Source organism: Lepeophtheirus salmonis, chromosome 5 (assembly GCF_016086655.4).
Source record: "Lepeophtheirus salmonis chromosome 5, UVic_Lsal_1.4, whole genome shotgun sequence".
Lineage (NCBI taxonomy): Eukaryota > Metazoa > Arthropoda > Copepoda > Siphonostomatoida > Caligidae > Lepeophtheirus > Lepeophtheirus salmonis.
In genome coordinates this window covers 26,582,179-26,870,536 of record NC_052135.2, presented here as the reverse complement: position 1 = coordinate 26,870,536, position 288,358 = coordinate 26,582,179, and the positions used below count along the sequence as shown (strand labels likewise).

At 28.9% G+C, this 288,358-nt stretch overlaps 2 protein-coding genes across 7 annotated transcripts; one reads left to right on the top strand and one right to left on the bottom strand.

Moving 5' to 3' along the window:
• Positions 1 to 15,049: 15,049 nt before the first annotated feature.
• On the top strand, positions 15,050 to 18,592 carry LOC121118459 (transcription factor AP-2-epsilon). Its single transcript, XM_040713039.2, has 8 exons — positions 15,050 to 15,416; positions 15,486 to 15,692; positions 15,754 to 15,873; positions 15,931 to 16,051; positions 16,111 to 16,306; positions 16,961 to 17,221; positions 17,285 to 17,456; positions 17,532 to 18,592. The coding sequence occupies exons 1-8, from the start codon at positions 15,336 to 15,338 to the stop codon at positions 17,676 to 17,678; spliced, it is 1,305 nt and encodes a 434-aa protein (XP_040568973.1). The 5' UTR covers positions 15,050 to 15,335; the 3' UTR covers positions 17,679 to 18,592.
• Positions 18,593 to 134,802: 116,210 nt separating this feature from the next.
• On the bottom strand, positions 134,803 to 264,027 carry LOC121117831 (transcription factor AP-2-epsilon). Of its 6 annotated transcripts, XM_040712342.2 has the most exons (8): positions 263,101 to 263,453; positions 224,215 to 224,253; positions 155,248 to 155,538; positions 155,053 to 155,184; positions 154,445 to 154,662; positions 143,076 to 143,194; positions 136,945 to 137,086; positions 135,043 to 135,590 (listed from the first exon to the last, which is right to left on the bottom strand). In XM_040712342.2, exons 1-8 carry the CDS (start codon positions 263,335 to 263,337, stop codon positions 135,194 to 135,196), a joined length of 1,575 nt encoding a protein of 524 aa, XP_040568276.1. In that variant the 5' UTR covers positions 263,338 to 263,453; the 3' UTR covers positions 135,043 to 135,193. The 6 variants fall into 6 exon arrangements, with proteins under 6 accessions (XP_071744604.1, XP_040568277.1, XP_040568275.1 ...); XM_071888503.1 differs by lacking the exons at positions 224,215 to 224,253; positions 263,101 to 263,453 and adding an exon at positions 156,426 to 156,705 and having other exon boundaries at positions 134,803 to 135,590; XM_040712341.2 differs by having other exon boundaries at positions 134,848 to 135,590; positions 155,053 to 155,538; positions 263,101 to 263,454.
• Between the last annotated feature and the right edge of the window lie 24,331 nt (positions 264,028 to 288,358).

The following is a 288,358-nucleotide window of genomic DNA, read 5'->3' as shown; positions in this document are numbered from 1 at the left end:
GTTTTCTTATAAAACTATTTAATAATTATCATCCACACGGTATCCCACAATTTCTTTCATTTTTGAAAGCTTTTTTCACGTCATTGTACTTTTTACCAACAACCACGAACTTCCTTTAAATCTCTAATAAAAATCTTCTTTTTTTTTTAAATCTTGGTTGGTTGTTGTTTTAGAAGTTATTTTAGACTAAGAACCTACATGTATAAGGGAATTTTGTGTGTTTAAATATGTTGTATGTAAGTAATTATTATAATTACAGTATCCGAATCCCAAATATTTGAAACTAAGGAACTAGTGATTTTTTTTCTTGTTAAGAAAATCAAAACAAACTTTCAATAAAGATTTGGGATTGGCAGGTAATGTCGACAACTAAACATAAATTTCACTTCAAAATAGAAGTGGTTAATATCAAAGTTACTATCTATTCTCTAGGCTGCATGAAATAAAAACTCTTCTATACCTACTCGTCTGGACAAACTCCTCTTAAGATCCCAGGAAGTGCTGGAGAGGTTCCATAGGAATGGAATTGTCTTATAGTTTTGCTTTTTAGTTTAATTGTTTAGGAGATTTTCATTAAAATGTTATTATCTTTTTTCATTTACCCGTGCTCGTTTTTTTGTTTGTTTGAACGACAAATAATTGTCAATTGTGTTAAATTTACTAATTAATACTATTTTGTGATGAATTAGCTATGTGTTTTTTGTAATGTATATACATATATATATGAAATTAATGTACAGACAATATAATAACTATTCGATTTTATAAAAACCAAAAAAAAACAAAAACATTTAGAATACTTTAGCTGAATTTCCACTTACAAATTTAGTAACCAACCTATCATTAACATCGATAATTGAACATATGTTATTAATAAAATTTTGCTAATTTTTATATAAAATAAACACCCCTCTAAAACCTCTAAAAAAAAGGAGGAAGGCCAAATTTATTTTTTGACTTGATATATACATAGGATTGAATATTTCATAGACATATCTGAGTTAATTATACGATTTATATTCAAATTTTTGTGATGAATAAGGATGCCCAAGATGTATTATATAAAATGACACATCTGACTAGTTCAATACAGTTCTTCAATTTCTAAAAAATAATTTTTATAGACAAAAAAATATTCTAACCAGTCCGCTCCCTTCTGGTATTTGTGGCTTGTCAACACAAATCTCAATTTTTTTTAAACTGAATCTGGATTACATTTGTATTCTTTGACAAATTATAATTAATTTATTTCATCAAATCAGTAAATAATCATCGTCAGAATGAAATAATTATATATTAATATATTAGATTTGAACGGGTTATATAAAGGTTTAATCAGATTATATAAATTAAATGCAGGCGTGACAGAAAATTTAACATTCTTGGGTGTATCAACTCATCCTAGAAATTCAAATGCAAAGCCTATCATCTACTCAAATATGTGTATGGAGTATTTGTCTATATATTACGCAAAAATTAATTGGGCATTAAATTCCAAATTTTGCCTCTTCTTTTTCTTGATTCTGGTACAAAATTGTTTTTGTGCAAAACTGCCACATTTCCAGAACTTGGTTTAAGTTGTCCAGGCTCTATTATGTAAAATACAATAACAATTTTAATTATAATTTCAAATCCTATTGAAGGGTTGCATTTGATGTAATTCAGTTGCTGATGCACTGAGTATAGTATAGAACGACGATATGATCCCCAAACTTTGTGGGTCCCCATTATTGACCTGTCAGAAATGAAGGAAAGTAAATTAATTTTCTTTTCTAATATATTTATAACAGATTAGCAGTGAGTTATCCCTCTCAAATAAAATAAGAAAATTCGTTAAACACTTTCCGGTTTAATATCAATGTTCACTACCCAAACATATTGATTTCCTGTCAACCAACAACCATAGAAATAAATAAATATATAATAAGTAAAATTGCCATTATACAGAATAAAAAGAGAGAGAAAAACTGTAATTGGGGATACATTTCAATAATAAATACGTACAGAACTGACCTTGAGTAGTATAATAAATATATTATGAGCAATGTACTACGTAGCTGTTAGACCGTTTCAAAACAAAATGAGAAAAAACACTTAATGTGTTTCACAAGTTACTGTTGTACTTTTCATAATCTCTCGCTTTCTAGCTCTTAAGCTTATACATATTTATATTATATTTATGTATGTATGGGATTAGCTTTAATTGACAAAAAAAAAGAGGAAAAAAATATGTGTTCATTTGGGATCTCTATTTATTTTTCTCATTTGTCGTCAATTCATAGATACATACATATGTTGTCTTTAGGGATATGTTTCGGGTATTACTTTTTTTCAGGGTAGATACGGATAACTCAACTTCGGACTTGGATAGAACTGGGTTTTTACCTGGACATTTTAATACCCACGACTAATTTTAATCATATCTTCTAGAAAGGTTCTATTTATATTGCCCCCCTGGAATATTATCAGTAGAAAAATCGCCCGTGATTATACTATATATTTATTTATTTATTTACGAATATGCCCCATCTACAGATGGGGCTGCCCCATCTACCGATTCGATGATAGTTTTAACATCCATAGCAACCGTAGAAGTCGTCTTTATTAAAAGTATTGAGAAATTAAGAGCGGCCATTTATGGTTCTTGACGTGGTTGTTGTGGTTTTTAATGTGCATCGAAGCCTCAAGTTTATAATGCACAATCTGTTTGCCTGAGTATAGAAGGTTCTTCAAAGTGACGGGGATGATTTTAACGTGTCTTTGAAGTCTTACGGTTATCCTGCACGAATGCCGTGTGCCTGGTGTGCAATTTGGAAAATTAGGAGGGTTATTTTATTGTCACCCACCCACCTACAGATGGGAAAACTATCAACAGATCCTTAGATGGGTGGGCTCCATCAGTAGATGGAACAGATCGTTAGAAGAATCACTATAAATCTAGTATAGTTCAAGGCAATTATTTTCAGGTCACAATTGTCAAATTGGCAACATTCGGGTGACAATTTTTCTACAGGCTATCCTCCACACTCGATTCTAGCATTGTCTCGATACGAATTTTTGTACCGATTCATATGCCAATATAAGTTGCTGTTAAACCTTTAGGTACTACTCCTATCACGACGTCATGATTAAACTATTTATTGACATAATAAAAAACCAGCATCATTTATCATGTATCAAATAATGTTTGAACTTAGTTCTCTCCCCCTTTTTTTTGCTCCCCCACTTGAAGGGATCATTTCATTATTATGTACATAGAAAAATGTCAATTTGACACACGTGTCATTCCCATATTCTGTAGTGTATGTACATTGTAGAAACCATTGGCTGGCGGTTCATTGATTACTATTGATTGAGAGGTTGTTGTTATGTACATCCATATAATATAGTATGAGGATAAGATTGAGTAGCCAAAGGAGGCATGATGGCACGCTTCATTTAAAAAGCCAGGGTTTTTATTTTCTCTTTTTATTACGAATATCTACCTAGTACCTAAGTATTTACAAAGTAGTAATTATAAGTTATATACGATGGTTTTTTGCAGAAAAATAATATAATTATTTATTTATTCAGTCCCTGATTACTGTTATTAGTAGCAGTATAACCTTCAAAAATGATTAAGAAAATAATAAAAATAATCGTAATAATAATATACTTTTTCAGGCAGGAGGAGACTTTTAAAGCATAAACTGTTGAAAATCATAAATTCTATGAAAAAATATTTCCACATCATAAACAACAACAGCAAAGTAAACTTTTTTTATTATTTAATCTTTACAATACTTGGGCAATGAATTGCCAACCGACTAACTAACCACCTAAAAGCGTGTGCTGTGTAATTATTTGTAATTACCCCTTCATATCTCATAAGAGAAAGTATAAATAAAAACGTAATTTGGAATAATAATTAATTTATAAAATAACAAATATTAGCACACTACAAAAGTGTGACACGTTGGACGTGGAAATTCGTTTCTTAGTTAATTAACTAATATTAAGTACATAAATACAAGCATTGGGTTCGGTATGGAATCACTATATCCGTCGGGGTTGTTATAGTTTTGACTAATTTATGTCTGGACGGATCTCGTAGTAAATTTGGTATACAAAAAAAAAAAAAAAAAAAAACAGAATTGATCCAGTCCAGTGTTGTTTTCGTCAGTTATTGACTGGACAGAATGTATTGTCACTTTTTAAGTAACCTATCATCTAAAAAGAAGCAGGATAAAATGACCAAAATCAGTTGATAGTTAGTCAATTCTTCCAAACTAGGGAATTTCTTTATAATATTTGTTGGGAATATTTGTTCACAGCTTAACAAGAAAAAATTCGAAATTGTTCTATCAACGTTCAAAACACTGATGGGACGAATTTTTCTGTAATGAGAGGACGCTGTGGTATTTCGCCAGGGAACTTTTTTTTACATAACATTACTGAATTAAGATAAAATGAAAGAGTTTTTTTGAATGTATCGTCAGAAAAATATGCTTTTTTTTTCTTGACAAGATAAGGACTCAATTAATACTGATTTGTTGGTACACACAAAAAAAATGAAAGAAGAATAATAATTGTTAAGTGACATTTTTTTTTAGTTTACGATTAAAATTTAGATCAGAAGCTTGAATTTTTGCCCATCATTTAAAATTGAGTTCATGTTTTCAAACGAATGCCTGGACTAGAAAAAATCATTTATGACCGAACTGAAAAAAAAATGGTCTTGGACAAAGTCTCAACACTAATATATATATATACATAGATGTAAAATACTTTAAAAAGAAAAGAAAATAAGTAATTTAAAAGGTAGAAAGGAAATATTATGAATCCTTATCGATTCCCAAAATCTATTTTCAATTTATTTCAAAGAGTAGCTATACATAGAGTTACATATTACGGTCTTCATAATATGTACATACATGAAATATTTCATTTACCATGTTATTTAAAGAAGAAAACCTCTGTCCGTATGTATGTGCCATAAATGGTCAGGCAGCTAATTGTATAGTAAGAGGGAGGCTTTTATTATTAATTATTACATAGGTAGGTACATTGATTAGTAGAATTATTATTGAAAGGGATGGTGTTGAAATATATTAACGAAGGAAGACTCTGCATGGAGAAGTGAATTATTTTTTTCATGAATGTTTCTAATTAATAACAAAATAACAATAATAATAAATATTTCATTAAAGTATCTATTGTGTGTTTGGTTTTTTTTTTTTTTTGAATGGCACGTGGTGTAAGTAACCACAAGTGCGTCGTCGTATATTCAAATAATTAATAAATAAATATGTATGGTCATTGAATTTCTTTTTTCTATGAAATTCTTGATGTGTTTTAGTCAAACTGACCATAGATGGAGCCTTTTGCAGTAATGTTCAGAGGGAGTCCGTAAACTGCAAGTCCAAAACGAGTTTAGAGTCTATGTTCACAAGTCCAAGTCCTTGTATATTTTTATCGAGTCCTCATATTTGAAGTTCATAATTATAACCGATGAGTGTTTTTTTTCAGTTAAGTATAAATAGTTTTTGAGTCCATGATGTCGAGTTGAGAGTCTTAGGCATCGAGTCAAACCAAGTTGCAAGTCGTTGATTGAGGGATCAAGTTGTGTCGTAGGTTTTGAAAATATAGACTCAAATCAAGTCGTAAGTCACGAATCCAAGTCTCCCATCTAATAATCTTTTTATGAAAAATTATGTTTAAACGAATCAGTTATGCCTCCTATTCATAATGAGACCTATGTGTATATCGAAAAGTACTTTTTAAACATCACTGAGGGATAAAAAATGATGACTACAGCGTTTAACTAACTATTTTACTACTATCCCCCCCTCCCCGCTAAATAGTCAAGACTGTTTCGCTACCAATCTTGTCTTTAAAGAAGACTAACATTAGAGCAATTTGCAATTTCAGATTCAGAGTATGTAGAAGTGGGTCAAAGAAAGGTCCGTGGGAATTTTTTTACTTTTATGAATCCAGTTTATAAAATTAATTTCCAAAAGTTTTGATATCAAAATACTAGATGATTATTTTTAATTACGTACGAAAATAATGGTTTTTTATCTATACTTTCTTCGAGATAAATCATTTATAGATCAATGAATTCCAACTATTTTAATGTAATATTCCTAAAGACTAATGAAGGCAATTATTCTTAATATATATATTTTTTTTTTTTCAATAAGCTTGTAAATATAAGTGTCAATATTTCCGTCCACACTTAAATATAAGACTGTATGCCAATTTTTTTTTTTTTTCAAAAGTTGACTACTTTTTCAGGTATCAAAATATAGACAGATTTTATTCTCAATTTTAATTTATGTGATATACAAATATTATTTATCAATACAAGACTTTAAACTTCAAATGACGTTATTATGCTCACAATTCTGAAACACACATGACATCATAAACAATTCATATATAGTATCGATCTAGATATAATTTTAAATGAGAATCATCCAGACCGATTATTTTTGTAAGAACAATCCCAATAAAATTTTTTCTTTGGGACCGGTTCTGATCAAACATTTTTAAAGTGTCAAATTAGTTGAATTCATGGAAAATTATGACAGTCTTAGACCAGTCTAGGATTTCCAAATCAGAACATTTATATAGAGTGCCTCACCATCCCCACGTATAACCGACATTATCTTAGGGGATGCAATAACCATTCCGGCTTTTTTAATGACTATAATCCTTTATAATAACTAGCTACGAATGTTGACAAAAAAAAATTTACAGATGCAATTACAAGTTATCTATGCTCGTAATTTATAGTTTTTTAGATCTCAAACCCAAAACATATAAAATATTTTCTAGAGTATTTAGTTCCATTTTGGAATGAATATATTATATGTAGTTACAAGTGATATATATATGTATATAAAAGTATGGCACCTAATCGGTGGGTCCAAAAATCCCAAATATAACATATTGGTGCTTAAGAAACAAAAAATCGGTTGGTTTTTATATCAAAAGCCATTTACAGTTACTTCGTTACTATACATGCAAACCAAGGTTGGACTGTAAAAATAACGGATTAATATTTTAAGTTCCCGTAAATCAGAAACAATTTAATAAATAAAGAAAATGGCAAACAATGCAGTTTATATTGCTTCAATTTATAACCTTGTTTTTTAATGTTTTTTTTAACCCACAAATATAAGTTGGTTAGCTCAAATCTCTACCATTTGTATATATATATTTATTAGCAATACTCCCCCCTCCAGTACCTCCTAAACAAGGCAGTAAGTAATGACTCATCCTTCTCCTCATTAAAACATATGTCAAAACTTTTGTCAATATCAAATTTCTTACTTAACAACAGCACAGGGTCTCCTCCTATGTTTTTATTTTACTTTTAAATAACGAAGCACCTTAGTTTGTAGTTTCAAGGGCACATGTGTGTCTCTGTCACGTCTGTTTGTCACCTCATAAGGGGGGGGGGCTCATGTTGTATGTATTTTTCAATTCGTTACCTATGTCCGTTATTTATCCCGAGGAATGCTACTCTATAAGTAAAAAGCGTCTTTTTAAGTGCGTCAGCAGGGTTGATTTCGGCCATCTTGGAAGATGCATAAACAACCAAGTTGTATAACAATAATAAACCTTTTTTGTAATACTAAGGAAGACGCTGAACTTATTGTTCACAATAGGAGCAACAAATAAAAGACCTTGTTTTATTATTTATTACACCTTAATATTAATTAAAATATTTCATAACATCGTTAAATAATCGTATTTCTATGTAGTAAGCAATAAATTAACTATTACAATGGAATAAATAACATATTTTTCTATAATTATCACACTTTTCTCGTCCCCAACCCATCTATAACATACCTAAATGTACAAGTCTAGTTACTTTATAGGAATTTTTAATACCTATTTATCAGATGAATTTCATAATCTCTGTTTCTTAAGCATCTAACAGCAGATTAAATATAAATGTCAAGTATTTTCTTCTCATTGTAACCATTTGATGATGTTTCTTCAAGATTTATTGGAAATTTGTAGATTTTATTTAATAAAAATACCCGATATGGTTCCCAAAGATGGTGTCACCTTCAATTATTTGTGACATTTGTGAATGCACAATCTTTTTACCTCCCTTTTTTTACCAACTTAGAGCTATTTTTAGTTATGAAATGAAGGAGATAATTGAATTACAACAATCGTATAATGAATGTCTTACGGAATTAAAATATGTTTTTAATGGATCTATGTATTTTACGTTATCAGAAAAATAACTAATAAGAAAAGTCCATTTAATAATTATGATACATACTAAAAAAATAGCCCTTAGATCGTCAAAAAGGAAAGGGCAAGAATGCGCGTTCCGTGTATATTCACGCCCGTATTTTAATTAATATATTAAATCATTTACAAACGAACTCTTAGTCTGCAAAGAGAAAAAAATAATAAATTAATTTATTACCGTTTTTACTTATTTCTTTTATAATATATTCATTAATTGCTTATTGATTTTAAAGAGATGCTTTGAAATGTTGTATAGCCTACATCTATGTATTTAAATAAAACGTCTTGATTTTTTTTTATCTTTTTCCCCTCTACTTATAACATTATATACTCACGCCTCTTTCCTAATTTTTCTTCTTCTTTTTTTTATCATTATTCAATTTACAATTCAATATGTAAACGAATATATTCCTACTTTCTGTAGAAACTTAAACCCAAGTTTCAAAACATTGTGTAGAAATGCTCATAATTTATAGTTTAATATATATTTTTTTTTTTCAGAAGCAGAGTAATGACTTTTTTTACGTTTTGGATTCTCCTCCCACTCTTTTTAAGCCCTATAAGTCAACAGGAGCTACCGTTTAGAAATAACATACTTTGGGAGAAAAATATACATTTATTTTTCTTCATGATATTTTAGTAGTGTTGTGTCGACTCGAATCGATTGAATCGAGTCGAGCTGAGTCCACAAAGTAGATAAAGAAAGATACAAATTAAAGAAGACCTACCAGGGGCATAATTTTCTTCTCGTCTGTGGGATCTTAAATTTGGGAGGCCCCGAGATAGGAACAGGAATAGGAATGTTTTTGAGCGACCTTTGTATAACCACTGTCCATTTATTCATATTGATTAATAAAGTAAAGTTTGTCGTTATTTGTTTTTCTGAACAATCATTTTTACTGTGCACTTAATATCTTAGAACCACTATCTCACAACAATCGCAAGAATCTAGCAACAAGTTCAACAAAAGCTGCTCCGCACTCAAACATTCTTCAAATTGTCAGAATTACTTTGTTGATTCTAGATTTATTTTACTTTTACACTCCTAGAAATCTTATTTTATACAACTATATACATTTACCTTTAAAATTGCATCTTAGGACGAGTAAAGAAACAATATTTAGCGGGCTTTTTTTAACCAACATCTCATAATAGCTATAAAGTTCATTTATTGGAATCCTGAAAATGGATAGAAAATTTCCGATAACTAAATCTCATTTTAATCTATAAATGGGTTAAATTTGAATTAATTAGGAAATCACTTAGAAACATCAGTGCCACAAAACTCAAAATATTTGATGAAGTTTAATTATAAAAATCAATCACGTAGCCCAAAATTTTGAAAATGTGAAGTCATCTCGGGTCTTTTTGAATTTGAAAATCGACTCATCATTTCAGTCAAGTTCAAAAATATTATTCACTGAAGTTGAGTTGAATCGATTCGAAAATTGTTCTAGTCATCACAACCCTGATATTTTATTTTTTGACACAAAAAAAAATTGAGAAATAACAAAAATGATGCACTTGCTATAATAAAACTACTCCATTCAATAATCATATAAAAAACCCGAGACAAACATTTTTTTTAGATATTAAGATATCAATCTTTGTATTATTATAAAACTAGTTTTTGTTATTTTTTATTATTATTATGCTGATAAAAAAATAAAAAATGGTTATTCGAAATTGAAATATCCAGAGAACGCTTCTTCATTTTGTGAAAGTTTAAAAAAGTTAGTGAATATATACAGTGGGAATAATAATGACCACGACTGCCACCTCTTTGGCAATTTTTAATTTGTACAAAAAATAATTCATAAAGCGTTTCCTTTTTTGTTTGTGTGTCACGTGAGCTCCTATTGAATGGTTTTACTTTTAATAATTATTATGTGTTTCACTTTTATTTTCCTTTCTGGTTGCTCGTCCTTGTACACAAAAGCAAATAAATTTATTGTTATTTGATCTAACAATATGATTCTTAATTAAGATAGAAGAACATGGTTTATATATATTCATAATAATATGGTCCATGAAATGTGATAGTCCATCCTGAAGCTGGGCATATGAGAACTATTATTTATGACCTCTATGTTGTTTGTCATATCTTATCAGGGGTGTCGTCCACGGGATTCTATTTGAGGGATGGGGGCTTATCATTTTCAGAAGAGACAAAAAACTTTACTGAAAATTTTAAGAGTTATTATTATTTTTTTTTTTTAAAGATATTATTTTTAACAAAACAATGCTTTTATGGTAGTACCAATCAATACATCCAAATGTAGTATAATTGAATGAATTTTATAAAATCTCTGATATTTGAGAATCAAGATAATTAATTTTAGAGAGATTTCTGAATATAAAATATATTAATAGCATCAACATAAATACAATCTGGATCGACAATCAAGAAAAGGAGAAAATCCCAATATATTATTCAAGTTTTGAGGGATGATTTAAGATACCTAATAATTTTACCTATAACTTAATTGATTTAAATGACTTATATTGACGCCGATATGTTCTTTAAAATAAAATCTGGTAATTTTTTGTTATTTTATTGTAACGATCCATTTTGGTTCCCTCAAATGGTTAGTGAGAATATTTTTTTGATACGAATAAACGATAATTCGTCAAAGCACACAATCCACGCTCAATTGGGAGAAAAATCATTCTAGCTTGTTTTTGTGCTGACAGACCGCATAAATAAACTTGTTAGTTTTGAATTAGGTCTCTAGAAAAAAATGTAAGTCACTTCGACATTTAAAGGAATATTTTAAAAAAATATATAGGTTTATTTGCCCTTAGTGGTTGTTACATATAAGACTATCAGGAAATTAATACTTTTTTACCTCTAAATTGTTAACCCGAGTTTTTTGAGTTTGAGTAGTATTCATTTCTATCAATTAGTAATTGTTACTGACAGCTGTAAAAAATATGATATCGGACGAGCGTGAGACTATTTGAAGTTGCACCCTGGACAAGGATTTTATTTGCCAAAGCTGTTATCATTATTATTTTATTCATGAGGAGGAATTATCCAAGTATTATAAAATTGAGATTGTTTTGTGAGTTAAAAGTAAAATTCCTTGTTGGACTGAGAGTAGAATTGAGGTTCGACATCGGAGTAATTCCTAACTATATCTCGCTAAATACTGAGTGGGCTTTGTGTTTATTTATTTCCTTTTACAGTAAAAACTAGTAAAACATCATAACAGTTAAGTGGCTCTCCTCTGAAACATTTTTTTTAAGTTATCGGTGTGACCATGTTAATTTTTGGCTTCTTATTTATAAAAAATACCGGGAGGTCATATTTTTCTAAACTATAGTCATTGTCATTAGAAAAAAGTGCATAATGAAAACATTCTATTAAATAATATTTATTAAGTTGTCAAAATCAGACTGTAAACCCTACATATATGTTGTAACTTGTACAATCTGTTTATACAAGTTAAAATGTGTACATAGTCAATGGTAGTCCTCGTCAAAAGCTCTTAATACTCAATGGAATGTCTAAACTCAATAGATACAAAAACTTAAAAAATATGGATTAATTCATCTTCATAATAACTCAAAGTTATCTCATAGAAACAACATTCAAGTGAGGGGCAAACATCTGGTTGAATGCTCCATAGAGAGAAAAGAAAGGAATTCTTTTCTACAGCCATCAAAGTATTGGTAGAGAGATATTCATATCATAAAAAGGGTAAAATAAAATCAGGTCTTGTTCGGATAAAAATGTTAAGTTCCTACTTGATTGTCTCCTAAACATTAAAATGAAAGTTCTTAATTTATTATTTGTATCTATTTGGGGTAGGGGATTAAATCATTATGGAACTAATTATCTAGGTTACAAATAGACATAGGACTTCAATATTTTTTAAATATTTTCCGATTCAATATATTTCATAAAATACTTTCCGAACCGATATTTTAAATATGATTAGATTTACCTGTATCCCTGATGCAGCTGCGTCCGTAGGATCATATATATATATTTTTTTCTTCTTTTTTTTTTTTTTTTTTTTTAATTTTTGTTCTGCTGCATAATTTGATCAAATGACCTTTCTTAGAAGATAGAACCTAAAAAATTTTTTTCTCTTGTTTATTCATAAAAATTTAGAATATTTCATAAGGGTATTTTTACCAAAATTTCCTTCATTGGGAGGGGGAGGGGGCGGGGTGCGCTACAATCCCTCCGGTTCCCTTCTGGGTACGCCCCTGCAATAGGTTTCTTTCGTTTACAAACAGATTCATATTCTAAGGATACAATATTTTTTTAAATCAACACAAAATCGAGATTAATAGAAATATAGGTTATACCTTAAATGTTTGACATACTTAAGTTTGACTCCCACCCCGCTTTTTAATCTATAATAGTCATAAAGTATAACTTTATCCAAGGGAAGCTATATATTGCCTTCCTTGACTGTTACTGTTGTAGTACCGCTGTTCTACTTTATGACGTCAAAATCTGCCTAGCAGTCAGTAAGGTACATCAAATTGAAAATTCTAGCTAGCCCGATTACAAGATGGTAGAACCTGGAATTTCTATTAACCTTTCAATATATATTTATTAGTATCTCTATCTGACTCGTGAGATACAAATTTATTTAAATATAAACTTATCTGTTTGATCCGGGTTTAGTAATGTTAGAAAGATGACGGGTTGAAAAAAGAAAGAGCGATTTTTATTGTTGACAAACTCGACACCCCTTGGCAATTGAAAAATCTTATTTTGATTTTGTTACCTATGTCCTGAGTAAGGAGGACTAAGTTGTGTGGCACTCTTTCTCATAAGTATATGAGCCATAACCGATGCATTCATTCATTTATCTAACTGTGAGTAATACTCTGTATAATAATAACCTTTTTCTAGGCTACGCAAATTTAATAACAATTTATTTTCCATTCCCGCCTTTTTTCTGATTGCATAATATAAAATATCGGAGCAAATTATAAAAAAGTTCTGGGATACTGACATTGAATATTTAGCCCAATATATCAGCCAACATCTAGTTTTTGAAGGCTTTTTTGATTTATCCCAAAGATTTATGTGGTCCGCCAACACAAAAGCAGGGTAGAAGGATTTTTCTCAATTTTGAGTATGGATTACATGACTATTCTTTGACGGATTTTCGTCATTTAGTTTCAACAAATTATTTTTATTAACCCATTGGGTGTGTCACAAATTGAACTTGATCAGACAAAATTGATCTTGACAATAAAAGAATAAAAAATATATGTATTCAATTTAAAAGACCAGATCGGAGCCAAATTCTGTCTTTTAAATCAAATATAGGTTTGAAATTATTGAGCATCTATGAAATATTGGGCTGTATGTACTTTTGAAGTAAAAAGTAATAATATTAAAGTCAGATATGTTTTATTTGATGTAGAACATGTCTCTTTTGACAATTATTAAATAATTTATAAGTAATCTATCTGCTATCTTCAGTCCACAAATTTTTAATAGAAATCCAATCAAATTATATAATGAATGGATATAGTTATATACTCGAATTCAACCCAAATCGAAATTTTTGACTCGAATACAAGACTATTAATTTATAATATTTAAAGTATGGCACATTAAAACATTTAAGAGTCTATAGTTTAATGTAACTATTATTGAAAAGATTATGAGACCCATTAATAATTTGTTATTAAAATGATTAGTGTAGTCATGATTTTCTTATAAAGGGGGGAGGATTTTTTTTTCCAATTTGATCGTCTCACAACTCATTTTTCGCCTAAAAATATCAAAGGGCCTCTTTGATAAATTAATTGATGTTCTTTTTTATATAACATTTTATGAGGGTTTTTTTAAACTACTATTTCTATTTATTAACTCTTTTTCTGGATAAAATATAACATACCTTTTTTTTAAGTAATCATCCTAATAATTCAAAATCCCAAGTGACATCTACTTCTTTTCCATTTAAAGGTAAGAAAATTTTCAAAATTTTATCGAATAATTTTTCTGTATCATCTGAAAAAAGCCCACCCCAAAAATAAACCATGCTGACACCCCTCATGACTCACCATTAATGGGGCCGATAAATACTATTATTACTGACAAAATATTAGGGGCCCAGGCTATTGGTCCCATTGGGGATTACATACAGTAAGACATACAAATATCAAACTTGGACATGCTATAAACATTGAATTTATAATTTATCCAATTTGGCCCTGACCTACCTATCTAATATTGCAAAATATTTATTCATTGCCAAAAAATAAAATCAAAATCCAGATTTCAGGAGACCCTGACCAAGTATTTGGTAGTTTTCGTAAACGGATGTAATTATGAATGAAATATCATCATCCAACAAGTCCGCATTAAAGTACGCTATATTTCCGCACACCTCACTCAGTGGGAATAAAAATAATTTTAAAAAAATAATGAATAAATATTTGATTCTATGCCTGGAAGATAAATATGAATAAATAAAGGTTTGCAAATATCCTTTTTTGCTTCTTCTATTTTTGTACACATCAGATTTTTTTTTCGTTATATTTATATGTTTATTGGCGCTGCTCCGCCTCAATGTGAAATTTTTAACGGCAAAATATCGCCGTCAGCGCCGCCGGTGTTTTTTTGTGTGCCTTTATGAAAAAGTGTCCGCTCTAACACTCATACTACGTAAGTTTTAGAGTGAGAAAGAGAGGGAAAAAAGAAGAAGTGACGACGGCTTAAGTGAAAGGCGCGAAAAGGAAATAGGAGGCACTTAACTAACTTACGTGTGCGCCAAAGGAGTGCTTGTCAATATGTTTTTTCCTTTTTTTTATGTTAGTGCAAGGGAAGTAAAAGTCAGAGCTGAGCGTTCAGTGTGTTTTAGAAGCTACTGAGGGAAAGTCACGAACCCGGATTATTTTTTTAAAAACGGATTTAAGCTGTTCCCCCTCGAGTAGGAGAGGATCAACAACACCAGGCGAAAGGATTCGATTCAATTTTATCATAATATTACAGTGATTTGTGAATATTTTGTGCTGTGTGTCTTTGAGATCATATTTATTTTACTCCGTGATTTTGTTTTTTTCATCAGCCATTCTCAGTGAAAAATACATTCTTCATGCAACTGGTTTCATATTCAACCCAATCACAACAATCACTACATCACGGCGAGGATATTAAAATGACTACCGCAATGGAGGTAAGCTTTGCTCTCTCTCTAAGATTTACGGATTGTATTAATAATTCAACTACTTTTTTGTTGATCCAGGAGAGACTCAGTAGTCATGGGATATCTCCTTCTGGGTTTCCAGGTGGAAATCATCGGGGAGATTTCCAACCCCCTTACTTCCCTCCACATTTCCACCAACAGACAGCACAGGAAGTTTTCGCGGCACAGAATCCGCATCTGAGCGGTGGCTCCGATCCATACAATGTCCCAAATTCCATTCATCATCACTCTTTTCACGCCTCACAGGTAAGAGTTTCTAGCATGTGTTATCATTGATGGCACAAAAATGATTCATTTTTGATTATAGAATAATATGCACGGTGGATTCCCATATGATCGACGGGATCACTACAGTCCACGGATATCGCACATTGAGGGCGGAAATCATGACCCCCTCTCACTCAACAATCACGGAAATAACGAACATGTAAGACGCAAGTTTATATATTTTCTATACGGATCTAATGAGTACATTTTTTTATAGCAAATCGTGGAAAATGAACCTACTGTCTTTATTCCAAATGAACCCGTAGTGGGCTTCCAAGTAAAGCGAGAGCACGGAATGCCCTACAAAGATAATTTCAAACATTTGGATATCAAGGCTGGTAAGTGATGAATTGATTTAATCAATTTCATAAGCCTCATGCCCCTCCATTCTAATTAGGTATTCGTAACAGAGATCAAAACGCAGAGAAACCCCATGTTTCAACGACTCCGTCAGACATATTTTGTTCAGTCCCTGGACGATTGAGTCTTCTCAGCTCCACCTCAAAGTATAAAGTCACGGTCGCTGAAGTTCAGAGACGACTCTCCCCTCCAGAGTGCCTCAATGCCTCACTTTTAGGAGGTGTTCTCCGCAGGTAATGAGATAACATTTTATACACATCTTATTTTCCCGTAAATGTTAACCTCTGACCCTTCGGTGGCATCATCATTCTCTATAGATGTGTAGTTCAGAAGCCAATTTATTTTATTTTTATTTTGGGTCATAATTCACGTTGTTCGTAAAACACACTTCTCCCTCCGCCTTTGACCACAATTGTTGTCTGTTCCCATAAAATCAACTTTTTTTTATGACAATAGTCTATTTTATGATTGTTTACCATTATTTCCCGAAAAATAAATAGTAAATATAATAATAATAGTTCTTCATACTGTGTTGTTGTTTCAAAATATATAAGAAGAATATAATTTGGTTTCCCTAATTATAATTTTCTTTAAAAAAATAAAAAGTACCATGAAATTAACCATCTTGTTTTTTTCAAATGAGCTTCTACTTTTATTATTTTGGGCGTTGAGTCCCTATAAATCAATGGCTTCTTCAACGTTTTTGATACCCCCTTCCTCTTTTTTTAATGATGATTTTTATTATTATTTTTTTGAATTATCGTAATAAATAGATAAATTTGATTAGATTGTCTCTCTCAGACCCAACCAGCCTTTTTAGGGCTCATAACATGAAAGTACACCATCCATAAGTTTATCTTTATTTTCTTTCTCAACATTCCCTCCAGAGCCAAGTCCAAAGACGGTGGAAAGAATCTACGTGATAAGTTAGACAAAATTGGACTCGCCCTTCCAGCTGGCCGACGAAAAGCTGCCAATGTCACCCTTCTCACGTCTCTCGTCGAAGGAGAGGCCATTCACTTAGCTCGGGATTTTGGGTATGTCTGTGAGACAGAGTTCCCTGCACGTCAAGTCGCCGAATATCTTTGTCGCTCTCAAACTGATCCCTCTGAGAGCTACCGGCGAAAAGAGCTTGTTCTAGCTACAAAGTAAGATAGCCGCTTAATCTTCAGCAGCCAACAGGTGACTAAATTTTTTCATTTTACTTACAGAGTCGTCACAAAAGAGTTAATGGATTTACTAAACCAGGATCGGAGTCCCCTTTGCAACACACGACCTCATCAAATCCTTGATCCCAATATACAGCGTCATCTCACTCATTTTAGTCTCATTACACACGGATTTGGTTCTCCGGCTATCGTAGCAGCACTCACGGCTATACAGGTAATAATTTTTTATAAAATATTCCTCTCAAATTACGTAGGTAAATGATTCGATCTTATCTCTATATATTTACAGAACTATTTGAATGAGTGTCTCAAGCATCTGGATAAATCCTATCCCAATACATCTCTCGGAAATATTCATTCATCCATGACCGATACCAAACCCATCTATATTGACACGAAAACCATTTTAGGACAAAATATGGAAAATAAAAAATAATTTTTTTGCCAATTTTATTGGTTTTTTTTAAATCTCTCTCTCTCTCTCTTCAATTATCCCCACCACCCCTGATTCATTCATACGCAAGCGCAACTGTGATTAAGTTCTTCTACTTTTTTTAATGTTTAATATCTGAGTATATTAATTCATAAATATCTTTTTATTTTTGATTTATCTTTTGGTTATTTCCGTATCGATGTGCCAAAGTCGTCATATCTTTAATGTTATTCTTCTTCTTTTTATGATCAAATATAAGGACTCCCCTGCCCCCTCTTCCAATTTATATTTTTAATTATTATTATCATTATACAGTTTTAGTTTGAAATACAAGTTAAATAAAAAATATCGTCGTTACCTTTTTTATATCAACCTATTTTTTATAGAAAAGAAACCTGAGAAAAAGTCCCGAAATAAAGGGATAGTTGGCCAATTCTTACTCATTATTGAACTATGAATTCAATCATAGCTTAACGTGTGATAATTTTATTTCAACCAATCAACGCTCAGGGGAATAAATAAAATCAAAACAGCGTACATTTTTGTATTAGTTAGATAATACAGTGATACACTTTACATCATCATCAATTCATCTTCAATATCAAGGATCCAATTTTTAAGGAATAATAAATACTTCAATCCGCCCGAAAATAAAAGTAAATTCAAACTATTGTTTTTTGTACTTAAAATAGAGAGCGTTTATAATTTAGGACTATTTTTAATGACTTATAACGATTTTAAGTCTTATATCAATAACCGATACAACCCTAATTTGTTTTTAATGATACCTATGTACATCGAATAATGGCATCATCAGAATGCAATTAACTAAAAGGAAGATTTTTTTTAGCTAGGAAAATAAGAAAGATATTTATAAATATATCTAAGGAAGGGGGGGGGGGGAAGGATTCTAATAATTTTTAGGGGAATAGGTTTTTATTTTGACTAAGATCAAAGCTTTCCTCTCTTCTCTTATGAAATAACAAATGCTTTCTATCTGTTCGAGAGATGCTTTCTCAATTTGAAGTAATCCTCCCATATGTGGATATATGTTGCTACAATTATATATATACATGGTTAAGCCTTTAGGTTCTTGTTCCTTAAAGGTACAAAAATTATGTTTATCCAGACTAAGGCTCTAAGAAGATTGTAATCAATGAAATTTGCAAACAATTATACTGTATATGTAGTTATTCATCTACCAATCTGTCCCGCATAAAGGGTGTAACTGATCTAAGGATTCGTAGATATTTTGCCCACTTCCAGAAAAATCGGTGAAAATGGATAGCGACCGTCGAAGCTGAGATTTGTAAAACAGTATTGGTTAATTTGAATGGGTCGTTTATCGTTCTTCAAGCGGTGGTGGGGTTTTTAATCTGCCTTGAGGCTTCAAGTTTATAGTGTACAATTAACCTGGAAATAAGGGGATTTTGAAATTGAAGCAGTGGTTTTAACCAGTCTCGAAGAGGTCCTACGGTTATCCTACACAAAATTATGTGAGCTTGGTGTGCAATTTATTATATTAGGATGGTTATTCTAATGTCACCCATCTGCAGATAGTAAAACTATCATTAAACCTTTAGATAAGTCAAGTCCATTTGTAGATGAATTACTCTAAATATGCATGCAATTTTCCTTAGATGACAATTTTTTTTTTTGGGGGGCATTTACCATTAATGGTAATTTTCCTAAGGGAAATTTTCTGATGGCAATATTTCGGGGGCAATTTTCCTGTAAGCAATACTCCCCACAAAATATACTTTTATTGTCACAGTACCAATATTATCGTATCGGTCCTGGTTTAGTATTGGTATTTCGATACTTTTTGACTGATAATTTATTGTTAAGAGCAATTTGTATGCACTGATAGGGGTTTTGGTATAATTTTTGTTTAATTAATTAATTAACTAACAACCAGAAAAAGTGTTTTTGTACATTCTTGTTTTTTTGTAAATAAATATAATATATATACGTAGATAGGAGGGGGGGGGGAGAGTGTTACGTGAGCTAATATTTTTATAACTTAATGGTGGTGTATGAACCGATACCAATTCAGTATAGACTCGTTTTAGATGCGTCGATACTGTAATATTACTGGTATATCCAAAAACCCTAATCCATATACAAATTTTTAGCATCAAATGTGAGTTTACATACAGAGTCTGAAGTACTGGTTGATGAATAGTACCTGACTATACAATCTCAATAATTGCTCCACTTTCTTTCCACACTAAAAATCACGAAGAAGAATAAAGTAAAGCAATATAACTTTTGAATGAAAAGGTACGAATGAAGAATAAACCAAAAACATAATCTTTTTCCGGGCAAGCACCTTATTTGAATAATAACGAAAAAATAAAATGAAAAACCGCAAAAATAATTTGATTGTCTATTATATATACTCGTATATGTGTATATTATCTGTTTATTCTTTCAAATCGCTCTATAGTGCACATCGTAGATTTACATAATATGTATACCTGAGTGGAAATTTCCATTGTGTACAAGATGAGTTTTTGTACAAGTTGCAAATTATACGTCTTAACACGTTTTATTGAATAATATAGGGGTAAAACTTTCAATTAACAACTTCTTATGGTTTGATGTGCTTACAACCATTCAATTTTGATCTATGAAGTTTACTTGTTCTATATATGAATGAGGAAAACGTCGGGTTTTGAACATTGTAATATTTCATGGAATACTTAAAAATTAATTACTATTCGTTATACTAGAAAATGTCAAAAGGACAGCATTAATGTATAGAATGGTTATGCTGACGTCCCTTATTACATTAAAATTATACGAGACACCATCATATACCCTTTACTACATCAAATGGCTTTATGAATAAAAAAAAAACCTAACAAATGCAATGAATACTACTTGATGTCAATCATAAACAGTGACATTTGAATTAAATCTAAGTGATATGATTAAAAATCCCTAATATAGAAAATTAGAAAAACATTTCTTATGCATTCCATGGTAGTAGTAGTTAATTTATTGTCTCCAATATGGAAATAAGATTGTATAACACGATAGTAACATTTTCCCCCAATATAAAGATGTATTAATAAAAAATATTGATTTTTTATATAACTTGCATTATTCATACAATTGAGATGTAAATTTTAAAGCTGTAAGTTTTTTATATTCGTGAATAAGGATTGTTGCAACCACAAGCCCGGTATGTTTTCAAGGAGGAGGAAAAAAAGTATGTTATGGCGACGTCATATGAAGGGCCGCAGGATATTTGTTGTTTGGGTTGGAGCGTCTTTTAGATAACTCTGTCATAATTTTTTTGTTTTTTATAACGGCCAAATTTGACAAATCATTTCTTTTAAAAATGACAAAATATGAAAAATAAAAAAAATCCAATAATTTTTAAATTTAAAATTTTCTAGGCAAACAAATTTTTTATTGCTATAACTATAAAAATTTCTCAAAAGTAGGCGGAGGGCAGTGAGCTACTGCCCTCTATTATTCCGGCGTCACTATTTTCAACCGTCTCCTATCACTCCCCCTCCTAAAAATAGACATGTCATGAGATTACATCATACTAAATTTGTACAAAAATTGATCACATAGTCCTTAGTTCCTTTTTTTTTAAGGTGAACGAAGAAAATTAAGGATTAAACACCTGAACTGAATTTACACGAAATGAATAGATGAAGGAAAAAAGTTTGAACGTATGAGTAGAAGTTGTCAGCAAGGTTTATAACATTTTTGTTGATCCAAATATTTTGTAAAAGGCTATTTCTTTACCAATATTGGATGTGGATGCCATATTGGAGGAAATTTTTTGGTTGGAGAATATTTTTTATTGGAATTATATTACAGCATTAAAGAGACCAAAGAATCTATTGGGTTGTGGGCTCATATCCTTTGTTGACAAAATCACAAAAAATTATCAAAAGTTTTGATTGATATAACGAATAATCTAAACATGGAGTGTAGATATGTGATAACATCAAGTCCATTCTATGAATATGTTATACATCGAACTGATCTTATAAATGGATATATCGATGACTTTTCCCCTTTGCTTGCTGCAACACAAAGGTTTATTTGGAAAGCGAATTCCACTTACGATTGTGGAACGACCGTGGATATTGTTCCTAAGAATCTTGGAAATGAAGCTTTTTTTAAAGAATTTACGTGACCCTGTGGATTATGTCTTCGATTTCCCCAATAGCTGATGGAAGAAAATTCAGAGCTCAATTTCAAATAGCCACAGGAGTTTTGTTTTTTAACCCTCAATCAAAAGATTGTGGTAATTTATTCAGTAATGTTAGACACACTTTTTCGGAATGTCCGCAATTACATATTCTGAGATGGTTTGTTAGTTTAAACCTAAGAGAGTTTTCAAAACAATAAAGTTAATATAATTACGGCGATCATTCTTTTCTGCGTGTCATCAAAAAAGAAAGAAAGTACTCAAAAAGCTAGGTCGATAGGGAACGCTTTATTAAATGTTGAGAGATATCTCGCTAAGAATATGACTGTAGGAGACCCCGTGGTTGCAGAGGATATTTGTGCTATTTCAACATCGGTGGTAGTAAAATATGGAACGTTCGAAATGAATGGAAAAAAAAAAAAAAACGAGCTACTTATTGGTTAAGAAGCACATTTGCTCTTAATGTAATATGTTTGTATTTTATTGATGCTAATGTTTTTAGTTTAGGTATACCAATATTTTATGTTTGTATGCCTTAATTTATTGAAGAAATTTTAAACTATAATGTTTTTATATATTTTTAAATGCATCTTCACCAGAAAACTTTAGATAATTCTAATTTTTATAAATTATTTGCTGTCTAAATAAAGGTTAAAAAAATTGGACCCCACTCAATTAACGCGAGAAATGTACGTAAAACTATGTACATTTATATGTTGGTAAAAATTATTTTGATGGAAAATAATGAACGAATAGTAGGTACAAGAGATAAAGTAATAAAAATAATTTTTTTCTACGTAATTGCAGTTTGTAATTCATGGAATCTTTTTTTAGACATGTTTCTTTTTTACCTCATTATTATTTACTAGATATTATTTGATGAGAACTTTACATAGTACATACTCTGAGGAGAATAAAATGATGATGAATATGATAAGAATTTGAAAATGCAAAATAAAGAATAAAGACCACATGCAAAAAAAAATATTAGGGTGGAAATGTCTGCGTTTTATATATGAACATCAGTTACTTGAGTAAGTTTTTTTTTTTTTTTTTTTGTATAGAATCACTTTTAATAGTACAAATAGGGTAGTCCAGAATTACAGCCCCACTAACTATATTAAATTAAGAGTATTGTGTGATTTTGTTACCCAGGTTGTGACGACAGCATAAGACCCCAGTCCACACAACAAAAGAAGCTCAAGAATAATTGTGCAAAGACAATTTTGAGCTAGTTTGGGAAAAACCTTTTTCCTTTTTTTATACCTGATCTTAAGCCCCTTGACTTGCGTATTGCCGAGTTCGATGATAATCAGTTGTTTAACTGAATTTAAGCTGTTTAACGTACTAAAAAAAAGGTTGACAATTTGTCTAAACATTGTTGAGGACAGCTCTCACTGTTAAAATATAGAGGTTCTTTGATTACCTCCACCAACAAAGTTGAATAGGTGCTATGTTTTTGCCTCTGTGTGTTTGTTTGTTAGTCATAAGGATTACGTTAAAACTTACAGATCGATTTTAATCAAAATTGTTAAGCAGCCTATATATGGTAACAGTAAGAGGCCATCAGATTTTAAGTAGTCAAAGTGGTTTTAAGGTCAAGGTAATACAAAACATCAAAAATGCATAATCGACCATAAATTGAGATACATAACTCAATTTAATTTTAGACGGAGGTTTTACCCTCTATCGAGTTCCCAATCTAGTTTAAAATGTGTCTTTTTTGAGGAAGAGAAAAAAAAACGTCAGTAATTTCCGTGCTTCCAAAGTTTAATTTAAGATGACATTTTCACTCCTACAAATAATAAACATTTTAAATTACGAAACCTTTTCATTTTGACAGGGTGAGTTGTTGAGGCTTGAAGATTATAATATAGAAAGTTCTAATAAATAAATTATTATAAAACGTATAAGTTTCGACTAAAGGATGTCATTGGAACCAAAAACATGAATTAGTACGGGGTAGGCATCTCAATAGTTATCACTTGTCAATAAAAAAACCTTGTATGAAGTGAATATTCCCGGAATCTCCCTTGACTCCCCTTTTTTAGTCCGGAAAGGTTTTGGTATGAATTTGAAGATAAAATCTTATTGAGTAAACTTTTTTTTTAGTTATCGATAAGATAGATTTAAGTATTTGAAAAAATATCTTTGTATTTTCTGTAATCTATTCCTAAACCGAACCTAAACCTCTAAAACATGATAAACGTAGTGTGCACCTGTATTTGGTAAGAAAATAGACGAAATTTTTTAAAATCACATATGAAAAGAAGAAAATTCAGCAAATATACACATCTGATAGATGTGGTAACTTTTATATAGTGAGTAGTTGGCGTATCCGCCAAGTTGTTCAGGGCATAGGCAAACACATCGAACAAGATATTGGTCCTATTATGCAAAGGACAATATTAAACAGGTCAAAAAGTACAACCTCAAATCATAACCTTTCTTATGATTATTATTATTTGACTTGACTCTAAGGCTGGATCACTCTCTGCACAACAAAATCCAATTGATAATTGGACAAAGGTAGGCACAAGGCACTAATCACATCATTTGTTATTCTTGCTATTATTATTTAATAGGTGTAATTTACAAATGCAATGAAATTTACAATGTATGGAGAGTTTTTTAGTCTATAATTAGCTCTCTATGGAGTAGTGATACTCGTGACGTCTTAACTCTAAACCATTTTAAATTCCAATTAGAACAAATAATTGTTTTAAATCATAGTATTATTTAAAAAAATGTCCATTAACGTCACATATTTTATAGTACCTAATTCAAAAAATAATTCGTCTAGATATAAAGTTCTACAAAATAATTTGAAAATATTAATGTACATTTGTGTAAAAAAAAAAAATATTGTGTCGATTTGGGAACAACTAATTTATATCAGTCAATTTGCTAGAATTGCTAATAGAAAGAGTTTTTCATCGTTGTATGGTTCAAAATTTTTTTTTTTACATAAACTTTCATAAATATTAATAAAGGTAGTAATATATCTGTACTTATTTATCTGCTAAGTTGCCATTTAGTATATTAGTCCTAATTTTATTTTTAATTTCGCAACAACAGCAATTTTCACTTAACATACATTTTTCCATCTTCTTAATTCAATTACTTAATCAAGTAGAGATATAAAAGAATCTGGTGTTTGAAGTAAATTTTGAGTTTTACTGTACATAATCTTTGCTGATAAAGAGCATAAAAAACACTAAAAATTTAAAGGTTTTGACATTCTACTGAATCTATCAACACGAAAAGAGAAGTATTTTGTTAGCCTTTTCTTGATACCCTCCCGGAAAAAAAAACCCATTAAATACTGTTTACATGGTATTCAAAACTAAAGTATTAACCCTGCTTAGGTAAAAAAAAATTTACAGACCGTAGACCGAAATTTAATTTTATTTCAAATCATTGGTTGATTTTTTCTGTCTCAATATATTTGGTAGACCAATTTTCTCCCATATTCTGATTTATGAGTAGTACTAATATGATATGTTGCAACACGTGGTACGCCATTGTTGTTCGATTATTTTCACAATTTTAATCCTATATGACGTCATCAACCATTAGAATCGGTCTAAACGTAATTTTAAATTAAACCTACACAGACCAAACTTTTCATTGGGACCAATTTGGACCGAATTTTTATTTGAGACTGGTTCATACCTAACTTATTTATTGGACCAAATTTGTTCGGTCTATTAAAATAATAACAGTCTGCGACCTCTCTAGGACTTTCAGACCAAATCCCAAAAATGGCTTAGAAAAACAAAGACTTTGAATCAAATGTTAACGAAATTTTCTTTAGATTGGGAAAATCATTTGGATAAGATAATGAATGTAGATGCTCGTATTCCAGAGCTTTTCTTCCATGGCACTATTCCAGGATTTCTTCTTCTTGAACATATTATGTAGCTAGACGCACCTAATTGTCCCTTTTCCATAGTCTAGATAGGTACACATGTAATTACAAGACTCAAAAAGAATGGAATTTCAATCGAATCAAACCCTCAAATTATTTTTCCAATGCACCCTTGATATTGGTTGTGGCAAGGATGATTATAATTATTTATCTCCCTCACAACAAAAACAACCCACCAAGCTATCATTATGCACTAAGTACCACTCTATGGCTATGTAAAAACGACACACAACTATAAATTAAGGTGGAAATGTCCTCTGACCTCTACATACATACGGTCCACGCTTCAAACTCTGTCTATGGACCAGACTCGTAAGAGATGAAGCAAAATAATATAGAGACCTAGAGGCAACTGATTGAATCATTTAAAGAGAAAAGACTACACTGCAAAATCAAAAAGGGTTTTTAATTAGAGTAAAGTCTTCCCTGTATGTAGTTGAACTCAGGGTACGCTCGCTCTTACATACTACTATTGAGGAGAGTTTGATAAACATCAATACATGGTCTACGTATATATATTTTAATAATATGTATTTTTACTCAGCTCTAATTCTTTCTTCATATTTTTCCCTCAATACATTGTACATAAAGTAAGATAAGGAAAAGAAGAAAAGGTTTGAATTCAATGCTAGCTTTTTGGTCATGTCTACATACATATATGTACTAAGTCAATCTACATATATATGGACGTTATAGGTATGAGTACTTCATCTTGTACGTAATTTCCTTCATTCTATACCTATTTATGTATGAATAGTGCAGTTCTTTACATATACGTACACATTTAGAGAAAAAGGAAATTCATCAGGTTAGAGTTAAGACTCAGTCCGATACAGATTTTATTTTCGGCTCGTTTTACATAATTTTTTTGGAACCATATATTGAAATCGATATATGCGGCGAAAAATTGAATCATTTTTTAATCGTGGAATGATTTTCACTCCTTCACAGTCATGTGTGTTGCTTTGAACAAGTCTCAACAATTATTAAGTAAATACTTCATTGCCTCTATTGAGTATGACCTGATAAACGGATTTTTGGATTTTTTTTTCTGTTTCTTTTTAGAGATGAAGTTAATATAAGTAGACAAGTGTGTCATATATGAAAGACTTTAAACTTGATATGACATCACTGTACTGATTTCCACAATTTGAAAACTCACATGGGAGATTGTCATGAACAATTTAATGATAAAACCTGACTAAACTTAATTAGATACAATATTTTTGTGAGACCGATAGAGACCAAATTTTTATATGATACCAGTTCAGAGCGAGTTTCTTTAAGGGATCGAATTACTCCATCAAATATTATAATAGTCTTATACCATTCTAGGATATTCAGACCGAAATTCAGCACTAATATCCAAGAACACATGTATTTTTCAGTTCGATCTGAAGTGATTTATTCTACACTGATTTGAACCAAGACTGTGATCTCACACCATAGACCAACATTTTATATATTTCAAATCGTCGACCGAATTTTTTGGTCTCAATCTATTGATCAATTTTCTCCTCTATCCAGATTTATGAGTAGTACAAATGTAATTTATACAATACAGTTAGTTTCATATGACATTATTGTAGGTTGATGTTCAGAATTTCAAAATTATCAATCAACAATTCATCTTTATAATCAGTCTAAATCGATTTCAACCGAATTATTTTTTGGAACCGATCTGTACCAAACTTTTTTAATGGACCTAATCAGTTCGATCCTCTAAAAATAATACCAATCTCTTACCAGTGTAAGATTTTCAGTCCGAACCCCAACACTAATATCTACATATGTTTATACTTGATGAGGGCTCCAATAATGGCTATTAAAATCATGTAAGTAGGTAAATAATATAATAAATAACTTACCTGCCATTCTTATCATAGTTATTTAGAAACAAATAATAAAATAATGATATAATTTTCGAATTATACAGCGAATAGAATTGTTTATTTATGTCTGAAATAATATCATTATATGTTCTACTTCAAAATTATTGACGAATATATATATTATATTAACTTATTTATGTTCCCACAGACTTTGATTTATGAGTCACTTTTTTGCTCATATTCTGTTAGTAGTATCAGTAATACACTTTACAGTGCCCCATAAACCTACGAGTACAATAAGTAGCATCATACCGCTCTTTCTAGACTAAAGTTTCAGCTGGATGGTATATGGTCACAGCAATTAACACAATATTGAATCCGTTAATAATACAGAATGCACTTTATCCTGATTTCAAAAGCCAACCAGAGATTTGATACCAATTAATAAGGCATCTTTTTATTGATCTTATTGAAGTTATTTTAAATGAAGTATAAATAGACCTTGTGCTTTCTAGAAATGGACAAATTTTTGTGTACAAGTAAATTTTCTGCGTTTTTTTAAGTCCACTGTACACAGAGGATGCATAATTTTTTCCTTCCTTTGTTTGACCAATTAAAGGCTGAAATAGATAAATGAACTAAAATAATTTGGTAATTAATGTCTAAAGGAGTTAAAGAACCTTTATTTATGAATTATTATTCTGATAGCATAAAACAAATAGATTAATAAAAAAATACATTTTAATTCATAAAAACACTCATTACACGATTGTTTTAATTCCATTCCTTCTTTAATTTAATACTATTCTACTCAACACATCGCGTTTAGTTGGTCAAAATAAAAGAAAAGAAAATATGAGTGGAAGTTATATTATAGAGTACTCCTTGGTTAGTATATAGTATGTGGTGCATCAATATAAAACAATCTTGAAAAAAAAAAAAAAAAAAAGGTGAAAATCTGATTGATTTTTTTACATACAGGCCAATATTTTACAGACAAATTTGAATCAATTATATGCTTTATATTCAAATTTATGGAATGAGCTATGGATACACAAGTATTTTAAATATAGTTTAAAAACTTTATTTGAAGAAAAATCCTTATATTTTGGTAATCAATTTTGGTTACTTTAAGCAGAACTTGCTAAAGCACCCAAGGGTTTGTAAGAATACTATGAACATATTAATTCATGATAATTCGTCGAAAAAAACAATTGTAATTTACACTCAATTTTTGAAAAAAATCATTTTTTCTACTTTTGTATTGACAGACTACTATGTAATATACGTAGGAGACAAAGCAACTTTGTTCTTTGAATTATACCGCACTGCTCAGGACTTCATCAATGTGTTTTACTTTAATAAGTAAGCAAAGGTTTCGTGTGTGTGTGTAAGGAAATCCAATTGTTTATATTATATATGTAGGTAGAACATACATACTTATGTTAATATACAGTTCTTCTAAGTGGAACAACTCCCTCCGGCGGAAATTCATTTTTTCCCTACCTTCTTACCACTCTACAAGAAAAAGTGCATTATCGGCATCTTTCACTCTCTGTTCTTGTTGTTGATAATGATTATAGGAGGTGAGAATGAACTCGGGAGAGGACCACCCAGGAAATAAACAATCAAGGAGAGCATCCCTGATCAATGACGAAGCAGGTTTTTCAATCCAAGCTTTCTTTGTACCAAATATATAGGCAATTAGGTAAGCTGTGATGAAGATGAGTTGGTGTATCCCTAATTGCATTGGTATGCATTCTTTAGTTCTCCTCCATTTAAGTATTATCAAAGTCTATTTGTGTACGTTAAATGCTCAAGGATTGAATTTTAAAGGGGGTTCAACACAGTCACTTTTTGTCAATCGGTTTTATTCACCAGAATAAAGGGAAACAAAGAAGGAAAAAGATTCTACGGTTCAAATGAATCGGATAAATTTGACTATTGGAGAAAAAAGGGTTCTCAAGCTGTTGACTGTGAACCATATTGAAATATATCTGAAAACAAAGTATATCAGCAACAATATTTTTATGAAAAAAGACTCAAAAGATGACCAATTTTGGTACGTAATAAGAATAAATCTTACAAATACAACAGGCATGACTTTATATATAACCTGTCATCGATCACTCATTGCGGAGAAGAAGATAATATTAATTAATTGTATTTACGTCAAGTCTGCTTGGCATGAATGAAAGCCATATGGTAAGGATGCTTATAGATTATATTAGAAGTAGCTTTATAAAAAAGTGAAAATTCTGTTTAGTAAAATGAAGGACAAACAGAAAGAAATATACTTGTCTGTCTGAATGTTGGTGAGTGTTTTTCCAGGAGATGCTACTAACTAAACATAACCACGATATTCACCTGTAGTGCCATCTGTCGGAATTTACATTGAATTTTTAAACAACCCTCGTATAGAGGAATAATCGCAAATCAAAAAGTATGAAAAGTAAAGTATTTGAGGTACAATCACGATTTTATGAAAGGAAATATTGTCGTCCAAATAAATAAATAAAACTTTTTTTAGAGAATCTATATATTCTCAAATTGTGTGCCACTGGTAATTTTTTTTTTTATCAAAATATTTTATTAACTTATTCAAAACTGACATATTTTTTTTTTTTTTTTTTTTTTTTTTTTTTTTTTTTTTTGCAAACATAATAAAAATAATATTTAGATTTTAGCCTCTTGAGACAGAATAGCCCAGTCTTGATAATTCAATTAGCATAAATAAGAGGCATTCCAAGGTTATGATTATCCGGGAAAATGCTCATTGTAACTTTCTTATTTAGTCCTTTAAGTGCACTGTAATATTTTAATCCTTGAGATGGAGGGACTCTCAAGTCCTCCTTTCCAATCAACAAATAAAAACGGGCCTTAATCTTTGCTTCTGTTATGTAAAAGGAAACAAGAACAATAGTTTTGCCTCAAGGCTATTGGTCGTCCCACAAATGTAGCCGTGAATAAAAAAAGTTTGGGAAACACTGATTAATACTATAATGTATCAAAAACCTTCAATAACGAGCAAAATCCATGCTTTTAAAGTGGTTGTAAACCAAATTAACTAATACATTACTTCTTTAAAGATAATTTGCTGCCGTTCCATGGCACAAAGTGTTCTCCTCCTTCCATGAAATTTTTCATAGAATTATTTTCTTTATCTGAGTACTTAAAGTTGATCTACTGAGCTCGAATTAAATTCTTGTCTACCTTTGAACATTTGCAAGAATTTTTCTTTGTGAAGGCTTTGAATATTTTTTTCCAATTTTACGACTGACATCACATTTTTTCTGACTCTAATATGAGGTGACTTTTAAAAAAAATATACATAAGATGACTTTTAGATGACTTTTTTTTAAAGATCCTTATAAAAAAGTTCTAGTCTTTTTTGGGTTACTTTTCAATGTTTAGTTTGATGACGTATTTTAGAAAGTAATATGTTTTTTAACAAGTCATTTTTATAGAAAAAGTATATTTTAGTTTGGCCTACATTTCATTTTTTTAAAGCCACTGTTTAAATAACTAAAATTTCAAACTGACATCCCATTTTTCCCGACTCTAGTACTCCATGGGGTGTGTTACTCTCTCCCACTCCTTGTGGCATCAACACTGGTGCTACACAAACCCCGATTATAATCCGATTATTCTAGTCCTCAAATCCAATTCTTATCCCCAAGTTACAGATCAAATTTTCTAACTTCCCTTACTCTATCGACCAGAGACTATTCATCTCACAGACCTATTTCGAAACGCAAATCCTTACTAAAATTTAATTTCGAACCCTCTTTCTTTCCCCTTTCAGAGAAGGAAAGGTAGAGAGATATGTACAATGAATATCACATCATTAACATTCTTTATGACTATAGACCAATAAATGCATTGGTTTTAGCACAAAAGGTTTTTTATCAATTGCCTTCTAAACGCATATTATTTTATATATCTATTACAAAAATATTACTCACAGTCATGTTAATAGAATATTGTCATGTGACGTCAATTTTTTTGATGTCGGTCATATCGGGGTCTGAACAAACAAGTTTTATAACAATGAAAACTCTTTTTTCATTCATATTAAGGAAATTAGTGAACTATTATCTGTCAAAATGGGAAATGACATAACCATACTGTCTATCAAAAATATTGCCTAGTTTAAATATAATCAGATCCTAAAATGTATTAAAAATATGTAATTACATCGTTATAAAATCTTATTTCCATGGTGTAGATTAAAAATTAACCATCCCAATGGAATGAATAAGATATTTTTTTCTAATTATCCTACTTTTCTCGTCCCTTATGGATCTATAAAAATATTATTGTACAAATCTACTAATTTTTAGGGATTTCTAGTATATACTACTTTGATTTCATTCAAATATCACTGTTTATCATTGGCAATAATTAGTAGTCAATACAGGTATTAAACCTTTTTTCATTCTTAAAGCCATTTGATGGATTTGAATCAAGATTTATTGGAGAGGCGTCCATTTTAAGTGGTAAACATATCAAATTTGAGACCCTAAAATATCAAAATTTAAAAATTTTTACAATACCATTCTGATGCAGATATTTCAGATACATTTGACCCCGCCTAACTTATACAATGTCCAAATGAATCCAAGGGATTTTTGTACCTAGATACTTAAGTAGATAGATATTAATGCTGATTTCAATCGCATGTTCTTCGCTTACGATGTAAATCTTGATAACAATAAAAACAATTATAATAATACTCTATAATTCGCATGTTGAAATCCATATTTTATTTCCCGAGAAAAATTTATGATTATTTTACAATAAAATTAGAGTTATAGCACATATACTATTTCCATGTATGAGTGTAGAGATATTTATAAGTATAGTGTCGAATAATAATAAAATGATGGCGATGATATACTATGGAGAATCTATTAAAAATATTTTTCAATTAGACTAGAGAAGATAGAGAGAGATAAAGGGGAGAAGAAGAAACAAAACCATATGGTTTCAAGGGCAAACCATAAAAATATATACAACGGGTAAATTAAATAAGCAGACTCTTTTTTTTTAAAATAAATAATAATGATTATTGTGTTAATACGTCACGCAACCTTTTTAAACACTTGCAATCTCTTTTTCACCTCTTAAAAAACCCTTCCCCCACCCCCTCTATGGACCATCTGTCTCTTCTTTTGGTGGTAAAAAACATATATTTTGGGAGAAATCTATAATTTAATTTCTCAGCCCTTCGCCACCAAAAATAAAGGCATGATAAGATCCTATAAATTATTTTGATTTATTTTCAATAAAATTTATTGGGAAATAATCGGTCATTATTATATTTTTATAAAGTATCTAATTGAAAAGAATCTTTTAAAAATCCATATAAAACCAGTTTCTTTGTATTATTATAGCTTTAAGAGAAACTCCGAATACTACATCAGATAATGATATTCACTCCTGGGATATATGTTTTCATAGGCATAAGAAAGTTTTTTTCAGGATGGTCAATGCTAATTTTTTTAGAAAAAAATTATCAAATCTCATTCATAGACCAATCTCAGTACTCTAAAAAACACCAAAATTGTTAAATGTTTTTTTTTTTTTTTAAATAATATTTCCAATCTTTGTGACTGTTTCAAATCTACCTGTTACATCAGAGTTGGTTTTCGACCCTTTTTTGTTAATATGTTTTTATATTGTATGAATCCTTGTACTACGAAAATAACATCCATATCATAAAAATGTTCTTAATCCAAAAAAATGTTAGTGTAAAATGACTTAGCATTCACTACAGTGCTATGGTGTTGTTATTGTGGATATCTGAATGGAGTGACTATGGACAATTCACCATAAATATGGTTAATAAATACTATCACTAAAAAAACGACACTGGTCTACTCTTCCATGGCAATTACAGTCAATGTGAGTATTGGGATGAGTTGAGTTGAATGATTCTTACATGAGTGTTTTATTTAGTTAAAATGACAAAGGGTTAATTCGGCCTGAGACCGTGTCTACTTTTATTCCTAGCCTGGGAAGAGATCAAGTATGCAGCACGTCTTTTGAGGACGCAATTAGCTTTAGTATTCATTTATTTGGTAGGGTTACTATCGTAACTTCAATTACTCTTTATGAAGTGACAAAATCAAGATAATTTTGTAAACATAATTTGGCTTCTTTATGTGTAATTGGCAGAATAATTTGTTGAGGGAAGTTGAAAATAATTTGTCTCAGAATACAAATGTAATCAATCCAAAATAAGTTTTAAAAAAATCATGCAAGCTTGTTTATATGTTGACGGTCCAAATATAATAGATAGCTGATGAAAAAATGGACTCATAGTATTTATATCTATACATAAATATGACAATTATTATTGACTACTTACTCATTAATATGCTCATTTTTGAGAAACAACAACAATACCTAAAGATGAATAACTCTTTTAAATATGCAAACTATGTCGAATATTCTCTTTACGTCATATTAATAACAAACAGAGAAAATAAAAAAATAATTTAATTATATTTTTTTTCTATATTTGAATATGAACATAAACTCAAAGTCTACGCAACAGTTCGTATGTATTATGATAAATGCATAAGAAGTTGCAATCTCTCGTAATATGTATGTACAAGTTAAGAGGGGGAATAAAACTGAAAAATAAGAAAAAGGATTGAGGCAAAATGTGTTTACCCTTTTTTTTTCATGGTTTCTGATGATGGTAGATCGATGTCAGAGATATATATATGTATATTGTATATGCATATATATATATATACGAAAAGGGATCTCTAATACCTTTAGGGTAGTCGCAATCAAACCCGCCTGAGGAAACCTTTCTTTACTACTAGACAGTAGAATTTTATATTATACAAAAACATATCTAGGTATTACATAGAGCACTTTTTCTCCTTCTTAAGAAGAAAAATCAATATTCAAACGTAAATATTAATAAAAAATTGGGAGATTCCTAAGTCTCCATGTTTTGCTACAAATTACATTTACTTCTATCTACGTAGACTAGACTGTCTATTTTTGGGGTTTTATCCCACTATTGCACAATTTTTTTATTTACCGGGGATATTGAAAAACTTACATAACAAATTTTAAGGTCCCTTGAGCCATTTTTGGCGTGATATAAGCTATTTTAATTTAAAAAAATTGTATTTTTTGGGTACAAACATTAATTATTTCTAGACCTCTTTTACCACCGTGCCAAATATGAAAATGTTAGGAGTCAAAAATTGTATTTTTTAGTGTTTGATTCATCTGAGAAAATATCCTGCAACTTGTTTTTTATCATTACATGGGTTTAAGATCTCCTCAATGATTTACAGTTTCCCTATTTTATTCATGTTTTTCCGTTTTATTCAACAATTATCACTTTAAATAGGGTTGATTTTTTTATATTACTTCTCTTCGGTAAAAAACAAAGGTTCAAGAAATGGAGAACATTCCAATTTCTATATTTACTTCATTTTGACATATCTTATAAACACATTAGAGCCAATTAAAGTCTTGTTACTCATATTTATGTTACCAAAATAGTCTTACCTGTAATTTATAATATTTATTTGAGTTCAGAGACTTATATTGGCCCTGATATTATCCCTTTCTACTAAAACCTATTCATTTCTCACTCTTTAAGTCTGACAATCAATTTTGTCTACTTAAAATGAAATTTTCGACGCACCAAAAAATAAGAAATGGACGATAGTTTGTTGTAGAATAATAATGTAATCCACACTCAATTTTAAGAAAAATCATTAAAGCTTGATTTTGTGTTGAGGGGCCAAATTTATGTACACTTTGTTTATTTATATGAATTACTAAGACAGAAGGATGAATAGGAAAGAAAGAGAGAGAGAGAGAGAAAAAAAAAAAAAAAAAAAGAGAAAAAGGTCGAATGAATCGACCACACACACGTCTTAGATGATGCCTCATCTCTCTCTTTTAACTCGTTCAGCGGTTTTTCTTCATTTTTCTATGAAAAAGAAAGAGAAATAAGCAAAGTAAATAACAACTCTATCGCCGAAGAAGGCGGAAATTCAATGCGTCACTCAGTGAAGGAAAACATATAAATAAATTTTACGCAAAACTTGCATCACAATGTATATATATATATAAACTTTTTACCCTCAAGTTAAAGCAAATAATAAATGCTGTTGCTCAGAGGATAGCATAGCAATAATAATAATAACAATAAAAAGGCCCAGGGTAAAATGGGGAACTCCCGGATAAAATATACTACAATGTATTTTCAAAATGTGCCTCCAGCATCTGGATGCCGGGAGGAGAAGAAGTACATATATATATATGTACATAGTTTAAAGTATATACAAATATGAAGAAGGGTAATAATAAAAAAGTCATCTGATGAATGACCTTTAATTCATCAAGGAAGGTTTCGTGAAAACTTATACACAATTAATAATATGCAACTGCTGTTATGAACATTTTCTGTCTGCAGGTGAGGGCACATTCTTTTATTTATAAGAATGGCAATAACAAGAGAAACAACAAAAAAGTACCTTGAGGGTAGTTAGAATTTGCAAATATATGTTATGTGGAGTGATTTGTTGCAAAATCCTTTTTTTTACGATATACTAATACATTTTTGATTTTGAGTCAATTTATATAGCTTCAAAAGTCACATTATCAATGGGTACAAATAAATATATATATTCAAAAACTGTCAATAGATTCTTTAAATTAAATAAACGTAAATAAACATGTAAATATCTTCCCGTATTTATTTAACAAATAATATATAAAATAAATGTGATGTCGGCGGTGTAAGTAAGTATTCCTTTTGCTGTTTTTCTTATAGTTATTGCTATTCCTATTTTATCTACATACTACGATGTGTACAATATAAACACACTTTTTGTAAGTATAAAATCTCACACAAGCAGACAAAATAGCCGAGGCGTGCCTTGTCTTAGGGTGTCGTTTTATAGTCGCATTATTAAACGATGTTGTACAGACTACTACTACTACTACTGGGATGAAGAGTTTTTGCTCCTCTTTTGAGCTTTCCATTTTGTAGGGTATACTACTAGCATCCACGAGAGAGAGAAAGATGCATATGGTTTTGTGTAGAGTGGATAGATGGCGTCTTTCATCCGATCTTTTTCTTCTTCTTTTATATCATATATTGTGCCTACTATATAATGATACTAACTAACTAGTGTTGGATTTGGATTCTAGTGTTAATCAAACTCGAAAAAAAAACTCAGTTTTACGTCGATAATTTTCGTAAAATTACTGAAACTTGCCCGAGTTTTGATCAGTGCAATTACTGGTATCATTCAATAGGGCAGTAAAGAACATCATCTTATTAAAATAAGATTTGATATTGTATTAAAAAAGAGAAACTACATTACATATTTTGTGAAAATATTCAAAAACTTGGACTCTACCGAACTCGAAAAGGGGTCCAAAGATTAATTTTGTCTTGACAGTAATATTTTGGTACCCGAACCAAAATTGGTATCAGTATTTCAATACCTTTTCGACTGAAGGCTAAAAAAATCAAATCTATCATGCGCGTACTTCCAGCATAATATGCTTATCAAATTTTAACAACCCTCCCTATCCAACTAAAGGGGTTCTGTGATTTAAAATGGTTCTTGTATGAAAAGAGAAATTGCCACGTTAGTAATTTTCGGGCTTCCAAAATTTAATTTATCCTTGCATATTCACTCCTGAAAAGAAGAGACATTTTAAATAACAGAACTTCTTTATTTTAACAGGGAGAGTTGTTGAGGTTTGAACATTATTGTATGTAAAGTTCTCAGAAATAAATTGTCTATACACGTATTATGTGTACACACATTATATATTAAGTAACCAACCTATAAAATATATAACTAAAATTGCATAACCACTTACACTAGAGTCTGCTGGATTTTATTCATGGGGAGGTGAAATTTTCTTTTATTAAAGAACATTTTCATTCTTTTTTTTTGCAAAAAGAAAATTTGGTTTGGGGAGAGGAGCTAGTTTATAAATTTTAGGGGCTAAGTTAGTCATCAGTTGGGCAACTGTTGTAATAACGTAATGGTAATACAAGTACAGGTTTCCATACGCATTTAGTATATGTAGTAGTGATGGGACGATAAAAAAAAATCCCAATGCCGATTCCAGTAAAAATTTCCAATGCCAATTCCGATTCTTGAAAATTTTAAATAATAGTTAAAGAAATACCATTTTTTTATAAAATTCTAAGAATTACAATTGATAAAATGAATCAAATTCCTACATTTAATGTAAATAATATTCGCAGTAAATGAAGGTAGGGGATTCTTCTACCCGTCAATATTTTTCCAAGGCGAATTTTCCTAGGGCAAATAATCCCACAACAAACTTTCTTCAGGCAACTTTTGAAAAGGCGAGCTTGCTGAGCTCCCTTTACAATACTTATTCGCCTAAAATAACAATATTTACTCAAACAGCATGGGGTTAGAACATTTTTTTCCACGTTCGGTTTGTCTTCCATTTGTTTCTAATTAGTTTTCGAGCATTTTTATCATAAATTGTCATATTACAATATTTATAAAATCATGTGACTCTAGTAACAAATTCACATGGTTGTTTTTTATATCTTGATGGATATACGTAATATTTTTTTTTTTCATAACATATAAAACTAATGAATAATTAAATAATAATAATACATAAGAATCGGAATTGCTAATTAAACATAACCTTCAAGATGCCGATTCCACAAAAACACACCCGATTCTTCGATTAAAATTAATTGTCCTATCACTAATATCTAGTGCCATTATAAAAACCTACAAAATTGTAATAATAATGAATTTTATCATTATTTATCTCTTACTAGCTTTAATCAATTAGCATAATTTATCACTCTCACTATTTTATAATTTAATGGTTAGTTTTATAACTATATTGTCCTACCCAATTTTCTAAACATTTGGCCAAAATACAGCCCCGGGCGAAATCCGTATATTGATAAAATATTAATTTGACCTGGAACTTTAAATGTATAAATCTCTTTATATACAGTAAAGATAAAGAAGGTATAGCAACACAAAATAAAACTAATCCAGATAAGGATGTTCAAAATCACTCAACGTAAGGTCCTTAATATGTGTAATATGTAAATATACCACCGGTACGACAACAGTATCTAGGGTATATCAAACAACACTACAACATTATACGAACTCGATTCGACGCAGAATTCAGAAGCTGGAATCCGACCGAACACTAAATACTACTCGTACTATGTATTTATGTATAAGAAAAAAGGAAAAAAAAATGGAATCTAAAGAATTTGATGTTAAATAATAAGAATATAATAATATTAGATACCCCATGTTGCAATTATTATTCTTATTAACATTATTTCAACTACTGATCATCTTTTAAGCCCACTTGCAGCTACTTCAACCAACCTACCTACCTTTGTATGAAGCAGAATAATAATTATCATTCATACAGTGTCATTTCAAAAAGAGATAGACCGAAAATATTATTACGCACCGACTACTAACAACAAAAGGATTTACACCTAAACTTGTGTTATTAAAATGTTCCTGTGTATATGTATATTCTATTGTTCTTTGAGGAACTGTAAGGAGATTAGAGCATTCCAAAGGGAGGGGGGTACATGATGCTCAGTAAGCATTAGGTATGTGCCACCGAAAAGCGCAAACGTGGGCTATTCAACATACAAAAACAAACACTTTTTGGTATATTTTTATTTTATTTTTTGGTTGTGTGTACAGACATTGTTAATTGCTTTGTTTTTAGAACCACTGAAGCATTCAGTAAAAGAGCTAACCACTTAATGACCCATCATCAACTCTCTGACCAACAACCATCACCACTTGTTTTTGTTTTTTTTCTCTTTCTTCTTCTTTTTTTTTTTGAAAAGAACAATAAGAAAAATGTAAATGAAAGATTTTCAATTTACTCATAAATATTCATGGAAGGCAAGGACAGGGGGATAGCAACAATAAACATAGAGGAGCCTATACTCATCCTCATTGCTCAACCCTCCTCCCCCCAAATAAAAACAACAATAAAAACATACACAGAAAATGGTTGGTTCTACGGACCTACTATGTACATAGAAAATTGGTTTGTGTATTTTTTCCAACTTTTTTGAATTTATAACTGGGTTTTAATCACTCTTTTTGAGTGTTGAATATGGTCTTATAATTACATATTATACCTATGTACAATATAGGTAAGTAAAGTTTGGAAATTTACAGACTACACTGAGTATAATGAGTTTTCTCCTTTTAATCTCTTTTTTTTGGGTGTGTACCTTCTGTCTCTTTGTAGGCACGTACGTAACATAAGAACATAAATTTGCGATCTTCGGAGTGATGAGAGGTCCTTTATGTGACGTACCGCATGAATAAATATACCTACTTAATTAAAAGTTGATAAATGTTCAGGCTCTTAATTTAACAAGAAAACACACAGTCAATTTTTTTAACCCCAATCATATTACCATAAAAATACAATTTTATATTCGCGCTAAATGAAAAGGTTTTTTTAATGATTCTCTAATTATGAAAACTCATGCTCCATAAAATCATTTGCATATAGTTACTTCTATTTATTATATACATACTGCATATTTAAACCTGGAAACGCCTGGTTTTTTTTTTTTTTGTTCTTTTAAACTACTACTTGGATGTATAAAATATACATATATAGAATACATGTGGGATCTAGTGTTGAGCTATCAAAACTAGATAGTACTTGATCTAGTCTGATTATATTAAAAAAAAAACTCTCAATAAATTTGTTCAAAGTTTAAAAATTTTCATGTCAAGGTAGTCCCTTCAGTGTCTGCAATCCAGGGGGGTATCCGCCAAAACTTCCCTTGTTGCTCGAATAATCTCCTAATGACAAAAACCTATTTGAAAAACTTATTATGACCATAAAAAAATGCCCGCTAGAATCCCCCCTCGCCTTCAGAAAGAGTGGAACCTGGAATCAAGTCTCTGAAGCAATGATTTTACGAATTGATTCCAAAAAAGCCGATCAAGAGTACCCTGGCAATACCTGCAAAGTTTCGTCTATGCACATTGTGATTTTCAATTTGGATTTGGAACATTGCACAGACTAATTTTCAATTGATTATTTGAAAATAGCTCACAGAATGGAGGGCTTCCTCCCTAACTTTAAAAGTAGTAACAAGGCATCTAATATATATGTTATTCCGGAATATTAATTTTTATTTGATAGCGTTTCTTCATAAATGTCATAATTGAACATATTTTATTTTTATGAAACATTTCATACACCAATATTATGTTATTTTTAGTTTTTTTATTGCATTCCCTTAAACTCACATTCTAGGGAGAGTATTATAGGATCTAGTGTTTGAGCTAAAAATACTGGATAGTACATGCAGTCTAGTGATACTAAGGAGCTCTCAATGAAGTTATTCTTAGTAGAAAACTTAATGAATCAAGTGTCTTCAGTCATACAGTCGAACCTCTGATTATGTTACTTTTAAATTTGATTCGTTTTCGCTTTCGTAGGTAATACAATTTATCTGTCTAAAACATAAAATACTCACATCAACAAATGATATTTAAAATCCTTAAAAAATAAATGTCCAATTTAGTTTGTATTCAATGATCTTTTGGTGCTTTACTCCCACAGGTCACCTTATATTAAGTTAACTATTATCATTTTTAAACTAAAATTGTTATCACATGATAAACTTGTATCAAAAGTGTTTCAATGTAAGGTGATTGGAATAGTAGGTACTTCCAGAAAAGTAAATTTTAAGGGAGATGGTCACTAAATTTTAGCATCCTGTCCAGTTTTATCCTACATCTTAAGGAAAGTGTTCTTATTGTGCACAAAAGTGGTTCCACAGAAACTAATCTTTATTAAATCACATCATCCTTATATTCAGGCAAGGATACCATCATCAATCAATTTCGAGCATATTGGATCCAGTATTTATAAAAATAATCAGTACTTTAATTAAACCTCAATTAACAATAATGGTAAATAAATTATTGTGATTGAAAGATACCTAAAGTTCTACTAAACTTATTCAATTAGTAAATTATGTATTTTATTATTATATTAGATAGAAAAAGAAAATTTGGGTCATTTTTAAGGACCGATATCAGGGTTATGGGATGGGATGATCTTCAAGTACCATATTAGACCAGGGACACCGATGAGATTTTTATACTCATGGGCACTATTATGGAAATATAGGTAATAATCATAATTATGTTACAGATAATCTAAGGGGACATAGCTTATCTACTAACTTTGTCCATGCATCATATCTATTGTAACGAGTTAAATCAAGATAATTACATACAATCATAATTCTAGACTTTTTCAATTAGAGAATTTGTCAAATAGTCACTTTGCCCAAGGCCGCTGCACTGCGTCTTTCGTTACTTTATCCTTCGACATTTTGTTCATAAATCATAATTCAATTTTTGATTCACATTCCATTTTTGCTTGGAATTTTTTTATGTCTTAATTTCAAAATTAGGGTTGTATTACGAGGTCTTTTATTTATCAAAGCATAATCCATATTAAATTCGATTACATTTATAACTAATTATGAAAGAAAAAAGAAATTGCATTATAGGGTTATACTTTTTTACATGTTAGTAGCTAATTACTAATTGAAGAAGCAACATTCAAATTTTGTAGCTTACTTTCTGAAAAGTTTTGAATTAGTTAAGTTTAATTTTTTTTAAATATTGGAACCTTAAATTTAATTACTCTACTTATTGTATAATACGGTTTAAGTTTTGTGAATAACCTTTTTTTGGGAGGATTAGATCCATTGGTATTATGTTGTATGTTTTTGTGTTTTTATGGATGTATTAGATTGATGTAAAAAAAATAATCTGGGCTTTATTTATGCCTAGAACTACAAAAAAAATCACAAAATTATGGACCAGTAGAAGATATGTATAGGACAAATAATCCAATTTAAAAATGGATCCAATTGCAGTTGAATTATAAAACTTTATAGAGATTGTTTTTTACGAATTTTAAACGAACTACTTATATATCACTCCGGGGATATAACTTTGCTGTCTCCTAAATCATGAAGAAGAAGAAATCATTCTTGGATCCCTCAAGCTAGATCCAAATTTCCATACAAATGACGAACCTGAGTTTTCATGTCGTTTTACCTCATTACAAGCCATTTTTTAGCCATCGTGACCTTGATAATTTAAACAAAATGTTTTGATATCTTATTTGATATTGGAAGTGTCCACTTTGTATCCCTCGATACTAAAATGAGGATGTCATTCCCTTATTTGGTAGTAGTGAATAAAAAAATAACCCAAGACAATCCTTCTATGTTTAAAATGAACAAAAAATCGAGCATTGACCCACATTCCACTTTAAAGTTCATAATAAGTAATGAGCATAAATAACAAAGTTAGTGACAATCTCATTGAAGTTCAACTCTATCCTTTTTATTAGTTTTTTGTTGTTGTAAATACAAGAATAGGTCAGGAAAACCACGTGGGACACATCAAAGGCTAACGACTCTTCTTTTTTTTGAAGAGGGAGGGAAGGAAATCCTACATATGTACCTATATATTATGTTTCTATTTGTGCGTCTTGGAAAGTAAAAGTAAGGAGATTAGCTTATTACTTTTTCCTTCCCCCTTCAAAGTTAATAACTTTGCAGAGATTTTATTTAACATATAACCTAGTTTTTTTACTAATGTAAAATGTAGATAATTACCTTTTACTCACAAGTCTATTGAAGTTGCTTTTGCTTTTATTGCAAAAAATGTCTGCATGGACAATGATTCATTTATGTTTTCAAATATCCGTTCATTGCAAATACATAGATTAAAAAAAAGTTAAAAGAATATAGGTTAAACCCTAGGTATTATCTCCCAAGATCCCGTTTTCTAGGATTTCTTGGAGTTTCACACCAACGAACAATTCCAAAGAGAAAAAAATATTTAGGGAAAATCTTGGTATTTCATAATACTGTAAGTAATTCACTAAATGGAAGGCGACTAAAGACATGGCTTGTCAATACAAATTCAAACATAAATTACTTTTTTTTAAATGTGTGGGGATTACATTTGTATCCTTTGACGGATTATTGTCAATTTCTAGCAACAAAAAAATACAACTAAACGATTAATTTGCGTCATAAATTGCAATTGAATTAGCCAAAATTGCCAATTAAGAATCACAAATTGATTTATGTATATTATCTGAAAGGTTGTATCGAGGTCAATAAAAGTATCTAAGATCAAATAAAGGTTCCAGATCATAACTAAAATTCTAGAGTATCATAACTCATCCCATGAATTTGAATACAAAGCCTATAAATGACTCAAATATGTCCACGAAATAGTGGGTTGTATGCACATAAGAAGTAAAAAAAATATATTTGGACTTTCTACTTTTCATGAATTTTGTTCTGGATTGTTTTCATGTTGACGTACTATATTTAAAAATTAACTGTTAATAAAGTTTTAAAGATTATTGCAACATTCTGAATTATGTGCATCGACAAAAAATGATGGCCAACGAAGCATCATAAAAGCCACCATCAAATAGTAAAACTATTCAATTATAATTACGACTTTTAACGTATAAGAAACCTTAGTTAATTTGGAAATTTTTATAAATTTTTGTCACAAGTTGCTTGAGACATTTTCCTTGGCTACTTGAAAATTTCGCCCCCCTGAAGATGTTGTTTTAAAAATAATACAAATTAAGCTATTTCATTTTTTCTCGTGACGTCGGCAACTTTTTCTTCCTATTTCAGAATTTACCTTCTTAATTCAAATTGTGAAGGGATGAATGAATACATGGAGTTTCCATATTTAGATATTTTGTAATATTCTAGTATACTTCATCGCCCAAGCAGGATTTTTTTTTCTCGAGTAGTCAACTATATTATTACAAATATCGATCACGTGGTTTGTATTAGCAAGGGTTAACAAACTTCAAAAATTGTAACTCTTGATCTTCTTTTTAATTTTGGCTGGACGAAAAATAATTTGATCAATAAATCACAAATAACATATATTCGACTCGCCAGTATATCAGTTAAGTCATAATAGGGAGGTTGGGTTACCAGAACTGATTTGAAAAAGCTGCTTTATTGTAATTTTCAATCAAACATACATATGCAATGTGTCAACAACATAAATACAATCTTGAACAAACACGAAGAAAAGGAGAGAATCCCAATTTATTTTTTATTTCATTTTCAAATACAGCCCAACTTTGCAAAGATATATTTGAGGCATTTATAAACTTACTATTGATATTTGTGCAATGAGCTAAGATACCCAAGAATTTTAGCTATAGTATGGAACCTCTATTTCATTTAAGAAACTTATATTACCCCCGCCCCCTCCCAATATATGTCGCCTTTTTACTAAAATCTACCTATTTGTTATTATTTTACTGTGATGATCAATTTTGGCTACTTTAAGTACAATTTGCGTCGCCTCCAAATAGTTAATAAGAATAATTTGTTGATTGAAATTGACAACAATGTATCAAGCTCAATTTTGAGAAAAATGATTTCAGCTTATTTTTGTGTTGACGGGGTACATATGTAAAAAGTACATAGTTTTCGTCCATTTGTTCAATCTAAATACAAACATAAATCCATGTCTATATAAAGGTCTTTTAAGATTAAAAGAAGAATATAGTAAAATTCAAGTTCAATGAACTCCTCTTTAATGAAAAATACTAATTAAGAACATTTTATTTTTATTATTACTATTGTGATTTGTACTATTATCATCTTATATTGAAATGTATTGTACTCATGTCAATAAAAACCTTTTTATTAGCTACATAACATGTCCATAATACATATATTAATGTATGTAGCAGAGTGAGAAACGCTCTGGTCAACGCTGTTGTGATATATTTTTATTGATCTCACGCTGGTTGAGAAATAATCAAATAAAAATTAATAACATCTTAGCATTAGAAGAAACAATTACAAAAAAAATATAAAAAAAATGTAGCAATATATATATATTTTTGTATGTAAAAGGTTTCATGTCTAAAGTCACTTAATACCCATTTTTTATTTCCTTGCTTTGTTTTGAGTATGTATAAATAAATATGAATTTACAAGGGATTTGTGATTTTTTTTTATGTGTAAGTATCAATTGGAATTTTTATTATTGTAGCTGAACTTCTCTTCGTAGGGTGTTCTAATGACCACTTTATAGATATTTCCTCATTGAAATATCTGGAATTTTTTCTAAAACTTCTACCATAAAATAATTGTAATCAAATATATAATCTACGAGTATACATATATTTTGAACCTAAAAAAGGAATAATTTGATGCAAATGTGTTATATGATGAACTCATAACGTTTGATTATAATTCCTTTACAAGTGCAAATAATGCTCAGTTAATTGATGCTTAAATAAATAGTTTTCTAACTAGTGCTGTCATATAGGCGTGACCGGTAATTTTACCAAATACATTTTTGCTTCTGCCATTTTTGTCGCTTGTAAAATTTGCCACATGACATATTTACTGTTTTTTTAGGTTCTTATAGTATAGGTTGGAACTCTACTTTTAGTCTTAACTGCTGTATCTAAACTATAGATCAAAAGTGAAAAAAAAAACAAAAACATACCAGGAATAGTGTTCATGAGAAGAGGGAGTCACAGATCTGGGATAATGAATCTATTAGTAAAACGACTCATTCACTAGGGCCACCTGATTCATGGTCATGATCTTTGTTGAGGTTTGAAATTTTTTAATAAATGGTGCATTAGGTATTTCCATGTATTTTGTTGTTATAATATGATCAACAATTATTAAATTTTAACTGTCTATTAAAAATATTTCTTCATTACCGTCTGAAAGGATACTATTTAAAAGGAACCTTTGCTAATCATTAGCATAATTTTCTTCAAACACCACTATTTTTCTTTTGCATAAAGCCTATGTACAACGACATATTTTTTTGAATTTTAAAGCCATGGATAGTATTGTGGCTAGACCAATTTACTGAAGCCAAGACTTTAAAGGACATTGAGAAATCGAGACCATGAAAATACTAAAATTTTACGGGATTAAAATCTAGAATACAGATTTTTTTTAGAAATGTAAACTTTGAATCTGTTTGGTTTAGTATTAATCTTGACGCTGAGACCAAGGCTTTAAGATGGATCGCCCACTCCTTATTATCTAACAGTTGGATTAAACCAAATAAATTGGATCACTACAGATTTTGTGAGAAAAAGAGATAAGATAATGTTTAGCTTTTTCAGGGAAGCAACTATTAGAATAAAGCTAGAGATACGTTAACAAAGATTTGGTGAAACAGCCTTGATGATTGAAGATGAAGTCTAGGTTAGAATATACCATAATTTAGAAATATACAGCCGCAGTACGAGATAATTAGTGTATGTAATCTTTTACTGTAACCTTTCTTTTTCATAACTTTAAACGTGCAATGTGTTTTTAACTTCATACTGTATTAAATTCACTGCCGTTTAAGAAGCCACCATAAAATAACAATATCATAATCACATACCCAGCAACAAGCAAAGTTTCATTGTGATTTTTTCCCCCAACATTTGGTCTTTTTATTTAATAGCTTGATATTTGGCTTGTCAACATAAAAACAATGTTTAACAAAAGTCAAGAAAAAAAGAAACTCTCAATTTGTTTTTTTATTTAATATATTCTTACAACTCATTGATTCATAGACGTATTGAAATTAATTTTAGACTCTGTATTCAAATTGGTGGGATAATTTAAGATATCAAAGAATTTGTTAGTAATTGAGCACGATTGTTTGATTTAAAAGTCTTATATAGAGGCTGATATGGCATTTCAAATGAAACCTCGGAATTTCTCATTTACACTTATCAGTTTTAGCTACTTTAAGTGGAATTTGCAGTACTTCCAAAGGATTAACTAGAAATATTTGTTGATATAAATTTACAATAATTCGTAGGAGAATACATATGTAATCCACACTCAATTTGAAAAAAAAGAAAAAACACTCTAGCTTGATTTTGCATTGACAAGTCACACATTTTAGCAACTATGCTTCCAACATGGCCTCACTTTCGTCTTAACATCCAATCTTTGGCGTACGTAAAAAATTTTTATATTCTATGTATAATTTTTTTATGCTCAAGAATAGTTTTATAATTATTAAAGCAGCGTTGTCTTAAAAAACCGTTTGTTTTCTATACACAAAAGGATGAAATTTTTTTCATTACCTAAGCTATTTTTATTTTTTATAGATATATAAGCACTCATGGTGCAATACAGATCATGACGTTTGTAAGACTTTGAAAAGGTATTTATGTACCTAAATAATACAGACATCCCATGGAAGTAGCTGTTAAATTCCTTCTTTAAACATTTTTAGAATAATGAAAATAAAAAAAGTAGAGATTTTGAAACATGATAACCAAGTCAACCCACTGAGAGAAAATTACTTTCTATGAAATAGAGAAGGAGCAACCCTCATAACGTGTAAATTGACTTCATCCGTCATTTGTTAACTGGTTTAGTTGTTTGGTTGGTTGACCTGCAAGTCAGTCAGTTAGTACTATGATGTTCATCATCAATTTGTTGGATAATGTTACTAAACCCTTGCCAAGAAAAAAACCACTTCAATTTCTTTTCCACTTTTTTTTGCCTTGTCATACAATTGTAGTAGATATATAAGTACGAATCATCATAGTGTTAATTACTTTTTAAAACTACTCATTAGAAGGATGATTTTTTCTTTATTTCTTTCTCTCTTTCAAGAATCATCATCATGGCTTTATGTAATGTGCCAAGTTGCTTTGTATGAGGCCAATTAGATAAGTGTTGAAAGGCATGGAGCAAATTATGTATCTCAACCAACTTGACTCCAAATAATTGTGGGGATATCGCATATTATGGGACATAGGGAATTACGAACACATTCTCATGATTTTGCAGGGTTTTACAAATTTCAGAGGCAAAATATGTATCGTAAGATCTCTCAGACGTAACTATTTTATAAATATACTACTTCTATATAGTCTATTCAATGAAAAGTTGAATATATATCAATAAAAATTCAGTTAATCAAAAGTTTTTAACGATTTAATTTACAGTGCCAATGATAAATATCTAAATAGACTAGAAAAAGGGATACAGAAAAGGATTTACAATTATCAAAAAATGTAATAAAAATAAAATAAAAAAAATTTCTAGACAAAAATATAATTCCCTTAAAAATTAACCAAATTATTTTTTATGAAAGGACTTTAATTTTTTGTTGGAGAAAATGAAAATAAGTTCTTATTAGAGTTGGAGAAGATGAGAGGTCAATCGGAAATTTAGAAAAACATATTTAAACCCTATCCCCACAGAAAAGTCTTAGTAACGACCCTCCATAAACCTCTGTTATTCTTTGGGGTAATTTATCCACCCCAGCATTAAAATGAATACATCCTTTGAAACTTGGATGATTAATTTCAATGTTTGTTAATAAATCAGAAACACCATCCACAAAAATGGGATACCAGAAGTACATGATCAGTGAAGAAATTAAAATAGAAGATGGAGCAAAAATATAATATACACAAGATACAAATTAGAATGATACTACAGTCTCTAGAGTGGATAAACACCGTGGACTACATTAGTATTTTTACACAAATTATAGCAGATTTCTATCAATAAATTATTCTTATTTAGCTTTTGGTGGAGCCGCAAATTACAAATTCGCAAATAAAGGACTATTGACAAATTTGATTGGAAAGGCGATATCCGGGCCAAAATAAATATCTTTGATCAAATAAAAGTTATAAACTACGCTTAAAATTCTTGGGTATCCAATCTTATTTCACAAATTTGAATAATAAGTCTACTCAAATATGTCTATGAAATATTGGGCTCTACGTTTACTCATAATCGAAGTAAACAAAAATTGGATTTTCCCTTCTCTTGATTTTTAGTTTCAGATTTTTTATTTATTTTGACGCACATCATTTATTTTTTTAATCAATAGGCATTACTTCAAATTTATTTACCAAACATTTTATCTGCATTAGCCATCCCAGGTAATTTTCAATTTTTTTCTAAAAATAGTTTAGATACTAAGATTTTACGTATATTATTATTATTGCAGGTACTCTCATTCCGTTCTTTTCTGAATACAAAATATCCTTTGCTCATTCCCAAAAACTGATTAAAATCTCATTTTGTGAACCATTTTCGTCTATCTATCTATGTACACGCTTTTGAAACCCTCTTAATTATAAATACGTTTCTAGAATCAGGTAATTATTATGATACTTTTATATGTATATATGTGTTAGAGTATAGATTAATTAATCATTTCAAATTCTTTTGAAAAATATAAAAATATGACGTGAGTTGAAAAAAGAATAAAATAAAAATCCGTACATAATAATACAAGAAAAATGTAATGAGACTCTGAAGCACATGATAGATAATAATAATTTTCCCTCTTGAATTCCTTTTAACACATCTACGTACATATACATAAATGAACACTAGGGTAGTCATTAGTTGCTTCTATGTATTTAGTAGAAGAAGTAGTAGCAAGTATTTAATACACTGCTTATTAAAATTTCTTCACTCTGGTTTTTTTAATATGTATGTGTCTCAACTTTTTTCAGAGTCTATTTTACATACATAATGTTTGGGTTTGCCAATTTTTTTACCTTTTTGGTTTGTCCATGGAAGATTTTCAAACACATAAATGTTCTTAATATATAAGGGGAAGAAATAATATTATATCGAGGCTAGTCTTGCCCCGGTACCAATATTTTACACAAAATTGTATCGAAATTTTCGAATATAAATATAAAACAAAAAATTAATTTTTAGGACATTTCATATGCACTTAAGGATAGAGTTGTAGATGCGGGTTTGCTAAAAATGAAGCTAAAAATTAATTTGCATACCATAACAATTTGAATAACTTTTCTGAGAGTAGCTTAGCTGTCATGACGTTTAATTAAATTAGCTATAAATAGCTATGATATAAAGGAAACACATATCTAACTCCGTATGTGGCAAGTAAATATCCAGAATTTACTCCGTTATCGATCCTCTATTATAATCTAAGTCTAACAAGTACTTACATTTATAACTCCCCAGTGCCACTCTCTGTCATTCATAAGCACACGCACTAGCCATTATTTTAAACATAGATTTTTTTCTTTAAGAATGATGAAAACAACTTTGGAATTTTGTCAAGACGTAACAAATTTTGACAGTCTATGCTAAAATCACACAAAACAAATTTTGAACAAAAATCAAGAAAAATATTATTTTTTTTTTTAGATGATACCTGAAAGTGTTAACTATAATTTAAAACCTTGATTTCATATATGAAGAGGTTAATTTGGCCAATTTCATATTATTTTTTTATGACAATGAATTTTTGCAACTTGAAGTGTAGTTTGCAACACATTCAAAAGATGAATCATTATTATTTTTTGAGAGGAATTGACTAAGATAATTCTTTCAAGAATTTAATTTGTAATCCAAACTTAATTAGAAAAAAAAATCCTTATAGCTTGCTTATGTGCTGACAGGTGACAACTATAATGCAGGGGCTCTCATACCTATTTACACATGACTCTCTTTAAAATTCGAACTAACCTGCCATTGAGGTTTTAATAAATTCAAATATGTTTTTATTTATCCACGGTATGGATTACAACTTTATTATTATTTATAAAGTTACGGGATGTTGACAAAGGTTTGAATGATATATGTAGTCTGTGTGTTAAAGCTAATTATGACTTTATTCATTCAAGTAGTCATAAAAAAAAGAAGTCCAACTGAGAGGGTCGACGTTCGGCTATATTTTGCCATTATCATCTATTTACTCATGTTTATTATAAAAATAACGCAAATTCTGTGTACATTGAGAGCGATGCAAACAAATGGTAAAATTATGATGATTCATCCATCAAAATTATGTCCTTTTCTAATGATCCAATCATTCATTGTCCATCCTGTTTATTTGTTTTGTTATTTTGATAAACAATGATATTACTAATTTCAGCCTCAACTGTGAATTATATGTACTTTTAAGTTGCACTTAATACAAGAACAGCTTTATATTCATGGCTCTGATATTTCATGCACCCAAGCAGTTATGAGCCTGACGAAAGAGCACTTATTATTGCGCTGTAAATATGTAGAATGTACATATTGGGAAATACATATATATGGAGTGGATACTTTATGTATTTCAAACATATAAAATAGTAATAAAAACGTTCAAATCTTTTGTTCCATTGTTTGAATGTTAGCTTAAATGACATTGTTTTCCCATGAGGGTATTCAAATTTTTAAGGCAAATTGCATTTAAAAATATCCTTTTCATTACAAATAAACATTACATGTATTTTTTGTACAAAATATCATATTTCGTAGGATTATTTTGTACAGTGTACATTATTATAGCTAGATAATATAATTTTTAAATTACACAAGAAAAAATAAATTACTTTTCCAAAAATCTTTTGAATTCCATATTCAATTCTAATACTACATGTAACGCGAATCATAAAAAATCTGTTTTTTGATAATTATAAATTAGTTTTCTGTTTCAAATCTGGGTTTTGATAATATTTGAATAATTTTTTGCCTCTATTTGCAAACCTTTAGTAGTTGTAAAAATACTCCAAAATTCACAAACAATATTTAATACGAAAAAAACTACTTGCAAGTTTGTGATTAGGGCATCAAATTGAATATGCAATTCATTTTTTGTGTTAGACTTGTATCATTATTCAATTATAATAATAGAGTGTCAAATACCTATTTGTGAGATATCATCAGTCTCATTTATCATATATTATAATAAGAACAAGATATATCGACACACTCGCTTGTGTATTGTACATACGAGTTTAACTGATAAACCATCGTGTGTATAAACAGGTGATAATGAAATAATCATCCATTACAAGACGTAAAACACTCCTCAAATATGTAACTAAATAATTAAATAAGTAATAAGTATGTATGTAGTACATAAAAGTCCCGTGTATCATCATTATATCATTAACCTTTGACCTCAATAAAATGGTAGGTACCTATGTAGTGATTAGTTCGGCGTCTAATTACATCGTGCTTCATGTAATGAGAAGTTGAGTGTACAAATATTCAATTCTTAAAACACTTTTCTTCCCCTCAATCGAATTTCAAACCAATGACATAAGTTGGAACTAATTTTAGATTTCGGTTTGAAAATCCCAGACCCGTCTGAAGCTGTTATAATTTTTGTAAGACAAAACTCATTCGGTCCAAGTTCGGTCTGGACCAGTCTTGTAGTAAAATAATGTCTTCCCAAAAAAATTTAATATTTACATTATTAAATAAAGTGGTATTTCAATAATAAATATTTTAGTTTTTTTTAAAATCCAGACTGAATCCTTAGCTGTTTTTTTTTTTCATTTATTTATTTCAAAATAATATATTTTGTGACAATGAAGACTTAATTTTTGTAATTTGATCATGGGATTTATATATAGAAAAAAAAAAATACAATTTAGAGTGTGCTTTAATACTTTTTGTTCAATCTTAATCATCGTAGTGTTAACATCTATCTATGAAAAAATAATTCCAGGTTAATATTTTTATGTTTTAAAAAAGCATAATAATATAAAAGATAATATTATATATAATTAGATGTAGCTATAATATTTTCCTTGCATTAGTGCTAATTAAAATGTAACAGGTCATCCTCGTTATATCGGTAGTTCATTTTCTCCCACCAAAAATAATATAACAGGCAGCTCATGTGAACAAGTGTTTTAATTCAGTAATATTATGCTTTCTCCTCGCACTCACCAAAAATCCTTTCCTTAATATGTAACTTTTTTTATCTGACGATGTCAATTTAATAAATGCGTACAGAATACATTATTATATCAAATAATAAAAAAAGACCAAACCGAAATATAATTCGCCTTTTAACTGAGTCTCATCACTATGTAGTTGTTATATGGGGTATGGTTACACATATAACTATTGTTATATAGGTATGTCTTTTTGTACCTTCAGAAAGGTGGTCTGATTTTCAATAAATACCTATATACTACGTACAGTCAAAGACCCATAATTAGTCGTAATGGTTTCCTCTTTTTTTATGTTATAAAAGAATGAGTTGAATAAAAGAGAATCAATACCCATTTAAACTGCTTTTATTTCGAGGGGCTTTTTTTCAACTCCGTCATTTTATCGGGTGATGACATCTTAAAAGAACTTGAGTTCTTTAGGTATTTTTATTATCACATACAAGTCATTATTATTATTATAATAGGTTTTACGTCGTGTTGAGTTGGAATGAAGATTCCCCCTCTTTTCCAGAGGAAAGAGGTTATTTAAGATGGATTTATGGTTTCTTACGGAAAAAAAAAGATTTACACGTTACAAGTGAAATTATAGGTCTTCCCTCCTCGTTGGCAAAGACAAGAATGAGTTTGTCTTTGATATAGTTATGTTTTTTCCCTTGTTGAGTTCTTGATCTTTGACAAATCTTTGATGGATTAAAATAGCTTATGGAAAATCAGTGTTAGATTACACTTTTTTGATCAAGTTGTATTCAGTGCACACGGATTCTGATTGAATCACTCAAGGTCAGAAAAGTGTTATTGAACTTAGATTGATTGAAATGTTAATTTTTTTAAAAGCTAAATGATAGATTTTGGAAAAAGTAATTTAGTTTTTTTCAGCTAGATTTCAATGCTTTATAAGAAGTGTTTCCATCATTCGATTTAAGCGAAATATACCCCTGTTCTTTTTGATAACTTATTGCCAACGAGAATCCAACTTCATAATTCCCTTCTCGTAGAATCCCTTGTCCCTATTGGCAAAAAACTCGGACAACAAATTTTCAAAGGCCTCTATTGAGGCCAAGTTTGTACACCCAGATGCGTTGGACTTAAACAGGGACAGGTGGTAGATCTCTTGGTGCCAGGTCGGGACGGTTGAATGGATTTATAAGATCTTCCCATCCGAGCTCCTGGAGCTTCTGACTCGTCATCAAAGATATTTGCGGCCTGGAGTTGTCTTCATGATGTTTTGTTTTCTTCTATTTACCAATACTGGCCGTTTCTGTTCGATGGCCTGCTTCAGTCTGCTGTGTTGTTGGGCAGATTGAGGGGGGGGGGAAATCGCTCGAACCACTGTTGTGAAACACAAACCAAAAGAGTATCGGCCCTGTAAACATCACAAATTTCTAGGTTGTTTTCGATGCACTTTTGCCTTTCAGGTAGTAAAATATGGGGAATTTCTACATTTGAGAACTCCATACTAGACGCACAATAATTCAGGCGGAACGGGGCAATCGCAATAAGACTCAAAAAGTGTTTGTATATAGTATTTTACAACCCTTTATCGTATGATCCGATGTGAAGCAGTTATATTTAATTAAAAAAGGTCTGGAACTGCAAAATTAATTTTTCCCTAACTTAATATTAGTTTTGTGTTTCGGTCTGAAATCCTAAACGGGTCTAAAACCATGATATGATTTTCAGTGGAACTAAGTCAGTCCACTAAGGAAGTTTGGTATTAACTTATCTCAAAGAGAAATTCGGTGTTGAACGGTCTTATAAATAATTAAGTCTTATTAAATATGGATTGGTCTCAATTAAAATTCAGCCTTAACCAATTCTATAGAAGAGTAGTTGATGACATCTTAAATATTTCAAAATTGCGAACATTTACACAATATGAATATAAATCATATTTATACAACAAATGAATTAGGATAGGCGAGAAAATGTGTCCATGGATTGAGACAGAAATGTGGGTCCACGATTTGAAAACAATTAAATTTTCATATACGTGCGAGTTTGCAGTCTAGAAAATAACTTAAGAGCAAACTGAAAAAAAATCGATGTTGGACTGAGTCTCAACTACTATATACTATATTTTCTAAAGAACAAGAACTTTATATCAATTTCTTTAAAAAACAAGGCCTTCAAATATTTATAAACATGACCAAGTTAATAAATAGTAATTAGATCAACGATAATGGAGTTGCTTCACATGATCATTGTTTAATTAATTATTTCTTAAATAACAAAATGATTGTTCTCAAGTTAATTTTATAATTCTTTGATAAAACACAAAACTCCAATTATATATTTTTTAAAGGATTTCATTTTTAACATTTTTCAAATGTAATGTAGATATGTAGCCTGTAAACATAAAAACAAAAGTCTTTTCTTAAAATTGAATCTAGATTACATTGGTATTTTCTACGAAACATCGTCAATTTCTGTCAACAAAATAATACAAAAAGTTGCCCTCAATGTAAAATAAATTTATAGGCCTGATTAACTCTCATAAACCAAATGACCATTCTTGGTATCTCAACAAAATCAGATATATAAATACAAACACTACAGTTGGCATAAATATGATCATTAAAAATTGAACTTTATGTACATAAATAAGATGTAAGATGAAGTGGACATTTTCTAGATTGTTTTTGTGTTAACTCATCACATATTTGAAATATGAATATATATTATGTGGACAATTCAACTAAAAATCTAAAGAACCATCATTTATCTGCCCAACAATACATTACATACTTGATGAGTTGTTCAGAGATTCCAAAGAGGGCCCATAATGCTAAAAAAGTAAAGATATCTAAGATATTATGTAAATATATATATGTCCCATCAATATAAAACCAAGCTAGATAATTGCTATGAAAATTGAGTAGTAAATTAAAATTTATAACAACAAAATATTCCTTTACCCTTTTTAAAGGTGTCGCATTTCGCACTCATAGTAGCCGAAATAGATCATCACAATAATATAACAATACATTTACAGATTTGATTTGATTTGAAAGACCATATTAGGGCCAATATAATTCTTTTTTTGTTGAAGTTCTTGTGCATCTTAACTTGCCCCACAAATTTGAATAGAAATCCTATAATGCACTCAAAAATGTCTATGAAATATGCGGATGTATGTATGTATATATCAAGTAAAAATAAATTAGGATTTTTTTCCTTTTCTTGATTTTTTTTCAAGATTGTTTATATGTTGATGCACCACATATGTATCATATAGAGTAAGTTTAATCTGATTAATATGGAATTGGACAATGAGTAATTGGGCATGCAAAGGCATTGAGATATGTACAATGTACATAGAATTAAATGCCCATATACATTAATCACAAGATTCTTCTAACAAGGTAGATATTATGTACATATTATGAAGGATAGCCCCCACAACAAGTGGAAGTTATGTGTATATAATTTTCTTTATATCACGATAAGACTTTTATACAAAATTAAACTCGTGAGTACTTATAATTTGTACATAGTAATAATATTCCACATTGATGATAGGCCTGATAGCCTGACCACACTAATTAATCAAGAGCTTATCACATTCTCCGATAGATTTCACTATTGTACAAAACCGCGCAACCTACCCCATGATCATGGATATCTCAGGTAAATATTTTATATTATTATACCTAGTGTGTATGTATGTACATTAGAGTGGGTCGAAAATTCAAATTTTTTGAAATTGAAAATGGGGTTTTTGAGGAAATCATGGAATTTCTAGATATATGGAATGAAGGTGAATTTTTCCATTTTTTCAACAAGAGTCAGTTTTTTATGTGTATAATAGGTAAGTGTAAAGAAGGGCTCAATATTATTTCTAAAACGGGGATATTCAAACTTCAACAAAGATTGGCCTTTTTCACATTTATTAATTACAAATTTTAATCTTATCAATTACTTGATAAAATCTTTAATTTTTAAAACTTTAGACGAAAAATTTACAACAGATATCTTTAAATGTTTTTATTTTCAAAGAACTATACCTTAACGAAGAATGTATTTAATCACAAATTATGCACAAGCACTATAATTTTATAGAAGGGAGATGACGTCGATATACTTTTGTGTATCTGAAATTCAATGGGGGGGGTTAGGATACTATGTAACACTATTTCATATCAAGTTTAAGGTCAATAGAGCGTCTTTTTGAGGTTTCCAAATCCAATGGAAAGCTTATATAAACATGTAATACTGCTTCTGCATTCCTTAATTTCAGAAATATGTAATAAGTTGAAAGTTTCTTTTCGTCTATTGGTTAATGTAAGCCCCTTATTTATAATAAGTACCTAATAATACTATCTATTATTTGATTTTTCGATTGCCAAACCAGAAAGAAATTTAATAGTGTAGCATCACATATCATGCTTTATTCGTTATTTCACATTTAGTTCTTGGTAATAATGCCGTGAACATTTTTGTGTCGAGGAAATTTTTGTACATGAAATAACACAATGGCTGAAAAGTACTGTACTTAACAAAGAAAAAGCTTTTTTCCCTCGTTCAAACTTGGCTTTATTCATTAATATAATCTCCATCAAGAACAACAACACATTAACTCCAGCGCTGCACAAACATTTCAATCCCACTTTTATAAAAGCTTAATCTTTTGCTTCAAAAAAGACCTCCGTTTCAGCGATAACCTCATCATTGGAGCGAAGTTTCTTACTGGTAAACATTTTTTTTAGGTCAGCGAAAAGCTAGAGGTCGCTGGTAGCGAAATCTGGAGAGTAAGGTGGATGCATAAAAAATTTGAAGTTGATTAATTGTTCTGATTGATTAGTGACACGGTGCGATATTCTGGTGAAACAATAATTTCTTCTTTTTCAAATAAGGCTGTTTTCCGTGATTTCGTTCTTTAAACGTTCTAATAATGCTATATAATATTCACTGTTGATAGATTCTCTTCTTAAGGTAGTCTATGAGTGTTATGACATGCACAACCCAAAATACCGAGGCCATAAACTTTCCAGCTGATTGTTGTACTTTTGGGTGCTTTGGACGAGGTTCACCAGTTGCTGTCCACTCAGATTATGATCGTTCTAATTTCAGAGTGAAGTGATGTATCCATGTTTCATCCATTGTCACATAGGGATGTTAGAATTCATGTTTGATATGTTTAAACATGGACTTACAATTTTCAGAATCATCAATACGTTTTTTTATTCTGCTCAACAGTGAGCAAATATGGCACTTACTTTAAAGAGAACTTTATCATGGACAAATGTTCATGCAATATAAAAGCAATACGCTCTTTTGATATATTTCTATTTTGACCGCCTCAGTTGGACGTCCACTGCGTTCTGCATTATTCGTTTTAAGTTAGCAAGCCAACCTTTAATTGTGATTTCGGATAAAACAGAGTCCCCATAACACTTTTCATGCCATTGCTTAGTTTGAAAACTGAAGAATATATTTTGGCAGCTGCCTTTTGAAGGTTGGTACCAACTGAAAGTGGTGTTACTACAAAAAAAAATTCCCCCATCTATGTGTGTAGCTCTAGATTTTTGAGCCCATGAGCTATTTGCCGCCTTTTTATGTTCTTATAATATAAGTTCGAACTTTTCTTTTAGTCTTTAAAATTAAAACATTCCGTTCTTTCCATCCATGGAGTTTCTTTCATTTCTTCAAACCTCAACTAAGATTATGAATATGATTCATAGCCACTAGTAAATTACTTCTTTTGAAATAGACTCATGATCCTGGATACTCATTCGTACTTATTAACATTATCCCTCATATCCCCTTGAGCTCCTGCCTATTTCTGTGCGATGTTTTCCCAACTTTGCTCTCTAAAACACTCCACACACTGAAGTCGAGTGGATTTATATAAGATTGGAAGAGGCCCAGAAAGTCCTGCCTTAGAAGTCAGGAAAGTGTTCCTTGCAGAAGTTTTGTGTCATCAAGGCCGTATGTTTGGGGGCACCCTCTTGGATCCACACATAGTTGTGTCAGGATAGTTAGCCTTCAACCATGGCAAGGTTTTCCGCCTCCGGACCTTATAGTAGGCCTCAGCCCCAATTTTCTCATTGGGATGGAAGAAGATAGGGTCCATTTCCTCCTAATCAGATGCCACGACTTCCAAGCAAATTGTTTCAGCCAGGTGTTTTAACCTGAAGTGCCCTGGACTGTCTCAGGTGATGCTGATAAAAATTTGTCATTTAGGCAGTTCAAAACCTGGTCGAATATCAAAATCTTCTTGTCTGAGAAGATCTTCATAGTCGATATATCACTCTTCAAATAATTAAGGAATTGTTTGCAACTCTCAAGCTTTCAGGTCTTCAACCTGTCAAAGGAGATGTCTTGGAGTCCTAACGAAGCTCTTAAGGCCAATAATCATGAACTCCACTCTGATGGTGATCTCGTCCACGTTGAACTCGTCAGCCAAGCGGCGATTTGATGCTGTTGGATCTTCCTTCATATTGGCCTGCAGGGACTTGGGAAATGTTTTATCTCACTTCAAATCATTTCCTCCACTTCCTGCCTTCCTTTTGACTCCTTTTCCTTTCTACTTGGTCACCCTGATGTTCTGGACTGTCTACACAGTCACGCTGACAATGTCTGAAATTCTTTTTGGATTATCCACCCCGAGAAGATCCGAAGCCCTTCCCTTTTTTATTCCTGTTCACTCAATTTCATCTTATTTTGATCAAATCTGATAAAAGCAACAAATATATGGAAACATTGCTTGAGATAACACTTGAAACCTTAATTAGCACAAAAAAAATACTTTTAATGATGTGGAAAATTTCCTGGGGTACTCTGTAAAATCATAAATAGGTGGCTAATATGTTATGCAGCAAAATCTCTAAAAGGTTAAATATATCAGAAACAAAAATGTATGCGGCAAAATTACTGTTTGCTCAAATATGTATTCAGAAAAATTAGCGGTAACGTTGAAAATTATCTAAATAGAATAGAGTTAGAAGTCATATTAGTATGATTAAAATAATTGAAATTTTACACATATTTGAAATATAACGTTTTAAAATTTTTTTCCCAATTCCCCGTTTTCAAAATTCGAAAAAGTTGATCAAATCCCCTTAAATGAACCACCCTAATGCACATTGCAATTTTTTTTTTTTTTTTGTAAGATGAATATGAAATGACAAGTTTTTGGATCATCAAACATTTAGAGACTAATATCTAAGAAATAATAATAAATGTTATATTATCTTCTATTACCTCAATTGTTGAAAAAATAGGGACAAATACATACACATTAGGTATATATAGTGTTGCATTAGGGTTACAAATCATACACTATTCTGTCACGATAATATTTTTTTTTGGACCGAGAAGAGAATTAGTAAGTAAGTCTTAATATGTATCTTCATTATGGTTGTAACATATTCCTAATTATAATTGCCAAAGGGATGGAAGAACTTCAAATGTTGTATTTCGACAAGTTTTACTAAATTCTGGAGTTATTTAATACTTTAATAAAATGAATGATACGGGTTGTAAGTCCTAGTAATAAAATAATAATATACTTATTTAAATTTAATTTTTCTATATCTTTCCTGCAGTATTGATAGATTGAATGTAGAATAATCTACTCTTTCTAGCATTAATTGATTTTCTACGCCCAAAATCATGTAAAAAGGAGTTGGTCTAAACAAGAGTCTTAATTCAGAAATATCATAAGATTCACTCCTGCTTTATCCCCCTTTCTACGAAATGACCATTCTAAGAATCGTATAAGTGAAATAGGGATAAATTTGGTTCATAGAAAGAGACTGAAGTAATTATTCCGCGATTTGAGCACAATTAAATTTTAGTCCACGTTCTGAAACAGTGGTATCAGTAATAGTAAAATATCTGTGCAAGTTGGTCTATAAATATGGTTAAAGACCGAAACGAAAAAAATCGATCTTGAACCTTGTCTCAACACTAATATTTACCTGTGAGTGGATATGAAAATAAGCTCAATTTATCTTTCAACCGACTACTTACCTTACTCCATATCCAGCTATTAAAAAAATAAACAGATATTAGTTTTTCTATTTGCAGCCGTGGTTTTCCTCCTCATGTGATTATAAATGGCCCATTTGAACTCAAAAATGAAGGAATGAATTATAGGTACAATAGTCATACAATATGTAAAAACAACCACTACACGTATGAAATTTCTATAATGTCAATGTAATCATGTTAGCATCATGTGGTTGATGTACTTTTATTCAATTGCATTTAATGTTTGTGTTTGTTTATTTTAATATATATTATGTAGCAATGTTTTTTTAAATAAATTCTGCTATTTCATTCAAAAAAAAAAAAGACAAGGTTATTTCTTCTTCGATTAAAAAGTTAATCTATGAAGATTTGAAAAAAGGAGGATTTTTGGGGTTGGGAAAAAATATGTATGTACATACAAACATTAAAGTGAGGTTGATACCCAACAAGTTCTTAAATCTTGAAGGATAACACCCATTTGTGAGACTTGAAATTTTCGAATAGATATGATATTTTTTAATAGGAATAAAATTGTGTTTTTATTATATAAAAAAGAGGAACATAATATTTATACAATATTTTATTGTTACATTAGGATTGTTGATCTGTGCCATTTTAGGGACCTAAGCAAATCAGTTTAAAAAAAATGATAATCATGGTTTCATTAATTTAAAAAAAATAGTGAAAATTGGATGTCAAAATGTAACCCACTAATAAAAGGACTTACACCTTTCAGTCTACCAAAAACGTTTTATTATTTTATAGCTGCCCCTAAAATCTCTTATACATATGTTATTATATAGTTATACAATTTAAATTTGCGTATTGTTAAAAAAATTAACAATAAATTACGTTAAGAATAAGATAATTTTCTTTCATTTTCCTACTTTTATCGTCCTAAATCGTTCAAAAAATATTATTAATTGTCAAAATTTACATATTTGGTAGATAAATATTACTTGAATGAATTCAAGTATCAGTGTTTATCATTGACATCCAATGTTTCAAATATTTTCCCACAAGTATATTCTTAATTTAGAATATATTTATAAGATAAAAAAAACAAATATAAATATATTATGTGATATAAAGTCTCTAAATGTGATTTTTGTTACTTCCTTGTCACTTTGTCCAAAATTTCATTAATCTTCAGCATATTTGTGCAATGAAATTGCTTATATGAACTCATTAGGTCTATAAAAAAATAGGTTAAGATTGTTCGAATTAGGGCATTCAGCTCACCCTAACATACAAATAAATATATGTAGAAATAAATAAATATATGTATAATCTACATATACATTAACTAAATATTTTCTAATTATAATATTTTTTTGGTGCGTTGAAAAAAACTAAGTAGTATTAAAGACATGACTTGAGATATTCATAAGATAGGAGTAATTTTTTTGTAATTAAAGAGAGTTTATGTATATCTCTATATAAACATAAAATACACTACTATTTAAGAAAACTCATACTGGTTTTTATAGAGTATAGGTATATTCATTATGTTTTGTTTTTCTGCCCTATAATAATATTAGATTGCATGAATATGTGTCAAAAAAAACCCTTTTATAAGGCAGATATATTACTCTGAATCAGAAGTTCCCAAACACGACATGTCAATTTTAGTTTAGATAGATATTCCATTGAATTTTCCAGAGCTTATTGATTTTAAATGTTGTTGACAGCTAACAAGGTGTTTCTCACTAGAATGGAGTTCCTTTAACATTTTACATTTGTAATGAAATAAAAATAAATATTTATTTATTCTGAAATCATCAAATCTATGTAAATTCCCAATAAGATTGGAACAAAACAAATCAACAAATAAGTTATTTTTAACTACATAAAATTACAAGAAAATAATGGTTAGTTACTAATGGGAGAGGTGAATTTGATGCTCTGATTACAATTTGTCTACATTTGGCTTCATACGAGTATTAGTCAAGTTCAATCTCAAGCCACATCGTTGAATGATTTATAATCAATTTTGTTTCTAATAGATTTGTAGATGGGAAAGTTATCAATAACTTTCTTACGAAGGACCATTAAGTAGGAACAGTGAAAGGGATTTCTTTTTACTCCAAAACATCTAATATCCTTTACTGAACTGCCCTTCAAGTTCTCTGTTGCAGAGTATTTTGATTAGTTCTTCTCTTGACGCGACATCTGTTTCTTTAACTTCATAGTATGAGTAGATGAAGTTCATAGTTGTGACTTTACCAAATCTGGTTTTAAAATCTGTGCGGTGGACATTTAATTTAAAATATTTGAAGTAGACTAGGACATCATCAACCTGGACGTTTATCGGCGACAAGTTGGAGCACTGGAGAAGTTTGCACATTTCCATTTTCTTGCTCATCAAATCATTTTTTTCAGAAAAGACTGCCACATAGAACATCACACATAAAATAAAGATTTCAATCATTTTATTAGACGTTAAAAATATTGATGCATAAATATGCAGAATAAAAAAAATTACAGTTTTTTAAATTTCATTACCTGTCTAATTTTCCTGTGAACCTTCATTTACATATAGTAGACCAAAAAATTTTATTAAACAAACATAGATCCCAAAAAGCTCTTTATATCGAAACATAAGGGTCAATATAGACCACATTGGGAACCATTAGTTTCTGGCCCTCCCAGCTATACTGAAGGAAAACTATTGGGAATACCTGTGATAAAGAACTAATCAGGAGAATGTTAAGGCAATACATCATTGTAGTTATGACAGAAATAATAACCGCTTTGGTGTTTGACACTACATCAAGTAATAGTGGAATACACAAAGGAGATTCAAAGCTAATAGAAAACCAATTGGGAAAAAACTATTTTAATTAGGATGTATGCATCATATATTGGAGATTGTTACAGGCGCAGTTTGGGAAAAGTTATTTGAAAAAGTCAAATCTCCAGAAAATCCTTGGTTCAAACATTTAAAAAATCAATGGGAAGCATTTTGCGAGATGCAAATTAAATTGAAAGAAGATTAGCGCTTCTCACATTCACATAATGAAATATTGAAAGGTATTTATCCAACAACAAAAAATGCAAGGTTTTTTTCCAGATAAATTTGGACCAAGCTGAAGACAACCAAAATCCATAATGATTGGTTCTGGAGAATACTTATTTTACAAAAAATGAGCATCAGACAATTTTGAACATGTTTATTAGATATTTTCACCTTCAACTTCAAGTACAGCCTCCACACGAGATTTAAAAGCTTTAGTGGACTTTGAGAAATCCTTAGGTTCTATGGAGCTGGTCACGGACCTGATGGAAGACTTCAGGTTCTCCACAGAGTTATTGTAGCATGTACAGGCCTCCCCTCGAACTTTTCCCACAGATAATAATCACAAGGATTAAGATCAGGAGAGTTGGAGGGGCAGGTCTTGAAGTCCCAAAAATGAGGCACATTGTCATTTAGCCATGCCTACATAATTTTGTGCTTATGGGCTAGGGCAGAGTCCTTCTGAAAGGTGTACATTCTGCCTCAAACCAATTGTCTATCCAGGTCTTGACAACGTCCAAGTAGACCTCTTTGTTCACGTTCTGTTTGGACTTGAAGATGTAAGGTTGCATGTCGTGACCCTCGCCGCTGATGACGCCAAAGACCATCAAAGCGACTGGGTTCTTTATCCTGAACACAAACAAGACTAGAGAAGATTCTTTGCATATCCATCTGTTATTCTGGCTGTTTCTTTCCTTTTCAACAGTGAGTATATTATCTTCTAAGAATAATCCCAAATGTCCTACAGTGTTCTTCAAGGAAGATAAGATCTTCTTGCACCTAGCCTCTCTGTTGAGCTTCATTGAACCTGTTAACAGATGTCTCACCCTCGGACGTAGCTCTTGTACCCTAAATTCTCATTGATGGCACAAAAGCATACAATAATGAGTGCAGGGTGTAAAGTATTCGGAGAACGTCATATGTATTTATAATTTGTTCTTATTCAGTTTTGTCAGTTGAATCTTGTGAGCACGCTTTTATAAATATAGATATCAGAATTTCCTGAGATATTGAGGTCTAAAATTGTTTCAAATTAAAAATCCCACCCTGTATAATCAGTATGTAATTTTCTGCCTTACAATAATATTAGATTGCATAAATATAATATGTCAAAAACTAGATTTGCAGTACTAGCTTTAGAAACTAAGACAGTTGGGTATATGTGCTGTCTATAGATCGATAAACAGATAAGACTTTTGTATATTATTGAAAAGATAAAAATATAAATAAAAAAACAATTGAAAATGACATACTTATACACAGTGTACAAAATGTATGTGCAAAGTTCTCAGTATTTCTGAAAGTACTATAATTATAAAAACCAAACCATTTTAAGATATGATAAAGAAAACCCCCACAAAAACAAAAACAAGGGACCCTAGAAGGGGCTACCTCATGAAAATTATAAGTGAAAAATTGTTAAGTAGTGATTAACATAACAAAATCATCTTTTTTTTTACAAATTATGTAGAGATATATAGCTTTTGGGCAGATCACGGCCTTTAAATGTTGTGGAGGGAAATTGCCTCCAGACTTATCTAGTTCTAGAAGTCGTAGGAGTGTTAGTTAGGTAATTGATTTAATATAGAGTTTGAATGTGTATGTATAAAAAAAGGGCAAAAAAGTTAGAATAAAATAAATTCAGGTTTATTTTAACGAGGGAGAAAACATGAGTTAAAGTCAGTTTCTACTATTTTAAACTCAAAGCAAATTAATTACATACTTAAAACCATAAACAAAAAACCCATCATAAACATAGGTATTATATGAACTGAACATAGAATACATTATATAAAACTTTAATCACTCACTATCAATCTACTATGATTAAGATGTATCTAGTAGTGTTGGTTTTTGGTCTGAAAATCCTATACGGTCTAAGACCCTAAGGATTTTTAGTGGACCGAACTAATTCGGTCCTTTAAAGAAGTTCAGTCTGGACCAGTCTCAAAGGAACATTTGTTTTAGATCTGAACCATGTTATACAATAATTGTTGATGACTTCAAGTGTGATTTAAAATTGTGACCTGCAATTAAGTTATAAGTAGTAAAATGTCTTACATAAATCATATTTCTACGACTCATAAATCAGGAAAGGGAGATATACATATATATTGAGACTGAAACCGATTAAATTTTGGTGTACGGTCTGAATCGAAATATTGGTCCAAGTCGCTCTAGGAAAATCAATAAAGACTTAACCAAAATTTAAAAAAATTGGGATTGGACCGAGTATTACTTAGCTAGGTAAAAAAATGTGGTCATAATTTATTTCGGAACTCCTAGCACCTCTTTCTTCATGCCTATTCTTCATTTTCGTACCCAATATGCAGGGATATTTTGCAATGGGAAATATCACATAATAATTAAGTATGGGTGTTGCATCATCCAAAAATGCCTACGACCGCATTATAAGTTAATTTTTTCCTCTCACACTTATTCAATCAATAATAATAAAACAAAGAGTCTTTATAGTTGAAGATGAAAGTAGAGAAAGAGTAGTTTATTTTTTGTTATACGTTTAAAAAAATTACCTGTAACTTTACATATATTCAAGAGCGTCGGCAGGGGTAAGCAAGAGGGGCTGTAGCCCTCCCCCAAAAAAAAAAAAAAAGTTATTCTTTTTACTAGAAAATGTAATATTTAAATATTTTTTCCAAAAATTTACTTTTCAAAATTTTACATTTTGTCAATAGCTTTGGGTTTTTGATTTTTTATTCAAAAACAAAGCCCCAACCAAAAAATTATCCTGCGGACGCCCCTGATGTTATATATAGGGTGACACTAATAAGAACTATTTTTGTAAACCCCGTCATTCAATCATTAATTGAAAATGATGTCAACTAAAATTTAGAGCTCTTGAGAAAGTGGCAATTTGTTTTACTCTACCTCGAGATAAATAGTTATTTATGCAATTTGCAAAGATTTATTGACTTAATTCACGCAACTTTGTCCTTTTTGCTGAAGCAAATCATGGTTCAAAACAATAACAGGGATAATATAACTAATGATAATAACTCAAGGGTGTGAAATAGGATATAATGAAGATTTTGAAATTGGAAATTTTTTTCAAGATCTCACATTAGAAATGATTTGAATAAGATTATCATAAACTAAATGATGGTCCTAAAAGTGGACTTTTACGAAAAAGTAAATCTTCTTACCATGGATCAAGTATAACAATCTGAATAAATGTGAGGACAGTGTCGCATTCAATATCTCCAAAAACGGTCAAAAATTATTTTTTCACAACTTTGAAAAGTTTTCGGCCTATTGGAAGGTCTCAATCCCTTAGATTATTATTTTTTGGGCGTTTGAGAATAATAGAATGGTAATTGATCACGAATATATTTGTCGGTGTGGTTCGAACTTCCTCTACAGGGTAGAGAATGTTGTCCTTGTTGCATATTTAGTTTCAATCATTGGTATATGTATAAACCGATTTTTTGATTTGATTAATACTAATTATATTTACTTTTTCTTAAATAATAAAAAGAAGATATTTTTAATTGGTGAGCCTGAATGTATTTCTTCATTAATCATTGCATTGATATTTGCATAAAATAATTTTATTAAAGTAGATAAACATTTATTTAAATGAGGCTCCAGGTAGAGTACAAGTAGCACCACTTAATGGGCCATTATGCCATGATTTATAAGCTGTGGAATCGTGCCAAGGGCACACTTTCCAGAAAGGGATCTTATTATTAGTCAATTGGCTCCCCACTCTTTAAAAAGATAATAAAATAAGCGTAGTTAACTCGTTTTCCATAATATTTTGATAATAACTGAAGTTTCTATGTATCAAGGAGAGTGTATGTATATCCGGGATCCTTGTTTGTAATATTGTTTTTTATTATTATTTTTAAAGAGATGATTAAATCCGGAAAGTAATAATGAGTAAGTATGTAATTCCAACCAACTTTTTGAGAGCCAAAGTCGTGCTCCAATAACAAGAATGAAAATGACTCAAATAATAAATCTCCATTAGTTTTTGCATCGATGTGGCGAGATAATAATTTTCTACATATCTGTCTAGATAGATATGTAGTACTATTATAGTTTTTTTTTGCATAGAAAAATACTCTATATGTAAGTACGTTGGTACATCAAGAAACTCAGCCTCATGACCACACAGTGATACGTAAATAATTATTAAATTCCAAATCGTTTTTTAATGTTTTGAAATGTTTTTTCTCTTATATTCCTTGTGAATATAATCAATTATGTGATTGCGGCAGCTGGTGGTTGGCTGTGTGTGTGTGTGTAAGTGAGATAACCTTGGAACGCCCAGGTCTTTTGATTTGCCAGCTTGTTTGGAAACTTAATAAGTATAATTACAATTGAAATATTTATCATAATTATTATTTTTATAAGTTTCTTTTGCAAAAATAATAAAAAAATGATTTGCAATGTAGATTTTTTTGTGTGTTTGATTGAAAGATATCAAAAACTTTATCCACCATTTGTAAAGTTAAGTAACAAGAAAGAGCAACATTCTCCCCCCTCAAAATGTTGATTCAAAAGAGGCATAAACAAACTAATAAACATATACAATCTGCAGGGTGGTGTGACAGTGTGTTAGTTTGGGTCATATTAGGAAAAAGAAAAACACAGAGCAATTCCTATCTAGGGTTATTAGTCCTAAGCATTTTTAGTGTGTGAGTTTTTTTTGTTTGTAACATGAACAAATAACACTGAGGATAGATACCTGGGGGATTTATCTTCTATAATATTTAAGCAAAGTTTGTCTGTTATTCAACGTCTGATAAATACGAGCAATGTTGGGAATAAATAATATTATAGTTGAATGAGTTGTATTATTTTGCTACAAGGTGGTGCCACTCTCGATTGGTTTGAGAACAACGTTCATTTCCCATTGCTTCTTTATAAATACTAAGAATAGAACTTTAAAATATACTATCCGCAAGGTGGAGTGACAGTTAGAGGCGTAACATAAATAAATTTAAAAGACTTTTCGTCTTTAATTTATTTTTCTTGTGTCATTTAATACAATTTTGAAGTTGTATTTACAAATATGTAATAAAATATTAAATAGTATTATCATTGAGGGAGTTGTATTATTTTGCTGTAACACAGTGCCACTCTCGATCATTTTTTTTACAATCTAATATATGTAAACAACACTAATGCCCCACTGCTTATGTATCAGTACTAAGAATGGAATACTTATAATCTCTTTTTATAAAGGGGAAAAACCTGACTCAGTTCTTTTCAACCCCTTCGTGCTTCCTATTCATCGACCCAACAACAGAAAAGATCATTTTCATTACCATTTATAAAATGGTTATTTCCATCTATTGTAAGGAGCATCTACAAATACATCTATACAAATATAATACATAACTTCATATATATATACATTCATAAAAACAAATAACTCTTTTAATAGATTGAAATCAGTGTGACCAACACGATTTACATTTGTTCTTTAATTCTGTTTTTTTTTTTTTTTTTTTTTTGGTATCTTATCGAAATTAAAAATCTTGTTTTAATTTATAACTACGATGGTTCAACTAACCACTATCACCACTCAACTTTTGGTTATTTCTTTTATTTGTTTATTTATTTATGTATGTTCCCCACCTTGTTTTTCTTTCTTTGTTTTAAACCTTTGTAATATTAAATATTGATTTTATCATATTAAATCAAATTCTAAAAATCAGCAAAATTATCGAATTTATTTAATTTGGGTTTTCAAGATCCCTATTGGCCTTGATACCAATTTTGGAATGTCTCGTCTTGGTCTTGATTTTGCTGTCATGACTAAGAAAAAAATCTAGTCTCTAGATTATAAAATATAGATGTTTTTTTCTTGGTCTCAATTCCTGAAACACTTGGTTTAGAGTAAGGTTTTCAATGTCGGCCATAGGTTAACAGGTAGATTCAGTGGAACTAATAGGTTTCTTAATAACCAGTTTTTTAAGATATTTTTTTATAAATTTGTTTTTTTTATTACTAATATTTAACATAATATATTATTACATTGCTTTACAATATTATTTCGATATTACAGATAATAAATTAGCTATTACAATAAATAAATAAAAAGTTTATTTACCTCTAATTATCCTACTTTTATCGTCGTTAATCGATTTAAAAAAATAATTATAAAATCTTGCCTTTTTTAGGGATTTTTGTTAAATATTACTTTGATATAATTCAAATATTCAATGCAGGTGGTAAATATTTTTTTATTCTTGAAACTATTTTATGATTTTTTATCAAGGTTTATTGTAAAATATCAATTATGAGCTGCAAAGATAGTGTTGTCTTCAATCATGATGCAAATTATGATGTTAGTGAAAACGCTTTATTAAAAATGGATATAGGTCGTTGTATCCATTTCCTTGGTTAAGCAAGCAAAAAAAAAAGTTCCGAAGCAATTTTTATCTTGTAAAAGTATAAAATTATTAGAATCTGGTGTTACTGAGGGAAGTTTCAGAGTAAAAAAAGTTATTGTATTGTATATTATTGGATAAACTCTGTTCTACATATTCAAAAGTATTCAAAATTACAATTAGAATTGCTGCATGAGTTGTATTAGATAAAATACATTGTTTAGTTACTTTTTAAACTGTTTTAAATATTAAATTTAAATTATAAGAAAATCATGCTAACAAATGACTGACAAAAGTCACACATCATTCGCTGTCTTTAAAAAATAGTCTCATATTTGGACATTTCAGAACTATTCAAAAGAGGCAAAATATAATGTTTTCCTCTTTAAAATTTATGTTATAGCAATTTAGTAAAATATTTGCCAGGGAGAACATTATTCTATTGATAAGACCTATACTAATAACAGTAATTAAAACATTCAGTCGTGATACTTCAACTTTCGAAATTTGAGTAGATAGGACATTTATATACTAAAGCTGCGAATTGATGGTAATTGCTCCTTTCCAGCTATGACACTTATTCTTAATTATGCAAAATTTACAACTATAAAATCAACATTGTTAAACCGAGCCATTTTGTAAATATATATGTAGTACATCAACATAAAAACAATCAATATAAAAGATAAAGAGAAAATCCCAATATTTTGTAACTTCATATACACATATAGCCCAATATCTCATTTACATATTTAAGTCAATTGTAGATGTGTATCCAAATTTCTAGGATAGGTTAAAATACTAAAAAGTTTTTGTTATAGTTTAGAAACTTTATTTAATTTAAAAAATTTATATTGGTCCATACATGATCTTTCAAATAAAATCTATCAATTACTCATTTTTTTTTAATTTTGACGATCAATTTTGGCTACTTTAAGGCAATTTGTGTCTCTTTCAAAGGGAATACAAGAATGATTTTGATGATATAAATTCACAATAATTTGGCAAAGAATACAAATATAATACACACATAACTCTAAGGGAATCATTTCTAGCTTGCTTTTGTGTTTTATAAATGATTTATGTATTTTTTCAAATTCTAGTAGGAGATATTTTATATTTTTTAATAAAAAAAACTCAACCTCTCGTCGTATTCTCGAAAAAAGAAATGTGGTTAAAGGTGTGCCGAATTCCATAATTTATTAAATGTTTATAATATAAGTATAAGTATGTACAATACATAGGTACATAGTATGCAGATATATGTCCAACAAAATTACCGTTTCTCTCCATTAACATTTAAAAAAATACTTTTATGATTGTTAAATATTACATTTGCAATCATTTAGCTTGTTACTCTCTTTCTTTCTGCCTATGTAATACGTAGTAGGTACAATGTACATAGTAGTTTTGGGATCAGTTTGAAAGTCTTAGACCGGTCTGAGAAGGTTATAATTTTTAGTAGAGATTGCATCATTTTGGGGCCTTTTTCTCAAAAATTATAGTCACTGTTGTATGATTAATTATAAAAATATTCTTATTATATACAAATATGATAGAATATTTTTGGGGCTTCATAAACTTTGTTAACGACGCCACCGGACCAACAAATTTGATCCTTTAAAGAAGTTCAGTCTAGACTGGTCGAAAAAAATATAAATATTCTTGATCAGCCTGAAAAAAAATTGCACTGGATCGGTCTCATTTAAAAATTCTCGTCTAGAAAGATTCTATCATTAATTTTTTGATTATGTCATGTGTATCTCAAAATTTAAATATGTGCATATCAGGAGCTAGAATAAATCGGACCATAGATTGAGACCAAAAAGAAATCTGTCAATATATTCGAGAATTTCAAAAAATCTTTTCACAATTTGACAACAATTTGAACCCAAAAAAGTTCGGTCTTGGGACCGAGTCTCAACACTAATACATACTTATATACTCTATTCTTCTTTTGAAGAAAGGTTTTTGCGTGGGCTTTCTTTCAAATTTAATTTTCCTATAAATAATCATATGTAATATAATTTTTATTTTAATTGAAATATTGAAAATGAAGCATTTCTTTCTTTTATTGATTGCCGAATCTTAGACCAAATTAACATTAAAAAGAAAATGTACATAGTTTTGGAAAATATAATATGTATGTATGCTAAATTGCAAAAAATATTTTTTATCAAAAGAAGAAAACATAGAATGGGTTATGCATTGATTATCATTATTATTATTACCTATATGAATAATTTTATAACCGCGAAACCTCTTTTGTTTGATTTTGCAATGTTCGTTATACATATATGGCCTGCCAACCTAAAACCTAGCTGGAATGATTTTTTTAAAATTTAGTGCGGATTTCATTGAATTTCTTCCACAATTTATTCTTATAAGCTCTTTGAGTGAGATGCTAATTACACTTAATGTAGTCAAAATTGATTGTCACAATAATAGAATGAGTAATTGTTTGATTTTATTTTAAATACCAAATTAAGACTCTTTGAACATATAAAGATCTTAACTCATCCCACAAATTAAAATATAAATCCTACAATTGAATCAAATACAAGGTGTCCACGATAAATTGGAACTACTTTAAACTTCATCCAGATCCATATCGGGGTTAAATCATACTAATATAAAAGGTTGCATGAACAATACACTATAACTCCCACCACAATTGTTTTGAAAACAAACAACAGTCATCATGGAACAAGCAAGGAGATACACCATCCTTGAATTGGCTCGTGCAGGACACATGCCCTCTGCTATCTACAAGCTTCTTAACTACCCCAAGACCACGGTGTACCGGATCTTCAATGCCTGGGAGGTTGAAAGAAAGGTCTGCTGCAAGGCCCACAACATGAGAAGTGACCGAATCCGCACTCCCCGCTTCCTTGAAGGCCTCCGGAAGTCCATAAAGGCTTCGCCAGGGACTTCCTTGTCCAGGTTGGCCAAGAACTGTGGAGTGAGCAAGCAGCTGATCTCCAAGGCTGTGAATGAGGACCTCGGGTACAGGTCATACCGAATGGCTAAAAAACACATCCTCACGGCATCCATGAAGGCCACCAGGCTCACCAACGGTAAGTGTCTCCTCAATGACCTGAAGAGCCATGGAGGAAGAATCATCTTCTTCTCCGACGAGAAGAACTGGACTGTCGACAGAAGCTACAACATCCAGAATGACAGGTGGCTTGCCAAGGAGAGAGAAGAGGTCCCCACGGCCTTCAACACAAAGTTCCCGGCCTCCTTGATAATCCTGGGTGTCATCTACAGCACCGGTGAGGTGATGCCTCCTTTCTTCTTCAATCCCAAGGAAAGGGTTAACGTGATAAGGTACTGCGAAGTCATGGAGGAGTTTTTCATCCCCTGGATGAAGGATACGGCCGCTGGGAGGGAGTTCATATTCAAACAAGACTCAGCGCCCGCACACATCACCATGAGGACTACAAACCTCTTCAACTCCCACGTCATCACTTTCTGGGATTACAACATCTGGGCCTCCAACTCCCCGACATCAATCCGTGTGATTACTACTGGTAGGGGAAGTTGGAGAGGGAGGTGTGCAAGGTCAGCCACAAGAGCATCGCGGCCCTGAAGGGGTCCATTACGAGGGAGTGGAATACTGTCGATTCCGTGGAAGTCATCAGGGCATGCAAATCCTTTAGGGGCAGAATGGAGAAGATGGTGGCTGCTGAGGGAGGACATGTTGAATAAATTTATTGTTTAATATCATGTCTAACTTTTTCATATTAACAAATACACTCCAAATTCCATTTTTATCAAGCAGGTTGAATTTTAAGATAGTTCGAATTTATTGTAGACCCTATATGTCTATGAATTATTTGTCTATTTGTATAAACGAAGTAATAAAAATTGATTGTGATTTTCTCCTTTTTTAAACTTTTGTTCTAGGTTATTTTTATGTTGAAGCTGAAAATAGTTACGTATTGTTGTATAGAGAGCAATAACAACAATTAATTCGTATATTTACAATAGTCAGGTTCTTAAATAATTTTCTTCTCTAAATGTTGGAGGGGCAGAGTACAAAAAAATGTTATTTTTTATTTAAACAATGAAGAAATAAAATGTTTAAAACATATTCATCAATGTTTAGAGATAACATAAGGTCCTTGAAGTTGTAAGTTTAACAATTTTAGAGGAAAATTATATGGAACTTGTGCAAGATTGTTTATTCATATAAATCAAAAATTACTCTATATTGACTATTTACAGAATTTTTATTTTATTTTTCAAAACGAACATTTGTGGACTATGTCAGTCAAACATAAAAAAATAAATAATAATAATAATCTGTTGGACAGTCATACTTCGGATTGGGAGTAATTTTGACATTAAATGCTCTTTTTGTACTGGTGACTAATTTCTTTTTTTGATGATGTAGTCATTTTAAAAATGGCATACCAATGGCCCATTTGCTCCCAGATTAATCGATCATAAATATATTGAATTGATCCTAATGATAGTGTTTTAGCTGACAGACCCATATCCAAGGAGGAACACCGTAAGTTCTATGAGGAATAATAACCCTGACTAGGGTTTTCTTTGGGGGGGAAGGGAGAACAAGTTTGAGATCACATATTTATTTTCGAAAAAATTTATTGACTTTTTTAATCCAAATTATTTTATCAAGCAAAGACAACTTAATAATTTATTTGACATTTATGTTATTTTTATTACATCCCTAAGTAGTCACAGGTCATTTAAAAATAAACTATTGTTAAACCCCAGAATTTATCTTGTAAATACAGTTACAATTATAGATCAGTTGGATGAGGGGGCGGGGGAGGGCTCCTTGATGCTTCTCTGTAGATACGACACTATTTGAGCATCTATGCCTACCCCTTCCTCAAAACTAATAAGATTATTTCGCAGCTTCTAGTGACTACATAATTAATCCAGATTAAAAATGAATAAAAAAAACCTGTACTTCAAATTTGTTCACTTATTCACACACCCTCGATCAAAAAGGGATAGGGAGGGAACATGTTACTAGAATGCGAAGAGAATCAAACCGATCTATCTCCTATTTCTGAGAGTTTCTTTAGTTAATCCTTGCCATCTATTAGAAGTAAATTCTTAGTTAATGAACTATGTTTAAAGCTTACAAACACTTCTCTACCATGGAAGATACACATAATGTAAGATATCACTGTTAATATCCAGTAATATCTAGATAACAATAATTTTCTTCAATATAAAAGAAGATAAACACATACTGAATCTTTTTACGAGTATTACTTCAAAAAGAAAAAAATATATATATAATATATATATGTACTCATTGCTAAATCAAGGTTATTCCACAGGTCAATTTTTTCTATTAATAAAATATACATAACATACAAAAAACAAATAGTCCTCATAACAAACTTGACCATCTGTTCTTAGCATCCTTCTTCAATGACTGTTCTAACAAAAATGGAAGTCTTAATGTATACATATACGTGATAGAAAAAATGGTATTTGAAATATTAACAAACACCGATTCAGCGAAATCTCACATATGTTTTTATCTTGATGTAATCATAATAAACCAGTTTATTTGGGTATAAACAATGTTTGAATATTATTTGTACCTAGTAAGCAAGTAAAAAAATGTGGTCATAATTTAAAACTTAATAACAGCAATTACACATGAAGTCTTCTAAGGGGTCATTATTTAGATTCATGTATATAGGCACATAAGTGTTAGTATTTGGTGTCGGTCTCAAAATCCTAGATCTATCTAAGACCGTTATGTCGTTTAGTGGACTGGACTAATTCGACCCTTTAAAGAAGTTGGGTCTGAATGTTCTTAAAGAAAAGGTAAGTCTAGATCTATCCCGCAAAACTGACATGGGCCTTGACCGAATTTCTTTTAAAATTATGTACAACTCATAAATCAGGTTAGTGAAAAAGTTGGTCTATAGAGACCGAAGAAATTGCGCCATAGAGAATGAAGAAATTGATCTATTTATTGAGACCGAAAAAATCGATCTACTGTATGAGATTGTGATCTAGACCGAAATATCGGTCCAAATCTGTCAATAAAAAATCATATAATACCAAACTGAAAAAAAAATCGGTCTTGAACCGAGTATCAACACTAATAGGCACCTAGGTATATGTAATATCTAGACTAACTCTCCTTTTCCATGATTTATACTTAATCGAAGGAAATGCCTTATTCCTTAGACACACTCTCTCCTTCAAAATATGTAGGGGCAATGAGATGTTCTTCATGAAACACATATTTTGAATAAATTCATGTAAAATTATCGTAACTCATAACATCAAGTTATTATGATGTTAAACTATTCAAAATATGTGTGAGGTAGGTACACTCTACTTATGAATGCCAAAGAGTCATGCATCCTTTAACCTTGCAAAAACAAAAACATGAAGGTAATAAACACCTGGTAAAATTAACTATTTTTTGAGGATTTTGCACAAAGTACTCCTTTATGTATGATTATGAATAATATAAGTCCTTCAAAAAAATTGAAAGAAAAATTACACCTAATTTAGTTTAACATTGATTTGTTCATCAGTATCATTTTTTTTTGTTAAAATACCAAATATATCCTCACACATCTGGCTATCATTTCATTAGTGCTTATTCTCCTCCTCCCCCCTCCCCTCTCATGCATTCAACTATATGAAAAACCATTCTACCATCTCTTATACTCTTGTCAATTTTTTATGAATCAAAGACATTCATAGACGACTATAAAATATTATAAAAATATGGTTGAAGGAATTGAGATAATAATAATAAATACAATATAATCATCACGTTTTAAGTATGAATTGAAATAAGAGGTACAAATATTTTACTTTTTATATGGACCTTTTATAGCTGTTCAATAACTTCCTTTATTAAATAGAAAATTATTTCCGCAAAAAAAAAAAAATGTTTTCAATGTCTTTTAGTGTGAAGAAAATTGCACAAAAGGTGGACAAGAATAATATGTACAAATAAATATCATGTACTAAAGGAAAAAGTTTACTTTCAATTGTCTTTCAAACACACATGATTTTATATATCACAACAATGTTACATAGTGTCCTATTAATTGTTTCTGGGTATCCTGAATCATGGAGCTCTTAATATCTAGAATAAAGAAGCCATTTTTCATTATCCTATATAGGTTTTTTAATGTAACTTATAAATAAGAGTAAAATAAGAAAATTAAATAGTGTTTAATATTTTTAAAATGTGAATATACAAATTTGAGCAAAAATTGGTCTTTCTCACTTTTGTATTATTATAATAACAATTGTTTTATACAAACAATTTAATTTTAACAAAAAACTCATTACTTACCACAAATAGAGTTCAATATGTTTTTCCGAAGAATTACCAACAAAAAATGTATCTTAAGTACACAAAACAATATAAATGTTTATTTAAGAATCAGGATCCATGACTCAGGTAGGAGAAAATACTTTTATTTATCTAGAATTCAATTACTGAATATATATACCTATTTAATATATACAATTATATAAGTGTACATCGGACAGTTAGAGACTGTGAGTGCCATGAACCAACATTGATTCCTTTCGTATATTTGGGGGGTGTATTGATACTTGATTGAAAGATTAAATTAGAATATGGCATAATTAAACTAAGTATAAATATTTGTAATAATAAAAGGATAAAATACAGAGAAAAATGGAGCGTTTTCATGTAACGTCAGCATTGTTGATGTCGTCCATTTTTGGGGAATTAACAAACAAGTAAAAAAAACTTTAAAATCATTTTGAAGTTAATAGGGGTTGAGGAAAATAGTGAACCATCAGAAGTCAAAATGGGACCAACGAATAAAAAGGCGTAAATCTTACTGTCAATCAAAAATATATCCCTCTATTGCCTTATTTGATAACATAGCCGATCCCACTATTTATTAAAATATACTATAACATAGTTATACAATTTTATTTTCATTTTGTTAATAAAAATTAAATACTTATGAAAATATAAGATATTTATAGGGAATCGATAAAAAATGAATTCTACTAAAAATACCTATTATTTTGATTTAATTCAAATATCAGTGTTAATTAATTTCATCTACTAGTATTCAATGAGGTCTAAGTCTTTCTCTTTTATTGATAAAACCTTTTGATAATGAATCATCAAGATGTATTGGAAATTTATTGTTGTTTTTTGTAATTTGTTGTAAATTTTATGTCGTAAATTATATGATAAAATTTGATACCCCAAGATGGCGTTTCCTTCAACTATGTTAAAATTTATGACGTCTGTGAAAACGCTGGATAAATAACATGTAAACTCTAGAAAATAATAAAATTAAGAACACTATGTCTTTTTCATATTAAAAAAAAAATTTGGTCTATCCATATTAAAACAATATTAACAAAAATCAAGAAAAAGAGAAAATCCCAATTAATTTTTTTGCTACAATATTTTACAGAAACATTTGAGTCAATTATAAGGTTTGTATTCTAATTTGTGGATAAGTCGAGATACCCAAGAACTTTAACTATAGTTAATAACCTTTATTTGATTAAAGAAACTTATATTGGAGCCGATGTGGTCTTTCAAATTAAATTTTTCAATTTACATTTTTTTATTGTGACATTTTTTATGACTACTTTAAATACAATTTACAAAGTCTCAAAAAGGTTAAGGAGAATAATTTGTTGACAGAAATTTACCATAATTCGTCAAAAAATACAAGGATAATCCACGCTCAATTTTGAGAAAAAACATTCAAACTTGTTTTTTTGTTGACAGGCCACAAATGAGTATATTTGATTCCATATTCGTGGAACGAACATATGCAAAAATTCTTATTCAAACGAACATCTAATATTGCAACAAAGCGAACCACAGATTAAACCTCAAGATAATATTGGTTCGTATGGCAAAAATGACTTAATTTGGAGGGGGGGGGGGAGATGAATTGTTTATAAAACTCCATGTTTTATTGTTAGACCTTATGGTATTCTATGAATATTATTAATAAATTGTTTATTCAAGCCTTGAAGGCTATAATTATGTGTATATTGAGAAAAGATTTTTCTTTTTGTATGTAGAATAAATAAATAGTTATGAATACATGTATTGAGGTACATTTTTTATGTAGCATCATTTATCATAGCAATAAGCTTCTTAAATAATTTATAACCCTATTATTCCTTGAGACATGAAGCCTCCTTTTTTATTTATTGAATAAATAACATTCTCTTTTAAATAAGTTTCATTTAAATCAAAAACAATTTTTCACTTTTCATAATGTGACACATGCATAATACAAATTTAAATTCCTTCCTTTACATCATATATAAACTCATAACTAAGTATACTTCCACTCATTTACTCAAATACCATTAATAAAAAAACAACAACATTCAAATGATCTTTTTGTTATATTTATATTTTCTTTCTTTCTTTCTTCAAAGTAGAAGTAATAAGAGAATAAATCACAGCTCTTTTTTTTTAGTACTTTGAAAAAGGGAGGAAGGCTGATTATATATGCATGTGAATGACCGTTGACTTATGTGCTAGATACATACATATGTGTTTGTCAACGCTTATTTTGAGGAATTGTTATTCACATAGGTGCTGCTGATTGTTCATGAGACTTTATTATTGCTCACAGGAAGCTTCTTCCTAAAGAAAATATTAAGACATACATATACTTTGTTTTTCTTTATTTCTAGGGTGGTGGAGTATATAATTTATGCTTAGGGCTGTAAATCCTAAGTTGTAGCCCCCCTCCCTATTAAGGAATTTTTTTCTTATTAGAAAATGTAATATTTGAATTTTTTGAAAAAAATTAAAAATAGTTTAGTTAATAGTTATGGATTTTTGAAATTTTTCTCCAAAAAATCTAATATTTAAAATCTAAGTTTAGATTTTTTTTCCAAAAATTTTATTTGTTGTGAAATATTTTTTGCTATGGATTTTTGAATTTTTTTTTCCAAAAAATTTAATTTTTCAATTTTTTGTTAAGAAATAATTAATTTTTCAATTTTTTTCCGAAAAAATTAAAAACCAAGCACCTCCCCCACAAATAAAAAATACAATCCTGCGGACGCCCTGGATACCGAGTAGGACTTGTCTTTATTTCTTTTCTCTCATAGCTGATTTAATTAATTTAATTTAATGGTCATGGTTATCATGTTCATTATCGGTTTCTTTTTCACATACCTAAAGTGCTTACGATTTACAACGCTATTTATGCATTGATGTACTTCAAATACAATGCGGGGAAGAGTAGGGATAGATGGCGCATCGGATGCGTATTTTCTATTTTAGAAAGTTTCTACGAGTTGAACTCCAGAATTTTTGGGGTTTCAAAATTATGACCATCACCTGTTTATAAGAACAAAAATAGTTTTGTTCTTATTTTTTGATTAGAAATTAGATTTGTATTTTTTTAAAGACGTGATACAAATATAATTTCTAATTTCCCTAAAATTTAATAATACACTTTAATATATTTTCAATTGAATCCATTAAGTTTTTGACCCCAAAAATTGTCAAACTGCCCAAATCGAGTATTCTAAACACCATGTATAAAATTTGAAAGGCATGGTGGTATTAAATTAAGTTGGATTAAATCCATAGATATGTAGTGTAACTATGGGTTAAAAAAATTGAAATCAAAAATGCTCAAAAATCTGAGTTGATAAATAAAATCTTATTATATATTCATAATCAGCCCATTAATAAATAGTATAATTATGTATAAAACATAGAAAAGCCCCTCCTTATTATTTTAGGGCTAATTTTCCTCTTGTAGGTCTAGATATTAAAAGACCTGCATACAGTGTACAAATTTATCTAAATTAATTAAGTAAAGATGGTTCTTCTATATGTCTGCAAATAACTCATTTTTAGCTGTGTGGTCTAAGAAATAAGAATGAAGCAACGAGCTTGTGCACCTAAATCTCAGAGGGACATACTAAATAAGAAAATAATTCTATATTATTAAAGCAAAGTTCCTCGAGCAATGCCGGTTACTCCGGCTAGTCTATCTGTATATGACAGTTTGTTTGCAAGATAAGAAATATCTCATGTGTCAGTGATTGACAAATTAGAATGAATTTAAATTACTTTACAAAACCATAAAAAATACCATTAACCATTAAAAAAAGAACAAAATATATATTTAATTACCTTTTGCTTATGTACTAAAGTACCAACTGAGTTAATTTTTATTTTCTGTAAATCATAACTAAAGAAAATTATTTTATAACCTCTCTACCTATGTATTCGCCTAAGAAAGCTCGTATAAAAGTTACTCTGTACATAGAATATTTATGTATGTATGTGTTTCAAAATATCAATTTTCGAGCACGTGGAAATGTCATTACAATTACTGGAAAGTTTTCTCAAAAAGTATATAGACATAAAATTGTTAACACGTACATAATATATCCCTTCAATATATGGAAAAAGAAATAGAAAAGAAGACAAAACTTACTTTACGAAATAATTCACATGAACTTAAACCATGGCTGTTCTTTAATCGTGTGAATTCCTAGTGATAGTAGGTAATTTTTCCTTCCTAACCAATATCATTCCGTCTTCCCCCTCTGCACACATTCAAACAAACCCATCACGAAAAAAAATTCAACATTGGAAGTAGAAAGAAAACCATTGTTTCTGAAGCCCAAATCATGAATCATTTTCTTATATCATTCGTGGTATGTTAGTGTGTTTGTGGCATGGGCAATCATAATAGTAGTAATTATTATTTTTTGATAGTGGAAGGTCATCAATGTCTGGAGAGTAGCAACTTATATTAACCATTTCCTGTTTGTGTAACTATATCATGCCATTAAATCACGTTTATTGTTAACTGTGCAAGAGAAATGTTTTTGAAACTGTCTCATGCTATATCAATCTATGTTCATAATATGTTTATTTTTTCAAGAAAAGGAGTAAAGTTGTAATTTTGTATTTGAATAGAGAGTTTTGTGACCCAATTCATTTGTTTGATATTTGTATTGAATATTCACGACCTGGACTAAAATTGTCTCGAGTAATGAACAAAAATAAGGGCTTTAAAAAAATAATATCGATCTCGGAGTGAAGTATTTTATCCATTTTCAGACCCTGCAACATAAATTTTCAAGTGAAGAAGAAATGTAAAAAAAGTTCCTCTTGTGAAAATTGACAGTTTTGAAAATCATTTTCAAATTTTTTGCGAGGTACTTCTTTTTTACACCACTTTATAGCTACGCCTGTGTTTTAAAATATTGTCAGTTTTATATCAATAGGAATGAGACGTATAAATATTTTCAATATCGTGGATATAACAGTTTTCAAATCAGGGATAACATCAAGGTAATTCAACTGAGGAATGCAATTCCATGTTATCTCCATCAGTACTGCCCAAAACATCTATTTCGATATATGTACATTGAATTGATGTAGACATTAACACTACTCATTAGCATAGCTACCTCATTTCACCATTAAAATTAGCCAGTATAGTAGGCCTATAAAACTAGTATCAATAATTAAACTGTAGACCCAGAAAATGAATAAGCTTTATTGTAAACGTTACGTTGATTAGATAAGTTATTACATCGTTTGCAACTCTCTTAACTTAATTACATGAGTGGGAGGGGGATTTTTACAAATGAACTGGAGACAATAATCGAATTTATCTATGAGTGCAGAATCCAACACTGATCTTAGTTTTTCTCTCAGTCATATGAATTCTGAAATATATGTGATGATATTAATTCGGAACTATTATCGTTTGTAGTCATTTTTTATCCTTAAAACAATCATAAAATTAAAATTAGGACTAATAAAACTTATGCAAAATTGTTTTTTACGATTATATAGTGTTTTTTCTGTTCTGTATCTTGTTGTGAACCCGATATGTTTCCATTTTTAGACTAAAAAATGATGACACGCTTCTTTAGACCCTTGTAACTTATTCTTAATACATAGTGATAAGGAATATCATAGGTTATATTATAGAAAAATATTCAATGTATCATTTAAAAAAAGATCTATTTAAAAAATATATATTCCTAAGGATTTTTATTCTAATTTATATATTTTAAATCATAACAATTTTTTATGGGATGTTTTAGGAAATAGTCAATATTATCAACATGTTTTGTCCGATTTCAATGCCAATTATATGACGTGATGTTTTCTAAAATAAGGATTCAGGCAATCGAATGATGTTACTTGTAACTTGATCATCTATCGCTAGAGAAGTTCGGATTCCGAATTCAACAAGGGGACGACGGGAGGAGAATTCATCTGAGGAAAACTACTATATCTCATAAGGAAGTAGAGTAGACTCCTTCCTTGGGATTGAAATACCAGGATCGAAACAATATAGCGATCCATTTACGATTAGTAGATAATTTAACTATTTCTAAATTGGATCTCTTAAAAAATATAAATGGAACAAAAATCCTTGCTTATGCATGTTTTTAAATAGATATTTTTTTTAAATTATACATTGAATATTTTTCTATAATATTGATATTCCTTATATCTTCCTTAATAACTTTTTCATAATACGTAGTGATGTATTATAAAAAAAGTTATTAAATTTTATTAAACCTACTATTAATTTGTGGATTTTTTAAGCGTAAAAAAATGATTTTGAAGTATAAAAGTTCCGAATTACTATAATCCCAGATATTCCAGAATTCTGATGATGGAGAGAAAAACTGTGATCACTTTTGGATTCTGCACTCAAAGACAAATTCCTTATTTAGTTTGAATTCATTTGTACAAAATGAGTGTTCCCCTGTCTTATTTATCTTTTCTAAATATATGTAACATATTTAATCATATCTCTGAAAGGCATATTTGTGACTTTTTTAGTGGTCACATGTATAAAATATGGAGATATTCCTTATACTATGACGATATCAAGGCTCTATGATAAATATCAAGAACTATGTGTTTTAAATATAGATTTTTAGCAACTTCCTCATTTAATGCAAATATCAATTAAAAATGATGGGTTTGCTATCTTAATACTCAATGTCATCAACATACTACTGGCATTTCAAAGCCTAAATATTTAATTTCATTAATGACAAACTTTTTTTAGTGGACTTTTACAAAAAATTTCAATCAACATCCCCATATATTTAAAGTATCAATGTAAATGGTAGATATAAAATTAGTTAAACATGAAAAAATTCACTTCATATGACATATTATTTAATATAGGAAGGTTGGTAGACATTAAGGCTTCTCTCCTGATTTTGTTATTCCATTTTTTACAGGTAGGATAAAGAGAAAAAGATAATCTCATATTTCATAATAATATAGTTCAATACAAACATATTGACGATTGACATAAAATAAAGTTTTTAACCATTTCTGCCATATTACCTTTAATTTACATCAACAAAAATAATGCCTTGTTTTTGCGGGATTTTGTTGAAGAATAATCACCATGGAAAAGAGAATTCTTAGTATGTAGATGACATTTCTTCGAAACTAAAATATTCCAATCAAAGTATTTTTCTACAGATACAAGAACTTAAAAACCTTTTTTTGTATGCCCAGGTCTAAAGTTTTAAACTAAAGATATTGTGAAATACTTATGATACATCTAGATAATATGTTAATCCAAATAACTACTTACATATTTTGAACGTCAACTGTATGTACACGTGATTTTTTTATTTGAAATAGCTCTAATTTCAAGGACTAACTGAGGCTAGTAGTTAGTTAAATTTTTAAAATATTTCTTTTTTAACTCAATTCACACTTCTATAATACATATGTATTATGTATGTATTTTACAACAACTGGGAATTACAAATCAATAAGGAGGAAAGGAAACGTACTGTACACAAAAAATTATATATGTATCTACACATAGCAATCACCATAATTCATAAATTGTTTGTTCCAACTTTGTTCATATAACTCTGTACTCACACATAGATTATTCAAATTTATTTATGTTTCCTTTGAATCACTACAGACTTGGTTTATCGATGAATAAGTGAGTATATACATACATATACCACTTTTGGTCTAACGTGTGAGAAAATTGAAAAAGAAAAAGAAAAAAACGAAGATAAATGAAAATAACTCAACTTCCGTTTTTTCTTTCTTATTTTATTTTCCCCACTATTTATTTTTGTTTCTTCAAAAAAAACAAAAAAACAATGAATACAAAAAATTATCAATGTGGCTGTTTTGGTTTTTGGCTCCTACATATATATGCAAAATCCCTAGCTATACATCCCAGAACTATGTAATTTTTAGCCCGGGCTACTAAAATATTACACTTCCTACCCCACGTTAAAATATAACCAATATTTGGATGGCTGAGAAAATGGCACTGTCCTTCTGATTTCAATTTTCGTGTTATTGATTCCTGTTTATAAAAGTTTTATTGGGCCATGAGAAAACTCTATGAAAATATATTTTCTGCAAGGTAGTATGGCAGTTTAGGGGCGCAGCATAAATAAATTAAAAAGTGTATTCCTTTCAATTTACTTTTCTTGTGCCCAAATACAATGTTGAATTTACACATAATAAATATAATGATTAATATTAGCATTCAGGGAGTTGTATTATTTTGCCACAAGACTGCGCCACTCTCGATCATTTCTAAACAAACTAATATTAGCAAACAACTCTCAATCCCTATAGGTTAAATGTGTTATCACTTGCATTAAAATACTAAATACAAAAAATGGGCCTGTTCATTTCGTTTGGGGATACCAAAATCTGAAAAGGACAGGTAGGACTTATAATTTTGCCAGCACGACATAATTTCTCTTTCTATCTCTAAATCAGTGAAAGGGTAAGCAAAAAGTTGAAACTTATCATTGAAACCATTTAATAATAAGCGAAGTGAGATTAAATATATATGATTGAATCTTCGATTTATTCCGATAATTAGTACTTTAGAGGATCTTGAAAATAGATGGAGGAAATTATGAGTTTGTCCCTTATGGAGTATCAGGGGAGAGGGAATCGGAGTCGATCAGTGAACTGAGGGATTACCTCGAAGGTGAAGTGGATCACTTCTCATTGGCTTGTACTCATCATGTAATATATCGCAGCTCTTTTTGTATCCTTCAATACCGATGAAAATGTAATTACTCTAAATAATATCTTGTATTATACTATTGTAATCTCTAAAGTATTTTCCTTATTATTAAAAGGTTGTAATCATTTTTTTTTTACTACTAGAGATTTGAAATTTGCGAGGCCTGCTCTGTATACTAATCTAATCTCTCATAAAGATGAACATTCATAATTACACTATAAAAAAAGAGTTAAACCATTTTTTGAATAAATAAAAATACATATCTATAACTTCATCGTTTGTTGTGGTGTTTAAAACCACAGATAGTAAAAAAAATATTATCATTTATGTAGTTGAATATTTTGCCCTATCACGTAGCTTGTGCATGTTATAGTCTTAAATTTCATCCTTGGACAATTATTACCGTTATTATCCTTCTATATATTTACAAAATGCTATAGGATATTCATTTAATGTACACACATATCTAGTATGTGTTTATTTTTTAAGACAAAATTATCATTATTTTTCCGGGAATGTTTGAATAATTTGCTTATCGTTAAATAAGAGACTATTTCGTAAATTATCAACTCCTTCATACAAGTAAGCCTACATATGGACAATCACAAATGGAATCCTAGACATAAAATTTTGCAACAAATATAGCAAGGACACACTCACATTAAAGCATCAAGTGATTTTACTAATATTGTTATTAAATAGCTTCTAGGTGCCGAAAGTTATAATTAATAATTATCTTTCATGATGAAATTTATTTTTTTAAATTGACTTATCTTTTAAATAGACAATGTGGTGAATCTACATAAAAACATTAATGACCAAAAAATAAAAAAAATAGGACCAAATCCAAAAAGAATTTTTTAAATTTTTTACTGTTCTGCTGATTGTACGTATAATGAACTCAAAAAGGGTATTTCGAAGGATTTGAATATTTATATAAATAAAAGTCTTCCAATCAATGTAAACGTATTGTCTAAAATATCCATTGATGAAGTAACATTTATTCCCCACCATGATATTATCTAAATAAAAAATATAAATAACAGTTGACAATATGAAAAATGCAGAAGGCGAGGTGATAAGTGCATGAAAAAGCTAGACTTTATTCCATCTCTGGTATGAAGGCATTAATCATTTAAATATGCAGTTGTTGATGAAAATAATATATTATATCCTTCATTCATTCCGAATACATTTAAGCTATACTTCTACCATAAAGTCTTCCTCTTATTCTATTAAACTACACAACTCAATGCAGAGATGATCCATTTAAACTTTAAAGAGAAGAAGTGAGGTTAGGTGATTTGTATAAATATAAGTTCCGATTTTTTCTTTCTAGGCATCTGCATATGGTTACATACTTACATTTTTAGGCATACACTTATGTATATACATACATCTTTTGAGTAAGAGGTAAGCGAATGATTCCCCTCCCATATTTTATTATTCTACATTTTATCTTCTTTCACACAATTGAACATGTGAGATGTAAATTAAATTTTTATTTTTTTGAAGTTTCACTAATTGATATTTCTTCTCATTCAAATACCATTTAATTCTTTTCTCCCGTCTTTCATATTGATTAATGGTTAATATAAAGAGATGATATAATATTATTAAACCATAGTTCCGACTCACTCGTAAGTTGCCCCCTCCCCCCTCTACGTCTATATATCTACATACATACGTACTATATTTTGAAATCCCATTATATTCATCAGATTAGAACATTTTTATTCGTACTCTTTTAAAGGGAGGAGAATTTGCTGCTGCTGCTGGTGGTTCTTGCTGACGAGGATGAGTAGTTTGGTAGATTGGTATTAAAATAGTACATGAAGTATCTTTTGACAAGAGAGAGACAGAGAGAGAAGTGACACACACCCGGTAAATTGCTCCCTCATGAGAATGATGTAAAATAGACTTAAAAAGATTATAAGTTGATACATATTCAAATTTGTATGATGTCTTTTATTCAAAAATAAGAAATAACAACCATATTTATATGGTAGTATATATCATAGACGAAGAGAAAAACGAAGTGGAGGAAGGGAGGAAATTCTAGTCTCTTAAAATCTTATCTACTAAATCAATCACATGATACATCATTCATAATGTTATGTAAGGTTCTTCGTGTTAGAAATTTCGTATTAAAGGACATTTTATTATTCATTAGACACTTTTTTAAAAGTTTGTATGAAGTTATCATGTTGCAAGGTACTTGTAGAAGTAATATGAACATAAAATTTTGAGCATACATATATGTAGTTTTAAAAAATCTGACATTGGACAAGCGCAATACTTTTTATAGTTGGAACCAGAACAATCTTTAAATATAAATTTATCACTAGCACTTGAAAGACGAAGCGTAGCACAGATGATTTGTTGCTGATTTATAAGTCGAGGCCCGTTTTGGATTTCGATTAAAATCGAGGATCGACATTGTATTAATTCCTGCTAAATATGGAGAAGGATTTGTGTCTATTCCCTTCATCTTATAGCTGCTCTTAGCTAGTGTAATAAAACGTCAATGGAACTAAGCATCTCTCCTCACAAATATTCTTTAGATGTTCAGGGTTACCCGCCATACTTCAGTTTCTCTTTTTTTTTTTTACATACCGTCTTATTTTTTACACCTATAATATACATATGTACTAGCAATTTTGTTATTTAATGTGGGGAGGGGGGAGGTGATTAGTAGGGACTTTGGATGACTCACCAGTAGTAGGCTCGATAAATACTACTATTTAAATCATTATTAGGAGACCCAGGTCTCTTTATGTGTAACCGTTTTCTTCCCATTCCATTTATACGAGTTGTACAAATATTAACACCTTTAAATTTCATATGACGTCATTGCACTGATGTTAAAAATTTGAGAAAAACATATTAGGTTATCAAATTGACCGCAACAAAAATTATTATGGTCTCAGATCGGTCTAACATTTTCCGACCTAAACACAACATTCATACACACTATTTCGAAATTATATACATCTTATTCACATGCAAAATTAACTATGTTTATTTAGGTGTATGAGTAGAGTTGTATAAAGTATGACCTAGAAAGAGTGAATTTCTTTTGTAGTGGTAACCACAAAAATGTTTTTTTATTTTATAATATTGTTATCCTTATTCTTTAACTTTTGAAGAGAGAAAATCTTAGTAGAAAGTAATAATAACTAGTACGTGTGTTCAAAAAGTAAAGAGAGAAACACCGAGGCTATGTAATGGAGTTACAAGTGTAAGTCCATAATTGACTTAGGGTAAAATAGAGAATCGACATCGGAGTAATTCCTGCCTTTAACAATGCTAGATACGGAGTGGGGCTGTGTTTATTTCTTCATTTCATAGCGGCTAGCAGCTAATTCAATATACTGCTGTCTTCAATACATTCTTCAAATAGTTAATTATCTGTTTCTTTTATACAGCATGCCAGCAGGTCATATTTATTACAAGTGTAGGATTTAGTAAAAAGTTCAACAGATAATTTGAAAATCTCAAAGTTTCATTCACCTCCAAATTCTTAGATAATACATATTCCTAGTCATTAGTTTGTACATACATTATATATAGATAAATATATCCTTTCGAAAACATAAATAAATCATAAAATAATCTTTTTGAAAAATACCCTACAAAATGATCTTTTGTTCCATTCAAGACTTTTGAAAATAAAAAAGTAACTTAACATAACATGATAAATGACTTGAAGAATATGAAAATGAAGTAGTAGTCCACGCTCCCTTACAATAAGTCAGAGATACCTTGATACAAACTATAGCAATCATAATGATTCGCATGTGATATATTGTCGACAGTCATTCCCACGTTCTCCATTACAAACATTGAATACATACGTACATAAACATAATTATATCAGAGAGTCCTCAAAGATCCATATTGTATTACGCAACCTTTTATCCGAAAAGAAACATAAGAAGTCCCAAATTCAGCTTGTAGTTAGTCCATTCCTCCCAATTATGGAATTATTCTTCAATGTTTGTTGGAAATTGTTCGCAGCTTAAAAATAGCAATTATAATTCAACCGATCAACATTCGAAAGACTAATAAAAAGTAAACACGTCGACAGTTGACAACAAAATACAGTGTATATTTTAGCGCTAGCGAGGTAACGCTGTATAATTTGTACATTGAAGCGATTTAGAGTTGTAGTTATCCCGACAAGACTGAATAGGATACAGAAGCCGTGACCATGAGTAATGATGTCATCTTCAATCAATCTCCTTCCATTCGTATCAGAATAATGTATACTTTAATAAAAAATAAGTGCAAAAATATTTTCGTGCTTGAAATAAATATTTAAACTTTTAATACGAAATTAATTATATTTGTAGACAAAGGTACTGAATATCAAATTTAGATGAAAATGATGCCTTGTAGAGGTTTCTCTAAGACTTGGGACCAATAAAAGGGACAGGCCTGGACAGGGAAGAACGTGGGACGGGACTGATTTTAAGTCCCAGACTTAAGATCGATACAATCCTATGTACATCAACTCTTCTTTAATAAGAAAGGAACGTCTGTAGTATTTACTGTCCTTTTGAGTGATACTAGAAATTTGACAATTCATCACAGGTGGAAAAAAAGTCGTTCAAGTTTAATGTCAAATCTTTGCAGACAAGTCCAGCTCATGTCCTCTGAAAAAAAAAAATCAGAGTACTTTAGATCTGATGAAAAAATTGAATTTACTATCAAGTTTAAGTCAAGCCTGCAATCTTTGATTGTTTGATCAAGCTGAGTCCCAAGTCTTCAAAATATGTGTTTCATCCTAAGTTGAGTCTCAAGTCCCTACTTATACTTGGCTCTATTAAAGTAGAGCTTTCATTAAAAGTTCATTTGTTACTCGAATCTAACACTAGTTTTATACAAAAATCTTACTTTTTTGTATGTATTTTGACTAGTGTTTGATCAGCCTAAAAAACTGATCCAGACTGCAGTCCTATCAGTTCGGTCCTGATTTATTTTGTCAGAACTAGAACTGGTCTTTATCGGTCTTTTATGATAACTACTGGACTCGACTGCAGTTCTCGGTTCTAAATAAGGACCGACACAAGACTAGCTAGAACGTATAATACTCAAGTATTATAAGTTCTAGATATAATTCATTCTTTACTGTCCTTCTTTTTTTTTTCTTCAAAAGAAGTGAAGAAAATTTAAAAAAATAGCTCAGACCGGGTAGGAATGAAGGACCTACCGATTGGTCCTTAAAACGGTTGAATGGTGAAAAAAAACCCTCAAGGAGGGAGTGGGGAGACTGATTAGGAATGCAGTTCTAGAAACAATCCAACACTAATTTTGAATAACATCAGTATTGTACCTGTTCATATATATAGTATGAACAATATGGGGGGGGGAAACTCCATCCATAATAGTTCATACATACATATAGTATTGTCCCTTGGTTATATTATTTATATTGGGTTGACGTATAAATAAAGGGATGAAAAGAGCTTCTTCGTGAGTGACTGAGTCGTTTCTTTCATCTTTATTTCCTTTTTCGCTGTTCAATGTTTACTTTGAAAACAAAAGGAATAGAGGGTGGAGATGATCATGAGTCGTTTATTATTTCTAGAAAGATTTAAGAGGAAAAAAGAAATACGATTTTCCCCCATCTCTCTTGAAAAAAAAAAAAGGGAGGTGAGGGGGAAATGGTCAATGTTAAAAATAATAATAAGTCAAGTGGATGATGATGATGACAGAGAGAGAGAAAGAGAGTGAAGGTTTAAACATATATTGGAAGTTCGTGAGAAAAGACACCTATCTCAGCTCCCTTCCACACAAAATGTTAATAAGATTTTTATGATGGTGGATTTAGTGATCATCTTACAGCTAGAGTCTTTTACCAATTAAATACTTAAAAAAGCACTTCTTCACATACTATGTGTTGAAAAGGAAATGATATTTTAATCCAGTGAGTGAGATATTAATTAAATACAAACAAATTGATGATGGAAGGAGATATTTGATGATGAAAACTTAGTATGTCCTTAGGTGTCGACATTTAATTTAGTTAAGAAAACCAGAATCATTTGTTGAACTATTCCAAGAAACAGTTCATATATGAAAATTATAGTATGATTTTTCATTGTCATCTATTAACCCGGTAATTTGCAAATTTTTGAGTTTCGCCCTCCATCAGTTTTTTGAAAAAAATATACTTAAAGTTAAATGATTGTGTCATGTATAGGAATACATGTCATACAAACTATCTAAAATGGCAACTGAGCCCATGTTCCAAACACTTTTGACTTCTTAGGTGACTAACAATTAAAAACAATGATGTATTCCGTTGGCAAAGAAAGCTTTACTAAACAATAATAATCTAACATTTTTTTATTTTTTGTGTGCGTCAACGCTACTTTATTTCAGGTATTTAACAAAGTAACACTAATCAAGAAATAAATCGAATATGATAATATCAAAATCAAAGTAATCAAAAACCTTACTTAAAATGGAGGCATGCCTCAAGTCTTTGAATATTTTTATCAAATCTATTTAAAGTCCATATATTTCTTTTGAGCTATATTTCAAGTCCATAATTATATCAAAGGAATCATATAGTTAAGGGTTTTTTTTAGTTTATAATAAAATAGCTTTTGAGTCCTGGTCAAGTCACGAGTCTTAACTATCGAGTCCAAGTCAAGCCCCAAGTCTTTGATTGTGTGATGTAGTCAAATCGCAAGTATTCAAAATATGAACTCAAATCAAAGTCGATTCACAAGTTTCGAGTACAAGTCCTCACCTTTGGATATTCCTGATCTAGTTTAATCCTTTGAGGAGCAAATACAGCCTCAGAACTAAATATGTTTGAAAATCCTAATATTTTGAGGGTAGAAATGACTTTTCAGTAAACAGTAAAAGGAAATAAAGGGAGCAAGAAATGTGGAGAATGTTCGTCTTACAAAAAAAAAAAGAATAATAATAATTAGACCTCTTTTATTTATAATATTAGATTGAGACAAATTCATCAAGATAATTTACAGTTAAGTAGGAAATTAGTCCTTCCCCTAAGGTTTTTGGTGTTTTTAAAAAAAAAATATATAACAGTAATTTATTTAGTAACTAATATATAAAATTTCTTATGATAATAAAACTAATAATTGGGCATAATTTCTAAATTAAGAAATGTTTAACTTTTTTTCCAAAGAATGGTGTTCAAAATTATCAGCCTCCCCGCCCCCCTTGAACATAAAATTAAAAAAGTAAAATAAATCCTTCTTTTTTCCTTTTTTTTTACTCTAAAAGGTTCTAGAACCTTCAACAAGGAGGAAGAGAGTTATTGGATGATTTGAAATCTTCTAGAACTTTCTTTGCCCTATAACAGGAGTGATATTATCTGCTAGAGAGGTCATCCTGTTATAGTGCAAAGAAAATTTAACAAAAAACAAATCACAGGCTACTTAGGTCATGGGGAAGTCAAAGGAACATAGTCTGGATTTGAGAACAAGGATTGTTTAGACTCAAAAGTCTGGGCAGGTGTACAAGTGCATTTCAAAACGATTTAATGGGCCCAGAAGCACTGCCCGAATCATTATTGCCACGAATGAAGTTCATGATTTGTTATTAACAGAAAAGGCCGTTGTTGCAAGTGCAAGTGGTTTCTTTAAGTACAATTTGCGATACCCCCAAAGGGTTACTCAGAATAACCTACTGATAGAAATGGAGGAATATTTGCTAAATAGTACAAATGTAATCCACAATTGCTTGCGTTTGTGTTGACGGGCAACATATATGAAAGATGGAAAATTGAGGAAAACACGAAAATCCACTTGAGTTCAATTAAGTAAATATGTTTTTTTAATACATACAACCATATATAAAATATATAATATACAGAAAAAAAAATTTGATATACAAAATAGTATATATAGTTTAAAAAACAAACATTACTCTTTCTCAACTGTTTATTTGCACTTCTTTTTAATTCAAGATAATTTAACTAAAAAAAACATTCAAAATGCATTAAGGTCCCCCCCTGTTTTTATATTATATGAGTGAGTATGTATGTACGATATTGTATATTATGTACACATTTTTACTCCGCTATCTTATTCATTGCTGGTTTCATTTGTACAACATATGACGATGATGATATAAAACTTTGAAGCTCATTATATGATATATGTATATATATATATAGACGCACAACTACTCTTTTTTCATGCCCTGAGGCATGTTCTTATATATATGTAGTATAATATATACACACATGATGAAAATAAAAATACATAGATAGAAAGAGAGAAAGAAAGAAACAGGGGGGGGGGAATCTTCAATAATATTAAAAAAAAACCATTTGTACCAATTTCCCCAACCATCTCGTCTCTTTCTTTTACTCTCTTTCTCTCTCTCTCAGAATGTACAGTACTCCATATTTGTATTTTTTGGTAGAAAGAATGGAATTCTTGTATTGTGTTCTTATTCCTTTTTTGTAAATCCTGGGTGAAATTGAGGAGTCCTTTCCTCTACTTCAGTGGTTCTTAACCACTGAAGTAGAGGAAGAGGGGGAGGGATATATCTTGTTTTAAAAAAAAGACTATAGTGTGTTTACATGTGACTTCAGCATTGTGGATATCAGTCGTTTTGGGGGCCTTACAAATCATGTTTTATAACAAAGAAAGCCCTTTTGTCATTCAGATTAAGGAAAATAGTAAACTATTGGATGTTAAAATGAAACCAAGAAATAAAAGGCCTTACACCCTATCCTTTATCAAAAAACTGTCCCTCTCTTTCAACATTTGTTATTACAATCTTTTTTCCATATTGTTTATAAACATTAACGATTATAATGGAAATAATAAATTATGCTCCCCACTACTCTGGCCCACCTAAAAGTGGACCACTGTGTTAAAAAGATACTTCAACTGAGTAGCAGGCTAGTCCCAAGAACGTTTGGCCTCCATGAATGTCTAAATACAAGATTTAAAATTTTACACTCGTTTTCAATCGTGTATTTACTTATACAACGAAGTTGTTTTTGCCTTTGTTTGTTAGTCACCTGGATTACGGCAAAAGATACTGATCGACTTTGATTAAACATAAATACGAAGATTTTATATGGTCAAAACATGTGGCCATTAAAGTTTGAGAGGTCAAAGCAACATAAAACGTAAAAATACGTAACTAAGACATAACTACATTTGATTTTAGGTGTAGCTTTTGCATTCTACCGAGTGTTCAGTCTAGTTTTAATCATTTTAAGGTGTAGGCTTAAGGATCTGGACTTAGTTTATTACTTATTATTATTCTCTTTAAGGTTACTGAGTACTTTGGAGGGGGAAAATGATAGAAGTAGGGACTTTTAATTAATACGAGTCACTCATTACATGTAATTCATATATAATAATGCATCCTTATATTTCATTTATATATTTAAAATATTTGTAATACTTGATTATTTAATAAAAATGTTTCCCTATGATGGGGTGTGTATGTATACTTACATATTGTTGTATTTTTAGAATGATTAGTTTTAATTCAATCACAAAATATCGCTCCAAATTTGTCTTGAAAAATCACTTGTGATCAAACCAGAAAAAAGTTCGATCCTGGACTCAGTCCTAACAGTGATATTTATTTATGAATATTCAGTGTGCAATTAATGATTTTATACAGGTTATTACTTGTATTTAAATTGTACAAGTTGCAACCAAAAAATGAAATTAACAGTTTATAGAAATTATAATGAGGATAATTCAAAAATTTAAAAGTTTATGGTCTTTACATATATGTATTTGATTATTTTGAAGATCAATAATAATTAATAAGCACTCGTTGGCAACTTATAAAACTTATAAATGCCCATTGTTTCACTAATCTTTAACACAGAATAGATGTATGATTTTAATAGATAAAAATGAAAGGATAATATCTTCTGATAGTTGATATTTAAAATGACTGATGTTGTCATTGAATAATGCTTATGAAGCATACAAGTTGTAATTTGCACAAATTGCAACTTGTACACTACATTATAAAAGAATGACAAATTGTCATTAAAATATCATTTAATTATATTGCTAATAATTTTTTTTTGAAGGTAATGGTTCTATAGAGATTCTGAAATTGGGTAATGTAGATAAAAAAAGATTAAGAACATTACTTTGAAGGATCTTAATGTTTGTGTATACAGATGTAGATCTATATTCTATAAGATACAAAAATGAATCTTTTCTTTCTTTTAATAAATAAACAACAATCTGTCAAAAATAAGCGTGAGCAGATGAATTGCAACACAACTGTTTGATCCACGTTTTTTTTTTCAAAACTCTATCGACGAAACATGAAAAAAATAAATCAAGAATATGAATGATATAAGAACAGACGGTTAACAAATGTTCAACATTAGCTACCTAATAACTAAAAAAAAACAACTAAAAATCCCTGATTCAAACCATAAAATACCAGATAATTTACTACTTGCATAATTATAGATGTAAACCGTTATGTTACAGAAAATGAACATTAATGAGGTCCCTCCGACAACTTTAAGAATATTTAGAATAAGATCAGCTTAGCTGTAATGACGTTTCATTAGGTTAGCTTCAAAAAGCTGATGAATGAAGAAAATAAACTCCAATCCTACTCTGTAGCTAGCAAGGATATAGTCAAGAATTATTTCGATGTCAATCCTAAATTTTACTTTGAGTTTCACAAGTAATTACACAAATAACTCGGATAGATCATCAGTTTTACAAAGTGTATTTCATGCACTTTCATTTTTCTGTACTTAGATGTTCTCTCTTCAAGAATAAAATAATAATAACAGCCTTGGAAAGTATAAAACCCTTTCATTTCGCCACTTCAAAAAGTATATCACTCGTTCAATGTCGTATTTTTTACAGCTATACTTGTAATACCGTCTGAGTCCATTGAACTCATATCTACTCTTCAGTATAATTCACTAAAGTGTCAATTACATGTATATAGATTAACTGATTCATATCCGAAAGAACAAAGACATTATGCTGTAACAGACAATTCATTATATCCTGTTAGTAGCTAATTATTTATTGGAATAGCAACATTAAAATTAGCTTTTCTAACTTATTAATTCTAAAGTTTGAATAAAATAGCCTCTATGCTTTGTAAATAAATATGTGAAACTTCATTACGCTACTGATAGGACCTAAGTTTGGTTAATAAGATTGTTTTACATGGGCAAATCGATTCATTGGTATGTTCTTGGATATTTATATATATGTATGTTAGATTGAGAGAAAAAACAATATGCGTTTCATTTAAGCCATAGAAGCTCAAACAAAATCACAAAAAATATAGTAGACTCGTAACAGTAGCGGCTGTAGGACAAGCAATCAAATTTATGAATTGGGTTCAATGGTAGTTGTAGTATGAAACTATGTACAAAAACTATTTTAAACCAGTTTTAATAGAATATAAGAATTGCTAAAATCCAACACAGTGTTTTACTTTGATAAATCGGTAATCCTGGATTTTTGAGAATCGTCCAACACATAACAATGATTTATAATTGATTATTGATAGGTTAATATCCTTTGTTTTTTAATTTAAAAAATATGAAACAAGTGATGCAATTATTTACAAGTAACTTTACTTCTTAAAGAGCATTTTATATCGATATCTGAAAGGGTACCTTTTTTATTTTTTCATAGATCAATATTACATAATTTACAAAATTTAAAAAAATTTAACACTCTGTAAATATTTTAATATTGCTCTATAAAATCTTGGCAGAAAATAACTAGCTGAGTTGTTTGTGAGAAACGTTTGATTTAATACAGTTTTGGTAAGCTTATAAATAAAATTTATATATATTATGATGGGTATGCATTCATTTAAGTGAAGTTATTTTCAGAGAGTGTCATCTTAGCGACATTCATTTGAGCGATGATTTATTTGGGCAAGTTTCAGCAAAATTTGAATATAATATATATTACAAGTTCAATGATGTCATAATTATACCAAAAAATGGCCCATGAATGAATGAGATTCATTCATAACATTCACAACAAAAATGATCGGAGCATGCACATCCTATTTCAAGACCCAACTCCACTGAGACCCATCGATTGAACCATTTGAACGCCATCACAACCAATGAGATTTATACATTCTTCCTTTCATTAAAAATGACGGATTTGATAGAAAATATGACAAAAACACAACTCTGGTAAGATAATGACGTCATTGAGCTTAAAATTGTTGTTATATGAAGTGTTGATGAAATTTTACCTGTCTGAAAATAAGTTTTCCTAAATTTATTTTCACCCTAGATGCCACTTGCTGAAAATAATCTTGTTCAAATGAACATACACAATTATCATGTCCTTAAAGTTAAAACGTATTATTAGTACACAACTTCTAAAACCGCCTAAAGGTTAATCTAAGGTGATAATGTTTTTTTTTCTAGAGGAAAAAGAGTAATTCTGTCTTATGACTCCTACTTATGTGTTATGTACCTATAGAAACTATTTGTTTCCACACTTTGAGAGGACCCCCTGTCGTGATTATCCGTTAAATTCTACGTCATAACTTATTAAATAATGCCTAAAATATTATTATTAATAATAATTGACAACAGGTTTGTATTACTCTTTTGTTTTCTACTTGAGTTATAAATCAGAGAAGGTGTTTTGGGATTTGTTCAAAAATATATATCTTCAAACACCATCTTCCTACATTGCATCTTGAAGTGTACAGGGGTATGTATTTATGTATTTGGAGTTCAATTACAAATTGATGAAGATTGATTTTTTTTTAAAGGAATAACAAAAAACTAAATTAATTGAAAGCACCATTTGTACCAAATTATTTCAATTTTTATTGTTAATAATGAGTTATTTAAAATTACTAAAATCTACTACCTACTATCAAGATTAGAAAATATTTTTTCTATTTTTTTTTTTTTTTTTTTTGGGGGACTCAATTGTTAGCTGGCTGTGCACGTCATAAAACGGAAACTTTAATGGAATATAACTATTTATGACAAAAATAAAAAGTTAAGTCGTTTTTATGACCATTTACTGCCTTTGTATGCAAAAAAAAAAAAAAAAAAAAAAAAGACACCTTACATCAAAAGTGTGCAAATAAAATAGTGTGTCTTGACCCTTTGTAAATCTTCCTCGTAAGTAAGTCATTTTTCTATACATAGTAGGTACAAAATAAGTTTTCATGCATTTCTTCTTTATGAAAGGCATCATCATGCCACATTAAGGTTTTTGGAGTTGAATTTATTCATTTTTTTGTATTAGGAGGCAACAAACGCGTGATGCAGTCATCAAAAATATCTATAGATTATTTATAATATATTTATGAGGCTTAGAATGGATAAAAATTTGTTTTCCTTGGTTCTTTAAAGGTAAAGTTACCTTATTTGTTATAAGAAATAATACCCAAGCAATCTTAATGATTCAGGTAATCCTTTTAAGGAAAGAACAAAATATAGAAAGGAATAATAAAAAAAAATATTTTTCAGGACTTCAAGAAAGAAGAAAGACTTACAACGAGCAAATTCGTTCGTTCTGGGACGAACAACAAAATTACTGCACTGAGATAATAAAAATTCATATGGGTATTACTGCGTAAATACATATGTATATATTAGTGTTAAGACTCGGTATCAGATCGGTCTTGAGCCATTTTTCTAGATCAATTTGGACAGATATTTTTGTTTAGAACTCTATCTCAGTCCATAGACCCGAAATTAATTTTTTTCAAATCGTAGATCTATTTTTTGGCTCTTAAAATATTTTTGAATTTTGTGTGGTTCAATCAATGGATCATTTTCCCACTATCCTGATATATGATTTGAGCAAAGATGATAGTGCAACAAATTCAACTTTACATGACGTTATTGTGCCTATGTGCATAATTATGAAACATAATGTACCTTACGAACAATTTCACAATAGAATTGGTTTAGACTGGACTTAAAAGAAGACCGATCAATTTTGAGTTTGGTTTACTAAAAACTGTTTTGGTTTATTACCGGTCTAGGATTTTCAGACCGAAACCAACACTAGCTTATACGTAGTCCCAAATTGGGTGTTTATATGATGTGTAATAACAGAACCAAAACCCACAAGGATTTCAAAACCACTTATTATGTAAATAATCTAAATTTCGACACTTTTTATGGAATTCATACGTGAGTTTCCCCCCCCTCCCCTTATTTTGATAGGCAGGTACTTGCTTCATAGATATGTATACATATTCATAGCTTAGATGTACCATGTCTGCATATTTTTTTTTAAATAATGCTTAAAAATGCAACCTTCGTCTGTGTAACAAAAAGTATCAAGATTTTTTTTTAGTTTTTCCTTTCTAAAAATATTTCTCTTTTTTTTAATGTTGTAAACAATTCAATCAATTTTTTCAAAAAAATTTATTACTTCAGCTAATTTTTTTAAATATCAAAATATAAATTCAATAATTTTTTTAGGATGTCTGGAAGTTCTGTGGTAATCAATGCATTATTAAATACTTTCTATGTTCATAGAATGTCGTCCTACATTATTAATATATGTAATGGTGTGTATGTCTTAATTGTTTTACGCTGATTTCATACCTCAGCGACAATAAAATATCCCATACGGAGAATAGCAAAAAATTGTAAACGTCATGATTATCCATTGGTTCATCTCATTCGTGGCTATACCTATTAACAAATATGTATGTACCAAAGAGACATGTACCTCTGGACATATATAATTATAACTTTATATATCCTGTCTTTCATTGTCATATTATAAAGAGTGTCTTGCTATGATCATTACCAAACCACAGGTCAACAACAAAAAAAAAAACACATATATTTTGAGTTTCAACATAAAAACAATCCTTAAAAATCAAAAAATTAGACAATTCAATTAATTTTTTTACAAGATTTATACAAATAGGTTATTCTTTTATAAACCTATTTAATTAATTATAAGTATTGTATTTAAAATTATAGTATAAGTTAAGATGCACCAGAATTTTAGGTATAATTTAGAACCTTTATACGGTTTAAGATACATAAATTTACTCCCATAAGCCTTTCCAATAAAATCCGTCAATTTCTCATTCTTTTATTGAGACGATCCATTTTGGCTAATCTAAGTGAAATTTGCGTTGCACCCATAGGGTAAATACTTGTTGATATATATTGTCAATTAGTCAAAAAATACAAATATAATCCAGATTCAATTGTAAACAAAATCATTCACGCAAGATTTTGTATTGGAAAAATAAATATTACGTATTTGCAATACAATCTTTCAGCAGATTTTTCTGATTTTTGTCTATTTGAAGCAACATATATATTTGTCAAATTTATAAAACTTACAAAAGTTTATGTATTTCTAACAAAATTTTGAGAAAAAATAATGTTGTACATAATATATTGATAAGTAACATCTGTTCAAAAGCTGATTGTTACAGGTTTTAAAAACACATAATATTTTTCAAAAGCAAATCCATATGTCTTGTCTATAAAGGGTACAGCAAGAGAGAAATACTGATTTGATTATATTTTTTAGTTAAACTTACTTGGGTTGGTAATGTGATAATATACTTTTATAAAACTTCAAAAGTGTAGCTATTGAAATATGTAGACTATTAACACAAAAAGCAAGAAAAAATGATTTTTCTCAAGATTAAATATAGATTACATCTTTTTTCTATGAAAAATTATCTTTAATTTCTATAACATATATTAGCCCATTGTGGATATCAATTTAAGCTAATTTAAGTACAATTTACCCTAAGGGTTATTAAGAATATTTTGTTGTTGGAAATTGACAATAACAAGTGGAATAATATAAATATTATCTAGACTAAATTTTGAGAAAAATCATTCTTGCTTGTTTTTGTGCTGACGGCTCCCATATATGAGGAGACGATGGTAGGGAAATGTAGAAGGGAAAAGTGAAATCTATGAATAAAAAATCAAATACATACCGACATAGTGCATGAAATATAAACACGTATTCTTCTATATACCCATGTATTTTCAAAGATATTCACAATTATTATTTTTTCCCAATGGACCACACAGATCCAAATTCGGATTAAGTATGTATATTGTGTGTGTATATTTAAAATTAATATACATATATATATATAACAAACTTGAATGTCATTCAGATGTGAAAATAAAGGCGGAGAACCTCTTGTTATTTTTTTTCCTTCCTTTGGACATCATTATTAAGTATTTTTATGTACATATGTAAGGTGATATGAGAGCTACTTTTATTTTTTAATGCATTTTCTTATTTATTTAAGTGTTGTGTATGATTTGTATTACATTTTTTTATCACTCCTCCTCCCAAGTAGTATGTGTGTATGCATATTGCCAGGCTTGGAGAGTGAGTAGCAAATGAGCATTTGAACGGGAAAAAATTGTACGATTAACCGATTTTTTTTTTGAACGGCGTTCAATTAGCCATTCATTTCTTCTTCGTTCCTTTGTTATTGCTCTCCAAAGATACTTTTTACACTAGTATCTAAAGCTAAAACCAATTGTTGAAAAGACAACTACGATAACCTTTTTGTCCTCTAAGGGCGCTGAGACTACCATATAGTGTTGTGTCGGTCCTTATTTCTTCGGTTCAGTCCAGTCTTAGGACTGGTCCTAAGGACTATCAGTCCTTAAAACCGGTCCTTGGAATTTTTACTAAACATGTAAATGGTTTATTGAGCCAAATAATATATATATCTATTAAAGGTATTGCACATAGCTTGCAGAAAGTATTTCAGTTTTCATTATAATGCAATATTATAGAAACATGTTATTATATTCTTACTTAGTTAAATAATGTATTCTACTATGTAACAGAATAATTAAAAACGAAGAACCCCCTCAATGTCGTTACGAGAGATAAATATAGGACAGATCTACATTACCTCAGCTTCATGTAAGTTCGGATCTCTAGACGTAAATATTAGATACCCGAATTTTTGGATTCAGATCCAAAACTAAAATTGGACAGATCCTTGTCTAACTACTTTACTTTATTAAATTTCTTAATAAATATTAACAATTAAATTGACCAAAAATCAGTCAAAATTGACTTTTTTTAACGGCAATTTTATTAAAATTGAAATGTAAGGTCCATTCTATAACTTCAACTAGGATATAAAATAAAAATATATTCGCTTCTTAGTAAGATCCATTCTATAACTTCAAATAGGATATAAAATAAAAATATATTCGCTTCTTAGTAAGGTCCATCATTTTACTTGACTTTTTAGTGGTTATTTACATTTTTTATTAATTGTAATTAAAATAAAGTAATAAATAATTGATTTATAAAATTGTGAATGTTTGTATCAATTTGTTATTTACTTTGATTTTCATCTATATAGTTCTTTCATTTCAAAATATGGCACTGAATCGTAGCTATACCTTCAAAACTTCATTAAAAAAAAAGATTTACAGGCCAAACCTGTAGAGGTTGAAAGTTTTAATGGTATTTTTTTTCATTTCTATACGGCTTTAATAAAAATAACAATTGCGGATTTCAGCCTGTGTGCAAAAATATTGTTGCATGCTGTAATGGTTCATAGCTTGATAATAGCTAATTCGAATTCAACCAATCAATATTATGAGCACTGATTAGAGGAAACAAAGAATAAAAATCGACTCCTGACAGCCAAATATAGGGTAAATTTTTATGTTATTTAGGTAACGCCAAGTAGAGTAATAAACATCACTGTGTTACCTCGCTAACATAAAAATATAAAGTGTATTATGATGTCAGCAGTTAACATGTTTCTTTTCTCCGAATCAATGTTTTGAAAGTTTATTGGGTGAATTAACTCCTTGTAAGCTCTTAACAATTTTCAAGAGTTATTAAATTATAATTCAATAGTTTGGAAGAATTGGCAAACTATCAACTGATTTTGGGCCTTCTTTCTGTTTCTTTTCGGAAGAAAGGTTGAGCTAAACTATAAAGGTAACGACGTGTGCGATGGTCTTAAATAATGACCAATACACCACAAGAATCATGAATTACTTTAAATACGGCATTATTTTAATAACACCAAAATTTAAGTTTCTTTTGGTAGTCAGCTGTTAATGTTTCTGCTTATTCAAATAAATAAATGTTACAATAGCTCCATAGGGGGGATATGCCTAACAACTGATTTTAAGCCTATTTATAGTTTCTTTTTCGAAAAAAGGTTGTGAGATACAATAGATTTAACATTTCAATAAATTCATATGGTAAACTAGGTTAAGGTAATTGGTGACATACGTCAACAGGAAAAATAATTAAGTGAGGTCAACTGTGGTATCTCAAATGTGACATCCCGCAAGGAAAGAAGTTTTATAAAAGCCACTAGATTTCGACAAAAAATGATCATGGAGTCATTTTTGAAACCATCCTAAAAAAAAAAATTTAACCAATGTGCTTTTAAATGGATTTTTGTATCAAAGTATATGGATAAATATAACATTTTCAACAGATCAAACATGCATATGAACAGAAAGATAAAATGCAGGGGCTGATATCTCAGCCTAAAATCAAATTGATCTATGTATCTCAATTTTTTCGAAAGTTATGGTTGATTATGCATTTTTTAATTTTTTTAAGTGTGAACTTTGGCATTGCCATCTCAAAATTTAATTTGCTCTTACTGTGAAATATATAATATTCGTACAAAGTTCGATCAAAATCGATTTCTAACTTTTGTTGGCAGAGGTAAACATTGGAGCAAATATATGTAGAAATATCTAAGATTTTTCTACGATGCTGATACGTTGTAGATATTAGATATTTTGCACAATATATAATTTTTCCAATTTTTATCCAAACTGCGTTGAATAATTACGGATACTTGGTATGTGCTGTTTGATAATACAATAATAATCTATGACCCTAAAGAAGTTTTTGTTATTTAGGCTTGATTATTTTATATTGTGGGGGTTACTTGAGTGACTATTTTTTTCTAACCACACAACGGTTTTTTATTTGAACGACAATAAATATACTTTTTTTTACAAACTACTACTAGTGTTGGATCGGTCCTAATATAGATTTCCTAATAAGTACCTCCTCCCCCCCCCCTTTTTAGTCTATTTCTTTTATGGTCCGATCTTTTTACAATTCAACGGTCCCAAGGATCGATACGTTGGATCTTCAGCCCTATCGTCCTAGCTTTCCATTTACGTATTCTTCACTCATAGCTAGGATTGAATAATATAAAAACTAAGAAAATCTTCTGTATATATATATCAAAGAGAGATTGTGTGTGTGTAGATGTAATTGATACGTTCCCACACCGTTGAACCTAGGAGGTTGAAATTTTGCATGGGTCCCTCTTTAGAGCTTGGACCGGCTAAGACGGGGATGTCGATTGTTGGGAGGTCATATAAGGGGCGCTTATGCTATACCGAAAAATCGTTTTTTGCAGCTCAATGAGACTAGATAGGGGGTTGAGTTAATTATCAGTAAGTGATTGGCATTTCAAAAAAGAACTAAGTTTTCTAAATTTATTCAAAATCAAAAAAGTTATGGGCTTTAAAAGAAATCTGTGAAAATCGTAATTTCGTTTATTTCAGGTGCAAAAAAAAATGAACTTCCAATAAAATATGGGATTAGTAAGTGGAATAAAGTTTGTATAAATTTGTCTGGAGATTCGTTTGCATATAATTTGTAAAATAAAAATTGATGTTTAACTGAAATATCTGTCATTTTCTGAATAATTTTTCAATTTTCTCTCTCTTTTTTCCCAATGTTTTTATCAAACGTCAATTTTCAGTTTTTTAATAAAAAAGGCCACAAAACGATCCTTTTGCACCACAAAATGCTGACGCAACATCTTAAACGGATTATTTTGAATTTTCGGAAGATTCAATTACGCAATTTTGAGTAATATTTGCAAAAATGGACCAGTTATCGAGTGATATTTTTTCGACAACATTATTCTTCATAACTTTATTGTTTGTGCAAGTACGATAAAAATATTGGCAAGTTTGTGTTTGTTTTACAATTCCAATATATATATATACTATCAACTATTTTGTTTTGCAAATTTAGTGAAAAAAAGATTTTTTTGTCATTTCTTTACGAATTTCGATTTTAGAATTTTTTGAAGTAAATAAAAGATGGACTTTTTTGACAATTTTAGACAAAATAGATCATTTGTAGATGCAAATATGTTGGTATGTTATTTTAAGTTTATAACACTTTTTTTGTAATATTCATCATAATACTACTAAGGTTACAAGAGGTATAAGAGTATTTTTTTTGGTAAAGAATCCAAGAAAATTAGAATTAGAATTATCAGGATCTTTTTGGACAACAACAAAACATTCGTATAATAATTATTACTAAATGTAGTATATAGAAGTATTTTCTGAATATCTCTTTCATTTTCTCAATTAATTTAACAATTTTCAATGTGATTTCCCACTCCCCCCTTAGACCGGGTAGTCCTTAGCTAGTAATAAATAATAATAAGTTCTAGCCACAAACTTTTACTTTATTGTTGAGATATTTTGTCTCTTGAAAGAGGTTATGTAAAGCAACTGAAAGGACAGAGTTAGTAACTATGTCATTTCAGCTGTTGTAGTTACCATAAAAGACCGATAAGGACTATTTCTATGCCAGACAAATTTAATTTGCACCGGACTGATAGGACTACAATCTTTTTAGTTTTTAGAACGATGCAATACTACACATTACTAATATTGTATATTGGTCGTCCATATTGGACAAATAAACAATCCCAAAAATAAAAGATGATATCAGTCCATACTTAGGACTGAAGACTGCAGTTCTGTCCAGTTCATAATTGGTCCAGTCCAATTAAGTCCTGCATATCCTTCCTAAAAATTTATAATTGACGGTCCTTGGCAAGGTTGTGCCCGGGTCAGATTCAGTGGTTCAATCGGTCACGATTCTTTCATTTCAACTGGTTGGGTCTCGGTTCAGCTTTATCGGTCTTTGTTCCAATTTTCGGTCTCGGTTCTTTTTAATATATGATCAGTTTGGCAACATGCACTTAAAACAAGGGTCGTTACTAGAAAATTCGGGCCCAACAAATGATATTCAATTCAAACAGGACCGCAACAACCTTATACGCAGAGTACATAATACCAAAAGTACCAACAGGGTCCCTGAAAACTCGTATAAAGGGAGCTTCAGTTTAAAATGATGAGTGTGGGGAGGCGAGCTTTGCATAGTGAAGTTTGGCAAACCTTGGCTTAATAAATCTTATAGTCATCATATAATGAGCCCTGACAAACTTAGTAGCAGATCTGGATCCATAATCTACCCCACACCTTCTCTCTGGTATTTACACTGTCTAGTCCCTAAAACCCCTTTCCAGATTCATAAGAAGCCCTTATCCATTTGGAACTCAGATACAACTGTACTGGCAACGTTTAAAAATAATTAAAAAACTGCTTTGTCCAATTGCACAAAAAAAAAAACTCCGAAAATTGACTTATTTATTTAAGTTATTTTATTTTTATAATATATACTTATATTCTTTATATATCCTATATAGGAACAAAAGCACAAGAACAGAGACCGATAAGGAAAATATTGTGGTCTTGGTTCGACTTTGTCAGCTTGGGTTCCAGCAGTTCAAGGACCAGAAACACTAAAACTGCAAAACTGCTAAGGGCACAACTTTGGTCCATGATGATGCTAATGAACTTTATTTTTTCCTTTTATAATCAGTTCTATTTGTACCGACAGTCCAAATCACCGGTCTTAAAACTAACTGGACCGAACATGACCGAATAAACAAGGACTGAAACAACTCTAAAAGAAGAATATAACGTAAGCGAAGTATAAAAGGAGAGAGCGCTCACCCCTTCCTTTAAAAATTCCGGTAGATTATAGGGATGCTATGTAAACAAAATTTGTAATTAAAATATCCGTCCATACATTCAACTAATCCAGCCGTGCTCCATCATTCGCGAACCATAGTAGAACACGGAGTAATTAAGGCTGTCTTTTCTTTACATCGGATCGTGTAGAGGATTTGAGAGAACGCTCACAACTAAACTTTCAGTTTTCTACCATTTGATTCGCCTCGACGTTGTTATGAGACATTCTAGCTTCACACTGTTCTCCACTGGAGTAACAATGGCTGACTCACAAATAATAGGTATTTAAAAAGTTATTCGGGTCCAGGTCCTCCCGTTACTACGGCCCTTTATTTGTTTTAACTCCCGTCCCTCTTCTGTGGTTGAATATCAAATAAACCTTTAAGTTTAAATATGAATATTATTTAATGTTAGCATGGGAAATAGTCATAAACATATAAATGCTTTATAACTTACGTGCTGATGTTCCACTCCCAAAACGCCTGGCAATGCTACCATCACTGAAAACATATCTATATATGGAACCTCTAAAGGAAGAAAAGTTCACCCAACCAACTATGTACATTATACATACAAATCAAAACAAGTACCTATATGTAAACAAATATTGTTTATTTTCCATTGTCACAGAATATAAAATGGGACAGACGTGATATTGACTTTGTTTTCTACATAAAGGTAAAGGAAATAACTAATGTATTTGAAATAATATTACTACGTGTTTATATGCATCACTAAAATAGCTTTAAAATGTAAACAAGTATTGAGATAACTTCATAGAAGTGTACCTAAAGAAATGTTGAACTCTCAAAATAATTTATTTGATACGATTTTTAACACTTTTGGTAATAATAAATAAAAATTTTTATTCATCTACGAATTATTGTCTATCTATATCCACTAATTATTATTATTAACCCTTTGGGTGTGTCGCAAGTAGAACTTATAGTAGCTATAGTTTATTGTCATTATAAAATAATACGAAATTGATCGATTTTATTTATAAGACCATATCGGAGCCAATTAATAAATCAAATTAAGGTTTGTAAAATATGGCATTAGGTACTTTTGTCCAACAATATTTTGTCCCAGAACACTTTGCCTTTATCCACTCATCCCACAAAGTTGAATACAAAGTGTTATGATTCGTGACTCCTTTTCTACCTTCTCATCTTTTAGTTATTGTTATTATTTAATATATTTATAAAGTACTATCCTCATTATTTCTCTTATAAATAGTCGTATATTTTGTATCCTTGTCAGAATAACAATGATTATGTATTAATAAGAATATTTACATGTTCTTATTAAATTACATCGTTGCCTTATTCCTCCACGTCTCATTTCTCTAGATCGTCCTTGATTCCTTTATTTAATAGTTTGTGGATCTTCAACCTCATCCAGACACAACACAAGGCTAATAATTTAAACACATATGTCTTTGAAATATTGGTCTCAATGATGTATATGAAGTTAAGAAATTAATTGAGGTTTTTTGTAAAAGATTGTTTTTATGTTGATGTATCACAGATATGGACTAAAAATAATTAAAAAAGAAGAAATGAAGTTGAGTGTCGTCACAAACGACCTAACTTCATAAGTTTTTATGGACTGATATGAAATACTTAACTGGACAGGACAGACCCAACACTACAATATATATAAATATTTTATGCTATATTTTAGAGAAAAAAATAGCATCGAAATTTTTCAGTAGTTACAAGATATAGTCTTTATATTATAGGTATAATTAATATTTGATCTCTTTGAAAACATTTCATCAAGTTAAGTTTTTACAACCTTATTTTAAATATGTTTAATTGCGAATGTTATGTATAAACTTATATTATCCGTAACAATCTATATATTAGAATAATTTTGTTCTTATTTAATAGGATTGTATTAATTCTTAATATGGAACTCAATATTGGTCCCGTCCCTTTTATTAAGCCATGAAAAACGCCTCAAAACTGAAGCACCCGCTTGTTGGCGTCAATTTTTGTTGGTTTCATAGTAAACTACTTTACATTAACAGTTGAATTAGTTTAATAAAACTTCCGGTAACTTTAATGCACGATAATAGTTTGCATTTATTAATTTAGGTATAATTTAAGTCTTTATTATTATTGGTGAGAGTTGGTTTATGATAGCGTCATTGGATAAACACTATCCAAAATAAAACTACGTCATTTAGTCACAACCCATTTGTACGCCTTCTTAAGATTTAGGACGGGATTGAACGATATATCTAATTATTGGGACCGCTAAATCCGTATTATTTAAGCTTACCTACATTTTCATTACGGTTAACAATCACTTAAGGATGCTGAACGTTATCAATAGCTGATGTTGTTAAAAAAAGTTTTCCTATTAACGAATGTATTCTGTAGTAATAGTTATTTTTTTTCAAATAAATTACTTAAGTATTTTCTATGAGAGATATATCGACCTTAAAATTCAATTGATAATATAATTGATTTGGTCTTTACTATGACTTGTGATCAAGTGCTTGAAGTATACTTGAGATACCCAAATTAAACCTTCCTTACTTCACTTATAACTCTAAGAGAGAGTATTTTCCTAGAGTGTTTAGCCACCACAACATTTATAGGGTATTTAATCAAAATAAAATATTGTTTTCTCCCGGAGTAGTTCTTACATATGATAAAATAAGTAACAAATTGAATTTTTTACTATAATAATTTATAACTGCGAATTAATATTCCAAAATAGTAGTTAGAGAAAACAATATTAAAGTTGTAGAGCATAGATGATTTCTAAATTAATACATTATTATCAAACAAAATATATTCCATAATAGAATAAGACTTTTACATATTGATTGTTGGAGTAGATAAATAATAATGCCACAGTAAAAACATTTTCTGAAATCTCAATAATGAATTTACAAATAATTAAGAAATTAATGAATTACCATTTCAAATGAATTGGATAGATTAAGTATACGTATAATGAATTTAGAATTGACGTAGGAGGTAATGAAAAAATATTGTATAAGAAACATGGATCTTTCAGATGAATGAACACACCATGATATTGTTCCCTCTTTACTATAATTAAGTATGAATGAGTAGCTCAATGTTCAAACATTTATAGGCTGTCAACAAATTAGCAAACAATAATAATTTTTCACGAATTTGAGTGTAGATTAAATTTATATATTATTCCACGTGTTATCCTTAATTTCCAACAACAAATTATTAACCCTCTAAATGTTTCCCAAATTGTACATAAAGTAGCCAAAACTTATCGTCACAATAAAAGAATGACGTATTCACAAATAAAAGTTTTAAAACTCTTGTATATCTTACCTTACCAACAAATTTGAATAGAAAACCTGTTAATAACTCAAATATGTCTTTGAAATATTGGCTTCTATTTATGTTGTAAATGAAGTAAAAAATAAATTGGGATGATCCCCTTTATTTGTTTTTTGTTCATGTTATATTCAATGTGTTCATTTTTGTATGTGTATGCACTACATTTATTCTTCTGAATTATACACAACAATTAATAATTCCTTTAAAAAATATGTTCCTGTAAAGACAAATAGGTCAATTAGCCGGATAAATATTCTCTTTGGCTAAACGAAAAAACACAAAAAAAGGTTTTATTTTGACATCCTCTATGTACTATGATTTTACACAATTAAATTGTTGTAGTATATTTATCTTCATACTTACATATGTATATAACTATATACTTATCTTAACTTAATACTTTTGAGTACCTATGCAGTAGATATATGTGTCTAATTTAGCTTAATATTTATTATAAGTTAATTTACCTGCGCATAGGACCTATGTAGTAAGTATGTATATGTAAACAGAGGTAAAAAAAAGAGGCTAGACTATAATTTCATAACTCTATGTATTTCAACATACATTCAAGCACTAATAGACCATGAAATAAATGGACTTAAGTCTTAATGGTAATGATTATATTTTGAACACACGTCGGTCAGTCAAAAATGACCTACAAATTATGCAGATGATGAGGGTATAAAGAGTTGAACGAAAATATAACATAAAGTATGGTTGAGAATCACTAGAAAAGGTACAAGGCATATTTATAGATCACTTCCTTGTGCGTATTTTGTGCGAAAATAATCCTTATATTCAGAGATGACTTGTATTGGTAGAAAGAGATTGATGGATGATTCATTGGTTTTAATTAGTATTGGGTCTTTTTCTAAAAACCCTGTACTGGTTTGAGACATATATGACTTTTTAAAGAAGTTATGCCTGGACCAATCTCAAAGAAAAAAGTCAGTTTAGATCGGTCTCATTTAAAATTTGATCTTGATCAATTATATATGTAGAGGAATTCTTAATTACGTTATAGGCTTTTCAAAATTGTGAACATCGACTTACAATAATGTTATTAATTTATTTTGCTGCATAAATCATATCTTATTAAGTCACAAATCAGGATAGGGTTGAAAATTGGTCCCTAAACTGAGACCAATAAACATTGATCTATATATTTAGAACAAAAAATTGTTCTAAGATTTGAAAAGGATTCAATTTCAGTCTACGGTCTGATATCGCTATCTGGACGGAAATGATGACATTGTTTAAAGGAGCTTTACCTTTTCATGAACATATTTGTGTTATTTTAATGAAATGTATAAATATTTACCTTGAGAACAAAGCTGATAAAATTTTGGAAAAAGGAGTAAAAATAGAAATTTTTGGAATTGTAAAGATTTGTTTTTATAAGTTAAACAATAAAAACAATGTATTTTACATTCTGCACAGCCAAAGACGACATATTTTAATGAAATTGCAGATTTAATGTGTTCATTAGGTCCATAGAATAGCCAAAAGCTCGTCTAAACTATATGTATGTATACTATATACATCAACCGTGTTGATCACAAAAAACATTTTTATTGTTAGATGTGATAGGAAATGAGATTAAAGTCTCTTGTCCTTTACATTTAGAATATAATTTATTTTTAAACCAAAAAATATTTAATACGTTGATTCAATGGTTTTACGAATAAAAAAAGTTATACAAAATAATGTAAAAAAAAAAACTATATTTTATTCTCAATTTTCATTTAAAAAATATCATAAGGATTTGTTTGTGCATGATATATATTTGTGTTGGGGTTGGTTCTGAAATCATGGACCAATCTAAGACTGTTATGGTTTTAGTGGATTGAACTCATTTGTCCAGTTAAGAAGTTTGGTTTGAACCAGTCACAAAGAAAAATTTGGTTAGTTTCGGTTTCTTTTAAAATCCGGTCGATACCCATTTTTAAAGTTATAAAAATTTAACGAGGGAAATGTAGTTGCAACCCGAACAGTGTTTTATATTTTCCAAAGAGTTTACGACTATTTTTTATATACTTGAAGAGAGAAAATTTAACTATAAAGTTATCACAAGTGCATGGAAGACAAAAAATAGTTCATATAATTTATTGAAAAGTTATAAGCATAAGTCCTTGTTGGACTCGGAGTAGAAATGAGGATTGAATACGGAGTAATTCCTGTCTATATCTTTGCTAGATACGGAGTGGGATTTGTGTTTATTTCCTTCGGGTTATATTTGTTCGTAGCTAATTTAATGAAACTTTATGACAACTAAGCTGATCTTATACCAATTATTCTTATAATTAATTATCTTTTAACTTATAAAATCCACAGGTCATATTTTTTTATAACTATAATTATACGTTTAATAAATTGTCTAGTATTTTAAGCTAAGCTTCTCTCTTCCCAAAAATGATTAAAATTGTCAAGGTGACCATGTTAATCTTGGGCATTTTTTGTAAACATAACGGCAGGCCATAGTTTTTACAGCAATACCAATTCTATAGATGATATAATGTGATTTTCAAAATTTCAAACATGGATACAATAACGCCATATGGAGTTAAATATGTTGCATGAGTTATATTTAAACAACTTATAAAGCTGAATAAGGGAAAAAATCGTTCCATAGATTAAGACAAAAAAAACCAATTAAAAGTCGGTCTATGGTGTGAAATCGAAGTTTGGACCAAAATATCAGTTCAAATTGGTCTAGAAAAAATCAATTAATACAGAAACAAAAAAATAATTCGGACTTCTACAGAGTCTCAACACTAATAAGTATATAGCATCACAAGAAACAATTCTTCTCATATCCGTCATGTTTTTTTGTACCATAGTTGATTACAAGCATATAAAACATATCTGCAACTCCATCAAACTATATAATTTATGTTTCTTGGTCATATTTATACAAATACGTACATAGGATATATATTCATATACATTACAAATTCCTTTACCATTTAACTTTCACTCATTCCAAATTCATTTGTTTTTCTCTTCCAGTTGTCAATGTTTACATATTTATGGTTCCAATGCTAATTGAAACGTAAATATATATATATATATGCAAATTTCATATTATTATATTTTCGCCCTTAAAATAGAAATAATGAGAATCATAAATCAATAGACTAAAAGATTTTTTGTGCATTCAAAATATTTGATACATTTTACTATTAATAAATTCTCAAATAAATTTTAACTAACAACTATTTTCCCTACCCTAAATAATAATGATAAAAAAACCAGAGGTCTTTTTTATTTTTATTATTAATAAAAATAATAATAATATACTAGAATTCAGTAAATGCATTCCCTTAAAATAAATGCATATAATTATAGGTTCGGATTCAAAGAATATATTTTTAGGTTCATGTATGTTACAATTTTTTCCCTTCGTTTCTAAATCTTTTAATGAAAATAAATCAAAATATAGAAAAATAACAAAAAAATCATAAACATTTTTTCTATGCACTGTTGTTGTTGAAAGGATTTTAATTAGAGGTTGTGTTATAAATTGGGATTACACATGTGATGATTTAATGAGGCCTTGAATCATATTACAATCAGTAATTACCCTTTTAAAGAAATGATAAATGTATCTTTGTATTCTCATTCTTACATTTTGGCTATAAAGTATCCTAATTATAGTTGTTATTCAGAACGAGAAGATCAACTCATCTGAATTTTTGGCCAAAATACGATTTTAGTAGGAAAATAAAAAATATTTTGTTAATAATATTCCAATTACGAGTAAATTGAGTCATTTCCTGTTTGAGCAATACGATCAAATGTTGCACTTTTAAGAATGGTGGAACTCTTAGACTCTGATCCAATCACATATTACTTTAGTGTCTCTCAGCCGGGAATACTTGGATCCCATGTTGCATAGTCAAGGGTTCTGCAAGATATTCCATAAATAACGAGAATGGACACTAGGTAGAGGGCAAATCTCCCCCTAAAATCAGTTTTCCTAACAATGAACATTCATTTATGATATATTTTATTATTTAAAAGTTTGTAATGTTGTACATCTGTTGAACACTTTTATGCAAACTTGACGTTGTTTTTATTAAAATAGATATTTAATAATACTAATATGAGGGATGTATCTCAACTTATATTATCTTTTTACAATGTTTTACCAAAATTGGTTTGTAACTTTTTCAGCTTTTCCGATTTCAAACAAACAAAAAGATGCAAAATCAACTTCACTGGTGTAAATAAAGAATAAACAATTTAGTTGAGCATATTTTATATGTTACAATGATCAAAAGGCTTGGAATCACATTACTAATCCTTCAACATACCTATATCTCTTCTAAACCTCTCATATTTTTAAAGCATTATTCATGAAAGGGAACTGTATGATAAGTATCCTGATTGAATAAGCTATTAGGTCTACCCTACTATTAGAGCCATAATGTATGTGATCTATAAATTATATAAAATAATTGCAATATCTATTTACTTTTTGTTCAAAAAATATTGGATAGTCTAATTTTCTTAATTTCTTACCGAAACTCGATTTAATAACCGTTGCAACCTCCCCCAACGTTAAACTGCCCATGGCTATGAAAACAGTTGTTACATTTCACAGGTCGCATTCAATCCTAATAATTGGAAAATCTACTGAATGATATAATCTCTAAATATATTCAAAAAGTTGCTGACATATGCAGCAATGCTGTGTTACATTTCGAAAGATAGATGCAAGTCAAACCAAATAATAGCAATTTCGCCAAAATCCAAAAGTGTTGCATCTGTCCCCGTTATTTATTATTAGAGCTAGAATTTCTCAAGTGGTACATTTTTTAAAATACCCGAAATAATTCTGATGACCATCTGATTTTTGTCTGAGGGTTTACTACTCCTATTCACCATATCTATTTTTCTGTACTCAACTTCTCATATTATAAAATCACAATTTATGTATGTATTGACTTTAAGGCATTTTAATGAAGGGATTCGATACATCGGTAGGTACTCCCTGAACATCTGTCTCTCCACTCAACCTATCAGATTTTATCAATCACCAATCATGGATTGGGTAGTTTATTCTATGTATTTTCGGTTTGTGTAAAAATAAAGAAACCTAAAAATTACATGGTAATCCTGACAATTTGAAAAATGTTGGAAAGGAGAGTAGCTTAGCTGCCATGACATTCCATGAAACTATCTGTGAGAGGAAGGAAATAAATCCAAGTCCCACTCCGTATCAAACAAGGACATTGGTAGAAATTACTTCGTCTTTTATACTAAATTTTTCTCTGAGTCCAACAAGAACTTACACTTATAACTCCTCAGCGTTACTCTTGACTTTTAGTTAGAATTTGTACATATATATAGGGATGTGAAAATTATCAAAATCCTCATAAGCATGCAATAAAAAAATATATCTTATCTTATCTGTATATATATAAAATAGAGATTGTGTGTGCGTGTAAATGTCCTCTATACTTTCCCACAACATTGAACCTAGAAGGCTGGAATTTTGCATGGTTCCCTTTTTGAGCTGGGACAGGCTAAGATTTGGGTTTTTTTTTTTTTTGAGTTGGGGGTTGAGTTCCAATGATGAGACTTTGAAGATTGATTACCTTACTTAACTGGATTGATATACTGTGAAGAATCCAAGAGAATTAGAATTATCAGTATCTTTTTGGACAACAACGAAACATTTATATAATAATTAATACTATATGCAGTATATAAAAGTATTTTCTGATTATTTTTATAATTTTCTCAATTAATTTGACCATTTTCAATGTGATTTTACTCTCCCTCCTTAGCCCGAGCAACGGCAGGGAATTCTTAGCTAGTATGACCTGCAAGATATTAGTGCTCCAATTATTTTTTTCTCTCCCTATTTTGAAAATTCAAACGTGTTAACGAGCATTCAGCACCATAAGTTTTATAGTGATCTCTGTCAGTAGATAGGTATATCATCTATAAGGAAGGGATCTGTGTATCATTATGTCAGTCCTTATTTAGGACTGAAGACTGCAGTCCCGTCCAGTTCAGTTTCGGTCCAGTTCAGTCCTGCATATCAGTCCCAAAACTTAAAAAGTTCGGTATTCGATGACGCCACGCATTTCTCCTTTATTTACTCCGTTCTAATATTACTGACAGTCTGAAGGAAGGATCCCAAGGACTGATAGAGCCTGTCCTAAGACTGGAATGGACCGAATCATCTATGAAAGTTTCAGCGTCTATTTTTGATTTACAATCTCGATGATTTATGCAATTTTTACATCCTTACTTTTATATGTTGCCCCCTTATGAATGAAAGAATAATGATAACTGGGGATGGGAATATTGGTGCAATAGTAGTGAGCAATAATATATGTAAAAAAGTATTTATCGCTAAGAGCTTAATATGAATCCTTTTATTAACTATTCCTCTTTATTTTGACAATTCTAATGTCTCAGCGAGTAAGGAGCAATCTAGTTGATAGTGATCTCTGTCGGCAGATATGTCGTCTCTTAGAGCCACTAAATTTTTCATGATATTCTCTTATACTTAGTTTTTTTTATCTTCTCAATTTAGGCATGATAACAGCTTATCATGATAAAAATGCTTAGAATTTACAACCCTATTGCTTCATGTACTAGACTTTTGCAAATGGTTTTTACGTAGCATATCCATAACACCTTCCCCTCTTCCTTAATTTCCTTCATGACCTAGTTCCAACTACATACGTATGTACTTGTTATTATCATCATTATCCTAGTCTTATAGGCACTATTATTATTATTTGAGAAATTTACATACGTCTTCAAAGAAAGTGAGTAAAATTAGATATATGTAGGTATGTACATATATACTTACATAAAGGTCACTCCACAATACTCTCTGAAACCTTATTTTCTGCCAGGGAAAATAAATTAAAGTGAAAGTAGATTTGATTTACGTGCAATTTCCAGGAAATTGCAAACAAATTGTATTTTTTCTTCTTCTTCTTCATACGCTATAAGAATGAGTGAGTGCTTGTTCAAATGAATAACGGAAATTTATAATATTTGGCCCGTCAACACAAGAACAAGCTAGGAGTTTTTTCAAAAATGTAGTTTGGATTATATCTTCCACGATTTATGTAAAAATTATATACACAATTATTCTTATTAGCCTATTGGCTGTGCTATAAATTGCATTTAAAGAAGCCAAAATTGAGTCCTACAGTAACGGAATGAAAAATTTACATATTTAATTTCAATGGCAATATCGGGTTCAATATCAGTCTTTAAAATCAAATAAAAGTTCTAGACAATCACTTAAATTCTTAAGTACCTTAACTCATCCTATATTAAATGACGGGCACATTCAAATCACAAAAAATTATTGCAATAATCTGAAACTAGCTTGTTCCTTAAATGTATAAATGTGTTCCTTTAAATATGATGAATTGATTAATAAATAATTGTGAGGGAAAAATAAATTTATAATCTAATTTATCATTTATTCAAAAGTTATTCCAAAGATTGTTATTTCAAGACTCAAGTTTGAGAAAAGGGATGTCATTTTTTGATTAAATACTCAAATGTAGCCTGTCATTACAAACCAATGTTTTGTTTTTTTCTTCTGAAAAATGTGGATGATTTACATTTGTATTCTTTCATTAATCCTTCATTTCTATTGCCAAACTATTTTGATAAATCTCTTTAAGATATCCCAAATTTCATTTAAAGTTTGCAAAGATTTCCAATGACAACTAAAGAAAAAAATGCTAACCTATATTTGATTGAAAATGCCATTTCCTGAGGAAATTAATAGTTAATTTATGAAATGAAGTTTCTAAACTATAGCAAATATTCTTAGACATCTATCCCAGAAATTTGAATATAAAGCTGACTGAAATAATTTACCATTTATATTTCTTAACTCATTTTCTTAATTTTTATTCAGGATTGATTATCCAAGGTAGTAACATAAAATTGAAAGGATTTAATTGAATAAATGTTTACATTTTGTAAAATTAAAAATAAAGTAGTTAAATTTCAATAAAGGGGGAATTTTGATCATTCAATGGTATTATTTCACATATCTACAGTGTGTTTAAAAAAAAACTTAAAAATTGACAGTTGGGATGTCAAAAACGTCTATCTGGGTAGCTTTGAGAGAAGCTAATCTTAAATTGTGCAATTAGTAGTATCTGCCAGATTTTCCTTTCGACTAATGTGTAGACTGGATGCATCCTGTTTCAGATAACGTCACAATTTAGATGGTGTTCATTTTTGGGGTCTAAAGAACAAAGTTTAGCAACGATAAAACCCGTTGTTCATTAAAATTAAGGTAAAAATGTGGCACTACTGGATGTCAAAATTGGACCAACAAATAGGAAGACTTATGCCTTACTGTCTATTAAATTAATTGCCTTATTTTATCATATATATAACCCTAAAATGTACCAAAATATGTTATTATATGTGTTATCTTATTTTTTTGTTGTCTGAAAAAATAAAATATTTTTCACTAACTACTTTTCTCGTCCTTAATCAATTAAAAAAAAATTCCAATTTTTATGGATTTTCAGTACTTTAATTTAATTAAAAAATTAGTATCTTTCATTTAGTATCAAGTAGTATTCAATGAATTTGTTATTTTTGAATCCATTTGAGGGAGTCTAATGAAGATTTATTGGAAATTTGTCTATTTTTATAGTAAAATTATCAACTTTGAGCCCCAAAATGACGTCTTGTTTAATTATGATGCAAGTTATGACGTCAGTGAATTGTTTTGTACATGGTTACAGTTTGTTATCGAACTTTGAATCCATTAATAACATATAGAAATTCAATTTAATCTTGATCTCAAGGGCCAACCCGAAATCTGATTCCAATTAATTGTAGGTCTTAGGATTTAAAAAAATGGCCAATTTTTGTAGTTAGGTAGCTTTTCCGTTTTTTTTTAAATGCACTGTAGTTATAAGCCTCTTTGAAGTGAGAAAATGGAAGAAGTCTAGCAATTCAAAACACTCGCAATCTAAGATAGGTATATCTGTTTTTAGAACACCATTTTCGAAATGATCATACTCTGTAGACAAACACGTGAATAAATTAATATACCAAATAGATGATATAATACGTTCATAAAACTCAATTGGTTCTACACTTCAAAAGTAGAAGGATTTTTGACATGGTTATTTTTAATAACAATAATAACAAAAATTGTGCAGACTTAAACATTTTATATATATGGTCATCGGTACAACATAGGTACATAGCAAGTTTAAAACCCAAATAAAGAAAGAAAAAAACCGTTTCACTTTATACGCCACTTTCATGACTCATTCGTTCCTCGTGGTCATCATCATAGAACACATCCCTAGCTTTAAAAAAGAAATGGAAAAATATATACATAATATTTTACTTACAATATTTTTGCAAGATTTATGCGATGGGTTGTAGTAGTCATATGGGAAAAAATGATTACCTATATTGCTGATGATTCACATATTACTTATGCATGCATGTTAATGCATTTAGTGTGTGTGGATATTGCTTTGACATGGCTTTAAATAAATGATAGCTCAGTCTTTGTAAAAAATATATACATAGACTGTAATTTTTTTAATACTATATTTTCAACACCTCGTAACTAAGCGCAACAAAACATATATTATGTACATTAGAGTGATAACTAATTTTGAAATGAAAATAGCAGAATTGTACCCATTTAAAAGAGGAATGTGGCATGCCTAAGAATTTAAAAAAAAAAAGTTTTACCTTTACTCCAAGTCTTTCGACCTTTTTAAAAATTTTAGGTCATTTTCGCATAATCTATTGATTTTAGGCATAATCTGAATATAGTTTATTATGTTGATGTGAGTAGACAACTAAATCATTATCCAATGGTCATATAAATTACCAAAAGACCAGTTATAGTTTTGAACCATACAAAATGTTTTTTTTCCTGAGACATTTTATTTAAATTTTTGATAATGGTTGAATAAACAGTTTATATCTTGCAATGGGAATTTGTTTGGGGCACATATATCAACAATATATATTTGCAAATATATCAAAACTAGGCAAAATGTTTGAATTGGCTTGTAGCTCATACTTTGAACTGTTACTTTTTACTTTTATACTACTTGAACTCAAAAATAGTGATCACTCTAATGTACCTACTATAGAGAAATCAGATTACCATTAGCCTCCTAACAAAAAAAGGAGATCCTCTATAATTAATTATTCTGATCATATTTCTAATCTCCATTTTTTTTTTTTTTTTGCATAGAGAAAAATATCCAACGTTTTTTAGTGTTATGATGATAAGAGGGAGGAGGAAAAGCAATGAGGTTTTATATATATATAAAATATGAAGAAGGTCAGAGAGTGAGACATGGCTATGTAAGAGATTATCACTCAAATATCTCTCTACTCATATTCAATTTATCTTCCAATATGCATATGTATGCGGTTGTTCTAGGTAATATGTAATATTCATATTGTATGTATAATGAAGCTTGTTAACAAAAAATAATAATGTTTTTACTCTGTTTATGAATTGATCACGTACATTTATTAGAAACTATAAATTAAGTTTCAAACTTTCATGTCCCATAACTTGCATTAATTAATGTAAGTCTTGTTAATTATCTGACTTAGTTTACGATTATTGGTCTCTCTCCCTCTAATAGAGTTATTTTCCTTCAATTTATGATTATATTAGAAGATGATAATTATAGGTACAAGTGCCATTCAACTTGGGGTTAATTCTGTATTTTATTTTTTTGCATAAATGATTTGCGAAGGAACTAAATATGTGGCCCATCAACACAAAAAAAAGCTACAATAATTTTTATCAAAATTGAATGTGGACTTTATTTGTACTTTTTGACAAATTATCGTCCATTTCTATTATTAAATTAGTCTAATTAATCCTTTGGGTGTGTCGCAAATCGCACTTAAAAATACCCAAGATTAGTAATCACAATAAAAAAATGATGACTTGACAGCTTTTATGTAGTTGAAAGGCCTAATCGGTGCCTATATAATCTTCTTAAATCAGATAAAAGTTCCAAACTATAGCTATAATCTTGGGTACCTTAACTTATCCCACAAATTTGTATTCAAAGCCTATAATTGAATTAAATAGGTATGTTTATGAAATATTGGGCTGTTTGTGTATATGAAGTGAAATAATTATTTGGGATTTTCTCCTATTTCTTTAATTTTGTTAGTGATTACTGTATGTTGACAACCCTAATATTTATTATAAAATGCAAAAATTTATGTGTAGGTCCTTTGATATAATGAGATTAAATTAACATTGTTTTCATGTGACATCATTTTTTGGATGTTGGACATTTTTGAAGGAGAGGCATGAGTAACCAAATTTTATTACAATAAAAATAATTGCTTACAACTATAAGGACGTTTAACATTTACTTAGAATTTCTCTTTCGTCATTGTATCTCAGATATTTATTATTTTTATTTTATTACCATATTGCTGTTTTTCGTTCCCATCACGTTGAAAACTTGTCCAATAACAAAAATTTTATTTTTTACATATTTTATTCATTTAAAGAAGTTATATAAAAAAAAAATTGGTATATAAGAGAATATAAATAACAAATGTAGTTTAAAGTACATTCTTTAAACTACAGTCAAAAATCTTTAAACTACAGTCAAAAATCTTTAAATAACTTACTGTATACGATATTATTTAATGGATTTCTGCAAAAAAAAATTCTACTTTGTTATATACTTTTTCCAAAAATATGACAATAATATAGCAAAGAAAAAAAAATAAACAAAAACAAATCACAAATAAGAAACATAAATATTTCATAACATTTAAAATAAAAGGAGAAGTGTAGATCCAAAAAAGTGTTTAAATTTCAATTAACTGTGTTTTAATCCCCACAAAATTTTTAAGTAATTATTCAAAAACGAAACCTTTAAATAAAGTAAGAAATGGTGATACAAATTCTTAAGGATCCATCTTGAACCTGCTTTGACCATAATTTATGCTTTAAAACAAAGTAGCGAAATAGTTGTTATCTCAAGAAGGTGCATGCTCCTAGAAATGTATCTTTTTTTTTACCACGCTTTTAAACATAATACAAATGACGCCACTGTTATATTTTTTCTCACTTTCTCGTATGCCGTATATAACTTTGAAGAATTCACCTTGTTAATTCAGTTAAAAGAGTGCATTCAAGTTTTAGAGTTATTTATACAATAATATTCAAGTACCTATACTCAATGTTCCAAGCGGTGAAAAGTAATGTCACTACAACCACTACTCTGTAAAAATAGTAATCACGTGATCTTCGTTTCATTACTTTGTTTTTAGTTTTTATTACAACATTGCCTCGCTTCCGGATGATTATATTATCTAAGATGTCAGTGAAAATGGCTATTAGATTTCTTACGTAGATTCATATATATAGACAAATAGAAAATGTGGGAGATGCTAATTTTTAGAGGGCTAGCGGCAATTTTTTTTAATAATAAGTAATGCACTACAATATTTGAAACACAGGGGTGTGATCAGTGGTGACGCTAATCACCCATAATGTCTGACCCCCCTCCCTAAAAAAATAATGTGATAAAATGTGACAAAATTAGAACATTTTACAATAAAATTTACATTTTTGGTATTACTTATGGGTTAAATTTGAAATCCAAGATTTCATTAAAAGAAATTATTTGGCAACAAAATTTTGCATTTTTTAGCGTGCAAGCTTTGTTGTTGTTATTTGCAAACTAAACGGTATGTTTTCTGAAGCTACTATAATCATATTTTCATTATTAAGGAGAGAACAAATAGTTATAAAGTGTAGCCACGATTGTGTGTACTCATGAATGAAGGAGAGAATCAGTGATATGTTTTACGTGTAGGTCCTTGTTGGACTCAGAGGAATTGAGGATCAACAACTGCTTGATGGGGATTGGGACTTATGTATATTTCCTTTATCACACAGCAATGACGTTAAGCTCACGCTCTATTTTACTGTCAAGGTTACCATGTTTATTTTTGATTTTTTTTTTTACATACCGAAAATGCTTACGATTTACAACCCTATTTATGATTGCCCGAATTTCGTTTGGTTTGACCATAAATGGGAAAGCAATTACAACATCCACTTCCTACGCATATATTCAGACGTATTCAAAAATGATTCACCTCTTCTTGTTATTACTGAGCATCACATGTTTTTATAATTCATAACAAAAATCTTTGTTGTAAAGAAAAATTGGAAAGAAGAAACAAACTTTTTATATTATAATACTAGATTGCAAAGTTTTTTTGAGGTATTATTTTTTAAAATTTTTATGGTATATAAAGAAATATTTTTTAATTGATGCAACCCCATGTTGATTACTTCAAATCTGGACTACTAATACTACATCTACCTCTATTTACATCACTGTAAATAATAATATGTTGTTTAACTGTACATTGCACATGTTGAGGTATCATATTTTAAATTATGACTCTTTGATATTAATCTCCATTATTTTTATTGTTTATAAATGCAATAAATAAAGATGGAGATTCAAAATACTTATATATATTTCCACTTACGCAAAAATATTGAAAAAAATTTCAGTCTTGCTTATTATCCAACCCAAATGCCGATTCAAAAAATACTAAATCCTACAATTTCTCGTTTCCTGAGAAATTGTCTTTGAGCTAGAGCGCCATAAACAAATGTTAAAATTAAAGGAGTCCGGAAAATATCCGTAATCAGTCAATAATGAAAAATGTGAAATATAAGTATTTTTTTATATATTTTAATATAATACAATTTTCAGGTTCTTCATTTTTTTTTGGAATCACTAAGGCTTGAGAAAATATGTATTAAGATTTGTTGCAAAATATGTGAAGAAAAGTGCCAAAATATGTTCAAACTTTGTATGCAGAGTATTTCAAAAATTAAATTTTTAATATTTAAAACTTTCGCAAAATTGGAGATTTTCTTTCTTTTGCAGAATTCATCATTTGAATTCAATTAAAAGAGGAAATTCTTGGAGGCTGCATAGTATTTATAGGCTTTAGTACATTCAGTAGACTCCTTCCACATTTTAATATAAAGCATTTATTTTATTGTGCTATAAACAGGTGCGTCCGCAGGATTAGAAATACTTTAAAAATTTGATTTACCCATTTGTAAAATTTTCCTTACAAACAGATAATTTTTACATGATCAAGACAAAAATTATTTAATTTAAAGGGGGGAGGGAGCTACATCCCTATATCGTACGGATGTCTCTGATAAAGACATAATCATACATACTCGTTCTCCCCAAAATATCGAAAATATGTTATCTTTTCCAAAAATATATTCTTTATCACAAAAATCCAAAGATATTATGTCAAGTTTTTTCCCACTAATAGTGTGCAGATTTTTGTTAGAGCCTGTGGGTCCCACTTCTTTTAATTCCAAAATATGATTTGATTTGCAATAAGAAATTGTTATATAATAAGTGATGAAGATGAAATTTTTTAGTAGATTATATATATTTAAATTCAGAATTTCTGTAGAATTATCTTGAATGTATAAAACACCTAGAAATACTGAAAAAAATGGGATTCCGAGAGATAAATCTTACTTTATACATGACCATGCACTCTTTTTCCCTTTCCCTGATCAATTCTTCCTATTAGTAAAATAATTATTAATTGAAAGATATAATTAAATTAAAACATTCGTGTAGTGAACAAAAAATTTGAATTTATACGTTATTCTAAATGCATTTAGCTCAAAGCAAAAATGATGTAAGGTAATCTATAACCATTTCTATAATTTAAGCACAAAATTGATTCAGACAAAAAACTTGTTATTTCCTTTAAATTACATTACGAGCTTAAATTGTTCTGTTGTCCATGTTACATGGCAAAAAAAAAAAATATATACCATGCAAATATCCTTTAAATTCATAGTGTACTTAATTCAGCATATAAAAAATTTATAACAATCATAATTTTTTTTAATAAAAATGGATGTACTGAAATTATGAACATAACAATTTAAAAAAGATTCATGTATATTTTTTTTATGAAATCCAGAGTAAAAGTAACGTTCTTGTCATTACTTTTTTTTTAAATAAAATAATTCAAACATTGAAACTTGAAGATGTTCATTAAATAATGTTTTTAGTTTTGTTTATTTCTTTGTTCTGTTCTACTCTATTCGAAAATAAGGAATCGAATTAAAACGATTGTGCAATGAATGAATGAAATCTTTTTTATTAAATTATTAATTGATCCATTAATTATATATTATCAGAAGAGTAATCAACAAATATAATTCTTTGAATTCATTAAGATCAGTATTACAAGATTCTTTCAATTCAATTTTATTCTTTATTTCAGAAATATTATAATAACAGAACGTTTTCTTGTGATGACAGCATTGTTGATGTCGACCATTTTGAGGGCCTAAACAATCAAGTTTTATAACAATTAAAAACATTATTCATTAATATTATAGTAAACAGTGAACTATTGTTGTATATTTGGATGTTAAATGTGATCAACGAAAAAAAAAACTCAAGCCCTAGTGAATATATTAAAAAAATATATTCATCTAATAAATAGTTTAAAAAAATATCATACCATCATAATGATTAAAAATATGACACTACATCGTTATACAACTTTATTTTCATATTGTAAAGAATAAATTAATTATTACAATTGAAATAAATTTCCCATATCATCTTACTTTTCGGTTCCCTAATCGATACAAAAAAAAAACTGTAAAAATCTAATCATTTTTAGTGCATATTACTTTTAATCAATTTAAATATTGCTTCTTATCATAGGCATCAAGTAGTATTCAATAGATTAATTAAGTCCTTTTTTTACTCTTAAAGCCATTTGACGAAGAAAAATAATACAGATTCATTATAAATTTGTCCATTTTACCTTGTAAGAATATTAATTATGAGTCCCTAACTGGTGTCGTCCACAGTAGGATAGATAAAATAGCCCTTAGTTGGTCAAAAAGAAGGAGGAAAAAAAAGAGTGTACTCTCAAGTGTAGAGAGTATTCCTTGGCTCAATCTAAACAAGAAAAAATAATTACTATCCTTTGTCTGAACAAAAGCTCAACCTTTATTAACAAGTCGACAAAGTCATACCACGTTGTTGTTGATGTAATACAGCTAATAGCAGCAAGCAAACACATATGTACACACAATACAAAATGAGCTGTCACGCCTCTTTTTGCAGATTACTTCTTTCTTTCTTTATCTAGAGTTCCACTCATCCATTGTTGCGTCTGACGTGATAAATAGGATATATGTATATATATATAATCTTCCATGAAGTCCTGATAAACCACAGAAGAAAGGAGTCTATTCTTTATGTAGTCTTACCCCTCCCTCACTCAAATGTTTTACATAAGGGGCAAAATTGAGTTGACGTCATAATTATAGGGGTGCTTTTTTGCAAAATTTGAATAGATATTTTACACATCGTTACCTTTATTGAACATCGTCTATGAAAAGAAACAGAAAAAAGGCCCAACTTGTTAGCCAATTATAGACCAATATGGAATAATCCAACCATTGAATTATTATTAAATAATTATTGTGTGGAACTATTCACAGCTTAAGAAAAGCTCATTCAATCAATCGAAGTTCATAACACAGATTAGAGGAACACGTGTATTACATCTCGTAACCTTTCCTCTAAAAAGAAACATAAAAATCCCTGAACTCAGTTGGCTGTTACCTGATTATGTGCCAATCCTTCCTTACTATAAAAATATTATTGAATAATTAATGTTGAAAATTACTCACAGCTTATTAACAAGAGCGAAGTCGAATGATACCAATCAATTTCCGGGAGAATGATTGGAGGAAAAGAAGCTGAAACATTAGTGGCTGATAATTACTGAATTAAAACAACTCACATGATTTTAATACGTATTTATCCCTCTCTAGATATACAATAACTTTAATTAAGAGATATGATAATGTATTTTCTTTATTTCTAGATTACCCTTTAAAGCCCCTTTCTACCATATTTGTCTTTGATGGTTCTTCACAGTGCACAGGAGAAGCATATAATATATATACGTAAATGGACAATACACCCAAAAATCATTTATTTAATAATAAACAAATATTTTCTGTTAGAGAAATATCTTATATAAATAACTGATGTTATTTTGATTTATGATGCGTTGAGTGAAAATTCCTAGAAAAAAAATATTATCTCGAAATACCTTAGAGAATGTACATTTATGGATAAAATAATAGACATTTGTAATTTTCTCATTTTTTTAATACTTAAATATGTTTGTAGATACATCGTTACTATCAATTTTTGAAACAGAAATATAGAGTACACGTAGTGCAGCTCAATCTATTCTCTAACAAATAGATTTAACATCATTTTAATTGAAAAATACATTTATTTATAGTTAAAATCTACGAATCTACGAAAAGCAAACTACAAGTATTTTTCACAAAAATTGATTGTTGAATACATTTGTATTTTTCGACGAATTATTCGTATTACACCTTTTAAGCCACAGCAAATTTCACATCTATTAGGCAAAAATGAACTTTACAATTAAAGAATGAGAAATTAATAGAATATTCTTGAAAGGCTATATCAGGACTAATACAAGTCTCTTAAATAAAATGAAGGTTATAAACGATAGCTAAAACATTTAGGTATGTTAACCTATCCTATTAATTTGAATACAAAGCCTGTAGTTTGTTCAAATATGTCTAATAAATATTAGATTGTGAGTATAATAAAAAGTATTGACCATATTTGAATGTGTCAAAAATATTGACGAACTTTTTCTGTATATATAAATTAATAAAGCAAAGTTTTTGTTTATTCGTCCATTCATGTGTCAAATGAAGACTCATTTTTAAAAACAAGCTTATATTAAAAATAGAAAAGAAAAGTTAAGTATTATATACAAAAGAAAAAAATTCTCTACGTTTTGCCCATTCCTACGTATCACCTAGAAGTAGAATCACTGTTTTAAACTATGGTGGTCATATCTAGGTATCTTAATCCTTATAGAAACTTGAACATAAAGGCCATAATTGACCAAAATGTATCCAAGAAAGATTAAGTCGTTTATATTGATTAAAATAAAACCAATAAATTGAGAAATTCTCCTTTTCATGATTTCGTTGAAGATGTTTCTGTAGTGTATACTATGTGAAAACTTCATTTTGACACAAATGAAGTTCATTTCATTTCTTATCAAAAACATTTTTTTGCCCTTTAACACTCTTTCTTAAGGCTTTTCTTAGTATTGAGGACAAGAAAAATAATAACAAAAAATTAACCATTAAAATAATGGCGTGTACTAATTTTAACCTTATTTTATTCACTCAAAAATTTTAAACTATTAATTCGAAATTAGGAAATAATATGATTATAAAATGTTTTTTACTAAATATACTTATACATATATTATATATAGAAGAGCATGTTTTTCTTCATAGTTACTTAACCTCTTGCAGAGTTGCATCATTTCTAAGAATTTGCAAATTAGAATCGCATTTCTAAATTATATATGAGCCAATATTAAATTGAACAGGTTTGATTATATATTTCTGGAGAGTCAAAATAGTATATAGAATTATGGGGAAATGACAAAATGGAGCCATATAGCTCTATGGACCATACAATTAGGAGGAATTATTCTCTGTAGCTCAATGAGCATAGGTTTGATACTCAGTCGCTCCTAGAGAATAAAATATAGATTATATATGTATATCACTAATACAAGTACTAATACTTAATCAGTTACAACATCATCTAACTCATTAAAGGAATTTGAAAATGAAGTTAAGGTGTCAAGATTGAGAAAATGGCACAATTACTTTAAGCTCAGATACATAAGTAGTTCATAAGGAAGCACATTTATCCACACCTTAATAAAACATACTACATATGTATTTACAAACATACATATAATGTACATTTTAAGCTTTTAGTTATTCTGTAATACCGGTAGCTATTCGCTAACACATAATTTATCTAATTATTAAACTCATTAGATTATTTCTTACCAGGTTCAATATTTTAAAATTTTTGAATTTAGCAAAAAAAAAAAAAATGCAGTAATAATAAAAAAGAATAGAATGGAGATCGTAATTAAATGCTATTACAAGTTTTGGGTCCCTACTCTATAAAAGCCGGTCATATAAAAAATAATATAGAGGTATATTAATATCCTAAATGTATTCCAAAATTTAGACACTCTAGTGTTCATTGGTGCCAAATGTATCCATATTCAAGAATGATGAAAAAATACATTTATATTTTAAACCCAAAAACGACACTTTTCCAAAAAAATAATTTTTTTGAATAACTCCTTCATAATATAGAAATACAATAGAAGAAAAAATTATCGCTTTCATTTCATGACCATTCTTACAGAGTTCTATAGAACTATGACCTATTGGGTTGTAAAAAATAAAAACCAAAAAATGACATTTGAATAATGTTTGGGAGGAGAACAGTTAGCTGTCATAACGTTTTTTAGACTAGCCCCAAGCAGCTATGATACGAAGTAAATAAACACAAATCCAACTATGCATTTAACAGGAATGACTCTAATACTGATCCTCAATTATATTGTGAATCCAATGATGACGGATACTTATAACTCCACAACAAATACTCAGTATTACTTTTCGTCTTTCATGAACACATGCTATAGTGCTTATTTTATTCTTAAATGTTCTTTCTCTCTTCAAGAATGAGAAAATAATGAAAACAGCTTCGACAATTAAAAACACTGTTCACATTGGCAACTAGGTCTTTTTTTTTGCACCCGTTAGGGTCATATTGTATGTATGTATGTACAGGAAGCAAAAAATAGGATTTAGTTGGTACTTCTGCCAATAAGGAACCCAGTCATACTTTTTTCTTACCAAATGCAGCTATCAAATAATATTTATTTATTTGAAACACTTTATACAAGAAAAAAGGTTAAAATATGTGTTTAGAATATCTCATAATATCTAATGAGAAAAGGATCAAATTCAAAGATGTAACTTGAGAATGGTCATTTCATGTTTATAATATGAATGTATTGTAACGTCAAACAATAAAGTTAACGTAACAGCTTGAATTACTTACATATTTTGTCTCATGGGACATTTTTTATCACACATATATTTTACATAGTGTTGAGACTTGGTCCATGATCGATTTTTCCCGGTTTGGTACTTCTGCTATATTTCTTTACAGATTTAGACCAATATTTCGGCACTGACTGCGATATAAGACCGTAGACTGTAATGTAATCCTTTTTCAAACCGAGACCGATTTTTTTGTCTCATTGTATAGACCAACTTTTTCAATTTCGATTTTGTCTTCTATCCTGACTTATCAGATGTACAATAATAAAATATATCCAACTTCATATGACGCTGTTGTGCTGATGTTCATAATTTTGGAACACACATGGAGTCATTAGTTATTCATCTTCAGAATCGGCGTAGACCAAATTTTTCATTGGGATCGATCTAGATCCAAATTACCTATAACACCGGTATAAACCGGTGTAAAATTTCCTTAAAGAATCAAATAAGTTGGTCCTTTAAAAATCATAACTGTCACAGATGAGTCTAGGATTTTCGGACCAAAACGCAACACTAATTGTACATATTTGTAAGTAAGTCTGAATGAATGATACAGCTCGAAGATCTAAGATTTTTTGATGATGAAATAATTTACCATGTACAGTTCTGACCCCCCAAAAAAAAAAAAATAAAATAATAATATAGATATAATTTGCAACCACACGTGACTGTAAATTATTACATGTGTATATATGAACAACTAATACTCTCAAAAACTGACATAACCATATATAATATATAGTCTAAATAACCAAAAATAATTCTCTTTGAAGTTACGTTTTAATTTCATTTTTTTGTTGCTCAATTTAATTTATTACAATATCATTTTTTTTTTACCCCTTTTTCAATTTTTTTATCCTTTATGAATCATTTTTATTTAATCAAAGAGATGTTCATAGTATTATATTATATAGTTTAGAGTCTTAAAAAAAACATTTTTTCTCAATTTACATATTCTAATTAAAGTGTAGTATTATTATAGTAGTAAAAAATATGACCTTGGGCGAACTCGAGACTTTTGTAGTTGCAACCCCAACAGTGTTTTTTCTTTCTATAGCTCTTACACTTATTCATGAAGAGAGAACATCAAAGTATAGAGTAATCACTAGTGCATGAAGGACAAAGAGTAACACGTAGGATTTCTTGGGGAGTTATAAGAGTAAGCTCTTGTTGAATTTAGAATATGTATAGCTAAGGATCAACATTGGAGTAATTAGTGTCTATATCCGACTCAATACAGAGTGGAACTTGAGTTCAATTCCTTCATCTCATACTTAAATTAGATGGTGCTAGGGCTCAACTTCGATTTTACAAATGAGTGAGTTCAAGGTCTTACTATTTGTAAATAAAGAGCATGCGAAACCCACTTTTGTTGGAATTTGTGATGGGATTTTGCAGAATACAAACTGAATAACACTAAATAACTGATCAAGATGTCTTTTTATTAAATATCTCGGGTTATTCTCAAGAACTCTTCTGGAAATGGCTTTCCTAACTCTACTGATGCTCAAAGTGGCAGAGTACGGAGTGTAGGGTTCCAATATCTGGTAGACCCAATGAATGTCCCGATATACTTAATTTGATAAAAAATTTAAAAGGTACTCTCCATTCAAAAATACTCCGAATAGTTAGGATTACCACGTTTTTGATTTCTAATTTTTTAACATACCGGCAGGTTATATATTTTTTACAACTATAACCATTATTGTTATATTAATCTCTATATACTAGCTAGATATATAGTGGACTGTCAGTTTATTTGCTTATATTAAAGCTGCTCGTAGCTAATTCGATAAAACATCAAAAAGCTGAGATAGTTCTTTTCAAACATTCTCCACATTGTGAGGATTACCACGTTTTCAATTGATTTTTTAAGAAACCAGCAGATCATGTTTAAAAACTATGATCATTCTAATTCATTCTTTCCTTAATGCAAATATAGAAGAAAATTGTAGAAGACGGATCAACACGATCTCTTAATCGTTGATGAAAAAATAATATATAGAGTAATTTATTCGAACTTTTTATTTAAATAAGCAATACAAAAATAGAAATACTATGGAATATTTTTTTTTGTTACTATATACTGATAATGATTAGCTAATTTACAGAGAAAAAAAACATAATTTCCTTATTACAGTAGGTATATATGTACAAACAGGGTGATATATATTAATACTATTGCACTATACTTATAGATGGATATACACAATAAACAAATCAACATATTTATAGAAATGTTTAAAAGACTTTTTGTTAGAAATAATTAACAACAGAAAAAAAGTGAAGAATATTTCCATATTGTTTTCATCAAAATAGTTCATGAATATATATATATTTACAATCCAAATGTCATATTTGCATATTTTTTCAAAAAAAAAAAAAAAAAAAAAAAATGCCAAAATATATCATAATAATACTTTTCCAAAGATTTTTTGGCACTTGGAATTCGCCATATTTGCACAAAGGCCTCCTTTTTGAATCTATTTCTGTCGATTATGTACAAAAAGGTAATTTTAATTAGGATATATATATATATATATACAAATCAATAAATTATAATATGTAATTATATATAAAAAAACTAAAATACACATAAAAATCTTGCAAATCGTTAATAGTAACGTAATTCGCTAAAAAGTTAAAAAATAATTGAGCACCGGCCAGGTATGTTGTAGTCTAATAAGTTTGAGGAAATGTTTTGCTTTTTCATTATGAGTAAAGAAATGCTTGTTTTGAATTGTTGCAGTTGTATTTTAAGCATATAAAAATTTCAAAATGGAAGACAAGCAAAGATTTTGTGTGGATTATATAATATAACAAAATATATCTTTTTATAAATTATTACAATATTTAACAAAATGTACAATTTTTATAATAAGTATTTAATAAGGGTCACACAGTTAGTAGTTGATCATTGAGCATAAGTGGGGGGGTGAGTAAAAAGCACTTCCTCATCATTAGTAGATAGGTATATAATATTAATTTCATTTAATTAACAAAAATAATTCAAAATAACAAGATAAGAGTTTATGTTTTAGACATGTAAAAAAAAATATATATTGGATTTAAAATCCCATCATTTTTTGTCTGGATCTAGAGAAAAGGGTTTCGTGTCCACAGTAATAGGCTTTGTGTCCATAATATGAGCAAGCCCTTGTTGCACTGATGAGGATGATGAAGAAGAAGACGAGGTTGTGTTAGGATGATGTTGATGAGAATGATGATTAAGTCCTGGAGATGAGTTATTATTCAGGGATGCCAGGTTTTTATCAAGAACTTTAAGAGATTCATTGAGATAGTTTTGAATGGCTGTAAGTGCTGCCACAATGGCAGGAGAGCCAAAACCATGTGTAATCAAACTAAAATGTGTAAGACTTCGTTGAATGTTGGAGTCGAGGATTTGTTGTGGGCGTGTGTTACAGAGTGGACTACGATCTTGATTGAGAAGATCACTTAATTCCTTTGTTATGACTCTGAAAGATGAAAGAAAAAAATATATACACCTATGATAATGAAAAATTAGGAATAGCTGATGCTTCCATAACGATAATATTATTTATAATTGTAGTGTTGGGGTATTTTGACTGAATGTGTATGTAGTCTCGGCTTTTTCTTAAGATGCGTATAGAAAATAATAATAAAGCAATTAACATTAATGGAAGTTTATTTTTCATCTTTGAGTACTAGATAGAAAAATACGAGGGGGAACACACAATACTTATCAAGATACAAAGTCTTGATATAGGCATAAATATATATTACGAGTACGTTATTCGGAAAGGTTTTAAATTGTCATAAAAATAATAAAAATGATTTTACATTTTATAAAAAAAGATTTCATGATCATCATCTTTGGTGATAGGAATTAAAAAAATAAAATGAACATCTACAACCATACCCAAAAAATTGATGTCTCATAAAAAGGCATCAAAGTCGTAAAATAGATAAATACATTTTCTTTTAGTGTTTCAGTTTGGAAATCTTTGACGGGTCGAAGTGGGTAAGACCACACTAATTTCTAGATCGGTCTTGTAGTAAAATTCAGTCTAATAAAGCAACTGATAGTTTAGTGGTCGCTTCTAGAGAAGGAAGTTATACATATGATATGTAAAAATTGACATCAAAATATTTTATACGTCAAAAGTATTCGTACTACAATGCCCACATATTAATCGGTGTAACTACTTCTGATCAATAAGGGGGAGAGGGTTGGTCTATATAACAACAAATCGGTCTTGATCGGTCCATGGAAATACAGATACATATCACCCCCCCCCCTTTTTTTTTCTCACATGAGTCATAATTCTTCATACACTTCCAGTTCTTAGTGCATATAGATACATTTTTTTGTTGGGAATTCTTTGTAAATAAACACATTCAATCCATGTAATTTATGACTTTTTTGTTTTTTTAGATTAAAATTACAATTTGTAATTTAAAAAAATATGAGGAAGGTCACTTTTTGCTCAAATTCTTATACTGACATTTTAGAAATGCTGAACACAATATATTCAGCCCTTATTCTACTCTTATTTATCATTGTTCACATAAAGGAAAAGTTAACTAAATTATATGGGGAAATGAAAAATTACGTCAATCGTGTAGATATCTAGAGTTCTATGATTGATACCACAAAAAAAGTTTTTTTAGAAAAGGAATTTCATAGTTGTTTTCGTGTATCTTTGGGTTGAGGATAAAATATCGGTCCATGATTTCAATTTAAGACTGCGGCTTGGACCAAACTATGGGTCTAGAAAAAATCATTCAAGGCTGGACCGAAAAATAAGTTGAGTCAACAATAGAACATATAAATAAACTACTACTCACTTTGTTGCTAGAACCAATTCCTTTCGTCTAAATTGATCTTCTAAAGAAGGTGTTTGGTCACAAATATGCTCAGCTACTTGCTTAGCTGGAAACTCAGTTTCACAAACATAACCGAAATCCCGAGCTAAATGAATGGCCTCACCTGAAAAAGAATTTTAAAAAAACTGTAAAAATGTGGTGAGTCAACATAAAAACAACCTTTAATAAAAAACAAGAAATTTGGAAAAACTTAATTAATTCATAAAAGTTTACAAGTAACCAAACATTTGATAGACATATTTGGGGGAATTATAGAATTTGACTTCAAATTTGAGGGATGAGTTAATTTTATCTATAGTCTAGTATCTTCATTTGATTTAAGAGAGATATAATGGCCCACTCTAATAAAATCTATCAATTTATACTTTTACCGTAACGATCAATTTTGGGTACTTTAAGTGCAATATGCAGCACCCCAAGGCTGAATAAGAATAATTTGTTGATAGAAATTGACGATAGAATACGAATGTAGTCTCCACTCAATTTCGAAAACAAATGTAATTTTATTGTTATGTCATCTTATATTAAGCAAATAATTGTATGTAACATTGAAATACCTATTTATTTTTCCTGGTTCCTACTCTTTAAATATTTAAAATGCATCAACAATCATCATCCCATGGTTGTCTCTGAGTAATATTTGCCTCAAGATATTCACTCTACCCACCAAAGTTGTAACAATAAATAATAATAAATAAAAAAAGGGGTTTCCACTCTTTACCTGAGGCTGGTCTTTTCTACTTCACCCAAGGCCTTTCATTTAATATATATATTTCTATATGCCTTTGTTTTCCATATTTAGTCAATATCAAAATAGGAATGATAAATTATTGTATAAAGTATTTGAACATTTTTCTTATCAAAATGTACATACATACGTACATTGAAGAAAACAATAATAATAATAAAAAGACAATTGAAGACATAATGTAATTTTCCTCAGTCTTGTGAAAAAAAGCAAAATTGTGAATGAATCATTCGTCCTCAAAAAAATAAATACACATCTTAATCATAGATCCCTTTGCTCCTCCGTAGTTAACCGGTCCTTATAACATAGCCATACTTTTGAAGAAAAGTAAGAATATAATTAAAGGGAAGGTGTAAAAAAGATGGGGGAAAAAATTGCGAAATGGTTTTTTCCTTCTTCTTGTTTTGCAAAAAAAAAGAAGAAAAAACGAGTACAAAAAACAACAACATTCATATTAGGGATGTCATGCGTTTTGGGTTGGAATTTTTTCGTGTATTGCTAAAATGAAAGAACGGGTTACTAGCAAATCGCTTTTCAAAATTCGTAAAAGAACAGGTTTTTGCAAAATGAACCAGTTTGTGAACTGTGAATCATGGTTATCCCCTAACAATGCGCCAGAACCATAAACTTATAATTGTAAAGTTACAAAACAGTCTCGTCAACATTATATAATTTTGCCTTCCCACTTACAAATGCATTTCAGCGCCGCTCCCTCTGAGGATGTCCAATTTTTTTTGGGGTTCTTGCTCGCACAGATACAGAAATTAAGGTATGAAAGATCTCTAGTCTAATGGAAGAAGCGTGTCAAAACCAAATAATAACTTCTAAAATTTAGATGCTGATCTATTATGAACCAGAAACTATTAGATAAAGGAACTGCATAGAACGTAGAGCTGGAATGTAAGGATTCGTCGCATTACTAATTCATAATTCAAGTGCATGCATTAATGTGTGATATGTAGCTATAGACATTTGTACATGGAGTTAATTTAAGGGAAGGGAAAATTAAGAGACAGATTATGCAACCATCCATGATGCTACATATTCGTTCTAACATACATACAAGAGCTCACTGATGGTGCATTTAATAAAAATAACAAGAAGAGCTGACTGATGTACATAACATGTAATTATGTTCAAAAGTAGCATGATGTGTGGGGTTCAAATACTTGGAATTTATTTATAATCATCATACTCCTTGTGGTTGCAGAAGTATGCTTGTAAAATGATGACTCCAGTCAATGTGGAACGTGCATTCAACACATTAATATTAGCTATTTCAAATGTATGTTCAATGTAAAATTAATTCACTTCCAAGGAATTTAAAATAAAAAGACACCAAACCAATTAATTGTTTTGTTTTTTCATTTTCTTACTCATCCATTGAGCGTTCACACTCATGGCACAAATTGCATAATAAACTGAAAATGGGGTTAAGTTGAAAGCATCGTTGCTGATATTTTATATAGTAATTTTTAGAATGTCGATAATTTTTCAAAAAATATAATATAGAAATTCCATTGAAGGGCATTGAAAAAAGGAAAATAAATTTATGTACATAAACTGTAGTAGTAAAGGAGGAAAGTATTTTTATAAAAATTTGGCTGTGCATCAGGTCGTTAACTCGATTCAATCTCGCAACCTTTCCTCCAAAAATAAACCAAAAGAAATAAAAAGGCACTAATCAGTTGGTATTAATTTGCCATATTCTTCTTGACTATATCCTTATTATTGGGTTATTTTAAATGAAATATAATAATTATTAATCAATGTCCTAAAACATATCTTATTTTCGTTCATAAACGAAAAAAATTATTGATTAATTATTATTCATGTCAATAATTTTATTAAAGGGAGCTCATTTTTGTTTTGGTCTTGTTTTTTTAGGCCCAGACATCAAAATAATCCTATTACAAAGTAATAATTGAAAAGAAAGGTTAAAAAACGAATTAGAAACCATCATTGTCTTTTGTATATATGTACAATTAGTACATAGTAGCAAGACTATGCAAAGCATATAAGCCATAACATGCTTGTGATACATATATATGATTGGGTATTTCCTGTATGTAGTTCTATGAAATGTAAACATAACTGAAAGTTAATACATACATTTCCGTCTAATTGCCCACAAACTTACTTAATGGTTAGGTGTATATACTATATGTTATATACTTGAAGAGGAGTTAGTCAGTTTCCTTTGAATTCATTCTCTTGGTAACCCCTCTTTTTCAGCTAGGATGATGATGTCTGTTAGAGTGTTTTTTTAGAATACATACATAATATTTGGTATTATATACAATAGTTGCTTAAAAATCATGATTAACGTATTAAATATAATACGTACCAAAAAAAAAAAAAAAAAAAAAAATCACTACTTTTCTGCATTCCTTTATGTATCATGTATTTTGGGGAGGAACGCACGCAATTATATTGTGTAGATATATATATATATTGCAAAGAATCACTTACTTAAAATTCAAACGTTATATTCCTCCACAAAAAAAGTCGCTAATGAAAATGTCACATTGTAAATAATAATAAGTAGTACAAGGCGTTTCCTAGGATCTTTCTTCCAAAGGGTTTGAATATTTTTTCCAAATTTTCCAACTATTTTTTTTCCGACTCTGATATGAGTTGAACATTTAAAAAAATAAAATTGGGCCTTGAATAACGTTTGTCTTATTTTATTCTTGTAAAGACCCTTTTGAGTTCCTTTTCCTTAACTTTGTCAAAAGCCTTCATTTAAAAACTTTTTCAAGTAACTACTTAAATAATAAATAATTCCCGGAGAGAGTCACCCTTCGGCCCAACGGCCTTAGACAGTAGATTCTATGTAGATACCTATCTATGGAACAACAGTAAATGTGGTGAGTTAACAATAAAAAAATCTTGACCAAAAAAATGAGATTTATTCATATTATTTTTTTTACATCATATACATTAGAGATAATATTTATTTGATCCCATGCCGATTTTGTAATTTTGTCCGCTGACGAAGAAAAGAGAGGACTACAATTTTAGTGGTAGGTTTATTTTAAGAGTGGACGACATTATATATACAAAAGAAAGTGTTTGGAGAAACATCATCTCCACCGTCAAGCATGGGGTGGAAATGTTATGCTTTATTTGAGGTATTTCTCTGCTATGGAGAAATGATTTCATCACATCTAAAATAAATATTGGACACAACCTCCTTCCTTTAGGAAAGGGTACTGAAAATAGCTGTGTAAAGGATCTTCTTAGACGATAATGACACAAAACATACGGCCAAAGCAGCAAAAAGATTAGCCTGGCCAGTCTCCGGACCTCAATCCCATAGAAAATCAGTGGGCAAAGTTACAAAATCGGCAAAAGGATAAAAAAATTACTTCTCGCAATGTACTTACATATAGTCAAATATTTTTTAGACCTATTTTGTCCTATTATAGGCTTGTTATTCAAATTTCTGAAATAAGTAGAGATGCCCCAGAACGATAACTATTTTATTTGATTTTTGGAGGTAAATAAGAGCCCAATATGGTCCTTGCAAATATAATAAGTTTCTAATTATTTCATTGTGAGGATGAGTTTTTGTTACTTTAAGTGCAATTTGCAAAGCCTCCAAGTTTTGATATAAATAATTTGTATTAGAAGTATACAATTATAATCAAGAATCAATTTTGAGAAAAACTATTCATGCTTACTGTTAGGTTTACGGGCCACAAATTTAATTGAACTTAAAACACCTTCTTTACAAAAAAAGGTGTTTAATTAAGGAAATCCATCAGCTACCCACTTAAGCAAGTTTTATATATATATGCATCCTTGAAAGTCCAAGCAACAAAAAAAAATATTGTCAGAAATCTAATTAAATATAAAGGTATGGAAAATACATAATTACAACATTGAAATAATAATCAACCAAACTACAACAACCATTTATTTAAGGTAGGGGAGAAAAAAAGGCAAAAAAAAAAACTAATTAAATCTTTAGCATTTTATTCTCTCTCCTAACTCACACACACATACATTTTGTGAATATGCAATCATCAGTCTTGAAGCATGTTAATTCTTTTTGTACTACCCATTAATTTAACGTTTCCATGTGACGTTTTAATTTCGGTAGATACAATTTTGATCCAAATGTACCTATGTACAAAAGTAAATCTGACGTAATATTAATTATGACAGATATAGTGTTGGAAAGAAGGTGTTTTATTTGAGTTCATTGATAAAAAAACACTTTAATGGAAAGGAGGAAATATTAAGGAATACTTGTGTTGGGGGTCAAGTAGAATTCGAATACAAACTTAAAAATAAGCAAAATATTTTTTCATTAAATTAACTCAACATTTCAATTGCAGTACCATCAATTATATTAATTATTTTCGATATAATCTCCAAGTATTAGAAAAGATACTCTCGCTCTCGTATTAAGCATTTTTATTGACCCATACATTGCATTATAGTTGAATGAAACGCCATCGCAGAGTTTCAAAATTGATAATGTTACTCAAATGAACAAATTTTCAATAAAAAAATACTTTAATACTTGATTTGAATATTGCTTGATCGAAATAATATACACGGATATTTGAATTTAATCAAAGTAATATGTATTGAAAATCCCTAAAAAATGCGAGATTTTTAACATTTCTTTATTTTTGGCATTGATTAGTGATGAGAATAGTAAAATAATTAGAGAAAAATATCTTATTATTTCCATTGTAATAGTTTACATTTATCTGCAATATGGAAATAAAATTGTATAAACGATGTAAAAACATATTTTTAGTACATTTTAGAGTAAGATATTTAGTTAAGCTGAGCAATATAGTGATGTATTCTTGATAGACATTAAGGCCTTTTATATGTTGATCCCATATAGTTCAATATTTTCCTTAATATTAATAGAAACAGATTTTATTATTATAAAATTTGGTTGCTTGGACCCCAAAATGCCCGACATTAAAAATGCTGACGTCACGTGAAAACCCTCTATAACAAAACATATCAAACAAACTTACATTATTCCCAATATTTTTCTCTTTTTACAAGTAATAGTATATCAAGGGACTTCCAGTAATTTCAGAAAATTATCGACTTTAGTAAAGTCGAGTTTTTTTCGAATTCAAGTAATACTGCAATCCAACTCAAATAATATGTAATAATGATGAATAAGAGTTGCGATAACTAAATCCATCTACCTTTTGATGTTTCATTTATTTATGGATATATTTGTAAAATAGAATAACAATATTATTTTATCGTAAATAAAATATTTTATTATTGAAAAAATAAAATCGTAAAAAAAGGATATTGCGAAATAAATGTATGGCAAATATAAAATAGACTAATTTACCTTCAACCAAAGATGTGAGAAGTGTAACATTGGCTGCCTTTCGTCTTCCAGCAGGGAGTGCCAGGCCAATCCGATCCAATTTATCTCTAAGGAACTTGCCGCCATTTTTTGACTTTGCTCTGTAAGAAAAAAATAGAGGGCGTTAGTACTATGAAGTATGAACATTGGTAGAAACTTAGCAATCTTGTGTTTATTACATATATATGTATATTTTGTGATGATAATAAAAGATAATAACATTTAATTGCGGTTTCTAAATAAATCATATACAGATGTTGTTTTTGATTACTCTTAAGGATGGGATCTAGGTATCAAGGTAGGTATTTGTTCAAGGTTCTGTGAAATCTTATGTGTGTTCCATTAATTATATATTATTAACTATTACCATTATTTGTACATCAAATATCCTGCGTTATTACATATATGTATGTACGTAGTATCTTCACAAAATACTCACGTGCATTCAAAAAAAAGAAACAATAATGAAATCTTAACTAAGAGAGCCACTTGATATACATATATGAAAATTATACTTCAGCTCAAGTGATAGCACGTGGACCCTATCATATGTTATAATATTATTACAAAATTGTCTCAAACTCTTATTCTTTTTTGTCAAAACAATCATCTTTTCCATAAATAATGAGCATACTGAAATAGTAACTTACTAACATAAGAGGAGTTTTTTTTTTTTTTAAATAAAAAAATGGTTATATATTAAGATGCCATGAGTAAGTATCGGTTAGATGGAAGAACTATAATTTACATATAAATTTCCACTTAAATTGGCCACTTATCTATGTATATACAGTATACAAGGATCCGAAGAAGCGTATATGTACATATACATAAATAATAAAAATTCTAGGAATGCGATCAAATATAATTAATTCTTTCAGATATAAATAATTTTAACAAATAATAAGCAGTCTAAGATACTAGACAGCCTATTTTATTTTTAATATTTTTGACTCATTTGGTCTAGGGGGAATTTTATAATCTCGTTTCCTTTATACTTTTGATTTCAATAGGATTTATTTTTAATTCCAAAACAAGATAGAATACCTCAAAATACTTTTCACAACTCTTTTGGTACATACATTATGTTACGTTAAAGTGTCGTAAAGATCACACGGACAACAAAGTCATTAATACAGTGTAAAACGAATAAATATATCTTCAGACAAGTAGAGTGCCAAATGTGTTCATTCCAGTAAGAACTATGTATTAAGATATGCATACAAAGCATTTTTATGATTTCCATCAAAATATATATACAAAACATGCATATTTTGATTGAAAGACAATGTCCACTTTGTGTTGCATGTGAATAATTACTTATTCAACAATTAATTGTCATAATAATATACAAAATAGGCACTTGTTCAAATACATAATGAGATAGGAAATTAACAAAAAAAACGAATTTGAATATTAACGATAGGAAGAAAAAAGCTTAGAGTTTTTACTTGTGTTGTATTTAAGTCAAATTTTTCGAGTTCGTGCTATGACAATATACCAATTTTCAAGCTCTGTAAACTTTAATTTTCGAGAACTTCCACATACCTATTATGAAATGTGGTTTCTTCTTTTCAATACATCAACACTTCTTTTAGTTTTAAAGGAGCGTCTGTGGTTTTTTGAGCCTTCCTTTTTGAGTCATGAATACAGTAGAAATGAAACATATCATTACTACTCATTTTAATATTGTTCAAATTCAAGAAAATTCGAATTGGTCAAAAAACATGAAGGACGACTTCGAGTAATTTACATAAAGTTGTCGACTAAAGTAAAGTCAAGTTTTGTTGTTCGAGTTTGAGTACTACTCGCATACAACACTACATAGTTTTTTACAGATATATTTTTAGAGACTATTTTGAGATTAATAACATAAATCAAGTAAAAAACTCATGATATAATTTTTAATGATATGCTCATTTGACTTGTTTAAGGTTTTTTTTTTTTTTTTTTTTGAAGGCTTCAAGCAACCATTTTTTTATATTTATTTTACATTCAAATGTTAATTAAAAAATATTTATTTTTATGATTCTGTATCTGTTTTTATCTTTCTCTCTATATATGTATATATAGTTTAAAAATGCATTGGTCAATTTATTGTAAAGGTTTATATACGATATATATAGGAAACATAACATCAGTATTTAATAATATTTTTATAGTTATTTATGATATTAACTCATGATCCTGTTCCAGATACCTTCATATTTATACACACATATATTCATTATTATAAATGTAATTATTACCTATACTTATGTATTTTTATGGCCTATAATTATTTTTGTATATAGGTATGTGATACAGAAATTAAGTCCAACTTTTTTTTCTAATAAGAAAAGGTCATATATTTTTAATTATCATCTTTATATTAATATAATTAATGAAAAATAAACAATTTACTGACATTTTAAACCTCTAAAGTAGGGATGGGTAGCTGGCAGCCAGACACGGCCCTCGTCCTTACTCAGTGCGGCCCTCAAATAGATCAATAATAGTTTATAATCATTTAAAAAAAAAAAAACTTCTAATTAATCTGGTGACCGATGTAGGGCCCCATACGCAAGCAATAACGGATCCCGGGATGCTTTTTTCAATAGATAACAAAAAAGTCAAGCCCCATGCCCACTAGCATGGGCCAAAAGAGAAATCTTGACTCAGAAAATCGCACTTTTCAGTCAAAATGGGAAGAAAATTATCTTTTCACAAATTTCAAAGGTATGTGTTTATTTTAGTGCAATAAACATACAGATATAAATACATATAATATGTGTTCTTATTGAGGATCATTTTTAGGGTATTTCATATCCGGTTATTTGAAGTGCGTTGTCATGTGATCCTCCATTGATAGTGTTGAAAAATATGTGGCCCTCTTTATCATGGAAGTTGTCCATCACTGCTCTAAAGAGTCAGTTACCTTTTTATATGTGGTGAGTCAACAGAAAAACAATCTTGAGCAAAAGCAACAAAAAGAGAAAATCCCAGTATATTGAGCTTTACTTCAAATATAGATAGACCCCAATAATGTATAAACATATTTGAGTCAATTATAGGCTTTCTTTTGAATTTTGGTGGATACCTTAAGATACCCCATATTTTAAGTTATAGTTTAGAACCTATATTTGATTTAAGAAACTTATATTGGACCCAATAGAGTCTTACAAATAAAATATATTAATATATAATTCGTGGATTTTGGGGTACTTGAAGTGCAATTTGCAGCAGCTTCAAAGGGTAACCAAGAAAAGTTTGTTGATCAAAGTTAATTATATTTCACCAATGAGAACAAATGTAATCTACACTCAATTTAAAAAAAAAGTAACATTCTAGCTTGCTTTTCTGTTGACAGACTACATATTTGCATTGTGTAATTTGGTTGCCAGTACAAAAAAGATAATACTGATGTATTTTATGTATATAATGAAATCTCAAAGGAACACAAAATAACTCTTGTGCTCAATAGAAAAGTATAGAAATTAAACAAAATGATACTATGAAACCGGACTGGCCTTTTAAAATTGATTATATTAACCCAATAAAATCTAATAATTTTATTGGGAGGTCACTTTTTTTTAAATAAGAATTTTTGTTCATTTTTATAATCAAAAGTGCTATTAATTTTTAAATCGGTCAAAGTTCAAGATTTTTATTTTTAAATTGAGATTTTTGGTTAGAAATTGAGAACATTTTTCAAAGTATCTGACTGACTGATTTTACTTATGTTTATAAGAAATTAAATGCATTTCTCTTTTATACAACACCAATAAAATAAGATCAGTAATTTTCCACAAAGACTTTTTCAATGAGGTAATACTTTTGCAACACACTGGAAAGTCCTAAGTAAGAAACTTGCATTTTCTTATGTTTCATGATCAATTGATTATATATTAGCCCCATGAATTTTTAAGTACAAAATTGTCAACTGATCTAATTGAGGCTTCTGAATCTAATGGATAAAGTTTTAATGAAAATAGTATGGAAAACACGGATAAAACTAAATGTTGTTTTTAAAAGATTCCTTCAATTTTTTAATTCTAGAGCAAATTGACTGTGCCTTTCAAGTTTGAACTATCCCTACCTTATTATTTGTCTTATGAAATTACTATCGGGAGTACCCGGGATTGCTCAAAGTTATTAGGTGTCGACAAACATACAAACTTTGCTTTATTAATATAAGTATATATAGGTATGCACTCCCCTTTACTTTTCTTCTTGAATATGAGGCACTGGGAATAACACGCTCGTTAATACATTATTCTTTCTAAGAGCAAGTAGTCCTGTAGTTCTTAGATATTTAGTGCACACTCAAAAGTAAGTCCTCGGCAGACAAACTTTGTTATATAAATATAGATATGAACAAGTATTAATTTAAACATGTATTAACATTTTATAATTATTTTAAAGGATAATTCTTATCAAGTTTTGCCACAGTTCTAAGGTATTAAGTCCCCATTCAAAAAATTCCTTGCCAAAGAAATATATTTTACATCTTTATCTATTGTACATACTTAGTTAGTGCTTCAGAAAACATTCTCCATTCAAACCCAAACCAAAAATCGTGGGATGGATTTTTATCATAAATAAATATATTCTTTGTCAATGCACATTATTCGACTGATTGCATGCTTTTAAACAGATGGAACTCATTTTATATATTACATATAAGTATGTATAAATAAAGAATGTGAAAAATGTAGAGGGTAGGCGAACAGAGAAACAGAGAGTTACAATATATACCCATGTCAAATTTTGCAACTCAATTCAATAGAGTTCAAAAAATATGTGCTTGACAAAAGTAACAAATTGTCATAAATATCAATATTTTATAAATAAATAAATATATATTTTTCATCAAAATATATATCAGTAATTTTATCAATTTAAAAAAATAAAAATAAGGTAGGGTGAATTATTTATAGTATAGAGATATTTTTTTTTTGCAAAGAGTATATTTAAAGCACTGGAATGATAAATAATTCATAAAAAATAAAAATCCGCCTCCCCCCTCCGCCTAAAAAAAGTATCCATTTTTTAATGTTATTTTAATAGCATTTTAAATTGAAATGGGTCATTTTTTATTCTTTCAATATGTATGTATATAGAAGATTTATGGCACGAAAAAGATTGCGTGCCATTTGAGCATTACTTAAAATGGTCCCTAAACATAAATAATGTAATGGCTTATATAATTATAATTTTGGATATATACATTAGTTTGATTTAATGTTTTCTACCAAATACAAATAAAAATGATTGGGTTTGAATGGAAATGCAGAGATTATAGAAAATGGTTCTTTCATATCAATGTATGTAGGTAGAAGTGTATGTTAGGGTGACAATCGAAGTGAACATTATTTATTAATTTTTTGGGGGTATTACTCCCTTAAATGTGTTAATTTGGTAATTTAAATCTGTGTATAAATAAAAAAATAACATTTGGTGGTTGCATACAACATCTTAAGCTTAAAAAAACACGTTTTTTCTTTCATTGTTGAAGTGATATTGAACTGGTTCGGTTAAATCAAAGAAATAAGCATAAGCGTTGCAAACTGTATTTATGTGGTGTTTCAGCATAAAAAAAATCATGAATAAAAATAAAGTAAATGAGAAAATCCAAATTTATTCTTTTACTTAATATATACATATACCCCATACTTCATAGACATATTTGACTCAATTATAGACTTTCTACTTAAATTTGTGGGGTGAGGAGATATTTCCAAGAATTTTAATTATAGTTTAACACCTATATTTGATATTAGAAACTTAAATTGGCCCTGATATGTTTTTTCAAATAAAATATGTAAATTATTATCATTCTTTTATTGTTACGATCAATTTAGGGTACTTTAAGAGGCATTTGCAACACACCTTAATGTTTTATAAGAATAATTTGTTTGATGGAATACAAATTTAATCTACAGCCATTTTCGAAAAAAAATATTTTAGCTTGCTTGTGTGTTGACAAACCACATATATTTGTAATATATATCATTTACCCTTAACATATCCTCCCATTACAATGAAAAAATTAAATTTACAAGAAACATTAGAAATATTTTTTTAGCTGATTTATTTAACTTAAAAAAAATATTTATCCAAGTCAATTTTCTTAACTGATAGGCATTGCATGACTTTTAATTGTCATTTTTGTACTTTACTGATTGATACACTGATTGACACAATGAAATGAACAAATTTGCGTAGCAAAAACAACTAAAAGTTACAAATGAATTTTCACCACATATGGATTGGCACTCTAAGTTAAATATTATATTGCTCTCCAACATGGACGATACATGTCATTAAAAATATATAAAAAAATGACATGATAAATATTTGATATGAGTCATGATATAAAATATAGATAATAATTAATGAAAAAAGGCTTTGAGATAGATAGAAAAGTGTATCAATTGTCTTGTCAAAGGAAATAAATATTTTACTCAAAGTTATTCAGCCATGAGGAAAGAGAGAGAAAGAGAAAAAAACCATTTTACTGTATGAATTCACGATCGACATATTGATTATATTTATTTTTTCTAAAAAAAAGGAAAATCTGATGAATAAGACACTTTCCACTTTTTTTTTGAAAAAGTCCTTCAAGATTTATTTTTTGATTAAATGTACTCGGGTACATTTTTTTAATCAAATACATAAAGTCCCATGTCAGCAAAATAATAATAAAAAAATTAATTGATGAATTATCAAAAGGGGCTGTTGTAAAGTGTGAATTAGACTGTCCCGTGTTTGGGTTTATATCCCAACCCGACAAGACATATTTTCTGCTGAGGACATTCAAAAAACTTAGAGACATCTGAGGTATTTTTTTAATAAGATGTTTAAGGCTTTTTTCGTTTTTGATCTCACCATGCATTGATCATATCCATTCAATTCTAGAGACCTGGAATAATCGGACATAATATTTCTTCCGACATGAGGGGAATGTAAGCGGAATGATTGATTAAAAAAAGTGTGAATCTCCAGAAGGAAAGATGGGGTGCACTAAGCTGTATGCTTGATTATTCCACGTGTCTAGAATTGTATGGTACATCTTAGAGCGGGATATCACATCTATCATATGCGTACACGTAATATATTATATATTTATAAAAGCTTTGTTGTTTATAATCTTCAAACCATTCAAAATGAAGAAGCTATGGGATTTAAAATGTATTCATTGGTAGGAGTGAAAATGCCACGATAAATTAAGTTTTGGAAACACAAAAATGATAAAAGTAACATTTTCTTTCCCCCAAACAAGAAACAATTTAAATCACAGGACCTTTTTCTTTTCATAAGGAGAGTTGTTTTTTTCTCAAAATGAAATATCCATAATTTTTTAGACTACTTAAAATATAAATAATAAGGGAATCAATATACCTTACTGATAAACCTAGATCTCAAAAATATAAAACGTACAATTATTGTCTCATGACATCATATTTGGGACAATGGTACAAGAGTCCTCAAATCGACTGATTTTGACCCAAAGATCTCATGGTCTTAGTGGGGTCCAACTTTACGAAAGTCAACTTTTTTACTGCTCCCGGTAGAAAAGGTTTTTGTGCAGTTGAAAAAAATATTAACCAAAAGAAAAAGAATCTACAGTAGTTTGCATCTAAATAACCAATATATGTCAGTACAAGAACAAATACATATTGTATTTACTTCAATGTATTGTACATGCATGCCAATGTCAACATGTTTGATCATCCATTAAGATAAAAGAAAATCGTTAAAATTTGTTTGTCAATCTTGTTTTTATATTTTTCTGATGACAACTCGCATGGATTTTGTTTTATTTACAACATGAAAATTTTTATAATAACAATAATCTATATTATATTTTTTTCTTATCTAAGAAAGATCCGTATTTTTGTTTGGTCATTCTTCCTCACTTTTTGATATTTTAATAATTATATAAACGATAAATCAAACTTATTTTGCGACTCAAAATGTAATGTCAATTAATTTATTTTCCGTGGATACAGAAAATAACTTAATATAATAGCATAAAGTATTTTTAAAAGTAGCCCCATTGCTAGGCAATAAATGACGAAAAGAGGGGAAGGTAGAAAAAGAGAAAAAAATACGGTAGTTATTTTATTTTAATAACGTAACGCAACCTCTCAACGTTGGTTTATTCTTATCTTCCCCATTTCCCTTCTATGAATGATAAATAGACAAATTTATTAAAATATTTCCTATTAATAGAAATATTTATTTGATAAACACTATTTAAACGAAATGGAATGGATTTAAAAATGTCACTGAGTGAATACAATGTGTAGAATGGGTAGGTTGCGGTTAAGATCAAAATTTAAACTTTAAAAATAATAATTCGGAGAGCCATAAAATTCTGTTGTAAATAGATAAAAATAGTCTGGAGTTTAAAATGTATAAGCTTTTTTATTCTGTGTTCAATTTACAAGAGCTGAACTCCCAATATGGTGTACTGTACAAAGTTGCAAAGGTCCTTTTTTCTATAAATATTAAAAATATCATTTGAATGATTGGTTATTTTCCTATCAGTTCATAAGAATTTATCAAAATTCAAAACTCACTTATGCAGTGAGGATACATTTGAGAGAATGTAAGGATCAGTACAAGAAAAATATTAAATTATATAATTACATTCAACATTAAAACATGTTATTTAGCCAGAGCAGGGACCTGATGAAGTTTTTGAGAGTGATAATACTGATCAGTGAATCTTTAATATAAATCACTGAGCATACCTTAATTTTCTATAAGACATTGAAAGTTTAAGATTCAATATCTTGAAAAGTGTAGTTATTTTTTTATCAAAAAATATTATTTTTTAACTGTTGCAATCCTCCCTGGCTACAAAGATAGGTGCAATATTTGAAAAGTTGCATTCAAATATAAATACTATTGACTAATATAACCTTTAAATAGATGTTAGCAATAGGAGATAGATATGTTGTACTAAAATATGACAAGCTTAAGTCAAAACAGCTCGGAGTATTTGAGCCCAATACAAGTGTCGCAGCTGTCCCCGGTCTCTTCAACATATAAAGTTGTAAGCAACAATAAAAGACATGACATAAAGTATTCTTAAGGTTTTTTTTCAAATACATAGATATACATTGTGTCAACATAAAAACAATCTCGAACAAAAATAGATAAGAAGAGAATAAACAAAATTAATTTTTTATTTCATATATAGATACAAACAGCTGTAATGATTCGTGCACATACTTGTGTCAATTATAGGCTTTAACTTCAAATTTGCAGGATGAGCTAAGATACCCATAAAATTTTGATATTGTTTAAAAGCTTTATTTGATGTAAGAGACTTTTATTAGCCCCATCATTACGTTTCAAATAAAATGTGTTGATTTGTCATTGTTTTATTGTGGCAATTAATTTTGGGAACTTTAAGTGCAATTTGTGGATGCTCTAAGAATGAATAATTATAATGTTTTGATAGAAATTGACAATAATTTATCGTTGAAAAATACTCCATTTTGAAAAAAAAAATCATTCTAGCTTGTTTTTTTGTTGACGGGCCACATATGTATTAGTTAAAAGCACTGATACATTTGCAAATCAAAATCCCATCTTGTAAGAGAACTGATCATGTTTATGATAATACATACATAGTAATAATAAAAGCAAATACCTTGAAGCTATGAAGTATTTATTGGCAAGAAATATATACGTAATACGTTATATATTATGATTAAGCCCTTTTGAATATAAAAATGATAGTATATATATGTATATATATATTTGGCTCAAAGTTTTATTTTTTATTTTTTGAGTATTATTAATAATAAAAATAATCGTCATAGAAACTAATAAAATGGGCAAGAAAGTATCACTTTTAAAAATAGAGTAGAGATGTTTGCTCAAAAAGTCATAGGATTCAAGTCACAAGGTACTTGTGTCTCTCGATTTGACTAATATGATTCAACTCCTTTCGAGTGACTCTATGAAGATTTAAACCACCTCATTTAGTTCCAATTCACAAGTCCAACTCAAGATTAGTTACTTGAATCCTTCAGTTAAAATACCCCTTTTTTATAGAAAGAATATATTTCTGGACAGATTGCATAAAAACAATATTTTCCTAAATCAAGAAAAATGAGCAATGACCAATTAATTTATTGACATATACTCTTACATTTATAGACATATAAATTTTAAGTATGAGATTTGTATTTAAAACTTCTGGGTTGAGTTGAGATACTCAAAAAACGTTAATAATAATTTAAAATCTTCATTTCATATTTGAGACTTAATTTAATCTCAATATGACCTTCCATATATAATCAATGAATTTTATGCTATATTATTGTGAAGAGGAATGTTTGCTACTTTAAGTGCAATTTTGGGCAACTTGTAAGGATTCTTTTTATTAATTTCCTGCTCCAGATTGATGATAACTCGTCAAAAGATACAAATGTAATCCAGACTCATTTTTGAGAAAACACATTCCAGCTTGCTTTTGTGGAGACAGGCCACATATGTAAATATAACATTTTCAATGCCTCCTCAAACACATCCATTCCCGCTACTACACAAAAATGATCCATTATGTAAGTGATGAAATCAAAAGGTAATGGATGAGGGTTTTAATGATGCAGGTAGGGAGTAAAACAAAACAGGGGAGATGATTTGAAACTTTAGGTTATTATCATTTAGTGAATCCCCACTCATTTCTATGAGTAAAGAAGATTAATTTCAATTGCTGCTATTTTCATTGTTTTTATTTTGTTTTTTCAGGATAAACAGACAATAATAACAAAACATTAATTTTACTTTTGGTAGATACAAAAAAAAAAAAAAAAATAACAAGCTGCATCGTTCTAAAATTGTATTGAAAGAATATATTATATAAAATTGAGTTTTTATAATGAACATTTATATATAAATACGATATAAGTATTTTTTTAATCAATTCCTTTAATTACATGATTGTAATTAATAATAAAAAATAGTTTCTTATAAATTTTCATGGGCCAATTTGTCTTATAATTCTAATGAAAGTAACAATCCGTCATTTGCTTAGAGTTTGTAGAACCCTAAGCAATTTCTTCCTTGGTATCTCAATATATATATATATATATATGTACAAACATTAAATTGTTAATTATCTTTTATTATTCTTATTTTTCTAAAAGTGAATTGATTGATCTTATATGAGATTATAGATGATCAAAAAGGTAAAACAGAAAAGAGAGTGAAAGAACGATAAAAAAAAGATCAATCGCTTTTTTGTTTTAAATGCATTTCATAAATAGGATTAGTTTGTACAAAGTTTTAAGGCAAAAAAAAAAAAAAAAGCAAGGATGCACCAATAACGAGGAATATGAACTTACCGCCTCAAAACCCCACCAAGAAGGGATGCATTCAAACATTCAGGTGGAGAAAGTCTTCTTTGTACTTCGGCTACAGTGACTTTATACTTTGAAGTTGAGCTGAGAAGTGAAAGTCGACCAGGAACAGAGCAAAATACATCTGTGGGATTTGTACTCTCTTTACCTGCATTTTGATCTCGTGTCCGGATGCCCGGCAAAAAGGATATGTCTTCTTCCATCTAAATAAAAGATAACATTTTTAATTAAGATTGATCTTATATTAGTTAAGAATATGTGATATATACGTGGGGTTCTACATTAGTAGTTAGGGATAATGACAAAAAAATAAATCAATGTGAATTGATACTAGTAAGAAAATCATTGTGGAATTTTGTTTCCCATAAGCCATAACGACACGTAAATTGACTTTAATAGTAATTATAATGAAAAGACTATAATATATATTTTATTACAAACATACATATGTATGAATGTACTATGCTACGATTATTTGCTTTTATAATTCACACATGAAACACGACTTCCTTGAAATCTCTCCCACGATCACTACTTAAACATGCAAAAAAACAAATTTGAGAGACAGAAAAGACATAAGAAATTCCACTCACTTGATCCTCTGCCATGGGTGGAGAGAGAGGAGCCGAGCCGAGTATGAGATTGGGCTCATCTAAGGTACGAAATCCTTCTCTTCTCCCATGGATTTGATCATAGCTCCCATGATGCAACATCAAATTCGCAGTCTGCAAATGAACAAGAAATTGATCATCATCTTTACTGTACGGCTCCAGGGAGGATCGGTTTACTTGATATGGATCTGAGTTTGGGGCTGCCGTATGGGAAGGAGATGAGGGTGCATTGGAGCTGCTGGATGCCGTGAGTACAACTCCACTGAGATTCGCTGTACTGAAAGCATCTGTTGATAAAGGTGGAGTAGATGCACTAGTTGCGCCATATGAGGGTGCAGGAGCGAGTGGGGATGGAGAGGAGAAGTAAGGTTGGAAGTCAGGCGATGAAACCACGACTGTTGGGCTTCGTGGGTGCGGTGTGAGAGGAAATGGGGTAGATGAAATTGTTGTGAGTGGTGCAAGACGATCCTGAAATGAAAAAGAAAATAACATAGCATACTTTCTCAATTCCATTTTTACACTTGAAGAATAATTCATTATTATTTCATTTGTTTGAAAAAATTATGTGTAAGCAAAGTGAAATATAACATTCACGAGGGGAAAAACGTCTCTTTCTTATCATATGCCTATCATTTTAGCCAAAAAAGCTATGTTTTTTTTTTGTTTTTTTTTGTAAAAATCGATAGAAATTTGATTTGTATTATCTCCATATGAATGTAATATTTTGACGATGATGAATATACAAATCATAAATAAATAAAACCTTCACTTTATGTTCATATATGTTTGTATGTATAACCATACAAATATATATTTAAGAAAGTATCCAAAAAACGAAAAAAAAAAAAAAAAAAAAAAGATCAAAAATAGCCAGATACACATAAAAATTTAATTATACAAATGATGAAGGTTCATAAAAAATCCCTTCAAGCATCAAAAACATGAAAAATTGTACCTTCGAGTGTTTAAACCCTTAAAGGGCTATTGTCTCGAAGAATCTAATAATAAAAACTGCAAATTTTTGAAAAGTACCAATAAATAATAATAATAATACTTAAATACAAAACAAAAAAATAAAAATCAATTTTGTTTCACTCATTTGTCTTATTTTATAACAATTTAATTGTTTGCTGTAAAATTTAGCAAGAGTTTCTTGTGCGTATCTAGTGTAATTTGGGGTGTAAAGGTCATTAATAATACGTATACTATAAAGAAGATTATCCTTAAGAACAATAATAACTCCTTATCAAAAACATCATTGGGATAATGGATTTTGTTTTGTTTTTAACAATTTCCCCCAAAAAACACGAAATTAAAAAATAATGTGTGTTAATATGTAGAAAATCAATTCTTACCTCCATAAGGGTTGTCATTTTTGGAAAATTTTCCAATTGTATTGGATCCGATAAATGCATATTGATGACCACAAAAAGTAGGACGGCGTTCAAATTAACAACAATCCCTACTTTTAAACCTCTTTTTGGATCTTCATATATGTAGTTAAAATTGACTTAATTTCGTATAGAAAACACCTTATTTAAATGATTTTTGGAAGGATATATTTTTAATTTGCAATCCCACCAAATGGTTGTTGATCTAGCATCAACTAGGATGACCAACATACTACTACTACCTGTTGGTTTCGAAAAAGATTTAAATGGGACGCCGTTTTTTTTCTTCAGTGTGCGCAAATAATAGTGTACATCATCCTGAAGAGAGGGAGACTTTAACGCAAGTAAGAGCGCGCACCGTTTGTCTCTTTTTTATTATTATTATATACATCCATTTTTATTATATAAGGCTCGTCAACACTAAAGCAAGATAGAGTGATTTTTCATTATTGTTATTAAACCATTGGCTTAGCCAAATTGCACTTAAAGTAATTAAAATTCTATGTGACAATAAAAAAATGATAAATTGATAGATTTGATTTGAAAGGCCATATTGAGGCCCATAAAACTTTCTTTAATTAAATAAAGGTTTGAAACTAAAGTTAAAATTCTTTTGTATATCAATTCATCCTAAAAATTTGAATACAAAGATTATTATTGACTCAAACGTCTATGAAATGTTGAGCTGTATGTACTTATATATGGAATAAATAAATATTTTTTTATTATTTTGGTTCCAAATAGTGCTTATGTTGACACACTACGTATGTTATATAGGCACCTTTAGCGTTCAACTCACTGTATATGTGATTGTAATATGTATAAGTACTATAGAGATGGAGAAATATATATAAAGAACTTATTTTATTTATTATTAAGATTATGCCACCTATCTAAGGGGTCAAGAACTAAATATTTACATAAATCTTTTATAAAAGAATTAAAATCATAGGATTGATAGATATGTCCGATTCCTTCCATCCCTCAAGAAAGGACTTAACAAATGATATAAAAACAAAACGAGTCGTCATCATTTATCTTCATCAGAATCTTCAAGAAAAAAATAGATTTTTCTAATGATATTTTTATTTTTAATACTGATGAGGTTTTTCCCCTCGAATCTTTCCCTTTGAAGAAATGAAAAACCAAATATCTACTATATTCAACAACAATATGGTCGATTCATTGTTAGTTTCCGTAGGTTTTTTTTGCAAGTATTTATAATATATGTATATAAGTTGTAACAAGATGTATGTATCTTAGAGGTATGTGTTTAGTGATAAAATGATCAAAATAGTTTGTTAAAACATACTTATATAATTTTCAAAAAAGATGTACATACATATATACTTATGGAAAAAAAAAACACAATTATGAGATGTAATAATTATATTTTTTTCTTGTTAGAATGATACACTCATATAATAACTTTTTAAGACGAAAAAATAGGAATAAGTAATTAAGAATTTTCAAAAAGAAACAGAAGAGAAAATACGCATAGTATATGTATATGTGTAATTATTACCTCTATGCGTACCCATTAGAAGATCTATTTCTCTCTCTAACTCATTGAGTGGTCAATCTTATATATATATATATATATAATATTTCCATATATTCAAATAGTTATAGAGGATATATAGAAAACTATATTTGTAACAGCAACTACAACAACAACTTGTTGTTGTATCCGACAAAATGACGCGGGTAATTTTATTTTTAGAGTTTTTGGAGTGGGTACAGAAAAAAAAAATAAGAATCCACCTGTATTAATATATTCGAACCCTTTTGTATCTATTTATATATATGTATACTATTATAGGAGAAATTAAAATCTCAAAAGAACAGTCGTAGAGTTGTGGAAAATTTGATCTGCCCATATACTAAAAAAAGCAAAAACGAAAATGAGCATGGAAACTATGTCAATTTGAAGAATTTTTGAGAAAAGAGCGGTTTTACTGTGATTACGTTATATTATATTAGCTGCAAGGAGCTATGAGTGCAAGGAAATAAACCCAAATCCCAATCCATTTCTAATAAGAACATAGCTAAGAATAACTTGGATGTCAACCCTCAATTCCTTTCTGAGTATGAGAAGGTATTACACTTATAACTTCCCAATAAATCATTTACACATACTTTATTCTTAGATGTCTTCCTGCATTTTGGGCAAAGAAATCAAAAATCAACATGATAACCCTGACCATGTTAAGAATGTTTTTAAGTAGAGCAGCTTAACTACCATTTCGTTTTGTTAGATTACTTACAAGCTGCAAAGAGTAGAGGAAACTAAACAGAAGTAACACTACCTATCAAGCAAGGGTATATGTAGAATTTAATCCCTTTTCGATCTCTAATTCTAGTCTTGGGGGGGGGTATGGGGGGGACTTACACTTATAAATCCCTAACAGCTCATTATTGTTACTCTCTGTCATTCATAAGCAAACGCTCGTGCTTACACTTTATACTTTGATGTTGTAAAATTATAACAGCATCAGAAAATAAAACAAAACTGTTCAAATTGCTACATACAAAAATTTCCTACACATTCTAGGTCATATTATCTAAAACTCTATCATATTAGATCCAAAGGTTTTTCGAATTATAAAAAAGCCGTATAAAAGTTATCACTTTTTTCCTTTCTTTTCTAGCAACTTTAATTTATGTAATTCAGTGTTTTCTATGAGAAAATATATATAAAATTAACGAATCCAGTTTGTTATTTTATGACACTCAGCTGGAGATCTGGCATTTATTATTATTTTTTCCTTCTTTCAATCAAAAGGAGGACATTGATTAGAATTGGCTGTGTTTTCTTCTCTTTCTATCTCGTTTCTTATTTATGAAAAAAAAAAACTATCCGAAGAAACAACCATGTTTTTTTTCTTTTTCTCTCTCTTTCCAAAAATATCATTGTGTTATTTTGTGACTCTTCAAATTAAAACAAAACAAAAATAATAAACGAACAAACTATACATACGAAGCAGAAAAAGCTCCCTTTTCTTTATTTTCTACACAGAGTTGTTATAATTGACTTTTCAGTAAGGAATTTCTTCTACATTTTTCTGTAAAGCTTTTGTATTATTAGGTAGGTTCATGATGTACGCTATAATGAACGAAAAAAAAAGTTTGGAATGAAACTTAATTATTGGAGAAACAAAAAAAAACCTAACTATGACATTGTACAGAAATTTCGAAACTTCTTATATTTATTGGGATAAGTGTTTTAATACATAGATGGACTATCATCCATCTATGTGTTGGAGAATATATGTCCAATCATATTTTATAAATACCCTTTCTAGACTTCACAAATATATAAACCATCAACACAAAAGCCAGATAGAATGATTTTTCCTAAAATAGATTATGGATTACATTTGTATTCTTTGTCGAGTTATGGTCAATTTGTAAATACAAATTATTCTTATTAACCTTTTAAATGTGTCGCAAATGACACTTAAAGCAGCCAAAATTAATTATAACAATTAAGGAATGAAAAAAAATGATAGATTTTATATATATAAAACGCCATATCGGGGACAATATAAGCCTCATGAATCAAATAAAGGTTGAAAATTTAATTAAAGTTCTTAAGTCAAATAATAAACCCATATTTGACTCAAGTATGTCTATAAAATATTGGCCTTTATGAACATATGGAGTAGAAAAATAAATTGGGATTTTCATCCTTTCCTGATTTTCGTTTAAGATTGTTTTTATGTAGATGTACTATATATGCTTTTTAATATTTGCAAATCCGTCACATTTTACAACTCAATTTGATATAACAACTCCATAATTGGAAATGTGAATACAATTGTTATGTAAAAAAGAATTTTAAGAAACTTTTTCTTATTGAAAAGCATTGTATTTTTATTTTAAAATCTTTATACTCTATGAAATATCCATAATTTCTTCACATATACAGACTTAATGCGATGTCTAAATGGAAAAAAATATTATTTTTGAAATGTCATTTTGAAAATGCAAAAGAGTTACTTAGAATAAAAATACTGTAATAAAATTATAGACGTGACATGAATGATTTAAAAATGCAGTTGTCATAAAAAAAATTACAAAAAATTTAAAATCTTGGATAATGACCACTTTTGTGTATTTAATTACATATATAATTACATTCCTAGGTTTTATATATTTTGATGAGGATTACCTGTAGATAAATATATAACTTTTTTTATTTATTAAAGGGATGATAAAGATCTTCATAATATTTACCTACATATATTAAAATGTAATTCAATGTCACTAATACGATTTTTTAAGATGAAACAAAAAAAATATTTTTTGCATAAATATTCTTTCAACAAATGAATATCTTGAATAGAAAAATAACAAATAAGCAGACTCCCTAAAAAAACTGCACATCTACAATAAATTTTGATAATTTCAGTCTATCCATTATTTCTACTACCTTGAAATTGCATATTTAAGAAATGCAAAAAAAGATATATGTGTAACAATAGAGGAAGTTATTATTTTATAAAAAAACATGTCTTTAAAAAAGACCAAAGCATTTTTTTTTCAATGAAAAAGAGAGATTTACAAGAAGAATCCTTTAACTTTTACTATTCAACTTATCGATAAATATTAATTCACAAAGTAATTTCTGTAAATTTTTTTGTTTGATTACATTTTGATAAAAAAATTAAAATTTTCTGAACAATAAATATATCTGATATTGTTTAAAGCTACATATATGGAAATAACTTATTAAATAAGCACCTATACTGAAACGAACAAAAAACAGAAACAGTCTACTTTCCTCAGTAACTTTGTCAATAGTAAATGTATTAAATTTGAGCAAGCCAAAAAAACATATATAATATTAACGATTTGGTGTGACAGTATGTAGTTTTGGGACTCAGGATAAATAAATTAAATTTTACAAATTGCGAATAATATTATAATTTAGGGAGTTGTATTATTTTACTGAAAGAAACTGCCACTCTCGATCGTTTTGGAAGCCAACTTATAAAAGTAAATAACACTGAGTCACTATTGAGATGCGAGTTAAAGATAAAAACAGAATGAGTTTTTTAAAGTTGAGTAAGTTTTAATTAAATTAAAAATAGAAACATTATTGTTCATGAATATTGAGTGAGATAAGCATGATAATTATAAGATCAAATATTTGGTTTCCTAGGTGATAATTTTTTTTTTCCAAATTGATTGTAGAATATATTTCTATCCTTCAAGAAATTATCGTCAATATCTATGCCTCAAACTACACTTGTATTGGGATGTATATATATATATAAAGTAAGAAAAATTAGATTTTCTCCTTTTTTTATGTTCAAATGCGTCTTTTATGTTGACACACAATAAATGTAAGTCAAAAATGGATTCTTTAATGAATGGTGTATTAGTTTTATTATTTTCTGGTATTAGTTATATGAAAAAAAATATTTTTGCTTTTTTAAATGAGACTAAATATCTAAATAAATATACCATATAATTTAAATAATATACATTTGAAAAAATAAAAGCTAAGAAACTTTGCTAATCTTTTGTTTTTTATATATACAAAGTCTTTATAAATTTCTCTTTGCTTTTATGAAGCAGTTCATCATTGAACGTTTGAATAAAAAACTGATGTATACGAAAATAAAAGAAGAATCAGTAGATAAAATAATTTTACATTTGACAAATTCAAAAATTAATTTACAAATCAATAAAAGCGCTTTGTTACTTTTTTATATTAGGATTCAATATATTTGAATTTAATGGATTGGAAAAATGTACCAAATTTTCAATCTAATCAAAGGTTCATATTTTTATGAAATGGAAGAAGCTTAAATAAGACACAGGATATTTATAAATAACATACTTTATATGTGGTGCATCAATATTAAAGAAAACTTGAATAAAAATCGAGAAGAGGAGAAAATCTCAATTTTTTAATACTTCATATAAACATTTAATGCTTAATAGCTATTTGACACATTTGAATGAGTCATAGGCTTTGCATTCAATTTTTTGGGAAGAGTTAAGATATCCAAGGAATTTATATTAAGTTAAAACCTTTATTTGATATATAAGACTATATCTAACTCCTTTCAAATAAAATTTATCAATTTTTCATTTTTTCTCTGTTACGATTAACTTTGGCTAATGTTTTTTAATGGGCGAATAAAAATCCTGTGTTAATAAAAATTGAGGATAATTTTGTCTGGGACTATCAATGTAATCCACACTGAATTAGAGGAAAAGTCAGTTTAGCTTGCATTTGTGTTGACGGGAGGGCCACATAGATACTATAAATATAGTTTCTCAGTAAAGTTTGCTATATTGTACAAAATTATAAGCTTAATTCCTTCATATAAATCAAATTATATAATAAAATTTTAGAATTAATGGTTTGTAGAGGTAAACTTGAGCGGGCACTCGTTAAAGAGAAAACTTCCTCTTATAATCAATTTGCCTAAAAGTTAACAAAAAATGACACTAATTTAAGGTATGTATCTCAATTTGTTTTGTGGGATTTTTTATATTTTTACAACCTTAACCGTTACGTTTGACCAAAATCGATCTGTTAATTTTTCAATAATACTGGTTAAAAAAATCAAGACGAAAACATTAACTTTTATGAAGTTATGAAATATTTCTCCAATGAAGTTCAATGACTTACAAATAATATTTTAAATGCAATAGTCTTCCAGACAATTATTAATCACATAAATGATGATAAATAGCTCAGAATGCACAGCTGGATTAAGTTACAGATCTGAAAATTCATTTTTTGAGTTTACCAACTTTAAGCATATAAAAATTAATATGACAGGATAAAAAATTCTATGCAAAGGATATGTACATAAAAATTTATTTACCCTTAAGAAATATAAAAACCTATTTATGTAGAATTGCATGCAGAAATAGTATATTATATGTACATTTAGCGTATGTCTGTATAATTTCAGAGCTCTTAAAGATTTTATGAGATAATATTATTTTAAATCACTAGTCCAAAAATTATTTTTTTACCTCTAATATATCAATAAAAATTCACATAATATAATTTTTTATTATAATAAAAACTTATACTCCATAGTTACAAGTACATTTTTAATATGCTCTTAACAAGGCTATATTTCATATATGAGTTTAAAATTTTAAAGCAACCTATATATATACATCTTCCCGTAAATAAGTTAAGTTAATGGCGAAAATGTAAAGAATAGCCCATTACTTTAATACTTATATTCGTGAATATAACATATTAAGTACATTTAGTGGGAAATTTTTTAATTTACAAACTTCGGTTTTTATTTTGATATTTGAGTAATTTTCAAGTAATTATAATTTACGTAGACGACTGGTTGACTATGAATTTATTTATCAGCTTTACACATTCGACTATTATGAATCTTTAGCCCACATTTTGTAGTGAATGTATGTATAAATATTAATAGAGCAAAGTATGTAGAATTGTAGAGGCATCATTTTTGAGTGTGCGTTTAATATATTAAAATTTTCTTTTAGAATTCTTGATCTATTAAATAACATTGTGACATTTTTGTAGTTGAGACTTGAACAGTTTTTTTATTTTTCAAAGCTGTTTAAAAAAAATATTATCATTGAAATACGAAGTAATCATTAGTGAATGTGTTCATGGAAGACAGAGATGATTTGTTGTGGAGTTATAAGTGTAATGGAAAATTGACATCAGGGTAATTTTTGCTTATATCCAGGCTAAATATGGTAAGAGTATTAATATGTCAAATAGTCACTCTTTTATTGCAAATTTCAAAAATCGGGGTACAATAATTGTAAATGTACCTACATATATTTAAGACCTGACCATTATAAATTTATCTCTGAATTAGTAGGATCATTAGAGATTATTATAACAAAGATTGAGAAGAGAATAACTCATAAAAGTCGTTCTGTAGATACCTTGAGGCAGTTGTAGTATTTCTAAAAATATGTAAGCAGATAAATTTGGCTACTTTACCATAGGGGTTTTAAAAATAAAGGGGAAGTAGCTAACCATTTTTCTGGTTTTTATTTATAGGTATGAAAGTATATTGTTCAAGGCATACCAATATTTATAAGAGATAATTTGTATATACATACTTAAATAGAATAAGAAGAAGTACTAAATAAAAGATATAGGAAGTAGCACAAATTAGAGCTTAGAAATGCACGTTTTGGGGGGTGCTATTATTCTGACTCATCATTGAGTAATTGTTACTTTGTTAGACAAAGTTTGCTAATAAATGATTTAATAAAACTTTAACAAAAATGTGATAATGAAAAAAGAGAAGGAATTTTTAGACATGACTGAGGTTTTTATTATCTTAATATAATTAATTTTGTTAAATGTCTATTGAGAATCTGAAGGATTAAGTATTTAATCAATGAACTATACAAGACTTTAATATATAAATATATTAACTCAACGATACTTATAGGCGATAAACAATCATTAGGTCTTAATTAATTAAAACATGTAAAAAAATTGAGATACCCCTCACGTTAATTAAATATTGAATGGTTAAAGTATGCATAAGAAATGAATAAAAGTTGGTTATTGTTTGCTTATACATAGATTAGGGTGAGACTGGTTTTAAATATTTCCTAAAATTTTGACGGATAACTCTTCACATTTTTTTAGTACTGTTCATGAACATATTTGTGGAACTTCATATAGAATAAATATTAATTTATACCCTTACCACACCTTCCATGAAATTTTAATAAAATGAATATTTTTACATACAAAAAATGCTTACAATTTACAATCTTTAATATAACTATATTTGAATTCAACTGCAATATAATAAATCCATACAAAGTACCAAAAAAGCTTGTTTGGAAAACGTCAAACCATTATTCTCACGCTACAATTCATATGTATGTACATATGTTTTTTTAAATACCCTAACATTTTATAAATTGAGAGTTATAGTTATTCATTTTTTGAAGAATAGTGAAGTATGGGACTGAATTCATGCTTATTTGAAATACAAAAAAACAACTTGAAACGATATATTATGATGTCAGAAGTGCAATTGCATAATATTATGCAGGTATATTGTTGTTGTACTTCAACTAGAAGTAGATATGCCTTAATTTAAGTCCCACTACATATGTATTACGTATTTTTGGTTGTCAGTACATTACTTTGTTTTAGAGTTGATCTTGCTTTACTGGGTTATTCAAATGCAAATCAGTTTATTTATTTATTTTTGAAAAAATTGTCATTTATTTTGATTAGATTAAATATGACACAGCAATTTTGATCAATTCTTGAATTAAAAATAAGATTAATTCTTGTTATTACTTTGCTGATTTCAATAATAATAAATAAATAAAATGATAAATTGCGTTTAATTCCTTATCAATAGAGGTAGATGATTAAAAGTAATAGTCGATAAAAGACATATTATTATATACCTAATGCAAATAGGACTTGATATATAACACATTACAAGAACTTTTTGTAATTTTGGTATTAAGGTTTTTTGATAAATCGATAAAAATTTGCTTCATTTTTAATGTTCTAAAATCCATCAAGTTTAGAACAGAGAAAATTGTACGGTGAATACTTTTTATAATAGGTAAAAACTGCATTGCCGTTGTTGTATATGCCATTACAAAATATATTTTTATACTTTTTTTTCTATGGCCCAGTTGCACCAACTTGACTTGAATTTATAGTTAGTCATGTCATAAATTCTTAGTCTAAATTAAATTGGAATTGGTGCAACCGGGATCAAATTTGTTCTTAAACTAAAAAAAAAAAAAAAAAAAAAAAAAAAAAATACGTCGACGATGGTACACTAATAAATATAGTTACATCACCTAAGTTATTCATTTTCAAATGGATTATCTATATGTCAAATGAATTAATTATAACTAGTCAAAAGCTAGAATTGATGACTAATTCAATTTTTTTAGCTCGTTTTAAGATCCTTAATCAGAAAAAACACAAGGATTAGCCTCACATGTGCAGTTGTAGTATATTGTGGAGCTTTCCCTTCAATAAATTGAACTGGAAATAAACGTTTTGTCTTCTACTTCTAAATGTTAGGGATCTTAAAATTGCTATAATTCCGGTGAGCTTCAAAACAAAATCTGATACAATGTCATAGAAATCAAATGACTCTAAGAAACATCATATCTACAGACAGAAGTCTCTATTGTGTTTCTTATCTGTTGAAAAAGATTAAATTTTCAAAACATGAAAGAATAATTAACTGGATCAATATTTTTTATCAGCTTAGCTACAAACATATGCTCCTGTGTTGCCATCTTATGTATATATTTACTGTATTCAAACTATGCCGTATAACTTTTTAGAATAAGCCAGGAAAACGTTATTTGACTTTCCGTGATTTCATTTAAATTGAAAAAAACCAAAAACTTTTACTTCTGAAACCTACAGTAGATACAATGTATGAAAAATAAGTTCGACAAATGTGGGAAATGTACAAAATTTAATCCAAATTAAATGCTTACAATTTTGAAAGTAACTGACGTCATCATCAATTAATTTATAGAATTTGTCTAGAATGAATTTTAAAAGAGACTGGTTTTTGTTTTTTGGGATCGATCCAGACCAAATGTGTCTTTGAAACCGGTCTTCTTTAAAGGACCAAATTAGTTTGTTCCACTAAAAATCATAACAGGCTCAGACAGGTATATAATTTTTACACCGAACCCCAACACTATATATGTATGTAAGAGACAAATTGTCTTTATTGATGATAAATGTTTCCAAATCTTTGAAACTGTATATTCAACTAAAAAAAAGATCCTTTGTATATGTATATAAAGTTTCTTCTTTATGACAGAGTGAGAAAATGAAATATAAAAGCATTACCTATGTACATAGGTGCTACACACTATATACATGTAAGCACTAGTCAAAGCACCGATAATATATTACACCTTCGCCCACCACTCTGATTTATTATTTCGACTTGTTATACAGACAATGACGATGGAGCTTTGGTTATTCATTTATTTTTAAATATTATACCCATTTAGATGCTAATTTACAATGCATCAGTGACTTTATTTATCTTGTAAAAGATGAGTAGTAAAGAGAATAAATACATAGGTAATAATGAGACTTGGAATGGAGTCCATAACCAGAAATAGCTCAAATGTACATAATACATTGAATGTGTTAAACGGAGTAGGTTTGCCATATTATTAGAATAGGCAAAGTACATGTGTTAATAGTTTTTACGTACAAAAAAAAAAGTTTAGAATTAAAATATTTGTTTGTCAATTAATATAACAACTATAAATTTAGTTCCTAAATATGTATCATTATTATCTAACTCTTTTATGCAAATAGCGATCAAGTTACAAACTCCTGCAGAAGATTTATGTATATATTATCTGCATAATGTTTTATGCAGATAATAATTTCAGGTATAATTTCATTATATCTAACATTCATTTTTTTTTTGTAAATAAAAAATTGATTGAGATACAATGGATGGGGCAAAAAGAAAAAAATTACCTAACCTTTTCTTGAATGAATATATTTTATATTCTTTTGCAATGAAAAAAAAATGGAAGAAGGTATCAAAGATAATTATTATACTTCATTAGGTTTGAATGACCTATAAATGAACTAAACGATATATATATATATATTTGCAAAATAAACACATTCAAAAAGATAATTATATATTTTTTGACTTGATCAATATTAAATTGTTGTTTGAGAGTAGGTTTTAATTAAGGTACATTTTTTTGAATACATGATTCGCTCAGGTATGTATTATAACCCCCCCCAAAAAAAAAAAAAAAAAAAATCAACGCTAATTCCTCCTTGAAGAAACGTCGAGGAAAAGAGAACCAGCTGAATTCCAAATAAACTTTATCCAATAAATCCCTTCTCCACAATCATGTTTTTACCTTCTAACGTTGCCCTTTTCATTGTTTTTCTATTCAAATATATATTTCTTGGTACCCATGTTTTTTGCCTAACAGAGCATTACATAAAACCACAAAAACACTTGTAATTCAGCAAAAGCTTGAAACAAAGCCATACAATGGTATAAATCCTTTTAATTAACAATGCTAAAAGCAGAATCTGTATCTTGTTTAGAAACATTTCGTGACGATATGGAAGTTTCTTTCACTATTTTGCTTTGAATTTTGCATTTGTCAGATACTGAGGTGGTCCAGTTATGTGGATTTACTTAAAATAGTACATTATAAGCATTATCAGGTCTACTATATTTTTGTTAGTTGTCAAGTGAATTGTTATAAAAACTGATTTTATAAATATATGATTTATTTATATATTTTCTTTTTTTTTAAGAGACGCAACATTTAGAGACTTAAACGAATGCAAAGTTAATTTAGCAAGTAAGTGATAATTGAATAACTGCCAAATGAATTTATATTCTCCTCATTACATTTTGTTCTGGGTAGTGGCTCTGGCAGCAATAATGCATTTTGTAAAATTGATGACCCATATCACTAAAAATAATAATAATTATTATTATTATTATGACTATCATAGCAATAAAAATATGTACCTTTTTTGCACTTACACAAACAACAAACACTTCTTCATGAGAATAATAATAAAATAAGACAAGCTGTGAGAAAATGAGGAGGCTGGGAACAATACCCATTTATCACTTCTGTCTCCTTATGCACATATACTTATACGCTTACACTGTATTTGTATTTGAAAAGAAAAAAAATATTTTAAGACTTTATTAAATATCCAGGATTGGAGAAGGAGTAGGTAAAAAAAAAGGCAATTAATCCCTTTCAATTGTTTCAAAATACAGTCAACGACAAGGTAAAAAACAATAGTTTTTTTATATAATTTCATTTAGAAATGTTTTATAATAATTACCGTCCACCATCAGTCATATATTAAATAACTTTCACCATTTCTGCCTTCGTTTATGGCATGATTTACTCACATGACCAAAACTTACATATACACACATGTATCTAATCCATGATTTTTTTATAGTAGTTTTCGTATGGGAAATGAAAATAAATTATATATCGTTGTGCAAACTAAAAACATGAAATATAGAAAAAAAAAAATCAATTAAAAAATTTGAAATACTAATAATACCTATAAATTATAATGTATAAAATGAATGGTAAATAAAAGATATATAAAGAGTAAAAGTTAAAATTATGGTTTTAGTGGCTATATGGATACATTTGAGGTTTTAAAAATAGCTGATCTTATAAGGACTCTCCAGAATCGATATTTCCGATCATGCTTTAAAAATCTCAGGAGCTTCAAGAAAAATTATTAATTGGGTATGCATTTAGGTATATTTTATTATTTTTCTAACTTTAACTTTATATTTGAGGTAACAAAACCAAAGCATGTCTTCTCATCGATTGCAAAGATTAGTTTTTTTTTTTTTTTTTTTTTTTTTTGGGGAGAGGGGGTTCAAAAATGTTTCAGTACAACTACATTTCAACTTATTATCTTTTTGTTTTAATTTTTGGGCATATTCGATACAACATTTGCATTATTAAAGTAAAATCCTTAGTCAACAGTGTTTAGCAAAGATCAGTTTGAAATATACCAAGACTTGAAAACTGCACAATGGGATAGTTGATGTAGATAGAATTATTGAAAAATCCTCATTCAAATGAACAAGAACTTCAGCTCCATTCAAATAATGTGCTATGAGCCATTTATATTACAGAATATACATATACTTATTTACTAACAAAAAAGATGTAAGTATAACTAATGTTGTGATCAATAACAAGTTACCTAAGATCTTGACTTTGTAATTTTGAAGAAATGAGATCAAAAAGTCACCGAATAAATGATTTTATTGCATATCTCCTTTTACCCTGGCCTTGATAATGATTTGAAGAGTTAATACTTTGGACAAAACTAAACTTTTATTCAAATAGATCTTATGAGTAACTTAAGTTCAAGTACATTTTTATAGTTTGATTATTTCAGATCTTTGGTACATCTTTTGGTCTAATAAGCTCTATTAAAACTCTGGTTTAAAAATATTCGAATATAAATTATTTTTTTAAATAACTTGAATAAATTTTGTAGAATTTGAATTAGTATGAGCCATAAATTGTTTAATTTGTTTAGAAATTCGTTGTAATTTTGATTTTTGAAAAGTTTATTATGGCTTTAAAAATAGGTGATAAAATACAAAAAATCAGTTGAAATTATTTTACAACATTGTTTATAAAGTAGCAGAACAAAATTTATAACCATAAAATCATTTTATTTACATACTTAAAATATATACCCTATTTAGGACAAATAAAAGCAACAACACTAAGCAGATATCTGTCACTTAACCTGTTATAGACTTTGTAAATTATAATGATATTAATGTCCATATCGTTTAAAAATGTAAACAATTGACTTGCACTATGTGACCCATTTCTGCATGAGAGTATTTGTCAAAATTTGTCTCTAGTACATACTACCTCAAACCAAAATTTTTCACCCTATAAACTCAAAACTTCGATTCAATGTTTCCTCCTATTTTGGCTTGGACATTGTTGGGTCCTATTTGATGGCAACTGAACATCCTTACGAGATTTACCAGCTCCTCTTGAATAGATAACAATCTTTTTATGCTCCTTCAGAACTTTTATATGTTTTTGATCAGTTAAACGATCCAGATATTTACTATTACGATGTTAACAAATTTCCAATTTCAACATTGCACTAACTGTATTATACATTTACATCCACATATTTTTTAATGTTCCATTAATTGGTTAAATAGAGTTGAACTGATTAAGTATAAATAAACATTATAGTATTACAATTATTCAATCTAACCTAAGAATCTTTTGATGAAATCCATATACATGCAGTATATTTACTTCTCTAGAAATCCCATCAAGTTCAAGATAACAACTCCCGAACGTGCTGCCCATGAGCTATGACGATTCAATTCATCAACATTTTTACTCCCATTGGAACAAACATATATCATTTGAAGTCTGAGAACTTAAACAATCAGTGGTACCAACAATTTTAAGAAATTTGTATGAATAAGTATTTTATTTATATTTGAAAGAACAGCAATAAATATTCACCACCCTCTAAATCTACCATTCATAAATATACGAAAATGTTATGTATATGTAAAACCCCAAGAAATCTCGGGAGATTTCCCCTAATAACTGAATTTATGCTTACATAATATAAAAAATATATTGGAAATGAATATCACCAGCAATTGAATTATCCCCATATAAAAATACCTACATACACAGATCCAATTAATCTATTTCCAGAACGAGAAACAAAAACACCATGTAATTTATGGGTTTTTATGGCAAAAAAAAATATTAATTATACATAAGATTAAACACGTGTTCACACCCCAAATCTTTGTTAGAGTAACCTGACCTAATTTAAATTTCATATAATTTTTCACATACACCTTTCTTTGTTTTTATGTAGAGCAGGGAATGTTGTTGAGAGCCAAGGCTTACAACAGTAAATATTAATTTTATTTATAAGTACGTAATAATATTTACCACATTTTAAATAACAATAAAATATATGCAATTTTGCATATTTGCAAAGGGAATTATGAATACTCTGTGTATTGTGTAAGTATAAAAATGGGACTCTTAACGCCAAATCTTTTTTCTAGCAAGTAGACAACAGCACAATGTCGATTATGAGTAGGAATGTAAAAATTGTCTTTATCCTCGTGAGTGTATTTCAAAAGAAAAAGTATAGGTTGGCAATTTTGATAGACAACAAATTTGCTGACAGAGAACACTTTAAAAATCCTAGAGTTACTTGCTTGCTAATAATTTAAAATTTTCAAAATAGGGAGAAATATTTAAAAAGAGCACATATCCTACAGACGATTAACTTATACTTGTCTTTAAAATGTATACTCTGGTTAATTTTGACAATTACCACATCCCAAGTTAAGAGCTAGCATGTTCATGGCCCGTTTTTTTGGGATAAACAAATTATTTCTATTTGAGCTGATTTCTGATTTTTGCAATTATTTTATTCTTATTTGTATAAAAATAATCTAACCTAAGAATCTTTTGATGGAATCCATATACATGCAGTATATTTCTTTCCCTAGGAATCACATCAAGTTCAAGACTTTGTCCACCCTGGACAAAGTAAATCCAGAATAACTTTAACTCTAATTATAAGAATTGTAGAGGTTATTTGATAAAAAAATTTAATACTTCTGACAAGCTAAATGTGTTTTCTGTAGAATTTAATACTGGTTTTTTTGAGTAACTCATCGTTCAAGCATAGAAATAGTAGGAAGAATTTCCATCATCGAAGCTCGCCGCGCAGGACACTCCTTACAGGAGATAATTTCTTTCTCAAATATCCAAAATCAACAGTTTATAGTGTAATTAAGGCCTTTGATGATGACGTAAAAACTGAGAGAACTCATTCAACAAGTTCTGATAAAATCCAGACAAAAAGGTTTATAGCTGGCTTGAAACGATTAATTGACAGTCATTTGGAAACACCAATTGTTTGGCTGGCCAAGGACTGCAACGTGAACAAAGGAACCATCAAAAATGTTATCAGGATTGACCTGCGTTTCTTTTCTAGGTTCAATGCATCTGCTAACGGAGCAGAATAAGACAGACAGAATAAGCAAAGACAAGATTCTTATTAACCAAATGAAGAGCAAAGGGGATTACGGGTAGGTTTTTTTTCGGACGAGTAAATCTTCACCATTTGACGCAAAGCATAAACGTAAAAACGATAGATGGAACTGTCTGGATCCTGATGAGGTCCAACCAATCCTGAAAACAAAGAATCCGGCTTCATTTATGGTCCTGACGTTCATCATCACGGAGGGACAAGTTATATCCCCACTTTTCCCAAAAGGACCAGTAGATGACCAATGAGATCTAGAAGGACGTTCTCAAGGACATGATCATTCCATGAATGAATGAAGTCACTGACGAGAAGCCATCTACATTCTGGCAAAATTCAGTACCTGCTCATAAGGGCAAGATTGTACAAGAGTTCTTAGGACAAAATGTACTGTATTTTTGACCCACATTTTATTGGCCAGCTAAGAGCACGGACCTCAAGCCCCATGGTTTTTACCTGTCGGCAGGGTAGAAAGGATTGTCTGCAATAATTATCATGCCTCGGTAAGGCCTTGAAGGCCCCATCTCCAATACAATGAAGGGCATGAATCCGTACGAGGTATAAAGGCATTCATCGCCGTGTACAGATCGTTATAGAGAACGAAGGCTTTCATTATGAATAATCATTTTACATTTAATGTGGCTTTTAAATTTTTTCTCTTATACAAGTATCATAATTAGCCTTTAAAGTTATTCCAGATTAACCCTGTCCACCGTCTAGTTAGTAGGTTTTTGCTCAGTAATTTGACACTAGCAAGTAGATATCAATAAAATAACATCAAAATGTTAGGGATATTTTAGCTACCTATATGGTAGCGTCAAAAAAGTACAAATAAGTATAAAATTAAGAACATCCGATCCATTTTTGTGGCCCGTCAATACAAAAGCAAGCTTAGATAATTTTTCTAAAAATTTAGTGTGGATTACATTTGTATTCTTTCAGGACTTATTTCTAAATTTTATTTCTATCAACAAATTATTCTAATTAATCTTTTGAGGATCCTTAAATTGGACTTGAAAAAGTCAAAATTGATCTTCACGATATTGTAGTTGTAAAATTGATCGATTTTATTTGAAAGGCCATAAGGGGCCAATATAAGTCTCATAAATCAGATAAAGGTTTTAAACTACATATATTTATTGGTAGCCGCCTAATTCCTTCAACAAAGCCTATAATTTACTCAAATATGCCTATGAAATATTAGACTGTATGAACAGGGTTATGCAGCAAAATGTGGACTGTTAATTAACTATATTTTTCTCTTGATATAGGAAGGATTACTGATTATTTTTGGACATTCCAGGTCAACCATCCTTTGTGCATAAACAAACAAAAGTAAACATTTCGTCACTTCGTCATCATGATTGAACAAAAAGCCAAATGGCAGCGCATCTCAGATCTATTACATACTAAAATTGAGTTGGTAAGGATTGTTGACATTGTCAAGTTCTTCAGAAGGCTGGGTTTCAAGGTGTCCAAGATAAAGAATGAGAGAGAAGACCTCTCAAGGAAAGAGTAAATAGAGGGCAAAAATGAAAGAGGGATTCGGAGTTCAAGTCCAGCTTGGAGAAAAAGATCACAGAAGGCACCACCTAATGTATAAATCGACTCGCCAAGGACTTCTCCGTGGTTGCTAGGACTATCAGGACTTATATTTCTTTTTATAGTTTAACGTATATATCCTTTTTTTCGTTACTATTGTAAAGCCCAATTATTTTCGTCCAGCCCTGTATACATAAAGAAAAAAAATGCGATTTTCTAAGTTTTTGTTAAAGATTTTTTTTTTTATAAACGTACCACACATTTTCCAAACAAAGTCGGCCCCAGCTAGAAGTGCTTAGTACATTTGAATATTACTGCATAACCCACAAATTACACAGTTTCAAATAATTCACTCTTTTTTTTTAATTAATAAGGTGAATTCTTCAAAAGAAAGAAAACTCTGCAAACGTTATGAGGCAAAATCATAAAGTTACGTCACAAGTGGTATCATAAAAAGCGACATCTTGAGTGGGAAAAATATTGCATCTAACTTTTAGGTTTGGCTAACTCTCAGCATTGAAATGTTTGTAGGGTTAATTATACCCTAAGTTAAAACAAAGTTTGATACAAATTTTATTCTGCAAAGTTATAGAAGAAGTGGACAAAAATTTATTTTGCAATTGGTTGTACAAATGTATGTATGTATATATGGATATGAGAATGGTATCAAAGCAACATAAGTAAATGTATGGTTCTATGTCCAAAATTGTACATTCACCTCAAATTATTTTATGGGGATCATGTCTTTGAAAGAGATCCAATATACGTAATACAGTCACAACAAGTAAACAAAAATGACTATATAAACTCATTCAAAAGGTATTAATGCTTGTCTATTTTTTTACAAAGTATAAATGGATATTTAAATAAATAAAGACAAAAGTCGTACTGTACATATATAACTCTTTAATTATCATTATTATTACAAAAGGGAACAATTAAATAAATTAAAACCATAGTTATATGTATATATAAATATTTGCATTACAATACAACTTTTTAATCTTTTCAATTATATATAAATATATTAGTCATAATATATTTGTTCGCATAAATTTTCAATTCCTCGTATTCTTTTATTTCCGTTTATATGTCTAAGAACCCTTTACTTTGGATGTATATACGAATAGGAAAATTGTTTATGCGATCATATTTTCGAAATTTTCCTATTAAGAAATAGGCTTCGGAAATTAAATATTTTTATATTTTATGTGTTACAATTATAAGGAACTAGGGGTAGTACCCAGCATTGCCCCAAGTAATAGGGCATCGGCAAAACAATAAATTTTGCTCTACTAATATAGAACATAACTACCCAAGAAATCCTCAGTGTTACTCTCTATTTTTCATGAGTAAACTCACATGTAACTACTCAATACTTATATCAATTCTTCCAAGGTTTTTTTGTTCTCAAGAATAAAATAATAATAATAAGAGTTTGAGAAAAAAAAATTAATCATGAGTACTTTGGTCTCTCGAGTACTCACTTAGAAAAATAAACAAAGCAGTCTTTCCCACGGAGTTATTTCTTTTTTACGTACTAGGTTTTATATTTATTCAAATCTTTACTTACACTGAAAATGTGTATTCATAATGATATACATAAATAAAAACAGAAACAATGCTTCATGCAAACGCATGCAATATTTCATTAATACGGATTCATTATTCTTTTTTAGATCTAAGTTAGTTATATGATATATGCACACATCAGGGATCACTATATGTAGTGATCCCTAAATGTTCTTTCCTCAAGAATGAAAGTATAGTAACAGGCTACTGTCACAACAGTTAGTTTTTTTTGCAAGACAAGATAATTTATTTCCCAAAAAATGTTATATCGCAAAGATATTTTTATCCGAAAAATATTTTATGTCAATTTGTCCATTTACTAAATTCTATTTTTTTCTTCATCTCTCCAAATAGCAATTTTATATGACACAAAACGAATTAAATATATAAACTAACGGACTTTTCATAATAACGGCTCAAAATATTTGGGTCGGATATATCCAACTCTGTTTATACGTCATTATAATAGAAAATATTTTTTGTCAATGGAGACATCAATAAATCTAATAAAGTAAGAATTATACTTTTTCAACACGATCTTACAATAAAAAGTATTCCGTGGTTTGTGATTGAGTTAAACACATGAAAAATATAGAGTCAATTATTGAAAATCTTTTTGAGTAACATTTAATAAAAGTTGGCAATAAAGGAATATATTTAATTCAATATGGAAATAGACTAGGCTATTTTGTTTGAAATTCCAGCAATCCTTCATATATTCTTTTTAGAAAAATCCCAATACAAAACATAAAAAAAAAAAAATAAGAAAACTGTCATTTCATTTCAATAAAAAAAGCAAGACTCGACTATTTCCCCCTTTTTTCAATACAAATAATGCGTTTAAGTAAATAAGACAAACGAAAAAAACCTCAAGGAAGTTGATTTCGTAATACCATATTTAACGATTCAGAAAAGTAAATAGTCATTACGTAAGCAGAATAGGTGAAAGAATAGAGGGTAATACCGAAAGAGGTAGATATTAGTGTTAGACTATGATGTGAAAATCCTAGACCTGTCTGACACATTTGTGGTTTTTAATGGACCGAATAAGTTCGGTGCTTTAAAGAAGTTCTTTCTGCTCCGAACAATTGGTACAGATTAGTCTTATTTGAAATTCCGTCCAAACCCATTCTTTAGATGAATTGTTAATGATGTTAGTTGTGTTTCAAAATTGTGAACATTGATTTATAATAACGTCATATAAAGTTAAAGGTCTTGCATTTTTGTACAACTCATGAATCAGGGTAGAGAAGTTAATTGCTCCATAGATTGATACTTAAAAAATCGGTTCAAGATTTGAGATCACGGTTAAGACCGAAATGTGGGTACAAATTCTTTCTAGAAAAAAAATACTTAAGACCGAACAGTAAAAAAAGTAGATATTATACATAGCCAATGGGTTTATTATGAGTTCTTTAACTGATGTCTTTTGAAGAAAAGAGAGGAGGAATTCCAAATTAAGACTTCATAAATAGGCTTTTGATAAATGTATGTGGTTTTATTTTTTGGTGGTAAAATCCAAAAGAATATTCAAATAGCTCCTGAAAGTGGTAATCGGTACTTAAATTCATTGAAGAAACTCCATATTTTTGGAGATAAACTACACCATAGATGACTATACAACGTATCTATTGATAAGAACTCTGATATACATAAACAAAATCATGATTTATATCACATAAAAGAGGACTTTGATATTACTATGTAGGTATACGTATAACCATACAGCTAATTCAAGAAGATTAAATCCAAATAAACCCATTTTTCTTCTTTTTCTTTTTCTTCAATATTATAACCAAAAGAAATGGATTCAATTAGAAATAAAAAAAAGATAGGAAAAAAATTAACATAGAAATTAGTTTTGTAAAACTCATAATTTATTTGGTAAATACTTGTACCTTAATTGTGTAAGTGTAATAAATTTGAAATCAGCATTAACTCGGTCCGAAAAAAAATAGAAACACAAGTATAATGATAAAAGGTTATTACGAATTGTTATGAAATGAATAATACTCTTTCTGGAGAATTTTTATCAGGGCTTCACAAGAAGATAAGAACAATATGATATTTGTAGAGCCGATTATTATTTAATTGAAAAGGAAGCCAATGATTAATAATTAGTTATAATAGTTACTTGTAGTAAAAGTGAAAATATGAACAAAAAAATTGAATAACTTAAACTCTGACAAGTTACAACCATTAAATGTCTCTTAATTTATTTCCACATTTACAATTGCTAATAAACGTCGTTTAAAAATGTTATATATGCTCAATAAAAATTATTTCATCTTGATATTTGAATAAGCTAATATATAAATAGCCAGAAAACTACTTATTTAATCTACCCAACCAGTGTCTGTAGAAAGAGAAGCGTGGATGCATGAATGAGAAAATGGCAGAGTTTTAAATGATATTTTTTTGGTTGTTAGAAAATTTCAATATTTGTCCAAATGCAAAAATATGGACATAAATAGAAATTGGTTCCGTCTATTTTACAGTTTTAATATTAGATTTTTTAAAAAGATTATATATCGAATTCCATTTGTAATTGACATGTAGATAACGATCTTTATTTAGTTTCTTTAGCATCGAATCAAATTTTAAGCATTTCAAATGTTATCTTTCGCACTTTATGTATGTATGTTTGTGCCAATTTTTGTGGAAGAAAAATATTTGTAATCAATATAAAATAACCTAATTTCCTTTGGATTCAATATTATTTTCGGAAATGTGTGGAAATATAATTTTTGTGAAACAATTCAACCAATAGAAAAATAACGTAATGATAGAAAACCATTTGTATTTAGCAAATCATATGTAATTAGTAAACAATGCTATGCGTTAATATATTTGTAAAGCGTTTTAACAACTATAGGGTTGTTTTACCTAGCCACGGGTTGACTTTTATGTTATTATTTCTTGTATGTACGGTATTCAATTGTCAGCATATAATTAGTAGTTGTTACGAAGCAATGGAAAGCTAATATACTAACATATAGTTTGTATTTATTGGCTCAGTGTTTTAATACTAGCAAGAAGATATCAATACACTACCTTTAATAAACTCAGCGTAATTAGCTAACAATATGCTAGTGTTGAATATTGAAATACTTGTTGGGTTTTTTTCTAAACTATTCATTCTCAAAATAATGTAATCTTTTATATTTTGACAACTACTGAAACTTAATTTCATATGTACTTGTTAAATACCGTGGACGGCAAATTGCCTTTAGAATATTTTCATAATAAAATTACCCTTCGGAAAATTGGGATTAGCAGAAAACTGTCTGAAGTTATTTTACATATATGCAAATATAGTGATTTATCTACCGATCTCTAACATCTACATGTGGGTCTTAACCATCTCAGAATCCTTTTATTCTTTTAACGTGCCATAGGGGCTTGGGGGTATCTTACACGACCCGTTTGCCTGGGGTGTAATTTGAAAAATTATGACGGTTATTTTATTATCACCCTTCTTCCGATGGGTCTATATCATATGTAGATGGGACAGTATAGTATAGTATAATTGCAGGCAATTTTATACTGATGACAATATTCCTACAGACAATCTTCATAGAATGGTTAAATACATAATATGTAAGTATGTACATATAAAATGTGAAAATCATGATTTGAGTGAAAATACTATAATTTGAACAATAGTATAAAGGTTAATTTATATTGCATTAATCTGATATATATATATATGTACACACCATATACTCACCTACATAAATACATAGTAGATAATGTAATTTAGAATAACTTTCTTTTTATCGTTACTCATATTAAAAAATATCCATTGTACAAATATAAAATTTTCTCCTATATAATATTTACTTCAAGAAACAGATTGTGTGTACTAAAATACATATATCATGTCTAACTGCCACGTAATTAGACCAAAATATTGATACACTCAGTTGATAAATACCTGTCGATGATTGGGCTGATAATAAGTACAGCATACATACATAGATATTGCCGTATCGGCTGCTACTGGTATTATTATAACGGAGCACAATTTCATTATTTCTTAAATGATTAAAAGTATAATTAAAGGAGAATAGAAACTAAAAGTGAGGATATTTATATATGAGTCTTGTCAAAACTAAGTAGTTATTCTTCCCCCCTAAAGATAAGAATCAATAATTGTAAAATGTATATACCTACTAGTGTTGGGGTTCGGCCTGAAAATCCTAGACCGATCTGAGAACGTTAATCTTTTTAAAAGACTAAAATAATTGGAGCAGGACCATTCTCAACGAAAAATGCGCCTGGATCGGTCAAACAAAGAACGGTTTGGATCAATTCATTTAAAATTCGTTGTGTTGTATAAATCCTATATGTATAGTACATGAATCAGGATAGGGGAAAAAAATCAGTCTACATATTGAGACTGAATAAATCGATTCACGATTTGAAATCGATTAATTTCTTTTTACGGTCTGAGATCGAGTTCTGAACCGAAACATCAGTACGAATTGGCCTAAATTAAATGCCTCAATACAAAAAAAAAAAAAAAAAGTTAGGTTTGGACCGAGTTTCAACAATAATTGATACATTTACATGTTCTATGTGTTATCTTACTTCGTTTTGGTCAATCAAAAAAACATCATATGATTTGGTTTACTTATCGTTAAACTATGAGACGTTTTATCTTTATATAAATGGTATTATGGTAAGGGATTATTTGTCTCTTTAAAGGGTAATTTTCTTAGAATTTTATATATGACTGTGGGTGCTGAGGTCTACATTAATGAACTATTAACCTTCTGTGTTACTTCCCTTAAAAGCCTAACACGTAGTATTTAGTAGTGTTGAGCCACTCTGATATTAAAATTTATATTTTAGTTATATAAAATTATAATTCCCTTCAATACTTTTTTTTTCTTATATTTTATACTTTTGAATTCAAAATCTAGAAATAGAAAATTTTGTCAATTCTTGAAAATAGATTATTTCTAAATTAAATTGAAAAAAAAGAAGACATTTCCAGTATTAAGTACAAGATAAATTAATGTTTATTTATCATTGTAACCGGACAAAAATAATCTACACTCAATATATTATAAGGATATCTCAGTCACTGGAGTTAATAAACACCTTTGGGAAGTAATGCAGAGTTGATTTAAACATTGATAATTTGCATATTTTGTGAATATTTGACACTTAAAATGGAAATTAACTATTTTTTATACAAACTGGCGACAAAATTCAATATTTACTTGGGTTAGCATTGTGTACTATTGATTGTGTATACTACAACAAGTAAAAAATCAAAGAAAAATAATGGACTAGTAGATATGATAAAAGATATTCATTATACATTTAGTATTTTCAATTTGAAGTCTACTTCTGTTATTAATTACAGCAAATAAATAATATTAAAAAAAATAACATCTACAACGAAATAAAATCTGGCAATGACTGTAAGAGTAATTTACTTTATTAATTAAAAAAATACATATTGAATCCAAGGAGGGGGCTTCTTACATACTTACAAAGTTAAGCAGATAAGCAAATGGTTGTATTATTATTATCAATTAAAGTGTTTATCTCTCGTCGAAAAAAATAAACATTTTTTTGTAATGGTTATCTTTAAAAATTAATGCTTTACGATTAAATATTTCAATTCAACCTATTTTATTTGAAAAGTGTTGAATTATAATTACTCAAATTTGAATAAAAATTCGGCATTACTAAAGGTGATACTTATCTTTAAAAAAAAGATAAATATAATTTGGAAAATTAGACCTTGTTTGAACTCAAATGACGAAAACAAAAATTATTTACTTGAATTTCCAGTACTTTATTATCATAGTCCCACTAAGAATGGACAAAATTATTATGTGGATATCATTTTTCAAAGATTATCTAAACCTTATGTAAATATCTATCGATTAATCTAATACTCTCTGCCACTGGGGATATAATACCCCAAAACAGAAGTTGGTTGTTTAGCAAATGCATTTGTGCTTATTTTTGTAACGAGAAATATAAAGTTTGTGTTCTCATGAAAGGTGAAAATTAATACTAATGATTTAATGGGAAGTTACTTATAAGTAGAATGGTATAAAATATAACTTGTCAGTATGTAAAAATATAAAAAAACTAATAGTTATAACTCAGAACAAATCATCTACTTTACTCTCCAGTAAATAAACACTCGTGATTATACTTTACATTTTTATATTCTCTCCTCGAGAATGAAATGATAATAATAACAGCTTTAAAAAATAAACCCTCCTTGCACGCGTTAAGGTCATATTTGATACAACTACATGAGAGTAATTCCTATGCTAATTACAGAGTAAAATTTGAGTATATTCCTTTCTCTCATAGTCGCTGCATATAGCTAATCTATAATAAGAGGTCATGAAATCAAACCTGCTCTTCTCCCAAAACATTCTTCAAAATGACAGGCTTACCATATTATTTTTCGGTTTTGTAAATAAAATAAACGATAAACCTTACTATTTTAAAACTCTATTCATTTGTTACTTTTGGGAGCGAGATGTATTGCGTTTTATTTCAACTTAGTAATGCTTATTATATAGATATATTGAATTATATCAAGCATATGTAAAATACCTCAATGTCATTAAATAATTTAAAAAAATAGATATTTATAATACCAATAAATTAAATTTTTTTAAAGAGGGGGGAGGGAGATGGAGATTGAAAAAGAGTGGTTGGTTTTATAGAGCAAACTAATTCATAGTAGAGTGTATATATTGTGCTTCTTTTTTGTTTTGCATGACTTTATCTAAGTACATACATTCACTCAATTTTCCTTCTAATACGCTCACAAATGTATGTGTGAACGTTAATCTAAGTAGGTACATAGACAAAAAGATACAGATAGGGCCTGAATCAAAGTTATAAACTCAAGTGGCAAAACGAAGACCACTTGATCAATATTTTGTCCAAATGTAGTTGGCTACGCAATTACTTTTTTGTGAACTAGGGACATTGTGTATATTTGAACTATGCAACCTCCATGATTTAACACTTTTAAATTGATTCTACACAAGGAAGATAAATTTGTATACGAAAGAAAAGAAATGGCAGAAAATTATTTAGCAAAGTGTTTTCAGAAAAAGCTTCATCTTGCAAAGGGACAAGGCCATATATCTGACAAGCAAAACGTGCCAGCTAGCTTGAGTGGACTTCTAGTCATATTAGTATTTTTTTCGTATATGAAATGGTCGTTTTTTATCATACCACAGATGACGTCATTTTATCATTTTACCATATGATGTATGCAACTATATTTAGTCCCTCAGCAACGTTTACCTTATTAATTCAGTTAAGAGGGTGAATTCAAAGAGGCTGCGTAGTTATTTATTTATAGTAATGTTCAACACTCCTAGCAACAAAAAAAGTGTAGCCTTGACCAATACCTTTTACAAATACTCTTCACGTGATCTTCGTTTCTCTACTTTACTTTAAACCTTTAGCTTGAATGAGTTTGAAGAAAAAATGTCTAATGAATATATAGGAACATTGCATAGTTATATTTCCCTATAAATAAAATATCCATCACCATCGATGATTATATTACGAACACGAAATGTATAAAATGCACCGTGAGAAGAATGAATTGCACACATTGAGCCACACAAGGAACATACCCCTAATAGTGGTACATACGATAAAATAATAAACTTTTCAGTAGCTCTTTATCAATTCAAATCAACCCATTTTTATCCGATTAAATACAATTATTTCTATTGAGAAATTGTAGCATGGAAATGAAAATAGAATAAGAAAAATATCTTCATTTCTCTCCGTTATACCTGAATAATATTGTTAAAAAAGAACTTCTAACAATATATCAATAGATAAAAATGATACATTTATGTACACAGAGAATAGAAATAATAAGTCTTCCATTATATGGAAATTAATCTTTTATCAGTTATTTATGGGGTCGGTACTTGGAAGTAGAAAAAAAAGTTGAACCAACACTTTGGCCAAATCTTTGAATAAGAATATAGTGTTTGTACACACCCGACATTCGTCCAATGTTTTAAGCAAGATTACCGGGTTCTCCCTTCTCTCATATTAAGCCTACAACTATTTAAATATATTACATACATTTATATAAAATGAATTATGCTTTAAAGATAAAGAAAATAACTACTTAATCACATACCCAGAAAAGGACAATTTCTTCATAATATGAATATTTTAATATTCTTCTCAAACATTTTCTCAGAAGTACATTAATCTATCTATTTTTTTCTTCTTGGTCAAAAGAGTTGACAAGAACTTGGCAAGACGTTGTTGATTCTTAGCTCAAAAATATATTGTCTTCATTTATAAATGTAATATGTAGATAGATACAATTGGATCATTTAAATTAATGATAATAATATAATTAAATGAGAAGACAACGTGTCTTAAATATTATATACTTAAATTTTTCCCCATAAGTGGCCTGTCAACTCAAAATCAAGCGAGAATGATTTTTTTTTTTAAATTGTGAAAGTATTTATGTAGTTGACTAGTGTAGAAGTATTTTTTCCATGTGACTTGAATTTGTATTGTTCAACGAATTATCCTCAATTTCTATTGTCAAGTTAACCCTCTGGAAACGCCGGAAATTGTACTTAAATTAGCCAAAATTGATCGTCATAATAAAATAATGATAAATTGATAGAATTTATTAGAAAGGTCAAATCGGGGCTAATATAGGGTTATTAAAGAATTTTCCCAAATGTATTGTTTCAGTACAAATTATAAACATATGTATGGAAATCGATTCCTCTAGTGTGACTACCACAAGCACGTTTAAAGAAGTCCAATCACTGAATCCAATTTTCCACTACTTTTTCAAATAAATTGACCGATATTGTCACAATTTTGCATTCGATATTTCCTCTGAGCTCTTCTAACGCCGCCAGTTTATTAGTGTAGACCAATGCCTTCACGTCACCCCAAAGAAACTAATATAAATGCGTTAAATTGCACGATGGAGGAGGTCAATCAACTCTTCCATTTATCAAAATAACAGTCTTACTAAATTTACTTTGTAATAAATCGACTGTAGCGATTGTTGAAAATCAGTATTAGAATTGAACGGTTAGTTTGATAATACATTTGGATGATTTGGAATCGCTGATCAAGTGTACATCGCTTCAGGATCATATTTATATTAATCAAGTTTCTAAATGTCAAAGGAAGAAAATAAATATGTAGTCGGATTTTCCGTAACGTATTTTTTTATTGGAAGTGCTCCAGGTATTGAAAATGCTTCATAAGTCTCTTAAACATAATAGAGATTTTAAACTATAGCTTAAATTCGTAAGTATCCTATCCTGATTACGAAGCCGATAATTGACAAAAATACGTCAAGGAAATATTGGGATTTTCTCTTTTTCTTGATTTTTACTCACAATTTTTTTGTATTGACGCAAAGTCGGAATAACTTTGAAACTGGAAATTTGATCAAAATATCTTATTAAAACATTAACCTAAACGTCATTAGATTAAAAGTATTGTCAATCAAAAAGGAAAGAAAGAAAAAAACCTTTGCAATTTATGTAAAAAAGTACTATTACATTTATATGAATACATCAAAGTTTGTAAATTTTGTGTGTCTCTGGAAAACTCAATTTTAAGTGTCCATTAAATATTTTAGATATGTATGACTGGCTTATTTAAAAATAAAAAATAAATGAATTTTTAAATAAATTGTGACTTTTAGATAGTTATTTAAATAAAAACTTGGGCATAATTATTCATAGTTTAAAAAAAGTAAAATTTTTCAAATTAGTTATACAATGAATGTGTATAACAGAGTATTGAAAAACTTTGGGTTATAGTTTGACAAATAACTCCAAGCAAGGCAGGGAAAACAATTTAGTATTATAATAAAACCATGGTTTGCGATTGATAAAAATCTAATTCTAGACAACTCTATACATATTTATAACCTTTGAGTATCTTAAACATATAATCTGGAATATTAACTAACCAGTACTGTTTTCTTTAAAGCAATTTGAATTACACACAGTACAATTAACAATAATAATTATTATAATCCATAACTAAAATTATGTAATTTTGGTTAACAATGGAATAAATCCTCATACTTATAATCAATTTAACTTTTAATGTGAAAAGTGTTTTTTCAATATCTTTGCTAATTTTACATTTTTCATTGCGTAACTTGATGAAATTATTTAGTTTATTTCATAATTATTCAATAATACTAATGCATTTTCCCGTTTGTAGATAGAAGCTTATAATTTAAGCACATTTTACTAAAAACAACTTATATTTTTGCTTGATCTTTTAATACTTATTCGGACTTGAATAAAGGTTTTAATACTAACATAAAGTTATGCAATTTAAGGGAGGATGTAAAAAAGCCAATATTTTTTCAGACCAAGCTTTCATTTTGATAGGAATGTAAGGTCCAAACCTTGAAAGCCCAATCCAATAAAAATACATCATCTCTATTATTTGAATGCCGAAATTTCCTTTTCCAAAATACTGGACAGGTTCCGCGTTTGAAGAATACTTCATGAAATCGCTTATTCCATCTTCAAACGAGGATGAGTAAGAAGAATTAATGAATATGATTGAATGTGCCATAAATGTGGTCACATCATTCTGATTGTGAAAACTTTTAAATGAATCACTAAGATTCTACTATTTCCCTCCTTTTAATCATATCGGATCAAAGATACTCAGAACAAAATTAAATAGCATCAATACGTAATATTAAGAAGAATTGTTTAGTCATTGAGATCATCATAAACCTAAAGTTGATACATATCCTGTGATAATTACAGCCAAAAGTGCACCTCCAAAAACAGCAAAATCTTGTATTTTGAGGCAAATGACTAAGATTTAAATTAGCAGTCCAAAGTTTTACCAAGCTTTTCAACTTATTTAACAAGTCAAACCCCAGATTTTTTAAAGTTTTTTAAGTTATTCAACAAGACCAGCCTAAGCCTTTGAAGATTTTAACAAGTCTTTCATAAACCAAGTCAAAGCATGGGCTTGTTTACTACTTTAAATGTAAATACATAAATATAAGGATTTTTTTTATGTACACACAATTAGAAAACATTGAAGTAAAATATAAATAAATTGATCGCACCATTTTATAGATATTAATTATACATAATTAGATAAAAAAAAATTTTTTTTACAGCTCATGAAGTCATTTTTTTTTTTTATCATCACAAATGTTTTTTTTTTTTTTCAATTCATTAGATTTTTATTCCTTTGGGGGATAAGCATTCGTTAAATCCTTTCAAATCCAGAAATTTTTCTTCTTGAGTTTGGTAATGAATTCATACATCAAACAATTTTTATTAATAATTTAAATTGATTATTTCTATTTGGGATAGTAGTTTAATAAGAGTTCCCATAACAAGAAAAATTTAATCATAGTATTTAATTCTTCATAATCATCTATATTAGAAGATGGAATAAGCGACTTCGGGAAATATTCAGTTTTTAAACGTATAACTTTTACCAGTATTTTAGAGTAAGAACAGTTTCCCTTTTGGCATTCAAATATTTGAGAATATGTGTTACTATTTGCTAGAGTTTGGAGTTCCTAACAGACTAAGGCTTGTTTAGGCCTAAAAAATACTTTGGCGTCGTAAAACACAGTTTCTTACATGACTAATAAAATCCCCTCCAAGTTTTATTGAAATAAATCAATGTAAGGTGGATATTTTTAAACTATAAAGAAAATATAACGAAAGAGATAAGGAATATGAGATTCGTTAAGAGTAAAACTTATTACAATTATACCTTTATTTGAAAACTTTATGCATTTTATCTATACATATGGAACTACCCATTTCCTCATTATACTTTGGCCTTTTAACATTTTTATGACGTGTTTTTTTTTTATGTGATCATCAAACATTAATTCAATTTTTTAGTTGTTGTCCATAATATGTATAGACCTACAAATATCAATAAATTATTATATATAAACGTATTCATGCCTAGATTTGTATATAAATAAACCATATTATTGATTTTTAAATGAGCAGTAAAAGTTTGTTATTATTGAAATCTTTGAAACTTATGTTTATATTTGTCAGATGTTATTTTTTTAAAGGGAGTAAATAATAGTTTTTATAGTGAGTACGAAGTCTTAATGTTAAATTATTACCTATTGTACATTTATTTTATTAATCTTTAAAAGTTACAACTTTTTGAGCTATATGCTCATCTACTTTTAAAGTTCATTGTAGGTAAATATGGACATGTGTTTACTTAAAACGGCAACCTGGCACACACATCCAAGAAGGTGTAACATTTCTGCAAGGAGATCAAGGCTGCTTCTTGGCCGGCAGAATTCTTGCCTCCCTTCGCACCCAACGTGAACCCCCTGGACTTCTGTCTTTGATGCGTCTTGGAGGGCAAGACAAATAAAACTTTTCAACTGAATGTCGATGTCCTGAAGGCTGTGATCAAGGAGAAGTAGAACGACTTGTCCTTGGACTTCATCCAAGTCAGTTGTGCTTCTTTTCGTCCACATACGCCATCATTCAGAATAGAGGGGGACATATTGAATAAAAAGTGTTGAAAATTGCTGAATTACCAACTTTTGATTAAAAAGTTTGCCCTAAAAATGGCACAAAAAAAATTATGTAGAAGTGAAAACGCCTTTTAAAATTTTCTAATTTATAAGTCATCACTCTGCATTAAAACTTTAAGTATTTAAAAGCAGGATACTAATTTACCAATATTAATAATTTACGTCTATTTTTTATAAGTACTTATTATTCTTATAAAAATTGGTGAAAATTGATAAACGATGACGTCATTGGCTGATATATGGGATGATTTCATTTAGTAAAGATTTTACATAGGACAACTTTTGCCACCTATTGAGACGTATCATAAATATTTAGTAGGTGAACGGACGGGGCTATACTTTGCTTGATTGAAGATAAAATTAAAGACTAAATAGGGCCAAGTTATTGAAGTTTAGTTGAAATAAGTATGGATACATTATACTATTTGTAACTTTAGTATACCTCATTTTTTGTATTTAAATATTAAAAAAATTACTTGAGTAGGTTTGCCAGGCGTTATCCGGGATATTAAGAAATAAAAATTAATTAAAAAACTCTTCAACTTAACATAAATAAAAAATAAAGACTGTAAAATTATAATAATATATAGGCACTATTGTTTCACGTGATGAGGAATTAGTTGCTTTATTCTGGGCCAGACGTCAAGCTTGCAGTGTAGCAGCCGCTTCCTTGAGCATCAAGGCAATCTCACAATATCCCAAAATAAACCCGGGCTCTCAGGTTGTACAAATGAAGTACTGGGCCAAAATATGGTTTGAATTCTGCCACTGCCGTGTTTCTAGGCCCCAAAGAATCCTTCCATAATGTTATAATACACCCCAAACCATGAGTTATGCAGATGAACTGAAATACCCGAGGCAAGGTAAATTTATCCGAAGCCGCTTCACTGACCATAAAAAAAACAGCCTAATATCCCAAAATACACTCTCAGGTTTTCAGGTGAAGTGCTGGGCCAAAATACAGTTTCAACCCTACCTGCGCCGTGTATGTAGGCACAAATGAACTCTTTTAATATTTTATAGTAATTCTCATCCCATTGGTTGTACAAGGGAGCTGTTAGGCCTGTGGGCAAGTTAAATTTATCCCCTGCCCTTTCATTGAGAACCAAAAAACACCCTAATATCCTAAAAATGCATCCTGGCTGACAGGTTGTACAACTGAAGGACTGGACCTCAAGGCAGTTCAAACTGCACCGCTGCCACATTTCTAAGACCCCTTCCCCCCCACACGTTTTGTGTATATGAGATGGTGGTCCCAGAGACAGATTAAATTATCTCACCGACGCTTCTTTGAGCATCAAATAAGCCTTATTAGATCCAAAAAACACACCGGCCCTCAGGTTGTACAAGGAAAGTGCTAAAAAGTGCTATTTAGAAGGCGCCATGCTGTTACTAGAACCGTTTTTGGAGCTTTAAGAACCCACATGAAAAATTTCAGCAAATTCTATTTTTCGTTTGGCCGTGATTGAAGAACATACACACACAGACATTTAATATATAAATATTCGATAAAATTAATTATTTGAGATGGGTTCATTATTATAAAACTATGTAAATTCATCAGTTTGTGAACATTGTATAAATTTGTAAGCCTCTTGTTTAATATACCAGATTTTATACCCGGATTGACATATCGGAGAACAAATTAAATTAGCCGGTAGTTATAAGTTTTCTGATTAAAGTTTGTGAATTTTAATCTATATTTATTTTCTTCAAAAATACTAACTCAATATTCTAAAAAATGAGTTCCTAAGTTTCTAAATTATTTAACCCTTGAAAACCCAGGCGAGGCCATAATGGTCATTTATGAAAGTTCCTCTCTCATATTTAATTAATGTGTTTTACTCGAACAATCAATGTAATTTAACATATTTAATTAATGTGTTTTACTCGAACAATCAATGTAATTTAAGACATGTGTAATTACTTTCAAAATTATACTATTTAAGAAAAATGATTCTGAGTTTTTCTTAAAAATTAGACCCCTTCATAAATATTTGAGCATAGTCACATTGACCACCAATTAAATGTAACTTAGTAATTAATCAAAAAAAAATAATAATAATATTAAATCGGATTGTGTACTTAAAAAAATAGTGTTTTAATTCAGAAATGTTTGTGATAAACATAACTATGTTATCATCACTTTTAATCAATGAACGATTACCAAATTACTAAAAAATCAGATATGACTGATATTTTGTTAGATATGCAAATATGTGATCTTATCAAAGAACTTGATATATTAAGGGTTTGACTAATGAGAGCTAAATTGAATAATAACAGTTATAAGTAATATGAAAATGAAGAAATGCGGGTACACATGTATAAAATGAATGCCCATCATTAAATTTCTATCTAACTGATAAGATTGAAATGATAACAAAACTTATAACTATACAGAAATACTTAGTTTTACCTAATACGTATACATAATATGTATCCTGTTATCATTACGGAGGGTAAAAATATTGAAAAAAAATTACGTTTCAAATGAGTGTTGTCATGACACCAATATTTTCGTACTGGTTCCGGTATCAAAATTGGTATTGATGTTTCTAAGTATACTTTTGTCGATTAAAAATATGGTTCTCAGAAATTGTTGCTAGTAATTTGAAGAGATTTCTAATAAAAACAACTGTAATTATTGTTATTTTATGAATAATATTTTGTTTTTTTAGGAGAGGGGCCTAGATTAGAAATATAGGGGTTACGTCATGATTGTCTATTCAATACTGTTATCACGTAATGCCACTGCAAGTACTAGTTATATTATCAATTTAGTATAGTATCGTTTTAAATGGGTCAGCACACTGTTACCACTAAAATACTACCATTTACCGAATAATTATATTTCTAATGCATTTCAAAATACCAATATGTATGCAGTAGTTATAAATATCAAGTAAAAATAAAAATATTCTCGGTCAAGGGAAAAGTAAGCTAGAATGATTTTTATAGAAGTTAAGTTTGGATTATGTATGTTTACATTTTTCAACAAATCATCACTCATTTCTATCAAGAAATTATTCTTCATAATCTTTTGGAGGCGCTGCAAGTCGCACTTAAAGTAGCCAAAATTGATTGTCACAAAAAGAATAGGAAATTAATAGGAACTCTGTCGTTTTCTTGATTTTTGTTCAAAATCATTTTATGGGATGCACAAGATATGTTAAATAGGTAAATAGGCCATATTGTTCTCCAAAATGGTTCATTAAACAATCGTAGGTAGATCGAATAATGTTGGACATCGCGCAAATCCCAAACAAAAATTATCATGTAAAATGTATATTTCACATGTATACGCGTAGATGTTCTTCATATCAAGAAACCCCAAAAAATGGTACTTGTGTACAAAAATATAAATATTTTTGTATATACATTATACAAATTTTTTTGATTTGATACTAACATATCATGAATTGGTGCTGTCAAAGTTATCGCAGAAATGATTTGAAATAACATATAGATTTTTACATGGATAGATTTGAAAAGACATTCCTCATTTGTTTTAACGAGTTCTATCTTTTTTTATATAGGGAAACATAATTCATTAATATTTTGTAACCTTCTCTTTACAGTGTATATTGTACTAAATTTTTGTAAATATGCACATCATATTAATACCTAAAGCCAACCCTCATAAACAACAACAACAACAAAATTAAAAATGATAGACTAAACCAAAGAATACTCTTTATAGATGGGTGGACTTTTAGTAGAATGTGAGGAAATTAATTAACCCTTGAACATTTAAAATAAAGTTGGTACAGGAAAAATTATATAGTTATAGGTATTTAAATATATATTTATATTATACTATTATCCATTTTTTATAAACACACCATAAGTAGGCGAGAATTACTCAATAAAAAAAGATACTAACACCACGAAGAATTGTAGTGCCGTTTATTTTTCCTTCTCTTAGATTGAAAACCTTTTTCACTACAATTTACCCATCCCTATGTACATAGAAAATGCAATTTGTTTTCCCCTACTTTTTTTAGACTAACTAGTGGCAGTATTTTATTTTCTATTATTTAACATAATAGTTATCAAATACAATATATTTTTTATAAATATAAGAAGGAATCGAATTATAACAATAATTAAAATAAATTTTAAGTAATTAAAAGAATTTTACTTGTTAATTGTTGTCTTGATGACTCAAAATAGATAGATCAACCCTAAAAAGATCTTTTAATTACTTAAGACACTCATTACACGATTGTGATCCTTCAATTCTACCTTTCTTATTTTCTATACTATTCTAATTTAAAAATCAACCTTATTTAGACTATACGCAAATGTCGAAACGCATCAACATAATTTAAGCACATGGTAATGAATTAAAATTTAGTTGTGAGCTAACGAAGCGTCAATCATTTTGTTAATTCATATTGCAAAAAAAAAAAAAAAAGAGCTTCATTTCAGTGAATAAATCTAAAAAATATTCAATTTTTAATTAAAGGAATAATAAAAAATTCATTCATTCTGCGACATGTCTTATATGTAAGTTTGTAAGATAATTTATAAATATTATCCTTTTTAAAATGAAGAAATTGGGACCAAAAAGGATTCACTCATCACCTGAAAGTGATGAATAAATGCCACAAGAGAAATTCGATCAATATATAAAATCCAGATTTGATTGATAAAGTCTTTCAAAAAGACTTAAAATATTAAATTAATTTTATACTCCTTTGCCAATATCTTTTCTTTTTACAAATTCCATGGGTCAATATTATTTTTTCGAAAAATAATTTAAAGTTTTTGGTTATTTATGTATGTACTGTTGTAAAACTTTTTTATTAGCATTAATGTTATATGTGTTTTTATATTATTGAAGGTAGAAAGTACATATACAAAGTAATTTTATTTATTTTAATCTTACAAAATTGATAGAGGTAGATTTGTATCTACCATCTACAAAAAAAAGTTATTATTCATCCATTTAATTACCATTGAAGTTTGCATAATATGTAATAAAATTTTGTAAATCAATTTCTTAGTTGTTTAGGAGAAAATGAAAATATGATTTTAATTGATTTTGTATTTTATTTGCTATCTACATTGTATTTTTATGGTATTAAGGAACAAAATATTTTTATTACCATAACAACTCTCATGTTTATAAGGAAAGAAAGGGAGGGAAAAAAAAGAAAGATAATAAGATGTGTTTGTTAGTTCTTAAGGTTTTACGATCACAAACTATAAATACAAGGAATTAGCACTATTTTATAATCATTTTCTATAGGTACTCTAGAACAGAAGGATCTGAGACTTAGATCAAATATACATATACGTGCGTTGCTATGGGTACGAAATAACATCATTTTATATGTTGAACAAGTATTCACTATATGAATACTTATCTTCTACAACAATCAATCACAGTTTGTCTGTTTATTTTTCTAGGAAATATTCATTTGTAACAAGAATCGTGTGTAGCTTGAGCTCAGTACACCATATATATACATTTTTAAATATGGTAAGTTATAAGTAAGGTGATAAAGTGTATTAAAGAAGAAAAGAAGGATACATGTCCATAGTAATAAAGCAAAATTTTAGTTTCTGTTGATGCCTAATAACTTGGAACAGTACAGAGTATTCCTACCAGTATTGAAATAATATAAGTTAGATTATCAAAATCCTGATCAGATCGTCGAATGAGAATTTTTTTTCCTTGTCAGCAAATTTTTTGTCCAATACTAATAATTACTTTTTAAAAACATTACATCTTTGTAATAGTTGATTTTGTTCAACTCCAGTGGTTCTGAAAATTTTACTTTGCTTATTTCGTGTGAAAATATCAAGATCTCTATGTAGATACAATTATTTAAAAATAATTGAATTATCACTTTTATCGACGATAGATTTTTGGGATGATCTTTTTTATAAAGAGAAATATTCATATACATATATAGTTTTTGTATAAATCATATTTTTTGAATGACTTTATTTATATAAAAACTCCCCATCTACTTTGTACCAATAAAGGGAAGTATGTGTACAACAGTTTCAGAACCAATTTTATACAAGATTCATTTTAGGGTTATACCAAGCTGTCAAGACCCGATCAGAAATATGTATATATAGAATGAAAGAAAAAAATTTAAATATTTTTACTTTTACTTCATTTGTTCGGATTGGATCATTGTTTCAGAGTTTGAATTTTATTATATAGGTCAATTTTTTCACATATTTGTAATACACTAATGTAAAAACAATCTCGAAACTAAATTAACCAAAAGAGAAAATCACAATTTATTTATTTACTTCATATATATTTACATTAAACATTTCATCGACATATTTGATTGACTTTGCATCCAAATTTGTGGGAGGATTTAAGATATTTAACAATTTGAGTAATAGTTTATAACCTTTATTTATATTGATGAAGCTTATATGGTCCTAATATAGTCTTTAAAAAAATCTATCAATTTCTCATTATTTTATAGTGTTAATCAATTTTGGCTACTTTGTGCAAAATTTGCAGCGCCTCCAATAGGCAATTAATTATAATTTGTCGATAGAAATGAACGATAATTCGTCAAAGAAACCAGAGAAAAATCATTCCAGCTTGTTTTTGTGTTGACGGTGCCAAATTTGTCCCATACTTCCCAAAAGCATCAAGTGTAGTCTCAACAATAGATCATCTAATTTGATAGAAGAGTTGAAATTTGTTTTATCATTTTAATAAGTTAGATTACTACACTTTTTAACAATTTATCACCTATTACACACACCTAAGTTGACTAATTAATTACTTATTATTACTTTAGATCTTGCAACACATACACACTCACGGAAAAGCTTAAGAATTTTAAAACTTGTGTGGCCTTTTCCATTATAAAGTATAACTAATAATTATGACTTTATTTTTGCAATTAAAAGGAAATTTATAGTGAAATATGATCCAATTTATTATTTGCCATTATTAATAACTCATTTAATGACCTTATAATTAATAGTAATAAAAATCTCAAAAAAAAGAAAGAAAAAAAAAGTACTCCAGTTCAGGGGCCATAACTCATTTCAGTATACATCCCAACAGTCTATTTATCTATATAGGTACATAATAAATGTACAGTGTATATCTATATTAAGCATCTTCTTTTTATATCTAGTCCAAATTCTATTTATCCGTGTGTAACATAGTAATATAGGTATATGTACCTACATAACCTTTATAGAGATAAATAATATTCTATTCAACTTCTTTCTTGAGGGTATCAAAAATATATTTAAAAACTTTATATTTGCAGACCACCCACGTTTTGAAGTGGATTCTATCATTTTATTTATTTAGTTGCTTTTTTGAAAGGAAAAAAAAATAAAGAGATTTGATTTAGAGATGATAATATTTTTAATTCAGATTCCTAGGCTGTACAGCCAAAAAGGACTCCATACTCTAATTAAGCAATATACATCACACATATAAAAAGACATTAAATGCACCAATGATGGGTGTCATTAAATGAATATAATAATAGATATAAATTATTAATTTGCTCTAAACGAATTAGATTTTTTGGGAATAGCTCATGTAAAATTTGATATACAATTACAATATACATTCCAATTGACGAAAAAATAAGTTCATACATACGTACATACAAAATTAAAGATATGATCAATGAAAAAATTGCTTTCAACTAAGAATGTATCGATGCATCAGAATCGGCCTGAATTGGTCTTTTTTGAAGTATCGTAATCGGCGCAATACTGCCAATTCCACCAATTATGAATACCTATTTATACATATGGGTCCTTCTATGAGAAATGTTGGATCTGTAACTTCATTCAACTCTGAGTTTTGACGTTTAAAAAATGAAAAAAGTTTAATGATGAATTTTTGAATAGCGATATCTCGTAAAGCAAAGCAATTAACAGCAAGTAGAAGAGCTACTAGTTAGATTTAACAAAATTTATATAACTTTTTTTTTTGAAATTTTTTTACACAGTTTTGGAGAAATATAGATCACGTGGTCTCCGCGTCCCAACTTTTTATATAGCATTGGGTATATGAAACAATACTAATATAAAATACTTACAGATAATTCAATATTCATCATTTTGGACATTACATGTAATTTTGCATATACTCAAGCTACTTCTGTTGTTGCTTAGATCCAATCGTTGTTTTTTGAATCTATGTCTTATTCCAATAGTATTAGTGGATATCTAGGCAATATTTATGTATATAAAATAATGATGATACAAATATAGTAAGGAAGTATTGTAAGAAAAGGGAGAAAAGATTTATTTGCACAATTAGCCTAATGCATACAAAATAAAAAGGTGATTTACGAAGTTCCTTCGTTTGCTAGACAAATAATTGAAATATGTATATGTACTTGTATCTATGAACATGATACATACAAGAGTGAAATTTGGAAATAATAAGTACACATACATACAATATAATACATTATTTGTGTTTTATTTGAGTTAAACACTTCACAAAGTAAATTTCAAAAAGGATTGTTGTATTTTATTTTGTGTATTTAAAAATATATATATAAATATTACATTGGTAGGGGAGACAGAGGATAATTGCAACACGGACAAGTTGCAACAAGCTCATTTTTTCAACATGAACATAATTTCTTCATCCTCCACAAAATTTACATTACAATCCGTTTATATGTAATAATAAAGCAAAATGTGTCTGTTTGATTGTGTGAGGAGGACTCATTTTAAAGCTCAGCACATCATTAAAAAGATAAAAAATATATTGGGTTGTTCATCTTAAACTTTTTTTATCATGCAGTTTTTTGTTTTTTTTTAACTTTCTCAACCTGTTATTATTTTTTTCTTGTGGAGTGAAAATCTAAGTACTAAGTAATTAGGTATGACCATGATTGTGAAAAACGTAGAGTAACAACAAAGATTTCTTAGGGAGTTATCTTCTGTATTATTAAAACAAATTTTGTTACTTTATTTGATTGTATGAGGAGGACTCTTTTTATAACTCAGCGCGCCTATACAAAAGAAAAAACCTATATGTTGAGTTGTAAATCCTAAATATTTTTAGTGTGCTAGTTTTTTGTTGATGTAAACCTGAACTGTGTTTTTTTTATTTCCTCATACTGATATCATTATTTTAATTTTGTAAATATATATTATCAATGCAAGGTATGTCTGCTCGTTGTTGTATAATAATTACGATCAAGTCAGGGTGCTTTTGGTAGCTGTATAGTATAATAAAAATTATTGTGCGAGAAAAATCAGACATTTTAATCGTATTTTCTTTGAGACCATGAATAAAAAAAGATTTTGAGTAGAGCAATATTTTAGCACTTATGCTGTTTGTTTTTCATTGTTTTACCTGTCATTTTTGTCATTTAAATTATTGATTCTTTTACAATCAGATAATATAATTTCATCACAACTCAAAATGTACTTATTGATGATAAATTTTAAGTATTGTAAAGCATGGTACAAAAAGTACAATGTAGACACGTGTTGCAAGTGTCTTTATATTATTTATTCTTTAACTACTCAACTATAAAATATATTTAATAAATAGCTGACATGAATTGCTATTATGTGTTAAATTATGATAATTTTAAATTTAAACAACTAGGAAACATTTATTAAAAAGTAATAAGTGCTGAGATTGTTTCCGGTCTCCCTACATACATATTTATTAATTTTTTTTCTGTATGGTATACGACAATATGAAAAAAATGAAATTTAAATCCAAGATTTCAAAAATTGTTGTCGTAAATTGCTCACATGTTTCCTAACAAAAAGTATATGTAAACATTTTTTAAGCCACATATAACATACACACATTTAAATATTATATCATACATATAATATTGTTCGAATTAATCATACTTGAAAATATATTTGTATGTATTACGCTGATCAAAAAGACTGTTTAAATTTCAAATTCAATTCTCATTCGATTCCAAAATTTATTTTTGTATCATGTCGTACTATTTCTTACAAAGTATTTTGATAAAATCAGCCAATTTGTATTTTTTTTTTTGACAAATAAAAACGTTAGACGTTGTTGTCTCAGCCTAGCAATTTTTCGGAGGGGAAAACATTTAAATGTATATTTAATATCTATTGAAAAACAATGAGATATGTTTATCCAATTAATTGTAACTAATAATAACTGAAACTTGTATAATATTTATATTGTATATAAGCATTTATAACAGTCCATATTTATTTGCTTCATATTAATGTCATATAATCAGATTAATTCTACATGTTATACTTGTAGATTTTTTAATCAATGTGTATCCATCTTTCCGAACAATGGTTTGCGTTTAATAATGTAAATATACAAGTTTACAGTGCAAACATCATGTCTAGTTATTAAAAGAATTTTAAAATTTTAAAATTCATGCTAAAAAATACAACCTTTCAAGGACAACATATAGGTGCAAATGTCAATTACCATATTTTGTTATTTAAAATATAATTTAAATTGTTTCATAGTGCAATGGAAATTATATGAATTTTGTGCTACACTAAAACATATACAGTAGAGAAAATAAGTATTTCATCCCTTCACAATTTAGTAAGGACAACTACACTGCTTGAAGGAATGTCTATCCTCTAGGACATCCTGGACGACAACTTCCTTCTTACAGGACAGGGGTACTAAAATGGTTCAAACAATTGGTTTTCCAACACTACAATGACTCAAAACATCTGGACATGGCAACAAAAGAGTGGCTCAAAAAGAAGTACATTAAGGTCATGGAACTTAATCCCATAGAAAATCTATATCAGTGGGCAAACTTACAAAATCGGAGAAGCATGAAATACATTTTAAAATTATCCTATTTTTTCAACTATACCAAACAAATTTTCAGATATTATTATCCATCATTCATGCAAAAACAAACTTTATATTGAGATGTTACCTTCTCAAAAATTAAAACATAGGGTTAACAGTATTTTAAAATTAAAAACACTGCTCAAATTACCAAGTATAATAAATTTTATATGCAAGGAAATGTTTAGAATTTACAAATCTAACAATACTATATTTAAAAAAACAATAAATTTTTATATGTAAGGGTTATCTGTATATTAATTTACCTTGTTTTCAATTTTCTTTATTAAATTTAACAATTTTAATTCAATTATTAAACCTTATAGAAATATTTCATACATCATATTATTAGGATAAAATCAAATTTCATTTTAAACCTAATTTTAAGATGTATGAGCATTCTAATATATGTATTCTAAGTACTCTAGAAAAATTAATTTTGAATTTGCCTTTTCTTACCCTGAAAATGACTTTTTTAAATTTATGTTCATTTAATCAAATTTTCAGCATATTTATCAAGAAAAATTTACCCATCATGGTAAATTAATCCAGAAGGGATTTTTACTATAGGGCCACACCGAGTATAACCCCTCATTCCTTGGCAATTTATAATGTAGGGACAATCTTTTTGGAGATAGATAATTATGATACATAAATTCTATTTTTGCTCAATAAAGGGTAAAAAATAAATCTAATAATAATATCATGTTCCTGGCGACCACCACTAGCTAATTCTGTATCATTATAAAATAGTTTACCTATTGTATTACAAATATTTTATTCATGATTTCAACTATACATAAATCATGGAATCAATTCAAAATGAATTTGAACATAATTTGGATTGGGGGATTACAATTGTGTTGTGATTATGTACCTTTATATTGGTTCATTTCATTCAATTACAGGTGTGGCAAAAAAAGTCTTGCTTCCATTGTCATTTGAGGGAGTATATTTTCTCTAAATTTATTTAGCAATAACATGTATTGTTATACGTCTACTAATTAGAAACTTTCTACGATTATTAACATCCCCAAATGTTTTGTACAATAAGTTAATAATTAACTTTATTTTGATTTGAGAATAATAAGTCCTACATATATCCTAGATACTTCCCAGTCAAACAGCCATTCTTTCAATCAATTCAAACAGAATTGAAAAAGTCATTGCTGTTTCCAAAATAATAGAATGATTCTATCGACAGAGGACAGGATTTAATCATTTTGATGTATTCAGAAGATTGATCACATCTAACCAAAAGAAGTTCAAAAATTTATTAAATGATATCTTAAACAAAGTAATTCGAGCATCATTAAATACAATTTCAAAGATCCTTGAGGGTGATGTCATACAAAGTTGAATATATCATGCAATGTAACTTTTTATTAATATTAACTTTATCTTGTTTATCAAAAGTTTAATATAAATCCATTGGAACCAATATATCATTCGAGTCATGCCCAAGTTTAGAATGGAAGGGGAATTCTGACGACCTATATATTCATTATACACCTGTGTTGATAATTAATCTGGATGCTATTTGGGAAATAAAATTATACATCAGGAATATTAAAATACTCGTTATAGTATTTGCATATAACTTTGATACCTTTCAACAAAATAAAATCATTTTTTTACAAAATTTATTTTTGATTTATTATTTTATTTCATAAACAGTTTCGTGAGCTTTTCATAGTATTTTAAAAATAAGGTAAAAAATCAAACATTCAGGGTTAAAATAGTTATTTTTGGGTTGGGAGTGGTTTTTGCAGGGGATTTTCTTCTCACAAAATACTTCCAAAATAAATTGGTTATGAGAAAACTCGGGCTAAATTTGATCATTTTTATAAATTAACATCCCCCTCCCTCTCTAATATTATGTTTTAAGATATTTGAAGAGGAAAAAAGTGCAACTTTTTTCCTCTTCAAACTTTAAAATTTGTTTGTTAATAAGTTATTTTGTTATTATTTATCAGAACATGGGCATAAATTAAAGTATCAAATTTACCTACAACATCGAAAAAAAAAGTAAGATAACCAGGCTTCTTGTTTTTATTTTAATTTGAAGATAAAGTAAGAGTTAGTAGGGTCGGCGTGAATTAACACATTTTTATTTTTTAACATTATTTATTACATAACTTATGTGGTATACATATACCTATTTATGTTTTTACTTTCAAGCATACACTTCTTCAACCTTCGTTTATGTTACCTAGTCACATTTCTTAGTGCAACCCTCATGAACAATGAAGAATTTTATTTACTCATTTATTATTTTTGTTTTTTCAACCACATAAATACGTTTTTAATACTTATAAAATTTATGTATAAATATGTTCATAATATTTCCTTTTTTTTTTTTTTTTTTGTTTCTACCAAAACTCGTGGGAAATAGTGGCTTGCTTATGTATGTACTTGTATTATAGTGTAGTTTTAATTGAAAGGTGCATGGAAGAGACGATTCCTTGCAATAATCTATTGACTCACACTCCACACTACATAAATTGTAGTCTTGTCACGATACCAATATATTACCGAACCAATACTGGTATCGCTATTTCCGTGCTTGTAGATACTTTTCGACTAAAATTATATAAGAAAAGGCGATTCATATATAATATTTTTATTTGGAGTGGGAGTGCCATCGGTAACTTTGCCACATATATATTCGCCTCTGATAATTTCAACTCTTGAAAATTTTGCTAAATGAGATATTAGCTGCCTTTTTATGTTTTTATATTATTGGTTCCACCCTTAACTTTAGTCTTCAATGTTGTATATTTGCTTTAGATTATAAGATAAAGAAAAAGGAAATTGGTGATGAAATTTAGAAGGAATAGTATTTATAAGCACGAATAATTAAGAAGTGCCGGATTGGGGATCACGCGACTATTTCAATAGGACTCATGGACTAGTGACACCATATTCATGGTCATTATCTCAGTAGAGACTTTAAGAAATGTAATAAACTTAATCAATGGAAAGAAAGGACGACATTAATGACTAAAGGTAAAGTTTGAACCTATCTATAATATAAAAACATAGAAAGTCATCTAATATGTCATTAGCAAAATCTTCTAGATGCAATAAATATTCCCAGTCTTTATTAAAAAGTGGGGGAAAGAGGGCTTAAAAATTTGGGAGGTTACGTCAACGGTGTACTATTTTATTTAGCGTGATGAAACTGCAATTACCGGTTCAATGTCGACTGTGTATAGTACTATGTTCCGGTATCACTACAATACCGGTTTACCTACCAACACTACTCCACAATATACTCAGGAGTCGACAGATACCTGATTCCTATATTTTGCTACGTACTACAACGTAATAATAAACTCTTATTATTATTATTATTCACCGGATATTGAAGTAATTATTTTTTAATCAAGGGAGTGTCTTAATTGCTACCTATGTGTTGTATAGGTAAAGTCCCAGGATTCATTTGATTGCGGTAAATGAGTGCACTCTTTATTTATTGATGAGTGTGTGTGAGATAGTCCTGATGATGCATCAAGTATTTTCCTTTCATAGATGAATATGTCTTTTGACCCATTCTGTACAGTTTTTGTTAATTGGCAACTACATGTGACATCATATCTATCCTGATTAAAAATGATGTAATATTCATTTGGACAATATATTATGTAGATTTACTAGAAACATGGTTTTAAGTTGCACTTAAATGTTTTTTTTTAGAAACAGAGTCAAAACTTAAAAAACTAAATTTTTAGTGGTTTATTAAAAAACCACTTTTATTGTAATAAGGTCGAAAAATAATTTTATTGCGGCCTGGATTTGAAATGACAATTTAACACTCATAAGTATTTCTTATAACCAGACATTTTTTCCTGGTATTCTTTGATGGTCTTGAAATAAATTTTGTATTCCTTGTTTAGAAAATGAATAAGTAGTGTAATACTAATGCTATTTTGACAATAATTTATATTAGAACGCATGAAATTATGACCTAACTTTTGTGACAGCCAAATCCGAATCAAGGTGCAATTTTCCTACTGTTTTCTTCCAATTATATTTTTATAAATCGTTGTAAATCTAAATCAAATATATTGAAGTTTACTGTTAGAGCCCCCCTCCCCCCGTTGAGGGGATTCGAATACAGTGATACCTCATTTTGTAAGCCAATTAATGTTTATCCCATTTTTCTTCAAATTTTACTAACTATAATCACTCGAAATTGATAAAGGGTTCATCACAAAGTGAATTGGTGCAATAACCATTCAACTTCTTGTGACTACAAAAATTGACACTTGTTGTCTAATGAGTGTTGTTAAAGAGTAAGATATTCAGTATCAATTTCATCTTTTATATATCACTAGAAATTATTGGGCTACTTATTGTATTCTTTCACTTTTGAAGAAAAGAAAAGTAAAAAGTTTTCTGCCGATAAATAATTAAAGGACTCATTTATAAGATATATATTACAACTCAAATGTATTGTAATATAAGTGATATTATCATACTATACATATTGAAATTTATTATATATATTGTGTTCGAAGGCATTTACTCTTTCAACTCCGGAGTAAAGTATATTTAACACACAAATGCTAATTGTGAAAAAAATACAAATTACTGGAACCTTTCGTAAAAATATGTTAGGTTTTTTTGTTCAATTTAGTTATGTTTAAACTGAAAGCATGTTCGAATAGTTGTACAATAAGGATTTCAATTTTTTGGGGTCTTACTTAAGTACAATCATACTCCAATGTATTTGTACATCTATAATTTTTGTTCTACTTTAATGTGAGGCTCCGCTCTAAATAAAAAGGGTAAGGCATACCTATAATTAAATACACTATTTTTCCTTATGATGCAGTATATAAAAAGCTTTCAATATCCCAAACTTACTTAGTTTACTTCAATAGTTTGCATTTATATTTGTCCTAAAGTTTTGAGAGATTATAAGTGCATACATGTAAAAAGAGTAATAAAAGCGCTGAGTAATAATTATTAAGTACAATCATAAAATGTCATTTATGACAAAGGGTTCAAAATGAAGTTATGGAGAGAAAAGGTGCTCAAACTTTCAAATATCCAGAAAATGTAAACTTAGAATCATAAAGAAATTAACTCAAGTCATGTATGATCTTAATTAAATGTTTTATTAGTTGCGTATCATCAGAAACAAAAAATAATACCTTTGTGTGACACTCCTTTTCCCAACTGCAATTTTAAGAAGATAAAATAAAAAGTAGAATATATCATTTCTTATAGCTCATTCATCAAGGTACAAATTTAATAATTGTTCATAAAATGTTTTAAACCTTTTCGTTTGAAAATAACGTTTAAAGTTGATTTTTCTCATCAACTTTGAGTTCTCATTTCCGTCGGGTAAATAATTATCAAAAACATGTGGATAAAAAAACCATTTATTATATATACATACAAATATATATTTATTTATGTATTTGTACATGACGTCATAGCAAAGCCCAACAAAAAAATCAAACAATTAACTGAATGATTACTCTCTTGCGCATGGAAATAGCAGCTTGGTATTAGTTCATTAAATGTGGTACTACTTCACTCCAATTTGAGCGATAGGATGTTATTCTATGAAGATACTGAATTGCAAAACAAGAAAAAAAAACCTTTTAAAAATACATTTATTAAAATATGGATATATATAGTGTACATAAGTTAAAAGGGGGAAATATTGGCACACATTCAGGATTTACATACTTTTTCTTTCAATACTCAAATTAAATGAGATTTTATTTTTTTGTAGAGTTCTTTTTTTTCCTTTTTTGTAGTATGTATGTAGACCAATTTAAAAATGGCTGTAATTGTAAATAACGCCTTCTGACATGGTTTAATTACTCACATATATATAAGCCATATCTTTTTGGCCCACGATCTTTTATTTTTTACTTTGATATTTTTAACGATATATTCTATAATTACAAATGTTATTAATGAGCATCTAACATACATCAATTATATTTATATATGTACATATGTATGGTTGAACTTACGTCATTTTCTTTGGTCTGTTCCTTATTTTGTTAAATGTGTATTAAGGATGCAATTATCGTACATCATATTTTGAGTGAGAACTAATGATTACTTATTTTTTTGTAAGTGTGGATGCAATTACATATACATATATAATTATTCAAGTCATACAATTATCCATTAAGAAATTATGAAAATAATTATTAGGTAAGAAATCTGTCAATCAAAAGGGATGCATTTGTCAAATGCACAATAATTGATGGGTTTGTAAGGTGTTTTATATGAAATAATAAACAAGACTTATTAATTTTCTAACTACTACAAACCTGATTCTTAGAACAATAAATACTACATTTCTAAGGATCCACGAAAAAATTGTTTTAGCCAACTATACAAGTTGCAAACTCGAAAGGAAGTATAAAAAGTACTTCTAATGAGAATACTGCACTAACTGAATATTCCATGCAATAATTTCTGACTTTTCTCTTGAAATAAGTAATTCATAAATATTTTATTACACATTCATTATACAGTTCAAATGCCTACAGATACATTACTTGTACATACACACGAGTAAAAATGTTTAATTTCAATCTATGTTGTTAATTAAAAAGCGTAATGAGACATAAAAATTGTAACTTGTACAACCTTCTTAAAACAAATTATAACTTGTACACAACATGGACTTATATGTTGAGTAATTCCATGACAAATATTCACAAGGATAAGAATTTGACTGAAATTTAATAAGCGGTATTTCTCGTTTTTACAGAAATTTAAGTCAAATTCCTTCTCGTGAAAATTTCTCATGAAAGGACTCTTACATAGAAATTCATAAATTAACCAACTAATAGCTAACAAATTTAATAATTTGATTGAATAACTTCAGAGAAAAATATGAGTCAACCAATACAAATCTTCCAGATGTCAAATTATAGATATTAACTCAATTTTAAATATTAACAACTAAGACTTTAGAGTAATTTTTTTATTGAAGCATGAGGTATGTGAAAAAACCATAATAAGCATGTTAGAACATTGCAACAATTTTTTTTAATTCATGAGGTTCCTAAAGATATTTTTGTATAATATTTTTGTAAATAAATCTGCAATATATCCTTATATGCTAGTTTGAGGATTTTAAAATTATTATGTATATATTTGGTTATATTGCTTTAGAGATAGTATATTTTAATGTACAGAGATACTTGTGTTGAAACTTGGTGAAAGACCAATTTTTTTTTTTTTTTGGATTCGGTTTTAGGTGATATTTTATAGACCGATTTGGACCAATTATAGTTCAGACCACAATATTAGACCGTAGACCTAAATATAATTGTTTTTCAATCGTGGATCGATTTTTTTTATGGTTCCAAACTATGTCCCTATTGTTTCGATATCCCATTTTATGGGTTGTACACGTATGATGAATCCAGAACATTTAACTTCATATAGCTGGTCGATGTTCCCAATTTGAATACACATGACGTCATTAGAAATCTGTCTATAGAATATGTTAAGACCGAATTTTTCATAGAACGAATCAGGAGAAACCTTGATAAAAAGACCAAAGTATTTTGTTCTACTTAAAATCATAAGAGTCTCAGATTGTTCTAGAATTCTTATGCAAACACTAATACATACATACGTACAATTCACTATACTTTCACTTTTAGAAAGACAATAGAGCAAACCATTTCTTCTTTTTTATTATCTTTTTAAAACTATTAACTCGCGTTACTGATTAAAACTCTATTAATAGTAAAATTAAAAATCCCAGAATAGCCAGAATGAAAAATGCAGCATTGTTCTTAAAAGTGCATTTCTTTCTTTTCATTTTCAATACATATGATTGTACATGACGGTCATGACTATGTAGAAGGATGACATTTAAATAAAACTGTACATCAATAAATAAAATATGTATACATGTATATTGTACAATAAATAAGTATGAGAATGCCGTTGACTATCGTAGGTATGTACACGTAATTGGAAAATTTATTTTTACATACATATACCAGAGAAAATAATTCATTTGGGCTCAATGACATTAAAAGTATAATGAATAAATGATGACAATCATTAAAAATCATGGAGTAGGAAGTTTAGGTGGTCTTTGACTAACAATAAGAAGCAATCTTTTCATTTTTAAATTATACTTTTGACCAAGATGTGGATATCTCAACTTTTGTCAAAACTGTATTTATATTAATATAGTTGCGAAAATATGGCATTTGACAATTACAATACTGGCAACCTGAACATTTTTTTTAAAGTTTTCTAAAGCTACCATGATTATCCTTATATTCTTGAAAAGAGAACAGAGAAAGAGATGTATAGTGTAAATACTAGTGCATGAAAGACGAAGAATAACATTGAAAATTTGTAGTGGAGTTATAAATTTAAGTCCTTGTTGAACTCGGAGTAGAATTGGGGATCGCCTAAATGTTCTTTCTGTATAAAGAGTGGGATTTGCGTTTCTTTCTTCATCTCAAAGCTAATTGCAGCAAATGCAATGACACGTAATGACAACTAAAGTAAATTTATAGGATGACCACGTTTATTTTGGTTATTTTTTTTTTAACATACCACCGCCTCATATTTTCTAAACTAATCCATTATTGGGTTAATATTTCTTCTCATTAACTTTGGCAACAAAAAGGAAGAAAAATTATCTTATTATGCTTAATTATTGAGCACTTCTTAGGTCTCATAAATGATTAAAAACAAGATGTACAATATTATTTATTAATTAAACAAATCCTAAAAGCATAAAAAATACAATTTTGGACTCATAACATCATATTTGGGACCGTACAAAAGGCCAATTGCGACTTAAAAATATTTTTTTAATAATTAAAATCCATACCAAAAAATTGTTCAAGAGGCCTCAAAATTTACTTAATGTCAGTATTTTGACTACCCTTGGGAGAAAAGGAGTTTGGTGGATTCAAAAAGGTTTACTGTAAATGGAACAGTCTAATGAACATACAAAAAAGGAGAAAAAAAATATGACCTTAATTATTAATAGTAATTGGATGTACAAATTTCCAGGTCGTAATTTCATGCCGAAATGAAAATATTTCAAAAAAGACAGATAAATACTTGCGCTAAATGGCTTGGACATATACATAATATGTTGAAATTACTTGATGCATCTTATTTTAAACAATGAACTAATTTTTGCACTATTGCGTTTCTTTTAATTTGGTTTTCTACATGCAGAAATCTTAATACCCGTATAAATAAATATTTTTCGTCTGTTTAGTCCATCAAAAAAAAAACCCATGGACTCTCATAGTAGATAAAAAATGTATAAAAATGGTACATAGGTCATTTTAAATCTTTAATAACACAAAAAATCACTATAATTACCTTTATTTTTTAGATGAGGAAAGTACAACTAAATGAGGTTAAAAGGACATAAATGTTTTGTATAATAATATCCATAATTAACATGGCTTATAGAAATATATCAACCAAAAAGCTATTTCAATTTTTTTTATTCCTATTCAACAACATGAAGGAAAATTAATGATATGGTCTTTGAAAGTATGTTTTTTTTAACACAAACCATTTGCAAAAATTGTTCATTGTCATCATCAAAAACCATTGGGCAATTATTAACGGGTTTGTACAATTGTAAAGACGTACATGAAGTCATTAATCAAAGACCACCAGCTTTATATGCATACTTCTTTCCTAGTGTCGTTACTAAAAATTAAATTATGGGAAATGATTTTATTTAATTACTAGCAGTAGTCGACGGCATTGCTTTGATTTATTAAGCGTCAATGAATAAAAATACTTCACTTTAATAATATAAAAGATAACTCTGCAAAATCATCCTTCTTTTAATTTTCGCTCTTAATAGGAATACTCACACGTAGATACTTAATACATAGATTTTCTCTCATCAAGAATGAAATAATAATGATATAAAAAATAAAATATTTTTTTGGGCTGTCAACAACAAAAAAACAACAAAACATGCACGCTATAAAATACTTAGGATTTATAGCTTAATATACATATTATTACTTTCCTAGTTTTTCTCTATAAAAAGCGCTGAGTTTGTTGTTAAAAATGAGTCCTTCCCAGAAATACAAACTTTTTTGTATAAATGTAGATGTTTTTGGTGAGTTTTTTTATGAATAGTTTAAAATGAAATAGTAAAACCACTTTTTACATTAATATTGCATTAATTATAATTATATTCCTACCCCTTAATTTTTACACTTTCAAAATAATAACTTAGCAAAAAGAACAGGTTATACGATTATAATTGAAAAAAAAAGTTTTTTCTTCTTTTAATTTCTTATGATTGCATTTAAGATTTGCTTAATTAGAAAATTTTTATATCTATATTCCTACAAATGTAATTTAAATTTGAATAGAAGCATTAAAATGCTTATAAATCATTTGTGAGTATAATAATTAATTATAGACACTTTGTGTCAGCAAAAAAGTTGTTTTTTATTGAATAAAATATATCTAGATTTTAAATTGGATAAGTTTAGACCATGAAACTATTCATAAGTAAATACTTCAAATTAAAAAGTTTGTATTTATTAAATAATATAATTTATCTACGTATTAAAAATTGCAATAAGAATTTTACTTTTTGTTTTTTTGTTTTTTTTTCGATTACCAAATAGCCACTTTTATGTACCAAGATACAAAGCATATTTCAATATCATGGCTTATAATGAAATATCTAGTAGTTGATGATTATTTCTGTAATTTTGGCATAAACAATTTTCAAAACCATTTCCCAATACATACTCCGTACGTTTAAAAATATTTTGTGCGTAAGAGTAATTCCATGTCAAATCAGCCCAATTTTTTTTACACCAAGGTCCTTAGATTTTCTTCATTTTTAGATATGCTTTACATTTTACCATTTTTTGATGTAAAACTCAAAAAAATACATTAGAACACCCATAAACGAAGGCATTACCTTCAAAAATCACTATTTCTGTTTCAGTGACCGTACCCTCCTCTACAGTACATATTTCAAAACCTCCAAATTTTTTTAATTTTTTAATGTTCCTTTAATTGGATAGATGGAGTTACACTGATTAAGTATAAGTAAACATTATAGTATTACAAAAGTATTTCTCCTGTGCTCGAATGTACATTGATTTCAAGAGAATAATATCTCTCGAGCGCGTTGTCACTGAACTATGGCATTTTTTTTCTTTTGTTCTTTCGACAAATTCATTTTTTATTTACTGAAAACTAACTAAATGGAAATTTTGGTGATTGGGAAATGTTTATTATATGCAAAATCAACAATTTTAGATCAAGAATAAAATCTATTCAAAACTTTCACTTCAAAAGAAAATCAAAGTAATTTCTACAACCTGTTTGCAGAAAAATAATCTGTTTGAAATTAATTTTGTTTGAAAGTATATATTTAAGTTGTAACATATGATAAAAGTCGTTTGTCATAACACTAAAGCTACAAACATTAAAACTTTGAACAAAATAAACTACATTTTTCAATGATTTTGTAATTATCTTTCTATGAGATTTTGAGATGGAGTAGCTACGTACAGATCCCTTTGTATCTGGAACATCGATGATTTTTAATATACACTGAAATGGTATGAAGCATACATTATCACGTTGAGGCCAACAATTTTTTTTGGATGGACGTTTAGGGTGTAAAAACTTGGCTTCAATGTCCATGTGTTCGTTGTTTTTCCTTAAAATCTAGCAGAGGCACCAGCACTTGTCGTACATGACGGCAGCATTAGTGGCAACAGTGATTATAATTGATACCGTCTGTTTCTATATTAAAAAGGAATCTACACATAGCTACTCTATCTCAAAGAAAGATATTACAAAATCGTCAAAAAATGTAGGTTATTTGGTTCAAAGTTTTAATGATTGTAACTTTAATGTTATAACAAACAACTTTTACCATATGTTACAACTTAAATATATAATTTGAACAAATTTAATTTCAAATACAGAAAATGTCTTCAAAAAGCTTGCAGAAATGAGTTTGATTTGATCTTTTGAATAGAAAAGTTTGTGTAGATCTTAACCTCATCTAAAATGATTAATTTTGCATTGAATAAATATTTCCCAAACACGAAAAATTTCCATATAATTAGTTTTGAGTATATAGAAAATAAATTTGTAAAAAAAATTTGGGTTGTTTAGAAATATGGACCGCAGAGGAGGGTGCCGTCACAGAAACATAAATAATGATTTGTGAAGGTAATGCCATCGTTTATAGATGTTTTAAAGTGTGTTTTTTTAGTTCTACATCAAAAAATGATCACACCTGGCCATTTTTAGTCTTTTTCTATGAGTACTTCTCCAATATTACATAAATTAGTTTTTTGAACCTTATGTATACCAGTCCATATTTGAAAATGGGGCCCTAAAGAAAACATCAATAACTCTGGAACCCTCTATCATAACTACTTCAAGTTTTGGCACTGGAGTTTTTAAAGTAAAACATATCTAAAAATGAAGTAAGTCTGAGAAGCTTGGTGAAAAACCTAGGCTGATTTGATATGGGTTAAGTTCTATAAAGTCGGTTGTCGAACTATACAAGAATACGGTCAAACTATTTTTTTTAAATCACAATCACATAACCAGAGCTATATCAAAGGTGGGGAACAATAATTTTGAGGAGGGGCTCGTGTTGCGATTAGGACTTTTTTTTTTGATTGACTAGCTTGACATGAAATTAATATTTCTTTAAAATTTTATATGTACTTTTTATATAACCCTAATTTTGAATATTTTTAGGAAACATAATTTTCTTAAAATTTGTATTATTGTTACACCCATCTGTAATAACATGTCCAGGACATTTAAAATTATACTAATATTAAACAGAATAATCTTAGATGTTGTTACAATCCTGTAGTTTGAGTATAATAAAATTAAAATTATGGTAATATTTAAAATTTTGTTCGAATAGGGGGGCACAAGCCCTTGGTGCCCCTATAGTTATGGCACTATATATCTATTGACAATAATTTGAACAAACATACGAATTAAATAATAATTAATTTAATCAATATCTATATTAATAAAGCAAAGTTTGTCTGAACGTTTGCCGTAAAATTGTTTTGAATGTACGCTTAATGTTTACTGCGTAACTACTTGACCTTGTGTAGCTAAAACTCAGTGTATCATATGAAAAGAAAAGGGAAGCAGATATAAATTTAGTTGTAAATAAAGTTTTTTTTTATTGGCAAGCTGAACATTTTTATATATTCTCAAGCTGTTATAATTTTTATTTTATTCTTGATTGACTAAGAAGAGTCATACTGAGAATATTTCAGAGTTACCTTCTATATGAATAAGTCAAAACTAAATTACAAAGGCAATGTGTGTCTGTCTGTGGACGTTTAATAACTCTGAGCCATGCCGGGTATTGTTTCTAGCATAACAATGATACATAGTTAATAAATATATTTTTAAACGTTTTTTTAAGTCTCAGTAAACCAAAACCGTTCTGACTCTAACCAGCTCATTATTTTATGACTTATTTTAAATGTGTAAGTAGTTTTATTAATATGAACCAATGTTAAATGTTACCATATGTTAAAGAATTATATAATGTCATTACAACTCCTTTCTAAGAAATTGAATTTATGTCCTTGAAAAGGAGAATAATTGATTTTTCTAAAACTTTAAAAAAACACGCAATACATGAATATTTATTTTTTAAATAATGGATAAAAATATAAAATAAATCAAAGGCCATATGAAAGTATTTTTATTTACAAAATAGAAAGTAACAATAAATAAGACTCTATGCTTAAAAAAATAAATTATCTTTCAAATGTGAAGTATACTTACATTAAGGTGATAAAAGTCTGGACTCTACTTTGATTATGCCTTGAAAGATTTGTAAGTGATATTTCTCAAATGTAAGTATGCATATATTTAAAAGAAAATTATTTAATTTTAATTCCAAGAATGTATTTTAGGAGGTCATAAATTTAAAACAAAAATATAATATAAATAATAATAATTTGTTTTTCAGTTAAGGAAATAAATCAATTTTTAGGTTAATATATTTAAATTCATATTAAGAATTTTTATATTTAACCAAATCTATCAAAGATATATTTAACTAGGGGAAATCGGAGGCTGTTTCAACACAAGACATTTTTAAACATCTCTATTTCTCAAACACCAAAACACCTCAGCCATCAAATTTACAACACAATCATAAAATTAATGGAGATTATTGTCAAAACATCAATAAATTTTCTCAACTAAAAAAACTGAGAGATAAACGTATTTCTTTTTAGGAAAATTATTTTTATAATAATGAAATCAGTTTTTCCTGTAAGTAATAGCATTTGAATATTAATCCTAATTTTGCCTTCAGTTGATATAATTGTATCAAAATGCAAAACTCACTCAATGTGGAATAATTTGATATTTTTAACGCTCAATATAAAGAAAACAGTTGCAGCATACAGAGCATTAGTCCGCGTAAGAAATACTTGGCGCATTTCCTGCTCAGCTATTAATTTTGTGAGCGCGCTCATTGATTCGGATTGACTCCGATGGCTAAATAAAAAGTTGACCATTTAACTAATTTATTTTATCTGACGTCTAAATTATAATATATCTTTACACCCAGAAATGCAAATTAAAATAATGTCATACGTCATACGTTAGCATACGAGTTTAAATCGTTCTTTGACGGAGTTATTCAGTCAACGGAATTATAAAAAAAATATCAATAAGAAAATTCTAAACTTGAATAGAATCTTGCTTTCCATCCCCAAATCTCAATCAGCACTTATCTTAATAAAAAAATTTATGTTATGTCTTCAAAATATTTCAATATCTTTGTTTCAACACTTTCACATAGCTTTAAATTTTAATTTACTACAGGCTTACTATGCCAAACTCTGTGTATTTAATTCTATATTGGTACAACATTTAATAAATTCAGAAAATAACAGCTGCAGTGTTTTGTCTTAAAATTTGGAAAATACAAATCAACCATCTCCGATAATTGAGTAATTAGTGTTGTAAATGTTCCGGTCTCCCGTAAGTTTAAAATAGACAAAAAATAGCGATAAAAAGTTGAAAATTGGATTAAAGCATTTGCACATCAAAAAACCACCAAAATATATTGATCAGTCCGTCCAGCTATTATTATGCTATAACTATGTAAAATGTAACTGTTTTTTTTTATTTAATAGACTTTCTTCTTTGATTTCTAGATGATTTTTCTTCACAACGAAATTACAAATTGATTCATTATCTTAATTTATTAAGTGTATCATAGATACTTTCTACGTATGCTCTGATCCTTAGATGACTACCAATATGTAAGCAGCCATTATCATAGATTGTTTTTATGCATTTCATTATTTATAGGAAGAGGGAAAACCTCATCATCCATGTTGATAAAGATCCTGCATCTTTGTTAAAGGTTGCACACACACACAAAAAAAGAATAATATCCTAATTAAAATATAAATTATTTAATCAAGCAAATTTAATTAGAGCCTGATTCGTTTAATACAAAAAGTATTAATTAAGTCATTGCACATATAAATAGCCAGGAAGACTGAAGACACTTGGGACATTATCATTAGGTTTAAATGTATTTCTGATAATCATGAGCCCCTTACGGTCCTGATGTCATCTTTTGGGCGCCTGTTGAGAGGTAGGCCTGCAGTATCCGTCATCCGAAGACTGAGGCCCTCAAAGTCACTTGCACCAAGTACTGGGGCGCCATGACAGAGGACTACATCTGCAGTGTGTTCCAGGCCTTCTGCTGCCGTCTGGATGTAATAGATAGTTTCTATAAACAATATGGAAATAATACTGTATAACGATGTAATAACATTTTTTCGGGTCTTACATATTATAAAACTGGTAATACATATAGTGATAGATTTTTGACAGATATTAAGAGTACGTAATGTCCATTTATTTGCTGGTCCCATTTTGACATTCGATTGTTCATTATTTTCCTTAATATTAACAGAAAAAGGGTTTAATTGCTATAAAACTTTGTTGTTAAGGCTCCCAATATAGTTGACATCAACAATGCTGACGTCAAAGGCAATTGCTTTAATTTTTTTTTAATAAGCTTGAAAAAATGTAAATTTTACTATCTAAAATACAATTTACATCTCTTCTCAAATTATCTATCTATCTATGCATATTAAAAGTCCTACTAAACCTAATCATCTGAATGAAGAACACATCATAGTGATAGTTTGGTGAATTAAGCATAAAATTTGTCTATTTCACCAAAGATAAGATTAAAAGAGTTAAGTTTCTTATGGGGGAACCGGTTTTAGTATACGAATATAAATGAGAACTAATTCTAATTGAGATATTTTAACTAAGACTCTTTTACATCCAAGGTTATTCTACTATTTTTTCTTAATTATGTATATACTTAGTAGCAGCAGAGAATAAAAATTGAACCCAATATACTTTTTATTTTGTCCAACTTGACATAACTTTCCATTTTTCTTTCTGTAAACTCATATCATATTATTTGTGAATAACAAAGGAACTTATCAATAAAATTGAAAATTATAGGCATTTTTGGACTCTGAAAAAAGAATCCAAAAATAAGCTGGGTAAATTTGATAAATTTGTAGAATGTTTTGAAGGAGAGCTGTCATGACGTTTCATTAAATTACCAGAGTAAGAAACGGGTAATTTAAGAGGCGATATATCTGCTGCAAGTATGTAAAAATAAAATAAATAGAAAAATTACAGCTAGATTTTTAGTCTTTTTAGTCAAAAGTTTAAGAGCAGATGGTCATATTTTACAATTTTGGAGCTGTCATGACGTTTCATTTGATTGCCTACAAGCTCATCAATCAAATAAGAACATAATCATTTCTATTCTGAGTCCAACAATGACTATCCAACAAATCCTCAAGTTTACTCTACGTACTTCAGGAACACACATGAGTATAAAGTGTGTATACTTAAATGTTCTTATCTCAAGAGTTAAAGAATAATCATGACAGCTTTAGAAAATTAATAATAAAGCTATTAATTTTCGATTCTGCATGAATCTGAAAGCTTTTATTTTATGTACAATAGATTGGCTTTTTTTGTGTACTTAAAAAATCAATGTGTGTTTTTTTTTTCAATTTCTCACCCTCTCAATAAGTGTTAATAGTGAAAATATACCCCTGTCCCAAAACTTGTAACTTTTGAGCGGCATTTAAAGTTGTCCCTTGGCTCTTAAACTTTTGACTAAAATTGTAAATTTTTCAATATTTGCTGACGGTTTTATTTTCAAAAACAAATGAAACAAAGAACAATTTAAAATTTTACCACTACCCTGAACAGAAGAGTGCAAAAAATGATGCCTTATATTGTAGATAAAGTACTTTGAATTACAATCAATATTAAACAATCTAACTGATGTAAGAATGGATTGAATATTGAATTAAAAAAATTACTGAACCAGTAAAGGTAGTAGCATAAAGTTTAATTATACCTACCGCAAATGTTGTTATAATAACTTTATGTTATTAAAAAAAAACTATAGATATCGAAATTTTGTCGACTAAATGTTTAGTATAGGGGAAAGCATTTCCAGGCGAGGACACCCATTAAATATTAATTAATGCCAAAAATATTTTGACCATAATAGTTTGATTATAAATGAAACAAAATGGAAGGGTGAGACTAAGGTACTCGAGGGAAATCGTAGACACTCAAAAGAAGGAGATCATCCTTTTTGTTTCTTATTCCGGGTGGGGTTAAAAATATCAAATACCATATATTCCTAATTTAAAAGTATTGGATTTAGAGGATATGAAACTTAATTTGACTACTTGGTATAATTGGCCAATCATTGCAATATATTTTTTTTTGTAACGGTGATGTGTTGTGTAAAAATCGATCAGCTCTGGATAAAAATACTCCAGCCTTTTCGTCCATGAAAATGTTAATCTTTACGAGAGACATACATTGAAACAAGTTGTGGATCAATGCCCTCAAATCACTATCCATCGGTATAACATAGGTATTATGTAGATAGGAGCATATTATTTCGTTCCCTTTTATTTATGTTGTAGTTGTTGATTTTTGTTCGCTCTTTCCCTCGAGTCCTTTAGGTGGGACAAGTTAAAGTAAAACATTTATTTTTAACGGCCACCCTAATGTACATATAACCAAGTATCAAAACCAAATCACATATCTATATGAAATATGTCCTTTTAACGACTTCAAACCAGTTTATGACATCGTTAATATTTTCGTATGCCACCAACAGGAAATTTTATGGTTGTTTATACAACATAAATATTATTAAAGCATTCATGAATAATATTCTTATTTTTTTATGCATTAGAAGATGTAAGCTACATATATACATGTATTTATATTAAAGCTTATGGTCCACTGACTTTAATTTTGGTTGTTGTTTAGATTTGAAAAGCTTGCATAAACATTTTATAGATAATTATATATTTATTACTAGATAGTCGATGCATTTATATATTTAGATAAGAGGGACTGAACAAGTTACTTTCATGGAAAGACTAAATCCAAGTTTCTCAAACTTTTTTCATAAGAACATTGTATATTTGGGAAACTTAATAAGGAATCACAAATTCCAACAAACAACATACGTATTAGGGATTCTGCGATACCAAAGTTTTGACATTTTGTTTGTTTCCGTTCTAGAAACAAAACAGACACCAAAGCCGTCCTAAATAACAATCTTTGCTAAATAGTGGTATTATAGATATCAGCTTGTGACGTCCTCATCAATTTGTCTTCGCCAATTAAAAAATAATATATATATATACTCCAATTAGACCAAAATCAAAAATAATGGCAAAATATTCACGTGAAATACAATTTAAAGTTTTACTAAACTAATTCAATGAGAAACTGAGATACTTTATATTACTGAAAATTGACATTTTAGAAGATGCTCTAAAATTTGGGACGTTCTCCAAGGACCAGTACTAAATACATGTACAGGATTGATTTTAAATCTCATTTTCTAAATGTTGTTAAAGGTTTTGTTTTTTCTGAAATCCAAAATATTTGTAACCACATAACTTTCACTTGGTTAATGAGTAGTCAGAATTATAATCCTTGTTCCTCATCGAATTTTTTTTAAAAGATTGGTCAAAATCGAAGTTTTTTGTTGTTTTTTTAACGAAGTTTTTGAGTTGATAATTTTTTTCCGTAAAGTAACTGACTGACTGTTTTTGCTGATTGTAGTTTAAAATAAAGTATTTACCCCAAATAACATCTCTAAAATTAGATTTGAAATTTTTTTTAACACGTGGATTTGGCACTTCTTTGATGACGCAACATTGGAAGATCATTAGTAAGAAATTTGGATTTTGTAAGTTTAATTACAATTATGAAGAATTTGAGGCAAAAAATGACAAATCGCTCAAATTGACGATTAAAAAAACTTATGTATCAAATAGGATACGTCTGACGTTAGTTCTTTAGAATTAATTAAGATTACAATTTATATATATATAAATATATAAAAGAACATTTTGGAATTCTTCAAAATATTTAACCGTGTAGTTGATCTTTTTTCTTTTTTTTTTTGGCCACAATATTCCACTTAAGCCTTCAAAAACCTACACATTGAAACTATAAATCAAAGTAAATATTTCTTCATTAGAGATTTTTAATCAAAAAAGTATCTATGGAACCATAATTAGGGCAACAAAATACATACCAAAATGGAATTATTTTAATTTTTTTTTTGTCAAAGTTGCACAGTGTTTTTTTTTATATTTTATTTGCAAGTTTGGTTTACTAATTATGCATATGGATAGGGATATTGACAAAATTACAAAAATAGGGTAATATTAATTTTTTATGATATTATCAAAATAAAATAATCTGATGATGACATTAACGGTTGGCAAAAAAAAAAAAATTGAAAAGGTTAGCTATTTTTTCATTATCTATTTTTAAGTCAAAGTTGAGAACGGATAAAACCGCCTGACGCGATGGTTTGTAAATCTTAATAATTTTCAATATATATATTATATATCAAAAGAAATCAAAAATTAACAGAGCAACTCTGAAAATTTGAAGAATGTTATAAGAGAAGATAATCCTAGCATGACATTTAATTAAACTAGCCGTGAGATAAAGAAAAAAGAAGAAAATTCCACTTCGTATAAAGCAGGAACATAAGCAGAAATTGCCCTTTTTTGGATCCCCAATTCTACTTTGAGTACAAAAAGGACTCAAATATTACTCTCAAACATATCCTCACCGTTATTCCCCAACATTCACGAGCACTCACACTCGTGATTAAATTTTATAAAGATATGTTCTCTCCTCAAAAAGGAAAAATAATTATAACAGTTTTAGAAAAAGGAATGTTCATGTTACCAACAACAACCAAAATCAAACGCTCAAAAACTCTTAAGCTTTTCAAATCAGAAGCACTTTTTAGAGAACGATTACCAAACTTTTCATAATTTTTTTTTAAATTTACGTTAATCACTATTTGGCTGATATTCAAATTTTTAATTAGACACAATATTGATTTTAATTTTGTAAAAAATGGACATTTTACTTATATACCTACTATAATATATATAGCAATACTAATAAAGAATGTATTTATATAATTTACAAAAGCATTTATATCTATTCAGTACTCCCCTAATAAATAGGTATATCATTAAAAGTTCCTTCTTTACTCAAGGTAGTGTATTCAAGCTTAGTATAATGATTTGTGATCCCCCCCCCTCTCTTTTGGCCTCACAATAAATCTTCATTTATTTCCACACTTAAATAAATACGATGACATCGTCAAAAATAAATAAATTTTGTATTTAAAGTCCAACGTATGAAAAAAGAAAAACGAAGTTGATTGTATGTATGTTTACTTAAAAGATTTTTGCTAAAATTTAAATCACTCTCAAGGTGTGTTTTAATGATGATTTTTATTATAATCATCATAAATCTAAACGGATGAAAGATTTTCCTCATTACATATCAATCAAAATAACTAAAGATTTTTTTTTCTTCAAAAGAAGATTGATAACACCCAAAATGCAAATAAATTGTTTAATTGCTGATTCAATAGGTGTTTTATGCACTGATTATGATTCAGCCATTAATTTTGTAGTATCAGATAAGGTTTAGAAGCAATTCCATTTTTGGATTAGTTTTAAAGATATTTAGATCCTTATTGAAAATCAGAAATTTAGTTTTATGCAAAGTTTTACTTCTTAAAAAACGTCCAAAAAATACTGAACGATTAACTGTTTTTTGATTGCAAGCCGTTCAAAAATTACGGTACATCGAGGTTTTTCTTTTTTTTAAGATTAACTTTTCCAGTAAGTACTTTACCAATGATGGTTTTATGTTAATCCAAAGACAGATATGTTATTCCTAGAAAATGTTCATGTTAATGCAAAAAATATAGACTTGCTCATATTTATATTGTGTATACTGAGGTTATCTATTTTATGATGAACAACCTTTAAATTCCAAACTTATAGGCTATATTTAAATTTTTCGAAGAGTTTTGAGCTGCAAGACGTTCCATTTATGAGTGAACTTGAAAAGTAAGTTGGTTTTTTGGTAAAATTTACTAAGTCCATGCCCTTTAAAAAAAAGGATATGGGATAAAATAACGCCTTTGTTTTTCGTGTATTTAAATTAGGAAAGGCATATATTTAGAGTATATAAAACGTAAAATGATTTATATTTTTATTAATTTTAATTTTGTTACAACTTTTTATAGGAGAGAGGTATCTTCTTGTTTATGAATAATTTTTATATTCTACCACATATATTGAACACAAACAAAACACAGTGGATTTTGTTGTCAGCTGATAATATGTCTGCTTTTTTATTTATTAGTGTTCTGAACGTTGATTGGTTGAGTTCGAATGAGCTTTTCTTAATTTGTGAACAGTTCCCAACAATTATTGAATAATAACTACATAGTTAGAAAGAATTGGTTAACTAACAACTAATTATGAGCCTCTTAGTCGTGTTTTTTTTTAATTGATAGGTTGGGTGATAAAATAGAAGTAACGACGTGACCAATACCAAAAAAAAGAAGACTATCATATTAAAAGTAATATAACATTTTTTAAAAGATTAATTTTTCCAAAAACATAAAACTTTGCTTACCCATAAATATAAGAAATTTCATCTGTGATTAGATACTTTATTTTACTACATGAATACATAATTCTGGGTTATTAGCAATATATAGACGATGAAGTAAAATTATTTCAATGTCTATGTACATAATATGTATAGTAAAATTGAAGAGGAAAACCTATCAAATGAAAATGGAAAACTCCCATCATGAAATAAGTTTATATATACTTATCAAAACAAATGATACTAAACATTGAAACATAACATAGGCTCATATTTATTTAAAATAAGAGTGTTGAACAAAATTTTAGTAATTATATAGATATGAGATTCGTGTACTTTTTTGGATCGTTATTAGAATATGCCAAAAAATATACACATTTATGTGTGTATATATATAAATACACTTAGAAGACCAATAGATGTAGGGGTTTACACTCAAATAGATGTACATATGTGTATAGGTACGAACATATACCATTGTATATAGCAATAATAATTTCACGATTGTTACATTAAAGAGGGCGTTGATTTTTTGTTATACAAATTGGATATGAAAATGAGAAAAGAGCCTTCAAAATAAAAAATACAACAATCTTTTTGGTCAATACGATTATTTTGAAAAATCATAAATACCCAGATAATTTATATTTTTATGATGAACATATTTATCGTAAATGAGGAGTAATATAGTCATGTACATAGTAAGTACATATTGAAATGAAATTCAAGCATTTTTTGAGAGGTACCTATAATTATACATATGTAGGTATATAATCCAGCAAAATTTGTAGCATGATTACATATAAGAATATTTGCTTTTTTTTATAGAGTGATGAAAGAACAAAAAAAAATATGTATTTAGAAAAATAAAGATGTTAACAAAAGTCAATTACGAGGCGTTCATGACTTTTTGGAATGTGCACAAAAATGTTGAAATATGGATATAACTATTACCAGTTGAGATTTTGAGAAAATTGACACTTAGCAAGGAAGTTTGAAACAAAGAGCTGTATATATGTGATGCTTCCACATATAATTTTGAACAAAAATTAAGAAATATAGTCTATTGTAGGCATTATATTCAAATTTGTAGGATGAGTTAAGGTACCTAAATTCTTTAGCTATAGTTTAGAACCTTCATTTAATTTAAGAGACTTATAATGTGACTTATATGGTTTTTCAAATTATTTTATTATGACGATCGATTTTTACTACTTGAACTCCAATTAGCAGCATACCCGAAGTTACCCTTCGGGTATGCTGCAAAATGCTAAAAATGGATAATAATTTGCTAATGAATTAAAATTTATACTCCAATCAATTTTGAATAAATATAATTCTACTGTACGTTTGTGTTGAAGGGGCACTTAGATATTTTTGCGTCAAGCTTTGACTAAAATTACATAAGATATTGTTTGAACTGTTAACGAAGTGATACGAGTTAGAATTTGTGTTACTACGTAGAAGGTACTATGATGTCTCATTTCCCTGGAAATTGTCCTTTATAGAGATAAACGGAAAGCAATTTCTAAGTTACGGAATCCCTGAAGTTCCGTGATTATAAAATAAATTATTTGCAAATACTGTGAAATTATAAAGGGAGCGGGGATCAAATTGTCGCCCAAAAATTTTTCTACAAAAAAAAACACAAAATATACATTTTTTAACTTTTTTATTGAAAATTAAAACTATGACAAGCATATAGGTATAGAGTAGCCATTCATTCGATATAATCACCGTTGGCATCAATAACAGCCTCAATACGGCTTCTGAACCAGCCGCAGGCTCTTCTGACCATCTCATTGTCCATGTTGCCGAATACCTCCTTTAAAGAGTCCATCAGGCTGGCATTGGTGCTATGGGGATGTCTGTTGGTATGTCTCTCCACATAGTCCCAGACAAAATAGTCCAAAGGATTAAGGTTGGGAGAGTTAGGAGGCCACAAATCCTTGGTTAAGACGTCATAAAAGTTCTCGGTTAACCACTGCATAGAGATTTTGGACACATGGCAGGGTACTGAGTCCTGTTACCACACCCAAGGCCTGTCTCCGGCCTTCATGGACCTGGTAAGGTCATCCTCAACCATCTTCTTCACCTTGTCAACAAAGTCGGTGTCCCTGACCTTCCTGCCGGCGCCCTCCTCCTTGGGTTCCCTCTTTATGGTAACATCAACATCCCAGGTGTCCTCTACCTTCTTACGGATACGCTGAACAGTCCGTAAATTCATTCCTAAGGTTAAAGCAATCGTTGAATTGGAGATTTCACCTCCGTTATTAACCAATGCCATGACTACGGCGGACCTCGAAAGCTCCTCTTTCCACTTATAGCTCTTTATCTCCTCATATGATACTAACTGAACTACGTATTGTCAGCTGACAAGAATAGCTTTCCTATTTGTTAACCGGTTTTTTATTTGATAATGTCGTCTTCAAGTTATTAAGGTTTAAAGTAGGCGACAATTTGATCCCCGCTCCCTGTATACTTAATACTTAAATATTTAACGGCGAAAACATTAATTTTAAATTATTCTTACCCGTACATTCGTGAAAGATCCAAAATTAATCCATTTGTCCTACATTAGAAGGTGAAATTATAATTAAATATTCATTTGTTAGGTGATTGTTGATTGGGTAACATTTTTTTGTCTATGTTCATAAAACATTATTTGTAGAGAATAAATAGTTAAAAACATTATATTAAAAGTGTGTTCTTCTTTTTAGTTAATGAATTACATTAAGAAAGCTTACACTATTAAAAAATTGTAAGCTTGATTTCCCGTGAATATATCATTGATGAAAAATCCTGATATATGCATAGAAAATAAAGCACTTAGATTTTGGGGAAAAACCTACTAAGTATATTAACTCATCATTTTAGTCTAACAAACCATTTCGAACACAAAGTAAATAAAGTAGATATTATCAAATTCAAATTAAATTTAATAGTATCTAATTTAATATGAAATAATGAGCTGTGTAGAAACCATACAATCTGTTTACACTCAAAAAATGTATCATCTTCGTGACTACACACAACATTAACACGTAAACGCATATATCTAATTTTTTCAAGTCATTTATTATAAATAAATAATATTTAGACTATTTCATATTAAATAGGTTAAATAGTGATTTTAAATAACTAAAAGTTATTTCTTGGATTCGTACTTTTATTTATAAATATTTTAAAAGTAACTTCAAATATATAACTAATGTCACAAATTATTTATATTAACTAACAGATTAGTATAAATTAACATTAATTATTGATCTAAGTCCTTCTAAACCGGCATTTATGTATATGTTTTAGTTTTTCTCCACAATACACTATACGGTACTATACACAAGTTTCTATAAGACCATTTTTTTACAAAATATTTTTAAAAATATCAAAAGTTCTACAGAGATCTATTGTTTCATGAACTTCAAAAGTTAAAAATAAAATTACGTTATACCTGGTGAAAAACGAATATACTGACCATGATAAAGTTTCATTTTTAAAAACTGCATTAGGACTTAATATATATTTAGTAATATATTTACAAATCCCTGGGATACCAAATTTATACTGATACTATACCAAAATTAAGGTAATAAAAAATTGATCCTCAATCAATTGGAAATAAATAAGTAAATATAACTTGCTTAAAGTTTTTAAGCCAAATTTAGGAATATGCTCTTTGTTAAAAATAACTATTATAAATAAGTCTAGTTTTCTTCAAAGAAAAATTAGTATTTATTTTTACCATATTTGGGAATCCAAATGAGAATTGACAACTTATTTTTCTCTAATACTCACTAAATATAATAGAATTAATCCACTTTTAAAAGATACTACACAGAATATGCATAAATTAGTAGAAAATTACTCAGGGTATGATAACTTCTGTTGTAAGTGTATATACAAGGTTGGGCAGCAAAAAGTGGATTAGAGAGATCAATGTAAAAATACATCAATAATTCCATATTTTCAATAATAAGCAAAAAAATAATGTTCACAAAACTTGTTGCAAGGTTATTGCAATACTTTTTTCACCGAATATGGCTACCTTCATTATCAATCACAGCCTTTACTCGTCTCCGTCTCCTAAAGGTCAAGCAGGAGTTGATTACTTATTCCTTTGTCACTTGTCGCATCCAACCACTATTTAGGACTTCAGTGAGTCCACATTTGGGTGTGAGGTCCAGTTGGTTTTCTGCTCCAAGGTGCCCCATATGGAAAAGTCAAGTGGGTTCAAATCTTGTGAGGAGGGGGCCATATCTCTTTGGACCATAAACGAGCCATGTTATCTGTGCATAACTTTTGGCACTTGGCGGATCTGGAGATGAGTGCCGTCGTGAGTACACACGTCCTTACCCTCCGGGTGGTTAGTCTTCAGCTATGGCTAGATGGTGTACCTTAAGTACCTAATAGTAGGCCTCCTGCCCGATTTTCTGTCCATCCTTAAAAAAACAAGGAGGCAACTTCTTTCCATTGGAGTCCACAACGCCGAGGACTATTGTTTGGGCCTTGCATTTGGTTTGATTTGACCTCTTCTTTGTTTCTGCAAGCCAGCGGTCGTTTCGGTGGTTGTAGAATTGATCAACGGTGAAATTTTTCCCTTTTTTTTTCACAATTTACCCATTTGTCTTGATCCATGAGATGATTTTTTTGCCCCTCTTGAGCCTCCTGGCGTTTATGCCCTCTGTCAGAAGGTGGCGTGGAGCCCTTGTGAAATAAACTAGCCCAAGTTATGGCTTATATCCCTCCTGATGGTCCTAGGAGCCACAGAGAAGTAGTTGAAGAGGGGATTCATGGACTTAATGGATCCTCCTATATATTCTTCTGCAAACTTAACAAGAACTTCGTATCCCTCTTTAAATTATACCCTCCACTTCCTGACATCTTGGAGAGGTATTTTCCATTTTTTTTTTCATCTTCGCCAACTTAAAAACCAGATTCCTAGAACACTAACAATGTCCTTAGTATTCAGCACCTCAACTCTAGCATCTAGGAGATCTGAGATGCGCAACCTTTTTGCTGGTTCCTCGCTCATATTGATGAAATGACTAAATGATAATTATAGTTAAATATGTAAAAAGAACGGCAGAAACAGAATATCAAGAAATAATCACTAAACCTTTTCATAGTTATGACAAAATAAACATTAATAAATAGTCCACATTTTGCTTGGCCACCCTCTACAGGTCCTAGATCCTGGACTGGTAAGATTTTTCTCAGACATAATTAACTTGGTCCTTTGAAGGAGTTTGGTCTGGACCGGTCTTATAGAAAAAATTCGGTTGGGATCGGTCCACTTTAAATTCGGTCTCAATATAATTATGTTACTACCGATTATTTTATTAAAGATTTATGAGTGACGTCTTCTTATTGTAAACATCGGTACAATGAAATAATATGAAGTTTAAAGTGTTTCATTTGTGTAAAATTTGTATAATTGAGTAGGGGAGAGGATTGATCAATAAAGTCAGGTTAAAAAAATTGATCTATAGAGGGAGGCAGACAAAGTTGATCTGCGATTTGAAAACGATTATATATCGGTTAACTATCTGAGACTAATGTCTGCACGGAGAAGGTGTATGGAAAAAATCCATTAAGACTGAACAGTGAAACAATTGGCTTAACACAAATAAATACCTAGTTTTTGTGACTTGGCATCTAATCATGTAATGAAAGAAATACCTAAAAATAAAAGTAACTACATGCAAAGTAATTTTTATATGTAAAGAATTGTAGTCACTATTTATCACGAAGAATTACGTCATTGTTTTTAACAGCAAGTGTAATAAAAAGTGTTTATTGTTATGATGCCTCTGTTATGTGTGATGTTTATGAGAGGGTTATTTAATATTCCCATTTATATTCATCATATGTATCTACACACATTGAAATCTTAACGGATACAATGCACTTTTTCAAATGATGAATATTTAATTTCTGTCACTTATTTTTATACCCATTTTGTCATAATCAAATAATTAATTAAACGGCTGGTTTTTTAATAATAAAGGAAATATTTTTTTTTTGGTTTCATGCATGTTATTTTTTGCCTTAGTTAACAAAGTGTTTTTTAGGTTTATATATCTATTTGTGTTGTTTTTGTCCGTAATTCATAAGATTCCAGGGAATGAATCATTCCTTGTTTTGCAATCACTTTGGAAAATATGACAATTTCCTTTAAATATATCCTCATGATTTGCACAAATTTTGCATTGATCAGGTTTGAAAATGTATACATATATTTTTCTATAGAATACAATTATGTATCATTAAACGCTAATTTTATTGTTATATTACATTTATATGTGGTGTGTTAACATAAAATCTATCCGGAACAAAATCCAAGCAAAAGAAAAATATCGATTTCCTTTTTACTTTATAATATTATTCATGAATACGAGAGGAATTCGACCTTTTCTTGAAGGCCAATTTCAGGAGGTTGACGGACAGGGAAGGTTTTCTGTCTGCCGTTGGAGAGTGATGTAATCTCTTTTCAAAAGTATTAAATGTTTAAGCTCTTTAGACATAAAAACAGTCCCTCTAGCTGCATGTATAGATCACAGTATTCCAAAAACAGAAAATAATTAATTCCCATATTTTATGAACTCATTTTGGTTAATTTTTAACTTTGTATTCAAACTTCTAGGATTATTTAAGAGACTCAAAAATGAGTTTTCAAATAAAATATATAAATTTCTAATCATTCTAGGTTGACCATGAATTTTTGCTTCATTAAGTAAAATTTGCTGTGCCTCCAAAAGGTCAATCAGAATAATTTGCTGATAGAAATGGCTGTAAATTTTGGGAATAATAAAAATGTAATCCACGACTGTTTTGTAAAATAAAATCATTCTAGTTTGCTTTAGTGGTGATGAGTCTCAAATATGTATATATAAAGTTTACATGAAATATAATTTGAAAATTTAAAAGAAAAACATGCTTAAATCATTTAACAAGTAATACATCCAAATATTTTTTTTTTTTTTTTTTTTGCATTCAAACAAGTCTTTATTTATTTTTTACAACTAATAGCCAATAATATCATCATTAAGTAGCAGCAATTTCAAAAATACCATATAATCTGATCAAAAAACTTATCTTTAAACATTTTATATACCTATATATGTGATTTATCGACCAGGTTATAAGCCGTTAAAAATATTTTATTTATGCTTAGATAAACATTCTTCACCTCCATCAGTCATACTATAAATTTCTGAAAGTTTTTTTTTTAGATTGTTTTTTTTTGTAAAATATTTATGAGTAACTTCAAATGATGTTGGTTTTTATAATAATTTAAATAAGTTATATACATACATTAAAAAATATACATGTAATGTATAATTTTGTACAAAATAGGTTATCTATGTATAAGGAATAATGAATAGTTAAAAAGCCTTTGACATTAATGGGATACAAGAAATTCATGGATGGAGAGTAGTAAAAATAATAACTACGAAATGCATTTGCTCAATTTCCACTCACATTAAATAAATTACAGAGTAATACACAAAGTACCGATAAAATATATTTAGGTATATGCTTATTGAAATATCCATTGTTCTATAAAGGAATAGGTTATATACCTTGAAACAACTTCATAGGACCAATATTTTCTTAATTCACTTCATAAAGTTTGAAAAATTTATAGTGTCTTTACGTGAAAAATTATAATTGAGGAGTAACTTTATATAACTTTTTTTTGTTTTTAAATCTAATTTTGCAGATTAACAGACTACAGGAAAAACACTGTTGATGTGTAGGTACATAGTAGTGTTGATACTCGGTCTGAGACCAAATATTTTTCTTCGGTTTCGTCTAAACCTATGAATGTTTTGATGCACAAACGCAACATACCAAAAAACACCTTTTCATATAACATTAAACAAAAATGTGTCAAATTGCTATTTCTCTGCATCTGAAACAACCCAGTTGGTGATTTTTATTTGATATTAGTATGATTTTGAACAAGCAAACACATTGTAGGTAATTATTCATTAGCAATTAGAAAAAGCCATACCAAAAAGTAACTTTTGTAGACTGATTTGGAGAGATATTGACCGAAAATTAATCGTTTTTACATCCTGGATAAACTTTTTTTGGTCTTAATCTAATAACTGATTTTCTAACGTATCCTTGTTTATGAGTTCTAGACAAAACATTATATTTTTGTAAAACTGATCCAGACCTAGACTTACCTTTGATAAAGGACAGATTGAGTTCGTTCCTTTAAGAATCATAACGGTCAATACTACCCCAATACTAGTACACATTATTATAATTATGAAATCAAACTTTATAATTTTTTTAATAATATTTTTGATACATTTAGAATAGAAATAATACAAAAATTGTTGTAGGCCTTAACGCATGAATGAACAACCTAAAATATACTTCCTTTTAAGTTAGAAGCTATTTTTTATATGAAGTGAAAACACATATATCTACTACAGATTTTTTTTTTTACTCTACGGGATGTTTCTGCAATCTCCTAGTACATGAAAGTAGATCACTTTTTGCTATATTGTTTCATCATTATTAAAATAAAGAACAATGAAGATCTTGATCAAAATTGATTCTTTCTTTTTTTCTTGATAAATGAATTTAAGAAGGAGTCTGGTTTTCTAGGGTCTTATTAAAATTTACTCAAGGACATTAATTTTGTATATTACAGTTAACTTTAATATTTATTTGTTCAATTTTGCATTTTCTTAACTTATATTTAGTCTTTGTAATTAATCCTTAAATTAATTGATCAAATTCAAAATTAAGCTTTAATTTGTACTAAATTAATACAAATACAATGATAATCTGTTTTACCTTAAAGATTTTGTTTATTTTAGAAAATATCAAAACACGTATGTGTGCATACGTCTTGTTTTTATATAAATACCCTCTTAAAAAGTATACTGCAAAATACCGGTTTGAAGTAATAAGATATTTAAAAATATTTTATTGGTTTATAGTTAAAAAAAGAGAGAGAAAAATTAATAGCTCAGAAATAGACATGGAATTAAATATTTAAAAAAATGATTTTTTTTACACAAAATGGTTAGTGCTATTTTTAAGCAGATTTTGTTTATTTGTTTGATTGTCTCAAGATGACTCATTTTTAACAACGAGTGTGTGTGTAGCAGTATCTCAGCGCCTTATATTAAAAAAGATAAGGAAAGAGAGGTTGCGTGTTTTGTGAAAATCTGTATTCCTTTCCCAGTAGTCGGTACGATACATTAAATTAAAAGTTCTAGCAATAGTGAGTCATAGACTATGAGTGGTTGCGTGTTTTGTCAAAATCCGCCTGTCTTGCCCAGTAGTCAATACAATACATCAAATTAAAAATTCTAGCAAGCCCGATTACATGATGGTCTAACCTTGTATATCTGTTAACCTTGGGGAGTACATATAGTTCGGGTTGTAAATCCTAAGCATTTTTTAGTGTTTAAGTTTCATTGTTATTGGCAACCGGAAAAGTCATTTATACTTTCTCAAGCTGCTATGATTATTATTTCATTCTAAAGGAGATAACATTTTAGAATTGAGTTATTTCGTTAGAGTGTAACGATAAAAAAACATAGAACTGATAATTTGTTGGGGAGTTATCTCTGTATCTAGAAATGTGAATATCATTGTTATCCTTCTCGATTTTTAAAATTATTAGATATCAGCGAACAAGGAGTACTATAGATAATAATAGTGACATCAGCAGATATGTTGTCTCTCAATGTTACCATATTTTTGTGTCATAATCTTTGACAAGTTGTTATTGCTGTACAGAGTACAATGATTAACTTGTATAGCAGAGTGTAAAAGTTACAATGTAAATATGTCTCATAACCCCTTATTCAATTACAGCAATGTTCATTCTAATTAACAACTATACAATGATCTATTAAAATTATACATTTAGAAGTACTATAACTGTGGGTATTTGAACTTTATAATATGCCATATCTAATTATTAATTGGTCATTTTAGATGTTAAAAAAAAAGTCATGAAATATATCATTAATTTGTGGACTATCCATGAAAAATTTACTAATTCGTCATCTGCATCACAATCATATAGTCCAAATTCTTCATTAAAAATATTAACTCCATTTTTGAGTTGCAATTTGTACAATTCGATTATACGAGACACATTTGTACATGAGATGGTACTAAAACAGTATGTATTTAAATGTAACCAATTACAATAATGGCAATTTGACAAATACATATAACCAATTTTAAGGAGTTAATAATATAAACTAACTAAAAAATATATATTCAAAGTAAAAACCCCATTATACCTATAATTTAGCATTCTTGATAACCCATATGTATATATATATAATATCCTACAACTTCCCTATTCATTAAAGTGGTGAACTAACTATTCCTTCCGGAAAATTGCAGCATATCATAATTTATTAAAGAGTTAACCTAAATAGTTATCATTTTCTATGCTAATATTTTTTTATGGACTTCTTCAGGGCAACTCATTAATTTACTACATATATACTCAGGTAGGCAGTAGTGTTGAGACTCAGTCCGGTCTTAAGTGATTTTTTAGACCGATCAGAACCGATATTTTATTGAAACATTATCTTTACAAAAACCTCATTTTTTCACATGGAATTGAATCAAGATTGACTTTCTGTATTTCCAATTTTACTACATGACCGGTTCAGATCGAAGAATGACTGAATTAATTAAATTTATTTAGGTATCAAACGGTCTTAGGATCTATAGACTGAAACTTAATCCTCTATAATAGACACATAAATGTAACATGTTTTATTTAATGTTCAGAGTCCAAAATTAGTCTTCTCCGGATTGATATCATATTTTTTATTGCTCAAGGACAGTTATAAAACTTAAATGGACTAAATTCATGAATGATTTTTATAGTCAAAGAGAAATTTGTGCCATGCAAAAAATAATAATTTTGTAGTATTATACATAGGACTACAAAAAAGCAAAAATTTCTTATTCTTGATTCTAGTTTAAATCAATTAATGATAACTTGTTTCTTACCATAAAAAAATTGCAAATATATTTTACCATAAAAATAAATAAAAAACGAGGTAAGAATATAAATTCATAACAAGAATTGAATAAACTCTTTAAACCATAAAAAAAGTACATATATATATGTTGTATATATTTTTAACTATTCTGTTAAAATATTATTATTATGTACTGACTACATATTATAATAAGAGAATGAAGAAGGAATTTTTTTGTTATTATTTTTGTTATGTTTGTAGGTATGTAGTAGTTTAGGTCTTATATTAACGTCCAGCATTATATGAAATATCCCTTTTATAAGCTTATGAAAATAATGAGCACTTCATTCGACTATTAGAAGTGTCTATAGGCGAGTATGTTCATATGTAGGTATTATCTTAATCACGGAAATATACGTACCGTATATGTGAACGTACATGATATTTATGTACGTTAGGGTGAGGCTGGTACACAACAAAATTCTTCAATTTTGACGGATAACAGATTTAATAAAACATGCATATAAATTGCAAATCCTCCCTTAAAATAGTCATTTTACATATGAAGTAAAAAGAACTCATACATATACAACTACAAATGGACAACTGCCCACCCTCCTTTTACCGGCCAGCATTTCATCACCCCCCCCCCACGGAACCCTTTAACCTCTATCATCCTTATAATTGAGAATTACACCTAGTAAACGACAGACGGCCAATGTATTAAATTAATTTCATGGCTGTTAAGAGCAGTTGTATGAATAATAAATATTTGGATGTAAAGGTCTGAGAGATCACTTTCGTTAAAAAGGTACAGCCAAAATATATATAGGGACTTGAATCCTTTTTGGGGAGTGGGATTTCTTTTTTATTGTGGTAAATGCTAAGATACTGAATTAAGTCATCAACGGCTGAGGTTTAACCTCCAAGGATCAATCAAGTCCTCACTGATTCTGGTTATTTATAAAAAATGAGATAATATACGTAAAACTTTGGGTAGCTTTCAGGACAGCCTGCACTCTGCTTGTTACAGTTGCTCCCACAGAGAAGGCCTGTTCTATGGTCAAACAGATTAAAAGAGGAAGAAAAAAAATTAATAAAAAAATGTATTCCTCGTTGTATGAATTGGATTGGAGGCTTTCTACATCCCAGATGAAATAGTAATGTAGTTTAAATAAATTGTGTTCACATGTAACGACGCCAAGAGAAGTTTTATATATGACTAATATTTGCGGTAGTAAGCAAAGTTAATAATTATGTTTGTATGGCTGTTTGAAGATTGAATGTTTGGTTGCACGTTTGCTATTTATTGTGATAAGGGGTAAAATGCTGTTGTTCAGGGTGGGGGAGGGGGTTAGGAGTACTACAACCATTGTACACAGGAAATGAAATTCATAAATATTGACAGTTTTTGAAATTACCGGAAAAAAACCCCAAATTTGGATCTCATAGCTTTAGTCATCATCTCGATAGTTTTATCGGTGTTATGCTTAAGAAAAATATTAATATATATCAAGGAAATAGCACAGATGGTCTAATTTGGTCCATACACTTTAGAAAAAAAGTTTAAGTCTGTTTGGTCAAAGTTGTGTCTTCAGCCTCACCCTAATGCACACATATATAAAATGATTAAAGTCAATTCAGTGTTTTATTTTATTCTACAGACAATGAAATTTGTGCTGAAATATGTACATAATATATTTATAGGTACATGGATAACAAAATTATAGAGATTTGAATGATTTAAGGTGTTTGAGGAACATTCAAAAGATTAAAAAAATACATTTATCAAAGAGGGCAATAATTATACATATATGTATTATGAGGAAAAAAATATTTGCATTGAGGTTATTATTATTGCAGAGTTATGAAAATTCCTTTCTGTAAAACATCATTTAAAAATCAACTTTTTTACTAATAGATAAACATATTGGATAATAATATTTAAATATGTATTTTTAAAGGTCCCATAAGCTTAATAGTGTCATATCATGGGAAAACCCTGATGCTAAAATGTAATTTTTTTACAAATTATGCAAAAAAAAAAGTTTTGTTAGAGTACAGATCAGTAGTACCTACATAAGCGTTTTACCTTCATTAACCAATTTCAGTATGTCAATAAAAAAATTTAGCTTAAAAATTTAATCACCTTTTTTTTATACAAACAAAACTTTTTATTATTTTATAAATATCCATGTTGAGGACAAGTTATAATAAATACACATATGTATGTCACATAATGCCTTATTTAAAATTACAACATCAATCATTTTTATGACCAAATATTAATTGCGTCTGCCATTTTATTTTGATATATTAAAGTTACTTATTTGTTATGCATTTACAAGATATGTAACTGTGTACCCTTGGATTATAATGAGACACAAAATATCTATAAATAAGGAATTATAATTAGTAAAGTCATAAAGTACATTATTAATTCAATCTAATGGAACTTTTTATTTCCAAATTACTCCAGTCCTGATATTTTGAAGCCAAAATTGAAAGTGTTACTGTTGTGTTGGTCCTTTTTTAGCTAGTCAAGTACAGTCTAGTCTTAGGATCGGTCTTGTGGGGTGGTTTATAAGAATTTTGGCCCTTATCACGGTAATTACTAGAACTTATTGAACAAAGAAAATAAGAAATAAAGTTGAATTACGTCATCAAGGGCCGAACTTTATAAGTTTGTATTACTGATATGTAGGATTAAACTGCACTGGACCGAGACTGAAGTAAAAGAAACTGCAATAAGTCCTTATTAAGGACAAACGACACAACGCAAGGTGTCTTAGAGTAAACACAGAGAAGTAAGTAAAATCTAGTGGTTGCAACACCATTTTGCAAATTTTAAAACCATGTCTATGTACATATATTAATCAATAAAGATCATAATATTATGATACACTCATTACTAATGAATACAAATTAAAGTACATATATTGGACATAATATATCTATAGGTTTGATGAAGATATCCTTCTTTTTTAATAGTAGAAAAAGAGGAACAAAAATTCACGTATATATAAATGTCTCAATAAGAAACATATTTATGTAGCTAAACTATTGAATCATTTCTGACTGAAATATTTTGCAACATTACAAATACATATAAAGGCATTGAATTTTAGGTAGCATCACTTTATATTTGCTTGAATTTAACAAAGCTGTATGTAAAGCATTGATGTGGAGCATGATCCCATTTAAAGTGCATAAAAATATATATAATTCTAAAGTCAATTAAATGAATTGTTATTCATAATTATAACTCATGAAAAAAAACATTAATTAACCAATTTGAATAAAAAAATAGTATTCAAAATTAAACTAACTAATGATTGTATTCAAGCACGTTAGATCATTAAACCCTAATGTAAAAATTAATTGATGAGGCAAGTTCATTTTTTCATAGAATCTCTAAATGCTAAATATGAAACTTAGTTATAATAATTTGTACACTCTCAAGGTTGATAAATATTTTCGAATGGTCAAATATATTCGAGTTAAAAGTAGGAATACAATGTTGGTTATTAATTTCCTTGCAAATAATAGCTACAAATAAGACAAGCCCAGTAAATGGATTAATTCTTCTAATACTGTAAAATCTCACTGGAAGCACTGCCCTAGCCATTCACAGTCAGACAATTTGATTTTCAATTTTTTGCATTTTGATTATGGGTAGTGTGGAAAAGAAACCTTGAAGTATGAATATTTGCGGTACAAAGTTCCATCATTCTACGATTTTATCTTCAGGTGGAACATTTTGTTCAAAGTTTTTGAAAATTGATATTTTTTCCATAATTTGACTACATTTTTTGATGAACCCATATACCATATTATTATATAGAATAAAATTGCTGGATAATAATAAAGTCTACAAATAATGTTTTCCCGGAAAAAGAGAAACATTAATCTCTATTTTGATGATTGAAATCTATTTTAATTAATTTCAATGAATAGTTTAAATGCTTATACATTAAAAATTAATTTTATTAAATTTTTTCTTCAAATTCCAATTGAAAAATAGCAAAATCTAAATTTTTTATAAATATCTTCTTAATGACTTGCACCTAATAAATTTCATATACAACCGAGTTTTTATCCTCATATCTTTAATAACCTTACAAATTTGTGGCCAAGCAGGAATTCGTAATCGTCCTGCAGATATGATTAGTAATGCATTGTTTCAAGATTTTGGAGTAATTAATAATCAAAAGAATAAAAAAATCATTGGTCGCCAAAAGGTTTACTGACAAAGATGAAAATATCGTAAAAGTGATATGAACTCTAATTTACATAAAACTATAGGAGCAATCTATTTTGACAGCCTAAACGATAAAATAATAACTTCGATTGTTCTTAGTAAGACACCACAAATATTGATAATAAGAACGGATGAAGCCATAACGATTCTAAAAGAACCAGAAATCAAAATATCTGGGACATGTTACGCCTATCTCTGGAACTGCATTAAATACTGTTAAATACAAGTCAATTTAATGAAATAAACTTTTGAATTTATAGACACTTAAACTATTCATTGGAATACATTCAGCATTAAATTTATGCTATTGTTTTCCTACTTCTCTAGAATAAATAACCATTTTAGAAAAAACCTAAATAATGTTTATATGTTCTATTTGCTCATGTAAATCTTAGAGTTTTAATCACTAGATTTTTAAGGCTTAGGCATTTTAAATATGAAATGATGAAAGCAATTTCAGTTAATTTAAAGTGAAAAAAACATTTTTTTATAAATTTGTTAAAAAATGTCAAAAGAAATTAATTTTGAATTGCCCCGTTACTTACACTATGGTACATCTAAATTATATTAAAATACTCCATATGTTTTTTTATATTATCCATGAATTAGGGTATGATTACATTTAAAAAAATGAAAATGGTGGCATGAGAAAAAGTCGTTGTGAATCATATTATTTTCAAAAAAGTAGTTTGTCTTATGCCGGTGAAAAATTTAAGTGATTTTTAACTTTTATTAGAAATTAAAAAGTTGCATTTTCTATTAAAAAAAGTAATAGATAAATAAAGTTATGGATTTAATTAAAAAACACATTTCTTATAAATATGCGTTTTCCCTTGCTATGATATTTTCAACTCTGTTTTTTTATGATAATTTTAGTACATTTTTTTTATACAGCTCTAAAAAAAAATTGGTGTAATCTTATGAAATTAATTAATTCCATAGCATTTATTATCTCAAAAAACGCTACTCATATAATAATGCCTAATTGCAGATCCCAATTTTGATATTTTTAAAGCCATTAAACATGTATTTGACGAGTTAAAAATATAAGTTTGTTTTTATATTCATATATAGAAGATATCTTGGATATAATCTCAGATGATAAGAAAATAGTTTGTCTTACCTGTAATAAAAAAAGAATTAAATTAATTAGATTTTATTAATTATAATAAAAAGGATTTACGATATTTTTATTGATATTAGGCTCATTTCTGCAACAAGCATTAAAAACAGTTGTCCCTCTAGATCAAATCAGTTAGTTTGTCTCAATATGAGTATTAATTAAGCATCAAGTTAGCTTTTATCATTGGAGTGTAAGAAATTAATGATATTTTAATAACTAATGCAGATTTTTTAAAGTATCAAATATGTAACAAAGTATGACTTCTAATTAAATCAGGTGTGCCAGTTATATATTATAAATACATTGAATTGGAAGAATATCTTGGTTACTTTGATGAATACGAACAGCCAATGGTTATGAACAGAAATATATCCCTATAGTATTTTTCTTAATAAATATTTCTAACTGTTGTTGTTGCACCCCTTGATGATAATCTTAAAACTCAATTTTAGTTGAACTTAAATTTAAAATAAATAGAGCTCACTTAGAATACAAATGTAAAACAATTAATTAATTTCAAGGAGCGTGAAGAAATATTGGTATCCATTTCCCTACAGAATAATAAATAATTATTCCACTCTTAATTAATTTTGATTTATGAACTTATTGCAAAAACAAACCTAGACACACGCTTAGGAGGAATAAGAATGTACTATGACAATTTTTTAATGAACATTGATGTTAAAAGAATTAAAAACAAATACATTTGAGCACAAACATTAATTTGTATAAATTTTCCACGCTGCTATCCGTCCCATTCAATTTTAAATGCTTATTTTTCAAAAAGAAACAAGAGAGGAATAATTAAATATACATACAAATACTTGTACTTACGAAAAGTTGCAAATAATCAATACGAATACTTATGTACGACCTTACATACATACATATATGCCAAAAGGACGCTTAAAAACCTTCCTTTTTTTTCTTTAGCGAATGAAATTAATAATTTTAGTTCATTACATACTAATCTAACATTTCTCTTTATAAATTTATGAGTAGGCTGAGAATGATATTATGTATGTACCATAAGAGTATCAAATTTATGGTATAAGAGATGCCTTTCCTTCTTTTGAGATGAACTTATTCCTAAGCAAGTGGGCCATTCAAGCATGATATCTATACATTAATTAAATCTCTTTAGAATTAATGTTAGTCGAAATGTATAATCGCTGTAAAAAAAAAAAATCTTCTACTTTTGAAAATAAAGAAAACGAATGAATGCAGTTTTATTAATGACAACCATAAAATTGGTTAATGGGCCTTAATATATATGTAAGCTATTATAGGTAGACGTGTACAAATAGCTTGGGAAAGTTTGTTGAGGAATTAAAATAATCCTATTTGATAAAAAGTAGGAATATCTTAGGACCAAAATAATCATTTAGTCTCAAATAAAAATACCTATATTTCCTTTGGGTCCATAGAAATCAAGTTTCAAGGGAATCAAAACAATTATTTATCTCAAAGATTGTGACAAACCCATTAATTTGGACATAAAAATGAAATTTTCAAATGCCACCTTTGCAAAAAAAGTATATATGTCACCAATTGTTAATTGTAATTCTTAAATAAAGGGATTTCAATATAGGAAAAATAACTTTCTACAGAGATTAGATGAACTGGATCGCGTACATATGTTGAAAATCATTGTTGGATTGCTATGGGAGATGATGGCTTTTACTTGTCTAAAAAAATTTCAGCCTTAATCATGATCCTGTGTGAAACCCATTTGGAGAAATTGCAGTGAGAATGGCAGCCATCTTTACTGCAGATGCACTGAATGCCTATAAATCTATGGATGTCGTATTGAATGAATGATTCCTGCTGAAGGTGATCAAATGGAATCAATTTAAAGCTTTAAGTTTATATATATCGTCAATGATAATTTTTTTTTGCAATATATACTCTACACAATATTTTAAATACGTGTTTGAAATAGTCCAGATTTATTTAATCGACCATGTACTATTTGCTACTTCAAAAAAGACACTACATATCTAATTTATGCCTTCTAGAAACGTCCATCAAATTTATCATCATTGGCCAACTGAACCTAAAATTACATTGAAAATCTTACTGAGAAATGTTTGCTTAAGAATAATGATATTGTATAAGCATTACTGCTTAAACAATATGACAAGGGATGACAATTATTTCAATTTCATATCATTCATAAATTCAAACTATACGCACAAGCAGAGATTACGTTACTGCTCTGCTCTTGAAATATGTAATGATTCAAATCATTTGCCATAGAAAATGATTTTATCTGACAATGAGTAGAATTCATATGGAGTCCTTTTCTAACAAACTTAGATCTTTGTTCATACATATCTCATAATTCATGATGAACATAACAGAAAAACGATAGTTACGTGATTCACAAGTGATTCACAAGCTACAAAATACATATGTTTAAGATGGATACCGAAATATTTTAGAATCAGTTTTGAGAAACAAAAAAAAGAACCAAAAAAACATATTTTACAATGCAATGGTATAAATGTACATTAGAGTATCTCGTTTTAATTCTAATAAAGAAAAATGGTACATAACAAAATTCAAATATAGTGGAAGCAATAGTTTTGAACAAAAAGAAAAAACATTATTTTTGATGAAACATGGAAATTTCATATAATTGAGCACATCTTAGACATTCTTAATTTATTAAAAACATGGTACACAATATTTTTTATTGATGAATCAAATATTAAAAAATGACATAAGTATAATTTTGACTTTGAATCAAAAATGCCATAAAAAATACAGTTTTGTTGATTGTCCCAAACTGATAAAAGTTTTATGAAGAGAAACATTAATATTCTCACAAAAAAAATGAGGATTTCATTTATATATATCTTGGCTTTTGTGTTTAAAATGCTATCTTTTCCCTTTTTTCTTCTCTGCAAAAAAGCTTTTAACAAATTTCAATTTGTCTTTTTATACATTTTTCTTCCTACACGACCAAAAATTAATTCAACAATAGTATCACCTTTTTTATTCAGCTTTTTATTGATGTATTATAAAAAATGAAGGAATTATTCGTTATTTTCGAAATATATCTATATATGGGTTCTTTGTTTGTTTGTTTACACATGTTTAAATATATATGTGTAAATACAACATAACTGAGCCAGTAAAGAAAAAAGCTACATAAATTTAACATATTTATGCTTATCTTATTTTTACATGAAAATAGCATGTTTAAATAATAATTAGGATAATACTCGTATACATATATATGTCGGAAAAGGAAAAAATCTATATAAAAATCAGTGAGGAACAAGAACATAAACGCCCATCAACAACAAAAAAAACTAAATTATTATAACTAATAGTTTAGATACAACAGTGCTCATAAAAATGACAAAACTTATCGTCTAAACTCTAAATGAAATAATTAAAAGTCATTAAACTATATTCAATATTATTATGTATTTTAATTCAACCCAAAAATTTGAATACAACTCCTATAATTGACCAAAATATGTCCATAATTGTATGTGAATACTAAGGTTTCTCTCTCGGAATCCCGTTTCTCGAAGATTTCTTGTGATTTTATAACTACAGGAAATTACGGGAAATTTTGTATAAAAATATTTCGAAATATCAGTTTCATTTAATTATATATCATCTACCAAATTGATCACTCACTATTAAGTTATTTTTTGTTGCAGGTTGGATCATAAATTCAAACAATTGAGACCTACAGTCTCTAAAAACAATCTGCACAAAATTAAGTCTAAAGATGAAGAACATGATAATGAAAAATATATGCTTAGAATTAGTTTAAAATTTATTATTTCTTCTTAAAACATAAAAAGAAATACTTATATTTCACAATATTTACTGCTTATTAACGATAATTTCCCGAGAAATGAGAAACCTTAGTTTATATCATTTAAAAAACCGTAACTTAGATTTTTGGTCAAGATGATTATTATTTTAACTCACATCTATACTGTACATATAATTTGAAACTATTCCTAAAATGGGTATGGGGGGTACAAAAATGAATATATAGTGAAAACATTGTTGAATGCAAAAAGGAAATTAATTGGATTCTTGGCTCTGACATGAATTTGTAAGAGATTTATGAATGCAAGTTTATTCATGTTATGTACATATACTATTTTAATTTCTTTTAAGTAAAAACGCCTCATAATATCCCAATTTATCTCCAATTCCCATATAAATGATCCAGAACCGGTATTCGAGTTTACTTTGCATCACACGAAATGATGAGAATGAGCGAACACGTTAGATCCCCCAGTCAATAATGAATTTTATAAAATTGTATACCACCAAATAAGGAATTAAATTAATTTGACTATAATCTTCCTTATTTACAAATTCATATATCACTCAATAATCGACTTTAAGAATCTCTAGTTCAGTGGTAGTTATTAAATTATCATCATCATGATTTATCTTCAAGAATCCAAACTCTACTTTTTTTCCCTCCCAAGTTTTAGGTCAATACCTAAAACTTTATGATGATGAAGAAGGTTATGACCAGAAAAATGAAGTTCTGAAAGATAAATTGATCTGTAAAGATTGATTGCCTTAAAAACGGGATGAAACTACTGAGAAAACGGTGCTTCAGTCCTCTTAAAACATTTATGCATCTAGAAATTTAACTATAGGTAGATTTTTTTAAAGCATAAAAAGAGCAGAACTTTAATAAAGTCTGAGAAATAATAGATGCTTAATGAGATATATTTACTATTCCTCAAAAAATAATATGTCATGAAGTCGCGCATGCCAAAACAATAATATGATGTAAATACCCCATGGTATCCAAACTATTTTATCATTAATTAATGCATCATCATTTTGTAAAATCGAAGAGCGACTTTAATTTCCAAAATTTAGAATACAATACAACAATGAAATATAAGTTCATGAAATTTGGAGTAGCAAAAACCTTATCATAATTTGATGGATCTATAAAAATATTACATAAGCATAAAAGAACTATGTATATACATCACGGGTTGACTAACTACGACTCATGTGGTCCATTAAATACTTTTTTTGCGGAACGCCAAAAAGATTCTATGAAACGTTTTAAATTAGTAGAGAATTGTTCACAGTTGAATAACAATTAATTAAAGTACAGTTAGTATACAGAACAAAATAATTAATAAGAAACGTAAAAAATCGACAGCTTAATAGAAACATAAAAGTTGTTGAGGATTTGTAAATAATATTTTGAAATATCAATTTTTTTATTAAAAATATTATCTTTATTTTTTACTCGAGGGAGTAACCGGTATTTATCGGGGACGTCAATGAATTTTAAAATAATAATATAAACAGAGTTGTAAACTCCAATAATCTTTTATTGTCCAAGCTATATTATTGTTGGTAACCTAAAGAGTGTTTTTTTATTTTCTAGAGCTGTTATCATTATTTTTGAGGAGATAACATCTAAATATAAAGTTTAACCACGAGTCTGTGTTCGCAAATGATGGAGTGACACTCTAATATTTTTTTAGAAAGTTCTAAGTTCGACTCAGAGTAGAATCAAGGATCAAAAACAGAGTAATTTTTGCCTATATCATTATTTGATACGAACAAGGACTTGTATTTATGTATAATTATTAATTTAATAAAACTTTCATGAAGACTATGCTGATCACCTCTCAAAAAGCCTTTGAATGGTCAAGCTTAGCATTTTAGTTTTTTTATATACTAAAAATGCTTATGATATGCATATCCAATAGGTAAATCCTCTTTTGTTTAATATAAGATACAGAGTTACTGTTGCTACATGGTTATTCATTAGACAACGAAAACACTAAAATATGAAGCACACACTGAATAATGAGTTATCTACAGACATTCAAACAAACGTTGCTTTATAAATTTTAATATCATGATTAATAAAGTGTTTAAAAAATACTATTCCGGACTTTGGCTTTATTATCTTTTTAAAATGATGTTCTATGCATTCAAGTCACACACAGGTGAAGGAATTGAGTCCATTTTGTCAGATTCTTAATTTTAGGTATTAAACTATATGAATGGCTTTTTTTAGCAATAAAGTATTTGTGCAATGGGTCAAAGAAGACAATAACATACAATTTGTGCTTATAATGAAGTATCACCTACAAAATATAGAATCTTTCTCTCTTACTAGCGTATAAAAGATTTTTTTTAAAAGAATATTTTAATAGAGATAATCATGACTGTTCAAAATCAAAACATTCATGATATATATATATGTATATATTGTATCCAAACATTTTTTTATTTATTCTTAATGCTATTATTACTGACTTCACATTACATTTACATATCAAAAGCCAGGCTGAAAATAATAACTACACACACAATAATAGTCGATATGGATAGCAACGTTTTATCAATGCATTTGCTATATTGAATGAAAAATATACTCCAAAACAAGATATTTTATACAAAATGACGGATTCTTTTAACTATTTGGATTTATACTATATATTGATTTAAAAAAAAATATGTGGATCAATTACACTTAAACTGCATCACAACAACTATCCACTATAATATTGAAATTAGTAAAACCACAATTTACCTTAGAACTCATATTGAAAATTATATTCTTAAAAAAAACAATTTTCTAATAGTAACTAAGGATTTTTAATAAATTTTAATTGTATCTTAATTATAAGCCAAATTATATTTATATATCACCCTTACCTCACAAACACACATTTTCACATCATATTTTTTGTTAGCTGTCTAATTTTTCACTTTTCTCCCCACTTATTCATGTACTGAACATTAATGGATTAAATTTGAATTTGCTATTACTAAGCTGTGAACAATTGGGCATGGCTTGCTAATGAGTAGTATGTATTTATACTCAACGATGTTGGTGCCATCTAGGACATTTTCTTCTCTATTAGTAGTTTCTATATTTATTAGTTTCTTAGTTGCAGATATTTACGTTATTTTTAGTTTTTTCATGCAAACTGATTTTGTATCTTTTCTTCATTTTGTTTAATGAAAGGTTGGGAGATAAATTGAAGGGTACAACGTGATATATGTATGTAGATATAATCAAAACTTATTTTATTTGTAATATATATATATTAAATAGAAGCCGGAGACATGTCCACTAACAGAAATTCCCTCTTTTGATTAAAAGTCATATTTGATCTCGTCATGCTTATCAAGCTATGAGTGCATAAATTGTCATTTTCAACAAAAGATCCTACATATTTATATTACTTGAGTACTTCAATGTATGTACATCACTTTGAAAGCTGCACAAAGAAAGAGGAAAAAAGTAATGGGATTAATTCCTAACTCATAGGTTGGTAGATATTGGATTTATAGAAAAAGCCATCATCAATGAGTCAAAAAATAACTAATTTTTCAAAAATTAATGGAAAAACGTGAGGAAGGGAATGCATATGACTTTAACATTCCAATTTCAATTTGAATTCATTACTTCATAAATTTTTAAAGTTAAATTATTTTACAAAAACAATAATTTAATCATTATGATGTTATACCCAAAAATACAGTGCATTTAAAAAACACGTAAAATTTATTTACTCAAGAAAACTGTTAATTTCTTGAAATCCTTAAGACCTACAGCCCGAAAGGTGTTTTTTCCCTAATACGCTTAAATGCAATTTATCAAAGGTTGACCCAGACTTGCGATTGAGTTGTTCTTCAAAGTCCACAAGTTTCTTTCTTTTGTATACAGGGGTCTTAGCCACGTATTACTATTAAAAATGTCCTTGACTTCTTGGTCATTGCCCAAATGAGCTACAAAATATTCAAGTTTTATTTCTTAATTTAGCTAAGGAAACTCCGATGTCAGGGTAAGCACCTCGTTCAAAAACCTTGTTATTAGGAGTTTTGATCACCTCAGACTATGAGAATGAATTCAATGAAACCTTTTATCGATTGCAATTGCAATATATAAGAGAAAAAGTACTTGGTCATATTGTCATTGTGGTTAGACCTCTGTATACAAAAGCAAGAAACTTGTCGACTTTGAAGAAGAACTCAATCGCATGTATTGGTCAAACTTTGATAAATTGCATTTTAAGCGTATTAGGGAAAAAACACTTTTAGGACTAAACGTTTTTATGTGATAAACTTATTTTATGATTCATATAGACTGAAAAAATGAAACTGAACTACAGTAATTCATATTATTGACTAAAATTTAAAAAATAAAAAAATATGAGTAATTAATAGTATATCACTTTTGAATAAAGTGGGACAAAACGTTAATATAGTTTGTTCATTCTTTTTTTAGACTTTGAACTGTTTGTCGTTCGCTCTTCCTGCTGCTGTTATCATAATAGCGGTGATATCTCCGTTTAAGGGGGTTAAAGGATTTCTAAATCCCTCTTCCTTTTTTCAGTCTATATAAATTATTAAATAAGTTAAAGATATAAAAATGTAAGTAAAATTGACCAAATTTCCGGAGAAAAGTAACTTAACTTTGAGATCCCACTCTGGGAGCTATGATAAAAAAGTAAGAACAATTTTTGGCACAGTCATACCACTATTTATGTAAACATGTTTCCAAAGTTTCATATTCATAGGAGGTGTGTAATTGTTTTATTGTTGATCAAGTACTTGCTAGTGTTTTTTTTTTTTTTTTTTTCAAATAAAAATTGAGATTATAAGCCATTTTTTTATATTCTAATTTTGACTTCATTTTTGAAATACTCACACTTCAAAATAGCTAAGTACGAAATTTCGAGATGTTAGCTCTTTTGGATTAATAAATACACAAGAAAAAGAAGCGTTGAGGAAAAAAGACGTTAAAGTGACGTTGAAAATTTTGATCAAAGACGAGTATCTATATCTGAGAATTGACTCAAAAGGATGTAATGAAATTTGGCACACTTAATCTACTCATAAATTTAAGCTTATGTGCCAAAAATCATCCAAATCTGAGGGGTTCAGGTGGCATTTTTTTTCTTCATTGATTTGTCATGGAATGACCCTGTAGTTAACTTCTAATTTACAATTAAGATTCATTTTTTTCTTTGATTTCATAAAAAATGTAATTGCAGTTAGTTTATACAATCTTGTTCAAATATCCAGAGAAGGAGAAAATCACAATTTATTTTTTTACTTCACATACAGACCAATATTTATAGACATTTTTGATTCAATTATAGGTTTTGACTTCAAATTTGAGGGACACGTTAAGATACACAATAAATTTAGCGAAAGTTTTGAACCATTATTTGTGAGTAAAGAAATTTGATATTGGCCCAATATAGGATAATAAATATAATCTATCAATTTTTCATTATTTTATTGTGACAATCAAATTTTGGCTACTTGAAGTGCACTTTGCGAAATATCCAAGGTTAATAAGAATAATTTGTTGATAGAAATCAACATAATTTGTGGAACCCCCTAGTGTATCTCATAGTCAATTTTGAAAAAAAAACCACACACATTAAATCTTGCTTAAATGTTGACATTGATATGCATATTTTTTATGTTTTTTATTTATGTAATTCATGAGACTTATGTCGTAATTTGACAGATTATCTAAAATAAGGGATAATTTATTATTGGTAACAATTGATAAAAAATAAGAATAATCAAACCCCCTATTCATAAATCAAGGCAATGCCTTTATTCAAGTATATAAGTACGATTTGTAAGCATTTCCGGAGCAGCATTCTTAGTTTATGACGTCTTACTTCGCACTATAAATAAATTGAAGGTGGGGAATAAAACTGTTGGTGATTTTTTATGTTTTTCTATAGCAAGTGAGCTTGAATATAACTCTAATTAGTTATTTATAATAAATATTTCAGATTTTGCATAGAAAAGCTGAAATTACTTTTGTTTGTTATGCGTAGTTATTCTGGCATATACAAATATGGTTTTTAGGACTACAAGTGTTGAACAAGAGTTAAAAAAAGGCTCTAAAATAGTTTTTTTTTTTAAAATTCTGTTGATATTTGCATTCATTAAATAGAAAAACTATCTATGACAAACAAATGAGGTTTCGCCCTACTTTTATGAAAGCTTTGCTGCATTTGTTAATATATATTAAATTGTTTATATTAAGTGCATTGCACAATACTCAAAAGTTGTGAAATTGATTCAACTTAACTAGAATTACTATGATTTGCCATTACTATTGATTCTATGTCATTGTATAAATAATAGTAAATCCAATAAGCATGTTTTAACTCAACCCCTAATGATATTTTTTTTTCAAATAAAGGAGATTGGAGATAGTTATAATACGGACCAGTTGAAATATACAATTTTTCTGGAATATCAGGCACATAATTTACCGAAAACTTGAATTATATGATGTCCATTATTACAAAAAAAAATAACCAAAATTTTTGTTAACTTTTTATGAAAAATATGACTTTGAAGGCTGATTTTCTTTTTTCTTTTTTTTTTTGGAGTAACAATATTTTTGTAATAACGTACAAGGTTTTTTCATTATTTTTGTTGTAACTTATAATATTTGAATTTTTGATTACGAGCGGTAGTATGTGGTATTGCTCGGAATTTTTAGGGATCGAAAAAAGGATAAACTTTTTATTAATCATATAAGTGATAACTCCCTAACAAATGTTCATTGTTGCTCTCCATGTTTCATGAGCACACCCACACTTAGTTTATCAATACTTAGATGTTTTCGCCTGAAGAATAAAATGATAGTAATAATAGCTTAAAAACAACAAATGAATATGATTTGATTTGCCTGGGAGTACTTTAGGTCTTTACTAAATCTCATCTAAAGTCATATTCATTTTAAACATATATAGTACTTTTAAATATAAGTTGATATGAAAGCTTTTTTTTAATATAACACGGACGCTCTAATATATTGTCATTTCTTAGATCAAGTATCTCCATTAAAAAATACTTAATTTCTACATAGATACAGACATATTTTTCTTTATATATATAGATTTTGCAACGAGCATTTATAATTTTATCAAAATTCAAATTTATGTGATGGAGGCAAAATTTGAGATATTGTGCTGAAGAGCACACCTAAAAAATTAAAATGAATATTTCCAATTTCTAATACTGATCGGTGGCTTATAAATTATATATAGCTTATGAGATTGCTATAATATTACATTGAAAGGATTAGATATTTATTCTTCAAAAATATTATCTATTCTAAATTTCTAATTTAAACTCTAATTTTTTAACTGCTACAACTACCCTAGCTTCCAAGGCAGTTACAACATTAAACTTGTTTCATTCAAATGCAAATTGTGGAGGTAAACTTTATAAATAAACTAGAAAATATCAAACATATGTAAGTAAGTTGTATTAATTGTAAGCGTGGACTCTAAATAATTTAATCAAAAGTTGTTACAACTGACCCTATTTCTCCCTCATTTACTTAGAATTCACAATTACAATTTTATTATGAAAACCAAATAGGAAATCTTATTTTTTTAAAGCTGACTTATTTATATATTTTTATTGTACCTTAATTTATATACAGAGATGTGAATAAATATATTTTTACATTTAATCAAAGCATCAAATGTATATGTGTATATATATATGTAGTCGAAACAAGGCCAGAATTGATTTTTATTACACAAAAAGAAGTATTTTTTCCCTATAAAATAACCCATATATATTTTTTTAAATGCCTATTATATATATGTATGTATACAGATACAATTATGACATAACATTCCTACAATATACAAAAAAATTACGTAAGGAAAGGGTCGTGTTAATGGGATATCAAAGACGGAATATATTTTAAGTGATTGTTGTTTATGAGGATTTTTTAGCGGCTTACTGATATTGATGCTATATTTTTCTATTCAAATAATACTTCAATTCTCTGTTTAGCAATATTTTTTTTACCTCTACAAAATATGGAAAGTTCTTTATATGACTCTGTACTTTTTTCTTAATAGTCCATAGTTAACCTTTTGAAAGGATGCAAATAGAGCTGTTTTTTTAATGACGTGTGAGTCCATTATTTGGTAATTATTACTAACTTAAAATTTTAAAATTTTTATACATAATATCATGCAATCTTATCATATAATTTAAATCAATCATCACTGGTACACATTTTCAAGCTTGGTTTTATTGAAACTTAAATTATGGAGAATATGTTGCAAAATAATTTTTATTCTCGAAAACGGTTATCAAAATCTTTTGGGATACTTGAACTCGAGACTTGGCCCTTAAGTTAGACTAGAGAACATATTTAAAGAAATACGACTCTACTTGAGCTCACAGTCAAATGAGAACTTTAAGCTAGAATGTTTATTTATGATTTTTTTCAATTATTAATTAATTTTTTCTTGATGATTTCTTGAGAAAAAAAACACCATAAAAAACTCACAATGAAAGTCTTGCAGCTTCATTTGGATTCGATAGCTAAGATTCGTGACTCGAAAACTATTTTATCATCAACTTAAGAAAATCTTGTATTCTAGTTATGGACTTGAAATTAAAATATATTTGAGACTCAATAAAAATATTTAAAGACTGGAACTGGACATGATGAAAATATGTAAGGACTTGGACTTGTGAGCAAAGATTTGACTTGGACTTGCCTTATGATTAATTTTTTGCAGCTCTGTTATTTGTCACCTCAGTCAAAAAAAAATCTTCATAGATATTTATCTATGTATCTAAGTTGGAATTAAAGACCAATAAAGAGTGTGATATTGGAAATATATTCCCCGTCTTAAGATATTAAAAAATAAAGAAGGAAATTTAATACAGTATATGTATTACTGTATTAAAGACTTAAAACTGAGCATCCATTATATTTATATTTAAATAATAATAACATTTGGGACCGAAAATGACCTCATTAACTTTAATAAGATTGAGTGTAATTCATGGAATAATAATTGATATTACATTTGTATTTGAGTTAAAAAAAAGGAAATGGAAAAAGCAATAGAATGAGTTACAGGTGAACAAATTATAATTGCTAAAACTTTGCAAATTATTCCTTTTTTTGCAACAACAAACAGTAACATTTACTCAGAAAAATGTTTCAAGAGCATATTGCTACTGTTTCCAGCATTAAAGTCTATTTTAAACAGATTTAAAGCAAATTTATCAAATTTTGGGCTCAGAAAATCACAACTCACTAACGAAGGGTTAGAAAATCTTAACTTAATGCATTAAGTGTTGAGTAATAATCTAAAAAAACATATTTTCTGTATACCCAAATGCAGTGAGGAAAGACTTTAACAAAATCCATCTATTTTTTAGACTTTGATAATGTATTTACATATCTGTCTATAATTTTATTGTGATTCTAATTCACTTGATTGTAGAGAGAAATAAGTGATCGCACCTAGTCCTTTTTTAAATATAATAGACATGATTAAATTTCCGTATAGAAAATAAAAAAGGAAAACCTTGCTTCCTTTTTTTCTTGATAATTATCCTTGTAATATAATATAAAATTAAATTTAGCAACACAGTTATTAGTATGTATATGTGTATGTCAAACTTTACTGCGACGTACGTAAGTTTTCATTTGTTTTGTTTCAAATAGGTATTACTAAGTGACAAATTTGCATTTACAGGGCACGCTTTGATCATTAGTAGCATTGGTCAATATTTGAGTGCTAATTTAAACTATTCTTTAACCTATGCCATTATTTTGTTGTGATATCTAGGACCTTAATTATCTATCTCTGAACGATGAACCAGAAGAGAACAAGAAGATATCCTTCCTTTCTGCAAAACTTTGTCCACACCTGGTAATGCTGGTAATTTTCTACATAAGTGAGGAAAAGTATAAAGGTTTCGACAGTTCATCTGACCTGCTGCCTTACAAAAAGCAAGGGTTGATGTCTAAGCTTCTTTATGCTATAAGTATCGATCTGCTCATAAAAAATATAGTTCAAGAATGAGCTAAGGTGACTGTATTTGTGACTGGGCAGTAGCAGAAACTAAATCGCTTCGTACACTTTTATATATTTGGTTTACAGCTCCACTTCCTTCAACAGGCCTCACTCATGATCTCATACGGCTCAATAATTTGATGACTTATATGAAGATGAATAAAACTTGTGTAGATCCACTTTCATTATTTAGGAGAGAACATATCATATGAATTGAAATATGTTTGTTTCATTGTATTGAGTAATTAAGTTTGATTGTGATAATAAAAACGGAGGGTAACACTGAATTTAACATGGGGAGTTATCTTTTATATTACTATAGAGAAATTAGTCATTTAACCTACGCCGAATTACTCCAGACAATGTCGAGTACTTCCCTCTAGTTACTCATAAACTCTCATTTATTGAGACCAAATAAATTGGTTTATGATTAGAAAACGATTAAAATTTCGTCTAAAGTCTAAGATTGATGTGAAGATCGAAATATCAGTCTCATTCAATTAAGAAAAAATCACTTAAGGCAGGACAGGAATTCGGTATTGGACCGAGTCTTAACACTAATAATTATATCTAAGAGTACTTTTCAATGTCCCCTGAGATAAAATTGGTTTGCAAATTTGTCTTCTCACTTGGTCTTCTACAAATGGATAAAAGAGCTATATACATATATATTTAACCACATACTAATAATTGTGAAATAAATTTATCATAACCACATCTGAAAATCAGTAGCACCATCCTAAATTTCACAATCAGAAGGTATATTTAATACATAATAAGTAGCAATTAGGAAAAGTCCCCTTTCTGCCTATGTATAGTTCCTAGGTAGGTAGACAAGTAAGTTCTCGACAATTCATTCTTATTAATTTTTTGTGAAAGGAAGAAAAATAATGAAATAAATAAAGAAAAAATTCCCAGGAATATTTTTTTAGAAAATTAAAAATAATTATTTGAATTTATGATCATTCCAAGTAGCTTGAAGTATTTATTTTTTTTTATTGTACTAGTAGTATGTATACATACATATAATATCAAAAGTATGTTTAAAATGTTAATTCACCTATAACTAAGATGAATACATATATGTATGTATGTACAAGTCGAGGATGCTGATTTCTCTTTATCATTTTTGACGACCATCGTTCATATATATATTATATGTATACTTTATTCACTTTTGAGTAAACGTTAATGATAACAACTCGTCGTCTTATCGTTCAATTCTATTATTTGTAGAAAATGATCACCTCAAGTTTCACTTTTATTTATATATATACGTATAAATAGGTATTTTATTTGCTCTACCCTTTCTCCAATGACAAACTCTAGCTCAAAATAAAATACGTAGATGTATTGTTTTCAAGCAATTTTAATAAAGACACATAATAGTCCTACAACATATTTATTAATATTCAGACTCGGTCTATGACAGATATTTCTAGGACGGTCTTAAGTGATTTTTATAAACCAATTTCGACCGATATTTGGGCCCAGACTAAGACAGAAATTTAAATTTTTTCTAATCGTAGACCAATTTTTTTGGTTTCAATCTATGAACCGATTTTCTCCCTTAATCGCATAATCAATAAATTATCTTTAGAACAAATTTTATATGTAACCAATTTTTTTGTGAAGGGGATTTCTTCTTTGGAACAATCTAGATCGAACCTCATTATAGAAACAAATTAATTCGTTCCACTTCAAATCATAACAGTTTTAGATCATCTTAGAATATTCAGATCAAAACCCAACGCTAATATTTATGTATACTAAACCCTTAGTTGAATCATGTTGGAGTAGATTACATCATCAATAAAATCATACATTAAATCTACCCAATCAAGTACCTACAAAAGACAATTTAATTATAATTTTACCTTCTAATGAAGGTTAAATGAATTATTTTTGGATCCTCTCAAATGTACAGGTGAGTCTAGTTTAAAATTAATATTTTCTTCTTAAATATAAAAATTTATTATTATAATTTCATAGTATTTACAAATTATGTATTGAATCATCCCGGGATCTCGCTAAAAGACAATTTTCCGGGAAATTGTTCAGCCCTTTGTATTTATAGTTTGACATTTTCAGAACTAACTAATCATATATTTTTTTAAGATAATGTATGTATAGTGTTAAAAAAAATCCTGTTTCATAAGAGTTTTGCTTATATTGTATTTATAAATGATATTTTTGACATTTATATCTAAGGACAAATATATGTATTTTTTTTTTTTGTTAATCCATTCAGGTAATTTTAAATAACAAACTTTGTTATTATGAATGACATATTTATCTAAGTAATGCATCATTATTAGTTGTATTCTACCATATATAAATGCATATTTAAAGAAATGTTAATAGTACCTTAAATGTTCTACTTTCGTGGATTTAGATACTAAAAAAATTAGTTTCCACTTTGTCAAAAAAAAATATGTTTCTATTTTTTAAATATATCATTTTTAGAAAACCACTCAATACCATGGTACATATTAAGATCAACCACATGCAACTACCATATTATTATAAGAATAATGCATAATAGGATTATATCTGTTTAAGTATTTAAACATGGGTTTAAAGAAATTTCTTAATCTATTCAACTCCTTTAAAAAAAATTATCCTCAGTGAATCCCAAATCTGTCTTAAATAATCATAAGTATATCCATTGTTCCACTTGTCATATGCTATTATGGGTATTATTATTATTATTATTTTTTTTTTTTGGCAAATAAGTAGATCCATTGGAGAACAACATAATTAAAAAAATCAATAGGGAAAACCAAAGATTGTTGCAACACAGCATGTTTACAACAAATCTTTTTTCTATAACATAAAAAGTGCTAACATAAAATATACACCAGTATTGTATAATGTAATGCAGATTATTTTGAAAAATAATTAATAGTTTTTGTTTGAAATATTATAAAAAATGAAAAGTATAGTTGTTTATTCATAAAAAAATACTATTTAGTTTTTTTCCTCTAACTATCGGTTTTGGATACAGTTGCTACATTTGACGAGTGTATTCATATAAAAATTGGTGAAATACTGTTGACGAGTATAACTTTTAAATTGTAGATTCAAGCAATAGCAAAATATGTTCCTCTAAAAGTAAATCCAGTTTGGAGTTATTAAGCGAAGAACAAAGTATTGCAACTGTAAAGAAAGTAACATAAAAAGGCAAAAGTTGGGAAATATTTTGTTCTAAATTTTAGCTATTAAAAAACATGGGTGTAATAGAGATGATACGGAGAAAGAGTAAAGTTGGAAAAGAGAAAACAATCACAGTATTAACGAGTTGATGATACCAATAAATAATTTACTTTTTTGTTCCTTTTGGTATATTATTTTCTGTCCGACCATATAATCAGTTCAATTACATCAGCTGATGAAAAAAAAAAAAAGTAGGGTTGACGTTGAATAGTCCAAACTTATTCAAATCAAGGACATTCCTACTAAATCTATTGTTACAGCAGCTAAATTCATCTTCCCTAAAGCATTAAAACAAAGTAGAGGAACGCCCTGAGGAGATAAAATAGCGCAGCGTTTATATATTTTTCACAAGTTGTGGCTTTTCATATAACATCCCTCAATTATTATTCTTATCGACATATTTAATTAATTTTGTGAAATTCCAAAATGTTACTTGCTTGTGCACATTAGGGTGGAGCTTACATATTGTTTAAATGTTCATCATATGAGATATTTATATTTAAAAAAAAAAACAATTAGTCTATAAATATCATTGGCTAACTTTGAATATTTTTAAAAAAATATTTAGGGGAAGCTCAAAGGCTCTAAAGTTTTTAAATTTTAGACTATTTAGGAAAAAAAAATTATGTTTTGATATCATCTAACAAGCTCACATTACAGCGTTATGTTGAATTTCAGAAATTTAGATAGACAAAATTTCTATCAACAATATTATGTAAAATTTTATAGTAACTCTGTATCTACGTTTCCAAAAGAACGATAAGTGTTCTTATATGAATTTTAGCCATCCCCCTATTTGTCTGTTGTTTAGCGTATTATAGGTAAAAAATTCAATTGATAAATACCCAAATTTGCAAATACGCATAATATTTATTTAAAGAATCAAAAAATTGCCAATTTGGATGACCCTGACCTTGATTAGCTTTTTATAACCTTTATTTGAAGGAAGATATCTATATTTTATAAGATAAGTAAGAAATTCTTAGAATATAAGAAAGTTTTAAAAAAACAAATTTAATAGGATTCATTTTTATAAAAAAAAAATTGACATTTGGGGTCATTTGAGGCCATGGACAACCTCATATTTCAAACATTTAAAAAATAAGCTCTACCCTAGTGCACATTCTACTGAGTTAAAAAAGTTATTTTGGAGTTGTTAAAAATTCAATACTTGTATTCTATCAATTTCTTTTTTTAAATATGTTCTCGAACTTTAAATTTAAATAATTAAATTTGACTAACATTTACTTATTCGTAATCTATATATTGATATATGTTTTAAGTTTTGATTTAACAATGGATTTTATAGCCTTGTATAGAGCAAATAAATAATCTTATTTGAATTAGTAATTGTATATGATTGATCCTGATAGACAATATTTAACAATGCATTCAAATTTGAAGAAAAAAAAACACAAATTAACTTTATTGTGAACAATCTTAATTGATTGGCAAATGAGTTCATAAGAGAGTGTTTAAATTGATAGTTTTCGGCAAAAAAAAAAAAAAATTGATTAATAAATTACTTTGAGCTAAAGCGACATTACTTTGGGTTAATGAATCAAATATCATAACCCTAATAAAAAATTATAAAAAAGTATAAACATACATACAAAAATATCATAATGATATTTTGTAAATGCAAACAGCCTTCCAGTTTTTTTTAGTTTTTTTAATCATCCTTTTATTTATTGTTGTTGTCTACTTATGCGCAAAGAAAAAATATATTCTTTACTTTTTATCTGATAGAATGACACTTTTTTTCCACTGAAAATATAAAAAAATCTAAATATTCTCAAAATGTGGAAAATGCAAAACTTATGTATTTGATGATCTCATTGCCTACTTTTTTTTAATTAGATACGTATTTTTGGAAATTAATAATTACTATAATCAATGCTCCATGTGTAGTGAGTTTTGCTATTGCTTGTCAAGGATCAAGAATTTACTTATTCACAGTGGTTTTTATGAGGCGTACAATTACTCGTGTTGTGTCGGTCCTTATTTAGGACAAAGGACCGTGTTATAGTCCAATCGCACTTGTTGCTTCCCAAAAAATGCAAAAAAGATCCTTCGTGACGTCATTCTAGGTAGTTTTCCTCTCTTAATTATTCCTTTATATAATAGAATAAAAGATAAAACTATGTAAACTTATAATCTGTTCGTATTTTAATGTATTACAATGAAAACAGGACCATTTTTGCCAAATATGCCCAATGTTCTTAATACATATCTCATATATCTTATTAGGCCTAATAATCCAACGCCATACCTCGGAAAAATATCATACACTGACGATTAAGTACCAGTACCAAAGACTGAAAAGCTTAAGACACGACTGAACCAAATAAATGAGGACCAACACAGCACAATTAGTTTCTAACCTTTTGAAATTTGCCCCATGTCTCTTGAACCAGTGGTAGGGGCAATGTCAATAAAACAAGGAATCTGAAAATTCTGAATTCTTTTAAAAAAAAAAAAAAAACCTAAAAAAACATGAAATCCAAATTTTCTTCTTTTTTTATATCAAAAATATAAAATCAGTCTCCTAGAAGCGTCAAAAAATATTTTAAAATTATGCTGAGTAAAAAAAAATGAGTATTTATTTTTAAATTGAAGATCCCATAGGGACTTTTTTTATAGACTTTTTTCGGGGTACTATATGAACGTCGTCACACTCCCCCAATACGTTTCACTAATCAATTATTTAGAAATTACTGGGATATAATAATTTTTAAATGGCAATTATACAATTGTATCCTCGCACGCTTAAAAATGCGTTGGTTTGCATTTCTACTAATGACTGAATATAATTTTCGTTATATTTACCGTGAAGGAAAGGGGGGAAAACATCCTTAAAATCCGATGATCACATTTGTATTTGTTTTGCAAACCACCCAGCTGTGAATAATTATACTATGATAAATAAATGGCAAGGGAATCAATTTTTATAGCATAAAATTATCATTTGAAAGATTTTTACTTTTGCTCATACCAATAAATTATTGTCTATTAATTAATTATGAGGGTTTTTTTTTCTTCCTATATGTAATCATGAATTTGTATTGATTTAAAAAAATGTAATCCCTTATAAATTTCAAAAAGTATCTCCTATTTTAATAGTGAAGCAATAAGAAATCAAAGTATACATTATGTATATACAAAACTGCACTTAGAAAATATGTATGAAATATATTTGTCCTTTCATACATAGAGAAAGAATTTAAATACCTATGGATCAATAGATTGATAGGCAAAGAGTTTTCCCTACATATAGATAGTTAAAAAAGTGAAAATATATTTGTATTGAAAATGGTTTAGAAATAAAAAAGAATAAAAAGTATATACACAACACATACATTGGTTAAATCCTTATAGGTTCATTTTTTTGCAGCTTAATTCTGTTCTATTCGCCAAATACACTCAAGGTAATAAAAAAAATTTTTTTTTTAATATGTGCATTTTACCCAAAAAAGAATAATCCATATAATAATAGATTGTGAAAAATAGAGTTTGAACGGTGAAGTTGTCTACAGACATGCTACCTACCTATGTATGTGCTAATCCCTGGTATATACATACATATATATGAAAAAATCAATTTATATTATCTCTAAGTGGATAGCAGCCAAACAATTAATATTATTTAAGGTGTTTAAAGCTCTGGATCATTCAATAATTTAAAAAAAACATACAAGAACAACATAGTTCAATATGCGGGGGTTCTAATTTGTCAATGCATATGGATGTGCTAGTTACTTTGAATTTGAAAATATATGGATACTTTTAATCAAATTGAAAATGAAATTCCCGGATTTGACTTCTTTTATTTTTTAGACTATCAAAAGTTACTATTAACACCAATCATGTCGTAGGTTCTAAAAGGAGAGGACCATGCTTTAAAATCCGTTCGGTCCTCGACTGATTGAAGATGTGAATTTTCTATAAAAATCTGAAATTCTAAGTTTATCGACTGTGTAGCGATCATGGGGAATAAAAATCATCGTATAACATAATATAAAACCCTAATCAATTTCAAACAAGTATGATAAGAGTCTGACTCCTCAAACAATGTACAAGATGGTACCAATAATTATTTCAACACAACAGTTCAATGAGATAAGGATATGTCCAAATTAAGGTTATAGTTATATATTCCAGACATGGCTCGAGCTGTCTTGTTTCCCCATAAAGGGGAAAAAAATGGTTAACCACAGTCTTTGATCTCTACAAGAGGTCAAGAATACCTGGGATGCACGATAAAGTGTATAAAATAAACGCCCTTAAATGAAGGCTTTAGAACATGTCTCTATCTAATACCGAAAACAACAAACATATTTATTATTTGAATTGGAAGTTATGTGGGTCTCCATCGGTGGATTGATCTATTATAATGTACATTTAAAGCAGAGGGCAAGTCAAGTTGACATAAAAATACATAATTTGCGTAGTTTTATAAAAAAATAAATATATGTAGATATATACTTACATATATGTTCCTGACATTTATTGATATTTTAAATTTGTATTTTATTTCATTAGATATAATAATTTATGACAAAAAATATATTTTAAGACATATTTTTCACAACATGATTTAATAATAAAAAAGACTAATTTAGAAAATGTAATCTTAAAGTTTTGTGGAAAAATAGGATTCAAATATATTATAAAGTGATAAGGAGAAAGCCATAACAATATCGCTCATATAGTATGAATAAATTGTTATTTATACCATTTAGGTATAAATGAACAGTATAGCCGAACAGTCTCCGTGTGGTAGAAGTGCTCGTAAACGTTTCATACAAAATTATTTTGCTATATAATTATTTATATGAAGACATGGAGATTGAGCAGAAAAGGAAAACTGTTCATGCTTTGATGCACCTTAACAGGAAGAAATTGAATGGCTAACGGAAAAATTCTTTGAATCTAAAAATCATTTAGCTATTATTTCATTTGTTTCTTTTTTTTAACTCTCAAAAGTACATATTTAACCCAAGGACCAGAAATAAACTAAGTGGGGAATAACGAACGAATGATCGATTTTGGTCCAAATTTTGTTGTTTAAGATTATATTTTTCTCAAAAGAAAAAGCATGCAATACTGATTACTTTAAATGATTACTCTATTGATAAAAACTATTACTAATTAACTTCTTTGTAAATTATTTCGTTAATTACGTATATGATTTAATTTTTTATATGGGAATCAGGACCTACATTTTTATAAAAAGGGTAAAAGATTATCAAACTGATTTGTTCAAATATGAAAATACATTTGGATATGAGGGTGTTCTGAAAAATTCCAACTTAACAAAGATAAAATATATTCTTTCTAAATTTTTATTTATCAACATAGTATCTTTGTAACTCTACACAGCTCTACCACCGAGGCTCTCATCTATATGACCGCTCCAAATAGCACTTGGTGTTTTTCTCTGCAAAATAATTGTTGACGAGACACTTTTTTGCTTTTGGCTCAATTACTCCGAATTGGATTGATTAAGACTAGTCAAATTTTAACACAACAAGACTATATATACCTGTTATTGTTTGAATTATATTTAAAAGATACACTTCAAAAAAATATTTAATAAAAGCTTGATACTCGATTTTGTCCATTTTACAAAAATAAACATACAGACATCAACTGACTCATACGACTGCTACATCACAACACAACGTCCAAAATGGCTCAAAATTTGATGAGTAACTGTCAACAGATCCTAGATAGATGTGATTAGCTTTTATTTACAATTGATGTAATCTTCCCGTTGGAAAATTTTTGAACTACTGTCTTATATACAGAAACCATTGGCTGAAAAGTCCCGGGCTTAACAGAAAACACCTTTTTTTTCGTTCAAAATTTGCTTTTTTTAAGTTATTATTATTTTTTATTCGCTTAATGGAGCAAAGTCCCTATAATACTTTTCAAACCATTACTCAGCTTGATAGGTATTTTTAAAATTAAAATACGAAATTGTTTTTGATTCATTGTTTCGGAATTAACAAAAGTAGTGTCACACCTAATACAATAATTCACAAACTAAAGAACATATTGTGATAAAATGTTGACAACTATCTGTTAAAGCTTGCTACTAACTACAAATGAGGTTATTTTTTCCCAAATAGTGCCCTCTATATGTGAAGCCCAGAATGTTTCAGTTCATGTGTTAGTTATGTCGAAGTTGTAATTTTGTGCAAGTTGCAACTTGTATAAGAAAATAAAATATACAAGTTGCTACTCAAAAATGAGTCACATAACTTTTAATCAAGGATTTATATTCCTTTAGATGATGAAAATGGAATAATTGAATATTTATGGACGATCAATGAACTAATGGTGAATTTCTTGACTATTTTAATTTAAATTACTCAAACAAAAGTATTCTGTGGTACATCATAAAGTTATAATTCCCACAGTTATATTAAAGACTTAAGATGTAATTTTAGAAGGAAAAAATTAATATGATTGTATCATTTAATAGTTGGTAATTTGAATGATCAATGTTGGAATTAAAAATGCATTTTAAGACGAAGGAACAGAACATATACATATAAATAGAGTACACTTTTTTTTCATAGCCAACTAAATTTGTACCAAAAATGGAATTTGTTGCCGTTATTTTGCTTTAAAAAAATAACAAATGAAGGGAAATAAATTAATAAAGAAGCTCCTAAACGGAATTTTTAAGAAAAAAACAGATGAACGAAAAAAGGATGAATGGATCAAAGCCTGTTTATATGGCACTGCAGAAGCTAAATGTGTAATAAGGTGTAATGTACAAAGTGAGTGCGTAAATTTTTTGGCGCCTAAAGCCCCCCCCTTATATTTCCATTTAGTACACATTTCTATAACCAAAGCTAATTTGAAAAACTCGCAAATCAATTTACTCGCAATCTGAGGTTGTTTTTTTATTTCATCAAAAGTAGTTTGAATTTTCAATGATATATTTCGTTTTTCCAAACAAAAATTGTGTAAATGATTTATTCAACATTTGTCTTTTAACATAATGAGACTACATACCTTACAAAATATTCTTTGTAGATCTTAACTAATACTATTACGTCTCTCTTTATATAATAGTTATACAAGAATATCTTCATTATGTTAAGAATGTAAAGAACTATAATAAAAATAGGTATATATGTATAGGGAAAAACCATAAAAATGGTTTTTTATGTTTATTGAGGGATAATATAAACTTGTTTTTTCCCCTGTCTCTCTTTCTTTACAAAAATGAATATATTCGACACAGGTGGAACTCTTTTTTATTGACAATCCTATTTTAAAAAGTACAAAATCCCATTGCTAAATAAATAAATTTACAACAACAAAAGAAAAAGTGAGGCAATGGTTATTTTTGGTGTGAACGCATTTAAAAGGATTCCTGTACTTTATATATATATATATAGAAACTGCATCACTAATTACAATCATTTCAAAATAATGTGAAACAAAAAAAAAGGAATACAACTGGCAGATACAAATCACGTGGGTGCGGCTTCAAAAGTACAACAACTAAATTAATGAGTTAATTAATTTTCAAAGTGCACTTCATCTATAATATATTGGCGATATTTTTTATTTTGTATCTGTACTTCTGTTTTTTTGACATTCAATTTTTCATATCGACCGAAAATAAAGATAACAAAAAAAAAAATATGATAATAATAATAACAAACAGCGCAAACGGAAATAGGATTCAATAATATTTTAAATATAATTAATTTTTTTGGGAAAAGAGTAGTAAAAAATGGAGGCATGAAGCAGAGCAGAAGTGGAAGAAAAAAAAGACCTGGAGGCTAACTAGGATATCCCGTACCTGCTATGTGTATGTATGTGTATGAAATACCTGAGTCGGTGTTTCATCGCCCAAGGTCATTTAGGGAAGTCATAATAATAATAAAGTAAAGTCACAAAGTTTTCATTTGAATCGAAGGAAGTGAAAGGGTCTTACTTGTGCTTCCGAGTCCTGGATAGCCAATTGTTGTTGTTTTGCTTGAACAAAAGCAGCTGCCATTGACGTCACTACCTCCATAGGAAGAAACTGTGACTTAGAATGGTGATGAGGAAGGACCACAGTACTTTTCTTCGCTGCTGGACGAGCTGCAGCCGCAACACGAGCTTGGAGAAGACTCAAAACGGATGTCTCATTCAATAGGGGTCTCTTGACAACTTCTTCTTCATCCGACATTTTGATTACGGCACTTATTTGGATAAAAAAACGAGTTGGAAATATCCTCGATGTGTTTCTTGAGTTGCCTTTTTCTTTACAAAAATATGTATTGAAAAGACCTGTGGGCGCTCCTTTTGCTGTGCCCCGCGGGGTAAGTATGCTTAGAAGACACTACCGCCGACAGGTAGAATAATACCTATTTTTCTCTCTTCTTCTTCTTTCTTGCAATACACACATAATACATGGTTACCCAAAAAAAGAAGAAGGGAAGAAAAGAGAAGAGAAAAAAGAGAAGAAAAGTCATGGGGTTGACTTAAGTATTAAATGGTTGGACTCGTTCTTCTTTTACTTCTTTTTCTTCTTCTTTCCTTTTATTTAAGAAAAAACTAAGAAATGTATCAAAGTATTCCATTCCAAGGCTTTGATATCGAACCCGTCTCTTGAATGTTGTTTACTCCTGAATAATAATTGATTTCTTCAGAAAAATAAATGTTTATGATTTGGACTTTATTTTTTATTGTTTTCTTCACTTTTAAATATAAACACACACACAAAAATCAACAACATCACATAACAAAAATTTATTCTTCTTACGTCAATATCTTTAAAAAACATTAGTAAATAACGAGAAATTAAAGTGATGAAGGGTTATATGCCTGAGTAAGAACGGCTCAAATCTCAGTCATCCACATACAAACATGTTTGAATGTATAAAGAATGTTGACATTCACAAAATAAGCAATATGAGTGTATATTCCATGGAAACGTCGACAACTTCAACACATTCCATTTATACCTGATAAGATTAATGGTCCTGATGGTGACTGGTAGTATATGTACACATAATTTGATTCAGTATATAGCTCCAACCGGATCTTAATCCTGTTGTGCTAGTCCCCCCGATTAACACCCGGTGAAATATATAGTCATAAATTAAATACTAATTCTTGGGAAGAAATAATTATTATCAATGCATGCCTCCAAAATATTATTCAAGACATTAGTCAACAATTTTTTTAAATTATTATTATTCATCCATTGGTTTATTTGAAATGTCTTACGGATGTTCTTATAAATATATACATAATTATTATATCTCAACCCCATCAAGAAACGATTTTTACACTTTATTATATGATTCTTGATAGCTTTTAATATAACCTTTTTAACAAACTACAAATCTATATAATATGTAACATAGAAACACTGTTTCCCGAATAATTTTTACAAATATTCTGGCATAAAAAAAATTAAATAATTTTTTAGCTACAACCTACATACTGTTGTGTACTTTTTTTTCAAATTCATGAAACCACATTTTTTATCGTGGGTATTTGTAATAATCCAATTTATTACTCTATGTCGCAATAAGTGAGTTAGATAATCATTCATAAGACCCTTTAGGTTATTAATATAAATATTTCATAACGAGGTCAAAAACTATGTATCAATCATCATTTTTATATTATAAAAAAAGTATGAACTTTATCCAAGCGGATGGGTTTCTGTTTTTTTAAAGTGATATTTCTTTGTAAAATTGAAATTTGAAATCCCTTTTAGATGTCATTTAATTTTTTCAGTACAATGATCTCAAAGGTGTACAATGTACATGTATATATTCTATACAAAGAAGGTAAAAATAACAATTATCATTTGGAGATTTATTTAATAACATATGTATTTAGGGAAGACCGGAAACAGTTGCAACACTTTTTGAAACTGGATCAATAACTCCAAGCTGGTTTAATTTATACTTGCCTAATTTATACACAACATACAACCCGGTTGAAAACTTAAAACTTACACACTTGAAAAGAAAAAAGAAAATAGCCGGCCATTCTTTAATTATACATCTAACAAAAATCTTTATTAATCTTTTTATATACATAGGCAATATTAAATTTATTTATTATATTCGGCCCCTATTGACCTCACAGATGACGACAAGCCTCTTATGAAAAGAATTGCAAGTATTGTGAATGCAGTTTGTGTCAATGGCAGCCCACTCTTCGTCGACGAAGGCCTTCATAGCTTCACCATCGTGGGACAATTGCAACAGGCCCCCTTGTCGATGTGCAGCCAGAATTTTTTTTTTTTTAGAGGGAATTGAAATCTGGATTGTATGGTAGCCACATTCTCCTGTCCCAGAAAGAAATGTTATTAGCTAAGAATGTCTGAGTAATTTTCGCAGTGTGAACAGAGGCCTCATAATGCTAAAAACAACATTGTCGTTGGGGAAATTTGCATGGACCCAGGGGAGAAGGTTGGCCTTGAAAATGTCGATGCATATGGCTTCTGTGAGCCTGTAATCTTTCGGGAACCAGATCAGTGGCGCCACAATGCCGTTGGAGGAAAAAATGCCTTGCACCATGGCTAATGCTTGATATTTGGTGGTGGTCACCGTTTGAAAGTTCTCATAGATTTCTCCGAAGATGAAATAACGGTCATTACGGCGATTTTAGACAGGATCTACGTCAAATATCTTCTCGTGTGAGAAGAGGATTACTCTGCCTGTCGCTGTAATTTTAATGTTGTTGAAAATTTCTTGGAAATGTTGAAGTTGGTTTTTTTCCAGAGCCTTTTTTCCTCTCTATGATCTCGTCGTGGTCTATCCTCTTCTTAAAATTGTAGATAGTCTTACGATATATTCCTTCTAGCCTGGCCACCTCTGTTGGAGTGTGATCTGCACGAAGAAAGCATTGAATCTCGCTGCGATGATATTTCTAGTCCGATTTAAAAAAAATCAAAAAGCTGTAGGTGTTTGAGAACAATGGCTACATATACAATTACACAAAGTTCTAGTCCCCTCACACAGAAACTCTTAAATCAATGTAATAAGAACGTGTAAATTTCTGGTTTATACTTGGTTCATATCATAAAGTCTAGTTAAAGGCTATACCAGTCAATAGTTTTTCTATAAATACCATTTAAAAGCAATTCATTCAATGTTGGAACTTTCTCAGTAGCCTGGGACGATTGCAACAGTTAAAAAATATTGAAATTGAGTTAGAAATTTTAATGAACTAGAGTAAATAGTATTTTTTGATAAATAAATAATAGACTTTTCATAATGGTGAATGATTAAATTTCAATACATTATAGTAGGCTAAAATATTTCAATATTTATACTATTGATCCCATCTCTGATCAGGATTATAGAGCCGGTAAATTCCCCCAAAAAAGGGAATTTCTTATATAAGATAATCAACAAAAATATATAATAAGAGGAAAATTTTGTTGCACTTGTTGCAACTTCCGTTTGTTTTGAGTGTTACAATATCTCAAATTCCTCTTCAATGAGTTATTTTCAAATTATTCAAAATATACATAAGTTACATACAAAATTATGAATCAAGGATTGTACTAATATTAAAAAATTATTACACTTAAAAAAAACTAATTTCACCCCTCAAAAAAAATTTCGTCTAATATGACAGAAAAGTTAAATAAGAATTCGTTAATTTTTATCCATTAATCTACATTACAATATATGTACAATTATTATGTGAATTTTTTGTCTTTTTTTTAAACATTTATTTAGGGATTTTTATGGTTTTAGCTTTGTTTATATTCGAGAAGAAGTGACTGTCGCAACTGTCCCCGGTCTCCCCTATATTGTATTTTTTCTGGGTGAACATATAAGTAGTGTTAGTTTTTCTTTCTTTCTCTAAAGGTGAAATTTAATTCCAAGATTAATTATGAATTTGAAAAGCAAAAAAACAAAAAAAAAACACAGAGCAGATGATAAATGAATTGAATAATTAATTAATTTACACGGAGAGACATTCCATTTATATGTCTGTGCGTGTAAATTCTTATAATTTGTAATTATATCAAGTCATAGGGTTTGAACAAAATGGTAATTTATTTAATTATAAATCATTTTAAAGACAAGGAAATTGTTTTTTTGGTTTTTTTTATGTTCAGAGATTGAATCGGGGCAAAAGTTATGAATTATGTATTTAAATATATTTTGTAAATGTTTAAATTAAAAACTGTGAGGAAGCCTTTTAAATTAAGAATTTTACATTTTCTTGTCCTAATTCAATAGTAATTTTTTATCTTTTTTTTATGACAATGGCATGACTAGTTTTGTCTTCTATGTCACAGGGCCAAAGTTTTATTAGTAGTAAATATGTAGATAATAATATATTAATAGGAAAAAAAAAGTATTTATATATTTAATAAGTAATTCGCAATTAAAATAGTTGCTGTCATAATTAAATAAGTTGCTATGAGACGTACAATTACTAGTGTTGTGTCGGTCCTTATTTAGGGCCGAGAACAACGGTTCAGCCTGGTCTAGTCTTATCCAGTCTAATTCTACTTTTTCGTCTTGAAACAAGGTAAAATAGATGCCTTGTGACGTCACTGAGGGTGTTTTCCCCTTTTTAATTAATCTGCTATATAAGAGAATGAATTATAAAACCTAGTAAAACTAAAATAACATGTTCCTTTTATATCGCATTATAATACATATATGTTTATTCTTTGCAAGATAAGTAAAATGTTTTTCATAAATCTCTCATACATTTTATTTGGCTTACTTAACCATCAATATGTTTTTTTTTACTTTTATTAAAACTTCAAGGACCGAAAGGATCGGTCCTGAGACTCAACTGGACTGGAACAAATAAGTAAGGACTGCCACAACACTCTCAATTATAGAGTTGTACTTATTTTAAGGAATTTAATGGTCTTAAAAATTTTATGTCCTGTCTGAATCGGGCGAAAAAGTCATCCCATAGAACAATCTGTGCTTAATGATGTAATCATAAATATCCAACCATAACGTCATCGTAAATCATTCTCGATCCTATTGGATCAAGAGTAATAAACATTTCAATAAGCTCTAAATGAAGAATAATGGCAAAATATTCTCGTTCATCCTAAAAATTAAATTAAAGTTTTCTAGACTAATTCTATAGTTAACTAAGGTACTTCACTATAACATTATCTCAAATGATTTATTGTAAAGATTCGTTTAAAATAAAGGATGTTTTTCAAGGACAGGTAATAAGTAAGGGTGTGGGACAGGACCGATTTAAAAAATCGGCTTAAGGACCGATACAACTCCATGACGCACAATCACACGGGATATATACATTAATATCCCCTTTAGTTTGGATTTTTTCATTTCAAAACCTTTTTCATAAAACCCATAATAAGAGAAAATAAAATCTTATTTTGACACACACCTTGTGCTTAGACAATTCCAGTATTTCTGCAGAACTATATATTGAACTGCTATATTTATATATAATTCATAATTGTAGATACAATTTTATTATTTAAAAAAAATAAGATTCTTTGGAAATACTATTTAACTGTGTGGACATAAAATTTGGGTTCAACTGATTGGTTCTTTAAGATTTGTCTATCTTTTAATAAAAGAGTTTACGCTTTTATTAAAATTATTTTCATTTAAAAAATATTTTCTCCTTTCAAGTTATTGATATATTGATCTATTTCATATTCCGTCCAAACCATTAAGCTAATTTACACATTTAGAACCCCTAAAAAACATAAAAAGGTTTGTAAAACTAATTTTTAGTCGTAGTACTTCTAATTATGAGCAGTTTTGTTGACGAGTGTTTTGAACTACGGAGCATAACTTTAATGATTGAAGTGTCCTTGCTCTAATAATGTCAATAATAATGCTCTGATATAATAATTAATCAGTTTCTTGTGACTGGTAGATAATAATGATGCTATGAGTCCTGACTGAATATTAACTAATGAGGGAATGAACATTGAAGCTCATATTATTTTGTTACTTTAATTCCGAGTAGCCTTTATATAACCAAATTATGTACATAACACGAAAAATAAATTAAAAAGTAATTCCCTAAAATGTGTGTTTTTTATAACATATTTCAATGTAAAGAAGATCATTTAATCATTCTTTAAACTCATTTAAAATGTTCGCATCCCTAGCTCTACCTTAAATTAATTATTGTCCTCTTAACTGATGAGCAAACTATGGCTTGTTAACAAAGGTTAACTTAGTTTTTTTGCTATTTTTTAATGCAAATAAGTAATTAAATATCCATTTATAACTATCTTAGGGGAATCATAGTCCTCCTTGTAAATTTTCAGATATCTCAAGCTGCAACTTTGGAGAATATTCGGAATATAAAAAGAAAATAAACTGACATTATTTTTTTCATTTGTGGAAATTAAACTTGATTCTAAGAATAAACTCTAATTTAACTATGGTTTAAGAACATTTGAATAATGAACACTTCATTGCTCATAGACACAGGTATAAATTGGGTTGTAAATCGAAAGCTTTTTTTTGTATTTAAAGAAAATCAACGTGGTAAATCTTAAAATTTGTAAAATGTTTGAAAAGAGAGGAGCTTAGCTGTGACTTGAGTTGTTACAATATCTCAAATTTCTCCTCTCTGTGTGAGATTTGAATTTTGATGAAATTATAATAACTTATAGCAAAATAATTAATAATTTAAATGATATAGTTTGTAGCAAAATAAATTACAAAAATAGACTACATTATTTAAAAAAAAGATAACCATGATTATATTTACAACTAAAATGTTGATAAAATGATTGATATTTTTGCGACAATGATCTGTATTATGATACTAAATTACCATTGAAATGGTGTTGCTGTTTATTTCGAGAAAAAGGAACTGCTGCAACTGTCCCCGGTCTTACTTACATATTTCAGAATATTTTCCAATACAAACAGGTTTGTAGTCATAAAAATGACATTAAATACAGATTTCATTATAAAAATTTGAACCCTCATTTCATTTACCAGAGTATAATGGTTAGTTAGATACAATTACCAAACCAGGGGTATAGGCCTATGATTGTGTGTATGTATATTGTAAAGTATCTCATTAATTTTAATAATGAAAATTTGCTACTGATTTTGTTTTGTTTTTGTTTTGCAACTCACATAAAAAAAAGAATGTGTGGGTAAAAATGCACCAATGTATATGTGTATCCACCTATAGGTATCCAAATTATAATTTCTATGAGTTTTAACAATACTACATATTATATGTATATACAATGCTTAGAACAGTTCCTTCATGTAGATATATATGTACAAAGAAGAGACCGACTCATCCCTGATATATGTATGTATCAGTACATATTATTACATAGATAATGCATTAGCTATGTAATAAATTCAATAGGTACAATAATTAAAAATGAGGATTCTTAGAAAAATACATATGTGGCTTGTCAATACAAAAACAAGCTAAAATGAATTTTACTAAGATTCGAGGTGAATTATTTTTGTATTCTTCAATTAATTAATTATTGTTCATTTCTATAAACAAAATGTTCTAATTAATCCTGAGGAAGCGTAGCAAACTGCACTTAAAATAACAAAAAGTAATTCTCACAATAATATAATTCAAAGTATTTGAAGGAGGCCATATCGGGGTCATCGTAAGTTTCTTAAATGAAATATAAGTTCGAAACTATAGCTAAATTTTTTGGATATTTTAACTCATCCCACAAATTTGTATACATAACCTAAAATTGACTCAAATATATTTATGAAATATTGAGTTCGATATACATACTATGTAAGCATGGTGTAAAAAACTAATTTAGCATTTGTAGTCTGTCAAGAAAAAAACGAGATGGAATGAGAATGGACTACATTTTTATTCTTCATTGAATTAATGACAAAAGCAAAATTAGAAGATCTGATCAAGATTAATTAGTAGAATGACAAAATAGTGCTTTAACGATCTCAAAACTTGAAGAAATATTGGAATACGAAAGAAGAGGAGGAATGATTCGTTCCAGAAGAAAATCATTGAATAAAATTTTATATTATTGGGAAATCCTCTCTTAAGCATGTAGAAGCATCAACTCAGACACAAAATTTGTGCTCATTACGATTGCTGACTTGCAAAATAACTAAACATCCGATAAAAATAGCAAATACAGTTTTTGTACAAAACTGTACAGTTCCCCGGATTGCTCACCAAAAATCTTATGCGATTTTTGTTACAATTGGTACCTTAAAAAAGATTTGATTAAGTAGAGTAGATCCTTGTTTTCCATGGGATTTTCTGCTAAGGAAAAAAAAAGAACTTACTATTTATATGAAGGAAAATAATTAAATGGACCTAGAATCACCAATATTTACAAGAAAAGCTACTAAGTTTTATCATAAAGTATGATAATAAATTGAAATATCCCTGGCCGTAAAAGCTACCTTTCGAATTTTATTAGGCATTTGATAATCAGTTATATTCCATTCTTGAAAAAGTCTTGGAGATTATTTAAAAAAAAGGATTCATTCCCGATTTTATAAGTAACGGTTTACTTGATTAGATGTATTGAGTGTTGATTGCTTTCCCTTCCCCAAAGCCAAGCGAATTAACTTCTGAGGCTTTTTCTCTCTCTCTTTTTTGTTGAAACACGCCACAATATCAAGGCCAGTTGATCTTTCAATCATATATACAGAATGTGCGGGCCCTGTTCTTCTTTTTAGAGGAGAATAGACATAAGGATTTGTTGTGAGAAGGAGAGGAAAAAAATAGTATTTTAAACATTTTTTAAAAAAGAACATTGTTTCCAAACGCCGTTTTTGGAAAAATTGTTGGATATTTGCTTGTATTTTTTTTTTTTTTTGGTGGTTTAATTTATATTTATTTATTATCTATCTCCTTGTGTGTCTTAATAGTTATTGTGTCTTTTCGAAGCCTAATGTAGTAGTAGGGGCGCACACTAAAGATAGAACGGGTCTTGGATTAGGATCCAATGTACCCGGGTACAGTTTCAGTAAAATTGTATTATCCGAAAAAATCTGAGAACCGAACTGGCTTAAGGTATCCAAACTTTTACGGACTTTAAAATAGATCTGAGAGATTTTCAAGATCTTAAAAAGCTAATAATATTGTTTGATACTTAATCTTTGTTTATAAAACAAAGATATTATCCATACCGAACACAGCATCTCTAACTATATTGATTAGTGATAGGAGTGAATCTACTTAAAATGTTGTGATGCGTGATTATTTTATCCGGCTTTATCTCACACGCCATTACTTTTATTGTATTATACCCCTTTTACCCTGACAATCAACAGAAAAAAGGGTTAAAAATCAGTTAGTGGTTTACCAATTTTTCTGAAGCTTTTGTTGAATAATTATTTATAATATTTCACAGTTTAGAAGGAGCTAATTATAATTCAACCAATTAACTTTCAGAACACTGATTAAGAGAACAGAACCAGAAGTATCAATAGCCAAACTACATAATACACTGTAAATTTTTGTGTTAGCAAGCCAATGGCATGGACACATAACGATTACGTCGCAACAATTCTTTAGTAATTTAAACAAGGATATCAAAAGAGCTTGTTATGTAATCTTCATATAATTCTAAATAATCCAGAAAATTTGATATCGATTGATGGTGTACTTTTTGGAAAACAAAACTTTCAATTTCGAGGTTTTATTAATTTGCAGTTAAAATTCAGCGCTTCCATATTTTCTGGTTTGTGATAATGTGTATATGTCTCGTCTCTACTTGATTATATAATATCAAAATTACCCTGTTCGAGTTCAATAGGAGTTTTGACATAAATATCTTATTTATTTGCTGTATTTTTATTAATTTTTTTGTCAAATAATCAATATCTAATAATAAGAACCAAATAATTGACAAATAGGTCGACCTCACCATGAAAAAATAAAGTTGTCATATTAATAACAAAACCTACTTAAAATGTATGATAAAAGTCTATTTTTTGAAGTAAAAAAAATACTTATTTCACAATATTCATGCAAATACATGTTTTTCTCACTACAATGATGAGACACAATACTATAACCATATATTTCTCAGTGCACAAAATTGTACGACTTTAATTTTTATCAAGAAGGGCTGTTGTGTCAATATGTAAATCAGTTATGCTATTTGCGTCTTTCCATTGGCTGATGTCGGTTTATGGGACAACGTCCGTAACGTTTCTTAGGAAAATTTGTCAGAAAACATGCATTTTGAAAGTAATGTAAACCAAACTTTTCAAGCAAGGCTAATTTGAATAAAGATGATATTTTAAAAAAAGAAAAAAAAAAAACGTCACAGGAACCGAAATTTATTTCCGACGAAAAAATGAGGTGTTGTTGGTTCCACTAATTTTGATTTTCTTATTTAAAGTATAATTTTATGTTTTCAATATGATGAGTGAAAAAATAGGCATACATAAAATAAGTCTACATTCAATTACCAGAAGCTATCCCATAACTTTCTTCACCAACTGAACACTCTACAGGTTGCAGTTTCAAGCAAAAGGCTGCGTTTTCTCTGTTTGACTGACAATCAATATTCCTAAACTAAGCAATATAACTTAATAAGAGTCGGCACTCCCGTATGGGTTGATCCTTTAAATAGGTCACTGAAGTTAAACATATGTTGGTAAAGCCCTATTTATGATAGTGTTTTTTGTTTAGTTCAGACGTGTAACGCCCATAACGCAAAAATGTAACATCCGTTACCGCAATGTTTTGTGATTATTTTTTTAAGATGAAAAAAATGTTTTTACAAATATGATTTTTGGGGACCTCAATCTCTTCCCTAAAACGTAATATTTAACATTGTTAGTCTTTGAAAGATAAATTCACAGAGTCATGTGTTCAGTGAGTCCAAAAACCGTGTCCATTTCCGTAACATCCGTAACGTTGGGTACTTTGTGACTTCTCTCAAAATCCAAAGGTTCAAAACATTTCATATTGCAGGCTTATTATTACACCAGTATATCAAACTAAAATATTTATCATCATTTTTCTAATTCAAATCAAAGCTTGTTAATTTTAAGCTTAGTTTTCAAATTTATCTCTGAATGTAACATTCTTAATGCTGGAATTGCCCAAATTTTTATTATCTGATAGTGTCTGAAATTGAATAAAATAACAAATAGCCAAATAAATAGCGAGTTACCGCAGATAAAATCATTCAAATAGCTGTAGATGTGGAAGAAGCGAGGGAGGAACAGACGCACGGTACATTAAAAAGAAAGAGAAAACTCTCTCACGTATCACCCTCAATCATATTAATAATTAATACAAGGAATAATATTTTTTTCCTTGCATTCAACTCCGTCTCGGGTAGGAATATAACGGATTCAGTTCCGCAAAATAATGTCATTTATGATTTGGATACCTTCAATATTTGATTGACGGTTAAATCTCTCTCTTAATTATAACTCTCAAGTATCCAATGGAGACTCTCAGAGTTCGAGCCGCTTCACTTCAACCCATCAACTTGGGAAATTATCAAAAAAAAAACGAGCTCAAACTTAAATAGTTATTTTGGATCCCCTAACAGATACTATAAATCAATAACATGAAGTCTAACTGGATGAACTCAACAATTCCACTTGAAGCACTGTCAATGTGTGGAGTTGAATCTTGAAGTTATTTTGATGAATACCTTTTATTGGGGGATAAGTATGAGAAGACAGCAAAAGATTTGTCAGCCAATATTATGTTCCAACTTTTCCAATAGTTTATTAACCTATCTAGAAGATATATTTTAAATAATTAATCAATTAAGAACTCAAATTAATTCAAATATGAATCAGTAAATCATTAAAAATATAAATGATGTCCTTCTTCTATTTTATTTCAATCTGAACTTCGGGTAAGATGCTTATAAAATTCGAGACAAGTATCTGTTTAATTTTAGTTTCGAATCTGGAAAGTGAGGGTATCCGAAATTTGCTAATGTATATAGTTCTAAAGATTCAAATCGCCAGAGATCTGAGAAATGTGGATCCATCCTATCTGTAGCAAACGCAAAAAAAAAAATATAAGAATATTCAAGTAAGAAATTAGTAAAGAAACTAAGAGGACAAAATTAATTAAGCTTCCATCAAAATAATTATTATAAATATAATAATTCAAAATACAAAATTACAATAAACCAAACATAAACAACGTATTTAGTATTTGGAATAGCTTAACATAAGATATTTTTATACCTTTCTAATGAAATTAGTATTTAATAGCTGTAATAAAAATAAATCCATTATTTTTCCAATAGATGGCTTTAATAAGCTTTATTTCGTGTTTTATATTTGCGATTGGTTTACGCTAGAGAGCGTTAGAAAGAAAGAAATATGTGCAAAAAAGAGCTTATTCTTCCTCCTTTTTTTATTTTTATTCATGATTGTTTTTGTGTTAACTCACCACATATAGAATTTTATGTTTTTTTGAGTGAGGATCGTATTCTGTGGTCAAAAAGAGAGGTTATTTTATATGATTATTAAATTGTCACTTCTGATTTATAATAAGCATTTATTCGAGACTACTACTGTAAGTACACCTTATATATATTTTACATACCTTTACATGTATATACAAATTATTATTATTGCTAATAGAACTAGAAAAAAAATACCCTACAATTAGGTACAATCATTTATTTCTATGTAAGTAATGGATATTCTTATACTATTTTACGACCATATCTTTTTTTCTAAAGTATTTTTTTCCCAGCATCATATTTATTAAAGAATCAATAAAATAAAGAATATCACTTTACGATCTGTAAATAATCAGAGAAAATTTCTATTGTATATATAGGTTTTTAATACACATAAATACATAAAATAAAGTATAGGATCTCAAAGTGTGAAAAATAATCATAAGATCTCAATTTCTGTCTTTGTTACAGACATTTAAATTCGTATAAAAGTTTTTTTTTTGCATGGGTATCAAAGAAGCTACAACTTTATAATGACTACTTAACTATGTATATATAGGCGTATATTTTGCAATAATATGTAGATATAATTTTGTTTTAAAATATGAAACATAATAGAATTTTTAAAAAAATCGTGTGGCAACATAATGACTACCAACATTGAACACTATTACATAATGAATAAAGTCCTAATTAAGTTATGGGTTATTAATATATATTTCCTCTAATAGTCCCTTTATGAAGCATACCTACCTATAATTGAAAGATGGGAAGGGCACTATATAATCCTATCCATTGCTCAAGTGTTGCATGAATTCCTAAAGTACATTAGATATTTGAAATTATTCTAATAATTTGTGGCTTGCTCTTGACGCTAGATACATAAAAAGGGGACTTCAGATTTTGAATCAACATTTACGATCTGGAGATTGGTAGCATATAAATTTAATGCCTTCTTAACTTTTTATGGGGGTAACACATTTGTTGCAAATATTAGGGATTTATTTTAACATTTATTAGATCACTTTTATTTAAGAAATAACATTTCTAAAAGTGGGTTTACTGAAGTGCTTTTACATATTTTTCCCCCTTTTTATTATTATTATCCTTGAATCTATCTTTACTTATTAGCTTCAATATAATTTCAAGTATATTCATATGATTTCTTCGTCTTCTTCTTATATAAAAAGAAATACATATAAAAATAAAACATAAGGGAAGATGCAGATGAAATTGGAACCGTTTCATCGGTTTAATGTTCGAATCAGTGTTATAAACTCAAAAGTTCAAACCATATCATTATAAAGCAATTAAGTACAATTACTGCTGATACGTCATATAATAAAGATAAAAAAAATATTACTGATTAGTCCATTTTTTTTAAGTTTAATTATGATTTTTCGCCGGAATTTAATGTAATCTCTTCGTCTCTCATCGTTACATCCATCCAGTGATGAAAAGTGTACGTATTTTCAAGAAACACTTATTTAGATTGACATAACAATCCTCTTTAAAATCTCTACATGGCTAAAAAAACCTCTTTGATTTCATCAAATTATGGCCATGGGTAGTTATATAATTTGACAAAAGGACTTCATATTTGGGAATGAGGCTCGTGTATTCATGAGAAACGTTTTTTGCCAAAAGACATACATCTAATTGTATTCTTCCACGGAAAACTGAAAAAAATATATATTGAAAATCCCCATAACATGTCTAATTTGTAAATTTTCCTATTGATTAGGGACAAGAAAAGTAGACTAATTAGAGGAATATATCTTATTATTTCCGTTTTATGGAAATAAGATTATATAGCGGTGTACAAACATATTTTTAATACATTTTAGAGTAAGATATTAATAAAACTAGGCAATAGACAATATTGATATATTTTTGAGAGACAGGAGAGTTTACGTCCTCAAAGATTTAAAAGTATTATAATTAATACTCTTAAAGTACATATATACATAAGTTTTATTTAATTATGTTCAAAAATATAGTAAAGACTTAAACGTACGTAAAACACAACATCGTAATTTTAATCATGGAAAAAAAAACAGAACATATGACAAACTTTGCAATATAGTCCCCCCCCCCCTTCCTTAAAAAATAATTTAGGGAATGTAAATGCTAGAATATCTTTGCATGCTGCTATTATGTGTTAATTTATTATGAACATATTGTTCATTTATGTCTTAAACAGAATTATCATGGATACTGTCATAATAGTCTCTATTCTAAACACGTATAGCTCTCCTTTTACGAAATATGTTTCAAAATCAAATATCCTTTATTAACAGTGGTGTATTTATATATGAATATAAGTATATATGTATTAAAAACGGAAATGACTCTTTAGAATGATTTTTTCCATATAAAACCTATAAAATTAGATTTGTAAGTTTTCAAAAAAAAAATATGCTATACTTAATTTATTTGGATTTTAAGAAATTCGATTCGATTCCACACGAGGAAGAAATCTGCTTAATCAGATGTGGCTAAGAATGTTTATTAATAATAAATCTAATTGGGTTTTAGTATTGGAGAAGTGAAAATGATGGTATTCGGAGATTAAGAATTAACTGTTCTTGTTATTTTGTACAATTTGTATATCCAAGTTATGGATTGTACAAGTTATTTACACGTTGGCAGTTTTGTCATATTATTCGATTCTAGGAGCCGTTTGAAAAAATGTTTTAGAAGAAATGAAATGCCGTCCTTGTGTGGATGCAAGCCCAAAACTGAAAATAATTTTGAGTTTACTCAGAAAGCATTTCCGTGTGAACAGGGCCTTAATCCTTTTGTAATCTGAAAAGGTTAAGCGTAAAAAGTTACCAAAATTTTTATTTTATTGAATGATACATTGCGTATATATTTATAATTTTATTAATGAACATTTTTTAGCAATTAAATTGTATAACAGCTTCAATCAAGGATTCTAAAACTCATGTATAAAGTATGATACGTATGGTGATACTGGGTTAATAATATAGTATGAAATAGTAAAGTAAAAAGAAATCCATTATTTTTAATGGATTTCTTTTCGCCTTTTGTCGAAAAACAAATTTAAAATATGGCATATTTTCTCTTTGCTCTTTTTCCTCTTTGATGGTGCGCTCAAACAATACTGAGTCAAACAATCAAAAACCTGTCTGATAAGTTGATTCATTACAAAATCTTACCTTTCTAACACCATCTAGGGTAAGCCGATCAAACTTATACAACGCAAAATATACATTACTCAAGGCACCTATGGTAAAAATAATGAATTTATTTTTAATATCCCTAAAACTGTAAAACGAGTTTAAAAAGAGTTAACTTTTTTTTCTCTCTCGAGTTTTACCCTATGTTGGGGTTTTAGTCCACCGCAGAGACGGAAATATTTTTATAGCAAATTCTCTATATCATACTTTTGATCCATCTCCAATGTAAATTCGTAATTTATCTTATACTTCCTGTATCAATTTTTAAGGCTGGATCATCATTAGTTTCTGAGTGAATATAGATTCTGTCGATGAACATTTGGGAAATAACATGGAGAATGTTAACGTTTAATTCTTAATGGAATTCTAATTTCTCATACCTCCCCTTACATACACAGAATATGTTTCATTCGAAGCGTAAAAAATATTGATATTTATATTACACATTTATAACAATTGTATACAATGGACAGCATTTGGCTAGTAGAATACTCATAAATATGCATATTAAAGGAAAAACGATGAAGAGTTATATATCACATGAGGTCTACGATTTGATTTTTTTTTTTTTTTCACAAAAGATATATTAATCTTTGTACCGGGTGAAAGCTAAAAATGTACACAATTTGCGTATTATTCTTGAATACTTTATGTAGTTTGTATAATACGTGTATGTTGCAAAAATACTATTTTGACACCCATTTATTTCTATATTCATCTGCTGTTACTATTTTAGTAGTTTCTCTAACAGAAAGATACTCACAGATGTGGTTTGGATCCATTCTATTGCAGGTTTGGTCCACAGCTGCCATCATGAGGCCAGAAACAGGGTAAATATCAAATGGTTTTTGATAAGAAAAGATTATTACTCCTTCAACTTGTACAATTTCGATATCATATGAAAGTCCTTTGCAACGTTGAAGATGGGTTTGTTTCATACCGTTTGTGAGGATACATCTCTTTAAAATTACTGAATGTGCAAAGAAAAAACGAAGTAAAGCAATTAAAAGAAGGAAAAACGGACGTTGTGTGTGCCTTTTTTTCTTTTTTCTTCATTATTTAGTCAGTCGTGGTTTGTTAACTCCTATTATTTCCCTCTAAAAGAAGAAACTTTGCCTATCTTTCCTGTAAATTGCATAATAAAATAAATATTTATGAATTTAAACATAATTACTATATTTTCCTACTATATATAATATAGAAGTTTCACCTCCTTAAAAGTAATTTATTTTGTCACTCCAAAATCATATCACGGGCAGCTGATGCTAATTAATTCAAGTGTATCATATGTCTCACTCCCGTCTTCTCCTTGCACTCTTACAAAAAAAAAAGATATATCAACATTACCAAGAACTTATCCACAAAATTTACAACAGTTTGTTGACTGGAGTGTGAATACTCGCAAATATTTTGCATGATTGTGCATAGATGGGGTGGGGTTTATCTCAATGATGTTCTTGGGATTTTATGCGACAACAATCATTCTTTGCAATATCCCACCTTCTTCCAACTTTGTCTTTACATTATAAAAAGTCTTCCTGCCTACTCTAATTAACTCCAAAATTTCATTTGGAAATTGACGGGTATGAATTAAAATTGTGACGTTGAGTCTTGTACCGAACTCTAATGTCATTCTTAGCTTAATTAAAAAATAGGTTGCTGATAGCTAATATTTCATAGATACCATAATTTTTAAAATCAGTCACATACGACCTCATCATTTTGAACGATACAGTGTATAAATTAATAGTTTTTATCCGGTATGTACAATATACATGTAGATTAGAAGGAATACCTAGACACATGAATACTTCATATGTTTGTTTTTTATTCGTGGACCCATGATTTTTTTCCCATAAAAAAAAAGAGACCATATAAAAACACACACACGCATATAAATCTCCTAATATTTTGCAACTGAGCCGAAAATTTGGTGTATAAATATACAATTAGGTAAGTATTTACATTGTACAAACATACATACGTACATGGACTACAAGTGTAATTATCCTTTTAGTTCAATAGACCGAGGATAAATATGTGAAGAAATAAAAATAGCCATGTAAGTACCAGTACGTTTGGGGTATGAATATTTGTATCTTGGATAGACCTACACACATACTTACTACAAATTATCTGACTGTGTAACAAGTTGAGCTCTCTGTATTAAAACAGATCTTGGATCGGGGAAATGTAACCATGTAACTTTTAATATTTTCATAGCAAACATTTCAATGCTCAACGGACAACTACTACATAGTATATAGAGGTTTTTAAAGTTAGTTTATTGACATCAAAATGGGGAAATGAAGATCATGTCATTCATATATGCTCAAATATAGTTGACTACTCTAACACTTTTTGCCCTCTAGAGGCGTTGAGGGTATCATCATACTAACTTTGCAACCTCCAAGAATTCGTCTTTTTAATTGAATGAATATGGCAATTCTGCGAGGGAAAGAACAAGTGGTATACGTCAAAAGGGGAATTGATATAATTGTCCTTATCTGTCATGTCATAAAATGCGACATCTTGCGTGAGAAAAGGAATATTAATATATAAGACAAGGAATCTACTCATGCTAACACTGGGTTTATAGGCTTGATTTATATATACTTAATAATTTGTTAAACGCTGAGAAAAAAAACTTTAACCGTTTGCTAGTGGTCAAATACTGATTACTTAACTTCTAAATACATGGTATACATATAATACAAAATATTAGTACTAATAAAACTCAAGTAATAGCTAAATAACGCTGACATTTGTCAATAAAAACTATGAAAAAATCACATCCTAGGTCATAGTTGCACTTGTAAATCCTAAGAATTTATCAGCGTATGAGTTTCGTTGTAGTTGAAAACCTGAGAAGTGTTCTTTTACTTTCGAAAGATTTCCAGAATTTCCAAATAATTTTTCATTATAAAAATCTAAGCATAAAGTGTAATCAGGTGTGTGTGCTCATGAATGATAGGGACTAACGCTGAGGAGTTATAAGTGAAAGTCCTTGCTACACTCAAAATAGAATTGAGGATCAAAAACGGAGTAATTCCTGACTTTGTGCTTCTTTAAAACATAGTAAGACTCGTGTTTATTTACTTCAATTCATAGTTGCTGATGGCTAAATAATGAAACTTTATGACAGCTAGCCTGATCTTCTCCCAAACATTCTTCAAACTTCCAGGGTTATCATTTAATTTATGTTTATTTTTTGGTTTACGTACCGAAAATACTTACAACCCTAATTGTGGCTGACATATATAAAGGTCATGACATGTTAAAGGTTTTCGGGGTTGTCTAACTATATTTAGTAGTTTTAATGTGAAAATAATCTGTTATGCTGACATTGAAAAATCGGATTAAAAAAGGTACCTTTTTAATATCTGAAAATTAAGTTTTGATTTGAGGTTCCACCTTTCTAATGAAAATTTAATATGTAAAGTTTGATTTTTATCCACAACTAATTAACTAATTTGGTTAGACTTCATCATGTCTACATAAATGACTATTTATTTGTCAATCCCAGCCAATCAATCTTCATTTGATTTTTGAAGTAGAAGGACATTCATACGGAGGGAATGATAAACCAATTTTTACATTTCTTTTCATGAGAGTTCTTTATGTATTGCAACATCTTAAACAAACCAAAATATCGTGTCAAATAATCACAAAAATTACAATCATTGGATATATTTCAATTAATAGTTATTCGAAAAATAATTACTTCAGCTTGAGATTCCTATAAAAAATATCCACAAATTAACGAAATCTTTCAAAAAATGAATAATTAACTTATAAATTGCTATATCGTGTACAATAAATGATTAGATTGACTATTTGATTTAGATCCATGTAAGTGGATAGAAAGATTATTTTAATATTTAATAACACAACAAAGAATTACATTTTACATAAATTTATGTCAAACAGTTTATATAGTCTATATAAAGCAATTTCATTTTCAACTTTTAATACTTGGCATAGATTTAAAATAATTTGGAATATTAAAAAATGTTTGACAATAAATAAGTTAAAATATCAAAGTGTAGTGCAAATATTTATCAAGTTTTTTTTTCTTTTTTTTACAAAAATGTAATTTGGCACAATTTTAAATAAAATAAATAGTATAAGTTTACAAAAGATAAATACTCAATAAACATTATTCTGTTAATTTAAATACGCAGATGACGCTTATTTGTGACTTAAGTATTTCCAATAATAATAAGATGCGTCATTTTCTCAATAAAATCAGTATTATAAAAATAAAAACTGGATTTTGTGAAACAAGATAAGATTACGTTATTGAAAAGTGTTGATGAAGTTAGATGAACCTTTTTATCGATTCCTATACATTTTTGAGGTTTTGTTAATGAGTACAAATTTGTTCCTCTGTCAACACTGCCAAAGTGGTCCTAATTTGGTGGTTCTCCAAATTTTTCTTCTCATAATTGTGACCTCTAAGACGTTGACTTATAGCGTATTGTGGAGAAAAAGGTCCGTGATGTTCCAAAAGTAAGCAAGGTAGCCATTAGCTTATAGTAGTTTCATAAACTGATTGTTATGATATTACTTGGGAAAGTGTGCATATTAGCTAAATAGGTGCTTCTAAGAGACTCAAGGCTTAAGCGCGTGCCAAAGGAGGGCATATTCTGTAAATTCTTAATAGTTTAAGATGTATTTTATAAGCAATAAATATAATTTAAAACATTTTTTTGTACATCTATTCCAGAGCAAGTATGAACCAACTTTGATGGAACGGTAATATAATATAAAGCAGCCGTTATAATCTCTGATATCCAATCTTTAAAATTAAAAGTATACACCAATAGACTGTTCACAAATTAGGAAAGTAACTTATAACAGGTTTACATTACAATTTTTCTCCGATAAAGTTTAGTTATGACTTAAATCCTTTCAAGTGTGAAAATATACTTATAAATCAAATTAAAACGTTTACATTAGTATGCCTTATAAGTATAATTATGGATATACATGAAATATCCATCAGTTTTAGTGTAACTTTGATTTTTAATACTGATTGTCATAAGATTTCATTTAGATCCTATTAATAAGCTAAATGTTTGATTTTGATCTTTGAAATATCAAAGTCAGATATGTATGAAGGTATTTTAGTTTATAATTTGGCCATTTATCAGAAATAATGACATTACTATCTACTTTTTGATCAATAAGATATCATGCCAATACTATATTAAGCCCTTCTATTGTTGTTAAGAAATGAAGACATGATTTGTTGTGAGAGAAGTCATGCGTGGAATGTTGAACATTTTTTCAACATATATTAAAAAGTTTTTTTGTAACTTATTATTAAAATTGATTTCTTTGTGAAACTATATTTTTTGCAATCAAAATTTCTTCAAATATATATGTGTTAATGATTGGAAAGAACTACAGTTGCACAAGTAAAACTTGTGTTTGATTCGAGTATGACTCAAACTCAGCCGAAATATTATCTGAAAAACTCAAATAAACTGAACCTCAAATTATAAAAACTCAATATATTCGAGTATAGGTTTATCTAATATCCAGTTGGTTCTACATTTTTATTGAGTTATCATATATATATAAATATATATGTACTTATAAGCCTGTTTTTTTAGTTTACTTCAATGAATCCAAAACGGTCAAACAGATAAGCCTAAAATTTAGCAAGTAGACATGTAAGATAATTGAGCATATTGCTATTATTTTTCGATTCTGACGAAAAATGAAAAAAAAAAAAACTCATTTCCCTTCGCTTTTTCATTATTTCTCTGTCCCTTTTCGTCTACATTCATTTTTGGATTATATTCATCTCTATTCAACCCTTAAACAAACTTACATGTTGAACTTAGATTTGATCAATTAACTGTTTTCTAACTAAATAACTAAATATTTTTTCTATGTTTGATGCCTTTACTCGAACTCGACTAGACTCAATTCTCAAAAAGAAGAGCTCGACTCGAAAGAAGACAATTACTCAATCTCGACCTAACATGCGTTTAACACTAAAATTTACGTTCACCAAGAACTTTTTAAATAAATATTGGACTTTGTTATGAAGAAAGATTTTCATAGTCTTGAGGATTCTCTCATGTTATTAAAATGATTACTTATGACCGATTGATTCAAAAATACCATGGTTCTCTGTCTCTTCCTATTGTTCGCGTTGTAATAAGAAGATATTGATACCCCATGTAGTTAATTTGGGATTTTTTTAAAGGGTGACTATATCATGAGTCCTATTTGTTTATTTTGCTTTAGCTTGGAAAATATAAACATAAACTAGTGTTGAGACACGGTCGGAGATGGATTTATTATTCGGTTCGGTATAAGTGATTTTTTTCCGTACCGTAATTTGGACCGTTCATCGAATTGTTTCATTTTCCCAAAACCGGATGGCACAAGAAGTAGTTCATATGATAACAATCTCAGACTGTTCTACAAATTTCTAGACCGAGCCCTAACACTACTAGGACCAATTATGTAGATTCATTCATTTTTAGAAAGGGGCTGCAAACTTTTTTAGAGCATTATCAATCCAGTAACTGATGTTTGTACTGTATTAAATTAATAAATCATCTTCTTCTAGTTTTTTTTCCTCAGAAAAAATATAAAAACTTAATTCAGTTTGAGAGTTCATTCTTGATGCACTGATAATAATGATTATGACAAATACTTTTGAAAGAAGATGGGAACTCCTTCTGCACGTTATACATTAATCATATTATTATAATAATAATTCCTGATGCTCTCATTAAAAAAAATGCACAAAAGATAAATATTGCGGTTTACCTGCTTGATTCCACCTACAAATTGTGCTATTTCCTTTGCTTCTTTGCAAAATCACAGGAGGAGTTGTCAATAATTATGAAGGCTTATTTTATTTTTGGTAACCAAACATGCATTTATACTTAGTTTCATGTATACTAAGTATACCTCGTTGACTTTTGTAATGAGTGATTGATTAAATAGATGTTAAGCGTAGTTGACTCTCACTTGAATTCAATTACATCAGTCCCTCAGAGGCATCCATACCTCTCCCCCTCCTCATTTATTCTTTTCACTATTGGTCTCAGAAATATTATAAATAGTTATGTACATAATTTGACTGGAGGCATTTATTTTTATTTATATGTAATCCATTATCGTGCTTTCAATTCCTCAGATTTTTATGAGGCAGCAATTAATTAAATCTTTATACCTTCAAATGTAAATACTAGTGTTGGTTTCGGCCTGAAATCGCTCTGATTTTTAGTGAATTGAACTAATTCAGTGCTTTATGAAGAAGTTTGGTTTAGATTCGTTCAAAAGAACATTTGGTTAGGATCAGTCTTACAAAAAAGACGGTATCATTTAAAAAATTTATTCGGTAAGATTCTATGGACTAACTTTACATTTCAAAATTGTAAACATCGGCACAATAATGTCATTTGACTTTTAATGTGTTGCATATTTCATATATGTACAATTCAAAAATCAGAATAAGGGAGAAAATCGATCCATAGTTTGAGACCAAAATACTGTTTTAAAACGATTAAATTACAGTATACGGTCTGAGATTGCGGTGTTGGCCGAAATATCGGTTTTGAAAAATCACTTTCTGCCGAACTTGTAAAAATTGATCTTGGACCGAGGCTCAACACTAGAAATACATTGTATACATAGATATGTATATATAATTTCAACCCCATTATTAGATATCTTCTGTATTTATCATAGAGTGCATCAAATATGTATGTTTCTACACTTTTCTGGTTGGTTTACGTGATGGCTAGAGATGTGAAATTTTTTGAGATCCTCATGAAGGTAAATTAAATATAAATAAATATATATATATTGCTAACTTTAAGAGTAAACATATCTGCTGACAGGTATATATATAAAGATTTAATATAAAATGGTTGTTTTTTTGTTCTCAAAAACTGCAATAACCGGGAACCTCCTATACTTGACTTCAATCTTTGACAATGGAAATGTATTTGGCTATTGTATCTAGTTCATTATACATGGATACATACATCTAAGTAGGAAAAAAGATGTAATTACCATTTATATATATGGTATGTATAACGAACGAGTATCTTTAGTTTCATAGACAGTGGAGTTAATCAAAAACCATCCATCATTATGTAATTAAGTCTTTAGATATAAAAGTATTAGACATTACTTATTTTTCAATAATAAATCTATTTTATGAATTTCTTCATTTTTAGACGATACAGATAATATAATCTCTAAAATTATCTAAAAAAATAAAATTAAAGAATTTTTTTGAAGATGCTTTTGGAAAAAAGAAAAAGTAATAATTTCGTATTTTTCTGTTGAATTACTTATTAAATATTTGCGATGGTATCCATAATTTTTTGGGAGCAAAAAATTATCAAACTGATAAAATAAAAGATACCAAATCTCCTGAATCAAATGGAATATTAATGATATTATAGACAGCGGCAGATAGTACCAAATTTTGGTAAAAATTTAGTTAATTGAAGAAATTTTAAAATTGAATCTTTCTTTTTTTAAAAGGTCTTCTATCATAATATTTTATATATAAAAAAAAAGTATTTCATTTTCAAAAAAACAATACAAATGAATAGAAGAAATAAATTTAAATTTATATTAAAAAAAAAAGAAAAGAAAGGAAATAATATGAAAGGCTAGCAAATCAAAAGAATATCTTAAATATATTTTCGAAAATAATACAAAATCTGCATTTCAGAACCACCCAAAATGGGAATAACAATAATTCATTCATAGGATTGAACGATAATTCCTCGAATAATATCAATGTAATTCATACTCAATTTTGAGAAAAATCATTCTAGTATGTTTTTCTGTTGACGAACCACATTGTATAAGAGTAATTATATTTAATTTGAAGTCACGCAGATTATAACTTGGACTCCATCATCCGAAGTAGTGCCCAATAAAACCTATTATTTGACTCTCTCTAGCTTTTTTCGATGATAATAATAATAAAAATACGATAATGATAATAATAAGAGCCAGAGTGCCTTAGCGTCTATGTATGTAGTACTTGGATGATAATGCGTGTTACTATAATTTCTCAGAATTCTCTCTTTCTCTTGACGAGAGGGTCAATTAAATATTTTGTATCTCTCAACTATGTATGTATGTGTTTATCTACCCACAGAGCCCTAAAAACAAGAAGCACTTGAACAAGACTGAGTCTTTCTTCCAAAGACTTAACCTTGAATTTTTTATCATTAAGGAGTCCTTCAGTGTATGTGTGTAGAGAGAAGTAGGAGCAACAACAAATAATTATTACATGATGTAGTCCGAAGCATGAACACGACAGCAGCAACCACCATCGTTTCTGCGCGTAATTATTGACAAGAACGTAGAAAGAATTTTTATGACATTTATTATTACTACTGCCTCGTATCGTATCTATGTATGTTCATTTACGTTATGTGTAATTAATTCTGGAAAAAGAATAAAAAAAGTGTGGTTTGTCATGAGATCATCCTGATGTTCTTTTTATTTCTGCTGTAGTGATGTCCAAAAATCATTTCAAAGCTCCTACCATGTTGTTCTATAGCAATAATTCGTAGATCTCTTAAGTATCTACATATGTATGTGTGTACGTAATTGTTTTTCAAACT

Bases quoted from the DNA above. Each gene is read 5' to 3' on its own strand.
- LOC121118459 (XM_040713039.2), top strand. From the start codon at position 15,336: ATGCAACTGGTTTCATATTCAACCCAATCACAACAATCACTACATCAC. The intron at 15,874-15,930 runs GTAAGACGCAAG...ATTTTTTTATAG, and splicing joins ATCACGGAAATAACGAACAT to CAAATCGTGGAAAATGAACC. The intron at 16,307-16,960 runs GTAATGAGATAA...CATTCCCTCCAG, and splicing joins TTAGGAGGTGTTCTCCGCAG to AGCCAAGTCCAAAGACGGTG.
- LOC121117831 (XM_040712341.2), bottom strand. From the start codon at position 263,337: ATGTCGGATGAAGAAGAAGTTGTCAAGAGACCCCTATTGAATGAGACA. The intron at 154,663-155,052 runs GTGAGTGGAATT...TCTTTTATTTAG, and splicing joins CACCCATGGCAGAGGATCAA to ATGGAAGAAGACATATCCTT. The intron at 137,087-143,075 runs GTAAATTAGTCT...ATTCTTTTTCAG, and splicing joins TCTCACATCTTTGGTTGAAG to GTGAGGCCATTCATTTAGCT.